This window comes from Pelodiscus sinensis, chromosome 11 (genome assembly GCF_049634645.1).
Source record: "Pelodiscus sinensis isolate JC-2024 chromosome 11, ASM4963464v1, whole genome shotgun sequence".
Taxonomy (NCBI): domain Eukaryota; kingdom Metazoa; phylum Chordata; order Testudines; family Trionychidae; genus Pelodiscus; species Pelodiscus sinensis.
The window spans coordinates 34,288,975-34,570,793 of record NC_134721.1 but is presented as its reverse complement, the minus strand read 5'-3'; the positions used below and the strand labels follow the sequence as shown (position 1 = coordinate 34,570,793).

Sequence of the window (281,819 nt, the reverse complement as noted above, 5' to 3'; positions counted from 1 at the left end):
CAATATCCTTCATATTTACCACATACCTCTGCCAAACCAGTGCATCTCAAGATGGTTCAACAGGTGCTGCTCTTCTAGTATGGGGATTTGTTCTTGCACTGCCCTCCACCTTGCACAGTCATCTATACCAGTGCAATTTATAGAGTGCATTTATACCAGCAGTGATATGGTCTCCCACAATATTCTTGCCAGAAAGTTAAGGAAGTATGGATTGGATAAATGGACTGTAAGGTGGACAGAAAGCTGGCTAAATTGTTGAGCCCAACAGGTATTGATCAATGGCTCAATGTCTGGTTGGCGGTCGGTTTCAAGTGGAGTGCCCCAGGGATCAGTTCTAGGGCTGATTTTGTTCAACATCTTTATTACACAACAATAGTCTGATAGCACTTTAAAGATTAACAAAACATGTAGATGGTATCATGAGCTTTCATGGGCACAGCCCACTTCTTAAGTACCCACGAAAGCTCATGACACCATCTACATGTTTTTTTAGTCTTTAAAGTGCTACCAGACTATTTGTTGTTTTTTGTTCATCCTGTACAGACTAATTTGGCTATCCCTCTGAAGATCTTTATTAATGACCTGGATGAGGGGATGGATTGTACCCTCAGCAAGTTTACGGATGACACTAAGCTAGGGGGAGAGGTAGATACGTTGGAGGGCAGGGATAGGGGTCCAGAGTGACCTAGACAAATTAGAAGATTGGGCCAAAAGATCTGATGAGGTTCAACAAGGACAAGTGCAGAGCCCTGCACTTGGGACAGAAAAATCCCAAGCGTTGTTACAGGTTGGGGTCCGACTGGCTAAGTAGCAGTTGAGCAGAAAAGGACCTGGGGATTACAGTGGATGAGAAGCTGGATATGAGTCAACAGTGTGCCCTTATAGCCAAGAAGGCTAATGGCATATTAGGGTGCATTAGGAGGAGAATTTTCAACAGCTCTAGAGAAGTTATTATTCCCCTTTATGCGGCACTGGTGAGGCCACATCTGGAGTATTGCATCCAGTTCTGGACCCCCACTACAGAAAGGATGTGGATGCACTGGAGAGGATCCAGCGGAGGGCAACCAAAATGATTAGGGGGCTGGAGCACATGAGCTATGAAAAGAGACTTAGGGATTTGGGTTTGTTTAGTCTGCAGAAGAGAAGAGTGAGGGGGGATTTGATAGCAGCCTTCAACTTCCTGAAGGGAGGTTCCAACGAGGATGGAGAGAGGCTGTTCTCAGTAGTGACAGATGGCAGAACAAGGATCAATGGTCTATAGTTACAGTGGGGGAGGTCTAGGTTGGATATTAGGAAAAACTATTTCACTAGGAGGGTATTGAAGTACTGGAATGGGTCAACTCGGGAGGTGGTGGAATCTCCATCCGTAGAGATTTGTAAGTCCCAGCTTGACAAAGCCCTGGCTGGGATGATTTAGTTGGGATTGGTCTAGCTTTGGGCAGGGGGGTGGACTAGATGACCTCCTGAGGTCTCTTCCAGGCCTAGGATTCTACGGTTCTATGAATCAAAGTGAGTGCAAAAGTGGATGTGTAAAATGCTGCTTTTCTAATTCAGTATCAAACTACATCCATTTTCCAGTGGTTCAAATGTCTAAGCAGTGCTGGGCACCTGTTCTCACTCAACTCTCCTCTCCTGACTCCCAAACTACTTGTCCTCCCTACAGCTGCCAGCCACCTTCATGTTCAGCCAAGGACCTGCCTGCCCCACCCACACCTGCTGCAGGGCTCAGGCCTCCATGGATGGTAGTGGGAAACCACCCACAGTCCAAGTCCCCGCCTCCCGACACACACACTACTACACCAGCAGGCCTGAGACAGGCCTGTGGCGGGTGGAGACCCTAGCTGGTGTGTGACAAATATCTTGGGGGGGGGGGCGAGATAATGGAGGAGAAAGATCCCTATGGCTGGGTATCCTCAGGGACAAGACTCTCAGCAGGGAATGGGATGCTGGGAAGGGGCTGGACAATCTCAGTTCCCACCCAGCGGAAGAACGTACCATTTCTCTGTCATGGAGCTGCTCTTGGATATCCTGCAGAATAGCCTCCTCGGTGTCCTCGTCCACCCACTTGTCCTGTTCCTGAAAGTCCCTGAGAGACTCTGTGCTGGGGAAGGAAGGAGACAGGATGACTCTAGCTGCCAGCAGGGTTAATGTCCCCACTTCCCACCTCAGGGACCCAGGGCAGATCGGGCCCCACGCTCCCGTTCTCAGAGATGCATCTCCAGCCCTCAACAACTTCAACGGCCCCTAGCAGAGAACCTCCCCCCTCCCGCCCCATCAGGGACTCCCTGGGAGATGCTGGCTTCCCCAGAGCAAAAGGAAGTGAAGTAGCAGCAGCTCCCACTACCCTCCCACCCCATCCCATTATTTCCACTGGCTGCAGGTCAGCTGTGTGATGACAGCAGGTGTCAGTGAGGTTCGCGAAGCTCTGGCCAAACACTGGGGCTGGGGACCCACCCCCCAGAACACTGGGAGGCCCCCGGGGCCCAGGTTGTTCACAGCCCTTTCCCCTCCCCTCTCCTCTCTCAACCCTACCCAGCTCCTCAACTGCAGTAAAGCAGCTGGAGGTACCAGCCTAGCTGCTGCCAGAGTCCCAGGCACTGCTGCTCTCCCAGGGGGAGCAGAACTAGCTGCTGGAGCTGGGACAGGGACCCTCCAGCTCCTGGGCCTGGGGAAGCCAGAAGGTCTTCAGGGACCATGCCTCCTGATGGAAATGGAGGCTGGGCTCTTGAGGCAGGTGTTTCCCTCTGCACAGGAGGCCCCAGAGGCATCCTGTCCAGTTCCCCTCTGGACCAGGTCCATCTGGGCCTGGTTGATGCCTCTCCCACCTCAGCACTTGTGCCGGGAATGGGCTTCCTTGGCCAGAAGTCTAGGCTTTTCCACCTCCTGGCCTGGCTGGGAGCTGCTTCCCCTCCCGTGGGGGTGGAGGAACCACACTCTGCTCCTGGGGAAGCTGGTGGCTGCTTCTCTCAGGCTCTGGGACCACATGTAGAGCCTTCCTCTCAAACACCTTCAGGAGCCTGCAGGCTCTGGGGTGGGAATGAGGGATTTGGGTGTGGGAAGGGGTGAGAGGAACAAGCTCTGGGAGGACATTTGGATGCAGGAGGAGGTGGAGAAGGGGATGCTGGCTCAGGGTGGGGGCTCCAGGCTGGGAAGTGTTGGGGTCAACGGGAGGGTTGGGGTGCTGAGCAAGCCACAGGTTTGTGGATGTGGGAGTGCAGGAGTTTGGGTTGGGGTGTGTGAGGGGCTCAGGGCAGGGAGGTTGGGAGTATGAAGGGCTCAGGAAACAGATTTGTGGCATGTGGATGGTGCAGGAGTGTTGTGGCAGAAGACTGTGGACGTGGGGGTGCAGGCATCTGGGGATGTGAGAGGCTCAGGACAGGGAGTTCCAGAGTATGATAGGCTCATATTTGAGGTCTGGGTGGACGTGCAGCATTATGATGAAGCGTCTAGATGGGGGCTTGGCCCCAATTGGGGGCTTGTTGGCCAGGCTTCATTTTTAAATAAAATATTACGTCAAACACAAAAGGTTTCAGCATTGTCTTTATTTATAAGAGGGGCAGGGAACCTGTTTTGAGTCAGAAGTCACTGACTCACAGAAAAGTCAGTCGGGGCCAAGCAAGAGAGATGCAAAAAAACAACCCCTCCAAAAAAAACCCAAGCCTCACTAATGTGGCCCCAACTTTGCTGGTGGAGGCAGGGGACAAGATGCTGGGGCAGGGTGCTGGTGGGTGCTGTGGCAGTGGATAGGGTTCTGGGGCAGCAGACAGGGTGCTGGAGCAGGGAACAGGATACTGTGGTGCTGGAGGGTGCTGGGGCAGGGTGCTGGTGTGGGCTGGGTACTCGTGGGGGAGTCTGGCCAGGGGGAGGGGACAGGGACAGCTTGGGCCAGTACCTGAGGATCCTGCAGCTGTGCACCAGGTATGGGTCTCAGGAAGCACATGTGCTGCTCTCCCCTCCTCAAACAGCCGGCACACTTCCTGAAACGCCAGGTCCTCATGTGTTGGTGACTTCCTTCCCCCTGCTGCTTCCCTGTGCAGGGGTGGGTGGAAGTAGGAGTCCCAGGACTGCGCCAGCTCCAACTTGTCAGGCAGCATGCACCCTGCAGCCGCCCGTTTCCTGAGCAGATGGAGCTAGTGTGCGGTCCTGGGACTCCTCCTCCTCTCCTGCCCTGCTCAAGAAGGCAGCAGGGGGAAGGAAGCCCCGGCGCACAAGGACCTGGTGTTTCAGGGAGAACACCAGCTGTTTGGGGGAGGGGAGAGCAGCTCATGCACTTACTGAACCCTGGACACAGCGCACAGTTGCAGGACTTCCCCCCCACACCTCACAGGAAGCCTGTGCTACCTCCATTGTTGCTGGAGGTAGCATCAGTTGGGCTTCTTCTTGGGGGTTAGGAGAAATGGGGGACCCCCAAACGCCTCACGATCAACTAGTTGAGCCCCCCCAATCGACCAGTCGATCACGATTGACGGGTTGGTGACCACTGACATAGGCCCTTGCATTTGGCTCTGTGCAAAGTTCTTTTTTTTAATGTTTTAAATCTGCCCTACTGTTATACAGGGGCTAAGCACAGAACAAACACATGCTTAGGAGACCACAGACTCTGAACAACATGAGAGTTAGGAGCTCACAAATGGAAGACAGACACAGAGTGTTGACAGGTGCTAGCTGGGTCTCAGGATCCCACCATGTAAAATGGGAATAATAAAGGAAAGCATTATCAGCTCTATTTGGTTACTGGAGAAACCGAGGCATGCAGAGACAGAGAGATTCCCTCATGGTGCAAAAGCCAGGAATAGGAAAGGGCAGGTCTGCTGCCCTGGTTCTCCTGGTCTCTCTGCTTTAACTTCACTTACAGCCTGAGCAGAGATTTTCTTCTCCAGAAGAGACTTTCTGTCGGCCAGCTGGCTCTAATCCATGTGGATGTCTGTCCAAGAGACATACTCTGCACAGTCCCATGTTCCAGGCTGGTTGAAGGAACCCCCCAGGGACATCCCAGGGCCTGCGCTATATGGCACTTCTGACTAGACCCTTTCTGACCGTAATTCTGTTCTGCAGCTAGGAAGAGAACTCAGGGCCTATTTTCCCTCAGTCACTGCCCCGGCAATCATTTCAATCCAGCCCAAAGGATTCCCCTTCCCTTGTATCTCCAGACCCTATCCCAGCAAACAGTCCATGCTCCCCAAGGGTTCCAGCTGCAGTTTGTCCTAGGGTCAGGGGCCATTCCAAGAACTGCAGCTCAACTAGCCATAGCCTAAGTTAGGCAGTTTCCCACAGGAAGGGAACAGGTGCAGGGACCAAGGAACAAGGGGCAGCATGTGACTAGGAATCAGGCCTGCTGTGAGGTCTCAGGACAACCTGTCCTCAGCCAGGAAAGAGACCTTCAGCAGCAGGCTGGGGTAGGGCAGGAAGTCTGTGAAAGCTCAGGGACCAGGCAGGAAGGGCCAGGACAAGCACACAGCACAAGGCCCAAGCAAAGAGAGGCAGGGCAGTTTTGCACATAGCAGCCTGTGGCACATCCATGCTGCCAGGGATGGGAGCTGTGTTCCTAGGCAGAGGCCAGGATCCAAAGCCCAGCAAGCAGAAAGAAAGGATTGACCTCGGAGGCTGTCCTCATGCTTTGCAACCCAGTCCAGCTCAGCAGCTCCAACTACCTGGGGGTATGTAGTTAATTCGAACTAAGCTAATTCGAACTAACGCGTCTAGAACTAAAAACTAGTTCGAATTAGCGTTTTGCTAATTCGAACTAGCATGTCCACATTAAGTGGACCCTGAACAGGGCTTAAGGATGGCCGGAAGCAGTGCTGGCAGGGCATCAGAGGAGGACTTAGAGCGTGAAGATGCTGTCTCAGGCTAGCCGAGGGCTGTGCTTAAAGGGTCCCGACCCCCACCCCGGACAGACAGTTCTCAGGGGTGCCCCGCTTGAAAACCAGTCCTGGCTTGGAGTGCCCGGAGTGCCCACATTGGGCACATCACACCACTCGGCCATCAGCCCGGCTGCACTTGCCGCAGGCTGCCATCTGGGGAGAGGGGGCAATTGGGGGGCTGCAGGAGAGCTTCCACCCCCAGAAGCCCACAGAGCCTGCCCAGTCCTCCCCATCGGGGGCTCGTGCCCCATTCCTCCCTCACCTCCTTCCACTTACCCTTCCCTAGCCCCTCTTCTTGATGTACAAAATAAAGGACAATTGTGTTCAAAAATGGAATCTGTCTTTATTGAACAAAACTGGGGGAGACTGGGAAAAGGAGGTGGGAGAGGGGAAGAGAGAGGCTGGGAGAGGGGAGGGCAACTAAAATGATCAGGGGTTGGGAACAGGTCTCATATGAAGAGAGGCTAAAGAGACTGGGACTTCTCAGCTTAGAAAAGAGGAGACGGAGGGGGGACAGGATAGAGGTCTCTAAAAGCAGGAGTTGGGTGGAGAGGGTGCATACAGAAAAGTTATTCATTAGTTCCCATAAAGAAGGACTAGAGGACACCAAAGGAAAGGAATGGGTAGCAGGCTTCAAATTAGTAACAGAAAGTTGTTCTTCACAAAGCAAAGAGTCAACCTGTGGAACTCCTTGCTGCAGGAGGCTGTGAAGGCTAGAACTAGAACAGAGCTCCCGGGAGCCACCAGCCTGGTCCCGGGAAGAGGGGGAGGGCTGGGGGGCATCGGGTGTCTGGCTCGATCCGTGCCAGGTGCAGGGTCTGCTGGCTGGGTGCTGGCAGGCTTGCACCTGGCACGGGCACTGTAGCCAGCCCGTGCCCCTTTAAGGGGTCCCGGGCCGGGAGGGGGGCATAGAGTTTCCCTGGTGTTGGCCAGATTGGCCACCAGGGAAACCTGGGAAGCCTTAGCCTCCCACTAGTTCGAATTAAGGGTCTATACAGCCCTTAATTCGAACTAGCTAGTTCGAACTAGGCTTAATCCTCGTAAAATGAGGTTTACCTAGTTCGAACTAAGCGCTCCGCTAGTTCGAATTAAATTCGAACTAGCGGAGCGCTAGTGTAGCGCCTATTAAAGTTAGTTCGAACTAACAGACGTTAGTTCGAACTAACTCTGTAGTGTAGACATACCCTAAGGGAGCAGGGAGAGAGGCCATCCTGCCTTGGAACAGAGGGGGAGGCTATTGATCTGCCTGCCCATGGTGAACATGGTGCAGAGCAGTGGTTGGGATGTACAATTGCAGCTCCAGACCCAAAGACAGCTTCCATTTGCTAGCAGAGGAGTGCGTGTGAAACCCTGCAGGGAGGAGGGTGAAACAGGCACTACCCTGGGCATGGACATTTGGCCAGAAGCCGGGGCTGGGCAAGAGGAGCAGGGTCTAGGGAAGCAAGAGCTGAGGAGCAAACACTGCATCAGTTTTTGTGGGCAAAGACCAAAGCTTTCATGGGCATCCAATGCATCTGAGAAAGTGGGTCTTTGCCCATGAAAACTGATACCCAAATAAATCTGTTAGTCTTTAAGGTGCCACAGGACTCCTCACTGAGTCACTTACTTGCTTTTGAAAATTGGATTCATAGGGTAAAGCTGATTGTTAGGCACTCAACGTTTGGGCTACAGAGAACAACCTGGCTCTGTGAGAGCTTAGACAAAATGAAAATCAAATGGGATTCCTTTCCGTCTGAATGACACAGAGTAAATGATCCTGCTCAGGAACAAGACCATGTCATGCCTATCTAGGACTGAAATGTATTGGATTTATTATTGGATTCAGATGAGGTACTGATGTTTGCCCATGGAGGTCAGTTCATGGTCTCTGTTAGACCAGCTGATCTCCCCAGGAGTTTGGGACAGTGTTCCCTGTAAGGTGAGTGCTTGGGCTGCTGCCCAGAAGAGATTCAAATGCTGCCCAGCCAATTATGTTCCTCTTCTTGATATGTTTTTAGCAGGTTTTATGTCCCTCTGTGGTCTCATATTTTAAATTTTTATATATATTTATATTGTGTTTAACATTTTTGTAAGCCGCCTTGAATATTTTAAATAGAGTGTCAGGGTAAAAATATTTAAAGAAATATAATTTAAATTAATTAGCAAAGCACCCACATCCAACAGCATGTGTTTCTATTGGTGGTGCATATCTGCACATGCCTTGGTGCACACAACAAAATGTATTCCACCTATGGATGGGAACAAATAGAGGGAACACTGATCATGGCCAATATAATCTGAATTTTAAGTGCTAAGTAAAACTGCATTGTAGATATGTGTAAAACTGGGCATCAGGTGTTTCTCTGCGAGTGTTAACCTGAATGGTGAGTGTATGTGTTAATCTGACTGGGTAGGTGTGTGTATTTATGACAGGAAGCCAGAAGGATGTGCTTTAAAATGAATGACAGGTAAGTATGTGTATGTATTAAAGTGAATGGTAGGTTTTTCTGTTAAACTACATGGCAGTTTGGGTTTTTTGACCAGCTGGCATTTGTGCATGTATTAGAGTACCATCTAGGTAGCTGTGCACGCCACGCGGGGAGTTTCTTTGTTGCTCACACAGCTAAATCTAATAATCTATGTAGTCACTACACTACTTTTGATGTATTGTGCTTCCTGAGCTCTGATGCGACTTTGAAAACCACTGAAAAAATAAACATTTGGGCGAAGGACGAGAGGTAGAAGCTGCTTTGTGATTTGCCACAGGCTAGGGTCACATGGTGAGTTGGAAATGTAACCTAGCAGCGCTGACTCTCAGTTGTGCTAAACTTGGGCTGCTTTTACCATGTCCTGACACACAAGCTCCCTATAAAAGTTATATTGACAGGTGACCCCTACATAAATACCCCTTCCGTCTTACTGGCAGGGGGCCTGAATAGCTCCCACACACCTCATCAGAACCTAGTGAAACCCAGGAGTTCCGGCTCCAGCTGTTCTAAGCCTGGGATGCGGGCAACTTGACTTGATAAACGTGCAGGTTCCTTATAGGCAATTATGTTTGCAAGCGACCCTATAATAAGCACATAATGAGAGTTATGGGCCTCAAATCGATCCCCCTGGAGCCCGGAGTCATGTGAACCGGAGCCGCCTTTCCGCACTGTTTGAACCTAAGGGAAGGGTGGGCGAGCTCCAGCCGCACGGGGTTATCGAGACTAATCCCTCCACCCCTGACGCCTGGCTCTTTGATTGATAGGTGCTTGCGAGAGGCCGGTCTACCCATCGCCGATTGGCTAGAAGCTGCCAGGGCTGAGCCTATAGAAGCCAACAGGGGGCAAAGAGGCGGGGTAAGTTCGGTACCACCCCTTCGCGATTGCTGCGCGCGTGCGCGCTGTTTGGTTGCTCTGCTCAGGTGAGGGCGGGGGATGTGGGGTGGCGGGGGAAAGGCGGGAAAATCAGTTAGTAGGGAGGGGCCACAACGGGAGGAGCAGCGTCTGCCGACCCTTCTTCCTCCCCACACTCGCCTCGTGGCCCCCTCTGGGTAATGGGAGGCGGGTAATCGCTATTAATCATCATTAAAGCTGCCATAAAATGGAGGTACCTTTGACTGGAAATGGGGATCCTGTTTTTCCCCCTCAAATAGTGCCTTGCATTTCCCAGGAGGATGAGTGAAGCACTGAGGTGTGTGGTCATCCCACGTGGTCAGAGTGTACTAATGGGGGGGGGGGCAGTAGTGACCCAGGAATGTCCTGCCTCCCACCCTTATGACCCTGCTGTAATGGGTGGGGTATAAATTGTGCCCTTGTGGTATCCTACTGCACGTGCTGAGGGGGTAACAATGTACCTGGGTGTGTGTTGGGGGGAGGAATTGGAAGTTTTCCCTACCTTGAGATGGAACTAATGTACCAAGATTCTGTTCCCAAATACTCTTCTTATAGCCCTCATGTAGGCTGAGGCGAAAGTGGGTCAAATTGGAGGGTGACATGTGGCTGGCTTAGTTTGTGCAAACTTTCTGCCTCCTTTTCTTATGAACTCTATAAAACTTGCCTGAAGTGCTGTCTTTTTGGTGACTTAATTTGCCCCCATTTAACATGGTGGCTTAGGCTCTCCAAAAGGGTCCCTGAGCCTAAATCTTTATTTGATGTGCGAAACCCAAAGCGGTTGGGTTTTATTTGACTTTAGCTCTTAAAAATAATACAGGAAGCGCGCCCCTCCCCCCTGATGTGGTCTCTGAGGTGAAAATCTTTCTTTTCTGATAACTCAGCCCATCAGATATTAATTCAATTGTCAGATATGTGGCCAAAATTTGGCATCTTGTTTCCATGCAAAGTCTAAAACTAACTTACGTCCCAGGAAGCCCAGTTGTTGGATCAAAACTGCCATTTGTCCTATGGTATTGGCCCTGATTCACTCCAAACTGGATATCCTGTTTGCTGCAACTGGTAATTGTAACCTACAGTCAGTAGTTTAACAAATGAAAATGGATCATTTTGCTTTGTCTGAGATATTGAAAAATTAAATGGGGTGAGGGGTTATGTCTAAAGTGATACTTAAAATGGCCTGGTAGGCTACGATTAGATAGCATGCCCATAAAACAGAGGTCTTCCATTTTGTTACTCCTCTGTAATGGTGTTGATTAGTGGTTAGAGCGGAGAACTAGGAATCTGAGTGTGAAAGTTCCATCCCTTGCTCTGAGACATGGAGACAAGTTGCTTCACATCTGTGCCCCAGTTTTTACTCAATGGTAAAATCTGGATAATGCATGTACTCAAAGGGCTACAGTATATGATAGCAACATGTACTATTGGATTGTTTTACAGTTGTGGGATCTGACTTTGTAGTAGAACTACTAAGTGATATCTTGCATGGAGACATTTTGGTCACTTAGAAATTATTTGGATTTTCAATTTGTATTTAGAGATTTGTATAATTGAGATTAAAAATGGATTGGACTATTAAACTGTTTTAGTAGTGTGTGCCCTGAAAGTGATTCTGGAACTTTAAAATCAAGTGTTGTTTTTAGGATTATTTTTACAGTAAAGTTTAGGAAAATGGTTTTTAGAGATGCAAAGTAAGGTGTTGATAGGTGAGGGGAAGAAAACTACCCAGTTTAGGAAAGGAAACATTTTTGAATGGGAATTCAATACATATGTATGAGGCAAATTGCTTGTCTTCTGTCCCATGCCCCCAAAGAGAGAGACAGAGAAATGATCCTTCTTAACACAGCATTGGGTATCTAGACTTGTGGTAATTCATTAATTAAAATTAATTCTTCAAGGCTACATCTACACTGCAGGCTTCTTGTGCAAGAACTGTTTTGCACAAGAGTTCTTGTGAAAAAGGTCTTGTGCAAGAATGCATCCACAGTGCCATGTGCTTTTGCACGAGCGTCCATGGCAGTGTGGACTCTCTTGCACAAGAAACCCCTGTTGCCCATCCACACTGCCTTCTTGCACAAGAGGGCTCACTCCTTGTGGGGAGAGGAATAACTCTTGCTCAAGAAGCCCTCTGTTCCGATTTCTTACTGTACATTTACTTGCCCAAGAACATGCGTGTAGTGTAGACGTGCCGCACGTTTTTGTGCAAGAACAGCCGTTCTTACGCAAGAAGCCTGCAGTGTAGACGCAGCCAAAGGGTATTACCTACAATATGTTGTCAGCAGCCAAGGAAGGTCTGTTCTTCAGAGAGATGATTAGTCTTGCTGTTTATTTTCTATATCTATAAATGTTTTCCATTGCCTCTTGTGAAGAGTGGACTTTGAGGTAAAAAAAATGCCTACTTAATTTTTTGGTGTGATTATATTAAAATATTTTGTCAAATGGATGGCCAAAAAATCCCTCAGGTTTATGTAGGTATAGGAACAAGTTGTTTAAAACCAAAATTTGAATCTTGTTTTCAGCTTCAATTTTATGTACTGCTGGGAAGACACCACTAAATTTAAGTTGCTCTTTTCTTGATTAAAAGACTCATTTTTGGGGAAGTGGGGATAAGAGGAAGGTGTTTAATTGTTTTCCTTGAAGTTGGGAGGGAAAGGTTGGAGAAACAAACTCCTCAAAGATGTGGAGGACTTCATAAATGTTTTCTGTTGGGGACCGAAAACAAGTGGAAATTAAACATGAGATGACTTGTGGTGCTGACCTTTCAGTTCCTATCCCAAAATGTAGTTTTGTTATGCTTAAAGGTGGGTATTCAAGCTAAAAGTATTCATAGGTAGACAGAAGTGTGGGACCAAAGGCAAGCACTTTAAAAGGAAACTGAAAACCCTATCTCCTTTGTGAACGTGTCTTTATTCTTCCTGTCTACAGGAATCCTGACACCTGTATCCTAATCACTTTCTGATCAGTGTATATTGAGTTAGAAAATGGTTTCGAAGTATTTTTTTTAAAGTTGGTGGGACCATAGTTTTGTAAATGGATGAGAAGAGGAGTTCAGATCTTAGTCTAAAATCTATATACGTGACCATATCTTTCATACACTTAATCCTCATCCACCCCCAAAACAAGTGAAAGAGTGCAGTGTGCAGGAATCTTTAAATGAGAATTCAGAGGTCTAAATGGGTATTTTGGAAGGCTTTAAGGCACTGGTGATTAATAGGCTTCTAGAATGACTAATGACAGTTCCATTTTAACTTCTCTGCTGACTTTATTTTTTTTAAATTGAACAGATAGCCATCTCACATGCTTAGTTGAATGGCTAAAGATCTTACTTTTAAAAAACACTGTTTAGATTTACCAGAGTATTGTAGGAGTAATTTAACATAAAACATAGTAACAGGAGCTTTAAAAAAGTCAAGCTTTTTATTTAGATTTATACCAGTTAGAGCCATATCTCATGGGTCAGAAATTTCACACTACAATAGTGTGGGCAAAGGCAAGGGTTCTGAATTAACAATCAGAATGCAAATTGATGCAGCCTTGTTGTTGGCTATATAATGAGCAGTAATTCCGAAGGCCACCAGAGGGACCATTATTTTCTTGGCTCGTCTTTATGTATCATTGTGGAGGGATTTTTCTCTCCAATTTTCTTACAACTTACTGTATCAAGATAAATGAATGTAAAGGGGGGAAAATTGACTCTTTTAAACTAAGGTCTCAATTTTTACACAATCCTAATGATTACGGATGTTTGAACTTCTAATACCTTAAAGGGATCTGATTTTTTTTCAGAGGTAGGTGTTCGTGCTTTCTAAAATTCAAGTCCCTTTAAGGTGTCTTGAGTACCCACAATCATTAAGATCTTGTGAAAACATAGGCCTTTGGGTTTTTTCAACCTGATTTGGACAGTGAAACAGAATTGGCCAGTTCTTAATGTGGCTTTTTTTCTAGCGCTGGTACATGAGACAGCTTGACAGTTGTGGAAACATAAGTTATTGCTGTATCTCTAGAACAGGTACAACATGGGCAAGCAGTCCCACTTTGCTCTAACTGGATGCTTTAAGCTTCCCTTTGTAGAAAAGAGACATTCAGTGTGTGGCAGGGTCAGTCTAGAATCTTTGAGTTACTAGAAAGGTGGCTATTGAATTTTATTGTGATGGGTCTAAGTCCAGTTATCTATTTCACAAAACCAATAATTATCCACCAAACAAGTCACCAAACAGCCATCAGGTGGTAACAGATTTTGATTGCTACTGTTCCAGGCTTGACTTGGAACTGATAACCTTTACAGAAAGAGCTTCCTATTGCATTACCAAGTCTGTTAATTGTACTTAATCCCTTTCTACTGTAGAAAAGCCCCTGAGCCTCCACTAATAGTAAAAAAAAAAAAATGAGGCATACTCAGAGTATTTCCCATGTCCCTCTTGTGGTCACCGCTGGGGTGAAGCCAGGGAACATGAGACCACATCATAACAGCACAAAGGGCATTGGAGCGCGTAGCAGGATGCGAATCCCTGAGAGAGAGCATTCCACAGCAGTGCTGAAAAGTATGCAGCGACCTCCATTCCATCTACATCAGGAAGAACAAGATGCCTTCTTCAACCTACTGGGTAGGAAACTAGAGCAATCATTCAAATTCTCCAGCATCTTGGGACACAGTTTAGACAAGACTGGTATACAGAACTGTATTGTCTGGGAATGGGCTCCCAATACTGGATAAGGCTACAGTAACCAACAGGCAATAAACACAAGTAAGAAATTGCAGGGAAGAGGTACCTGTCTGTACTAAGGATGTTAAAATGCAGTTAATTGGCTAGTTGATGGGATTTCCATTGACTAGTCAATAGGCACTTCCCCTGCTGGGGATCTTGTACACTTCAAAGGAGGAATGCAGAACTCCGTGTACAGCCCAGGGCCAGCAGGAAGTCCTGTTGACTTGGGGCTGTAGGCAGTGTGCCTGATTTGAAATGCACAAGAGTCCCCAGCAGGGGCACTTGTACATTTCAAAGCCATGGAGCCCGGGGTCAGTCAGGGACTCAGTCCCGTGCTGACCCCAGGCTCCATGCTACGCTGCATGTTCCAGGGAAGTGCTGCGGGGAGCCCAGTATCAGCTGGGGAGTCCTTAGGTGACCCTGGGCTCCACTGCCCCTTTGAAAGTTGCAGAGGCAGCAGTTTCCATAGATGAGCTGTGCAGCAGCTGCCCCTTTGCCACCTTGGGGTTTCAGTTTCAAAGGCTGTGAGGTGCTGCTACTTTGAAATACCCCTCTCCTCTCCCTTTTGCTGCCTCTTTTAGGGTATGTCTAACATAGCCATTATTTCAAATTGACTTTAATAGCATCTGTTCATGCAAACTGCTATTTCAAAATTAATTGGAAATAGTGGAGCGCTTAATTCAAATTTGGTAAACCTCATTCTACAAGGAGTAATGCCAAATTCGGAATAGCTATTTCTAATTAAGTGCTATGTAGACACTTAATTCGAAATAGGGGGCCTCCAGCCCTTCCCAGGGAGCCCTGGGGGCCACTCTCAGCACAACCAGGAAAACTTGCTGTCCTCTCCCCCAGCCCTGGAGCCATTAAAGAGGTAGACCCTGGTCACAGTGCCTGTGCCAGCTCCAAGCCTGCCAGCCCACAGCCAGCAGCGGCCAGCAGGGCCCCTGACCCAGTGGCTCCAAAACATGAGCCAGCAAGCCACTGGCAGCCCGCCCTCCACCAGCTCCCAGGAGCATAACGGGCTGGAGAAGGCGGGCGACTTCCTGGTCCAGGGTGGAGATCATGGACCTTATTCAGGTTTGGGGGGGATGCCCCCAACGTCCATGATCTCCGCACTAGATGGAGGAATGCAGCCGTCTATGGCAGGATAGCTGCCAGCCTGGCCACCAAAGGCCACATGCAAACCCAGGAGCAGATTTGCATGAAAATCGAATTGGTCTGGCGAGCCCCTGGGCCCTGAGCTTCCCCTTGCTTCCCCCTTCCAGCTCCCTCCTCCCAGGTTCCCCCTCCCTTCTCCCACCTCCTTTTTCCAGTCTCTCCAGAGGTTCATCCCTCTTCCCTCCCCCCCCCAGTTCAATAAACCCAGTTTCTATCTTTGAACATGTGTTTTTTGTTTGACATCAGGAAGGAGGGGCTGGGGGCGGGTAAGTGGAGGGACGTGAGAGGAATGGGGCACGAGCTCCCAGTGGGGAGGATCGGGTTGGCTCTGAGGGCTCCTCAGGGTGGATGCTCTCCCGCAAGGCCTCCTGGATCCTGACAGCCCCCTGATGGACATCCCCCCCCCCCCCCCCCGGATGATAGCCTGCAGCAAGTACAGCTCGGCTGAGGGCCAATGACCCCATGAGATGCACCGGCATGCCCAGGGGCAGCTCTGGCTCCATGTGGCCTAGTGCTATGGTGTCCCGAGTGCGGGCACTCCAAGGCAGGACTGCTTTGCTGTCCCTCATCAAGGTACACAAGCAAGTGGGGAACCCTGAGAATTGTCTGTCTGGGGCAGGGGTAGGGTCCCTTTAAGCACGAAGCTCAGTTAGTGTGTGGGGCTGCTGCCTGAGGCTAAGTCCTAACCTGATGCTCTGCCGGCACTGGTTCTGGCCAGCCTTAACTTCGGTTCAGGGTCCACTCAGTGTGAACACACTATTTTGAAATAGGTTTTGTGTATAGATGTGTTATTTTGAATTAGCTTAATTCGCAGGGCTCGCTGTCTGGCGATCTGCGCATGTGCAGATCGCCCAAACCTGGCTCTTCCAGGTTACGATCTACTCGTCATGAGCAAGTAGATTGTAGTATTAGTCAAGCCCTGTTAATTCGAATTAACTATTTCGAATTAATGCTGTAGTGTAGACATACCCTTATAGAGGCAGCAAGGGGGGAGGGGAATATCGATGAGTCAAAAGAATATCTGATAAGCATTTGCATCTTTAACATCCCTAGTCTGTACCAAGAGAAGATTTGTATCAAAGATTAATTTTAAATTATTTGGAGGATTCAAGTTGATTTTAGTGTGCAAGTTGATAACTGCTTGCAAAAGGGGAATGTTTGCTGTGTTTAGCATGCAGGATGGGGAATAAGGAAATAAGGGTTTCTGAAGGGTGGGGGAAAAAAATTTAATTCCCTGTAAGCGCTGGATGATTCCACTGTTGTAAAGTGCTCTGAGAACCTTGAACGAAGTGTCATACATTCAAATAATTTAAAATTCTGTTAGAAATAGAATAATTTGGAAATCCATACTCCAGTCTGGGAATGCTATAGTTGTGTAAGCTGCTATTTGAACAATATGAAACAACCAATGTAGCTTCCTTACTTTTTTCCCCTTAACCAGAGGATGACTTGGTACAAGAGTTCTTGTCTATGGACATATGCTACAAGATTTCAGATAAGGTATGGTTAACTTTCCTATAACAACATTTAAATAGCAATACCCAGTACTCTTTTATTACTCTAACTTTAACTCTTATGCAGTAACTCTGACTTATAAACCAAACTTTAGCACAAAGGCCAGGACCTTGTTTCCATTTAAGGCTGTTTTTTGCATACAGAACTCAAATGATGCCATTTTTCAGCTTTCCATAAATCCCCATCTAGACTGAGACAAAGCATGAGGCTTTAGTCCTTGGGAAAACTGTAGGGAGTGGTAATGAGCTTAGAACCAGTGCTTAATTTGTAAGAAAGAGGTGTCAGGGCTCAAGCAATGTTTTACATTTGTAACTGATGCAGCACATTCAGAAGTGCTGCGGTATAAACTGCCAAGCCACCCTCAAGGTGTTGGGTCTCAGCCCTGGAACAAATTAAGTACTGCTTAGAAAAGATCTTCAGTTTGACTGCTTATGTCAGTCACTCTGAAGGATCTTGGGATTCTATAGATGTTGCATTAAAATGAACTACAGTTTTAAGCTGTCATACTTTCTCATTCTACCCATTATGGTTGGGAGAAGTTCAATGTAAATGCCTGCAGAGCTAACTCTATCCACCTTCAAATCCCTCCTTAAAACTCTGTCATAAAGCTTGCCAAAATATACAAACAGTCACACACTGTTTATCATGCTGACCTTATACACCAGGCCTAGCATAATGGAGTCTTAGTCCCTGAATGGGGCTCCTAAGGGCTATGAGGATACAAATAGAGGTTCAACCTCTGTGGTCTGGACTTTGTCTGGCAACATCTGTGGTCCGGCATCCCCAAGGAGCACTGTGGAAGAGTGGGGGAGGAGCCAAGCTCAGCAACTCTTTCCTGACCTCCCAGAGCTGCTGGAGTGCCACAGCAGGGTCGCCCTTATGATTTATGGGGCCCCATGCAGTACTAGTAAGCTGATGGCATCTGAGGCTGGGGAGGGTGAATAATCTTCAGCACACTAAGGAAATATTTTTAAAACAAACTTTAAACCTAAGGTCCTGTAGACTAACACAATAAAATTCAGAAACTGTTTATACATGGGGTTTGTAAATGCCTGTTAAATGGCTTCATTATGACTTGAATGGCTTTTTCACAATATTCTGCTAATAAGTTTAGCAGGCTCACTTCCCTAGATCTTTTCCAGAGGAAGGGAAGCCATGGAACAGATTGATGGGTGGACATTAAGACCCAGTGATGCCCCCACATTTTCAAGGTGCCCTAGGCATCTGCATATGGGTAAGGATGACACTGTACCACAGATACTTAATTTGTGGTGCTCAAGCTCAGGGAGGAGTGAGAACTGGTGGGGGGAGGAGGGTGTTCTTGGGAAGAGCCAGGGTGGCTGTGGAGCCCTGGGGGCAGGAGCACAGCCCTGCAGCTGGTGGCAGAGATCAGGAGTGCAGCCCAGAGGCTGCAGGGCAGGTCATGCTTATGTCCCCCAGCTGCAGGACTCCACAGCTATTCTGCTTCATCCCTTGAGTGCCCCTGCACCACCCCTACACCCCTCCCCCCATTTCCCACTTGGTCAATGCCAGCCCTTCTGCTGTAGAGGAACTGGGTCTGATGTCCTCTGGGCCAGCAGATTCCTTTGTTCAGAGGAGCCAGCCAGTCAGTCCCCAGAGTGTGGGATCAGGGAGGTACATCCTGTAATTAGCAAGTCTCCACAAAACTGTGTTTGTTCTTCACTCTGCCCAACCCCTATGGTTCACTTTCTTTTGTTTTAAACTCTGTTCTGGATCAGAAGAAAAAAGTCTATTAAAGTTAATTCTTGTTTAGTATCTTCTAGCCATGACTCTGACTTACTTCAAACGTGCTGGCTTGCATATTAGTGAATACACACGGATGAACCTTTTCACTGCTCTGTAAGTACCTCATGGCTTTTAACCTTTTTTCAGTCTAAATATCCCACCATATAAAGAATTCATATTGCTCATAATGCGGAAGATCAGATGGGTTTACCTGGTCCATGCTATCAAATATTTTGGCAGGAACAATGGCTGTTAGGAATATAGTTCAACAGTATCTGAGTACACAATACTAACTGAGGTATCTGAAGTTATACACAGCTCAAACCTCCCTGCACCTATTTCAAAATATTCTCTATGCCATACTAATCATCCATGATTGTTCCCCAGTTGGGAGAAACACAATTTCATTGACTTTTTTTTTTTTTTTTTAAAGCTAGCCTAAGTAGACTTCAAAGCATTTCCCTCTAACACAGAGTGGACAACTTTTGCAACAGGGCCTTGCTTTTCTGTTCTGTTAATGGAGGAGCTGTAGGGTCTGAGGCAGAATTTGGATGCAGGAGGGAGCTCCTGGCAGGGGATTTGGGGATGGGAGGGAGTTTAGATCTAGAAGGGAATTCTGATCTGGGACAGGGAATTAGTGTGGAAGAGGGTGCTATGTATAGGTTCTTGCCCTGCTGGGAGGTGCTTATCATAGGTGGCTTCTGGCTGGCAGCAGTGGTACCATGTGCCAGCATGCCATGATATGCCCTATGTCACTCAAAACATCCCGCTGCTGGTAAATGTTTTCTGCGTGCATGTTGGTGGAGAGTGGCAGCAGGTCTCTCATACTTGCGGGCATGGGCAACATACTGTTCCTGCAGCTCCCATGGGCCAGCTTCTGGGAGCAGCGTAGTAGGGGCTGTGGCAAGCAGGCTGCCTACCTGAATGCTGTGCTGCAGGACTTTTAGCAGCCCTGAAGGCCATAGTGAGCCAAAGGGAAATGTTTGAGCTGGATTTGGCCCTTCCCTGTGCCTGATACTAGTATAAGATCTCAGTATTGGATAGAGGCTTATAGATATTTTAACCGTTTCAAGAGGCTAATGATGGTAAAACCAGAAATTGTGGGATTCTGAGTTTTAATTCCTTGGGCTGGATGCAAGGATCCCAAATTGTACTTGTGTCCTTCTTTCTGTGTGGATAAGTTGCATGTCATTCTGTTTGTACGATGCCTAGCACAATAGTGTCCAAGTCTCACATTCTCTCCCCATCCTCATCTTAACAATTACCATTTGAGAAGCCAGGGGTTGCAGAAATCTTTCACAGCTTGTGAATAAACTCCCTTCAATCCTTTGAGTACTAAGGTTTTTAGGTATGTCATCTGCAACTGAATGTACTACATAGACACTTGAGGCCCGATTCTTGCTCTAAAGCTGTTCTGGCAATGGACCCACTTGTAAGGATACTTTACACTATCAGAGTGGTATAGTTATGTTGGTGTCATGAGAGTATTCCTATTAAGGGTGCAAACAGCATCAATATAGTTCCAAACTAATCACATTCACTTGCACATTATACCTATCTAATAAAATATTGAAATAGAATCAATATCTGTCCTGTGTGAGAACTGGTTTAGATGCATAGAATACAAGTGCATGATGTTGTATAGGAAAGACCCACAATATATTGCCTGGACCTAAACACAATTGGCCTTACTTGCAAATGTGATTTCCAAAAGCCTCTTATGCTGTAACTCAGTATTGTTCGTTTTGTTTTGTTTTTTAACAACCAAACACCCCTTTTATACAATGTAATGTTGGAGTGTTAAGGTTTAACACTTGCTACTCTGAAACCTACTATAACAATTCCAGGCTGTACTATACAACTTCCTAAGTAGAGTACTTCTGAGCATTAACTGTTTTCAGTGGTCCTAGCCTGTTTTGCCCCATTTTCCTGATGCAGGTACTTGGCTAATGATATGGAAGAAGATGAAGAGGATTACAAGTATGAGATCTTTCCCTGGGCTCTTGGTGACAACTGGAGGCAGCTGTTCCCGCAGTTCTTGAAAATGAGGGATAGTTTCTGGGCTAAAATGAATTATCGAGCAGTGGTCAGCCGGCGTTGTTGTGATGAGGTTAGTCATGGCTGATATATTTTTGCATGCTTGTAATCATGGGACTATGGCTAACACGTTAATAGTCACTAGAATCAGTAGTCTATAGAAACCCAGTTCCTATTAAGGGCTAAGGCTGGAACTGACCAAGGGTGGGTAAGTGCCCCTGCTAGTGTGCCAGGAGGGTCAGGAATATTGTAGTGGGTTCACTTGTTTAGCTATTCCTCAGCAATTAAAGTCTCAGTCTCTAGAATTTTCAATACAGCACTCTTAGTACAATATCCATACTTAAGTTTACAGATTCTTGCATCACCATTGGCTAGGATTCCATTGAACAGTCACAGCCTTTACCCTCAATTAATGTTGTTGGGAAAGATTAATAAGCAGCTGCTATTCTAGCTTTAATTATGATCACAGCATTCTTAATTCAATAAATCTGATATGTTGGAGAATGTTCAGATGTTGTAGTTTTTACTGTCTTTGAAGCCGTATACCTGGGTGGCCAAACTTACTGACCCTCAGAGCCACATACAACAATTTTCAGAAAGTCAAGAGCCAGGGTGCTCCTGGTGGCTCAGGGTTTCAGCCTTGCTCCTGCTTGAAGCCTCAGGCCCCAGCAGATGCAGCTCACAGGGCTGAAGTTTCCAGCCCTACCTCCCTATCCCTCTATCCAGCTGCAAGGCAGAGCTCCTAAACTCTTTTCTTCTCCCTCCCCATATCTGCATCCTCCCACCCCTGCAGTCTGCTAGATGGAGTGGCAGGAGGTAACTGTACAATTGTTGCATGTGGTTCATGAGCCACAGTCTGGCAACCCCAGCTCTACACACTAGAAGGATGAAATCTGAGAATCATGCTTAATTTTATTTAATGAAATTTAAAACTAAGTGCATCCAGAAATTCAGTGGCAAGGAAAAAATATTGGCTTGTCTATACTCTTCTGGTCTAGATAATGTCAAAGGAACCATCCCATTGGGCTTGGTCACGTGAACGACTCCTTCATCACAGTGGAGCACTGAGGAGTTACCTGAAGAATGAAAAGGACTCATTTCCAAGAGGACCTGGTGTTACACCCCCAAGCTGCCCCCTGTGCACTTGTGAGCTGACCGAAGATGAAGCCAACCCAGAAAGTGCTCCAAGTGCTTGTACTTCAGATGGCGAACTATTACCATTCACTAACAAGTGGTCCCAGGACTTAATTATCTTCCCTCAGAAAATAATGCTGGATCCAGTGGCAACATATAGCCTGCAAAGTAAGTGGGGATAAAGTCTCTCTCTCCTTCTCCCCACCTCCAGCCCAACTCCTGCTCTGTGTTTTTTTGTTTTTTTTTACTTGAAAAAAATTAGGGATGTTAAATATTAGTTAATTGAATAGTTGAGTAACCTCATGAATTCTTATTGGTTACTCAAATATTCTATAGTCCCTGAGGGTGAGGCTGGCAGCCAGTGGGCTCTGCCCCACTTGTGAGGAGCCCCCTGCCACTCTGTGCTGCTGCCTCTATCAGAGGCAGCAGCAGGGGATGCCAGGTGGGAGCTGGTTAACAAGGAGAGCCAGTTTAAAAAACAGCTCCCCTTATGGGGTGGCAGGCAGTGATGGCCCATCAATACAGGCGAATTAGGTGGTTGCCTAGGGCATCAAGATAAACAGCTGTTGAGGGCTTTGGAGGCAGGGGTGCCGATAGCACACTGATTGTGCGTTTTGCCTAGGGCGCCAGTTGCCGGCAGCTCATCTAGGGCCACTCCTGGAGGCAGCTGCCCCTGCCCAAGGGGAGAGGGCCACAGTTCCTAGACCCAATGTGAGCTGGAACTGAGCTGGGCTGCCTGCCTGCCTGGCTCCTAATATGCTTTAAATGCAGAGCCACAGCAGAGATAGGTCCCAGACTTGGTGCAAGCCGGGACTGAGCCAAGCTGCTGGGCAACATCCTTAAAAGATGGAAGGGGGGAAATACATGCAGTCTATAGCATTAATTTGTAAGCTTTTGCTTATCAGTTAATTGGTTAAAGGACTACACTATTACATCGCTAGAAAGAATGCACATTCCTGGTTTAAAAAAATAGGGTTCTTGTGTGCCCAGTTTCCATATTCATAGCTAGTGGTGAGGAGAATGGATGGGAATCACTTGTTTAGTTACAGTACTTAACTTAACAAATCTCATGTTGAAGAATTAGTGCTTCCAGGCTATGTGTAATGGCTTCTTTCAGGAAACTGGAAGAAAGGGGTCAGTGTTATTTCTCAGACTTGCCTGCTATAGGAGCTCTTTAGAATCTAATCTTTTCAGGGCAACCTATACAGTATACATCTGAAAATCATAATTAGAAAACTAAGCATATGCTGCCTTGAATCAGTGTTGCATTTCTTAATGAAGAGGTGAAAGGTAGCTTTTTGGATAGCACTCCAGAAGCACTGACTCTGGGTACTCTTCTAGTAGTTGTGCTTCTAGAAGTCTGTTCTTGGTACTAAGATGGCTGGCTGCTGCTTTACTGGAATCTAAGAGCCAGTGTGGTCTACAACCAATTACTTAATGTTTAGTGGCTGTATAATCATGTGTACTTTTCCAGTAAGGTACCTAGGTACTTGACTTGCCAGTGGCCTTATGTTAAGCCTCTTTGATTTTTTTGGTTGCAGTCCTGCAGAATCCAGGTGTCACTGTAGAGCCTGATGGAACCATGGATTGGCGATCTGTGGGGTGACTCTGCTCTGATCAAGATGTTTCCTCCAAGAAACTGCAAGTGGCACTGAACTTGTTCTCATTCTGCTGTTCACAGAACTACTTTTCACCATGCACTTTATGGATATATTCTTGTTCTGAACAGGAAGACAGAGCAGTAATTTATTTAAAAAAAAAAAAACCTTGCTGATGCAGCTATTCAAATGTGCCTTATATAATATACAAATCCAATGTAATAGCTGGACAGGCTCTTAATAAAAATGTCCAGGAAAAAAGTTCAGCTTCTGTTCATAGAGAATCCTGGTGAATGTAACTATTATCAGGGTAACAAATCGTGTGTGTGTGTGTGTGTGTGTGTGTGTGTGTGTGTGTTTGGTGTGAGGGTTTTTTGTGAGCATAGCAGTGACCTATGGTGTCATGGTTGTACTTGTCTTAGAATGAACAAAGATGTGGAGGTGGTTATTCTTGGAGAGGTAAACTGGAGATTATACCTGGCTGGTACTATTTAAGCAGAGTGTCTGAATCTTTTGGTCTTGAAGCAAATGCACAATAGCAGCTGGCACCAAGAAGGCTTTATTGGAAAGATGGGGAGGGAAGAATGTAATCAACACTGGGACTTCTATTTTAAGAGCAGCTACTACTGGCTGCTAACACATGACAACACCCTTTTCTAGCCTAGAATAATTGCACAATGTTATGAGTACGTCACATTATTTTGATCTACTGGGGACTTCTATAAGGGTTAGCAGATACTCTTGTACCACTTCTGTCCAGTGCCATGGTGACTTCATTAAGCTAAATGCTCTCTGCCAGTGTTGATCTGGATCAGTATCTGATGCAAGTAAAATTATTCATGTGGAATCAAAGCTTGGTAGTTTCCTTAATTTGGCATCCCTCTCCTCAGCAGTCTACATGGATATGCAAAGGCAGAGAGATTCTATCTAGCAGAGCATCGTAGCCAGAGCTACCAGGCACTGCACTTTGTCAAGCTGTGGTGCCTGGCCTTCCTTATGGAAGTAGGCACAGTGTCTAGATAGGGCATGAAACTCCATCTTATATTTAATAGGAAAATGCAAATCTTAACCACTAAACAGCATGGCAGGAGTCTTGCCACTGTGTCCCTAAGGCTGTCTTTGACTTGTTATATGGGAGGAACATGTTCTTTCTCTCTACCTTAGTGATAGACATCTGAGAGTATGTCTACATATCAAGATAACAGCTATTTGTGAATAACACTCCATGGCTACCTCCAGACTGCATCCCTCTGCTGACAGAGGGATGTAGATTTGCACTTTCAAAGTGCCTAATGAGCCCAGGATTTAAATCTCCCAGGCTGCATTTGCCTACTCACATTTGGACACTGTGCCACTCTCCCTTTCAGAAGTGAAAGGAAAGTCTAGCCATGGCTCTGCCAACAGCAGGGAGCTTTTTCAGCAGATCCTGTACTCATTTGAGTACAGGATCTGCCAAAAAAGCTCCCCACTGTTGGCAGAGCCACAGATAGACTTTCAACAGTGGGGAGCTTTTTTGGCAGATCCTGTACTCAAATGAGTACAGGATCTGCTGAAAAAGCTCCCTGCTGTTGGCAGAGCCATGGCTAGACTTTACTTTCACTTCTGAAAGGGAGAGTGGCACAGTGTCCAAACGTGAGTAGGCAAATGCAGCCTGGGAGATTTAAATCCTGGGCTCATTAGGCACTTTGAAAGTGCAAATCTACATCCCTCTGTCAAAGGGGTGTAGTTTAGACATACCCCATCTGTATACCTCTGGAACAGGATTGTGAATTTAGGGAGATGACTGAATAGTGGCATGTGTAGAGAAGACCTACTAAAACTTCCTATAACAGCTCTTGAGGCTCTTGACACTCTCATATAACCCTTTCAGAAGTAAATTAGATGACATTACTGTAAGGTGAGTGCAAAACTTGTTTGAAAGGCCATAGTTGGAGAGTTACAGAAGGCTTGCTGTTAAATTGGGGAGGCAGATTCTAGTGAGACCTGACAGGAGATCAGTCCTGCATTCACAATGACTGGTATAAGGGAAGAAGAGTGCTTACAAAATCTGCAGATAACACAACTGAGATGGGTTGCAAGTAAGGATGTAACTTACTAGTTGATGGGCACTTCTGCATTCCTCATTTGAAACGTACAACTCTACATGTAGCCCAGGGCCAGTGGGAAGTCCAACTGACTCTGAGCTGCACGCAAGTATGCCAGCTTTGAAATGTACAAGAGTCCCCTCTTGAGCATTTCAAAGTGGAAGCACCTCATGGAGCCTGGGGTGACCCTGGGCTCCATGAGGGCACTTCTGCTTTGAAATGCCACATGGAGCCTGGGGTCAGCTGGAGATTCCCCAGCTGGTCCCAGGCTCCACATGGAATTTCCCTAGAACCTGGGATTAGCTAGGGACTCCCCAGCTGACCCCCAGGCTCCACACAAACACTGTGGTGGTAGTGTTTCAAAGCAGCACTGCACAGAACTGACCCCAGGCTCAGCCCTTCTGAAATTCTAAGGCAGCTTTTTAAAGGGGCAGTGCTGCACAGCTGAGCCCTGGATCAGCTGTGCGGTCCTGCTGCTTTGAAGTACCCCTTCTTCCCCCTCCCCCCCTGCTTTTGCTACCTCTAATAGAGGCAGCAAGGGCAGTGGGATATCGACTAGTCAACTCAACTAGCAAATAAGTATTTGCTTATGGGATACACTAGTCCTTAACATCCTTAGTTGCAAGCATTTTGGAGCACAAGATTAGAATTAAAGACAGAATGGGGTCTGAAGACAAGATTACACTTGTCTTTACTGACTTTAAAGTACTATACTTGGAAAGGAAAAAAATCAAATGTGCAACAAAATGGAAGCAGTAGCTAGGTGGCAGTACTACTGAAAAGGAGCTGGTGGTTCTAGTGAATCACTAACTCAAACAAGATGGTGCAGTTACAAAAATAATATATTCCCTGGGAGTGAAAAAAAAAAAAGTTAACAGGCAATCTCATATGCAAGACAGGAGATAACTAGCCCTCTGCTCAGTATTGGAGAACTGTGTCCAATTCTTGGTGCCATACTTTAGGAAACATGGACAAATGGGAGGGAGTCCAGAGGGGAGCAACAGAGTTTGCAAAACTGGAAGGAAAAAAAAGGCCATATTTCTTATTGAGAACTTCAGAGATGCTTGAGGCCATTATGAGGACTGTAATTATTCATGTCCACTGAAAATGGGACCAGTAGTGGGCTTTTAATCTCAAACAAATGCTTATGCTATGTCTACACTGCATTTTCACTAATAAAACTTGGGGTGGGGTGGGGTAGAGTTCTACCAAAGTGCAATGGCTTTATTTTCTCAGAAGGGGAGAGATAAAAAGTAGCTACACAGTGCATAGTGTAGACACAGAAAGGGTTTCCTATTGAGGAACCAAAGGCTACCTATAAGGGTACTTAAGGTCTTGAAGTGATGTCTGAGAGTGATACTGGAATTCCCATTATGGGTGAGTTTGTCCAACTTAAACTTAAAGACACCTTTCAGGGATGGCCTAGGTTTACTTCTTGCCTCAGAACAGGCGGTGGGATGTGAGGACCTTTTAAGGTCCTTTCCAGTCCAATGATTATCAAAGTATTCAAATCCTTGCATTAACACCCCCCCTCACACACACACACACACACACACACACACACACACACACACACACACAGGATTGTTTTTAGTCACACTAGGGCAGTGAATGCAGCAGTTTGAAGTGGGAGGGGGGAAAAAAAATCCCACCTCTTACTAATGGGGATGTGAACGGGTAACCGGTATCCAGTAAGCAGAGCAGTTAATAAGGTTATCTGAGAGAAGCCCATTGCAGGCACAGTGCTGTTCCAGTCTTGGGAAGGGCAGCCTGCTGCTGGTATCCCTGTCCAGGGTAGGGAGCAAGAGCAGACAGCGGCAGCCCTGCATAGCCTGGGTAATGACAGCCCCCATGGGGGGAGCATGGGCTGGAGCAGTCCTGTGCTTAATCAGTTAACTGGTTAAACAGGAGTTTTAACCAATTAACTGGGACTTTACGTCCCTCCTTACTATCCTGTACTGTTTTATGATTCACTAGTAACAGTTAGTTTGTACAATTCTCTTCCTTGAGGAAAGAGTCTTTGTTTTGACTAGACCATGCCCTACATGAAGAGAAGATAGAGCAAATATATAGTTCTATGAGGAATGTTTCCATGGGTGCTCTACCTTTAGGTGTGTCAGTGCCATTGCACCTCTGATTGGAGATTTGTGACAGCAGTGCACATGACCAGCCATGTGTGTGGAGTGCCAGCATATGTTCTGAAGAGGCTACTGCACATGTGCAGCCAGCAGCCTCCTCAGTTCCTTCCCAGCTGCTGCTGGCTTTGGTCATAGCTCAACAGTCACCCTTTACCTCATTGATGAGTTACATAATTACCCACTTTTTTAGATAGGTCTTACCTCAGAAATCCTTCCTATTCAATACTTGTTAAATTTTCTCTTACAATAGTTTAAGAACAAAACAAAAACCTCCTGTAGACAAGCTGTTGAGTGAATACACCAGTTCCATGAAAACTGCACTGCTGTCTAAGATGTGGGGAAAAAAGTGTATGGGGTGCAGGCTATCCATTTTAGTCTCAGCTGGACACAAACCATGCGTCTGCTGCTTTGGGGAATAGTACCCCACAAAGCACTGTACTCGTTGTCAGAAAGTGACAGCCTGCTCCAGAACAGCGAGAGAATTAAAACTAAAAATGCTCCAGCTAGAGAAAAAGGCTCGATTGGGTTCTGACCCTGAGCAATCTACTCCTCCCAGACAGAAATGACCTGGGACGGAGAGAGAGGCTCCCATCAGGTTGAACCTAAAGGATGGGGATAATAGTCACCTGAAGAAAGTTCTATTCTTCCTTGGGGATGGACTCTCCCCTGAGGAAGCACCCTCTCCAAAAAAATGCTTTACCCCCCCCACCCTCCAGCAGAAAAAGGTTGGACAAGCAGCCTACAAGTGGGGCTGGTAATGAGAGAAACTGTGACCCCAAGCATGCAGTAGGCGCCTCAGCTAAGGAACCGACCGGGACAAAGCCTCCTTATCGGCACCGGCTAAAACACCCTTGGCACCAGCTGCAGCTCTAAATAAACAGCACTTGCAAACATCACCGAGTGTGAGTGCTTTATCTGAGGTGGCAGCCGCAAAACACTTGGTGCTGACATTGCACACACACAGCAGCTGGTATTCCAACTAACACCGCTGAACACTCCATATGCCTCTCAGCCGCCTCTACTACTCCCTCCCTAGCTGATACCACACTTTACAACAGCAGCAGAGCTCTCTGTAAACTCCTCTATTTGGCACTGATGGGTGGTACTTCCTCATTCACTCCAGCCACTTCAGCTGCCCCACTGTTTAGTGATGACGAGGATGAGGTGTCGAATTGACCATACTTACCACAACACTTCTCCTTAAGCCTCAACAACAGATGCAAAAATGGCAGTCCCCACAGTAGTTTTATCACTTGTTCTGCCTAATTGGCCATACTAGGACCCATGGGCAGCTTATAGCCCACACCAGGGAAAACAGCCATCCCTAGCACCACGGTCCGACGCACCAAAGATGCAGTCTCTGGAACAGTACAGCATGGATGCAGAGGAGCAGGATGTGGATATTACGAGGACAAACCAATATCACACTCTCTCCCTCCCACACATTCTTCATCTCCTGACAATACGATCATGCCCCCATCCCCAACTACGGCAAATGATTTTAAATCATTCCAGGAATTTTCCAGGAGAATTGCAGACACCTTAGAGATTTTCCTGTCCGATATGCTGCAGACGCAACACAAGCAGGCAAACATTTTGCACACATTTCTCCATGCAAAATTGGCTATTCCCATGAATGAGAGATCATGGATCCCGCCAAGAATATCTGGCACACACCTGCTATAATCTAACCAACATCCAAACGAGCAAACAAAAAATGTCACCCCCAAAGGAGCAGAATTCCTGTTCTCTCACCTGACACCAAACTCTCTTGTAGTGGAAGCTATGAATCAAAAAAGGGAAGCCACAAATTACATGTACCATCCCCTACAACAGGGATTGAAGTGGGGATGCAGTGGGGGAAAAGGCATATTCATCAGCAAGCCTCCAGATTAGAACCATAGAACACTAGAACTGGAAGGGACCTCGAGAGGTCATCAGGTCCAGTCCCCTGCCCTCACGGCAGGACCCCATACCATCTAGACCATCCTTGATGTCTATTTAAACTTCTCTTAAATATCTCCAGAGATGGAGATTCCATAACCTCCCTAGGCAATTTATTTCAGTGTTTAGCCACCCTGAAAGTTAAGAAGTTTTTCCTAATGTCCAGCCTAAGCCTCCCTTGCTGCAGTTTAAGTCCATTGCTTCTTGTCCTATCCTCAGAGGTCAAGGAGAACAATTTTTCTTCCTCTTCTTTGTGACACCCTTTTAGATACCTGAAAACAGCTACCATGTCCCCCCTCAATCTTTCCAAACTAAACAAGCCCAATTCTTTATCTTCCTTCATAGGTCATTCTTGTTGCTCTTCTCTGGACCTTCTCCAGTTTCTCCACATCTTTCTTGAAATGTGGTACTCAGAACTAGAAACAATACTCTGAGGCCTGATCAGCAGAGAGTAGAGCATAAGAATGACTTAAGAACATAAGAACGGCCGTACTGGGTCAGACCAAAGGTTCATCTAGCCCAGTATCCTGTTTACCGACCGTGGCCAGCACCAGGTGCCCCAGAGAGGGTGGACCGAAGACAATGATCAAGCGATTTGTCTCCTGCCATCCCTCTCCAGCCTCTGACAAACAGAGGCCAAGGACACCATTTTATCCCCTGGCTAATAGCCTTTTATGGACCTAACCTCCATGAATTTATCCAGCTTCTCTTTAAACTCTATTATAGTCCTAGCCTTCACAGCCTCCTCTGGCAACGAGTTCCACAGGTTGACTACACGCTGTGTGAAGAAGAACTTTCTTTTATTCGTTTTAAACCTGCTACCCATCAATTTCATTTGGTGTCCTCTAGTTCTTCTATTATGGGAACTAATAAATAACTTTTCTTTATCAGCCCTCTCCACACCACTCATGATTTTATAGACCTCTATCATATCCCCCCTCAGTCTCCTCTTTTCTAAACTGAAAAGTCCCGGTCGCTTTAACCTCTCCTCATATGGGACCCGTTCCAAACCCCTAATCATTTTAGTTGCCCTTTTCTGAACCATTTCCAAGGCCAAAATATCTTTTTTTGAGGTGAGGAGACCACATCTGTACACAGTATTCAAGATGTGGGTGTACCATAGTTTTATACAGGGGCAGTAAGATATTCTGGGTCTTATTTTCTATCCCTTAATAATCCCTAGCATCCTATTTGCCTTTTTGACCGCTGCTGCACACTGTGTGAAAGTTTTCAGAGAACTGTCCACGATAACTCCAAGATCTCTTTCCTGATTTGTCGTAGCCAAATTAGCCCCCATCATACTGTACGTATAGTTGGGGTTATTTTTCCCGATGTGCATTACTTTACACTTATCCACATTAAATTTCATTTGCCATTTTGTTGCCCAAACACTCAGTTTGGTGAGATCTTCTTGGAGTCCCTCACAGTCTGCTTCTGTCTTGACTATCCTAAACAGTTTGGTATCATCTGCAAACTTTACTACCTCACTGCTTACCCCTTTCTCCAGATCATTTATGAATAAGTTGAAAAGGATTGGTCCCAGGACTGACCCTTGGGGGACACCACTAGTTACCCCTCTCCAATCTGAAAATTTACCATTTATTCCTACCCTTTGTTTCCTGTCTTTTAACCAGTTCTCAATCCAAGAAAGGACCTTCCCTCTTATCCCATGGCCATGTAATTTACACAAGAGCCTTTGGTGAGGGACCTTGTCAAGGCTTTCTGAAAATCCAAGTATCCAACTATATCTACAGGATCCCCCTTGTCCGCATGTTTGTTAACCCCTTCAAAGAACTCTTAACAGATTAGTAAGACAGGATTTCCCTTTACAGAAACCATGTTGACTTTTGTCCAACAAATTATGTTCTTCTACATGCTTCACAATTTTATTCTTTACTATTGTTTTGACTAATTTGCCCGGGACTTCTTGTGTCTTGCTCACAATACTCCTGTTAATGCATCCCAGAATCATGTTTGCTTTTTTTGCAACAGTGTCACACTGTTGACTCCTGTTTAGCTTGTGGTCCACTATGAGCCCTAGATCCCTTTCTGCAGTACTCCTTCCTAGACAGTCGCTTCCCATTCTGTATGTGTGAAATGGATTGTTCCTTCCTAAGTGGAGTACTTTGCATTTGTCCTTATTAAGCTTCATCCTATTTAGCTCAGACCATTGCTCTAGTTTGCCCAGATCATTTTGTATTATGACCCTATCCTCCAAAGCAGTTGCAACCCCTCCCAGCTTGGTGGTATCTGCAAACTTAATAAGCGTACTCTCTATGCTAATATCTAAATCAGTGATCTCCAACCTTTTTACACCCAAGATCACTTTTTAAGTCTCAGAACAGGCGAAGATCTACTGCCCCGCCCCTTCCTTGAAGCCCCGCCTACATTATATGAGGAAATCTAATGTAAATGTACTGCACAGGTACGCAGTTCAGAGAGGGCTCAAAAGCTACTCTTAGAGCCCCTGAGATCTACCAGTAGATCGCGATCTACTGGTTGGTGACCATGGATCTAAATAGTTGATGAAGATATGGAACAGAACCAGTCCCAAAACAGACCCCTGCGGAACCCAACTTGTCATGCCCTTCCAGCATGATTGTGAACCATTAATAACAACTCTCTGAGAATGGTTATCTAGCTGCTTATGTACTCACCTTATAGTAGCCCCATCTAAGTTGTATTTGCCTACTTTATTGATAAGAAGATCATGCGAGACCATATCAAATGCCTTACTAAAATCTAGGTATACCATGTCCACCACTTCTCCCTTAGCCACAAGACTCTTTATCCTATCAAAGAAAGCTATCAGATTGATTTGACATGATTTGTTCTTTACAAATCCATGCTATCTGTTACCTGTCACCCAATTATCTTCCAGGTATTTGCAGCTGAATTCCTTAATTACTTGCTCCATTATCTTTCCTGGCACAGAAGTTAAACTGATGGGGCTGTAGTTTCCTGGGTTGTTCTTATTTCCTTTTTTATAGATGGGCACTATATTTGACCTTTTCCAGTCTTCTGGAATCTCTCCCGTCTTCCATGACTTTTCAAAGATGATAGCTAAATGCTCAGATACTTCTTCCAGGTTGCTTATTTTCATATATCAATACACTCATCACACAGGAGATTTCTCCGTTTTACAATAAAGGACAGGCACTTCCAGTACAGAGTACTACCACTTGGACTCTTGACAGCCCCACAAGTATTTTCAAAGGTAGTAGTACTACGGGCAGTAGTAGCTGCATATCACAATATTTCCATACCTGGACGACTGTCTAGTAACGGGCCCTACACAATAGGCTGTCTCCGTGATCAGAACCCTCTTCGACACACTTGGGCTTCAGATAAACACACCAAAATGTACTTTGACCCTGACTCAAACCCTGGAATTTAGAGGGGTGCACTTAGATTGCACAAAGGCCAGAGCGTCTTTACCAAGCCAGAGATGGGCCACAATCAAGGACCTCATAGCAATAACACAGACCAGCCTGGTCAGAATGGCACCCCTATGCCTACAAACGCTGGGGCACATGGCCATGGCCACGTTTGCAATACCCCTTGCTCGCTTACATATGAGACTATTGCAGGCTTGGCTACACACAGCCTATCAGCCATGCATTCATCCTTTAAACAAACAACTTACTGTGCTGAACAAGATAAAATCCTCTCTCTCAGGGTGGACCCTACATGACAACATATACGTAGGCATCCCTTTCCAACACAACCCATCATAAGCAATAATCACGACAGATGCCTCACTGCTGGGTTGAAGGCACACCTGCACTATAGAGTGGTGCAGGGACAATGGACCCACGATGAGACCAGACAGCACATAAACTTGCCAGAGCTAAAGGCGGTAAGAAATGCATGCATATACTTTCTTTCCCTGATCCAGGACAGAACAGTTCAAATCCTCATGGACAACATCACCACAATGTATTACGTGAACAGGCAGGAAGGAGCACGCTCGCACCAACTCTGCCAAGAGGCTATCTATCTGTGGAAATGGTGTATCCCCCGGAACATACACCTGGTTGCAATTTACCTCTCAGGCAAGGACAACATACTAGCGAACAACCTAAGCAGACAATTTCCACAAAACTGTGAGTGGGAGATAAACCAATCAATGCTGACTCACCTCTTCAAGAAGTGGGGGTTCCCAACAGTGGACCTATTTGCTACACACAAAAATACTCGTTGCCCACAATACAATGTGTATCCTCATACAATGTGTATCCTGATACAATGGGTGATCCTCAAGATCGGACAGGGCCACGTTAATTCTAGTAGCACCCAACTGGGCCAGACAAACGTGGTAGCTATACCTCTTACAGATAAGCGACCAGCCACCACATTAATTCCCACCAGTCATAGCTCTAATCACACAGCAAAATGGCCAGATCTCCATCCTGCCATCCACAAGTTACATCTCCAGGTGTGGATGCTGGCTGGTTAAACACCATGGAAAAGACCTTCCCAGAATCAGTGCAGCTCATTCTCACAAATTCCAGAAGATCTACTATGAAAAAGACATATACTCAGAAATGGAAACAATTCATGGCCTGGTGCGCAACCCATACCTACGAACCCACCCACATAGGAGTATCACAGATTCTGTAATACCTATTAGACCTGTACAATGCAGGCCCTTTCCTGAGCTCCCTAAGGGCACATCTTGCCTCCATCTCCGCTCTCCATGCCCCCATAGAAGGACACTTGGTCTTTACGCATCCTTCTGTCAAGCGCTTTATACAGGGGCTACACAACATGTTTCTGCCACTCAAGGACCCAGTTCCAGCATGGGACCTGAACCTAATATTAAAAGTTTTCATGGGTACACCTTTCAAGCCTTTAGCCACATGCTCGTTACTACACCTATCCATGAAGGTGGCCTTCCCTGTAGCGATCACCTCTGTCAGACAAGTTGGAGAAATGGGAGCCCTAATGGAGGATGCCCCATACACAATATTTCATAAAGACAAGGTGATTCTGCGGACACATCCCAAATTCCGCCCGAAAGTACTTACCTCATTCTATTGTAATGAACCCTTATACTTCCCATCTTCTTCCTGAAGCCACATAAGGACAACAAGGAAGCGGTTCTCCATATTCTGGATGTCTGCAGGGCACTTGCCTACCTACAGCGAAAAAAACCCTTTTGCAAAACTCCACAATTGTTGGTTGAATTTACAGAGAGATCACAGGGATGGGCCATATCAAAACAAAGACTATCAAAATAGATATCCAGTTGCATACAATTAGCATATATCCTAGCACAGAGAGAACCCCCATCCACCGTATGGGCTCACTCTACAAGAGCCATGGCGGCTACAATGGCATTTCTAGGTGGGGTTCCCACAGAACCCATCTGCAGGGTTGCCACGTGGGCATCAATGCATACCTTCATGCAACACTCTGTCATCCAGACATTCGCAGATGCAGAAATGAGATTCGGACACACAATACTTTTGGTCACAGACTCTCACCTACTGAAATGCCCACCTCCTACTATGAAAACTGCTTCATAATCACCTAAAGGTGAAGCACCCACGGGGACACTCCAAGGAGGAGGAGGAGGGAAGGTTACTCACCTGGGCAGTAACTGGAATTCTTCGAGATGGTTGTCCCCATGGGTGCTCCATCACCCACCCTTCTCCCCTCTGCTTCAGACTTGAACACATACGGGTCAGAAAAGGAACTAAGGAGACAGCTGGCTGCGCATGTGCAGTAGCCTCTTCAGAATGCATGCCGGCACTTTGCGCGCACAATTGGCCTTGGGCACTGCTGTCATAAATCTCCGTTCAGAGGCACAGTGGTGCTGATGCTCTTAAAGGTGGAGCACCAATGGGGACAACCATCTCAAAGAACTCCAGTCACTGCACAGGTGAGTAACCTTCCCATCATTCTGTGCTTTTTGTATACCATTCTCTATAGCAGAGGTCGGCAGCCTTTTCAAACCAAAGAGCCAAACTACAATAAAATTCAGAACAAGTGATCAACAAAGAGCTGTATAAGAACACCCATTTGCATGACGGAAAATATACAACTTAATATTATTGATAACTGGTATAGTTAATCGCATACATGAAACAGTGTACTTACAGACTTCATTTAATGGGACTTCTGCTGCATCTTTTTGCACATCTCTTTGACGTTTACATCATAACTGGTCAAATCCATCTTCATGCATGCATTCAGGCTGTCTTCTGTCAATCTTACGGCAGGGTGATGTGGGGATGCAGGGTATGAGGGGCTCAGTGCACAGGGTTGGGGTGTGGGAGGGTGTAGGTAGGGAGGATAAGACAGTAGCTGGAGAGGGTCCTGCAGTGGCCTCATAAATAAAGCATTTAGCCTCCGGAGCCTGGGGTTGTGGGTTCAAGTTCTCCCACTCCTGCCTTTGGAGGAGCTGGGCAGCACCACCAGTTTGCCCTGTGCTGGGAATTGTGGCCAGGGTGGCCTGCCATGACTGTGTGCCAGAGCTGGAGGTAGGAGGGATGAGGCAGGGGCTGAAGGTAGGGAGATGGGATGGGTACTGCTGTGACCTAATGGATAAGGCATCAGCTTCTGGGATTGTGGGTTTGAGCCCTGCACTGGGAGCAGCTGGGTAGCTGCTACCAGCTTGCCCAGGGCTAGAGTTGGTATCAGGTAAAAGTAGGGACATGGGTCATCAGCTTCCTCAGAGCTGGGGCAGGTGGCTTGCTCTGGGGCTGTGTGCTCAGCCACCACGCAGCTCACACTGGCTGTGTGCAGGAGCAGGGTGGTGGTGCAGCCCCGGAGCAAGCTGCCCACCCTTGGGAGCAGCTGGAAACCATCACCAGCTTGCCCAGACATCAGACTGTGGAGCTGCTCTTATGTGTGACTCACAGATTTGCATTGCCCCTTTAAGTATGCTGAGCACATTCCCTCCAGCCCAAGCCGTGTCATGTCCCCCCTCTCTGTGGAGCCAGAGCACCCTAACATCAGCTCTTCTCTCCTCCACCTCCCCCACCTGCACAGCAAACAGGAATCTCCTCAGGGGCAGCTCCAAGGCAGAGGGCAAGAGAAGAAGTGCAGTAGGGAACGGGCAGCTGAATTGCTGGCACTTGATAGCCTCTCAGCCAAATCAGCCAGGATCACCTTGCCAAGGCTCCAGGATCTACCACTGGATCCCAAGCTAGTGGTTGGTGATCACTGTGCTATATGCTGCTTTTGAATTCTCAGTCAAGGATCAGCAGGAGCCTGTACTGTTCATGACGTAACCTGAAGCATTTGTAAGCACTGCTGTTTACACAAATAAAATACATGCATGGGGGACACTGCTTTTCTGTGATAAGTGAGGATCACTCTATGTTCAATACACTCTGTAAAACAGTCCAATAAGTCCTTTAATTAATGTAAACAAATTATGAATATGACAGTAACACCTATAGGTCCATATAGATCCAGGCCCTGCTGTGCAGTGTGTCACTTGCAAAAAAGTGAGACAGTCTGCCTCAGGGACTTTATACTGTAAATAAATAACGAATGAGAGGAGAAGGGACTTACCCAAGATCCCACAATGGAGCAGTAGCAGAGCTGGTAATAGACTTTAGATCTTCTGATTGCTTTATTCTTTAAACCGCCCATCCTTCCCTGTTCTTTCTGCACTATGCTTCAGTTTTCCCCGTTAATAGAATAGGAAGAAATGTAAAGCACCATGTTCTCTGGTAAAACACCAAAATACTGTTTCCCTAGAAATTTCTATGAAATTTATTTGGGGGGCTGTAACAGAGGCCACTGCTTGTCCCAAACTTCTTTCAGCATTGCTTTTAGCTGCTGTACCCCACCTAAGAGAGAGCTGCATTTCAGGAGTCTCTGAAAAAGCAATATGGTCTTTAAAGTCCTATCTGTGGATTCCTCTGGGATGGAAAACACTGAAAAACTGTCACACTTTTAATTCAGATACACACACTTGTCCACCTGTTTGGTATCTGCTGAACCTTAGAGAAGAAATATGAAGATACCTTTAATCTTTTTCAACTAGTTCAAGTTCCCCCTCCCCATGCCAAGAGGAGTGCATGGCAGCCTGTTTGGCAAGTGCTGTGCTGAGGGATGGGGAAAGAGAATTCCTGGTGATTAGGATCACGTAGGGTTCTTCTTAAATGTATACTTAAATGTATACCCCAAATTAAAAAACATAGCAAGAGATCTAAAAAAGAGTCACCGTGGCTTAACCACCATATAAAAGAAGCAGTGAAGGACAAAAAGGTATATTTTAAGAAGTGGAAGTCCAATCCTAGTGAGATAAATAGAAAGGAGCATAAACACTGTCAAATCAAGTGTAAAAATGTAATAAGAATAGCAAAAAAAGATTTTGAGGAACAGCTAGCCAAAAACTCACAAAGAAATAACAAAATGTTTTTAAGTACATTAGAAGCAGGAAGCCTGCTAAAAAACCTGTGGGTCCCCTAGATGATTGAGCTATAAAAGGAGCAATCAAGGACAATAAAGCCATTGCGGAGAAACTAAATGATTTCTTTGCTTCAGTCTTCACAGCTGAGGATGTTGGGGACATTCCCAAATCTGCACCGTCCCTTGTGGGTGATGAATCTGAAGAACTGTGCCAGATTGAAGTGTCATTAGAGGAGGTTTTGGAACAAATAGAAAAATTTAATGTTAATAAATCTCCGGGACCGGATGGCATTCATCCAAGGGTTCTAAAAGAACTCAAATGGGAAATTGCTGAGCTATTATCTGTGGTTTGTAACCTATCCTTTAAATCAGCTTCCGTACCTAATGACTGGAAGGTAGCCAACGTGACACCAATATTTAAAAAGGGCTCTAGAGGCGATCCTGGCAATTACAGACCGGTAAATCTAACTTCAGTACCGGGCAAATTAGTCAAAACAATAGAAAAGAATAAAATTGTGAAGCATGTAGAAGAACATAATTTGTTGGACAAAAGTCAATATGGTTTCTGTAAAGGGAAATCCTGTCTTACTAATCTATTAGAGTTCTTTGAAGGGGTTAACAAACATGCAGGCAAGGGGGATCCAGTAGATATAGTTTACTTGGATTTTCAGAAAGCCTTTGACAAGGTCCCTCACCAAAGGCTCTTGTGTAAATTACATGGCCATGGGATAAGAGGGAAGGTCCTTTCTTGGATTGAGAACTGGTTAAAAGACAGGAAACAAAGGGTAGGAATAAATGGTAAATTTTCAGATTGGAGAGGGGTAACTAGTGGTGTCCCCCAAGGGTCAGTCCTGGGACCAATCCTTTTCAACTTATTCATAAATGATCTGGAGAAAGGGGTAAGCAGTGAGGTAGTAAAGTTTGCAGATGATACCAAACTGTTTAGGATAGTCAAGACAGAAGCAGACTGTGAGGGACTCCAGGAAGATCTCACCAAACTGAGTGTTTGGGCAACAAAATGGCAAATGAAATTTAATGTGGATAAGTGTAAAGTAATGCACATCGGGGAAAATAACCCCAACTATACGTACAGTATGATGGGGGCTAATTTGGCTACGACAAATCAGGAAAGAGATCTTGGAGTTATCGTGGACAGTTCTCTGAAAACTTCCACACAGTGTGCAGCGGCGGTCAAAAAGGGAAATAGGATGCTAGGGATTATTAAGGAATAGAAAATAAGACCCAGAATATCTTACTGCCCCTGTATAAAACTATGGTACACCCACATCTTGAATACTGTGTACAGATGTGGTCTCCTCACCTCAAAAAAGACATTTTGGCCTTGGAAAGAGTTCAGAAAAGGGCAACTAAAATGATTAGGGGTTTGGAACGGGTCCCATATGAGGAGAGGTTAAAGCGACTGGGACTTTTCAGTTTAGAAAAGAGGAGACTGAGGGGGGGATATGATAGAGGTATATAAAATCATGAGTGGTGTGGAGAGGGCCGATAAAGAAAAGTTATTTATTAGTTCCCTAAATAGAAGAACTAGAGGACACCAAATGAAATTAATGGGTAGCAGGTTTAAAACTAATTAAAAAAAGTTCTTCTTCACACAGCGTGTAGTCAACCTGTGGAACTCCTTGCCAGAGGAGGCTGTGAAGGCTAGGACTATAATAGAATTTAAAGAGAAGCTAGATAATTTCATGGAGGTTAGATCCATAAAAGGCTATTAGCCAGGGGATAAAATGTTTGTCAGAGGCTGGAGAGGGATGGCAGGAGACAAATCGCTTGATCATTGTCTTCGGTCCACCCTCTCTGGGGCACCTGGTGCTGGCCACTGTCAGCAGACAGGATACTGGGCTAGATGGAGCTTAGGTCTGACCCAGTACGGCTGTTCTTATGTTCTTCTCCTGGTTGTCAGCAATGAGCAGAACTGACAGAGTCATGTGTATGTACTTGGGGCTGGACTCTGCATTAGGAGAGATGGAAAGAATTTGGGGGGGAGGAAAATTAAGAAATCACCCAATATCCTATGCATCTGGGGGAGCTGGGCAGGTTATTGCACAGATAATCCCAGCTGGCTTTTTTCTGCAACACTCTGCCAAAAACACAGAGAAAGGATAGAGGGGCAGGCTTGGGTGGATCGGGCTGTGGGACAGATTCTGGGGTATGTGGGCGGGGTGCAGGGATCAATGGTATCTGGGCACTCAGGTGTGGGTAGGACCTTAGACATGAATGTTACGTACCAGGATCCGAGATGGAAAGGGATTAAGCATTCTTGGGTATCTAGGAGCAAAGGTCTAAGAGAACTAGAAGCTCAATCGTGGGGTTTGAAAAGCAGCTCTGTGTCCATTTTCCTAGCCCTTACTCTGGTTCTCTGACGTAGGTTTGACAGCTACAGATTTATTCTTTATGAAAGCGGCCTTTGAAGGGCCGGTTCCGCCCCTCTGGTGGATATTACCAGTCCCTGGACTTTCCCGTCCTCCCGAGAGTGAGTTCTCACTGCAGCTGCAAGGAGTCTGTTGCAATGCGGAGAAGAAACTGCAGGGAGGAGAGGAGAGGTGAGGTGGGGAGTGTGACCGGAGCTGAGAGCGCATCAACTTCGGAGTTATAAACACAAGCTCTCATCGGCCCCCGCTAGCCCTCTACCGATGAAGCGACGCCTGCTAATCGCGCGGTGCTCCTGGGAGAGAGGATGGGGGGCAATGAAATCCTGGGCGCTGCCTGCGCCCCAATGAGTCTCCTTTCCTGTTCTCCTTCCTGCCCAGGCCCCAGTATCTCGCATTCGCAAGTAGCGGTCTGTGTGGGCGCCGGCAAGAAGGAGGAGTCTGCAAGGGAGGAGTCGCCGCGAAGAGGCAGGGGGTAAACTCATGATTTTCGATCTTCCTGGTTTGGAAGGATTCGCTCGGCTGGGTGTACACGGATCAGGACCTAGTCGGCGACTCCCGGGAGGTAGGTTGCTTTTCTTCAGATGCGCCTGCCACTAAAACGAGTTGCTTTCGAGGTGCGTACTGCCTGCTCTGAAGGGTTTTACAAACTGAATTGCGTTGGGGAGGAAGCTCCTTTCAGCTGCCAAATGTAGATAGTTTCAGTTCTGGCAAACACGCTCTCTTACACAACCCCTAGCCTGCTTTGCAGCTTTCCCAGCACTGGAGGGTTTACAGATCAGAATCTTTTGCTTTCATTTTCTCTCCATGGTAATATTTCCTTTTTTAAACTGCAAAAGCCCTAATTATTGATTTGTTTGCCGAAAACTTGGGCATGGTGCCAAGCTAGTGACCCTGCTCTTCACTGACAGTAAGCTTTTCCCTGGTCTGGGGAGAGAAGAGGTCTGAATTTTTGTTGGAAGTCTGAAGTTTCTCTGCCACTCTTTACCTTGCCTCTGCTTGTGGGAATGGTCTCAGAGGGGTAGCTGTGTTAGTCTGCAAAAAACAACCAGGAGTACTGTGGCACCTTAGAGACTAACAGATATATTAAGGCATAAGCTTCATGATGTTGGTTTTCCCCATGAAACATGATGCCCTAATAAATCTGTTAGTCTCTAAGAGTACTCTGCACACTTATTTTGAAATAAGCTAATCTGGAATAGTTATTCTGAAATAGTTTATTTCGAAATAGCACATTTACACTGCAGGGAAGCTTCAAAATTAGTCCAAGGCCGGCTTCCCTAATATAGATGCGCTATCTCAATTTAGAGCCCTAGGAGGCACTGGGGAGGAATAACTTATGGCCCTGGTGAAGGGCTATTTCAAAATAGCAGCAGTGGAGCATCTACAGATGCCTTAAATCGAAATAGCTGTTTTGGAATAGGCCCTATTCCTTGTAGAATGAGGTTTACAGATTTCTGAATAAACCGTCAGTTATTTCGAAATTATTTTGAAATAATGGAATGGCTGTGTAGACACTCACATTGTTATTTTGAAATAATGTTAGTTATCTTGAAATAAGGGTACAGTAGAGATGCACCCAAAAGTGCCACGGAACTCCTTGGTTTTTTGTGGGAGTGGGGTTTTCACTAGTCCCAATAGGTCTGCCCACCCTGGAAAATTTAAGAAAGAGATGAAAGGAAATTGGTAATTACATGGAGCTTTCTATTTAACACATTAATGCTGACCACACCTGTGTGAACTAGCTTCATCTATTTCCTTGCATGTAAAGTCAGACTAAGGAGGTAGAGAGAGGATAAGGTTTACATCCTCAAATATATTTTGGTGCTCAACTCCCACTGATTTGATTGAGACTCTGGGTGTAAGTGATTTGCCCAAGGTTAGTCGGAGACACTAACAGAGTCAGCAATGCAGTCTTGCCCACCCTGTCATCCCTATATCAGCTCCCTCTTTAGAGGCTGTCTCATTCATAGCTGATCCCAGTAGAGCACCATGGAACTTTCAACCACTTTGTCTGAGATGTCCTTAAATCCAGTCCCATCTATACATAATGGTAGCTGTGCAAGTATATGTTCCTTGAAGTAGGAGGTGCTTTGAGAATGTAGCCAGAGGGCTTGATGTTTGGCAGCAATGCTTGGAGGCTTCCTGGTTGACATAGTCAAATGAGCCTGAAGGAGTTGGGTGCTGAAATCAATGGGATTTGGGAACCTCATTCCCCTTGTCTCCTTTGAAAACCCCAGAATATGTTTTCATCTCTTCAACTGAAGACACTGTTTCTTCCAGCCTTCTAAGCCTTGTCTGTTCCAGATTTTGATGTCAGGTAAGAAATGTAGAAGGAAAGAATTGTTGAGCAGTGCTGTCATCTGGGCTGCATGGTGGGGAGACAGGCTTAGCTGATGGCACTGCATCCTTTTTTCAATCTGAATTGGAGAATTATGGAGAGCTCATAGCCAAACCCTCCAGCACTAGGGGAGGAGCAGGACTGAAGAGACCTTTGCCTTGTGGACACCTCTTTTATGGTGCTGATGTCCTCATTCAATCTCTGGTTATTCAGCTAGGGTACATTTAGACTACAGGCTTTAGTTGACAGAAGTTTTGTCGACAGATACTGTTGACAAAGCTTCTGTCAACAAAGAGCGTCTAGACTACATCCAGTTCTGTCGACAAAGCAAGCCACTTTGTCAACATGACAGTGTAAATGCAAAGGACAGTGCAGATGCAATAACGCCTTCTGTCGACAGAACTCTGTCGACAAAAGGTGTTATTCCTCATAGAATGAGGTTTACAGCCATCGACAAAACTGCTGAGTTCTGTCGACGTTATGTCGACAGAACTCAGTGGCAGTGTAGACACAGGTATAGTTTTGTCAACAAAAGTCCACTTGTAGTCTACCCCCCCCCCCCCCCCCCCCCCAGTGTACTATGCTATCAAGCAAAAAGTTTTATATTCCTCCCACCTGCGGATTTGTTTTGGGTCTGTTCCAAGTCTCTTCACAGTCGACTCACCAACCATTGTTACTAGTGTCTGGTTGGGAACTCCATCGTTTCTGTATTTGCTGTTGAACAGTTTAAGCTGCTCAAGGCCCAAATGTGAACCCCGCATTCTTCTCTATGTTGGCTTTTCTAATAAGCGATTAGCATGCCCATGAAAACAGCTGACATTTGAACACAACTGTATTAGAAAGGATCAAGACCCAAAGAGCTGGATCGTTTTTGCTCTAAAGAAGAAGGATGAGAGGACAGATTGTCTGCCTTATAATTAGGGAGTCAGGAGATCTGGGTTAAATTCCCAAATAAGCTATAGATTCCCAAATTATGACTATTTTTTCTTAACCTGTAAAATGGGGATAATGATCTTCTGTTTATCGGTTTTGCTTATTTAGATTGTAAATTCTCTTGGGCAAGAGCTACCTCTTGCTGTGTGTTGGGGCAGTACCTGTCCCATGGCCTCTGATCTTCATTAATGTTACAGTAGCAAAAATAATAAGTGTAGGACATAGCATATAAATTGTAAATGTCTCTAGGCTCTTGTGCCAGTTCCTTGGGAGGATCTGGAGTTGTTCTGCTCATTTGTTTGACCCAGCTGGAGCCGAACGGAGGGATTCAAAGTTCCTTTATTTAATAAAGTTTTCTTACACATGAGAACTGGGTTATTCAGTTGTTTAATCCTGGCACCTTCCCAGCTCTTGTGGCCTTCTGGCTCGGGTTGAAAATTCACCTTTTCAATACTAACTCCGAGGGCTAGAAAGTTACTACTTGTGCCCAAAAGGAAAGGAGTAATTTTGGGTGTGCCTAAATGAAATAAATGTGTGATGCTAAATGAGTAGTTGTGTCAATTAAAAAGATTTAATCTTACTGATAACTGGTTGATGTTAATATATAAAGCCTTTAATAACCTAGATCTAATTTATTTCTTTAGTGTGTACTTATTTAGATCCAATGTACATGAGTGTATGCCTCTTTGCACATGTCTCTCCAAAGCAATTGAGGACAAATGGGTTGTCCTGGCAGTTTGTGTGGTTCAGACACCTTATTTAGTGGTTTTCTTTGATTGTGTCGAAGGCTCCATGGATCATTTTGGCTTGTAATTTTGTATCATTGTTTCTTCTAGAAAAACTTATTTTTTCCTCTCAGACAGTTTTGTTGCCATGGCTGGTTTCTCTGGGTTGAGCTGAAGACTTTTTAATGAAGCAAAGGCCTTACAAGATCCCATGGCTGGAAGCTGAAGCTAGCTAAGTGTAATGTAAACAGGTTAATTAATGATTCTTACGATGTGATGGATTCTCCATCATGTAGAGTCCTTAAATCAAGTTTCGAAGTTCCGACAAGATATGCTGCAGTTCAGTACAAGGTTTTGGACTTGGTGTAGGAATGTCATGCAGGAGGTTTGACTAGATCAGGGATGGGGAACCTTTTTTTGTGTCAAGAAGCACTGATCTACAGAAAAATCAGTCAGGAGTCACACACAAGTGAAAAGCAACCCCCCCCCCCCAAAACAACAACAAAAAAACAAAAACACCTCACAGACCTGATCTGATCCTCAAGTGAGAAGGAGAAAAAAAAAACCTCTCAGATGTGGCCCCCAACTGAGAAGTAGGAAAAAAAGACTTGCCTCCCTCTCCTCAACCTCCAGCTCCACAGGGAGGTTGGAGGGAAAAGGAGGCACTGAGGCTCAGGGTTTACCCCCATGGCTAGATTAACTGTTCTTGGGGCTCAGGACTAATAGATTTTCTGGAGTCCTCCTAGGCTCTGGGGTGGAGCCAAAAATGTGTTTAGTGTACAGGAGGGGGCTGCCTGGGAACCAACATGGGGTAGGGGTTCAAGGTCTGTGTGTGAGGTAGCGTGCAGGAGCAAACTGGGGGTAAGGGGGTGGGGCCTGGATGGAAGGGAGAGTGCAGCACCGGTGTGGGGGTGCAGGATCTGGGTGGGGTACCAGTGCGGGCTCACACTATTGCGAGGTGGGAAGTCCCAAGTCTCACAGGCCAAATTAAAGGAGGCCTTGGGCTGGATCCAGACCCGCAGCCCGTAGTTTCCCCATTCCTGGACTAGAGGATCACAACAGTCCCTTCTGCCTTAATGTATATCAGTTTTTGTTCATCTATAGGCTCTTAGAGCATGAGATGAGTGCCTTATAAATTATTACATAAATGAGTGTTGCATGTTGTGTCTGAGATGTGTATTGGGGATGGGGAAGATGTATCACAAACACATCCTGAATCTAGAATGCTTGGTCACCTCTGGTTTTCTTGGTGTACAGTGGCACTTCCTGTTTTCTAACTGCCCTTCCTGATTTCTCTGCCTGCCTGTCTTCATTTAAATCACACAATATGAGCTGGAGTTTGAACTAAAAATCAGATTGTAACTGGGAGGGTTGCATTTTGGGGTTCACACAAGCCAGTAAGGGGTTTGGTCACAGTCTGCCTTATAACCCTGGCCACTCATGCACTCACATAATATTGGACAATCTATTCTAGTACTTTTAGGAATGGCATAAAGCAAAACAGGTGATCCTTCACCTGACAGGACAAGGAAAACCAGCACCTTGGACTCCATGGGGACTCTAGCAGACACTAAACTGTATAAGCTGGCAAAGAGACAGGGTTTGAGAGAATCCATCTTGACCAACGACTGTCTTCCTAGATAGTTTTGGTTCTTTAGTTGCATATTTTCACGTGTATTTGTAACCAGTTCTACTTTTATCACTAATCACTTGACATCAGTAATCCATGTTCTTTCGTTAATAAACATTGTAGTTTTCCCCATGGGTTCCCAAACTGGGGGGTGTGCCTTCTTGGGGGGGTGAAGAAATTCCACGGGAGGGCGCGAGACGACTTAGCCACACACACCCCTGTCAATCCCACCCCAAGTTTTGCTGCTATTTTTTGGGAGGGGGGGGCCTGAGGGTTCCTCAAAAATCAAAAGGGGGGCGTGATGCCAAAAAGTTTGGGAACCACTGTTCTAAATCATTAGTGCTTGGGAAGTTCAGTGAAGCGTGCACTTCTAGAAAGCTGGCAGATAGAAAAAGCTCTAATATCTGTATAAACAGCAGACCTAATACTTTTTCTGTGAGGGTCCTGTGTAAGGAACCGGTTGGAAAGGCACTAAGATCAGAGTGGGCAAAGCCAGGGTGAGGCTTGTGGGTTTCTCTCAGGATATAGAGCTGTGGACCAAAGCTGCATATGCACAACACATCCAGGGTGCCAAGACAAATGGTGACCTGATCCCCTACTGGCCCTGGAGGACCTCAAAATGTCACAGAGTGTTAAGAATAAATGAATTTCAGTGAGCAGGTCAAAAAAGGCAAATTAGGACAGCAGTGGCGGAGCCTGTATTGGTCGAAATGCCTGGACAGTGGCATAGGGAGGGGGAAATGCTAGTTATCCTCTCCTCCCCCACACTCAAAAGAACAAGACACAAGAGGCAACTCGAGCTAGTAGTGGCTAAGGCACTGACCTAGGAGCCAGGAGACCGGAGAACTATTTAACACATGTCCTCTAACTTTCTAACTAACCGAATTAGACTGTAAAAAGCAGGGAATGTCTCTTGCTATGTATTTATATGAAACCCTAGCCCAGTGAAGCCCTAGTCTTGGTTGGGGCATCGGGCACAATTGCAATAGAAATTCAACAAGAGAAAGCAACAATCAACTTCCATCATAAAATGAATATAAGCCAAACACTCTTTTTTTCTTCATATCAGCTGAATGTGAATGCTTTCCAAGGCACAGAGGGGACATCAGGGTTCTGATTTTTGGAGTCACTTACAATCAAATGTACTTTAGATTAAATCTCACCTGGGCCTGCAGAAGTTAGATGTCCATAAATAAGTTCTTTGCTGAACTGAGGACCATTGATTGGTTTCTCCCGATAAACACTTGCAAATTTTGATCCTTAGTAATGCTAAGTGCCTGGAGCCAATGTGTTTCTTCAACACACCCTTTGTAATGTGATACTTTATTTCAGAGAGCACAGATGTTCTTGTGGTGACTCATGAGTTATCCTACATCCTTCAGGCACAGACCTGTCCGAATGTTAATGCAAATACTTCAGGAGTAGATGGGGGAGGGGGAGGAGAAGGTAGTAAGAGTAATATAGATTCAATCTTATGGAGACAGGCTTGTGTGGAATCATTGGGATAAATTCCCACCACAGATGTAATAGATTCACGGGTTAACTGATTACTCAGTAAGCATTAGGCTTACCAGAATGCTCACTAAGTAACTGGTTAATGGTTGCGCTTAGGGTTGCCATGTGTCAGTATTCACCCGGACAGTCCCGTATTTTTGCCTCCTGTCTGGTAAAAAAAATTCAGAAAATACTAGACACCTAAGATATCTGGTGTTTTCTGATTTTTTTCCCCTGGCCAGGAGGCGAAAATGCCGGGCACCTGGCAACCCTACAAATACTCAGCGTCCGGCCTCTTCCCCCACCCCACCCCGTGCTCCCCCCATCATCTCCTGGCCCCCAATACTCCCTGACCCCAACCCCCATGTTTACTTGGTTCCGCACAAAATGGCTGCCAGCAAAAGACCAAGGGGAAGCAATAACTCCCCTGGGTCTTAGTGCTCAACCACTCCGCTGTTCCTATCCCTTCACTCCCTCTTAATGCTGTTTTAATTTTTTTTTAAATAAATCTTGGAGTCCTTTTTTTGTTTGTTTTTTGTTCAGCAACTTTGGTCTCCCCACCCCCCTTTTTTTTCTTCAACAGAAAATATTCCCGGTGTTTTTTGGGGGGTGGGTGGGCAGGGGAGGCGGGTCTTCGGTATTTTTGTTTCAAACTTAGTTGCACTGGATGGTAGGAACCCACCTGTATTGGTCAGGGTAGCAGGCAGGGTTACAATGGCCCCAGGCAGTGACGGGGTGGTGCCCCAGCCAAGCCTGCAGCGGTGGCCTCGGCTGTAGCTCAGACCCCAAATCATGGCTGTGCCCGCAGCCCTGGATCATGGGTGGGAGCAGGTGGGACCCAGCTCCCACTACATTGCAGTGGCCCTGGATCCCAACATAGGAGACCCTCCTCTCCTGTGGCTGCTGTGAGCCCCCAGCCAACCAATGGTTAAATTACGAAATTATATAATTTTAAATGTTTAACCAACTGTTTTGAACAATGTTTACATTCCTAATTCCTAGCTCTTTGGTTGTTTATTTGTATGATGGTAGCACCTTAGAGCCGCAGTCATGGATTAGGGCTCCATTGTGTGAGGTGCTGTGAAAACACAGAACAAAGAAATGGCCTCTGCCCCACGTGCTTGCACTCGAAAACTGTCTACATTGGCGCTTGGCAGTGCTGAAACTTTCTGTCTTAGGGGTGTGAAAAACACACACCCATGAGTGCAAGTTACAGCACTGTAAAGCACCAGTATGAACTAGGTTGGGAGCCATGCTCCCAGTACTGTTAGCTCCTCCCCTCGTGGACGTGGTTTATATAGAGTGTCAGGAGAGCCAGTGCTTTAAACTTTAAGTGTAGACAAAGTCTGAGATGCTGTCAATCAGCAGGACAGGCAGCAGTCACCGCATACCAGCTTTTTAATATTGTCAAATTACTTGACTTGTCTTGTGACCTTGGGCAAGACCCTTCCCCGCCTGTTTTCCCTGACAGACTTTGTTTTCTGTTTCAGCTGTAAAGTCTGCAGCAGGGTCAATCTTTTTTACTATGAATGTCTAACCCAGTAGGGCAGAGATGTCACTTGGAAGCTGTAGGTGCTACCATAACACACATAATGTGTAGTCAGAAAGGCCCCGCTTTGCTGCTGTTTAATTGCAGTAAGATGAATAGATTGGTTTTTAAAATGATTGACAGCAGTTGGGTCCCTAATGTGACTGTTATATCTTATGCTAAGGGAGAATGTTTGAACACTGTAACCAAATTAGTTTGGATCATGGCTCTGTTGAATGTGGCTTAGCTGTAGTGTGGTCAAGGCTTAAGAACGCAGAATGCAGTTACTACTTTCCTGGTGGTTCCTCAGTGCACAACATGACATCAAAACCAGAAGTGCTTGCAGAATGCTGCCTCCTTATTGTTCACATTGCAGGAGTACCTAAAGCACGGGTGGGCAATAACTTTTGGTGGGGGCCACTCCAAGATTTTGGAAAGTGGTCAAGAGCTGCATTTTTCTGTGGAGGCGGTGTGGGATCAGGATGGAGGTTGGGTGCAGAAGGGTGTACGGGGTAAGAGACTTGAGTGCAGGAGATGGTGTGAGGTCTGAGAGGGAGTTTAGGTGAAGGGAGGGGGTTGTGACCTGGGTCGGGGGTGTGTGTGCAAAGGGTTTGGTAGGTGACTTGGGTCAGGGAGTTGGAGTGCAGAAGGGATGGGGTGCCAGAGGCAGGCTTTGGCTGGGAGGCACCTAAGCATCTCCTGGCCAGCAGCCCTGCAGCTAACCTAAGGCAGGCTGGACTCCCTACCTGCTGCAGCCCCAGAGCATGGATAATTCACCTACTCCTACTACATGGCTCTCAACTCCAGGGGAGGAGGGAAAGAGTGGCTTGCGCTACCCCCATCTCCCCAGGCCATTCTTTCAACTCCTATTGGCTGATTTTTTCTGGCCAATAGGAGCTAAGATATTGGTTGGGCTCAGTTCCTGTTGGCCAGTTGTTTCCGACCAATAGGAACTGAAGATTGGGCTGAGGTTAGAGAGATCACCTGAAGCCTCCCCCTCCATTCAGAGTAGAGAGTCACAAGGAGCAGCCCTGCACTTAAAATGGTAGCTGCTGTGTGCTTGAGGGTCTCACGATCCAGTGGCTTGGCAAGAGATATCTTGCCCACCCCTGACCTAGGGACATCAAATAGTGTCAGGATCAAATTGAGCTGGGCTCTGCAAATACATATATTGAGAGACGAGTCTAAGCAGACAACAGATAGGATAAAGGAAGTAGTAATTCTCCACTAAAAATAGTCCCTAGTTTTGTCCATTGAGTTTGAGAAAAGTACTGATGCCTGTTTTGCCTTTGTCCACTAAATCAGGTTTGAAAACACCTGTCTCAGCAGATTAGTGCATACATGTTTTACCCCTTTGGAAAACACAGTCACCAGTGAAAGAGTTGAAAACACTGTTTAGGCCAAGTGCCTGGGTGTACAGAGGTTGACTCTTTTGCAATTTTGTAACATGGTTTAAAACTGGTAGCAAAGACCGGTCTGAAGACAAGTTGGGCCAGATTCTCAACTGCTGCTGTTTACTGTACTGTCATAACTCTGACTGACACCAGTTGATGATCTGCCTCACTGCATGACAGAAATATCAGCCTGGAAGTGCTGGGTTCTAGAGAGACCTACCGGAGTTCAGTTCCATGCTCTTAGTCTGAGCCCACCATGAGGTTGCCAACTGTGCGCTTGTGGTTTGTGTTTGTTCCCTCCTTTTTCCTTGAATCTTCTTGATTCACATTCTTTTCACAGTTAGTAAGCAGAAAAGGAGCTAATTGTGGGTGTGGGAATTGCTGTTTATTACCCAGTGTTCCGGGTGGCTTGCCAGTACTGCAGGTATGGTATATTTATCATGTAATTAATTCTGCAGTTGCAGGACTTGGTGATGTTGGGAAGCATGGCTGATTTTATCCCCTGGGGTTTTTTTCTTGCATGCTTAGTTCTATGAACAACTCGACTACACTAATTGGAATAATTCTATTGGTTGTAGGGATGGGTTATTCTGTATGTGAACAAATTCTGAAGTAACTGAAGAACGCTCAGCCACTCTAGAGTGCTAGATTCCTCTACTGTCTGTAAAGCTCTTCCTGGGGTAAATAAAACATTTCATCTGCTAGAACCTTTTTGTCTCTTTTTGGGAAACTTTGGACATGACACTGCATTTGTCACCATTCTGAAGTTAAAAATAGCAATAATCAATCAACTCATGAAATTCCAGTCAAGCTCCATTGTTTTCTATAATCCAGAGGTTGCTACCTCCTTTTACATTGTGTTCTAAATCCTGCTTGCCAGCTACTCAGTTGTTGGTTCTGTTCAGAACATTATGCCATAGTCTGGAGGTGCTCAAACTCCCACTGAAAGCCTCTACTCCCTTGGCCCCTTTAACTCCCCCACAGGTAAATCTGGCATTTTCAAAGGGATGCCACTAATTTAAAGATAAAACTTCTGGCTTGAGTCCATTGCCCCAATTCTGTGCCTTTGCTGAGGGGATACCAGAGCATCTGATCCAGCAGAACAGTGGTGGTGATAGGCTGGCTCAGTGGTATGATCAACACATCAGGTGACAGTCTCAAGGGGATCTCTGTGAGCCAATCTGTCACAATAGCATCAACGTCCCACAAGGTGTAGAATAGTGATAGAAATGTAGCTGTGTTAGTCTGGGGTAGCTGAAGCAAAATGCAGGACAATGTAGCACTTTAAAGACTAACAAACCATCTTGTTAGTCTTTAAAGTGCTACATTGTCCTGCATTTTGCCACAAGGTGTAGAGTGCCTGAAAGTAGCATGAAGGACACTGGGGTGCTTACCCACGTTGGAACGTAATTTTGCTAATTCAGCTTGATGCTGCATAAATAGACACAGGATGCTAGCACAAATGGCCATGTGTGAACAAGCTTTGCCTAAATAATTTTGTTAGGACATGTCTACACAATCACTTATGTTGGAAGATCTTTTGCTCAGGGATATGAAAACACACACCCTCCCCCAGCTACAGAGAGCCAGCACAGTGCTATGCCAGTGTGAAACACTGTCCGACTGATCATTGAGCTGATTTTATTATGTCAATGGGAGAGCTCCCTAGCGGCATTATACCAACAGCACAGCTGTATTGGTATAGCTGTGCTACCGTAAGCTTGTAAGTGTACATATGACCTTAGTGGCATTATGCCCACTGAACATTTACTGGTACAGATGGGCTAGCATAGACAATGCCTTACAGGTAGCGTAAGAGAATTGTATGTTTTAGGTGAATCCTTCATAGAGCAGGGGAAAGTAAAACACTTGTAAAGTTAAGTATTGTTGGAAGATATCTATTCAGCTGAGAGCAGGTCCATCTGGGAAGGTGAGTGTGACGGCAACCCCTAGGTGGAGCCTGAGACTGGGGGATGCTGTGCCCCCTTTAACTCTCCAGCTTGGACTGCCTCACAGTTTGTTGCTAGGGACAATCATCAGCAACCCCTTCAGGACCTGTTGTCACTCAGCACCATAGACACTCTAATGGATAGGAGGAGTGCTCATCAGCACCTTGTGTCTATGGGGTTAAGCTCAGGTACTTAGCAAAGGTGTTGGCCAGGGGGCCAGGAGAACCAATCGAGATAGAAGGTTGACATTTGAATTGGACATAGGTTCCCTGCCTGCTTTCTTTGTGTGGGAGAGAAACCAGAATTTTAGAGAGACAGAACGATTTAAACCCAGGCAGGAGTACCATGCTCCCCATGGAATTCAGGGCATGGGAGTGGACCGAACAAAGAGAAAATTAGAAATAATAGGGAAATGTGAATCCAGTCGAGTTCAGGGTAATGTTTCCTTATTTTGTGGTTTGGATTGAATTGCTCTGTGTGATTCTATGAATTCCCTCCCCCCTTTACCATCTAATCATTGTGCCAGAGTTTTTTCCCCGTTTTAATTTGTTTTCCTTAGTTGCTTTGTAACATCTAGCAACCAAGTATGCTTTATCAAGTTTGTCTTTTGTTTTGTAATAAAAATCACTTCTTTTAAGGTGATGATTTTGTCCTGGAAGATCTGTCTGTGTGCATCTGCACGCCTCTGAAGGAGGGGTCAGCTACCAGAGACTGCAGCTTGTTTTTCTCTTTTTTTCTTTTTTGCAAGCTCTTTTGTGGCAAAAGAGCTTGGGGTACCCCTGGGAGTGATTTCAAGTGTTCATCCCCAGTTTTAAGGATAAAACCACTTGATTATGGCAGCAAATCCCCAACAAAATCTGTGTATTGTGATTCTGTGGGGGAGTTTTTGATAACAAGTGTCTGTAGAGGCAAGGTTTTGAGCCCTTTACAGGTCCCCATCTTCTGCACTCTGAGTACCAGAGTGGGGAACAGCCCTGACAGGCACTGACTCCCTGGATGCTCTGGGACTGGAGTGCACACGGGAAAAAATTGACAAGTGCTGAGCACTCACCAGCAACCTCCCATCAGCTTCCAGCCTCTCCTGCCTACCAGTGGACCCTGCTGATCACTCCCTTCTCGCTATTTTGTGGTGTTTGGGATGCTGAGGGTAGAGTGAGGAATTGGCATGCTGGAGGGTGAGGGTCGAGCCTTGAGGGAAGCGGTGGAGTAGGAGTGGGGTCTGGGGCAGAACTGGGGATTGAGCATCCCTTGGTTCTTTTCGAAGTTGGTGCCTCTGCTCAGCACAACTGCAAGTGGAACCCTACATGAAGGTAGATTGCATGAATGCTCCCAGAGCTACTCACAAATCACACAGAGAAAGGCCCCAGCTGACTCTCCCCAGATCACTGCACTGTATCTCAGGAGTATACCGTCTTGCACTGCTCAGGACGAGCAATGCAAATGTATTAATTGGTTTTCAACTTCATCCCTGGAAAGTGGACATACGTTAGCCTTTGTAAAACCTGAGCTAATTACCAGACACGTCAGACAAACTCACAGGAAAAGATAAACAGAAAAACAAATGTATTGACTACAAAAGATAGATTTTATGTGACTGTAAATGATAGGCAAAAAGTCAGAGTTAGTGATCAAAATAAATACAATACAGTATAAGCACACAGTCTAAATTTTCAACTCCATTAGATTGGGCAACATCTAGATTAAGCAATTTTTAATAATTAAACATGGGCCAGCCTCCTGTGTTGGATTCTTCAGTCTTCTCTGTGTTCTTGTTGCTTGCAGTATGATTGTGGACAAGAAGAAGGCAAAGTATGACCTACTGTATTTGGTTTTATACCCTTAGTCCATGTGCTTGGAGAATACAAATCCAGGCACATTTGGGGGAGTTCCTGAGTCCCCAGACAAGATAGAGCAATTCCCTTCATGTGGCCTTATGCAAGTGAATCTTTGAATTGTAGCTCCCTTGATGGACAACAGATGCTGATGGTTGTTTTGATACTTGCCTGGGCATTTACTATTTTCTTTGCTGTTGTCTTTGGAGTGCTAATATCTGGGGGTATGTCTACACTACCACCCTAGTTCGAACTAGGGTGGTAATGTAGGCAACCGGAGTTGCAAATGATTTGAATTTCCTGGGCTTCATTTGCATAAAGCCGGGTGCCGCCATTTTTAAATGTCCGCTAGTGTGGACTCCATGCCGCGTGGCTACACGCGGCACAGACTAGGTAGTTCGGACTAGGCTTCCTATTCTGAACTACCGTTACTCCTGGTTCGAACTAGGGTGGTAGTGTAGACATACCCTGGCTGATTCCCCAATTTACAATATGTTTGAGTGATAACCATACAACATAAACTCATAACTTTATATGTACTAAAGATACAAATATTTAGTTAGAATAATGGGTTTCAGCAGTTCATAACCTTTCCTATGACACTTCACATGGTATGCTTTCTATGCAATATTACAATTGCATACAAATGAGGAATATAAGGGTTACAGGGCACTCCCCCAAAGTATAATATATCATGGGACTTAGTACAGCTATGAATGCTCAGCAGGGTACACACTAAGGATGTTAAATATCGGTTAATTGAATAGTTGAGTAACCTCATGAATTCTTATTGGTTAGTCGACTATTCTATAGTTCCTGGGGGCAGGGCTGGCAGCCAGTGTGCTCCAGCCTCACTCCCCAGAAGACCCCACTACTCTGCATTGCTGCCACCGTATCAGAGACAGCAGTGCGGGATGCCAGGTGGGAGCAGGTCCATGAGGGGAGCCAGTTAACTAGTCTCCTTGTGGACCAGCTGCCTGTTGCCCAGTGCTGCTGCCTCTGATAAAGAGGTGGTGGTGTGGGGTGGCAACAGCCCCTGTGTAGGGAGTGGTCTGAGCTCCTGGACCCGGCATGAGCCAGAACTGAGCCGGGCTGCCTGCCTGCCCAGCTCCTAATACACTTTAAATGCAGAGGTTCAGTGGGATAGGTCCCAGACCCATCACAAGCCCAGGACTGAACTGGGCTGCTGGCCAGCTTGCTAAAAAATTTACTGGCAAGTGTGGGGGTGGGATGCATGTAGTCCAGAGCATTAACCTATAAGCTTTTGCTTATCAGTTAATTGACTACACTTTTACATCCCTATTACATACTATGCTTTGCTATTAGGTTCCTTGGCTAAAGCTGAGTAAGGGTTGTGAGGTTCAGTTCTCCACTTCTGACATGGCTAGATGAGCGCTCTTGCAACAACACAGTTGTATCGGTACAGCTGTCCCACTGTAAACTTGTAACTTTACATATGGCCTTACTGTCACTATGCCCACTTAACATTTCCGGGTACAGATAGCTAGCATAGACAAGGCATTAGTGTTGTTATAAGTCATGTGAGAGAACTGTCTATTTTCTCTGTTTCAGTGGTGCTTCCCTAGTCCGGTAGTTGCCAAAGATGGCAGAAGAAATTATCACCCCAGTGTACTGCACAGGCGTCTCGGCTCAGGTCCAGAAGCAGAGAGCTAAGGATCTAGGTCTGGGAAAGCACGAGAATGCAGTGAAGTACTTGGGCCAGGACTTTGAGACGCTTCGGAATGCATGCTTACAGAGAGGCACCCTCTTCCAAGATGACACCTTCCCTCCTACAGCATCTTCCCTGGGCTTCAAAGAGTTGGGTCCAAACTCCTCTAAAACCTATGGAATCAAGTGGAAGAGACCCACGGTGAGGCAAGAATTAATTCCTTCTACGTACTATGAATAGGATGTATTATTTATTTGTTTGTGTCCTATGTAGAGAATCATTCCTGGATTTTTTTCTTTGAGGAACCAATGAAACAAAGAAAATTGGTTGGTTGGTTTGCCTTCCTAAATGTTGTCACAGAGGAATTTTCAAGCCCACATTGGCAGTGTTGTCCAGTGGTTAGAGCCAAAGGAATGGCAACTGCTCTGTTCCTGTTTCTGCCATTGATTTAGATCTTGCCTCCACTGGCAATCCACCCTGATTCCAGCGATAAATGAATGTAACTGTTTAATTAGAGCACAGAGTTTTCCACGTTGTGTCAGATCATTGCTACTAGCTTAGTAACCTGGTTCCTGCTGTTTCAAATCAGAATAATAACCATCTGTTTTGGCGTCCAGCTTCTTGCTGTACTGGATTGAACCATTCATAAGATAAGTCTGGAATCACACTCATAGCAATGGTCCATACCTGGTGCTTCAGAGGAATATGCTTAGTGAATGATACAGGTTTTACTTCTGCAAGCTTGTCTAATCATTATATCATCCAGCTCTCTTTAAAATAAACAGCCTATTGACATATTTATATGGCATTATTCCTGTAGTATCTAAGTGCATACAATGGTGAACTTCTCTGACCTCCAGCAATGGGATGTTCCACTGACTGTTTGCTTTGTGAAAAATGGTTTTCTTTGTATTCCTTTGACATGTGGTGCACCTGTTATTAAATTTGTGACACCCACTATGCTTGTATTATGAGACACAGCACAGAGGAGACACTTTTGTTGTTTGTACTACAGTAGTGTCCAGAGGCTCTGGTGGAGAATCAGGTACTGTACAACCATGCAACAAAAGGACTGTTCCAAAGGATTGACAAAAGTATTTGTATTGCTGTAGCACTGAAAGAGATCTAGTCATGGACCAAAGCAGGATCCCATGGTACTAGGGCCTGGACAAACACCCAACAGTAATTATCTTTGTCCTTCTTTCAAAAAATGTTGTCTCCAAGTAAGATGGTTAGAGTCTTTGGCTACTTACCATACCCACACTCCTAAATGTTCACTGGGCTGCCATTGTAAAAACGAAGCCATATACTTAAGGATAAACTAGTGTAGCCCAAAGGTGATGGCTTTGTCTAGCTGGATTGCATAGCATTTCAAGAACCAATATCTTTGTCACTGAAACCTTAAAAACCAACTATGTTTTGTTTCAGGAAATGTGTTCCAACCCGCAGTTCATTGTTGACGGAGCCACCCGCACAGACATCTGCCAGGGAGCCCTCGGTAGGGATGCTGCTGGGTTCCCTTTGGAGGGTCTCACTTATTGTTAGTGCTGTTGTTGAGAGACTGAGAAGGAGGGAATCTGGGGGCAGAAAATGGATTCTTGCTGCTGGAGGAAGATGGTTCCTAAGTGCTTGCTTGTTTATGCTTAGTGGTTGCATGTAAATGCTGGAACAGGTACATCTCTGAAGGACTCTTAAAACATAACTAGCATCTCTTGCTTCCTTCTCTCATACAGCCTTTAGAAATTGTATGATTTAATCTGTATGTCCATCTCTCCCATTCCCTCACAATTCCTACCTTCCCCAAATTCTGCATTTTGAGGAAGGACAGCCCTGGGGTTGGGGATTTAGCCTGCAAGTCGAGAGACCTGGCTTCAATTCCCAGTTCTACCATGAGCTTTCTATGTGACTGTAGCCCTATCACTTAGTTTCTGAGAGCCTCAGTTTTCACATACCCCAATCCTATGATGAGATCCTTCTGGGAAGACTCCTATATGACGCTCCTGATAACTTCACTGAGGCTCTCAGAAAGACCAGTCCATACGGAGCTCAGTGCAGGACCTGGGTCTTGGGTAAGGACTTGGGATATCAGTGCACAGAGGGGCTTGAATATTCCCTGATTTCCCCCAACCTTCTATTATAGGCTGCCGTGAGGCCTACTGTGTAAATCCCAGTAATTCCTAGCTTCCTTTGCAGCATATTCCTGCATCTGTTCACTGTTCCTAGCCATGCAAGGCTGCATGTGCCCAGTTCTTCTCTCAGTATAGCTCTGGTTTCTAGTGGGCTAATCCAAACCATCAGATCATCAGCTGTAACATTAAATAGTACAGTAGATTGCCGTTAATGTGACATACAGCATCCTTCTCCCTTCTGTGAAATACCACCATTCCTTAACACAGAAAAATGGAACCTTGTAGGGAGGAGAAGGGGAGGAGATAAGAAAGGAAACTGGTCTTTATTTGTCTTGGAGCTACATAGTGAAGAGTCACTGCCCCAGTTCTACTTCTACAAAGAAATTGGATCTATTTGGGACTGACACTGACTTCCCCTGGATAAAAGGTAGTTAGTGATATGGCCAAGGTAGATTGCTTTTCAAGTGGTTTTAAATCTTCTCTGCAATTCATCCAGCAAGAATGTGCCTGACTCAGTAACAATCTCTCTTGTTGCAAGTTATGGCTAGGCCACTGTTGGCACATAGCAGAGAATGGAAAAATGCCACAGAGATATGATTCCCCCAGTGAGGTTTTAAAATAGGCAGAAAGGAAAGACCAGCCCTGCTTTTTGCTGAGATAAAATGATGATATTCTGTGTCTGGTTTCCTTTACTTTAGCTTCTATTCAGTTATATATTTGGGTGCTGTGTGCATGTGCTCTCTCTTCTGTGTAATGTTCTAGAAATTCCCTGGCCTTGCATTACAAAAAATGGATTAAGGAGAATATTTCTGAGCTAGAGAAACCTAGGTCTGGAAATGTACAAATATATGCCATTATCTTTGGCTGGATTAGACTGACTAGTGCAAGTTGGAACCTGCATTTGGATTAATTTAAACCAGAGGGGATGGTACTCTGAAACAAATGGACTCATCTACACAGATAAGTAGTATTGTTAAAGCTGTACAACCCCCTCCACTTTCCCTTCTTCTCCAGCGTGGCAAGAGGTTGTACAACTTTATACAGCAACACTAGTATAAAGGGCTGCATCTAGACTGGCATGATTTTCCGCAAATGCTTTTAACGGAAAAGTTTTTCCATTATAAGCATTTGCAGAAAAGAGCATCCAGATTGGCACGGACGCTTTTGCGGAAAAGCATCCGTGCCAATCTAGACGCGATTTTGCGCAAGAAAGCCCCGATCGCCATTTTTGCCATTAGGGCTTTTTTGCGCGAAACAGTTTTTAGCTGTCTACATTGGCCCTCTTGCACAAATACATTTGCGCAAGAGGACTTTTTCCCAAACGGGAGCAGCATAGTATTTGCGCAAGAACACTGACAATCTTACATTAGATCGCCAGTGTTCTTGCGCAAATTCAAGCGGCCAGTGTAGACAGCTGGCAAATTTTTCCACAAAAGCACGTGCTTTTGCGGAAAAACTTGCCAGCCTAGATGCAGCCAAGGTGTTTAGATCAGTAGAGTTTATTCCTCTTCCATTCCTTAATAGTTATATCAATATAAGATACCTTTATGCCAGTATAATTGCATTCACATGAGGGGTAGAAATTGCTATAACAATCTGGTTTTATATATGGTACAAAAGCTGTATGTAGACCAAGAATGAAATTTTCAAAAGTGCCAAAAATCTTAGACCCTAAAAGCTCAAGTCTCAGTGTCAGTCAGTGGGATTTCGGGTTCTAAGTGCCTACATTTTATTTGAAGGTGAACTTAGATGCCTTTTGGAAATTTTATCCCGGGCTTTTTGGGTTATGGGTTACCCCTGTTGGCAGTAACCCCTCCTGTAGAGTCCAGTCCGTAGTCTCTTCAAATCACATTCACTGCATAACTGTATTTCTATTAAAGGCAAGATTAGGGCCATCAAAGCAGAGGATGGGAGGGTGGAGGAGTCATCTATATAATAATACTGAGCACTTGTATGGTGCCTTCCCTTTGAGGAACTCCGTGTGCTTTATAAGCAGCAGTGCTTAACTTTAGCTCTGAACTTTGGCCAAAAGAGGAGTCCTTTTAAGATTGACATGAAATGTTCTCGGTTTGGGCACAAATCTAGTTTACTAGAGCTCCCATCCCAGGAGAACACTGTACTCTTTCCAGGGATTGGATGCTGCCTCTGTGGTGTTCCCAGACCCATTAGTCACACTTTGTCAATATACAGTGCAAAGATGCAATCGGTTATACACACATAAGGCATGTTCCTCCCATGATGCATGTTTTTAATGGGAGGAGAGTCTGAATTTAGGAGTAACAGCAACTGCATTGGAGTGATGCAAACTTTGGAGTCATATCAAGTGGCTATTTAATACGCTGCAGTGAGCTGTATCAAGCAGTAAATTTGGCAGCAGTGTTTTTTCTAGCCTGGGATGAGTGCAGCCCTGGATGAGGGAAGCCCCCTAACAGCTGCAGTCCAGCTCCTCCCAGAGTCAGCACGGAGGCATGTTTCTCTGCTCTATTCCCCTCCCTACAGCAGATTGCCAGTTGGCCCAGGCATGGAGTCTAGTTCTGTGCAAATTCCACAAGACTTTAAATATACCGGGAACACATGGGAGGTGGGGGAAGGGGTGGAGAAGTGTGTGGGGAATTAAACAATGCAGCTCTGATGTCCACGGGCCTGGGGGGTTTATGTGTGGGAGGCGGGGGGGGGGGAAGGGGGAATGGCAGTAACCGCACCTGGCTTTTTGTCAGCTGTCACAGCTGTTTCTGAAAGTGAGTCCCAATACAGCATTACAGCATTCTTTGGACTTAAAAAGCCTCAAATGTTGTTCTTCCCATCTGCTGCTGGCCTTCATCCACCTACTCCTTTGCCATTGCACTGAAGCAGCCTTTAACTGTCCCTCTGAGATTGCTGCAGAAGCAGAGGAGGCAGCGAATGCTGGCCAGCAGAGGCCACTGAAAGAGTTCTGTAAGGGCTTGGCACACAAGGTGGGCAACCATACATCTGGCTCTGGTACTAAGTAGTCATCTGGTCCCTCTTAAAGACAAACAGCAAACCAGACATGAGAAACAAGTTAAATCTAAGTTGCTGTGGTGACCTTGCACTCATCAAACAGTGGGAACACAGGAATTTCCAGGCTGGATTAGACTAAGGGTCCACTTAGACCATTCTCTTTCAGCAGACAGAACCAGCTGCTTCAGACTAGCCTCAGAGGAAGGTACAAGAAATCCTATAGTGTTGGGAGAACCGGCCCCTCACAAACTGTTCAAGGTTGGCTGATGCCCTAATGTAGGAGGAGTGGTAATATCTTATCTTCATTTTTTTTAATTACTATTGTAAATTTAGAGAGCCACATTATCCATATAAATATCCAATCCTTTTTAAAATCCTACTAAGCTCTTGGCCTTTTGGGCAAAGAGTTCCACCTAGTAGCAGTATTGCACAGGGTGTTTTCGGGCACAGAAATAAGTTGCAAGTTCCCTTTAATACATATTTATTTATACGATGTGTGTACTCTTCCCAGGCTTCACTTTTCCTGGAACTGATAGGTTGGGGTCTTATTCTTGAGCGAAGGCAGTACTCTAATGGTTAGAGCAAGGCACAGTGAAATAGGACTTCTGGGTTCTGTTCTAGGCTTGGCTATTGATTTGCAACTCAACCCTGAGGCAGGTTGTTTCACTGCTTCATGACGCTGTTTTTCCACGAGGACTGACTGCACAGATGTACAGGGCTTCATTGATGTTTTCAAAATCTCTTTGAGATGAAAGGTGCTATGGATGAGCCAAGAGTCACTATTTTTATCTCGTTCCCTACAATCTCCTCTGCTGAGTGCAGTGGCCTGGAGTTCTGTAGCCTGCTAACGGTATTAGTCGTTTGATGCTTTGTCTTCCATAGCAAGTCTGGAATAAGTGTAACCAGTTGTAGTGGGTGAGCTTAAAGTAAAGCATACCCTGGCTGAGATCTTCACCCCCATTCTGGCCCCTTTGTGCTGGATAACAGGCCAGAGGAGGAACTCTGCGAGGCACAGCACAAGATTCACCCCCTAAAACTTATCTAAGTGAAAACAGTGTGCAAAGTGCACGGAGAACTGGATGAACTTGCCTCGGGACAGAAACCGATGAGGAACCTCAGTTCTCTGCTGATTAATAGTCACAGTGCAAATTCACTTTTTGTTTAAACCAAATGGCTCTCAGATTTTTGCTCCAGACTAAAGCCCAGAGTATCCCATTCATCATCAGCACTGGCATATTTTGGGTGCCACAAAAGTGAGAAAAGAAGAGCAAACCAACAGCAAAACATAGACGGATCAGCCTTGGAAAACAATGGTGAGGATGTGTGAGAACTTGCAGTAGGAGCCTGGGGTGTATGTCTGTGAGGAAGCTCCAGGGACTCGTGTGGGATTCTACAGCTCATTCTGGCTAGCTGCAAGAATTGGTGGCTGGTTTATACAAATATTTTTCTCCCCAGTAGATGCCTGAATTGCCAAATGGCTCCTATAACTTACAAGCCTGAAATCTTGCGCTCCATTATATTTGCCTCTTGGCATATTCTTATTGTTCTTTTAAGAATAAAATGTAGCTGCAGCATACCTTGCAGTTATTTGACCCAGTGCAGCTAGGCTCTGCTGAAGAAATGGTAGTTTTAGTTCCCATCCTTGGACTTAACATTGGACTTTCCTGACTAACTTTTCCTTCTGCCTTCCTTCAGGTGACTGCTGGCTGCTAGCTGCTATTGCTTCCCTCACCTTGAATGATACCATCCTCCATCGAGTGGTCCCTCATGGGCAGAGCTTCCAGAGTGGATATGCTGGCATCTTCCACTTCCAGGTGAGATGCTGGGATGTAAGAAAGTGTTACCTTAGCTGGTGTTGGTCCCTGCTGCTCCTTCAGTTTACCTTCTTCCTGAGTAAAACAGCCACAACTGGTGTTTTTAATTACTCTCCCCTTTTTAGGTTTGGTTTATTTAATACAAAATAACCATTTAAGACAAAGCTAGACTCTCCCAGCTGCCTTCTCTAAACTCAGCTCTTATGCTCACTCTTCCTGATCTCCCAGTTCCTCCTTAAGGGCTTTTCTCCTGTCCTTGGTTGCAGCTAGACTTTCCCCTCTAGCTGGTAGGGAGAGTTCCTTCCCTGTCCCCTCTGATCCCATATCCCCTGCAGGTTTCTCTCTTTCTGTCTTTATATCAGGGCCCCGATCTATCTCTAGGCTTACTCTGGGCTTCTCCAGAGAGGTGTCTCCCTCTTTGGTGAAGCAGCAAAGCCTCTTACAAGAAACCCCAACCCCTGAACTATCATTGTATGTTGTCTTGTCACCTGACCCAACCACTGGGCCAAACCCATCATAAACAAGGCAGATAGATCCCTCTGCACTTAGTTAAGGCCAACTTCTTTTAAAGCAGGGGTGGGGATGTGGCTCCCAGCTTGTCTGGATCCAGACCCTGAGGCTCAGGGCTCTCCACCCAGCATTGGGGAGCCCTTGCTAGTATTTCAGCCCCCCACTACCCCCCATGAGGCTGGAGCACACAAAATCTACTAGCCTGTTCCCCCCCCCCCCCCCCGCCGTACTGGTATGCTAGAGCAGTATTTCTCAATCTTTTTGTATAAAGTACCCCTTTAAAAAATTATAAGTACCTCCAGTACCTACAGTTTTCAGACACACACAGTTTTTTTTCTATCATTGCAACTCATTTGTTTAAACAACTTAATCATAGCCAGGCAGGCGATGAAATTTTTGGGTGTAAAAAGTACAAAAATAATAAAGCGCTGTAAAACTTAAAACAAAAATTCAGTTTTCTCCAAATTTCAGTTGTGTTGACGTACCCCCCAGACTTCTCTTGAGTTACCCCTAAGGGTACTCATACGACTGGTTGAGAAACACAGTGCTAGAGGAATGTGTGGAGTGTCTCTCTGCTTCTCAATTGGGGGCCACGTCAGTGAGATGGGTTTTTTTTATCTCAGCCCCTGACCGAAAAAAGGTGCCCCACCCCTGTTTTAAAGGTTCAGCCAATCCTGTAACACTTGACTGTTGGTATCTTTCAAGAAGAAATGCATGTCTTGAAACTGATAGGAAGCAAGAAAGTTTGTCACTAGGAAGCAAAGAGCTTAGAGCAACTTGAGTAGGGAACATTTTATTTGGACTAGCTGGGCTCATGGCTTAATCCCAACTGCTGCATGCACCCCCCCCCCCCCCCCGCTGCCTCTGTACCAAAGGCAGCAAAGTGGGGGGGAGATGAGAGCTGACGCCTGTGGGGTGCCAACTTTTAAGCCAGCTCCCTGTGTGTGCCAGCTTGTGGAGCTGCCTGCTTCCCTCCCTCCCCGGCTGCCTCCCACAGCTGATAGAAGCAGCAGCATGGGCGGACAGGGGGAAGCCAGTATTCACAGGCTCCTGCAGAGCCACCTGACCTTCTCTTGCTGCCTGCATGGGGGGCGGGGGGAGGAGTGGGGAGGCAAGAATTGGTGCTCACGGAGAGCCAGCTTAAAAGCCAGCTTTCCCCAAGCACCAGATCCCATGGAGCCTCCTGCCCCCACGCTGCTGCCTCTCAGAGAGAGGAAACACTGTGGAGGGGGGCAGGTGACAGATAGAACATGCAGGAAGCCGACTTTCCAGCCAGCTCCCCACAAGCACCAGCTCCCACCTGCCCCCCCTGCATGTAAATGTGTAACCACTAACAAATTCAGCAGTTACATATTTACAAAAATAAATGTTTGCTAATTAGGACTTTGTCTACACAGTTTTTGAACCACTTTTTTGGTATTCATTCGAAACTGATATAGCTAACACACAAAACCCCTGGCCTTAGCATGGTATAGTTATTCTTTCTCATGCATTAGATTGTTGGCTCTTCAAGAAGAGAAGAGCCTTTTTGCCTTTGTTCAGCACTGGGCATGGCTAAACAAATGACAATACCCATAGCTGTACCTTGCTGGTACCATGCCAGTGGCTGTTGTGACGATGATCCTAACAGTCACCTTTGTGCTGCAGTTCTGGATCTCCACCCTCCATCTTCAATGTTACTGCTAATGCCATTATTTATTTTTGCTTTACCTGTGCTGTCATTTATTTTGGGCATGGTGCTGTACGTGTGTATTTTTCAGGAAGAAAATTGCACTGATCTCTATCTAAACTAAGAAATATTTGTTTGGCTAGTAAACCAGTAGTTTTAATTACCATTGATCTATGCCCCTGGGGTAAAACCCAACGCCTAGTTGAATTTCACTGCAATGGCAGAGATGATTCATTATTCAGCATGGTTACGCCCATCTTCTGCAGGGAATGCCAGGCAGGGAAAGGAGAGAAGGCGTGGGGTTGAAGGAAAGCCTGATACTAGGGCAAGAGGATTGACAAATGATAAACTGTAAACAGTAGCTGCATTTAGGTTTGGTCCATGGAGGCTGAAGCACAGTCTGAACACAGGACCACAAGTGGCTATGGGAATCACTGAATAGGGCACTGGACTGTGACTTTGAGACTTGGATTCTGTTCTTGGCTCTGCCTCTGATCTGCCATGTGACCTTGGACACTTCCTTTGTGTCTTTGCCTCAGTACAACATCCAGCACAAGGAGTCCCTGATCTCAGGTGAAGCCAGTAGATGCTATTGTAATAATAAAGGACTGGGAGTCAGGAATGCCTGTTATCAGGGCTGGAATTAGCACCAATCTCAGGGTGAGATTTAAAGTGTTCAATCAATTAGTTGATCAAAAAGAAGATAAAGAGATGACTAACTTACTCACTGTGATCATCTTCATGGGGAAAATTACTGTGTACTAAAATCTAGCAGAGAAAGGCCAAACAAGAACCAATGTCTCCGTAGAAGAACAAGAAACTGACACCAGACCCAAGGGCAACAGGTGAGGAAGGACACAGAGAGGGCACCGACCATGTGACTGCCCCTTCTGGCGGAGGGTTGGAGCAATGCCCTCTTCGTCCCTGCTCTGCCTCTTCCAGCCCTCTTCCCCCCCATGTCTCCTCTCCCAGCAATGTGACCTGGGGGCCTAGTGGGAGGGGGGCTGGTGCTGGCAGCAGGGGTCAAGCCCCCTGCACTCACAGACAGGAGTGGGAGGAAGCAGAGCAATGCTTCCCCAGCTTCTGGCCGTGTGACTCCGCTTCTCGTAGGTGAGTGTAGGATGGGGGGGGGTTGTCCCATCCCTCCCCCCCCCCCAAGTGACGCAGCCAGTAGCCAGGGGAGCGGAGTTATGGTGCTCTGTGTCCCCCTGCTGCTGCTGCTGCTGCTGCCAGTGAGTGCAGGACGGGGAGTGACCCCTGTTGCCAGTACCAGGTCTCCCGACTAATCATCTGGCCACCTAGAGGCTCTGGTCTCTTGCCCCTCCTGCTCATGGTGTTTGGAAAGTCATGTGGCCCCTTGCCCTCCCCATCACCAGCGGCCAGACAATGACAGTTAGAAAGGCACGCATTTTTAACAGTGAGGATGATTAGCCATTGGAATGAGCTCTCCAGGGAAATGACGCATTCTCCATCTTTTGCTGACTTCAAATCAAGATGGGGATGCCTTTCTGGAAGAGATGCTTTAGTCAGACATAAGTCAGTGGGCTCAGTACAAAGGTCTAGGGGGAAATACCCTGACCTATATTGTATAGGAGGTCAGAGTAGATGATCTTATAGTCCTTTCTGGCCTTATAATCTATCAGTTTAAACTCCCTATTGTTTAATTAAGTAGTTATGTAAACACATTGCAGCAATAAAATGCTGGATGTGTTACTCTGATTCTTTATCATCTGACCAGGGTTCTTTATAAAAATTCCTCTATTTAATTTAGGTAGAAATTTGGTGTGACAATTCTGTGTTGTCTCCTTGGCAAATGTCAATTGTATCATGTCGTGACTGTTCTCTATTCTGTGGCATTTCTGCTTGAGAACTGGAATTTAAAATTTATAATAAATTATTTTAATATAAGCTTTACAGAATGGTTGATCTTTAATTGGAAGCTTAGCACCTTCTCTGCACCTTAGTGTTGAATGACTTCACTGGACTCTGTAATTTAAAATACCATGTCATACGTGCCTTAGAAATCCCAAAAATTGATGGACTAAATTCAGGACCATGATATTTCTGGGACGCTTGAATAAAATAAAAAGCATGGAATCTTGGTCTGTTGTCTTAACGCACGTCAGAGAAACTTCACATCCATGGATGCCTAGACTACTTGTCTACGTCTACATTGTGCTCTGTTGCTCAAGAACATATGCAAATGAGGCATGGCGATGAATATCGCTGTGCCTCATTTGCATACTTAATGAGCCACCATTTTTGTGCAAGAAGGAGCAGTCTACACTGTTCCTTCTTGTGCAAAAACCCCCTCTTGCGCAAGAGCCATTCTGCCTGAAAATAAGCAGCAAAGTAGACTGCTCAAAAGCCCCTTGTACAAAATTGATGGCTCATTAAGTATGCAAATGAGGCACAGCTATATTCATCATTGCGCTTCATTTGCATATGTTCTTGCGCAAGAGAGCACAATGTAGACGTAGCCCTACTGTTCTTACCTGCGGGGAATGAAGCCAGGCTGATTATAAAGAGCTTATGCTTGCTGTCCAGGCAGTCTTGAACTGAACTACAGGTACAGGCAGTCCCCGGGTTACGTACAAGATAGGGACTGTAGGTTTGTTCTTAAGTTGAATTTGTATGTAAGTCGGAACTGGTACATATTGTAGGGGAAACTCTAGCCAAACATTTCTCCAGAGCTCAGTTTTATTCTCCCACACCTCACTTCCCTCAGTCCTTTATTCTCAAGCTGAGGTATCTGCTGAGAAAAGCCGCTCCCCGTCTCCCTGGTCTGCTGGGGGGGGGGCGCTAGCTTCGCGTCTCCCTGGTCTGCTGGGGGTAAGCAGCTAGTGCGGGGTTGCCTCACCCTGTTTGTAAGTAGGGATCCGATGTAAGTCGGATCCATGTAACCCGGGGACTGCCTGTATCATGTTTTTCTCCTGACAGTTAAATTGATCTGGACATAGGCCAGTTTCTGTGGGCAGAGTTGCTGCAATGACTAAGCAGGATAGAAGCTCTGACAAATGAATTCTCATTGAAACAAATGAATTGCAAACTCAGTTTTTGACAGTTGAAACACTTGAAGGAAGTAGGTGCTTCTCACAAAGGGAGACCAGGAGTTCTGACGAGAGCAATGCTTCCTTGCAGAATATACATTCCCCATCCCACCCCCGAGTTCTTCCAATGCACCTCAATCCTGCTCTGCACCAGTTTGTTCTGTCCCAGGCAGCCAGCAGCTTTGCCTGTATCTGAAATGTATCTGCCTACCCTTGAAATGCCATTTCTGGCCCTCTTCTGAGCAAAGAGCAGGGTGTTTTCTCAGTTGGACAACATGTTGACTATGGGCTAAGTTAAAACCACCAAAGTCATTTAAAATTTCCCCAATCTTCCCTGTTGAAAGACTAGTGCATTAACACACATGGTCACCCTTTCCTTTCCCCTCACCCTAAGCCTATTCTGTATTAGCTCACAGCTAGGGTTGCCAGGTGTCCAGTTTTGAACCAGACAGTCCAGTATTTGGGCTTTCTGTTCGGGAAACAAATTGAGAAAATAGAAATGAGAAAATATTAATGTCCGGTATTTTCTAAATAAGATGCAATATAGATTGTGGTATAATGTCAAATGTGTCCGGTATTTTTGTTGAAGCCATCTGGCAACCCTACTCATAGCTACTGAACCTGGCTCTAGAGCAGGGGTGGGGAAGCTCAGACCTGGGGTCATCCCCAGTTCAATCACCGGTTGTTGGCCAAAACAAGATCTTCACAAAAGGACTGTGAGAGGAAGAATGGTTGGGTAGTAAGGACATTAACACAGGATCTGGGTTCAAGGACGTATTCTGCCACAGATTGTGTGTGGCCTTGGGCAAGCCACTTGCTTCTTTGTGCCTCCATTTTCTACTCATAAAATGGGTATAATAGTTCTTGCCTACCTCATGGGCTGAGTATAAATATAATGAGTGTGAGGTGTGCAGCTATTACAGGAACGTGCACCATCTAACCACCAAAAGAACTTTGGGCCTGACTTTCCATCTTGAACCCTACTTTAGTGCAGAATGAGACTAAATAAGTTGTAAAATGCTGCTCAGTAAGAATAGGAGTATTTGGCACAAGTGTTAGTGACTGCCCAGTGTGTGGATCTGATTCTCTACTGTTTAAAACTGTACCTTCCTTGTGCAATGTGACTGAACTACATTCTGCTCTGTTCCTATCACATGGCCAAATTGTAGCGGGGTGTCTACAGAGCCTTATTTCCCAGGCCCATGAGCTGTGTATTTAACACTTCATATTGCAGAGGGTGATGTTGCAGTGTATTGATTCAACCAGCACGTGGTGGCTGTGAGCAGATGTTGCACTCCATCAAATCAGATAATGAAAGATCTCATTAAAGTTTGCTTTGGTTCTAGCATGAACAAGTAGGATTTTTTTAAAGCATGTATATCAATTATTATTAAATCCCCCTATTCCATTAAGGTGCTGCATTCCCATTGGCTCTATATCTACACTGGGAAGGTTTGGCAACAAAAGTGCTGTTGACATGAAAAAGTGAAAACAGGTCAAACCAGTTTTTCTGCCCCCACTCCATTGTCCATATTTCATGGCCACATTGCTAGCACCCTGTCCACCGAGCAAAGCAATGTGGGTAAGCACCGTACAGTGTAGTGTTGTGGGAAGGCAGAGTGATCCCTGCCCTTCTTTTGGGATTCCCTTGTAGCTCTGCCAGCTCTTGGTCCTGAAGAATGTGGAAGCAGCACAGCAGTTTCTCCAGCCCTGCCGCCACAGCAGCAGTCTGCCTGCTGCTGTGCTCCTAGTGCAGGGCAGAACAGAAGCACTCCAATGATTTGTTCTTTGTTCCCCAAACAAAGCAGCTCTCTCAGCTGTCAGACACTTCCTGGAGCCGCCGCTGCTGCTGCTGCATGCCTCCTCTTGGCCAGCAGATCTCCCCCTCCCCCAGCCCATGTCCCATTCCCATCCAGCACTGGCTGTTTGCTGCAATTGCTAGTGAGTGCAGGCAGACGGTGGCCAGTTACTTGTCACTTCTACTGCTCACCCACCTGCCCTGCTGTGCCTGTTCACCCCTGCTGCTCCTCCATATCTCCCCCCTAGTGGGGCATATCTTGCTCTTGGCGCTATGCAGAGAACCAGGTCTTGGTCGGATCGTTCATCTCAATAACAGCCAGGCTGGCAGGCTCCTTCCTTTCCCCACTGCTTGGATGTGTCTAGACTGGTAAGATTTTGTGCAAAAGCAGGTGCTTTTGCGCAAAAACTTGCCAGCTGTCTACACTGGCTGCTTGAATTTGCACAAGAGCACTGACTTTGTAATGTACAAAATCAGTGCTTCTTGCGCAAATACTTTCCCGCTCCTGCTCAGGGATAAGCCCTCTTGCGCAAGAATACTTGCACAAGAGGGCCAGTGTAGACAGGCACCTTAATTTTTTGCGCAAGAAAGCCCGATGGCTAAAATGGCCATCGGAGCTTTCTTGTGCAAAAGTGCATCTAGATTGGCACGGATGCTTTTGCGCAAAAGCACTTTTTGTGCAAAAGCATCCTTGCCAATCTAGATGCTCTTTTGTGGAAATACTTTTAACGGAAAAGCTTTTCAGTTAAAAGTATTTCCGCAAAATCATGCCAGTCTAGATGTAGCCCCTCTGTCTGGGCTGGCACCCAAGGAAAGTTCAAGACCCTCTGCCTCTGGGTGCTTGCTGGGAGGAACCAAGCTCTGCATGTGCCAAAGCCAGGGCGGTCCTTAGGGAGTGTGGAGCCTGGGGCAAGACACCTGTATGCACCCACCTTAACATTATTAACACAGGTGAAATGTGGTTACAGTGAACTTCAAGGGCAGTTGCTGGCTGCAGGTTAAATACACACAGGGCTGTGTCTAGACTGGCCAGTTTTTCCGGAAAATCAGCCGCTTTTCTGGAAAAACTTGCCAGCTGTCTACACTGGCCACTTGAATTTCTGCAAAAGCACTGACCATCTCATGTAAGATTGTTAGAGTTCTTGCGGAAATACTATGCTGCTCCCGTTCGGACAAAAGTCCTTTTGCGCAAAACTTTTGCACAAAAGGGCCAGTGTAGACAGCTCAGATTTGTTTTCCTCAAAAAAGCCCCGATCGCAAAAATGGCGATCGGGGCTTTTTTTCGGAAAAGCGCGTCTAGATTGGCACGGACTCTTTTCCTCAAAAAGTGCTTTTGCGGAAAAGCGTCCGTGCCAATCTAGACGCTCTGTTCCGAAAATGCTTTTAACGGAAAACTTTTCCTTTAAAAGCATTTCCGGAAAATCATGCCAGTCTAGACGTAGCCACAGCTATATAAGTATAATGTTATGTGTAGCTCTTTTTATAATCATAAGGAAGTTCCTGTAATGAAAAACACCTCACTGATCACAATCAGTGTCACACCACTTACATTCTGAAACCCACCTTTCTGGACTTCCTTGCAGCAAACTCGGCTATCAGATCCTGGCAATCCAGGTCTGATGCTACTTCCTTCTCAATGGACAAAATGGCAAGTCCAGGCAGTCTCTCTTGAGACATAGTTGGCCTGAGGTAGTTAGTTTTTTATTTGGAAAAACTTCACTCTCTTGAAGCCACTGTGAATGGGATTGTCAGTAAAATCCTATATGCGATTGCTGTGTTTGGGAAGGCACCATCAAGTGATTTAAGAAACTGAAGGGCTTGAAGTACAGTTCTTGTTCCCTCGGGGATGAATTCTTGTAAAACCCCCAGCTATATTTTCTCCATTTGTTTCTGTGCCTGCTAGTGCTAGCCATTATATGCTAACTGGGGGTATGGGTGTATTAGGGTGGAGACCTGGGGTGCACTGGAGTTTGGAGGAGCAGCAAAGTGCAGGGGGTTGGGGGTGCAGTGGAAGAGCTGGGTGGGCTAGGTCTTTCTTACCTGAACCCCAAATCTTTCTCCCCTCTGCTACCACCCATTCCCACTTATCTCCTTCCCCACAATTCCCTCTCCCCTTGTCCTATTTGACTCTCCTTCTAATTTCTCCACTCCTCTGACTCCTGATATGTTTCCTGGGCTGGAACCAGTTTACATGCCTAATTCGCCCTCCCTCCAAGACAAACCACTTTCTCGTCAAAATCAAATCGCCACCACCCACGATTCACAAATTGTAGCACCCTACAGACATCTATTGCAAAAGTCCTTTTGTCTAATGGGGCTGTGATTGACTTATCCTAGTTATGATGATTGAAGGTGAGATGAGTTCACACCATTTTTCTCAATGAAGTCTGTCTGTGATTCACCCAGACATACTTCATCTCTCTCTCTGTTTAACAGAACAGAAGGAACAGGTTAGGGGAGCAGCCTGTAACTCAGGGGTCTGTTGATCCAAATTTAGGTCACTAATGCCTAGGAGGCAATTTTCCAACCAATCCAAGAAACCACTTAGATTTTAGAGCACTTGAAAAGGTTGAGTTTTAAAGGTCCTAAAATGGTGGGAATCAGTGGAAACTTTCTGCAGTTCTTCTGTAATTTACCAGCCGTGGTGAGTGGAGCACTAGGACCCTGCAGCAGCCAGCAGGCAATGCTGAACTGAGAATTACAGAGTAGGGGAAGGGGCTGCAGGCAAAAAAAAGAAATAAATGGAAGGGGGTCAGGACTAATCCCTGCTGCCAGCACTCACCCCTTCCTGCCTCCCCCCCACCCCCGTCACACGTGTAGACGTAGCCAGAGAGCGTGGGGCTGCTCTGTCCCCAAGGCACCTTCCTCTGCTGAGCCACCTCTCTAGCTCAGTTCTCTGAAGGCCCTGAAGTCAGGTTCTCTGGGCCCTGATACATCTTTAGGGCTTAACCCATTCCAGCCTGCACTGTAACCAAGGGACAGGAGGTGGCTGGGTTATATCAGTGGCAGGAGAGGCATGTCCATTCCAGGGGCACAGCCAGGCATGCAACGTGGAGAGCACTGGGTAGGGAGGGCTGGGTCAGTCAGTCAGTCACTCCTATGTGAGAGAGATATGGGAAGGTGTGTGAGTCACCTTTTCCGGTGTAACGCTTAAATATTGCATAGTCAAAGTCTTTTTATTTACCACCTTATCTTTCTTTTTAAGAGAGGCTCAGTCAACTTGATATTAATTGGAATGTTTGTACTGCATAGCTCTGAAGTGCAGGGCCTGCCAGTGCTAGCCATTGTATGCTAACATTGATTGCCATTGAACTACCTGAATGAGTAATTTTACCAGGTGTGTTCTATTCAGCATAATGAAGTATTGTCACCCTAGTATTGTCACACTATTTCTTCTTTGTGATCCAGCAAGAGCACCCAATTTAGGCTTCCACTTCCCTTGCTTTTGGCTCTCTTGAATGAAGATGCATCTTTCTCCCTTTTAACCAGGGTATCTCTGTGTGGCATAGTCCTTTGAACATCCTGGGATATCCCCAGCAAAAGACAGGCTGCCTAAGCAGGCTCTTTTTGTCTTCTGTTCAGAGATGGTTTACAGTGTGGTGACCACAGTCAGGCTACCACACAGCTCTTCCTAAGCAAGCATGTTAAATATTGTTCTTAAGTTAAAAGCAATTCAGAGAAAACATTAAAAAACAACAACAGCGGAATGTATATGCATGCTAATAAACTTACTAGAGATCATCCCAACTACTATGTGGGATCTGGCAGGAGTAGTCCTTCAGGCCCTGGCAGGCCTTCTGTGATTTCAAGTTTACCACATCCTTTGCTCTGAACAAGAACTCCCATGAGTAACAGACTCACTCATTTATCCAGTATGGGTATTTGACAAGACTAATTGGTAATCAGCCAAACAATGGGTCTCTGCTCAAAATGTAGCTTAAAAAAGGCAGATGGGTCATTTGCATTCCCTTCACCCCGAGTATTTACTAGGAAATCCCCCACTGCACACATATTGTCCCAAAAAGTCCTTTAAAGTTCCTAATATCTCCCAGAAATTGCATTAATCCTACTTTCTTCCTAAAGAAGTTATATGGAATTCCACCATAATACAGAAACGTTTGCAAAAGACACCAAAGGTATTAAAACTAAATTCCACAAAGTATTAAAAGGTTGTTAGAAAGGGTTCAGAAAAAAGCTACAAGACTGATTTGAGGTCTGGAAAACATGTCTTATCAGAGACCAAAGAAGCTAAAAATTCCTTGTTTGAGAGAGAGTTAAGGAGTGACTATATGATGGTCTGCATACAAGTATCTACATAGAAGAGATTTCTAATAGTAGATAGTTATTTAATCTAGCAGAAACAAGCATAATGAGATCCAATGTTTGGAATCTGATTCTACACCCAAATGGAGAAATGCCATAGAGTTGAGTGCAATGTCTTCTAAGCTCAGCTAATTAATGAAAATGTCATTTCTGGTTCACATTCACAGGGTTTTGGGGCAATAATTCATCAAGATACTTAAGAACATGGGTAACTTTAAGCATGTGAGTAATCCTGCTGGTATCAGGTAAATTAGGCATACTTAAAGTCAGGCACTTAACGAGAACGTACTTTACTGAACTGAGGCCTCAAACTATGCAACCTTTTTGCCCATTAACTATAAAGACTGAATGGAATCTTAATGCCCCATCACTTGGCTTTCAAAATTTCAGGAGTTTGATTACCACAGAGTTGTTTGGGCATCAGCAGTAACAAATAGCCTGGGCACATTGCCAGACCTCTGCAAAGAACATGACCTTCTCATTTTCACAACCTTTGCATCCTGCAGCTTCAGTGTGAGTAGCATGGGGCATGGCAAATTTGAGAATGCAGACTTTATTGCCAGTTGATTAGTGCCCATGCTTACATAGTGCTGTTATACAAATAATTCTTCTCTCAAAATGGGTTTGTCTACATCTGAGTTGAAACTGTGTTTGACATGATCTGCTAAACACATACTAAACAAACTAGCTCACCAAACTCTGCCCACACAGTTCTTTCCCTCTGGGAGATGAGACAGAGAATGTACAACATATAAAATTATGCACTTAATGCATTTTTGGATGGTGGTTGGAGAATATGGTGATGAGGGTGACCTTAGAACCTATAGCTATTTTCACAATCAGTTTGCATTTCTCTCTCTCTCTCTCTCTCTCTCTCTCTCTCTCCTGTGCAGATCTGGCAGTTTGGGGAGTGGGTGGATGTTGTAGTGGACGATCTTCTCCCGACGAAAGATGGCAAGCTGACCTTTGTACACTCAGCTGAAGGCAATGAGTTCTGGAGTGCTCTACTCGAGAAGGCTTATGCCAAGTAAGTGCCAGTGTCTGGGCTTGCTCCACTCTGCTTTGAAAATGGCAATGATATACTAAGCACTTGTCTGACGGATATCTGACTAATGTGGCCAAGAATATGTGTCTGCGATGGGAAAATGTTACTTGACTTCCTCCTTCTCACTCAGGGTGAATGGTTGCTATGAAGCTCTGTCTGGAGGAAGCACCTCTGAGGGCTTTGAAGACTTCACTGGAGGGGTCACTGAATGGTACGAGCTTCGGAAACCACCCAACGACCTTTACCAAATTATTTTGAAAGCTTTGGAGAGGGGATCTCTGCTTGGCTGCTCCATTGATGTGAGTCCTTGATTTGTAGAATATTCTAATTGGTGGTGTTGATGGGTGAGTGGATCTTGGACCATTTTAATAGGCTGAAGATTTGGGGCTGCTCATTCTCAAAACAAGGCAGTAGTTCAAGGATCCTTTGGCCACTGGGCAATTTGGGTTCCTTTGGCAACCGTGAAATGCGTGTACATGTGCATGCATGCACGCACACAAAAGCAAACTCCTTTTGTTGTCTGCTGGACTCTTCAACCGTCAGCTGAGACAGGCAAGCCACATTGCTTCTTGGTGCTTTTCTTCACTGCAGTGTTAGCTTGAGGTATAGCTCAATTTTTGCTCCAACCGGGTGCCAATCCACACAAGTCTTTACCTCAAGTTGAATGTGGTGCTTTAAGCTTGAGCTAATTTGCATATCAGGGTGCATAGGTTGAAGCTTGAGTGTTGCTGACACTAAGGCTATGTCTACACTTGGAACTGATTGCCAAAACTTTTGCCATTCAAGGGTTCTTAAACCTCCTTATTTTTCCCCCCAGGACAAAAATTTTGCTGCAGCAAGTGCAAGTGTGAATGCTGCTTTGTTGGCAGGAGCGCTCTCCCTCCCACAAAGTGAAAACCGCTTGTGGGGATTAGAAGTATTTTGTCTGCAAAAGTCTCAACAAACACTGTTCATACCCACTGACTTTTAGTGACAGGGCTGGGTTGACCCAACCTTGTTGCTAAAAGCTGCATAGTGTAAACATACCCTCAGGCTAGCAGTAGGGATGCAGCATCTTGAGTTTCAGTAGAACAGATGCCAATCTAGTATGGCTCTGTTGATCCAATCACTCTCCTTAGCTGAAGTGTCCTTGCTCTCACTCAGGCTAGGTTACTTGACTTGAGTGTACTCACCTGACCCAAGCTAACTGTTGCAGAGAACACCCACATAAACAGTTTGTTTAGCAGGTGTCAGTGTGCTAGAAAGTTGTTAAAAGCAAAATGCATTGAATAGATTATGCTGGGTGGGCTCAAACCACTAACCTTGTGGTTAACTGCTGAATGCAGTTGTGCCACAAAGATATCCGGAAAATAAACCATCAAAATCGCCTCGTGACCCCTTCCCCATGGTGGCTCTCAAGCCCAAATTCATTAAGAAAAATAGAGCTTTGTTCCAAAAAGTGTGTTACGCTTTAGCAACAAATGGAGCGCTCATTTTGGTTGTTGACTCATGCACATCTCCTACCAATATTTACAGTAAATCCCCAAGTCTGACATTCAAAGACACGTTTTTATAATAGCAATAAAACTTTCTTGTGTTCAATGATTCACTGGCCATCAGGAAGTTAAAATCACTTAATCTTTGGCTTTATATACTGCCGGCAGTGTGCACATACTTGCACTGCCATGCACTGCTCAGTCCATCTTATCTCTAGACTGAGATTTATCCATTGAAGGTGGGGACCCCTGCTCCCCACCTTGCTTTTTGGGAAATTGTTGCATTGGGTTTTGTTTGTTCTTTAGCTTGTGTGGCAAAGATGTCTAGAGCCCTGAGGAGGTGCTTTTACATTCTGCACCAATCCAAATAAATGTGTACAGCTTGAGTGCATACGTGCATTAGGAAATTACACTTAATCTAGATGTGCTTCAGAAAGTAACTACACTGCAATTCCCTCATCTTATTTACTGGAACTCACAAACATGTGCATCAGTCTCATGGTAGCCTGTCTACCAACTCCTCAGACAACAAGGGTCTCTTCTTCCTTAGCTCAGAGACTCTTACAAAATGCAGAGTTCGTAACCACTGGCTGCTAGTTTGTACCTCTCACTGGGCAGGGTTAGGGTTAGGGTTAGGGTTAGTGCATTGGTAGGAGTGCGCAAAGCTTCCTTCTGCCCTGTGAGCAGCACGCAGCGCTTTGAAGCGCCACGCGCTGCTCACAGGGCAAAAGGAGACTTCACGTGTTCCCCTGCCCCCAAGCCCTGATTGGCCTGGGGGCAGGAGGAGCGTGCGAAGTTTCCTCTGCCCTCCCCCCAACCCTACGAGGTGCACACGGCACTTCAAAGTGCTGTATGGTCACACAGGACGGGAGCAGGGCAAGGGAAGCTTTGCACAACTCCCCCAGCCAATCAGGACTTGGGGGCAGGGGAGCGCGTGATGTCTCCTCCCACCCTGCAAGCAGCGTGTGTCACTCTGAAGTGCCGTGTGCTCCTCACAGGGCGGGGGTAGGGTGGGAGGAGGCTTTGCATGCTCCCCCACCCCCAGGCCAATCAGGGTCTGGGGGCGGGGGAGTGTGTGAAGCCTCTTCCCTCCCTGCCAGGGGCATGGGTGCCTAGAGGGAAGAGGGGCCAAAGGGGCTTCCCCACCCGCTGATCAATCATGGTCTGGGGAATCCCAGAAGTATTCTGACCTCGCCCCTTCTGGATTAGGCTCCACCACTTCAAAAATTTTTGAAGTGGCTCCCAGCCAAAAATTATTGCTCACCCCTCATCTAAGGGCATGTCTTCACTACCTCCTGGATCCATGAGCAGTGATTGATCCAGTGAGAGTCAATTCATTGCGTCTAGTACAGATGCAATAAAGAACGCAAAGAGTAAGGGGAATCAATGGGAGAGTGTCAGCCATCGACTTACTGCAGTGAAGGCACCACGGAAAGTAGATCTAAGTACGTAGCTGAAGTTGCATAACTTAGACTTAGTCTACACCACTGCGAGCTAACAGAGCAGCTGAGACATGGTGGCTGACTCTGGGGAAAATCAGGAGAGAGAGGTTTCAGGATAGGAGTGCAGGCTAATGAGTGCTCTTAGTGCTGTGAGCCCCTGCTCTGCCCTCACTCCATCCCTTCCCCCAAGCTCCCACCTCTTTCTGCCACTGCTCTGCTCCCTTCCTGCCCTACTCCATCCCTGCTCTGCCCCCTCCCCTGAATGATGCTGGGAGATAGGAGAGTTGGGCAGTGGGACTGGGTCACTCACAGCCAGTGAGTGCAGGAATCCCCTGCTGCCAGCACCAGGCCCCTCGCTAATCCCTGTGAAGCACAGTGTCCCACAAAACATGGAACTCTGGGTGGTTGTTCTGAACCATCCTATGTACAGGATGGCTCTGGATGTAAGCAACACTGCATCAGCTTAACTACAATGATTTAAGTGCTACACCTCTCATAGATGGAGAGTTATTAAGTCCGTGTAGTGGGCAAGTTACATTGGTGGGAGCTAGGGATGTTAAATATCAGTTAATTGAAGAGTCGAGTAACCTCAAGAATTCTTATCAATTAGTCAACTATTCTATAGTCCCTGGGGGCGGGGCCAGCAGCCAGTATGCTCCAGCCTCATTCCTGAGGAGTCCCCTGTCACTCTGTGCTGCTGCCTCTGTATCAGAGGCAGCAGTACAGGGTGCCAGGCAGGAGCTGGTCCATGAGAGGAGCCAGTTTAAAAACCAGCTCCCCTAGAGGACTGGTTGCCTGTCACCCTGTGCTGCTCCCTCTGATGAAGAGGCAGCAGCCCCTGTCTAGGGTGGATCTGAGCTCTCAGACCCTGTGCAAGCCACAACTGAGCTGGGTTGCCTGTCCATTTGGCTCTTAATACACTTTAAATGCAGAGCCGCAGCAGGGATAGGTCCTGGACCCATTTCAAGCCAGGACTGAGCTGAATTGCTGACCAGCCTGCTAAAAAATGTACTGGAAAGTAGGTTGGAGAATACGCGAAGTCTATAGCATTAACCTATAAGATTTTGCTTATTGGTTTATCAACTACACTATTACATTCCTAGTGGGAGCTGCATTTTCATGTAGATGCTTGGAGTTAGGTCAATGGAACCTGCCTTATGTCAGTCTAACTCTGTGGTGTAAACCAGGGCTCAGATGGGTCTTATGTTTACAGTTGTTAATTGAAGGATGAGTTCACATCTGTCAGTCTTGGTTCCATAACAGTGCTTCACACAGCTCATAACACAATAAAGTTTCAAGAATACTTGCATTCATTGTAAAAGGCTTTATAAATGACTTAGCAAAGACTAGAGGAATATTTCTCAACCAGTAGGTCACTACTCCCAGGGATGTCACAAAAGGCAATCAAGGGGGATTTGTTCAGTGTTGAATATTTTATTACAATCTAAAGCAGAGAAAATCTTGCTTCCTCACTTTCTGCACTCTTAACCTTCAAGATCAGTTATTCTGTCAGCTTCCAAAAATACCCATGCCAACTATCCAAGCTCCTAACTTTTACAGTAAATGCGGTGTTTACAAAAAAATGTTAACTTTTAATAAAGGGTCGCCAACCTAAAAAAGTTGAAAACCACTGCACTAGAGCAACATGGAGAAAGCAAAACTGCACATCCAAAAACTCATGCTGCTACTAGGATACCACAGTGACGGTTGCAATGTAAAAACCTGGACAAAATAAAACAGCGGTATGCCGACTCATTTGTATATGCTCACCTGTGGTCTTCTCATGAACTGGATTTTACTCTGTGTGAAGATGCTAAGTTTGAGTTAAATTTCTTTTAGGGACAGAGGTGAAGCCTATGTTAACTTTAACATGTTTTCTTGTGTGCTTTTTAAATGCAGATTACCAGTGCTTTTGACATGGAGGCTGTAACATTTAAAAAGCTGGTGAAGGGTCACGCCTATTCGGTCACAGGAGCCAAACAGGTACACATTTCACCCTCTTGAAGAGTTTGAGGAGAGGGAACATTGTGCAATAGTTAGAACGGAGAATCGGGTCTCCTGGGTTTTATTCACAGCTCTGTTGCTGTGTGACCTTGCACACATCACTTTACCTGAGCTTGCCCATCTACATAGTAGGAATAATAGTCTTTCAGACACCCATGCCATGAGATTTAAATAACAAATGTTTGAGAATCTCAGATATAACGTAGTTTAAAAATAACAAATATTTTGTGTATTGCCTTCACGACTTGCAAGACCTTCAGAAAGAATCATATTGCAGTGTTTGTTCTGGGGTTATAGGGCTAGTATTAAATAGTAAGTCAAACAAAAGCAGAGTGGGTGCAGTGCATATTTCATTACCCACCCCATCCCAACTGAGTCTGCTGTTGCAGGGCTTTGTGGCGTAACCACCTAGCACATATCTTGTTGCAAGTTTGTGACTTTGCAGGAAATAAGTGGAGTTAATTTTTTTTCCACCTGATGTAACAGAGTGACCATCAATTATTGCTCAAATCCCATGAGACATGGCAGGATTGGCACAGTAACACTTTCTCCAGCTTTATTTTAGCCACCCATACCCTTTGCAGTAATTAAGTTTTAAGGGAATGTATCAGATTAAAAATAATAAATCTGCATTAAAAATCTTTTCCCTTGAACTAGCAGGTAATTTTTTAAAGATATCACTTTAAAGTCTCTGAATGATTTAGTATTTTGTATTTGAGCTTTAGAGATAAAGTAACATTTTTTTCTTTTTGTTTGTTTGTAATCTTGAGTAGAGACTTATGATAGATTTCATATATAATGTACAACTCACCTTCTATGTGTTACTTAATAAGAGTTTTGGATTACTAAAGTTGAAAGAGTTTTAAAATCCCATATATTACTTGATGCCTATATATGATCACCAGGACTGTGAAACTAGACTGGTCAATTTTAAAGCACAATGCTAACTGCTATGTTTGGCTTCTTAATATCTTCCAAGAAAAAAAAAATATATATATAAATAATATGTTGACCTATAAACTTTATAATAGGGATGTAAAAAAGCAGGTAATTGGATAACCATGTAACCGCTGAAAATCTTAGTGGTTACATATGCCCATAGCATGGGGTGGCAGCTGGCTTCCCAGGAGCTGGTGCGTGCCAGAAGCTAGCTTTTAAGCTGGTTCCCAGGTGTGCACTGGTGCCTGCTTGCTGCCCTGTTCCCAGCAGTGGAGCAGGAGCCTGTGTGTAACGGTGAACAGTAACCAAGAAGCCTAGGCTTACTGGTTAACCGTTTAAATCAGTGGTCCCCAACATGGTGCCTGCGGGCCATTTCTGTGCGCCCGCCAAGTGATCAGGGCTGGCCCAGCCCCTGGGTGCATCGGCGGCACCGGCTCCGGGCATGTGGTGGTTAGGAAGCCCCACCCCCGGGTGCATGGGGCGAGGGCTGTGCCAGCCCCGGGCTTGCAGGGTATGGGCAACGCCGACCTGGGCATGCGGCATAGGGGCGGTGCTGGCCCCGGGTGTGCAGCACATGGGCACAGGTGCCAGCTGTGGGCACGCAGCGCCTGGGCGGTGGCGGCCCCGCCCCTGGGCGCATGGGACATGGACTGTTCCGGCCCCGGGTGCGCGGCATATGGGCGGCCCCACCCCTGGGCATGCAGCACGGTTGTGGCGCCAGACCCGGGAGTGCGGTGCATGGATGGCGCCAGCTCCGAGAACGCAGTGTATGGGTGGCTCCGCCCCCCCAGGCGCATTTGTGGCCCCACCCCCAAGTGCACGGCATGTGTGTGGCCCGGCAGCCCCAAAAGTTTGGGGACTACTGGTTTAAATAGTTATATTTCTACATCCCTACTTTATAAAACTTCTTCAAAACAAAACCTATATTCTAGTCTGAAGATGCCTGAAAATGCCCCTTTAAAACACTGTCTGCAATCGAATCAAAACCTTACTAGCTAAAACTATATTTAAATATGACTATAATTAGTAACATGCTGATATCATTGTGGCTAGGGCCTTAGTTAATGGAGCACAGTGAAATGTATTCAACTAGTAATAGAGATGTAGCCGTGTTAGTCTGGTCTTGCTGTAACAAAAGACAGGACTGTGCAGCACTTTAAAGACTAACAAGATGGTTTATTAGGTGATGAGTTTTCGTGGGCCAGACCCACTTCCTCAGATCAAATTGTGGAAGAAAATTGGCATGACCATATATACCAAAAGGTGTATATGGTCATGCCAATTTTGATTGTTTCCCATTGATATATATGGTCATGCCAATTTTCTTCCACAATTTGATCTGAGGAAGTGGGTCTGGCCCACGAAAACTCATCACCTAATAAACCATCTTGTTAGTCTTTAAAGTGCTGCACAGTCCTGTCTTTTGTTTCATGTATTCACACTGTTCTTTGCCATAAGAAATAATTTTATCACTATCTGATTTATTTTTTCCTATAGCATTCCTTCCTATAGCATTCACCCCAATAGTATCCAGATTCTTCACAACAGTTTCTTCAAATGAAAAAGTTGATTTCAATAATCACAGTTTTTCTTCGTCATTGACCTCTCACATTAAAGCCTAGTTATGTTTTGCCCTTTCTATCATAGTCTTTTGCATGACAGCTCTGTGTACCTGGCTGTAAGGGTTAAACACCACAGGAAGCAAGTATTGTGGTATCTCTAACTGGACATCTGTGGTGATTTCAGATTAACTTCCGAGGACAGTCTGTTAATCTAATTCGAATGCGAAACCCATGGGGAGAGGTGGAATGGACTGGAAGCTGGAGTGATAAGTAAGGATCAACTTCTTTTATACTGATTCTCAAGATTTTAAGTGCTGAAATTTGGGGCGCTGCAGGTGCTGTTACAGACCCTGGTTTGAAGTAGTTTCTATTATATACAGGGTTTAAAGTTTGATTCATTGTCTCTCAGCACCCCCATTGTACAAATTATTCCGGCACCCCAGCTGAAGATTGGAGGGCAGGGGAAAAATAATCTATAAAATGTACCCTTGGTGAAAGATGTCATCTTGACTGACCTTTTACAGACTAGGTTAGGTGGCAAACAGGCTTCCCCCATGCCACCCTTGCTAGCATGTCTCCACTTTGACTTGAAGGATGATCTGAAGTTCAGCCCTTGTACACAACTGCAATTGGCAAAAAGGGGACCAAATAGTGCCAACTCGGATGATGATTAATGTTAAGTAGGTAACTGTCCACTAGGAACAGATGTATCAATTAACTTCATATAGACTGTCAGTGCTCAGATATCAAGATGATAAGGACCATGGATAAATGGCAAAGAATTGTCAGAAAGGAACTGCTTCAAGTCATTACCAATCTATATCAGAACTAGTGACCTAGAAGTAAAAGGCTTTATCTATTGTAATGTTCAGTCCCCAGCATGTTCATATCACACATAAATAAATAAAAATTCTAAGACAAATCATTCCACTGCTCCCACAATTCTCCACCTATGGAGTGTATGAGACACAGAATGAACCATGTGTGATCCATGTCATCACATTGCTTAATACACAACAGAAGGCCCTCAGGTATTATGGTGATGAGGATAGTATGTGAACCTATTACATATAGCACACAATAATATTAATGATCAGTGAGTTCTGAGTTTTCCAGTGACACATTACATGCCGCCCTTTGGGTAAATATCCTAACAGCAATATGCCACCTGGCATTGCATGCTCTGAGTGTCACACCTGTATAGAACCAAATTGGTTTGTGTGGATCCTACACCCAATTTATGGAACTGAAAATAAACTGCAGAGCAACAACACAGGTGCTGCTTGGAATTCAGACCACATGGTCTACAGCCAGCCATGATCATAGTTTTCTTACTAAGCAGTGTGAGATGATGGTGTTGCCTACAATGGGCCAAATTCAGCCCTATTGCAACTGACATAGCTCAAATGGGAAAGTGGAGTTGGCATCTCTTTCCTTCAGAATGTAACTTACGATGAGTTGTTCAAGCTTTATAACTCACTGCATGTTCGAACTGCTTCACTCCTGCAGCTCCTCTGAGTGGAACGTGGTGGATCCATCTGTGGGACAGCAGCTGAGGATTAAAATGGAAGATGGGGAATTCTGGTGAGTGGAAAATACAGTTTGCACTACGATAGAAATGTAGCCGTGTTAGTCTGGGGTAGTTGAAGCAAAATGCAGGACAATGTAGCACTTTAAAGACTAACAAGATGGTTTATTAGATGATGAGCTTTCGTGGGCCAGACCCACTTCCTCAGATCAAATATTATTTGATCTGAGGAAGTGGGTCTGGCCCACGAAAGCTCATCATCTAATAAACCATCTTGTTAGTCTTTAAAGTGCTACATTGTCCTGCATTTAGTTTGCACTACATCTCACTTTCTACTCCGTGAGACCAAGTTAAAAGGGGGTTTGAATACACACACATAAGCTGAAATGCCGGGTTTTTAAAATTTGTCTCTAGCATGGTTTTTTCACTGGTAAAAATACAACTTGAGGAAGCAAATGTTTGAACATATTTTTGCTAGATCTCAGTGCTGCTTGGAATCAGTTTTGTGCTTTTTGTGGGAGGGGCATGCAGCTGATCGTGAAGTCAGGGTATGTCTACACTACAGCACTAATTCGAACTAACTTAATTCGAATTAGTTAATTCGAACTAAGCTAATTCGAACTAGTGCATCTAGACCTAAAAACTAGTTCGAATTAGCATTTTGCTCATTCGAACTAGCATGTCCACATTGAGTGGACCCTGAACCGAGGTTAAGGCTGGCCGGAAGCAGTGCTGGCAGGGCATCAGATTAGGACTTAGAGTGTGGAGCTGCTGTCTTAGGCTAGCCGAGGGCTGTGCTTAAAGGGACCTGACCCCCACCCCGAACAGACAGTTCTCAGGGGTTCCCCGCTCGCTTGTCTAACTTGATGAGGGACAGCAAAGCAGTCCTGACTTGGAGTGCCCTGAATGCCCACACTTGGCACATCACAGCACTTGGCCATCAGCCTGGCTGCACTTGCCGCAGGCTGCCATCTGGGTGTGTGTGTCAATCAGGGGGCTGCAGGAGAGCTTCCACCCTGAGGAGCCACCCCAGTCCTCCCCATCAGGGGCTCGTACCCCGTTCCTCCTCACCTCCTTCCACTTACCCCTCCCTAGCCCCCCTTCCTGATGTACAAAATAAAGGACACGTGTGTTCAAAAATAGAAACTCTCTTTATTTAACAAAACTCAGGGTGGGGGGGGATTGGGAAAAGGAGGTGGGAGAGGGGAGGGCAATTAAAATGATCAGGGGTTTGGAACAGGTCCCATATGAAGAGAGGCTAAAGAGACTGGGACTTTTCAGCTTACAAAAGAGAAGACTGAGGGGGGATATGATAGAGGTCTATAAAAGCATGAGTGGTGTGGAGAGAGTGCATAAAGAAAAGTTCTTCATTAGTTCCCATAATAGAAGGACTAGAGGACACCAAATGAAATGAATGGGTAGCAGGCTTCAGACTAATAACAGAAAGTTCTTCTTCCCAAAGCAAATAGTCAACCTGTGGAACTCCTTGCTGCAGGAGGCTGTGAAGGCTAGAACTATAAAAGAGTTTAAAGAGAAGTTAGATAAATTCATGGAGGTTGGGTCCATGGAGTGCTATTAGCCAGGGGGTAGAAATAATGTCCCTGGTGTCTGTTTGTGGAAGGCTGGAGATGGATGGCACAAGACAAATGGCTTGGTCATTGTCTTCGGTCCATCCCCTCCAGGGTACCTAGTGTTGGCCGCTGTCGGCAGACAGGCTACTGGGCTAGATGGACCTTTGGTCTGACCCAGTACGGCCATTCTTATGTTCTAAGCTCAGGGCTCAGGGTTGGGGGTCTCACTGGACCACCCTGATTTTCATGCAAACCTGCTCCTGGGTGGCCAGGCTGGCAGCTATCCTGCCCTAGACGGCCACTTCCCTGTGCCTAGTGCGGACGTCATGGATGAGGTCCACGATCTCCGCACTAGACCATGCGGGCGCCGGCCTCTTGCGGCCCCGGGCAGGCTCCTGGGAGCCACCAGCCTGGTCCTGGGAAGAGGCGGAGGGCTGGGTGGCAGTGGGTGGTTGGCTCGTGCCGTGCCAGGTGCAGGGTCTGCTGGCTGGGTGCTGGCAAGCTTGCACCTGGCACAGGCACCGTAGCCAGACCGTGCCCTGTTAAGGGCTCTGGGGCCGGGAGAGGGGCAGAAGAGTTTCGCTGGTGGTGCCCAGAGTGGCCACCAGGGAAAGCTGGGGAGGGCTAGCCTCCCACTAGTTCGAATTAAGTGGCCACACAGCCCTTAATTCGAACTACTTAATTCAAACTAGGCGTTAGTCCTCGTAGAATGAGGTTTACCTAGTTTGAATTAAGCACTCCGCTAGTTCGAATTAAGTTCGAACTAGCGGTTTGTATGTGTAGCGCCTATTAAAGTTAATTTGAACTAATGTCTGTTAGTTCGAATTAACTTTGTAGTGTAGACATACCCTCAGTAACCTGGGAAAAACACCAAAACGGATTATTTTTTTCAGCTGTGTAAAAAAAAAAAAATTCCTACCCACAGGTTCCCCATTTCCTCCCCCTCTCACCCCAATAAATCCACTGTGAACTCAATGGGGAAGATCTTTAGCTGGCATAAATAAGGGACATTCAGCTGAAGATAATGAAATTAGACTGATATATACCATCTGAGGATCTGTCCCTTTAAATTGTTTTATAAATTTGTTTAGCTCTTATAAGGTACCGTATATACTCGAGTATAAGTCGACCCGAATATAAGCCGAGGCACCTAATTTTACCCCAAAAAACTGGGGGAAAGTATTGACTCGAGTATAAGCCTAGGGTAGGAAATGAGGCAGCTACTGGTAAATGTAAAAAATGAAGATAGATACCGGGTCTAGCCCCGGAAGTCGGGGCGAAAGCTGCTCCGGTGCCCCTGGTCTGCTGGAGACCGTCTCCAGCAGACCAGGGGCACCGGGCCGGTTCCCGTGCTTCTGAGGCTTTGCCAGAGCAAAGCCTCAGAGGCGCGGGACCCCCCGCTGCTGCCGCTTCAGTCTGGGTGCCTGTGGTCTGCTGGGGACGGTCCCCAGCAGACCACAGGCACCCAGATTGAAGCGGCAGCAGCGGCGGTTCCCCGCGCCTCTGAGGCTTTGCTCTGGCAAAGCCTCAGAAGCGTGGGAACCTGCCCGGTGCCCCTGGTCTGCTGGAGACGGTCTCCAGCATACCAGGGGCACCGGAGCAGCTTTCGCCCCGACTTCCGGGGCTAGACCCGGCTAGACCCGGCCAGCGGCAGAGACGCGCTGAGCCCGCCCGCCTCAGTTCTCGAGATGCTGACTCGAGTATAAGCCGAGGGGGGCATTTTTCAGCACAAAAACTGTGCTGAAAAACTCGGCTTATACTCGAGTATATACGGTATTATTATTTATTACTTGTATTCCCCTAAAGCCTATGAGTCCTACTCATGGACCAGGACTCCATTGTTCTAGGCACTGTACAAACAGAACAAAATTAGGGTCCCTGCCTGTGAGTGTTTACAATCTGAAGTATAGGGCAAGAGACAACAAATGGATATAACAGATTAAAATGGGGGAAGGGAGGCACAAGGAATCAGTGAGTAGTATTACTGGTTTCTCCAATCCTTATCAAAAGATTTTGAAAAGGCTTGGGCTCCTTTGCTGTGGGATTTTGAATAAGAAGTAAATAAAAAATATAAGATCTTGGATTTACTATAGGAATTATTACCATACAAGCAAGAGAATAAAAGGCATGAATTGGTGAAGGGTCAGAGTGGAACAGAAAGATCTCTGTTTTTTGTAAGGTTGTGGGAGACTTCGATCTACATGAAGCATGATCATCAAATGCCTTGTGGGTCTCTAAGATAGAGCTGATCAGGAATTTTTCAATGAAATGTTTGTTCATCAAAAAAAGTAGATTTGTTGAACCTGAAGCTGTTTGGAAACAGGGTAATTTATACACATTTCCTGACTCAAAACTTTTTCTTCGACATATTCTGAAATTGTAAAAAATGAAACATTTCAGCAGTTTAAAAAATCTAGTTTTCTGCTCTAAAATGATTGTATTTAGAAATATAAACCAATTAGAACTTTTAAAAAATCGAAATCAAAATGGTTTGGAGTTATCAAAATGAAACATTTTGATTGACCTGAGTTGATTTTTTTGTCTTTCTGTTTGTGAAAATATTATTGACTTTTGTTCTGTTTTGAGATGAAAAACATTTTGCACTCTCAAAAATGTACATGGAATAGGAAAACTGCCTCACATCCAGCTTGACTTGAGAGAGACTTTTGCAGTAGTTTCTCTGACACCTGTGTGAACTCATTGGATTTCTTTCTTCTTAGGATGTCCTTCCAAGACTTTTTGCGAGAGTTCTCACGGCTGGAGATCTGTAACCTTACCCCAGATACGCTGAAATCGCGCAAGCTCCGCAAGTGGAACACAACACTTTATGATGGCACCTGGAGAAGGGGGAGCACAGCTGGAGGCTGCAGGAATTATCCAGGTAAAGTATATATGGTCCAAGTGTTCACCTTAGTGTTAACCTGCCTAGAACACCTGATTTATCAAATTAGCCTGGTGCTGGCTGTTAAAACAGATTTACACAGAGACATATTAATTTCACTGCTGCTTTAAGAAATTTGCTTATTTTATTGGGAATACCCTCTGCAGAGACCCATGTAAATGAGGAAAGCTCACTTTTAGATGTATATTTGTTGAATTGCCACTTTTGTGATCCATTTAAACTATGAATGAGTGAACATTTTTATAATCATGAACACTGGTCCATCCATTTCTTCTGATTGTTTTGTACTGGGAGGGTCAGGTTTTCATGGCACTCGGGGACTAACAGATTCTGTGCCGGTGATAACACTGTATGACTGCAGCTTGTAAGCAGAGCGTCCCTTGGAAGCACAGTGATCAAAACATTGGCATTTTGCCTCTGTCATGTAGGCTTTTCTGTTCATATAGCAAGTGAAAATAAGTTTAATGGCTTCCACACATATTCAATCAAACCTCGGGTTCTCGTATTCTCTGCCTGCAAGATATATTCAAGCTAGCTTTATTCTAGCTAGCTTGAATACCAATGGTATTGAAGCTGTAGCATCCTGCAGTGTACAAACTCACCCAGAGTCCTGGGTTATTACTTGGTCAGTTAGACCATGCTACCATGGCTTTATCGCTGTCTTAGGTATGTCTACATGATCCACAATCACCCTTGTGACATGCCCTACTTCTTAAAACAACTGGGAATATGTAAGAATAGTGTGTTGTTTAGTCCATTCCTTTCTCTTTCTGCCCTTCAGCTACATTCTGGATAAACCCTCAGTTTAAAATTCGACTGGAAGAGGTGGATGATGATGATGAGGATGATAGCTACAGCAGAGAATCGGGCTGTAGCTTCGTCATGGCACTCATGCAGAAACACCGTCGCAGGGAAAGGCGATTTGGGAAGGACATGGAGACCATTGGCTTTGCAGTTTATGAGGTAACTATGAAGGCTCTGTAACAATTCATGCTCTGAGAGATCCCTAGTTTCTGGTCAGCACAACCTTGACTCTCTTCCTCCATAAGAACTGCCATACTGGGTCAGACCAATGGTCCACCTAGCCCAGTATCCTGTCTTCCAACAGAGGCCAATGCTAGGTTTCCCCAGAGGGAATGAACAGAACAGGTGATCATCAAGTGATCCATACCCTCTAACCCATTCCCAGTCTCTGACCAATAGAGGCTAGGGACACCATTCCTATCCATCCTGCCTAACAGCCATTGATGGACATATCCTCCATGAAAATGAAAATCTGAGAGTAAAGATTAATAGGCTCGATTGCTTATAATTAGCTTTCACGTGTTAGCTCATTGTTGAGCTGCCTGTGTACCTTGGATGAATTAACCTCAGTCACCCTAGCTTGTGGGGCAGCAAGGCTTCCTTATAGGAACAGCAAAAGGGGGTGTGAGCGAGGGCTTCCAGGGTGGGTTTCCCTGAACAACATGTGTACTTCATTGCAATGATACAAGAGAAGTAAGAGATGTGAAGGGAAACTCTTGCCTAAACTCTGATCCAAGCATAAATACTTGGAATGATAATTATAGAAATGCAGAAGATGACTGACCAAGTAAATAACTAAATCTAGATGTAAATATAGATGTTATCTTTTTTCCTGTTGGCTAACACAACATTAGTTTCATTGTAACTCACTGACTTCTAATTTGTATCTCTAAAGGTTCCTCGTGAGGTACGTATGGAAATTCTTTCATCAGATACCAACCATAGGTAATGCATATTTAAATCAATCCTTTTGGTAGGGATAACATTGCATGATGGTGCATAATGTAGCTTCAGTTTGGATCCAGAATCTTCTTAATTTAGAAATGATCAAGAGGGATCAAAGACTTTTATTTTGTATCCATCCCAGCAGGGGAGCCAACAGCCATGACGGACCCCTGGACAAGATGGAGGGGAGCCTGGCGACATGCTTTCAGAAGGGGCGGGAATGGGGATAGCAAATGTTCTACACCAGCCCCCCCACAACCCGCAGTGCCACCCAGAGCATGACACATCTCCCCACCCAGTGCAGCTCCAGGGCTCTGGGTGGTGTCTGGGAGCTTTGGGCCCTTTAGAATTGCCAGTCCCTGAGGCAATTGCCCTCTTTATTCCACCCATCAGTGGGCCTGCAACTCAGACAATCCGAGTTCTTTGATATTCTTTGATATTCATCCAGATCATGGTCTGAACAGCAGGTCATCTTTTATGGATTTTTTCATTCTTCTGTTGGCACACCATTAACAGGAAGTGATGTACTGGAATGACATTTTGTGGGGTGTATGTGTGCGTGTGAGTTTTCTGAGGTCCTATTTTTATTCTAAACCTCTATCTTAGGTACTTATATTGCCTCTATCACTGTAACATATAAGCACCTCAGAATCCCTAATCATAATACTGCTGTGAGGTAGGGAAATATCCCTGTTTTACAAGTGAGGACGATGGCACAGAGAATCTAAGGGACTTATCCAAGTTCTGCATAGGAAGTCTGACAGAGCAGTGACTTGAACCCAAGTTTCCTAGGTCCTCAGCTATTGCCTTGACCACAGACTCTTCTTTCTCTTTAATATCCTTCTTTAATGCCATCCTTTCTGCTTTGCTGGCTTGGACCATCCTATTGTTTTAAGAAGGATCAGCATAGTTCCTTTTAGAGCAGGGGTGGGCAAAAGGGCCTCCGCAGGCCAGATCCGGACCACTAAGAAAGTTGATCTGGCCTGTGGAGACCCTGCCGCTCACCCGCACCCAGGCCAATCAGGGCTTGGGGGCGGGGGAAGCACGTGAAATCTTCCGCCCTGCAAGGGGCTCAGCACTTAAAGGCACCCACCAGCTGCTGCTCAGCTAGCGGTTGACTCTAAGTACAGCACTCGCTTGCAGGATAGGGGCAGGGAGTGAGAGACTTCTCATGCTTCCCCTCCCCAGGCCCTGATTGATCTGGGGGCAACAGGGGGGAGCATGCAAAATCTCCTCCAATCACCAGGGGCTCAGGTATCTAGAGGGAACTGCCAGCTGTTCAGAACAGCTGGTGGTTCTCTCTGGGGGAGGCAAAGACTTTGCATGCTCACCCACCCCCAGACCAATGAGGGTCTGTGGGTGGGGAAGCATGGAAGTGTCCTGGGCCCGCCCCTTCCGCCTGAGGCTCCACCCCTTCTGAAGCGGCCCCCGGTCAAAATTATTGACCACTCTTGCTTTAGAGCCTAATAACACTGTGCTTAAATTAGTCAAAAGAATGTGATGCAGTTGCAGGCTGAGAATATGGGAACCTGATGTTGGATTCAATGTGTGGAAGCCATTAAATTGATTTTTGAGTTATTTGGGCAGAAAAGCTTAGGTGGCGCAGAGACAAAATGCTAGTGTTTTGATCACTGTGCTTCCAAAGGTCCCTCTGCCCTTTTCTAAGGATCTTCCTTCTTATCTTTTATTGTGTTGCAATTTAAACATTATATTGGGATGTTAGCAGCCTGTGTGGGGCAGGAGATTTACCAGCACATGGGGGTGACTATACATCTCTCTCTGGCAGTTTGTAGGTCAGTCTGCAGTTCACCTGAAACGAGATTTCTTCCTGGCCAATTCCTCACGAGCTCGCTCGGAGCAGTTCATAAACCTTCGTGAAGTCAGCACACGTTTCAAGTTGCCTCCAGGGGAGTATATTGTTGTGCCTTCCACCTTCGAACCTAACAAGGAAGGAGATTTTGTGCTCAGGGTCTTCTCAGAGAAAAAAGCTGGAACTGAGTAAGTCTCAAGGCTCATCTTTGATTATGACAGGTGTTTTGTGTGAACTGTCATAGCTGTTTTCCAGGCATTGGGTCCCAGAAGAGAGAGGGATGAATCTTAGCCAATACCACTACCAGCACACCCCCATAGTTGCTTTTTCTAATTGATGCTAGCCTACCAGGGCTTCCCAATAGACGAATATATAGGGAAACCTTTAATAACTAGCCAGTTAGCCTGTCATAAGACGGGATTTTCAGGTCTCTCCTCCACGTCTGTCTTCTCTCCTGAGCCTCCGATCTCTCGCTCCATCTCTCACTCCTCCTCCTTCTCCTCCTGCCTCCCCTCCCCCCCTCAGCTCTCCTCTGCCTCCTGCCTCTCCTTCTGTCTCTCTCTCTCTCTCTTTCTCTTCTCCCCCTCCCACCTCTCACTCTGTGTTTCTCTTCTCCTCCTCCCACTGCGTCTCTCTCTCTCTGTCTCCACTGTCCTCCGCCTCCTCTGTTCTCCTCTCTTTCTACTTCGCTTTCCTCCGTGTCCTCTGTGTCTGCTCCGCTTTCCTCCTTTTGAATCAGGCGCCCTTTCCTGATGTCAGAGATGCACATTCATCCAGGTCCCGCCCCGTGGCCATGCATGTCTCCACCCCGCCCCCTTTGCCTCCCGCCATGGTACTCGGCTGAATTCTGCGCCGCTCAGCCGGGCCGCCACGCAGGAGCAAGCAGCACAAGCAGCTGTTTGGGGTCCGCCCTCCCCATGCAGCATGGACCCGAAACAGCCACTTGCACCACTTGCTTCTGTGCAGCGGCCCGGCTGAGCGGCGCAGAAGTCAGCCGAGTGCCATGGTGGGAGGCAACAGCGCCACTCAGAGGGAACAGCCAGCGTTTCAGCGTTACAAAGTCACAGACATTGGGCTACTGTATATATGATATCAAAACCCTTTCACAGAGCTGCAGTTAGAACATGAGAATGGGATTTTGTTCATGTATCTTTAGTGTCCGGTTTTTGCAATCTGTGGGAACCTTTGTTACCGAGTGTCATATTTTTCTCTCTCTGGCTGACTATGAAGAAAGAATGTGACACAAACTTACCTATTTTAGATCAGCCAAGGCCTTTAGTCGGTGTGGCTGTGGAAAGCAATATGTAGGAGTTGTGACGGTTGGAAAAAGAGAGGGTTGATACAATGGATAGTATTTTGCCCTGCTATGCTAGAGAACTGCATTAGAACCTTTAATCTATTTCCCTGGGCCCATAAAGTTTAGGGGCTGCTAAATATTACTGACACATAGGTGCCGGCTTCTCTTGAGCCCAGAAACTTGTCTCCTTGAGAACTAATGTATACCATTTATGCATGCTCACACAATATTGTGACTACACACAGTACTCCCTCTCTTGCCACATTGGTTTTGCTATTTTGACTCCTTCATGGACATTTTGTCTGTGTTTTTGCAGGGAGATGGATGATCAGATCCAGGCTAATCTTCCAGATGAGGTAAGAACCCCTTATTCACTAACCTTTGCAAGAGCAATGACATTTTGAGGTTTAAGACCACTCAGAGTTCAAGCACAGTCACTTGGTTTCAATAAGTCAGTTACAATTGTAACTGTTTAACCACTGAAAATCTTAGTGGTTACAAGGATAAGCTTTATACTGCAGACCCCTCAGCAAAGCCACCCTGGGAGCAGTGCTGGCAGTGGCTGCTGGCTCTGCTCCTGTGGTGGAGGCTTCACTGCCACAGTGAAGTCACCTCTCTGTTGGCCCCACCCCGAGGGAGGTTTCACTGTTGGCTCTGAAGCCAGCTCCCTGCTTGTAGCCTGCAGCAGGCGGGGCTGGGCCTGGTCTGCTATAGATAGCGGTTGCTCCGGCCAGCTGGTCGGAGCAGCCCCTGTCTGGTGGACTCCACAGCCCTCTGCCAGGGCAGGCGGGGAGCAATTCACTGGAACCAGTAAGCATTAACCTGTTAACCTTTCACATCCCTACTTTACATACATTCTCTTCTGATATTTTTTTTAATTATTTTATCTTTCCATGGTAATAAACTGCTTGCCAATGCTTGCCCTTTCCAGTGGATTAGGCAGCTAGAACTTGATAGTTACTAAGTGTTGTTTCTTTGCATAAGAAGCCATCTCTTTCAATCCCATTTCTGCAACTATCTACTGTGGATTTAACCATGCAGTACAACTTTTGAGTCAATCTAGTTGTGTCATGTAACCAGAGGCCTGAACAACAGAAGAAGAGAGTTGAACAGATTTTTACTTATTGTAGTTCCCCATCTCTATGCTAGATGTCTCTGCTTTCTGGGGAAACTGGACTTGTGTAACAGTTATGATTCAGTGGTACTAAGGCATTGCTTGAATGACTTAAACCTAAGTCCCTCAGGAGCTAAATGCATTACAGTCGATCCCCGAGTTACGACCACCTCCGCTTATGACCATCTGCACTTACGACCAATGCGGTTGTAAATGCAGATCCGAGTTACAATGGCGATCCGGGCTTATGAACAGCACGGTCACCATGTAACTCTATGGGATCTGAGTTATGAACACTTCGAGTTGCGGACCAAATGTTGGTCCGAAACTTGTTTGTAACTCGGGGAGTGGCTGTATTTTCACTGCACAACCTCTCCCCAATTGGTTTAAGGAGTGAGAGGTTGAAAGTGGGATTCAAATACGACTCTACTGGTTGGCTATTCTTGCCATGATATCTTTATCACTTCTGTATTCTCTTGTCCAGATATAGGCTCCAAACAAATTTCCTGGGGTACATCTTTCATTGCTGCATGCCTTTCATGAGCTGTGTATTTTACCCTTCTGAGACGTAACCAGTGAAAATGTCGTTCTCTTTCCTCAGAAAGTGCTTTCTGAAAGTGAGATTGATGAAAGTTTCAAGCAAATGTTCAAGCAGCTTGCGGGAGCGGTAAGCATGCTGTTCTTCCTGAGTTACAATTAAGGGGCAAGTGTACCATAAACAAGCATCATCTCTATAGGTTATACAAGATAAAATGCTTTCTAGGTATTCAGCAAAATGAGCTGACTTGTATCCTCTTTTAGGTTTAGGACACTTGAAGTGTGAATCATTTAATTCTAATTCTTTTCTCCCCATACCATATCTTAGTCTAACCACTAGATTGATACTTTGTGCCACATGATATCAGAAAGTAAGTATGATTAGGCCTCAGGAGGTGAATGGATAACCTCCAAAGAAAATAAGATTCTGTGTGAAATGATGTTGGCTGTTTTTTTAGGTGGCACTTTAACCAATGCCTCATTACCAACCTAACACCTCCTTGTGGTAATAGAAGAGAGCACAGCAGGTGGAGGTTTTGCCTCCATAGTTTATGGTAATTAAAGTGGAGCATGAACTCCCCGTGCGATCCTGTAGTTAAGAGAGCATGTAGAGTCCTTGGATGTATAAGCGAGGTAATACAAAGTAGGGAAAGGTGGTGGTATTACCTCTGTGCATGGCATTAGTGAGATCACTCTGGTGTCCACATTTCAAAAAGGATATTGAACAATTTAAAAAAAGGTACAGAAAAGAGCTACAAGAATGATTAAAAGTCTGGAAAACATACCTTATGTCCGAGACTTAAGAAGCTCAGTCTATGTAGTTTACCAAAGGGAAGAATGAGAAGTGACTTTATCATGTTCTGCAAGTACATGTATGGGGAAGAGATTTATGAAAGTAGACAGCTCTTTAAATTAGCATAAAAGACACAATGAAATCTAGTGACTGGAAGCTGAAGGTTGACAAACTGGAAATAAGGGGGACATTTTTAATAATGAGGGTATGCCCATGAAAGCTCATGATACCATGTACATGTTTTGTTAGTCTTTTAGGTGCTGCTAGACTATTCGTTGTTTTTTAAGATTTTCTAGAATAATTTAGCAAGGGATGAGCTGGTTTCTTCACCACCTGAATGAAGTCTTCAATTCAAGACTGGGTTTGCTATAGTTCAAGTAGAAGTTATGGGTTTGATGCAGAAATTATTGGGTGGAATTCCCCATTTTGTGCTATCCAGGAAGTCAGATGTGGTCCCTCCTGGCCTTTAAATCTAACATCTCAAGCCATTAACTCCTCACAGAAAAACAGAAGGTTTGTCCCAAGTCATGTTAGCCAGATTCCAGTCTGAGTGATTATGCTCTTCCTCTAAAATTTCTCCTGAAGTTTCAGTAGGATTCACATCCTATCCTAAACTAATCTGTAGTGTTGCTGTGCACTGTTATTGCTGCCACAATTTATTGTGGCTGCATCTTAGCAATGCCTGGTCTATACAAAATTTGTACATCAATTTAAGTCCTTTGAAGTGAGAGACACTATAGCAATACAATATTATTTCTTTGCTTCTTCCAGGATATGGAAATCAGTGTGTCAGAACTGCAGACTATCCTCAACAAAATCATAAGTAAACGTAAGTAATGCGAAAACCAGCATTACATAACTCAACTGATTAGTGTCATAGTTGGAATCTGGGTATTTTGTAGTTAGTCTCTGTCATCTAGTGTACCATGTGGATCTTCTTCGAGTGATGTCCCTGTGGGTGCTCCATTGTTGGTATTGGGCTTGTCCTGCACTACAGATTGGAGATTTTTTTTAGCAGTGTCTTGTCAGGTGGCGCATGCGCGATAGTGGTGTGTGCCATTCATGCCTTTGGAGTTTGCGCATGCAGCCCGACTCCCTTCAATTCCTTCTTGACCGCCCTTGGTCGCAGCCAGAGCTCATTCTCTTTCCTCCTCTGCAGTCCTCTGTAGATAGGAATTCAATTGTAATTAGTTAAAACTGTTTAGTTTTTCATAATCTTATAGTTAGTATTAGTTTAAAAAAAAAGATGTTTTTGGTCTTCATAATTGTAAATAGTTAAGATGCGGCCTCTTAGGGGCAGCATGCTGCTAACCTTGAGGGCTGTGGCCCTCAGGCCTCTGCTTCAAAAAAAATATTAAAACGTATTACTAAATAAGAGAAATGGAATCTCCTTGCTGGTGTGCCATTCGTCAGGCACAACCCTCCAGCCACATTACCATAGATGCATTCCTCCTGGGATGGGCATCCCATTTCCAGCATCACTTCTCTCAAGGCAGATGGGCTGCCCATGAGTCCATGCTCCACATCAACCTCCTGGAGCTCTGAGCTGTGCACAATGCTTGCAAACACTTCCATCAATACATTCAAGATTCCACCGTGCACACCCTTACAGACAAAGTCATGACAATGTTTTACATCAATTGACAAGGAGGTGCACGTTCCTGCTCTCTCTGTGCGGAGACTGTACGCCTATGGAATTAGTATATCCAAAACAACATCCCCATCACTGCATCTTACCTACCTGGAGTCAAGAATGTTATTGCAGATACCCTCAGCCACGTTTGCAATAGAGCACGAGTGGGAAATCCATACCAGTGTTCTGCACGACATTTTCCACCAATGGGGTTGGGCACTGATAGACCTCTTTGTGACAGGCCACAATACCAAGTGCCCTCACTGTTGCTCTAGGGCGAGCATAGGACCCAGTTTGTTAGGAGACACTTTTCTCATACCATGGGATACTCACCTCCTCTACGCTTTTCCTCCTATCTCACTCATCCCCAAAGGCCTTCACAAGACAGAGTCGGACACTGCTCTAGTCATCCTCATAGCCCCTGCATGGGCCAAACAGATTTGGTTTCCCTATCTTTATCAGGTGTCTCTCTGACCTCCCCACCCACTTCCTACCCACCCAGGTCTCCTTTTACAGAACAGAGGAATCCTCCACCACCTGCAACCGCAGACATTGCATCTGACAGCGTGGCTACTCGCTGGTTCTCAGAGGCAGAGCAGAGGTGTTCACAACAGTAAGAAATGTAGACTCCACAGTAGACGTCAGTCCACTCGCAATACTTACCTCTAGAAGTGGAGACGATTTATGGCCTGGTGTGAAGGAAATGGCATCCAACCCTCATCTACGCTACTCCACATGATCTTTGACTACATTATGCCTCTGCAACAAGAAGGTCTATTACTTTAATCACTCGGGGTGCATCTCGCTTCCCTTGCAGCATTCGGCTCATCCTAGCTCAAAGAGATTCCTCAAAGGATTACATAAGCTTAATCCACCGTGTAGAACAATTCCTCTCTTGTGGGATTTGGAATTGGAACTCCATGCACTCTCCAGACCACTGTTCAAATCCATGGCCATGTGCTCGCTCTACCTACGTACACTAAAGACTGTGTTCCTAATGGTCATCATATCAGCGAGGCGAGTTAAGGTGGTTCTCGTCTTCCACCCTTCATTCCTGCCTAAAATTTGTTCTGATTTCCATATCAACGAGCCTGTCTTCCTTCCAACCTTCTACCCAAAGCCTCACACCTCTCGAGAAGAGGCTATCCTGCACACTCTAGATCAGTGGTCCCCAACCATTAGAGGTTGCCGGGCACCAGGGGGCGTGGCCGTTCACCCGCCAGGGGGCGGGGACACTTGCGCGCCTGGGGGCGGCCCCCCCCATAGCCATATGCCCGGGGGCGGGGCCCCCCCATAGCCACGCGCCCGGGGCCCCCCCATAGCCACGCACCCGGGGCCGGTGCCCCCTCCAAGCACTGCACGCCCAGGGCCGGCGCTCTCCCCCTGCCAAGCGCCACACGCCCAGCGCCGGCGCTCTCCCCGCCCAAGCGCCGCGCGCCCAGAGTGCGGGCAGCCAATCCGCGGCACTCCCGGGGCCGGCGCTTACCGTGTGCCATGTGCCCGGGGCCGGCACTGCACATGCGCCACGTGCCCGGGGCCAGGCCAGCCCCGAGTACTTGGCGAGCGCACACAAATGCCCCCGCAGGCGCCATGGCGCCTGCGGGCACCGTGTTGGGGACCACGGCTCTAGATATCCGAAGGGCATTATTCTATATAGACCGCACATGACCCTTCCGGAAATCACAGACCCTATTTGTTTCACTGGTGGAGTGTTCCAGGGGAATGCCACTCTTGTCGCAGCAGGTCTCAAAACTGGTGACAGCCTGTATCCTCCAATATTACTCCCTGCGAGACTCACCTTTTCCTGTGCCTCCTAAGGCGTACTCAACTTGTGCAGTGGCAACATCAACAGCATTCCTAAAAGGGGTTTCACTCACGGACATATGCTGTGCTGCTACGTGGTCCTCTAATTACACTTTCATGAAGCACTATGCAATCTCTACACAAGTGGACATGAATTCTGTGGTAGCCAACGCAGTCCTCTGCACGTACAACCTAGCCAAAGCCCACCTTCCATCTTTGGGATACTGCTAGGTAGTCACCAACAGTGGAGCACCGATAGGGACATCACTTGAAGAAGAAAGGGAAGTTATGCACCTCGTGCAGTAACGATGGTTCTTCGAGATGTGTTTCCCCGTGGGTACTCCACTACCCACCCTTCTCCCCTCTTCTTCAGCTCGACAACTCATATAAGAGAGCGTTCACAAAGAAACTGAGGCCGCGCACACAAACTCCATGGGTGGAAATAGCACATGCTGCTATCGCGCATGCGCAGCTCAACTAGACACTGCTAAAAAAATCTCTGATCTGTGAAGTGGGATGAGCCCAAAACCAATAGTAGAACACCCACAGGAACACACGTCTCAAAGAACTATCATTACTGTACAAGGTGAGTAACTTCCTTTTCTGTGCTTTGTTGAAGTAGTACGAGCAATCTGATTAACCCATACTGGTAGCTGTAGTTTGGGCACTGGGGCTCCTTTTTGGGTATCAGTGTTGTATCAATATATGGGACAGGATCAGTATATTCCTCTTTTCCCCCTGTTAGAAGCAATCTCATTATCTACTAGCAGAAGATGGAAATGAAAATAATTCTTGCCTCACTTCTGCATCAGGGTTGCACTCCTACAAGAAATCTAAACAACCCCCCAAGCCCTGAGGTGTTTGTAATGAAGGTGCTAGCTTTTCATACAATAGATTATAAACAATCCTGCTATGTGCCTCATCTTTGCCCCCTCTTTGTTTTAAATTCCAGATAAAGACCTCCGGACTAAAGGGTTTAGTACTGAGTCGTGCCGAAGTATGGTGAACCTCATGGATGTATCCTCCTTCTGCATCTTAGTTACATGCAAATGACTGCCTGGCCCTTTGGGTTGTGTCAGGCCTGTAAGATGTAAACTAGAAAGAAGAGATTTTTTTATTACATCATAATGACATATTATAGCTGCCAGGCTGCTAGTATTTAGGGGAGACTTTGGTTGGTTTCTTCTCAGGGGGTGATGGGAGAAGTTCCTCTTCAGAAAATACAACAGCTTGCAAACATTTCTCCTTAATTATTTTTCCTGAATAGAGGGATGGAAATGGGAAATTAGGACTGGTGGAATTCAACATCCTCTGGAACAAAATTAGGAATTACCTGGTAGGTGAAATTGCTATTGTTCCCCTGCTTCTTGCTTCCTTTAACTTATCCATATCAAAGACAGAGAATTTCGGATGTCTCCTGAAAATGCTCTGGCATCAGCCCTGATGATTTGGTACTTTCTTTATCCAGTCCGTGTTGTTTGTGTATGCAGCAATGTGGAATCTTTGCAGATTTTCAGTGGACTGTGTTACTCTTTTTAGCATACTGCATAAGATTGCTGACCCCACTTTAGGAGTGTCCAGCACCTTTACGTGTCCATTTTTGTCTTTTTGTTAAGGCTGTCTTTAGAAAGTTTGATTTAGACAAGTCTGGATGCATGAGTGCCTATGAAATGCGAATGGCACTGGAATCTGCAGGTGAGGTATCACCTTCTATGATGGAGTTAATTTATTGCCTCCCACTTAACTTGTCAGTTAATTCATAATCTTTCCCATCAGAAGTCAAACAAATATCACTTTCAGCCTTTATTCCAACTATGATGGAACCAAGGTTTATCCAGGTAATCTGTCTAGGCACTGTAGGAAAATGATCAAATGGTTCTATGTTAGGTTAAAATTCAGAGTAAGGCCAATGAAGAGAGCTGCAGTAAGATCCGTGCAACTTTTTTTTAGATGTAGCGGAAGTAGTACTATGGTCTGTGCAAGAAATGTGTGCCCTCTAGTGGTCGCATAGAAAACCTACGCCTACATAGTTGCTTGTTGCAACCCAAAATGACAAGATTTGATTGGTAGTAGCATCACATAAATAATCATACTGGGTCGGGTCAGTGGTCCATCTAATAGTCTCTCCTATTTCCAACAGTGCCCATATAAACTGCTTTGAAATCTTGTAGTTATGTAGTAACCTGCTCACAGAGAAAGTTTCTTCTTAATCCCTCTTGCCTAATGTTCTATAACATAAATATTTATATCGCCTCCCAAATTCTTGGGTTTTTAAATCCTTACCATAATCCAGGATATTGTGGTGATCCATATAAATGGCCAAACCTTTTTTGAATCATGCTAAATTCTTGGCTTAGATCTCTCTATACATACACAACTTTCCAAGACTTGTTTGCCTACTCCACTTAATACATGAGTGCCTGAAATGACCTGGTGTGTGTTTCAGCTTGCTTTTTAATACAGTAATGTGTGTCTTGATAGGCTTTAAACTGAACAAGAAACTGTATGAATTGATCATCACCCGTTATTCTGAGCCTGACTTGGCTGTTGACTTTGATAACTTTGTGTGCTGTTTAGTGCGACTTGAAACCATGTTCAGTGAGTACAAATTTCTGTGTGTATTTTGTGTTTCTGACTTGTTGTTTCTTACTATGTGGGTAAGAGTTTCTCACTGAGATGCTATACAGATATTTTTGTGCATAATCCAGCTGGAAATGAGGCGCTATTCTACTCATCCTTAAAATATTATCTTTATCTGTGCCAGCTCATAAAGTTTGGGTACTAATATTAATGGTACCCACATAACCCATTTGGTGCTGAATGTGAGTATTTTCTCAACTGTCAGGATATTGCATTGGCACTATTCAAACTTTTGACTGTGAGCCATTGGTTGATGTTACTACTTGTAGAATATTTAATAACTCACTAGCAATTCTAGGAGCTCATCAAAGATGGCAGATGGCAGATGGCAGAAGGCAGGGATCATATGCAGGACATAGAGTTCTTTGATTAAGAGATTGCTAGTTGAAGCATCTGTTAATAATTGTATTGTAAATACCAGCATCACAATTTATTTTTTATCCCCGTCTTTATTTACATTTGAAAGGGCTAGATTAGATTTGTTCTGTTGGTAGAAAGAATTGTACATGAGTTGTATTCAGTGGATTCTGATGCAAAGTTGGATGAAAAAGCAGCAAAGGGGAGGTAAACATTGTCCGGCAGGTTTTCTTGATGAAGTGATGCCTACTCTATTTGGAGAGAATTCAATGATATTCTACTGTCTATAAGAGGTCTGAGAATGCAATTTAAAAAATAATTACAAAACATTTTCCTTCTCCCTCCTTTTCCCATCACTATAGGATTTTTTCAAGCTATGGACACAGATAAAGATGGAATTATCACTTTCGATTTATTTAAGGTACATACATTTTTTCTTCACCTGGTTCATGTAGGTCTCTTACTTCTCATAGCTGGTCCTCTTGAGTAGACATTAATACCTCTCATATTGGTCTTGTGCCTTTCCTTACTCATTATTCTTTGAAGCTGTAAGAATAATAATTACGATTCACTTACACGTTCAGCTACAAAAGAGGTGGTGACCGTGTTCTCTCATATTTAGTGCCAGTGATGGAGAATCTGGATTTCTTGGTTCTGTCCCAACTATCCCACCAATTTTGGGCATATTAGTGTGCCTCTGTTTACCCATCTTTAGTAGTCATACTCGCTTCATACAGGTGTTATGAGGCTTTAAAGTCATTACTACTTACTACTACTATTACTACTACTAATCCTTGATGAGAGTGGATGTAGGTATGGAAAGAATTATAATTAACTAGCAGGTGAGGCCTGTCGTTGACCTGGCAAAGTAATTTTGTGTAGATCACACTTATAGGAGAATGCAAGAAATTAAATACATGTAATAGAATTTTTCTTAATGTGCTTGCAAAAGGGAAATAAAAGAACAGTTTTAAATTTGTAGGATTTCAACTTCAAACATTACTTATTTTATTGAATAATTACAATACATAATTAATTTGATTCAGAAACTTGTAAAGCTCCATTACTCTTTTCATAACTAATCTGAATTATTTTGCGATTTGTAACAGTAAAAATTTTCTTTGCACTAAAATGACAGTTGAATAGGTGACTTGATTTTAATTTTGTTAGGAAGTATTTTTTATGAACTCTAATCATAATAGTCATGACTTTTTTCCAATGGAAAAATAATAATTACCATATATACTAGAAAATAAGTCCATTCGTTTATAAGACAACTCCCCAAATTTTTAGAGAAAAAATGGTAAAAAGTCACTTACCCGTTTATAAGCTGACTCCAGAGTACAGACTTCTTGTTCTAGCTTGTCCGTGTCAGCACAGGCTGAGGGATGTGCAGGCTGCAGGCACGGAGCATCTCAGCTCCCATTGGCTGCTGTTTGCTGTCCCTCAGCCCCCACTGCTTCCCGCAGCTCCCATTGGCTAATGGGCCCCGGCCCACAGGTCTTCTACCTTAGCTGCATGTAGCTTGGCCATACAGTCTGCTCTGCCTCCCTGCCACTGCATTCCTAGTGGTGGCTGCAGACATGGAGCCTCCCATGACTGGGAACTGAGAGGCTGCGTGCTAGCAGCAAACATGTCCTTCAGTCCATATTGCTTCCCGTGGCGTGGGAAGAACCGCTTATAAGCCGACCCCCGCTTTTCACAGCGGGATTTTTTTCTAAAAAAAGTCAGCTTATGAATGAGTATATATGGTATTTAAACCTTTCAGCCAGCATAATCCAGTGTAAAAAGTAGTGCATTCGGCTAATTTAAGTAGCAGGATTGTTTATGCAAAATTTGGTATCTGTAGGTCACCCCGAAGTATGACTTTATTTTGCACAAAAAACCTCTTCAAAATATATAATAGATGATCAGAAAGTTTGTCTCAAACACAAATTTGCCCTCCAAATGTTCCCATAAACTATCTCATTTTTAATATCAACTTTTAGGTTTACCAAGTCTTTTTTATTTACTTTGTCCCAGCAGAGTAATGCTGTCAGCTAGAGATATCCTCATCTGGGGTCTGATCTAAAGACCATTTTAATAGGAGTCATTCCACTGCTTTCAATAGATTTTGGATCACACCCAGAGTTGAATATGAAAGTCTGAAAGGCATGGAGTGAGAAGAGGGCATAGACACATATTTTTATTGTGTTATGCTATACATGCTTTTGAGCTCTCCCTCCTTTATGGTGGAAAGATTCTTAGGGTGTATCTAGACTACACTAGACTTTTGAAAGAGGATATGCAAATTCCCCAGGAATTTGCATATCTTCTTTCGAGCTCACTTTCGAAAGCGGCACTTTCAAAAGTGAAAATAATTAAGATGCGGTTTTGTCAACGAACCCTCCCATTTGTCGACAAGCCGCCTAAACCTCATTTTTAAAGGAAAGGTGGCTTGTCGACAAATGGGAGGGTTCGCCGACAAAACCTCATCTTAATTACTTTCACTGTCGAAAGTGAGCTTGAAAGTCTAGTATAGTCTAGATCAGTGTTTCTTAAACTGTGCTCTGCGGCGCCCCAGGGCTCCACAAGACATCTCCAGGGGCTCCGTGAGGTTGACAAACTGGAAACATGGATAGGTACAACACATACAATCAGTGGACCGCTGGGGCTCAGCATAAATTTTTACGCATGTAGAGGACTCCGGAGCCCAAAAAATTTGAGAACTGCTGGTCTAGATATTCTCCTAATGTGGTAATGGTGTCAGGTGGAAATGGAGATGCTGATTCCTGGAGATCATACATTCTCTTTCTTTCTCCTCTGCAGTGGTTACAGCTAACTATGTTTGCTTGAAGAAGAAAAGGAGCAACTACCACACAGCCAGTCAGCTTTCTTCCCCATGTAATCTCAGCTGCAAGTGCCTTTGTGTTGGGTGGGGGGGGAGCTCTCCTCTTTGCTGCCTCTGCTCCTTGCCCCACCGCCTAAAGAAGCCTGCTTGGACAAAGGGACCCCAACCTTATGCATGGAGATACTCTTATCAGTTCCTACCCTCACACCTGGTTGCCTTGTCCTTGGAAGCCTTTCTGCATCTTCCCTACAGGAAGCTAAAACCACTGTGTTTTTATTTTTAGTGCAACATTTTAGTAAGAAACTGCAGGACACAGTGCCAAAGCCACACATGGGCCTTCTCATTCAATTATATGCTCATTTGTTTTTAATGGATAAGTATGTCTGATGATGCCATTGGGAGATGATAAAGTAGGATTGTAGAGCCCGCCATGGAAAATATCCTAAAAGAGCTTCTGACTTCCAACGGTCACATTTTCTAGCTGTTTCTCCTCACTTTGCTTGGTGGATTTGTTCTTGATTGCTTTGTTAGTCAAGATTCTAACTGAAGTGCTAAATATTAGTTTGCCAAGGCAACCTCTGCCCCTCCTCCCACTCCCTTCCTGCCCCTGTATTACTGGTCTTTGTTCTCCCTTCTCCTCCCTCACCTACCCCCAGAAATTCCATTTCACCCTCCGGCTTTTTGTCTTTAGATGTCCCAAGAGGACTAAAGCTGTGTTTGCAGTTCTCCTTCAGTGAGTCCTATTCCTTGCTGTCTTTACACCTGAGACTATACATGAGAGAAACACTGAGGCAAGGCCCAGGGAACTGACTTCATTCATGGTGCGCTGTGAAAAGCCTTCCTCCTTTAGATGGTTGACCTGAGATTTCTTGTGCCTCAAGACTGCAATAGCCAAACACTTTTCACCTATTTCACCTTTGCCTTCTGCTGCTCTTAGCCAAGCTTAAAGTGGCATGAAGACTCTCCAAAGCTTTCTCTAAGGTCAAACTGTTCTTGTCATTTACTATTTTTTATATTCCTGTATGTGATAAGGGGATTTTGAGGTGATTAGCATGCGTATTTAACATTGCCAGGAGTGTCAGTGTCAATATCAGGGATTACATTACACACACATATTGAGTAGTTTTATTTTGTATTGTAGAAACCGACTTTTAATGCCAAAAATAAATTTTAAAAGTGCTATTAAAACTAGGCTATTGTTTTGCATTGATTTATTCCTTTCTCTTCCTTTGAAACGTTTAACCATCCATTTTGTCATTTATTGCATGTACACAAAGCAAAACACAAACTCTATATCCAAGTTTCTCTGGCTCAGATTGGATTTAAATGCTTATGTGTTATGGTCCAAGTCAGCAATCAGTCTCCAAAGAGAAATACTAACTGGCACTTTGAATTGTGAAGTTTAAGGAGTAAAATATGCTGACTCTGAAATGCTGAATAATGTGTTGAATTAAAAAAAGGGAGAGAGGTGCCTACCTACCGCTCATGTTGAAAATATAATACTTTTAAAATAAATTCTAGAATTTGATTATACTTTTAGAAACCCAGGGGCAGATCATCATCAAGTGTAAATTGTTTATAGTACCACTGAGGTCATAAATTTGGAGCTATGACAATTATGACCCTATAACAACTAACATCAGATGCCTCAAACCTATTAATATTAACTTGGGAGGCCGAAAATAGGATACAGTTTGTTATCCGGCTCTCTGCTAACCAGAAAACCTTAACTAGTATTGCCAACAGCCATAACACCGCCACATCTTCAGGAGCGCACACTTGACTCCCACATGTTCTTCCAGCCGTTGCGAGGCTTCTGACAGCTGGCACTGCTTCCCCCTCAGCCTGCCTTGAGCTGCTAGATCTGCTGGTAGGAGGTAGGGGCATAGCAATAAGCTTTGTTATCCAGCACATTCAAATAACGGGCAACCCCCATTTCCCATGAGTGCTGGATAACAAAGCTTTCACTCTAATTTGGAACAAGTAGTTATGGCCTACAATAATTTTACCAGTAGGCATCATAAATCAATACATATTTGAAGGTTTAAGGGTCCTGAATATTTTAATCTGAAACTGTTAATTCAGTTTAAATAATTGTATTGTTTTATATGTTAGAAGCATAACTTTCCTTGGCATTTATTCGTAAAACAATCAATCATTCAGCTAACGTGGCTCTTTAGCTGCAAAATTGTATGCATGAGAGAGTGAGCGAATATTTGTGAAGTGTGCCAGGTATAAGAATGAAGCAAAATTATATTATACTCAGAGTATTGCCTGAGCAGATTTTAAGCTGATTAAGAGTATCAGAAGTCTCTACCGCTGGCTATTGGTGTATAAAGTGAGATGTCAATTATAACCTATGGCTCAGGAGCTGTAGGATTTCTGAAAATCCTGTGCATGGTGGAGGCACAATTCATTTTGATGTACTGGGAAAGGAGGTATTGGAGGTACAACATCTTAACAATTTCTAGTTTTGAAACAAAACTGAGGTCCAGCAGCCATGTTTCTGAAAGACGTCTGGGGCAAGCATGGGAGCCTGCCTGGAGCTCCTTGCTGCCACAGTGGGCTGGATCCAGTAGGTTGGCAGGCCGGATCTGGCCCATGGGCTGTATTTTGCCTAGGCCTGGTCTATTATATGCTGTAGGTGTTTCTGGTACAAAACTGAATTAGTTAGTGGCTATGACTGACATTAAATGTGCTGCCCAGATGGTCAATATATTTATGGTAGAATTAAATAAAGCAATAACGTCAGAATGGGTTACAATTATTTGCATCTTTGCTCATTTTATAAAATAAAGGCCACTAAACTAGATTTAATGTTTCTGAAATTAACTGGACATTTTGTAAAAGATTATTTGCATTTTCTGTGGAGAACCCCTTTGTACCAAATGCATTCTAGCAAAAAGCAGGTGCAATTCATGGCTTAAATAGAAATAGGACCTGCTCATACCCAGGCAGAATATGGGCCCAAGGAAAAATCTGGCCCCATTAAAATTAGTGACAAAGCACTCATAGATTTCAATGGAGCCAAGATTTCACACCAGTTATTTTGACAGGAGGGGTACAATAGAATGCTTAATTTCTCCATTACTTTTGCTTCCAATTTCTTAGACTGTCTCGATTAGCAACTTCATATCTATTTAAGGACTTCTCTACTATCATTCAGATGGTATAGTTTGGTGCAGTATTTTCTTAATATTTTTATATTCATTCCGAGAATCTCAGCATAGTTTATAAACAATAATGAATCTTTTTTGGGAAGTAGTACTTCCTCCATTTTCCATGAGAATAAACTCAATTGCAGAACAGTAAAATTGACTTGCCCGAGGTATCACTAACGAAGGTGGGAATAAAACCAGAAGTTCAGTGTGGCTTTCAAATCACTAGATCACACTTCCTCTGAATTCTTGTTATATGCTAAAAAAAACCCACTTCTTTGTAGTTATAGGTGCAAATGCTATGCAGAGATTATAAAAACATTATTCTAAACATCTATGTGAAATACTGATTTACACAATGACCAGCCCATCTGTTGGTTACATAACCTGCTTTTGTCCACTTAAAAGTACCTCTTGCTTGTTCTTACAGAAGATTTGCAGTTCTGATAAGTGGAGAGAGATATAAAATTTCCAAATAATTAGCTTGTATTGTGAGATGAATTACAGTGAAACTTTAGTTCTCAATGTATATTCTTAGATTGCTGTACCAAAATCCAGGGATTCAGAAGTATAATGAAAACAGCAGTATAAGATCTAAAGTAGGGCTATCAAGCGATTAAAAAAAATTAATCGTGATTAATCACAATTAAAAAAATTAATCTCAATTAATTGCACTGTCAAACAATAATAAGACTGCAGCTGACCTTGGACTCGGTGTTGCTCTGCCCTTTTGAAATGCTATCGCAGCGTTTCAAAGGGGCAGCGTGCCCGGGATCAGCTGTGGGGCGCTGCCCCTTTGAAATGCTGTCACGGAAGCACTGCGAGATCCCAGAATCATCTGGACTCCCCAGCTCATCCCGGGCTCCACATTGCGCTGCCCCTTTGAAATGCCAAAGTGGTGTTTCAAAGTGGCAGCACTGCACAGCTGATCCCAGGCTTTGCTCACACTGCCCCTTTGAAACGCAGAGGTGTTGTTTCAAAGGGGCAGTGCCATAAAGCTGATTCTGGGCTCTGCTCGCACTGCCCCTTTGAAACATAGGGTTGGTGTTTCAAAGGGCCAGTGCTGCACAGAGCCCAGGGTCAGCTGGGGACTCCAGCTGATCCCAGGCTGGTACTGCGGCTGCCCCTTTGAAATGCTCTGGGGGCAGCTCTGGAAGCTTTGCTCCTTCCCCTCCAGTTTTGAAACAGAAACAGGGCCCCTACATTGATCGCAGGTGTTAACGTGTGTTAACTGACAGCCCTAATCTAAAAAGAACCTTAAATGTGTTACCTAGATTTTTCTGTTCCATCACCCTTTCCAGAACAATTTGCTTTGGAAAAGCTATGGTAAAAAGATGGGTCTTATATTTCAGGCTGAAGATGGCAAGATTTGTAGTTATTCTTTTAGTCTCAGAGACTTCCACAGCTATGGGCTGGACCCAAGAATCTGCTGTTTCCAACTCCGTCTAATCTCACTCTTTAGTTATTTGTTTAATTATTCCTGTGGATCATAGCTACCCTGAGAGGACCAGACACATTACCTGAGACTGCAATGAAAATCAATCCCAAGACCTTAAACATAACCCAACATTGAATCAAAAATAATTAATGTAATTTAATGTAAAGAAAGCTTGTTCAATACTGAAATACAAGCCTGTCTGGTTGTAGTCCTAAGCTCCACTTACAGGGTATGTCTAGACTAGATGGCTCTGTCACTAGAGCCATGTAGTTTAGTTTACTAGACATACCCAAATGAAGCGGCAATTTAAATAATCGCCACTTAATTTAAATTAAAATGGCTGCCACACTGAGCCGATCAGCTGTTTGTCAGCTCAGTGCGCTAGTCTGCACGCTCCGCGGTCAACATGAAAGGCATTTGTCGATTACCCCGTTATACCTCATGGGATGAGGTTTACCGGGGCAGTCGACAAATGCCTTTTATGTCTTGATCCACAGCAAGACAGCTGCACTGTAAAATCCCTTGAGCCGCATTTAACAAAACTACTCCTATTAGAAGTTCATGAGATGCTACCACAATATATATAAATAAATAAATAGGTCTGTCAACTGATTAAAAAAAATCACAGTTAATTGTGCGATTAAAAAATTAATCATGATTAATAGCGTGATTAATTGCACTGTAAAACAGTAATAAGAATACTATATTTAAATAATTTTGGATGTTTTCTACATCTTCTAATATATTGATTTCAATTAACACAATACAAAGTGTATAGTGCTCACTTTATATTTATTTTATTACAAAACATTTACACTAAAAAAAACCCCTTCAGTTCACCTCACTGAAGTATTGTAGTGCAAATTCTATCACGAAAGCTGAACTTAAATTCTTCTATATAGTCAATATATTTGTGTCCTATTCAAAAGAGTCCTTTTTTAGCTCAGCCCCAGCTACTGGCGGCACAGGGCCAGAGAGGGTTAGACTCTGCCATGGGCAGTGCAGAGTTTGGGGGGGCTCAGCCCCCAACTGCAGGTGACACAGGACTCAGGGGTGGGGGTCAGCCTCCAAGCTCAGGAGAGGAGTCAGACCTGACCATGGGCAGTGCAGAGTTCTGGAGAGGGGACTCAGCCCCAGAATCAGATGTTCATGGAGGGTCAGTCCTAACCCCAGGATGGTTTGAGTGACCCCTGCCCGGGGGTGGCAGGGACAGCTTGGGCAAGCCCCAACCCAGGCTGTTTTATTTTAAAAAATATGGTCACTTGGAAGGGAAGAGGGACGGATGTCAGGGTCTTTTTTACTTCTTTTGTTTATTTCTCAGTTGGAGTTGGGACGTCTTCAGTTTTTTTCCTCCTTTCTGGCTGCTTGGTTTTTCCGTGTGCCTTCTGGTGGCAGTTTGCATTACTGCGCCTTACTAGAGACGTAATGGAGAGGTAGCCGTGTTAGTCTGATCTTGCTAAAACAAAAGGAAAAACTATGTAGCACTTTAAAGACTACCAAGATTGTTTAATTGGTGATGAGCTTTCGTGGTCCAGACCCACTTCCTCAGATCATATTCTGGAAGAGAATTGGCATGACTATACCAAAGGAATACAATGAAAAAAGTGAACACATTATTAAACTGACTAATCAGATTTAGTACAGAAGGTGGGGTGAGAGAGAGGGAGGAAATACCTATCTGTGAGTCAATGAATGACTAATTGGGTGAAAAGTGGGGAAGCTATCTTTGTAATGGGTAAGGTAATTAGCATATTTGTTAAGGTCCATTCGTAAAGAGTCAAATTTAAGCATGAATGAAAGTTCTGAAGTTTCTCACTGTAATCTGGTGTTAAAGTCTCTTTAAAGTAAGAACAAAAAACAGGACTATGTAGTACTTTAAAGACTAACAAGATGGTTTATTAGGTGATGAGCTTTCGTGGGCCAGACCCACTTCCTCAGATGTAAGTAAGATGCATGTAGTAAGGTCGTTAAGACTATGTCCAGGTAGATTGAAATGAAAACCAACTGGTTTTTCCTTGTGAAGATGTCTGATTTGTGGGCATTAATTCTTTGGCAAAGTGTCTGAGAAGTCTGTCCAATATACATAGCAGAAGGACACTGTTGGCACATGATGGCATAAATTATATTTCATCCAGAACTTTCATTCATGCTTAAATTTGACACTTTACAAATGGGCCTTAACAAAGATGCTAATTACCTTACCCATTACAAAGATAGTGGTAAGCGCCTCATGGCCAGAACCTGCACCTCATATCACTTCCTGCACCCCAACTCCCTGCCCCAGGTTAGAACCCCCTCCTACACCACTGCCCTCATTCTTCCAGCCCCCCACCACTCTACACCAGACTGGAGCTCTCTCCTGTATCCAAATTCCCTCCTAGATCTTGCACCACTTTCATTAATATAGTAGAAATGTGTGGCCTATGCCAGCTTACTAAAACTAATGGGCTGTGTCTAGACTGGCAAGTTTTTCTGCAAAAGCAGGTGCTTTTGTGGAAAAACTTGCCAGCTGTCTACACTGGCTGCTTGAATTTCTGCAAGAACACTGACTTCCTACTGTCTGAAATTAGTGCTTCTTGGGGAAATACTATGCTGCTCCCATTCGGGCAAAAGTCCTTTTGCGCAAAGCTTTTGTACAAAAGGGCCAGTGTAGACAGCTCAAATTTGTTTTGCGCAAAAAAGCCTTGATTGCGAAAATGGCGATCGGGGCTTTTTTGCAGAAAAGCGCATCTAGATTGGTATGGATGCTTTTCCGCCAAAAGTGCTTTTGCAGAAAAGCGCCCGTGTCAATCTAGACGCTCTTTCCCGCAAATGCTTTTAATGGAAAACTTTCCGTTAAAAGCATTTGTGGAAAACCATGCCAGTTTAGACGTGGCCATGGAGAGCTTCTCCTGCGAAAATTATTGCCTACCCCTCCTCTAAAAGGAAGGCCAGACATTGGTTGCTGAAGTGGCAGTTTTAAGATTTCTGAGCAAGGAAACTGCTAGCTCTTAGTTTATAGTGTGTTCAAGAAAACAACTTGCTGTATATTTTTTGTAAATATACAAGATTACAGTGTCCCTCCAACCCCACCCAGGACCCTCCCTCTGCCCTCAGCAGGGCTCGCTCTGGCACTACCACGGCTCCGCGCGAGCCCAGTGCTCTTACCTCCCCCTCCCCCTCCCCCTCCCCCTCCCCCGCCCCCGTCAGGAGGCTGACACCAAACCTTCCCACAAGCTGAAAAAGAAGGAACAGCCCCGCCTCCTCCTACTCCCATAGGCTGGTCGGATGTGTAGCCACGCCCCTCAACGATGGTTTCAGCCAGAATGGACGCGGCAGCTGAGCCGTGGCCACGCCTCCTTTTCCCTATTCGCTGCTCAGCGGCAGACAGCCACGCCCAGTCGGAATAGGACCCGCCCCTTCGGCTGCTAGCGGCCGTAAAGTAGTGAAGTGTCGCGAAGGTGGCGGGCTTTTCGCTTGCTCTGCCTCGGCAGCCGGCGGCGGAGGGAGGTGGCGGCCAATGGGGTCGGTCCGTGTCGAGGAGCTGCTGGAGGAGCTCAGGGTCTTCGGGGTGGGCTACGAAGAGGAGGAGGTGCCCGAAAAACGTGAGGGGGCCGGCACGTGCCAGGAGGGGTGGGGGCGAGAGCGGGGCCTGAGGGAGGACTGGGGACGGGGCGGGGTCTGGAGCCGGTCCCGGTGCGGCAGGGGCTGTGGGGAGCGGGGAGAGCAGCAGGGGGTGGGTCACGAGCTGTGGGGCGGCGGCAGGTGGGGCACATTGAAATCGTGGCCGGGACAGGATAGTGAAGAGCAGTTTTCTCTTTGCGCACCACTTCCTTCTGCCCGGAATGTCACTTGTTGCTCCAGTTCACCTCTCCAGCGTTGGGGGCACTAGTGTTTGGGGCTAGATGCTGTTTGTACCTCGCATCCCCCGCTGATAAAGTTGTGTTGCTCTGGCTCAGAGGCTGCGGGGGAGGGAGAAAACAAAATGCCCCTTTTGTGAGGTTTGAAAATAATGTGAAACAACTAGGATTTGACTCCCTAATCTATCCTTCGCAGTGCTAAACCGCTGTTGTGATGTTTGTCTGTTTAAACGAGCGTGGATAGCGGCGAATCTATCAGTTATTCAGCTCCATAAAATATCTTTCCTTTTGCAGTGGTTGAACTATGCACGACACACAGACTGGCACAGAGTGACTTGGCTAATGAGTTAGTTGCCTTCGCTACAACTAAAGAAGATGGGTCGCTTCTCACTGTAGAGTTCCTGAATGTCTTCGAACATGAAGTAAGGATGATATTTAGTAAAGAGCTAACAGAGGGTTGGAAGGAGGTGTAGTTGTTATGTATAAAAGGTCATCATTTTTAAGAACTTATTGCTAGCACATTGTAATTACCAAAGTGCAACACTCTGGTGTAGATGAGGCAAGGTGTACTTCATTATATTACCAGCAGGTCAACTTGAAACCTAGCTGGGCATTTAACCTATCCTGTGTCTGCAGGCATAGCTGAAGTACAACTTGCCTTGTATATGGTGCAGTTTTAGAAATTATTGGCTAAAAATGCTAAAAATATTATCATAATAAGACAAATTTACTGAGAATGAAACTAATTCAACAAACCCCTTGCAGTAAATATCAGAGTAATTGAGTACTGTGTTTTGGATTCTTGTTGCTCTGAAGCTCTTTTTTTTTTTTTTTTTTTTTTTTTTGTATTATAGCACAGATGGGGAACCTTTTTTTGGGCCCAGGGCCACTGACTCTCAGAAAAATCAGATGAGAGTTGGTGTGTCTGGGGGGGTGGGAGGGTTCAAGAGTGAGTTGGGGGTTTGTGGGTCTGGGAGGGTGGTAGGTTTCAGGAGCAAAGTGAGGGTATGGGGCTTAGGCAGGAGGCTGGATGCTTACCTGATGCAGCTTCCCAGGGACACACATGGCTCTGTGTCCCCTGCTGCTCCCAGGCACTGCTCCCTGCTGCTTCTATTGGCCATGATGGGTGGGGGAGAGGGGATGAACCTCCAGGCAGCACTTTGGTGTGCTGCCATTTCCCCAGCCCTAGGGAGGGGGAGTGGCAGCACATTGAGCTGCTTCCTCCACCCCCCAGGCAGAGCCCAGGGGTAGGATCCATCTCTGGTTTGTCTGCCTCCAGCCTGCAAGACTTGGATCTCCATCCTCATTCCCTTTTCAGGCCCCACTATCGCTCCAGCTGCCTCCCCCTAGCCTGCACCTCCAATGTCTGCCTCCTCCCCTGCTGGCACATTTTTTGGACACCTCCTCTTTATAGCCTACCCCAAAGACTTGAAATCTTCTAGCTGCTCCCTCGGGCTGTAGTACCACCTCGAGGTCCCAGATGAGAATTGTAGTCCTATTGTATTGTTGTGTGTATGTATGAAAGTCACTGCTCTGTAAAAGCAAACATCTAAACAGACAATAGCCAAGAAGTGGGCAAAAAGGAAAACTTAATATTTTTGAGATACTCCATTATTTTTAAAGTGGGATAGGAAACCGCTTCATAGCTTGATAATGGATCTTTGGATATTATATTGGTCCCTGCCTATGCTATATTTTTAGCAGACTATAGACACCCGAGCACACTTTAAAATCCCAAATTGAATTTGAAATTTAATTTTTTTTATTAAATTTTTCAACAGATTTTGAGGGCATGAGCACAAAGCTGGGAATTTCCATGTTCTACTTGTAACTTTGATGCTTTTTCTCTCTGTAACCTAGAGGGACATTTCATCTGTCCAGGCCTAAGTTTCTCCCTCTGTAAAATGGTGAGAATGATTAATAGTTAGGGTTGTATTAATTGGTTTACATCTATGAAGACTTTTAAAGAGGTGAAGTTCTATATAATTAGGTATTGTGTACAGCTTTAAGTAGTCATGGATTTTCATTCCTCAGGTACTCAACAAAAAAGTTAATAAGGTTAATCAAAAAAAGGATAATAGATACTCTGGAATCAAGAATATCAACACCATTCAGGAACTGTATCCTTCTCTGCTATTTGTTTAATGTCAGGATTTCTAACTGAAAGTAAGTCCTTTTTAGCTTTTTCTTGTTTCGGTCTGTACTTTGCTGTTGTACATCATAGCTTACAATTAATTAATAACATGTAAACTATTGCTCAAGAGAGGAATGATGATTCAATGGTAAAGGTGCTAACCTGGAACTCTGGAGACTGGTTACATTACCTGCTATGCTTCAGCTGTTCTTTGTTTCCTTAGGCAAGTCACTTAGGGCTCATCTAGACTACGTGGAAGATTCGAAAAAGGATATGCAAATTCAGTGGGAATTTGCATATCTTCCAATCTCACTTTTGAAAACGGAGCTTTATGCAGTTTTTCAAAGAAAAAGGAGGGGGGGAGGTCGCCAAAAAAACCACGTCTTGATTACTTTCACTTTCGAAAACTCCGCTTTTGAAAGTGAGATCGAAAGAAGGCACTTTGGCATAGTCTAGATGAGCCCTTAGTTTCACTGTGCCTTATTTCTCTATCAATAAATTGAGGAAAATAGCACTACCCTACCTCATGGGGGGTATGTCACATTAAAGATTGTGAGAGTCTGTTTAAATTGATAACTGATAAGCATGAACTTATCAGGTACCCAGACGGTTACAGGTGGCTCCCGCCAGCGGCTGCCCCACACTGCTGCCTCTGTACCAGAACGTGGGGCAGCAGCTGGCTCCCTGAGAGCAGGGTGGCAGGCAGGAACCCGTACACGTGGGAAGATGGCTTAAAAGCTGGCTTTTGGTATACGTACTGGCTCTGTATGTAACTGCTGAAGCTTTCAGTGGTTGAACAGTTAGCCAATTACATGTATTTTAATATCCCTAATGATGATGGGAACCATATAAGTACCTAAGACAGGTAGTCAAGTTTTTCTAGTAAGGGTTTTTTTAATATTAACGTTTTCCTGATGTTGTAGAATAAGTTGTTACTGGTCTTTGAAAAACTGACTCTTTAGCACTAATTATACTTGGCTCCTCTGTGCTTGATGCTGTACAAAACAGAAAAATACCCCAAAGAGCCTACAGTGTTAATTTCAGATAACATACATTATATAGGGACAAAAACTACATAGATAACATCAGTTGGAAGTCTTCTGTGGTTGTTATGGCAGAACTAGATTTTTGAGAAGGTGTCTCCATGCATAAAAGAAGGATTGGAGAAAGCTATTAACTTTGTTTGGAAAATGCATTCCTTTAGTGTAATGTTTCTTATCAATACCTTAAGTTGCTCTCAGAATTCCACACTTCTCAGCAACTTCAGGCACCCTAGGATAGTTCCTATTGGAATCAATCAAGACTGAATTTTTAGTGCTTAGCAAAAATCTAGCAACCTCAGTTTTAGAAGGTCAATGGCCCTCTAAAAATATTTTTATCTTTATAATGTCTTTGTTTTTAAGCACTTCAACTGATTTTTTTGGGACAGATTCTCCATTGCACTAGTATAAATTGGGGATGTCAACATGTAATGGACTACGTGATTAACCAATAAGCCTGGGTTTATTGGTTAATCCTAACGACTACACTTATTTCCCCCCCCCCCCCCCCCCCCCGCTGCCTCTGATATAGAAGCAGCAAAGGGGGGAGGCAGGAGCCGGTGCCTGTGTAGAGGTGGCTTTTAAGCTGGCTTCCCCTGAGCACTGGTTCCTGTGAAGGTGCCTTCCCTCTCCCTTTCTCACTATATCAGAGGCAGCAGTGTGGAGTGGCAGGGGGCTCCCTGGGAGTGGGGCTGGGAGCTCACTGGCTGACAGCCCCACCCCAGGGACTATCATATAATCGTGTAACTGCTAAACTTTTTCATGCTGTTACACGATTGTCTAACATCCCTAATGTAAATGGTTGCATGTGTGTTAGGGATGTTAAATAATGGTTAATTGAATAGTCGAGTAACCTCATGAATTGTTAACAGTTATTCCAGTGTTTCTCAACTTTTTTTTATAAAGTACTCCTTTAAAAAAAAACAAAAAACAAAAAAAAAAAGTACCCCCAGTACCTACAGTTTTCAGACCCACAACAATTTTTTTCTACTGTTGCAACACATTTGTTTAAACAACTTAATTGTAGCTGGGCGAGCAATGAAATTTTTGGGTGTAAGAAGTACAAAAATAATAAAGTGCTATAAAACTTAAAACAAAAAATCAGATTTCTCCACATTTCAGTTCTGTTGATCTACCCCCAGACTTCTCTTGCATACCCCTAAGGGTACTCGTATATTGGTTGAGAAACACAGGGTTATTCAACTATTCTATAGTCCCCTGGGGGTGGGGCAAGCAGCCAGTGCGCTCTGGCCCCTCTCCTGAGGAGCCCCCTGCCATTCCACGCTGCTGCCTTTTTATACAGTGAGGTGGGGAGAGGGAAGGCAGCTTCACAGGATCCAGTGCTCATGGGAAGCCAGCTTAAAAGCCATCTTCACACAGGCACCGGCTCCCTCCTCCCTCCCCCCCCCCCCCCACAGGGGCAGATGACCGTTTTGCGGGGCCCCGGGCAGCATAACTCCGCGGGGCCCCCCCTTTGCCACGGCGCACGCGCGGGTCTTTTTTAAGAGCGGGGCCCGGGGCAGTTGCCCCCGTTCACCCTGCCCTATATCCGCCCCTGCGTCTTACAGAGGCAGCAAAGAGGGGAGAAATGCATGTAGTTAAGATTAACCAATAAGCTCAGGCTTATTGGTTAATCGTGTAGTCCACTACACATTGACATCCCTAATTTACACTAGTGCAATGGAGAATCTGTCCTTGTGGACTGGCTTCCTGTTGCCCCATGAAGCTGCCTCTGATAGAGGTGGCAGTGCAGGATGGCAGCAGCTCCTGTCCGAGATGGTGCGGGGGAGAGCTGTGCTCCTGGTGTGAGCTGGGCTGCCTGTCCACCTGGCTCCTAATGCACTTTAAATGCAGAGCTGCACTGGGGCTTCCGGACCCGGTGCAAGACAGGACTGAGCTGGGCTGCTGGCCAGCCTCCTAAAAAATTTACTGGCAGGGGTGGGGGGAATTCATGTAGTTTATAGCATTAACTATAAGCTTTTGCTAATTGGTTACTTGACTATACTATTATATCCCTAATATGTGTAGGGCAAAAGTCTTCCAAGACAGAACTGTAGAGGTTTGCAAATGACTGAATAAGGTGCAGGGCAGCAAATGATCAAGCCCTATATTTCTGTAGACGCTCCTTTGTTCTCTTCCATGACTTGTGTGTGTTAGCATTGATGCAGATGAGGAAGAGGAGGATATCTTAGATGCCTACACAACACCGTCAAAAGTAAGTGTATATTGTTCTGTATGTTTCTGTTCAATAAAGAAGGCCACTGGTCTTCAGTCTTCTCTGAGATGTTAGCAGCTAGATGGAATTTTAAGGCGTTGGGGCATACATGAAAATGTTATTGTTTGTTCGCTATTTCATTTGTCTTAACAAACAAAGATTTATTCTCCTAGCTGATGTGAGCATAGTTTTCTTTCTTTGCATGTGTATTGTAGGGCTCTCAGAAACGGAACGTAACAACACCAGAGACTCCACGGTCTAAAAGGACTTTATCCACCCGTAGCCCCTACTTGCTTTTCTCTCCAAACAGTTTCTCACCAAGGTATGGTACTACTGGTTTCCCAAATGAGTTGGCATTACTAGCAGCTCCCTGAATCTTCTTCACATTAACATTGAGTGGGGTTTAAATTGTGATTTAACTTCTAGATTCAAAGTCTCAAGATATTTTAAACAAGAAAGTGAATTTCCTCTTGTATAAGCCAGGAAATACCCTTTAGGAGTTACCTCCATGTATGGCATCATTATTAGATCAGAGTATCTAGTTCTGTTGTCCACATTCACCCAAGATTTTGAAAAATTGGGAAGGGTTTAAAAAAAGCCACAATAATTATTTAAGATCTGAAAAGCATGCCTTACTGTAAGAAAATTTAATTTCAGTCTCTTTATTTTATCTAAGACTCATGGTTACATTCCTCAAGTATGTACACGGGGAAGAGATTTTTGTATAGCATGGCACTCTTTAATTTAGCAGGACAAGACATAAGGAAATTTCCTTGCTGAAAATGGAAGTTAAACAAATTCAGGCTAGAAAACAGTGGAAATTTTCATCAGTGAAGTTACGGTAATTAATTATTGTAACAATTTAGCTGTGGATGTGGTGGATTCTCCATCACTTGAAATCCTTAAATCCAAACTAGATATTTTTTCTAACAGGTGTGCTGTAGCTCGAGCATAATGTGTGGATCTGATCCAAAAATTATTGGATGAAGTTCTCTAGCTGCTGCTATACAGGAGGTCCTATAAGATGATAATGATGGTACCTTTGAGCATTTAAAATCCATGAATCTTTCCATCTCTTGCCTTCACAACCCTACTGATGGTGAACACAGATTTTTAGTAACTATGCAGTGACATTTAGAAGCTTCATCTGAGATTGGAACCCTGTTGTGATAGGCACTCTACAAATACAGTGAGAGAATCTCTGCCCCCAAAGAGCTAATTAGACATTACAGATGGAGGCTCAGAGAAATAGGAGCAAAGTCCTGTCCCTGCTCACAGAGTAGCTAATCTGATGATACTCGAGTTTTAACCTCCTAAGTCAAGGAGCAGATCTGTCTGTTTTAACCAGCTGCCACATTCTGCCGCAGAGGTGGCTGCATTTCCAAGGCAGAACTGGTCTCTAACAAATCCATGTTACAGAAGGCTTAGTCTAACTCGTACTGGATTTGCTGCTTTTAAGGTCCGCTGTAACATCGTTATTTTGCACCATTCCTTTTCTTCCCTCCATGCAGTGCTACTCCCTCCCAGAAGTATGGCTCTCGGAGCAACCGAGGTGAGGTGGTAACTTCGTTCGGCTCTGTGCAGGGCACCTCCTGGAGTGGAAAAGGAGGCCACAGATCAAGTGTGAAGCTTTTTGGTCCACCAGAACAGTTGCTCACCAAGAGTTACAAATTCATGTTCCAAAAGTTTCGTGACATCCGGGAAGGTAGCTTAAAAAAACTTTTTTTTTGTTTGTTTGTAAAACCTCTAATAACTCATGGTGTCTTATACTTTGGCTCTTAACATCTCTACTAACTAGGGAAGCCAAAAGCTTCTTCCCAATGAAAACTTTGTGTTCTGGTGAAGGTTGGGAAGGCTGCTGTGAGCCCATCCAGTCCCCTCCTGGCTACCTGTCAGTTTCTAATGCCAGTTAGAGGTCTGGGTCCTAATTTTCAAAGCAATTAATATAGCAACACCCGTCTGCCCCCACTACATCAAAGAGCAAATTTTGGTCTGCGAACCACTAGCAGCTGTTCTCCTCTGGGGCACAAAGCACAGGATGAAGGATCAGTAAGAGCTGGGGATAGTACATTTTTGGACCTGAAAGTCAGGTCAATAATTTAATGAGAGGTGAGCAGTTTGGGCTGCCCCTATAAATAGGAAAGCCCATACTGGTTCAGGCCAAAAAGAGCAGATATTGGACAATAGTGGGCAGTGCTAGATGCTTTTTATGGAAGCTGCAAGAAGCTTGAGGTGGCCAGTTTATGGAATAATCAGCCTAGAGGGGAAGAGTGGAAGTTGGCACAAGCTTTGAAGCAAGCTGGGTTATTTCCTTCACCCCTCCCCCAAACCCACTCTGCTTCAATCTTCTTTAATAGAACTGTGGATAATCTTACTGATATAAATGCTGAATCTTATTAAATTCTTGGTACTGTACCATCTTATAGCTGTACATTCCACTGCATTTTTATGTGTATGTTGGCAGCAAAGGAAGATTTTTTTTTTTTCCTTCTCAGTTTTAAATTGGCTTCCTTCCAATTTCATTGACTGCCCCGTTGCTTTTGTCTGTCATGAAAGAGGAGCACCCCCATGAACATTTTCTATATTGTTCAACATGTTCATATGGAATGATCCGGGTACTTCATACTATTCAAAGATAGTTACAGTAAGCAATGAAGTTTGCCTTTCCTGATCTCAGGAAGTAGCTCTCCATTCATATAGAGGTTACCTTGCTGCTTAGGCACAGTACTTTCTTCTGCTTAAGAGATGGTACCAGACATTGGTGATTGCTTGTGTATATGGTAATAGAGGCGTTAACAAAATTACACAAGACAGTAGAAGAAGGTCTGAGCCTGGGATGTGGGAGACTTGGTTCTGTTCCCTTCTCTGCCATGAACTTCTTGTGTGCTACTAGATAGGGGATGTGAAAGTGTAACTGTTTACACGGTTAACCGATGAGCCTGGGCACATTGGTTAACCTTCATGGTTACACGCACGCTCCTAGTGTGTGTGGGGAGCCAGCTTAAAAGCCAGGTCCCTGAGTGTACCAGCTTCCAGGGAGCCGCCGCTCCCCTAGTGTAACCCAGGGTGGCAAACCTGTGGCCCAGGGGTCAGATGTGGCCTCTGGCTTCCCTGGATCTGGCCCCTGAGACTCAGGGCTCCCCCCTCCAGCATTGGGGAGCCTGTGCTGGTGCTTTGGCCACCCTGCCATCTTGCTGTGGGGCTGGAACACGTAAAAACTAGTAGCCTTCTCCCTCTCTTCTCTCCCCCCCCCCCCCGCCCCCCCCCCCAATGTTCTGGTGTGCAAGGAGAATGAGGGGAGTGTCTTTCTCCTTTTTAGTCAGGGGCCATGTCAGTGAGGGTGGCTGCTGTTTTTGTTTTCTTTTTTGTTTTTGGCTTCTCACTGATTTTTTTTTTTTCCCTCTTTCTTCTTCTCTTCTCCCCACCCCCCCCCACCCCCCCCGGGTCTGCAGCCCCCGACCCAAAAAAAGTTCTCCACCTCAGATGTAACTGCTAAGAACTTCAGTGCTTACACAGTTGCTAAAACACAGTCTCACATACCTAAGATTAGGCAATTCATTTATTTTCTCTGTGCCTATGTTCCCCATCTATAAAATGGGGATAATAGCACTTCCCTAGCTTGCATGGGATAATGTGGGGATGATTATGTTAAAAATTTGTGAGGCATTTAGGTTCCCTAGTTGGGGAGCCAGGTAAATACATTGGATTCTGAATGAGAAACTCTGTTTCTCTGACTTCATGTTCTATTTCCTTATCTCTACAGAAATCTTAAATCTTCTTACTTTTTTTTAATAATGTTAGTGTTGTCCTGGAAGACAGAAGAACTTGGGGATGCACTAAAGAAATACTACAAGATTGAGGAGTTCACTTCTGTGTTAGTCCCTGCACAGGTAACCACTGCAGCTCAGGAGCTTTTTCATAAGTGTGTGTTTGCAAGTCTCTTCTGTTCTTATGTCTTTGTCACTCGATTGTACTTGCTGTGATTTTTTTTCCCCATTTTTAAATATTGCAGGATGTATAGAAGTTGCATCTTTGAGTCTCTTGGTCAATGTCATGTTGTATAATTACCCTCTGCTTCCTTATTCTCAAGGAAAAATTATCAGAGCAGAGGACTTGCCAGAGTACATGAGACCAGGGTCTGTGTAACCTGATATCCTCTCTCTGGGTATGTCTACACTTGCCCCCTAGTTTGAACTAGGGGGCAAGTGTAGACATACCCTCTGTCAGTGGCCAGTACCAGATGCTTCAGAGGAACGTATAAAAACCAACAAAGAGGACAATGATGGAATTCTCCTAGAAGGGGCCTTCCACGTGCCTATTGTTCAGTCACTGGAATATAGCTTTAGGCAGCAAGGCTTAAATTCCTTCTAAACTTCCTGTCTTATTAACAGTGGATGTTATCCATATAAATTAGGTGTAAGACTAGCCTTCATGCATAAGGAGAACCCACAGAGCCAGAAGACCATCTGGAGCATGTGATGAGGTGGGGAGCAGAATGGTAGACTTCCAGTGAGTCAGTCTAGAAGTGTTCCAGCTGAGAGGACAGATGGTCCAGTGTTAGGCACTGTCCTGGGACTTGGACACCTGAGTTCAATTCGTAGCTTGGCCAACAGACTCCCTGTGTGACTTGGAAAGTCACTTACTTACTCTTTGTGTGCTTTAATTCCTCATCTGTGCAAGGAATAATGATGCTTTCCTTACCACACCAGGATATAGTGAGGATAAAGACCTTAACTATTGTGAGCCTCTGAGATAACAGTACTAAGGTTCATGAAAGTGTGTGTACTTGAGATACAACTGTGACTGTGCACCAACTTGCTTGGTTTTGTTGCTTCCTCCTTAAGCCAAGTTGGCCCACAAAAATGGACCCAGTTTGCAAACAAATTGTTACCATAGTTTCAGCAATGAGTTGCGCATCTACAACTGATTAATCAAGAGAACTATATTTTTTCCTTTGAAGTCCATTGTTATGTTTTTTTTTTTTTTTTTTTTATTGCAGGTTGAAAATTGGGCCTGACAATTAGGTCTGAGTTCTCTTCCTGTTCAACTTAGTTTAAGGCAAAATCCATGCCCTGGAAATTTGTGGAACTTCAAAAACTGATGTCTTGCATGAGAGATAAATTGGAGTAAATAGGAACCCTTTGGCTAAGATCACACTGTGCTTTCTGTTCTGTAGGAGCCAGTCACTGTACTGGGACAGATTGGCTGTGACAGCAATGGAAAACTGAATGCCAAGTCAGTCATTCTAGAAGGGGATCGGGAACACTCCTCAGGAGGGCAAGTTCCTGTGGATTTATCAGAACTTAAAGAATACTCCCTCTTTCCGGGACAGGTGAGGTGTTGAATAGGATATATTTCTGGAGGCAGTAAGGACTAGAAAAATCTGTCCTTTACTTTGAGGTGCAGGAATTATGTAAGGTGGCTTTCAAAGTTTGAGACCTCGGTTCTAGCATGCTAGGCAAGGAGAGTTAGAATCATCAGAGGAGCCTAATGTGTTTCAGTGGAATCTAGGTAACTTTGAAAATCACTTTGTGTCTGACTCAGTTTATCCATCTGTAAAATCTATCTGCTTGCTTTGTTTTGTAAAGCACTTTGAGATATGGATATGAAAAATAACAACCAACGTCTTATTACTGCTTTGGAGATAGACAAAAAATAGATTACTTGCCCAAGATGACAGTTCCAAGTCCCTAGTCCAGCATTGTGTGTACCAGGCCACAAAGGTTTTCTTATAAGGTAATGTGACTCCGTTTCCCCACTGTAAAAATGGGGCTAATGATATTGACCTCTTTCATAAAGCGCTTTGGGAATCTACTGAAAACAATACAAAATAGCTAGATATTAGGAAAGAGCTAGACTGTCAATGAGTCCAAACAACCTGTCATTTTAGCATCATGAGTTTTTTTTTTTTTCCTATTAACTGGTTTCCAGGTTGTGATAATGGAGAGTATTAACAGTACAGGTGGAAAACTGGTTCCATCTAAGCTGTATGAGGTGAGTAACTCAAAGTGCACATTCTTTACTTTTCTTCTTGCATCTTTGGGCTGTCTGTAAACATCAGGAGCAGGATGAGAACTTTTCCAGAAACTAACTTATCTCTTCTTACAAGCATAGGCATAAATTCCATGGGTGTCCACGGGGGAGGGGGGGGGAATTGTTGGTGCTTAGCACCCACTGGTAGTCCCCTTGTCAGTGCCCTCCCCCACCCCCCATGCCTCTTGCTCATTGGTGGCCTAGCATCTATTACCCACCCTGATTAACTGTTGTGTGGCACGCAGGAGGTGCTGGGGGAAAAGAGGAGAAGGAGCGAGAGCTAGATTAGGGATATAATAGTGTAGTCTAAAAAGCTTATCGGTTAATGCTATAGACTACGTGCATCCCCCCCCAGTGAATTTTTTAGCAGGCTGGCCAACAGCCCGGCTCAGTCCTGACTCATGCTGGGTCCAAGAACTACCCCTGCTGCAACTCTGCATTTAAAGTGTATTAGGAGCCAGGCAGGCAGCCTGGCTCAATTTGGGTTCATGACCGGTCGGGAAGCTCAGCCCCTACCCCTAGATAGGCAGCTGGTTCGCAAGGGGAGTTGTCTTTTATTGAGATAGCAGCACAGGGTGGCTGGTTGGTCCCCGGGAGTGAGGCCGGAGAGTACTGGCTGCCAGTCCCACCCCGGGGACTATAGAATAGTCGAGTAACCGATAAGAATTCATGAGGTTAACTGATATTTAACATCCCTAGGCTGGGTGCACTTAGGGGAAGAAATGGAAAGGGGGAGGAAAGGCTGGAGTGTCCCCGCTCCCATCCCCCCGCACCCGAATACATTAGAAACTCAGCATAGATGCTTACAAGGGATTTTATAATTGAGTGTTCAAAATAATTTAATTGTGAAATAATTCTGATTAAATAACTCCCTCTTCTGGAAAAGGGTAACCCCTTATGTCTTCCCAAGTAACTCGTACTCCTACAGCTCGGGTCTGTCCACTGCATCTTTATTTTATGTCTTAGACACCTTGCAAAGACCTCTTAAGTATTTCTCACCTCGAGTATGTCTGAGGCTGTCCAAGTGCTTTTGGATGGCTGCTGCAGCGATGTCCGATAGATCAGTAATGAGTGAGGCTGACTTCTCCCCCAATTTCTTAATCTCACTAAGCTCCTGTGGGCAGTAGATTTATAGAGCTTAATGCACATCACGTGTAGTTGGAGTCACTTGTCCTTTGGTCTTATGCTTCATGGTACCACAGAGGCATGTGATAACCACCCAGGAATGTACTTGTCCCTATTAATTGATCAAATCAGACTTTCTCCTTACTCTTGCAGAGACTGTTTCAGTGCAGGGGTGGATTAAATGTCTTTCATGTGGAAGCTATGGACCAGAGCCTACTGTGACTTTATATTGGTGTTCCTGAGAGTAGAATTTGGCCATGTGCAATTATTCCCTTTGCTTGCATAATTTTTAAGTATCCTTTCTTTTCAGGGGGTGCCCCTTCCTTTCTACCAATCTACAGAGCAAGTTGAAGGTGAGTTCATTTTAAAGATTCTCCCCCTCCTGGTTAGAAAAGCAAGGCTAGCTTTTCATATTGATATTGTAGAGGATTAGACAAACACACATTCAATAGCACAAACTGCAGATAGTGCAGTTTCTCAGATCTGGTGCACATGTAACTGTTTTAAAGCATTATTCTGTACTCTTTACTGTGCATAGCTTGCAATTTTTTTTAATAGTTCCATTGGGAGACTGTTCCTGGATCCAAGCCCAGTGATCTATTGTTAAAGTAATCTCCTGTGTTTTGACTCTGCACTGAGAATGTAATGAAAAGCTGAACTAATTTCAGGGTCTGGTTTAAAGCTAAACAAAGGACTGTAGTTAGAATTTTTGAGAGGCCCAAATTTATATTTAATCCATTTTCCATCTGTTGGAAGATCAATCAGGGAGGGAACCAGATGGAAAGGGATCAGATCATCCCATGCTGAGAAGTCACTGTAGACCTCTCCAGTCTTTCTGTATCAGGCAGGCTCAACGTCCCTTGAATCACGCCCCAGTTTAATGCTGATGTGCATGGGGCGGGGCTGCATGCCCGGCTCCTACTACATTTAAACTGCAGAGCTGCATCAGGGGTAGCGCCTAGACATGGTGTGAGATGGGACAGAGTACCTCCCCTTCTCAACTTATTGTGTATCAATACAAATTGTATTGACTAAATGATTAGCCAATGACCTGCTTCTTGACATCCTTAGTGTGTATCCGAGCTTACATGTTGCATTATAGTGTCTGTCTTGACTTATGATGGATGCTTCAGTGTGCAACATCTGAGAGCAAGATCTTAGAGCAAACAGCACCAAGCGAAGGGAAATGAAAATCCCTCACTTGTATCTATGTTGGCAGGATAGAGGATGCCCTATGGGCAAAGGGGGAGCTTAGAAACTTGTGTTGAAATTGTTGCAATACATTTTAGATTTGGAGCAGCAGATGGTCTTGGTTGCTTGTGGGCCCTACACAACTTCTGACAGCATCACTTATGATCCTATGTTGGATCTGATTGATGTTATCAACAAAGACAAGCCAGACGTCTGTATCCTGGTAAGAGAAGATTCCTTCCTTTTCTTTTATTTTGGAGAAGAGCTGCATGTTTTTGGATGCGGATCATGCAATGAGTTCTGTACAGATGGACTCCTGGCCATTGTGGAGCCCACTGACTTCCATGGGATTCCATGCAGGGGCCTTCCCCCAGGGAGCTCCTGGCAGGACTAGCACTGCAGTCCCAACTAGGAGTCCCTTGAGAAACAACTTTTTCCCCAGAAATTATTCTGAAATGTCTTATGTTTATATAGGACCTGTTCTCCTCTACCTCAACTGTTACAAATAATAAAATATACTGAAAGATCAGAATGTAATTTACGACCAGATATGGTAGTGTATTACCATAGCACCTAGGAGCTCTGATCATGGAACAAGACCCCCAATTACTGTAGGTGCTGTAGTAACACAGAAGAAAAAGATGACGCTGCAATTAAGGTGCTTAAACTCCAAGGATATGTCTACGCAGCAGTGTTATTTCAAAATAACTAATGTTATTTTGTCTGCACAGCAAGCCATTATTTCAAAATCATGTTGATGGAGGATGACTTACTCCGACTCCTGTAACTCTCATTTTACAAGGAGTAAAAGAAGTCGAAGGAAAAGTGTTCTTCCTTTTACTTCCTAATGTGTAGACAGTGCTAAAAGTTGAATTAAGCTATTTGACTTCAGCTATGCAATTGACATAGCTGAAGTTGTGTTTAATTCAACTTTTGCCCTGCTGTGTAGACGTACCCTAAGACAAGAGAAAATGGATGGATACATACAGAGGAGTACGTGGAAACAATGAGATTGTACTAGCCAATATGCTAGGCTGTGGTCTCAGCACACCAGCTGCCAACTATTGTCACTTTTGTAGGCATCACAGGAGTATTGAGGAGGGTTTTAAAGGAGGATGATGTAGCTTTGTGGGTATCTTGGGGGAGGTTTTGTCAGTTTGAGGGGCAGAATGGGAGAAAGCACGAAGGTGCTTATTTCTAGATATGTGAGTAGTGCTATTGAAGTCAATGGGATTGGTCAGGTGCTTAAAGTTAAGCATGCGCATAATTTTTTTTGCAAGATTAGGGCTTTAGAAAGTCACTGCTCTATAGTGCTTACAATGTCTTTCTGTATATTTGTATAGTTCCTAGCACAGTGAGGTCTCAATTCAAATTGTGGCCATTGTCCATAATAGGATTTTAAAGCACACATTCTCTGAGAATCATTGCAGCTTTTTGCCAACTATAGCAACATAACATAACTGCTGAGGACTAGAAGAGAAGATTATTCCCATTTCTAACTAAAATTGCAGGTGGGGATTTGAAAGAGGCAGAATGGAATTACTCAAAGCTGGAGTTTAGCCAGGACACTGGGGTTAATGCTCTTATGAAAAGTGCTATCAGATATTTAATGAACATGCGCTTTCAGGACATTGGTATTATTTCTCTTCTTTATGCAGTGGCTTTTTAACTAAATGGTATAACATGTAGCTGAAAACTGTTTGCATTTAAAAAAAAAAAGGCTTAAAAAATGACATGAAAACTCAGCTGTGATCAATTAGGCTCCAATTCAAAAGCAATATGACCTTTCTTAGTCAAAGCTTATTTCTGCAAGTTCTCTTACAAGGCCCATAATATATGAATGCTTTTTTTTTTTATTGCCACGTGAAGTTTTGAATTCCCTGATGTAAATGCAAACCTTACTGTAATATGAACATCTTTTTGGTTGACAGGGAATACTCCCAGAGTTAGTACATGCCTTTCTCTGTCCCCAGTCCATAAAGGATGTGAACCTGTCTCTAGTTGTGCTGTAACATGCTCAAATTCTCTCTGGGTCAGGCTTGGAGGCAGAGACACTGATCAATGGATTACATATTTCCTTGAGACAGAAGTTCATTTCAAAGTGTTAAGGCCTACACTAGTTCATATTCTAGGACCTCTTATGCTGATCTATCCAAAGGATGTCTGACCTACTGTGAATTGGGTGCACAACAGGCAAGTAGATTGTATTAGGATTTTTAGTGACTTGAAGCAGGAGCTCTGTTTCTGCCACTCTTGGTTGCCTTGGAAAAGTCTGTGTCACAAGTGTCCCCATCTGAAATGTAAATTACTGAATTATTTCTAGGAGTGAGTGTAAGTACACAGTGGTATTCAGAAGTAGCTCTTGTATTCTGGTAGATCTCAGAGACCCAATTGAGGTTGGGGGTCTTGTAACAAATACTGCACTGCTACATAGTGAAACAGTCCCTGCCCTAAATAGGCAAGACAAAGTAAGGGAGGTGATTTGTCCACACTTGTACAGTAGCAGCTGGGAAAAAGAATGGGGGTTTTCTGACTTCTAGACTAGTACTTCATTCATTAGCCCATGTTGCCTCTAGCAGCGTTATAGCTGCAGTGTCTCAGATGGGATCTGGATAGATGTGAACTTGAGTAAAGCGTCTTGATGTGATCTTTGATTTTTTTTCTTTAAATTGAAATCTAAACAATAGTAGCTGTGAACCAAAGAGCTTTTTCAGATGATATGCCACACTAGGGATAAGGTTTATCAAAGAGCCCACTAGAGGGCCTAGCATGACTTCGAAACCAAACTGTCTCTTCCCAGAGATACTTGTTGGAGTAACACTGTTAGATAAATCTCATTTTATGTGTTTAAAAAATGCACGATGATCTTAAACCAGAAGAGAAGTCTAGTTTCTGTATGTAACTACATAAAGTTACCCACAGCCTCACAATCCCTGTGACTGTCCAACAAATACAACCAGTTATTAAATTCCCTTGGGAGTCAATGACTTGCCTTTATAGTCAGAAAAGGTGAAAGGCACCTTGAAACAAGGCAATCTGCAGCCTAAGCTGATTTGTTTGATCTGTACACTGTAGAATATTAGGATTCTGTGGAACTTTGTCTCAGTAGTGGGAAAATTCGTGCTCAGATTGACATGAGGGTTTTGGTCTTAGTTAGGATTATGAGATAATACCAATGGATTGGATTTGAATTTATTACAATGAAAAATACCTTCAGACAATTTATTAGATGGGGTCACTTTTTTTCAGAGATACAAATCCTCCTGCTTTCCATTAGAAGTCATCCACACCTAACTTTCCATAATTGTCCTCCCAGAGGGTATGTCTACACTGCATTCCTCTTTCGAGAGAGGAATGCAAATGCAGCTGAGCAAAATTGCAAATGAAGTGCAGATTTGAATTTCCCGCACTTCATTTGCATAATCACATCCGGCTGCTATTTTGAAATACCCTATCTCGAAATAGGGTATTTAGAAATAGCAGCCGGATGTGATTATGCAAATGAAGCATGGGAAATTCAAATCTGCGCTTCATTTGTAATTTCGCTCATGCATTCCTCTCTCCAAAAGAGGAATGCAGTGTAGACATACCCAAAGGCTCCTCAAAGGCACCTGATAATGGCTGATAGACTGAGTTAAATGGACCATTGGTATGGAGAAAAGTCTGAGGGAGCCCTGTTAGTCTCTTAAGGTGCAACAGAACTCCTCATTGTTTTTGTAGATACAGACTAACAGGTTTATTAGGGCATAAGCTTTTGCGGGTAACATATAAAGGTTATGCCCTAATAAATCTGTTGGTTTCTAAAGTACCACAGGGTTCATTTGTATGGAATGTTGCAAAACCTATGTTCATTCATTGCAAAACACTTTCCCAGTTTAAATCTCGTAGCTTCTCTTTATAGAGCTTTTTATCTGTAGCTTTCTTAGTGTGTTACAGAATAACACAATCCCCCTGTTGCAGATGGAAAACTGAGGCGAGGGGAAGAGGAAGTTATTTGCTTATATCACTCAGCAGGCCAGTAGTAGAACTGGGAATAGAATTGAGGTCCACAGAGTTCGAGCCCATAGCGAGTAGTGCAAATCCAAGTTGTTTACCTGAAATTGGGAGGGGGGGGGGGAACTGAGGCACGGGGAGTCAAAGTGACTTAGTTGTTCTAAGCATACTCATGCTCGGCATACCTGACTCCCAGTCCCCTGCTGTCATCCACTAAGACAAATTATGCTCTCTCCTTAACTAGATGATGAGCTTTCGTGGGCCAGACCCACTTCCTCAGATCAAAAAGTGCTACATTGTCCTGCATTTTGCTTCAGCTACCCCAGACTAACATGGCTACATTTCTATCACTATCCTTAACTAGAGCATCCTGACTCTCCTTCCTCTGAGTTGTCCATTTGACCATACATCTTTCCTGAGTTAACATCTAGAACCCAGGAGTCTTGGCTCCCAGTCTTTGGTCTAATCTCTAGAAAACTTTTTCTCCAGCTGCATCTTGTATGTTACCTATGTTTAATGCACCCTGGGTCGCAAGTCAGGGCTAGAGCACCAGTCAGTGAGCAGGCGGGATGTAAGGGATAGACTTTTCTCTCTTGAAATTCCTTTGTTGACTTCTTATTTTCTTGTTCCAGTTGGGTCCTTTTCTCGATGCTAAACATGAGCAAGTTGAGGTAAGTTTTCCCCCAAAGGGGTTGAGAATCCAGAACAGTTTCCTGTCTGCAATCTAGTAAATACCATGAACTAACATCTTGGGGCTGCTATGGCACAGGTCCTTGGAAAGCCCTTCTAACCCTGGCTGTGTGTCCCTCCAGAGCGATGGCACAACAAAGGCAATGCTAATGCAACTGTGATGGAGGGATAGTCCTTGACCTAAGACTTTGGATGAGTCTTGTCAGAATTATTTACTGCCCATTAGAATCCTTGAATTGCCAGGCAACTCAAACACACAAGACTTCTCTACTTGGATGCATCCCGGTCTCCCTTGGAGGCTCTTACCATGTTACTAAATGAAACCAGGATTTATTAACTTTATGGGCAGCCCTTTATAGGATGACCTTCAAATTTTGGTTGGCATAACCTCCTCCAACCATCTAAATAATCAGAGTTTTTCCCAGTCTGTTGGCTGAGCTGTGCTCTTGGCATGGTCTGTGTGACTTTCTTGAAAGAAACCAAGCACCCTTGCTGCAAGTCAAATTCTTCTTTCTTTGTCTGTAGAACTGTCAGCTCACTGGCTCGTTTGAGGATATCTTTAAACATTGTCTGAAGATGATAATTGAAGGGACAAGAAGGTATGTATTAACTAGTCTTTGTGCCCTTTTGTCAGCTTCCATCCAAGGATTTGAAAGCACTGGGAAATGTGACTTAGTTAAGATTTGCCATCCTTTGCATCTGTTGTATCTCAGAGAATTGTTGAGATGAGAAGTTACATTCACATTTGTAGAACGAGTTTGACAATACTAGGACTAGAACACAGCTTCCTGTTCCCAGTTCCTTCCTTAGGTTACTAGAAAATTATTTGTTTTCATAATACAGAGCCTAAACCAATCTGATTCTCTAGTCTACCTTTGAAAAGAAGGATGGCCTTGTAGTTAGGGCATTGGACTGGAATTGCGGAGATAAGGGCTTCAATTTTGTTCTCTGCAAGAGACTCGCTGTGTGATCTAATTGAGTGGTCCTGACTAAAAAGTCAGGACCACTCAATTACGTCACTTGAGGGAATTGATGAATGCACAGCCTTGAGCAGTCTAGTTAAGCCAACCTAACCTCTGGTGTTAACTGGGCTAAGTCAATGGAAAATTGTTCTGTCAATCTTGCTGCTGTATGTTGGGAAAGGTGGATTACCTACACTCACTGAAAAGTCCTGCCCATCAATGTATCTTGTGTCCGTGCTGCAGTGGTGCATCTATGCTGCTGTAAAGTTTAAAGTGTTGACAAGTCCTCAATCCCATGTGTGAAGTAAGTGTAATAATCCTTCCTTTTTCACGTTTATCATGTTGATGCAGATAAGTCCTGCTAGAATCAGCCAGCTCCTGCTCCATTGTACAAATGTGCACTACAATATTCAAAAGCTCCTAATGAGGGTACAGCATTGCGTAGCTCGAAATAAGCTATGCAATTCAAGCTATGCAAATTGCATAGCTTATTTCGAGGTGGTCTGTTTTGATATTTGGTGCTGTCTAAACAGTGCCAATTTTCAAAATAGACCACTATTCTGACACATCCCTTAATCCTTGTGGAGCGAGGTTTACCAGGATGTCAGAATAGCAAGCCTGTTGTTTTGAATATATTTTGGAATAATGGGCTTGTTGCTAAAATGCAGAAAATGCTGTTTCGGGATACGTATCCCGAAATAGCGCCGCTGTCTAGATGTACCCAGTGGGATGTAGACTTCTAAGTCAGTGCTTTTGAAAATTGTATTATTAGTTCAGGTCTTCAGGACAGGGACTTTCTCTTTGTGGGTATATCTTCAGTGTGGAATTAGCAGAGGCTTTTACTTGGGTGTTACCTTGATGTCCTCCCATCCACACATGCAAACTCCTCCCTTTGAGTGGTGCATTCAAGCCAGTCTAGTTGGCTTGCCTGGTGTGGTGTGAGTTAGAGCCCAAGTTCCACTCTGGACTAGTAACGCATCCACGTTCACTGATCGTCGTCTTCCAGTGCCTACCCACAACTCCCCAATGTGGCCTGAAGAACAGCATGTTCTCCCACAAGTCACTGGAATCCATAGTGCAAAAATACTCCCCCAGAAATGCAGTGAGCCACATGGGAGAATGCGACCCCAGCGAAAAGAAAGTAATACGGGTATGGCTTGCAGTGTAGCGGCTCAGTCCTGGACTAAACTAACCTGTGTGCTCGGACCTGGGTGCTAATCACCTGTGCAAATGCTGCTGTGAAGACCCAGCTTGTGCAACTTCCAACACAAGGGGAGGCTTCATCTTGGGGCCTCTAGTTTCTACTGTGATGCAAATAATGTGAATAGTCCCTTCATGGTAGTATATGACTATTCCCATCTGTTGTGTGTTTCTCTCTATCTCTGGTAAGTCCGAGTATCCTATCACTTGGGACACTTTAAAACTAGACTGTAAAACTGATAAATGGACAAACAATCATGCATTGCCAGGGAGAGGAACTAGATCTGTATTTCTTAATTGGTGGGTTGTGACTATTAGGGCAGAGTCATGAGGCACTGAAAATTTTACTACAATCTAAAGCCAATAGAAAAACCTTTTTTTTTTTTTTTTTTTTTTTTTTTTTTTTTCAAAATAATTTCAGGGCAGCCAAAACCTTCAAAGCCTGTGAGGTTAAATATAGTTACGGTGACCATATTTTCTGAACCCAAAATAGGGACATACCAGCCATGTCCCTGGCCTCCCTAGCCACACCCCTGATCCCTTAAGCCAAGCACACTTGACACGCAAAGCCCCACCCCTGGAGGTAGTACTTCCAGGGTTAAGATGAACATGTGACTGGAAGTAAAGGGTGTTGTGTGATCCCTCTAAGAACTCCTCCCACTGTCCTCTGCCAATAGGGATGGGTTTGGCCCCCAAAGGACCCTCCCATACAACTATATGGCAATTGCATCGATCCAACTCCAACTTGCATTGCATTAACTTGGGGAGAGGCCGGAAGTGCCTCTTTTTCAGTGGTTCTCAAACCTTTTGGCCCATGAGCCACCTGGCTCAATGTAAACCTTTCCGTGGACCACCAGTTGCTAACGGAAACTCACTGTTAATTACATAATGGCTTGAGCCATTTTGCTAGTGCTGCAGCTAGGGAGAATGGTTTAATTTAAATTAAACCAAACAGATTACGTTTTATCTTTCTTGTGTTAGTTTATCAAACTTCATTTTAAATAAAGTAAAATATTGATTTATGACCAAAACAAAAGGTTTCAATGTTTTCTTTATGGCAGTGGCGAGGAACACTTTTTGGGTTGGGGGGCCACTGACCCACAGAAAAATCTGCTGGGGACCACACAAATGAGAAGCAAAAACATTTCTCCAAAAACCACCAACCAATACTAATCTGGCCCCCAACTAAGATACCTTACTCCTCTGGCATCCCAGCTCCACAGAGCGAGGGGATGGGACAGAGAAATGAGGTTCAAGGTAAGGATGTTAAATTGTGGTTATCAGGCTAATCATGTAGCTGATACAATTTGTACCAACTACATGATTAATCGATAAGCACTGCTCTGCAGAGCTACAGTGGGTAGCTTCAGGAGCCTGCTCTAGCTGGGACTCAGCAGTCCTGGCTCGTGTCAACTCTGGGAGCCACCCATGCTGTGACTCTGCATTTGAAATGTAGTAAGAGTCCAGCGGCTCTTACTATATTTAAAATGCAGAGGCGCAGCAACCAGCATGAGCCAGGACTCTCTGCGGTGAACAGGCCTCAACCTGCTGCAGACAAAGGCTGCTTTGCAGCAGCCTCCTCTATTTCCCCACCCTTCCTCTTCCTCCACTGCTTCTGATAGAGAGAACGTCTCATTGTGGAGACGGTATGAAGGGGAACCAGCTTTTAAGTCGGCTTCCCCCAGCACCAGCTACAGTATTTCTCCCTGGAAGCCAAGTAGATGATACTCTGCTTGACTACCCGATAAGCAAAAGCTTATCGGGGAGTCAACTACTCTCGAACATCCTTAGTTCAGGGCTTCCCATATAGTAGCAGTTAGTTATAATTCTGTGAACTAGAGGAGGTTCAGCAGTACTGAGTAAAATGACAGTTTTGTTTGTGTTTACAATTAGTTTTCCCAAGAGGAGTGGAAGACTGTTCATAACTCTCCTGACATTGTACCTGACTTAAACTTTTTTTAAATCTTATTTTTTCCCCTACTCCAAACTATTCTCTCCTCTTCCTTAATTCTGCTAAACCTCAGATACCACAAACCATGAGAACAAAGGATTAAGACCCAAGACCAGTGCTGGTAGGAGTGTAATGTATGGGTAGAGTTCCCTGATTCTTACAAGCAGACAGGGTTGTGAACACAGCATGTCAGCAATGTGCCTAAAGGAAGGGCAGGTACCAATGAGAAAGGGGAGGTGTTTTTTTTTTTATTATTATTATTATTATTTCAGGAAAAGTGGAAAGCCAAAAAGAGATGGGTTCTGCATAGCCAGCAGCCAACGTCCTTGATTACTCAAAGCACAGAAGTTTAAATATGTGAATGGTGCTGGAGAGGAACTGTCTTAATTGACCTGCTTGCTCTTCTATATTTTGGGATGAACTGCTTGTGTTGGTTATAGCCATAGGTGGATAGTAGTATACAAATCCCTAACCTTTACAGAAGCAAACAGCTTGCCTACACTTATGGATCAGCAGCAACTGCACCACTGTAGATCTTAGTGAAGCTGATAACTATGGGACAGGAGAGCTGTACTCCACCTCTCTGAGAAGCGGTAATTATCTCAACAGGAGAAGCCCTTCCATCAACATTGCACTAATAGAACTACAATTTGCCATGCCCCGAGCAATGCAATTAGTCTTTAAGGTGCTACTAGACTATTGATTGTTTTTTTTAATATTTCCTGTTAGACTGACTCAGCTACCCCTCTGAATAATTTTGTAGTGTTGACCCAGGCAAAGCTGTGATTGATACAGATTGTGGTTCATAGCACAAACAGACTCCCAGTTGCATGTAGAAGCATACCCCCCCCCCCCCCTCCAACCCCATATAGACTATTGGGCCTAATTTGTTTTTGTCACAGTCTCAATAGTGGTAGCCTTATAAAGAATACATATACTGAAACTTTATATCAAAGTGCCCCCTCCCAGCCTATCTTGTAGATGGACTTTAAAGGGATTTGCCTTTCCTAAACAGTAGGGGAGAATTTGTCTCCTAGAACTTAATTTAATCCTAGTTAACCATCTAATAAATGCAAAAGGAGGCTGATTTCTCAGTGTGTCAGCATAGCAAGGGTCTCCCTTTGATCATGGCCTGAGAACAACCACTTCTTGCCATCAGCCTACCTACTGATCAATATTTGTATCTCATTGGTGCATCTACAGCAATGAGGTGCTAATCAGCTCATTAAGCAACCACTCCAAACTGACACTAGTAAATAGAGCCCTATGTGATTATAAAAATGTGGAGCTGCATCCAATCCACTGGAAACAATGTGCATCCAATCCTCAATCCGCTCCCTACTTTTTGTGTATCCTGACAGCAGCAAGCAGTTTCGCAGTGCCTCACTCTCAGGAGGTGTGTGCCTGCATGCTCGCCTCCTAGGAGTGCTTGTCCTACTCTGCAGGAGAGCTCCAATGCTGTTAATCTCTATTCAAGTTTGAATAGAAGAAAAGCAGGAAGGTTTGAGTAGAATGGGTATCAGGTAAATGGCCCTCTTGAATTCATGTCAGCATCTGATTATTTCAACACATGGGCTTGTGAGTGCTAACAGGGAGTTTAGAGAGGGAGTTCTCCAGGTAAAGGAGAAGCAGATACAGGACTCTTGAGGGAAGTGTTTTGTTGTTGGGGCTTTCTTGCTGTGTGGTGAGCTTGTGTTTGTGAGTGAGAGTTGGTGTGTTCTTTTTTTGTTTATTTATTTATTTTCCCCTGTTTGAGAGTGAGGCTTTTTTTCCCCACTTCTCCTTTGCCCTCCCCCTCCCCTTGATGGAGATTGTGCTGTGATTGGCTATGATTGGTGGGGCTGTGATTGGCAGGTGGAAACTGTTGGCTTCTAATTAAAGTTTGAATTCTAGAAGCCTCTGCTGATTGGCTGAGCCTTGGTAGGGGGAGGGGCTTTATAAGGCAGTGGGCAAGTGACCACGGAGCTTGCGAACAGGTGAGTGCTAACAGGGAGTTTAGAGAGGGAGTTTGGGAAGGGCGGGAGGTTCTCTTGCCTTTTTTTTAAATCCCTTCTCCAGGACGGCAGTGATGGATGGTGATGGGTCTGCTGCTGTTACCTGCACAGCATGTGCCATGTTTGTCTTCCTCCCGGAAGAAAGAACGGATTTCATCTGCACAAAGTGCAAGCTGGTCGACATTTTGGAAGAAAAAATTAGAGGACTGGAGGCCCAAGTGTCGACCCTGTGCTCGATCAGAGAGGGTGAAGACTTCCTCGATGGAAGGCAGCGTTTAATCCTTCAAGCATGGAAGGCAGAGGAACCAGAGAGGGCAGTACGTGACCAAGAAGAGAACTGGCAGCATGTAACTTCTAGAAGGGGAAAAAGGCCAGCATGTGAATCCCCCGATGCTATAGAGGTAAGTAATCGCTTTCAAGCTCTCTCCACAGGCTCTGCAGAGGTGAATTCTTTGGAAGGAACCTCACAAGGAAGAAACCAGAAGTGAACACCATCTACTGGAAGGCATGGGATGCGTAGTCCTAGGGATGGGGGTTCCACGGCCACCACCCCCAAAGAAAACGACGGGTGGTGGTGGTCGGGGACTCCCTCCTAAGAGGGACTGAACCATCCCTCTGCCGTCTGGACCTAGAATCTCGAGAGGTGTCTGCTTACCGGGAGCTCGCATTCAGGATGTGACTGAGAGGCTTACCAAGCTGATCAAACCTTCCGATCGCTACCCCTTCCTGCTTCTCCACGTAGGAACTAATGATACAGCCAAGAATGACCTTTAGCGGGTTACTGCGGATTATGTAGCGCTGGGAAGAAGGATCCAAGAATTCGGAGCGCAAGTGGTGTTCTCGTCCATCCTCCCTGTTGAAGGGAAAGCACTGGGCAGGGATCGTCGAATTAAGGACGTAAATGCGTGGTTGCGCAGGTGGTGTCGCAGAGAGGGCTTTGGTTTCTTCGACCATGGGACTCTGTTCCGGGCACAAGGATTGTTAGGAAGAGATGGGATCCACCTAACCAAGAGAGGAATGAGCATATTCGTGGGAAGGCTTGCAAACCTAGTGAGGAGGGCTTTAAACTAGGTTCATTGGGGGACGGTGACCAAAATCCTGAGGGGAGAGGGAGAGTCGGATACCGGGAAGAAATGCAGAGCGGAAGGAGCAAGAAAGGAGGAACCCTGCCTCGAATGGAGAAGATAGGGCAATCAACTGCTTACCTGAAGTGTTTGTACACTAATGCGAGAAGCCTGGGCAACAAACAGGAAGAACTGGAGGCCCTGGCCCAGTCCAAGAAATATGACTTAATTGGGATAACAGAGACTTGGTGGGATGACTCGCATGACTGGAGCGCTGTCATGGAAGGGTATAGACTGTTCAGGAAGAACAGGCAGGGGAGAAAAGGAGGAGGAGTTGTAGTGCTCTCTTACATACAGCGCGATTGCTCTGAACTCCAGTATAAAGAGGGAGAAAAACCTGTTGAGAGTCTATGGGTTAAGTTTTTAAAGGAGCAAACAGCAGTGATGTTGTGGTTGGTGTCTGCTATAGGCCACTGAATCAGGTGGATGAGGTAGATGAGGTTTTCTTTGGACAACTGAGCGAAGCTGCCAGATCGCAGGCCCTGGTTCTCGTGGGGGACTCTAATCACCCTGACATCTGTTGGGAAACCGATATGGCAGTACACAGGCAATCCAGGAAGTTTTTGGAGAATGTTGGGGATAACTTCTTGACACAAGTGCTGAAGGATCCGACCAGGGGCCGTGCGCAGCTTGACCTTCTGCTCACAAACAGGGAGGAACTAATAGGGGAAGTAGAGGTGGGTGACAACCTGGGAAGCAGTGATCGTGAGATGGTAGATTTCAGGATCCTGACCAAAGGAAGAAAAGAGAGTAGTAAAATACACACCTTGGACTTCAGAAAAGCAGATTTTGACTCCCTCAGAGATCTGATGGGCAGAATCCCAAGGGATGCTAACATGAAGGGGAAAGGAGTCCAAGACAGCAGGCAGTATTTTAAAGAAGCCTTATTAAAGGCACAGAGAAACCATCCCGACGTGTAGCAAGAGAGGCAAACATGGTAGGAGACCAGATTGGCTTACAGGAGAAACCCTTGGTGAACTTAAGCACAAAAAGGAAGCTTACAAAAAGTGGAAACTTGGACAAATGACCAGGGAAGAGTTTAATGGTATAGCTCGAGAATGCCAGGGGGTTATCAGGAAGGCGAAAGCGCAAATGGAATTGCAACTGGCTAAGGATATGAAGGATAACGAGAGGTTTCTACAGGTATGTTAACAAGAAGAAGGTGATCAGAGAGGGTGTGCAGCCCCTAATGGATGAAGGAGGTAACCTAGTGACAGATGATGTGGGGAAAGCTGAAGTACTCAATGCTTTCTTTGCCTCTGTATTCACGGACAAGGTCGGCTCCTGGACTTCTGCGCCAAGTGACGCAAGATGGGATGAAGATGGACAGCCCGTGGTGGGTAAAGAACAGGTTAGGAACTATTTAGAAAAGCTAAACGTACATAAATCCATGGGTCTGGACTTAGTGCACCCGAGGATACTGAGGGAGTTGGCAAATGTCATTGAGGAGCCTTTGGCTATTATCTTTGAAAAGTCGTGGAGATCGGGAGAAATCCCGGATGATTGGAAAAAGGCAAATGTAGTGCCCATCTTCAAAAAAGGGAAGAAGGATGATCCAGGGAACTATAGGCCAGTCAGTCTTACCTCGGTTCCTGGAAAAATCATGGAAGCGATCCTTAAGGAATCCATTTTAAGGCACTTGGATGAGAGGAAAGTGATTAGGAATAGTCAGCATGGATTCACAAAGGGAAAGTTTGCCTGACCAATCTGATTAGCTTCTATGATGAGGTAACTGGCTCGGTGGACATGGGGAAGTCAGTGGATGTTATATATCTTGACTTTAGCAAGGCTTTTGATACGGTCTCCCACAATATTCTTGCCAGCAAGTTAAGGGAATGTGGATTGGATAAATGGACAGTAAGATGGATAGAAAGATGGCTAGAAGGCCGGGCCCAGCGGGTAGTGATCAATGGCTCGATGTCAAGATGGTGGCTGGTTTCTAGTGGAGTGCCCCAAGGTTCAGTTCTAGGACTGGTTTTGTTCAGTATCTTTATTAATGATCTGGATGAGGGGATGGATTACACCCTCAGCAAGTTTGCAGATGACACTAAGCTGGGGGGAGAGGTAGATACGCTTAAGGGCAGAGATAGGGTCCAGAGTGACTTAGACAAATTGGAGGATTGAGCCACAAGAAATCTGAGGTTCAACAAGGACAAGTGTAGAGTTCTGCACTTGGGACGGAAGAATCCCAAGCATAGTTACAAGCTGGGGACCAACCAGCTAAGTAGTAGTTCTGCAGAAAAGGACCTGGGGGTTACAGTGGATGAGAAGCTGGATATGAGTCAACAGTGTGTCCTTGTAGCTAAGAAGGCTAATGGTATATTAGGTTGCATTAAGAGGAGCATTGCCAGCAGATCCAGAGATGTGATTATTCCCCTTTATTCGGCTCTGGTGAGGCCACATCTGGAGTATTGTGTCCAGTTCTGGGGCCCCCACTACAAAAAGGATGTGGACGCATTGGAGAGGGTCCAGCGGAGGGCAACCAAAATGATTAGGGGGCTGGAGCGCATGACTTATGAGGAGAGGCTGAGGGAGTTGGGTCTGTTTAGTCTTCAGAAGCAAAGAGTGAAGGGAGATTTGATAGCAGCCTTCAACTTCCTGAAGGGAGGTTCCAAAGAGAATGGAGAGAGGCTGTTCTCAGTAGTGACAGATGGCAGAACAAGGAGCAATGGTCTCAAGTTATGGTGGGAGAGGTCCAGGTTGGATATTAGGAAAAACTATTTCACTAGGAGGGTGGTGAAGCACTGGAATGGGTTACCTAGGGAAGTAGTGGAGTCTCCATCCCTAGAGGTGTTTAAGTCCCGGCTTGACAAAGCCCTGGCCGGGTTGATTTAGATGGGATTGGTCCTGCCTAGAGCTGGGGGCTGGACTTGATGACCTTCTGATGTCTCTTCCAGTTCTATGATAAGGGGTTGGTTTGAGAACATGATCTTGGTAACTAATTGACCATTCATTATCAGTGGGAAATAGGTCAATGGAGTTACTATAGAGAACTTTCTGGGTGTCTGGCTGGTGAGTCTTGCCCACATGCTCAGGGTTTAGCTGATTGCCATATTTGGGGTCGGGAAGGAATTTTCCTCCAGGGTAGATTAGTAGAGACCCTGGAGGTTTTTTGCCTTCCTCTGTAGCATGGGGCACAGATCACAGCTGGAGGATTCTCCGCATCTTGGGGCCTTCAAAGTATCTGAAGGCTTCAATATCTGAGACATAGGTGAGAGGATTATTCTAAGAGGGGTGGGTGAGATTCTGTGGCCTGCACTGTGCAGGGGGTCAGACTAGATGATCATAATGGTCCCTTCTGACCTTAAAGTCTATGAGTCTGAGTTCCCATCTTATTTGGAAACAGAACTGCTCTTAACATCAAACAAATTGAAGAACCAGCTACCTGGGAATCTAGTCCTCCAAGGGCCTTTGTACACAAGAGGGAATAGGGATGAGGCCATTCTGTCTTGATTCTAATACTGTCCCATTTCATAGTTTAAAAAGGCAGCCCATCCTGACTTTCAGAGTCAGTCTGTGTAACTTGATTCCCTGACTCAGTTGTGCTGGAGTTTGATCGGTAATTCCAGACTGTCTCCAGGAGAATGGGGAGGAAATCTGGGTCCTATTTCCAGCTCTGCCACTGACCTGCTATGTGACCATGGGCATGATACTTCACTTCTTTGCCTGTTTCCCTATTCACACTTTGGGCTTGTCTTAACACACATGTTGTACTCTTTTTTTTTTTTAACTGTATTGGGATAATTTAAATGTTACAGTCCCCCTAGTGTGGATGCAGTTACTCTGGTGTAAGTGTGCTTATTGAGTTCAAGCTTAACTCGTGTACAGGAAGAGGAATAAACTGACCCAGTATCTGGCACCTTTATGCCAGTATAGCTGTACCCACATTGTGAGGATTAGTATAATTTTTAATCACACCCCTAAATAAAACAAGTATAGTTGTATGAATTCCATGTATAGAAAAGGCCTCTGTCTAGTCCATTTAGAGCAGGGTGGGGGAGCCTTTTTTGGATCAGGGACCACTGACCTACAGAAAAATCAGTCGGGGGCTACACGGATGTAAGAAGTACAAAAAAAAAACCCCACCCCTTCCTGACCTGGCCCCCAGCTCAAAAGCAGGAAAAAGAAAAGACACTCCCCTCATTCCCTGAGCTCCAGCCCTATGTGGACAGTGGGGAGGGAAATGCTGAGGATCAGGGCTTACCTCCCAGGGCTGGATTAACTCTTCTGGGGGCCCAGGATTAGTGGATTTTTGGGAGCCTCCTCTGCTATGGGGTGGGGCCAAAAAAGAGAGGTTCAGTGTGTGGGAAGGGGCTGCCAGAAAGTGGGCTGCGGGGTCTTAGCATGGGAGGTGTAGGGTACACGAAGTTGGCTGGGGGTATAAATAGAATTTGGGTGGGAGGGTGCAAAAACAGGCTTGGGATGTGGGGTCTGGGTGAGGAGGGGGCATAGGCCAGGTGGGGGTATGGAAGGGGGCACAGGATGGGGGGCACCTGTCTGATGCAGTTCCTTGGGGGGAGGCACAGGTATCTAAGCTCGGCTTTGCATACTGAAGGGAAGCACAACTTGCAGGGAGTGTTTCCCTGCAGCATGCAGAGTCATAGAGCACCAGTGCCAACTTGCACCACTGTTTGGGGGTGGGGAGTCCATGGGCTGTAGGTTCCCCACCCGGACTTAGAATTTAGGTGCTTAGGGCAGGGATGATCTTGTGTATCTGCCTAATGCAGTGAGGCTTTTATAGTACAGGCCTGAAAATGCTGCTGTAATCAATGGTAGTGCTGCCTTCTATCTGACCACTTTTCCCAGCCCTACTTTCCAACCCAGAGACCTTCACAGAAGCAGAGTTGTATTGTAAGTGGGTGTGATCTTGAATTCTAAGGCCTGCTCATAACAAAAGTTTACTGGTAACTATATGCTAAACCGTGGTAGGGAAGACCAGGGATGGGCAAAATACGGCCCATAAGACAAATCTGGCCTGCCAGGCTGGACTGTCACCAGCTTGCAGCCTAGCAGGAACCTTGGGTAGACTTCCTGCTGGCTGGGCCCCCACACACCACTCAAAGCAGCTGGCTGCAGGGACTGTGTGTTCTGTGCGCCTCAGGGAGATGGGCCTTCATGCGCTGCCCCTGCCCCCCAGGGAGATGGGCCTTCATGCGCTGCCCCTGCCCCCAGGATAATCTCACAGCTCCCCCTACCTGGGCTGTGCTTGTGCAGGCAGCCTATAGAAGCCCCCCTCCTCCAAGAGAGCACATAGCCCCTGCAGCCAGCTGCCTTGAGCAGCGTGCAGAGGTGCAGCAGGCTGGGAGTCTGCCTGAGGGTCCTGCTGGCCAGGAGCTGCCTAAGGTAAGAGCCTTCCAGCTAGTGCCTGGACCTGGCACATAACCCCCTTCTGCATCCCAACACCCTGCCCCAGGTCACAATCCAAACTCTCTGCACCCCTCCTGCTCCATCTTTATTCTCTCCGGCACCCCAGTCCCCTGCCCAAGTCACAACCCCCTTTTTGCACTAGGTCACAGCCCAAACCCCTGCAGCCCTGTCCCAGCTCAGTCCCTTCAGACCCTGTACCCCTCCTACAGGTCAAAATACTCTCCTGTACATAGGTTTCTTCCCAGACTCTGGATGCAGGATCAGTGTTCCCTCTGAGATTTTCCAGCTATGAGCAGAGTGGGTTTTGGCTTGGATGTGTGCTACTATGGCATGTAATTTATTAACACATGCATTCCTGGCTGCTGGAGAAGAACACCTAAGTAGGGATGTAAAATCCTGTTTGGTTAGTTAACCAGTTAAACATTATGGCTGTGTCTAGACTAGCCAGTTTTTCCGGAAAATCAGCTGCTTTTCCGGAAAAACTTGCCAGCTGTCTACACTGGCCGCTTGAATTTCCGCAAAAGCACTGACTTTCTACTGCAAGAAATCAGTGCTTCTTGCGGAAATACTATGCTGCTCCCGTTCAGGCAAAAGTCCCTTTTTGCGCAAAGCTTTTGCGCAAAAGGGCCGCTGTAGACAGCTGAGATTTGTTTTCCGCAAAAAAGCCGCGATCGCGAAAATGGTGATCGGGGCTTTTTTGCAGAAAAGCATGTCTAGATTGGCACGGACGCTTTTCCACAAAAGTGCTTTTGCGGAAAAGCATCCGTGCCAAAAGCATTTTCGGAACAGAGCATCTAGATTAACGGAAAACTTTTCCGTTAAAAGCATTTCCGGAAAATCATGCCAATCTAGATACAGCCTATGTTTAACCAGTTAGCTGATTAAATCAGGGTGGGTGAGAGGGCCACTCCACCCTTATCTGCTGCAGCTAGGCTGATAACTAGTCACACCCTTATCCCTGCTTTTACTGGTATTGCTTATGCTAGTTCATTTTAAAAAAACCCTGTATTTTAAAAAATACACTTTTTTCTTCAGTGAGAAAAGTCATTGAAAAATTACACCCCTAACTGACATTATTGTAACTGCAAAAGTTTGTGTAGACTCACTCAAGGTTTTCTTTAGCACAGAGCTGGGGAACTTCAGGCCTGGGGGCCAGATGCAGCTGCTGGCTTGCCTGAATCTGGCCTCTAAGGCTCAGGACTCGCCGCCCCTGTACGGGGAGCTCACACTTGCACTAAAGCCCCATTGCTGTCTCCCTGAGGGGCAGGAGCACACAAAATCTACTAGCCAAGCCCACCCCAGGCTCTGGGATGAGGGGAATGTGTGGAGTGTCTTTTTCCTTTTCATTTGGAGTCTGGATTTTTTTTTCCCCCTCATTTGTCAGGGGGCCATGCACCCAACCCAAAAAAGGTTCCCCATCCCTGCTTTAGCAGAATAGCTGTATGATTAAAGATGACTTTTTGCTTGACCTGTCTACCTCTAGTATTGGTACTGCGTTCCCTGTTGTTTTCCGTACCGCAATCCCTCCATTAAACCCAAAGGACCTGGGGCAGGAGGCCTTAATATCTGCTGTTGGTTTTTGTCCCCTCACATTTCCCTCTCTTATGATTCTGGGGTGGGAGGGTGTGCGGCGAGAAGGAATGGAGAAAACAAAGAACAAACAAGACATTATTTCCTTGGGGTGAGCGCTATGCACTACCAGGTTCTTTCATCTGCTGCCAGAGTCTGTCATACGCTGGTATCGGGTCTGCAATGTCATACACTGGCCTTTAAAAGCACAATACAAATTGTATCCGAGGGTGGATTTTGAGAAAAGAATATTTAAGTAGCTACTGACCTGATTCTGTCTCAGCACTTGCTACCAAAGCTGCTTGGTATATTGGAGTTAGTTTTTAAAAAACTGCTCAGCTTGTTGCACCTGTGCATATTTTCCAATAAAGGGTAGAAATTGTCCTTCAAGAGCGTACCAGGGGCCAGTCTGGTCCACTGTCCTCGAATAGCAGCTGTTGCAGGTTGTTTTAGAGCACTGGTCACCAACAAGTAGATCTTGGAGCTTCTGACAGGTGATCTTGACTAGTTTGACCAAGAGGCTGTCAAGGGCCGTCACTTCAACTGCCCCTCCCCCCACTGCTGCGCAACTCCTCCTCTTTGCCTTGGCACTGCCCCTCCCAGTGGGGAGCCCCAAGCTTGCTGTGCAGGGCAGTGGAGGGGAGGGAGAGGAGGAGTGCTGATGTCAAGATACTCTCTCCCACTCTGTATCCTTTTTCCACAGAGCAGAGAGGGGGCACAACAGGACCTGGGCTAGAGCAAGTTTGCTTGCTGCTTTAAAATGTGGGCAAGGCCCAGGGCAGGGGTAAGCCTGCCTTAGCTCCTCTGCACCACCAACCAGGAGCCACCAGCAGTGCCCAGCTGGAGCCCACATCCTGAACTCCTACCCTAGTCATGAATTTCCTACTGCACCCCAAGCTCCTGCCCTAGCCCAGTGCACTCCTGCATCTAAATGCCGTCCAGAGCCTGCACCTAGAACCCCTTCCTGCATGCCAACTGCTCCCCCTGAGCAGCTCAGAGCTCCTCGCATTCTACATTCCTTAATCCAAGACCAGAGCCTACACCCCAGCCCTCTGTCCCAGCTTGATGAACGTGACTGAGGATGGGCAAGAGAGGGAGAATAGAATGAGCAGGGGCAGGGCCTTGGAGAAGGGGTGGGAAGGAGGTGGGGCAAGGGTATTTACATTTGAGGTAGATCTTGGATTGCACTTAAATTCAAAAAGTGATCTCACAATTAAAAAGGTTGGAGACCACTGTTCTAGAGGTAGGTGTAATTCCACTCCCAGAGTGCATCTATGTGCACTATGGGACACATGAAGATTTTTCATCAACTTCAGCTGGCAAGTGAAACATGGTGTTTGCTCGTCCTGAATGTGTGTTGAGATTAATGTGAAGTGCAGAATGTATATTGGGGAATTCTACAATAGCAGCAGATGGTTCAGGGCATGGGCCAACCTCTGAAATAGCTGGGCTCTATTAGAGACTGGATTCTATTCTGTGTAGGGTCTTATCTTACTTCCCGATCTCTCACAGGAGTATTATGCAGATAAATACATGCAAGATTGAAGTTTTGAGATCAATTAATAAAAAGTGCTAAATAAGAATTTGATTATCTTATTATCATTCTTCCCTCATTACCATAGTATCTGAATAAATGTGTTGCTGGCCTGAAGTGACATGGGTAAAAAACAAATATGATGTCATGATAGGGGTCTAGTACAGACAACCTAACCCAGAAGAAGAGGTGAATGAGGCTTTTTTGAACAACTAACAATCATCCAAAGCATAGGATTTGGTGGTGATGGGGACCTTCAACTATCCAGGCATCTGTTGAGAAAATAACACAGGAGGGCACAGATTATCCAGCAAGTTCTTGGGATTGTATTAGAGACATTTCTGTCGCTGAAAGTGGAGAAAGCTACTGTGAAGAGGCAGTTCTAGATTTGATTTTAATAAATAGGGAGGGACTGGTTGAGAATTTGAAAATGGAAGGCACCTTGGGTGAAAGTGATAATGAAATAATTCCTGATTCTAAGGCCACATCTGTACTTACCAGTGGATCTATGCTCTGGAGGTCAATCTTCTGGCATTCAATTTTAGTGGGTCTAGCAAAGACCCACTAAATCAAACGCTGAGTGAGCCCCCATTGGTGCCAGTACTAGTGCTCATAAGAAGTAAGGGAAGTCCTCTCCAGTTGCATATCTTAATTTGAACTCCCCTAGTGTAGACCTTGCCTAAAGAATGTTAGGAGGGAGAGAACAGCAAAATAAAGACAATGGATTTCAAAAAAGAAGACTTAAGGAAACTCCTGGAATTGGTAGGTAAGATCCCATGAGAAACAAATCTAAGAGGAAAAACAATTGGCATTTTTCAACTAAACATTATTAAGGGCATAACAGCAAACTAGTCAATTGCATAGGAAAGACAGGAAGTCTGATAAGAGACCACCCTGGCTTAACCAGATCTTGAGTGATTTAAAAATCAAAAAGGAGTCCTCAGAAAGTGGAAACTACGTCAAATTACAAAAAATGAATACAAACAAACACTACAAGTATGTAGGAGCAAAAATTAGAAAGGCTGAGGCACAAAACAAGCTTAAATTAGCTAGAGACTCAAAGAATAACAAAACATTCTATAAATATATTAGAAGCAAGAGGAAGACCAAGGACAGGATAGGTCTGTTACTCAGTGAAGAGGGAAAACAAGAACAGAAAATGTGGAAATGGCAGAGGTGCTTAATAACTTCTTTGTTTTGGGTTTCACCAAGAATGTTGTTGGTGATTGGATACCTAACATAGTAAATGCTGATGAAAATGAGGTAGGTTCAGAAGTTAAAATAGGAAAAGAACAAGTTAAAAAAAATTGACAAGTTAGATATCTTCAAGTCACCACGGACTGATGAAATGCATCCTAGGACACTCAAGGAGCTGATTGAGGAGATAGCCGAGCCATTTGCTATTATCTGTGAAAGGTCATGGAAGATGGAGATTCCAAAAGACTAGAAAAGGCAAATGTAGTGCCCATCTGTTAAAAGGGAATTAGAATAACCCAGGGAATTACAGACTAGAGATGTTAATGAGTAAGCAAATGCTTATTGGATAGTCAACAGGATAGTCGACTGGTCACTCCCCCATCTCCTTGCTGCCTCTATCTGATAGAGGCAGCAAGGGTAGGGGGAGACGGGGTACTTCAAAGCGGCAGTGCCACACGGAGCCTGGGATCAGCTGTTTGGCACTGCCGCTTTAAAATGCCGTGGAGGTGTTTAAAAGGCAGCGCCGCCCTATCGACTAATGGAATGGTCGATGCAAAAATGCATCTACTATTCAATTAGGCAGTGTTCCCCAACCTTTTGGGGCTGCCACATGCCTGGGGGCAGGGCTGCACGTGCGCTGTGCACTTGGGGCCCGGAGTGCAAGAATGGCTTGGGCCGGCCCTGATCACTCGGCGGGCGCACATAAAGGCGCCTGCAGGCACCGTGTTGGGAACCACTGGATTAGGGAATTACATACTACTTAACATCCTTATTACAGACCAGTCATCTTCACTTCTATGCCCAGAGATATAATGGAACAAATAATTAAGGAATCAGTTTGCGGATATCTAAAAGATAATAAGGTGATAAGTAATAGCATGGATTTGTCAAGAACAAATCATGTCAAACCAACCTGATTACTTTCTTTGATATGAAGATAAACCTTGTGGATAAAGGGGGGAAGGATAGATATGATATATCTAGACTTTAGTAAATAATTTGATACCGTCTCACATAACCCTCTCATTGATTAAACTAGGGAAATACAACCTGGGTGGGGCTACTATAAGGTGGGTGCATAACTGTTGGGTTCATAGAGTAATTATCAATGGCTCACAGTCCTGTTGGACTGTGGGATTAATTCTGGGTCTGGTTCTATTCAATATTTTCATCAATGATTTGGATAATGGCAGAAAGTACTTTTATAAAGCTTGTGGACGATACCAAGCTGGGAGGGGTTGCAAGTGCTTTGGAGAATAGGATTATAATTCAAAATGATCTAGACAAACTAGAGAAATGATCTGTGGTAAATATAATGACATTCAACAAGGAAAATGCAAAGTATTCCACTTAGAAAGGAGCAATATGTTTCATACATACCAAATGGGAAAAGATTGTCTAGGAAGGAATGCTACTGAAAGGGATCTAAGTGTCCTAGTGGACCACAAGCTAAATATGAATCAAAAGTGTGACACTGTTGCAAAAAAGCAAACCTCATTCTGGGATGTATTAATAGGAGTGTCATAATCAAGACATGAAAAATAATTCTGCTTTACTGCACAATGATTAGTTCTCAATCGGAATACAGGCAGTCCCCGGGTTACGTACAAGATAGGGACTGTAGGTTTGTTCTTAAGTTGAATTTGTATGTAAGTCGGAACTGGCGTCCAGATTCAGCTGCTGTTGAACTGACCAGCAGCGGCTGAATCGGACACGCCTGGGGCAGAGCAGCTGGGGTGCTGCTGGGTTGGTCCCGTAGTGCCGCTCCTCGGCGCCACTGGACCAACCAGGCAGCGCCCCAGGTGTTCCCAAGTCAGCCGCTGCTGAAACTGACCAGCGGCTGACTACAGGAAGCCCGAGGCAGAGTTGCTCGGAATCAGCTAGTGCGCCCTCCCCCCTCCCCAGCAGACCAGTGAGACGTGGGTGGCGGGACTGCCGAGATGCGCCGTGGTCCCGCCGCCCGCGTCCTCCGCGGCTTTGCTCCGCGTCTCCCTGGTCTGCTGGGGGGCCCCAACCAGCAGACCGGGGAGACGCGGAGCAGCTTTTCTCGCCGCGGAGGACGTGGGCGGCGGGACCGCGGCACGTCTGGGTGGTCCCACCGCCCGCGTCCTCCGCGACGAGAAAAGCCCCGTTCGTATGTAGGGATCCGACATAAGTCGGATCCACGTAACCCGGGGACTGCCTGTACGGTGTCCAGTTCCTGGGTACCACATTTCATGAAAGATATGGGAAAATTGGAAAAAAGAGGGGGGAAAAAACATTAACAGTCTAGAACAGTGGTGTGCAACCCGTGGGCTGTCTTCTGGGAGGGTCGCAGTGCTGTAATTCGGGCCGGACGGTATTTTCTTTTCCCGGCTCGCTGTCCAACATACACAGGGTGAGGGGAGCGGCAGGCGAGCAGAACGGCATTTAAAGGGGCTGCACTTTTTTTTCCTCAACCAAATTTTTCCTGGGGGTTGCGAGTGCAAAAAGGTTGTGCACCAGTGGTCTAGAAAACATGACCTATGAGGGAAGATTGAAAGAATTGGTTTGTTTAGACTGGAAAAAAAATACTGAGAGGGGACATAACAGTTTTCAAGTACCTAATAGGTTGTTACAAGGAGGTGAGAGAAAAATTATTCTCCTTAATCTCTGATTTGACAAGAAGCAATGGGCTTAAATTGAAGCATGTGTGGTTTAGGTTGGACATTGGGAAATACTTAACTGTCAGGGTGGCTGAGCACTGGAATAAATTGCATAGGGAGGTTGTGGAGTCTGTCGTTAGAGGTATTTAAAAGCAGGTTAGACAGACACCTGACAGGGATGATCTACACAGGGTGCTTAGTTCTGCTATGAGTGCAGGGTAGTGGACTTGGTGACCTCTTGATGTCCCTTCCAGCTCTATGATTTTGTGTCTTAAATCTATCATATGTGGTTTAGTCTCTCTTCCGTCCTTTCCCTGAGGGGATTATTGTGTGCAGGGCACTATTTTGTCTTGGTGAGGTCGGTTTCCATATTTGTATTTTGTTTTCTTTTTTTTTTTTAAATATATACTCTGGCCTGAGTATGTTAGGAAAGGCATCTCAGAGCAGCACACCTTGCAGTTGGTACGAGAGATGGAAGTTCTAAATCAGTGGTTCACAAACTTTTTGGCATCATGCCCCTTTCTTGATTTTTGAAAAAACCCTCACGCCCCTCCTGCCGAAAAAAAAAGGAACTGAGCGGGGCAGCAAAACTTGATGCGGAGGGGGAGGGGAGGAGGCTGGATCGCCTCGTGCCCCCCCTGGAATTTCTTCACACGCCCCCAGTTTGGGAACCCATGTTCTAAATGGACCTCAGTTACTGGGGTGAATCTTTTCAGTTTCAGACTGGTCTCTGAAGGTGCATCTACAAAGCACCCTAAAGTCAAAATAAGATACGCAATTTGTGCTATGCAGATTCAGTATCTTATTTCTATTGAATTTTGAAATAGGCTATTTCGAAATTTGGTGCATCTACACAGCGCCAAATTTTGAAATAATGTGCTATTTCCAGACATCCCTTAACCCTTGCGCAACGAGGGTTACCAGGATGCCGAAATAGCACGTCCATTATTTCGAAATAATGGGTGGCTTATTAAGAAGCGAGGTAGCTATTTCGGGATACCTCTGGTATCCCGAAATAGCTGTGCAGTTTAGACGTACCCTGAGAACTCTGTCTCCTGGAAGAGGAGTTCTACCCTAGAAGTAAAAGGTTCTGAATACTGGGCTGCCTGAATCACTGACACAAGCCAGTGTGACAATTCCTGTGATCCTGTGGTTAGGAAGGAAGAGTTGGGTAAATATCTGCTAGTGAGGCCCTGAAATCAAACAGGATTTTAAAACTAATCAATATCCTCCTAAGAATGTTGCATCTCACTTCAGAAACACAATAAAGAGATGATTTTTCTGCTGCTGTAGCAATGGCAATTAAAGCAGAGCCACGAGCATAATTGTATTTACCAGTGCAATGGCAAACCCAAACACCCTGAATTTTGAAGTTCAGACTTACAGCAGGCCCTGAGCTTTCTTATATCTATCACAGATCTCTCCCATGGCCTCATTACCAGGGCTTGACAAATAATACAATCTACTCACTCGTGGCGAGTAGATTGCAACCCGGAAGAGCCGGGTTCGGGCGATCTGCACATGCGCAGAACGATCTGCGCATGTGCAGATCGCCGGACAGCGTGGTTCGGCGAGCCCTGCTCATTACTACAGATGTATCATCTAACTACAGAGCTGGTTCCAAGGTCAGGTTTGTGGCCTCATAGAGGTTTCCAGGAATCATAAGACAATCTTAACTCTTCATTAGTGAACAGGAGTTTCCCCTTATTTTACAACAAGAAGTCCTGTGGCACCTTATAGACTAACAGAATTATTGGAGCATAAGCTTTTGTGGGCAAAGACCCTCTTTGCTCACTGAAGCTTATGCTCCAATAAATCTGTTAGTCTATAAGGTGCCACAGGACTTCTTGTTTACGCAGATTCAGACTAACTCGGCTACCCCTCTGATACTTGTCCCTTAGTTTACTATCTTACTTCCTGATGAGTGCACAGCAATCTCTTTGCTTGGTGTGATCAGAACTGCTGGGACTTGAAGGGCTCCCTTGTACCTCAGGCTGCAATTTCATCAAGGATAGAATATTTAAACTAGTGTGTTGATTGTTTGTATTATGGGCACTAGTGGAGACTGAGCCCCTACTGATGAGCTGTACTTAAACATAGGGTATGTTTACACTGCAAAAAATTGAGCTAATCCAGCTGGGCATTTGATTAGAACCCAGGTTCTAGTCTCATTTGAACTACTAACCTGCCCACTTGGCAGTGAGAATGCAAGCTAAATCACTTAAATGCTGGCTTTTCTCACGTATTGGCTCCTGTCTGCCCCTGCCCCCCTCCCCCAAGCTGCTGCCTCTGGAGCCAGTGCTTGTGGGGAGACTGCTTAAAAGCCAGCTCCCCATGAGCACAGGCTCATCAGTTAACCATTTAAATATATATATACTTAGCACATCCCTACTTCTTGTATTGAAGTCTTGGTTGTCATGTACTGGTTTCTTAGGTTCCCCGCCTCTCTTACAATGTTTCTCTTTTCTCTGCCAACAGTGCAGGTTCCCAGCTCGTGTTTGTACCGTCACTGAGAGATGTGCACCATGACTACATATATCCACAGCCGCCTTTCACCTGCTATGATCTGTCTAAAGATGACAAACAGGTAACTTCCTAGTAGTCGCTGACTACTTTCTTTGTTTACTTTTCCTTTGACTAGCTCATGAAAGAGAGAGAGAGAAAGTGACTGACAAGTAATTAGCTGGTTAGGCAGAGCAGAAATCTGAAAAAAAGTCTCATGTTTTAACCCAAACAGGATAGTGGTTAAGAGTAAAGTGGATTTGGTCAGTTGCTGCACAGCCTGTTTAAAGTTTAAAAGTCCTTTTGGTTCCTTGAAATACAATGCTTAGCACAGGCATAAGCCAAGATTTCCAAAGCGAGCCAATGTTTTTTGGGTCCCCAACCTGAAACATTTTCCCCAATTCTGACACATCATGTTTCAGCTGAGCAATAGTAGTTGTTGGAGAGGCAGTGGAAGTCTGTTTCCCACTGCAGGAGAAAGTGACTTTTAATCTAGGTATATTTATTTACACACATACACAGTCCTGACATGAGGTGGTCAGCTAGCATGCAGGGTAGTTCTTTCTTTCGGGAAACTTAGCCCAAAACCAATCCTGATTCTCAGGGAGCAAGCAAGTAGTTGACTCTAAGCAGAGTCCAAGGCAGAGAGCAAACTTTCTTGCAGCTCCCTCTCACTGAATGCTGATGTTCACCAAAAAAATATACAAACCAAATTAAAAAACCCCTTGCATAACCCAAAACCTAATGCTTTTGTAAGTGTCAAAGCTTGTTCAGACTCTAAAAACTTGGAAGACTATGCAACAGCACCACTGGAAGTACAGGGCTCTCACACTGTGAAAATCAGGTCCTTTAAAAGTATTGCTAAGGGAGCCCTAAATCTCACTAGTCACTTCCGGGGGGAAATCTGGCTCAGTTTTATTATTTCTCTTCTCTCAGTGCTCAGCCTTGGTGGGATTCTCACTTCTGCATGGATGCTAAAAGGCAGGTCCCTTACTCATTCTGTGGTCTGGTACAATCAGTGGGTAGCAAAAATGAAAGACTTCAGTCTGTTGGGGAAAGATGCACAGAACAATTGAAAGCATAGAACAAAAATGTATAGAAGCTAGAAATGGGAAAAGCTTCATCAGATTATCTGCCCTCTTGTAAATTCAGAGCTGAATCTTTAGTCGGAGACCAAATTGAAAGCAGAACGGGCTATGCTGCTTTTTACTCCTGTATCTAAGACCCTAGACCATGTGGCTTTTTAAAACACTCAAATATACCCCATGAGGAAATGAGTAGGAAATGAAATACAAGGTGACAAACTATCTCTGTGCTTGTTGCCAGGAAATCCACATCACTTAACTCTGCGTGACTAGGGAGGTGGGGAATTGTGAAATCAGGCATACAGCTGTGAAACTGCAATGAGCTGTATGTTAGTCATACTGCTTTACAGAGAAAGTTTCTGCTTAAGGCTTGTCTACGTGGGAAAAATATTAGAGTAAGAAAGGGTGTGAATTTAAACCACAATAGTTGTGCGGTATAATTCTTAGTCTGCAATGAGTGCCTTTCTCATTTTAGTGCATTTCACTTTTAAAATTGGATTAAGCTAAAATAGAAAAAGGCACTCATCTCGGAATAGGAATGCCCATACAGGGAATCTGATACAATAGCTATTCTGGTAATTTTTCCTCTGTAGACAAGACCGTAAAGAGGTAAGATTCTCAGTAGTGTATCGAGAGGCAAGGTTATTGCTTGATTAAGCCCCAAGACAATCACTAAAGATTTTTAAAAGTTTCCCAGTGGAAGAGGTTGTTGCTTTCATAAAATAAAACTACTATTCTTCCCCTCTGAATTCCCCACGCACCTCCATCTATTCAGCTAAATAGCATCTTCAGTAGTGCCTTTCATGACTGTTCCCCACTAAATTGCGTTTAACGTGGTCCTGCCTCGTGCGGTGTCAGACTGCCACACCTCAGTTTCCCTTCTTCCCCAGTCAACAAAACTGCCCCAACTGGAGCTTTTGAAGTACTCTTACCCTTCTGGGCTCTGGTTTATTAACATAAAATAACAGTTTGACTCTAAGCCAGGATCTCTGAGCCTTCTCTCGTTGGGCTCCAGAATGCCCTTCTCTGCTGCTATTCTCCTCTCGACATTTTTTTCCAGCCTGTCATGCAGGTAGCTTTAGCCAGGCCTTTCCTTCTAGCTGTTACAGAAAGCTGCTTCTTCAGTCCTTCCCAAGCCTAGCTGTCCTTTTGGAGCTGTTTACTCTTTAAGCAGAGTTCTGCCAGGTCTATTCCAGACTCTGGCAAGACCTCCCATAGTTCCCTAGCCCTTGATCTCCCTCTTTCTGATGGAATATCCCCCTCCCCAGCTACCATCCTGTGAGGCCTGGTCACCTACCTAACCGTGGGCCCAAATTCAAAATCATCACTTGGAACTGGAAGACAGGTGGGGCCCAACTCTCCTGAAAGGACCAGCTCATCCTGTTCATAAACCCATTTATTTAGCTTGCGGATGTTGATACAGTAACAGCTGAATCCAAAGTTCATTTTGGCCTTTCCTTTCTCATTTCAGCGAGTATACTTTGTGTCCGACCCCTGCACTCTGGCAATAAATGGAGTCATTTTTGGCCTGACTTCTACAGATCTGCTCTTCCATATGGGTGCTGAAGAGATTAGCAGGTATGTGAGTTTAGAACAAGCTGTGAAATGTTAGGGTAAATGGTTTCTTGGAAAGTCCTTCTTAGTTTTAAACAGAGACCAGCTGTGGGGTCGAATGCTCATATATTTTGATTGAAAATATTTGGTTACCTTTACCAGACCATAATACAGCAAAAGCTTGCAGAGAAAGTGAAGGACACTGGGTTAAATGGATATTGAGATGGGGAAAAATCATGGGACAGGTCAGCAGCTGGTGACAGTTGGTGTAGCCCTGTTGAAATGGTCTCAGGTATGTTAATTTACACTACCTGTGAGTCTGACCCTGTATCTGACGGATGTTGGTGGTTCACATTATGCTAAAAGTCTCTTAAAAACAACTAATTTATTAATATGTACCCATTTTGTTTAATCTCTAGCACCTTATTCAGCAGCCAATTAAAACAGCGCTGGATTTTATTGTGTTGTCTGTTACACTTCTGGGTTGTCCTGCCTTGTAATGCAATAATTGCATGCAAGGAAATCAAGACTTGAGTAATACTCATGAAAGTGCTAGTGATACTGAACAGCTGCTTTGCCTGTCTGTGAAACAAGCCTCTTTGCAAGGTGTTTCCTTAATTCTAATTTGCAAGGTCCTTTGATCTTCAAACCTAGAGCACAGACTGAATCAGCCACTAAAATGGTGGAGCTTCACCTGTGCTTAGAGCACTGGCACTTGGAAGAACGTGGGTGCTTCTGTTCATAGCTCTGCCCTGATCTGCTTTGTGACCTCAGGCAAGCCTCTTCCCCTTTCTGTGCTTCATCCACCCTTAGCTTTTAATTCTAAGCTCTTTGAGACCTAGACTGACTCTCTGTGGCTGTGCAGTGCCCAGTACGGGGGTGGGAAAACCAGCCCATCTGACCTTGCATTCCAGCCCTTGAGTTCCTGCTGGAGAATGGGGTTGGTGGCTTGCCCTATTCTGCACATGTTGTGGCTCTGTACAGCTCCTGGAATCAGGAATAGCCAGGGGACTTTGCACACTGCCCCCATCCCAAGCTCTGGTTCTGCAGCTCCCATTGCCTGGGAGCTGTGGGTGCAGTGCCTGCAGATAGGGGCAGCACGTAGAGCCATCTTGCCAGGCTGCTTCTGGGAACTGCTTGAGAGAAACTCTTCCTGGAGCCTGCACCCTGAGTCCTGATCCCCCTCCTGTCCTCTGAATCCCTTTATCCCAGCCCAGAGCACCACCTGCACCCCAAGCTGGAGCCTTCATCACATCCTGCACTCCAACGCCCGATTTTCATGAGCATTCATGACCTGACATACACTTTCTATGCAGAGATGTGTACCTCCAGCCAAAAAGTTTGCTCACTCCTGCCCCAGCACAGGAAGGCCCAGGCTTCTAGGCTGTACTGTACTACAGCAACTGTAAATACATCTGTGATTAAAATCCCAGGGTAAACAAAGCCTATACTGACTTGTGTCCTTTTTGTTCTGTCTGTGGTGTTGTGTTAACTCCCATCTGTGTAATCATGACTGACCAGACAGCAAGATTCCAGCCCTCTCATGGTATTTTGCTGCAATATAATTGTTCTGGGGGGAAATTGTTATTGACCATAGCTAGGCATTTTTGTCTAGCTTTGGTGGTTGAACTCCTGTCATACACGGTGGAGAGAAGGAACATTTGAAGGTATTCACATGTTAAGTTGGATGGGTGTATGCTTGTTGGCCAGAGCCATTCATGTGTTTGGGTCCTGGGAGTGAAATGCTTGATTTCCCAGTACTGTGGGGATTCCAGTTCTCTTGCACAAATTGGTGGGGGTTTTTCCTCCCATTAATGTCCCATAACATTGCTTATGGCTAGGGGGTGTAGAGAGACAACCTGGGGAGGAAGGAATGTGTGTATAGTGGCCACTGTTTACTTCCCCATGCAAGTACCATACATGGAGTGCCTTCTGGGACAGGGTGACCACATGCAGCTCTTCTCCCTCCCTCCCCTGACCCCAAAGTGCAGCTTGCAAAGCCACCCCTGAGCCTTCCCCAACGGCCCCTGGCTCCCCTGTGCTCACCGGCGCTGCCTCCTACCCCCAAGATGAACGCTGCGCTGATACTATCTCCAGGGACAACGGAGGTAGCACGGGCTTCCTGCAGGGTGGGAGGGAGTTCTGCAGCTGCGCACCAGGTCCCAGAAGTACGTGGGCTGCTCTCCTCCTCTTCCCTTTACCCCCTCCCCCCAACAGCCATCATTGTACCTAAAATGCTGGTCCGTTGTACACTGCGGACTTGGTTCCCCTGCTGCCTTCCTGCACGAGGGTGTGGGAGTCCAGGACTGCGCAGGCTCCGGCTGCTCCGGTGGTGCGCGCTGCCATTGGAAACTTCCCGAGCGTTTGGGGCTGGCGCGATCCAGGACTCCCCCTCTCCCCGCGCGGGAAGGCAGTGGGGGAATAAAGTCCCTAGAATGCCAGCTCCAGCTGCTTGGTTAGCGGAGGGGCAAGGCATGCGCTGCCCAAGCATTTGTTGCTGGCGCAGTCCAGGACCCTTCCTCCCCCCATGCAGGAATGCATCAGGCGCACGATGGACCAGCGTTTCAGGTACCGCACTGCTGTTTGGGAGACGGGGGAGCAGCCCATGCACTTCCTGGGCCTTGGTGTGCAGCTGCAAGATCCCCAGCTACCAGTCCCTGTCCCCTCCCCTCCACCCAGACCCCCACTAGTTCCCTGCCCCAGCAACCACTGGTATCCATTGGCACCCTGCCCCAGCACCCACTGGCATCCATTGGCACCGTGCCCCAGCACTCTGCCACATGCCCCAGCACCCTATCCCAGCACCCTGTCCCCACCAGCACAGTTGGGGCCACATTAGTGAGGCTTGGGGGATTTTGGAGGGGTTTTTTTTTTTTTTTTTTTTTGCATCTCACTTGTGTGGCCCCGATTGACTTTTCTTTGGGTCAGTGACCCCTGACTCAAAACAGGTTCCCTGCCCCTCTCATAAATAAAGACAAAACTAAAACATTTTGTGTTTGACATAATATTTTATTTAAAAATGAAGCCTGGCCAATTGGGGCCAAGTCCCCCTCTGGCTGCAGCATCATAACACTCCTGCAACCCCTTTCCCCCCCCCCCCCCCCCGACTCCAAACGTGAGCCTATTGTGCACTGGAACCCCCTGTCCTGAACCTCTCATATCCCCAAACTCCTGCACCCTCATATCCCCAGTCTTCTGCCACAACACTCCTGCACCATCCACTCCTGCACCATCCACATACTGCAAATCTGTGTCCTGAGCCTCCCAGCCTCCCTGCCCTGAGCCCCTCATTCACCCCAGCCCAAACTCCTGCACCCTCACAGCCACAAGCCTGTGGCTTTCTCAGCACCCCAACCTTCCTCCTAACCCCAACACTCTCCAGCCTGGAGCCCCCTCCCTGAGCCTGCATCCTCTTCTCTATTTCCTCCTGCACAAAAATTCCCTCCCAGACCTTGCACCTCTCACCCCTTCCCAGTGCTTTTTCTGTGATGGTATGCCCTGGGGTGGTGTACCGGCACCTATTTTCCCCCGGCGCATCTTTTTTTCCCTCAACAACTCCCCCCCACCCCAGTACGTGGCTCTTTGCACTCGGTCCACCACTATTTTGGCTCTTTGTCTCTAACGGGTTGGCTACCCCTGTTCTGGGAGGATGTTAGGCATTCCGTGCTGCTGCACTTTTAAGTAGGACACTGATTTGAGCAGCTGTAGGGTATGTCTACACTGCAGCTGGGACTCCCAGCCAGAGGTGATGGACGCATGGCACATGCACCCCCAATGCCGTGAGCAGAAGGGGCAAGAGGGCAGTGTTACTCCGGGGAGGGGTGGAACAACCACCATCCCTGCTCACTGGCAGGAAGTGGAGCAATTGCAGGTGGGGGAGCAGAGTGAGCTGGGACCATGTTGCTCTACCACTGCAGGGGGAGCAGATCCCAGTCCCACTAATCCCCAGCCTGTATTGGTCGGGGGGTGAAGAGGCAGGGCAAGAACGGAGCAAGTGTGGGGAGAGAGCAAGGCAGGCCTTGGGGCAAAGGGAGAATTGGGGGGGATCACATGGCCGATGAGCCCTGTGGGTCCCACTTCACGAGTCGCCCCTGCTCCCAGTCCAGGTAGAAAGACTCATGCTAATGCACTAAAAGTAGCAATGTGGGTGTCCTGACTGGCTCTCTAACCTTCCCAGCTCCCTGCAATCCACACTGAGCCAATATGTCCATATTGCTATTTTTAGTGCTCTGGCTTGAGCCCTGCTACCGGTAGCTTGAGCCTCACTAGCAAAAATCTGCCTACCCAGGGAGGCTCACTCCTAGTTGTAGTGGTCTTTTCTGTGATTGCCCTTGAATGAGTTGAGTTAAGCTAGTGTAAACTACTGGGTGGATACTTCTTTAAGTGCAGCTTATTTTGATCTAGTAATTCCTAGCTTTTTATGTGGCACTCAGCATTAGTGACCTCTTAGCATATTACAAACTATTATTATCCCCATTTCACAGATAGGAAAACTGAGGTACAGAGAGACGTAATTTATCCAAGGGCCATGAGCCTACTGGATGACAAGCTAGGGTTAGAACTGAGGTCTTCTAAGCTCCATTAGGTCCCAGTGCCTCCCTAAACTTAAGTGCTTTGTCTCTACTATGTTGTTACAACAAGACTGCTAACACATTATTTTTCCATTGATAAAAACAGACCTCTTTTTCTGAGTGAAGGCATAGCTAAAACCAAGTAAGTCTAGCTTAAATTTAAGAAAAGTGTGTCCATATAGTCCTTTATACCAGTATGACTAAATGGGTTTAAAATAATTCCTTAAGTTAAACTGGTATGAGCACACAGACAAGCTCTAAGGTACTGAATGTGCATGTATGCGCACATACATTCCTCACTGACCAGCTTAAACAACTCCACACACTCCTTGGTGTTTACAAATACTTGACAGCATTTATCATTATCTCCCCTACCCCCATAGCCGTCCTCTAGTCAAGACCTGCATATTTTCTTCATGTGAATCTTCCCTCATAAATTATTCCCTCTAGCCCTTTGGTTGCTTCTCTCTAAATTCCTGCTAGTTAACTGCTGTCTCTGAAACCCAACACGGAACTCTGGGTTTGTGTAGTATCCAATCCAAAAGGTGATGCCCCTGCAAATGCATCCCTAAACCATTCTGATCAAATCTAGCCTTGAATAGATTGCCCATCTCCATGGTCTTATCTCTCCTGGTTACAAAGCAGTTGAATAGCTTTGTTTTGGGGAAGGATTTTTGAAAAACTGTAGCAAGAGGACTTCTTGGAATAAAGACTTGGCTGGATCTAGTGTGGCTTAGGGGATAGGGCATTGGACAGAAGGAGGTCAAGAAAACCATGTTTTAATCATGGCTCTGCCAATGACCTTGAAATCCCTTCCCCACTCTGTGCGTCCATGTTCAACTCTCACTCTGTCTCGTTAGACTGTAAATTCTTTGGGGCAGAGCCTGAGGCTATCTTTTATGCTTACTGGGTACAATGCCTCGCATGCTGTAACTCCAAATTCAGTTGTGGCTTCTAGGGACTACCATAATACAAATCTTAGCAGAACTTTAGAAATGTGGAGCTAGAATAAGCTACTGAAACTCCTGCATTATCCTCAGTGTTCCTTTAATTAAGCATGCACTCTTTGTTTCCTTGCAGACTCTGTTTCATTGGCATCCAGCCTGCCAAATAAAACTTGGATGGCATTTATTCTCAAGGCGTTTTTCTCCTAGCTGCAGCATGTTACGATGTGTTCACAAGTCAAGTGTCTGTTTTAAATTAGAGAACTTTATTTTAATGAGAGTCTGAGGCTCTTAACAGAATGTAAAAACAAAGTCAAACTTGTTATGTTTAGCTGGTTTAACTGCTATTATTATTTTGTACTAGAGTAATGCCTACTGGCCTCAGCAAAGATCAGAGCCTTGGTTTTTTGTTCCTTGCACGAAATCTTACTATGTGGTCACTGGCCCTGAAGAATTTTACAGTCTAAGAAGACCAGATTGACAGAGTGAGAGAAAGGAAAATGTATTATCCCCATTTTAAAGATTTGGAATTGAGGTATAGGCTAGGTGACTTGCCCAAAGTAACACCATAAGTTTGTGGCTGAGCTGGGAACTGAATCCAGATATGTCCTACTCCAGTGCTTTAACCACAAGGCCATCTGCTCGATAGAAAGCAAATAAATTATCTTCTTAAGAAACATGACCCCCCCCCCTGTTTTTTGCAGCTAAATTTTGGATGTTTTTCTTAAACAGCTCTTCTGGTGTCTCAGACCGGTTCACTCGAATCCTTAAGCATGTCCTAACACAGAGAAGGTAAGAACAGTTTCTGGATTTAGAGTTAATCAAAAATCCTTGTCCAAGTGAAAGTGCCTGACATTGGGCATTCTACTCTGGTGCCAGCATTTTGTGTAATCATTTACATAAGTGGAGAGTGGTATAAAAGTACCACCATTGTGACTCAGTAGTGTTCTATACCTGCCCTGGGCTGGTGTAGATGAACGCATAAGATTCATAGGCATTAAGGCCAGAAGGGACCATGATGATAATCAAATCTGACCTCCTACTTAATACAGGCAGACTTTCCCAATAATTTCTGCATTGATCCTATAACTTTTGCGCTAGAGCATATCTTTTTAGAAAGACATCCAGTCTTGATTGAACGACTGTTCCAAGCGATGGAGAATGCGAAGTCCCTGGTTAAGTTATTTCAGGAGTTAATTTTATGTTACTGTTGCAAATGTGTACCACATCTGTAGTCTGAATTTGTCTAGCTTCAATTTCCAGCCACTGGATTTTGTTCTGCCTGAGGCATAGTTATGGAGCATTAGGCTTTCAGTTTCATTTTTGAACAACTTTCTGCTTCTGTAAACAGAGGCACTACTCATAGCGCAACTCACTAGCCTTAAGATCCTGGAGAAATGGGGCTGATGCTTGTTCACCTGGCTGACAGCAGGTGAGGAGGATGGGGCAAAAAGATGGCTGTATTTAATTGTAATCAATAATTGATCCATACAGTTATTACCCACTCTACCCTCCCTCGGAAGAGATGAACATTGATTATGAGAACTTCTATAATTATGTACCTTGGCCAGTCACCCCGGATATCCTCATTACTCCATCTGAGCTGAGATATTTTGTTAAGGTAAGCTGGGAGCATAAAAACATTTTGTCTGGGATTTTCAGTGAGGCCTAGGGAGTTATACACATATTTGTCGCTGGAATTCATTGGGAAGTGGCTGCCTTTGAGAATCCTAGCCTCCGTAAGGAACTTGACCTACGAGAAGACCAAGATGAGAGGTAGGAATGGGGCTCTGATCTGTTAATGCCATTTCTGTGCTCTCAATGCCAAACATTGGATAGAATTTTCAATAGTGCCTAAGATCCATTTTGTAGAAGTGACAAAGTTGCATTGGTTTTCAGAAGTGTCCAGGACACTGAAGGATCTAAGTCACTTGGGTAATGGGTCTTAATCTCCTACTCATGAAAGCAGGTTTGAAAATTTTACTCAACTAATCTGTAAGAGTGGACTTGATCATGTTCCAGATCAGAATAGGCCCAGCCTATCTTCCTCTTTCATTTGACAAGCTAGTTTTTTTTTTCTCATCCATAGATGAGAGAAAGTATTTATTACTGTAACTCCCTCTCTGATTGCAGAGAAGGGATTAGTTGTCACAGCAGTATCCCTAGCCTTCAGTGTACAGCCCTCTTCCGGCTTACGAACCGGTTACGGACCAAGCAATTGGTTGCAACTTGGTTTGTTCGTAAGTTGGACCCCATAGAATTACATGCGACTGCGCTGTTTGTAAGCGCGGATCACGTTCGTAACCTGGGGTCTGCCATTTACAACAGTTTTGCTTGTAACTGCAAACGGTCGTAAGTCAACCGTTCGCAACTCAGGGATGGGCTGTAAATGTTTTTGAGGTTGTGGAGTAACTTTTAAGGAGTTACAGTGGGAGCAATGAGAGCCTTGTTGCCTCCTTGCCTCTGAAATTAACCTCTAGACAGGTTAAAGAGCTTAGCAGGATTCCAAAAGGATTAGGGCATTTATGTGGATAGCAGGAATCCCTAGAGTTACAGAAGTAAGGATAAAAAAATAGCCAAACCTCCTGCAGCAGAACATAACCATCTCTAACTCCCCTTATGAGCAGATGATGCCATAATTACAGGGTTTCTTTCAGGTTTTTTTCTCTAAAGCTTTTGGTATTGGCAGTGTCAGATACTGTACTGGGTTAGAGGGATACACTGGTCTGATCCAGTCTGGCAGAGGAGCTGTTAAAAGCACAAAATCAGCCTTGTGGTTTGCAGCTGCTGTAGGGCTAAAATTGTTGAAATATTATTGGAATGCAGCAGCCCAACTGGAACTTGCTGTCTTGTGAGGCAGTATAGTTCAGTGGCTAGGGCTCTGAATCAGGAGTCCTAGGTCCTATTCCTGGCTCTACGACTGTCTTACTGACCCTGCTCAAGTCATTCTCCGTTCCCCTCCCCCCTTTTATTTAGATTGTTAGCTGTTTGGGCCAGTGAGAGACTGGGGGAGTGTCTAGACTACAGGGTTTTGTCGACAAAAGTGGCCTTTTGTCGACAAAACTATACCTGCGCCTACACTACCGCCGACTTCTGTTGACATAATGTCGACAGAACTTGGCAGTTTTGTTGATGGCGGTAAACCTCATTCTACGAGGAATAACGCCTTGTGTCGACAGAGTTCTGTCTACAGAAGGCTTTATTGCATCTACACTGTCCTTTGCGTCCACACTCTCATATCGACAAAGCAAAGCCTTTGTCAACAAAAGCCTGTAGTCTTGACGTACCCTGTTTCTCACTCCATTTCTCTGCAGCATTCAGTACTATGGGCCCTGCTCTCAGTGGAGGCACTTTGCTATTATAATTTAGTTTATATCACAGTAGCATCTGAAGAGGTGGAAATCACTTCAAATCAACCAATAGCTTTGAAATCTGAGGTGATTGCTTGTGACTGAATTCTTACCTGTTCTATGGCTACTTCATTATGTGCACTCTATCTCTCCACAGGATGTTTTAGGCTGTGTCTGTGTGAACCCAGGACGGCTCACCAAAGGCCAGGTGGGGGGGACCTACAGCCGCCTGTACATACAGAGGCATGATCCAGAGGAAGAACGAAAGAGTCCCTGCATTGCTGCCCAAGTTGTCAAAATCTAAAGAGACTCTCTGTACTCTGACCTTAAAGCAGAGTTGCTGACCTGGAGTTTGGTAGGGGTTCAACTCACCATGTTGGACTTCTGTTGGATTTGGTCAAAAGATGCCAGGGTGATCTGGTTAAGGTGCTCTGAGAGCAGTGAGATACCTTCCCTTTTCTCAGGACTGCTGCTTTTGAGAGTGCTGTGCATAGCAAATTAAACATTGTATTGAAGTTTTTTTATGAATCTTCAGCCTGTTGCAATCAAATACAAATCTTGTCAATGCAAGTTTATACCCAGAGCCCTGACTTGGATCAGCTTGTCTTCCATTGTAATTTGACAAGAAGAAAGTTGCCAGACCTTAAAAGTGAACTGCAATTAAAAAACACCTTGAGTTTTAAGAGTTCATGCTTACAGCTTTGTTTCTAAGCTGTCCCTTTAGTTTTGTCAGAATCAGCAGATGCTTCTGCTCAAGGTGAACCCGATGTTCTATTTTCAGATCCCACTGTAGTTGACACTGGATATTTGTGTCTGTTAGATAATATGGCCCTCAGCACCAGTGTACATCACAGCCATCTCCCTGTTTCACAGATAGGGAATTGAAATACAAGATAGATTGTGATTTGCCTCAGTTCACACAGCACGTAGCAGAGCCGGGAGGAGAAACCAGTTCTGAATCTCATTTTATTCCCTTATCCGTTATATCACTCTGCCTATCTTAGTTAATATCCAGACTTCCTGGACTAGGGATGTAAGTGACTAGTTGACCAACTGATAAGCTTATTTTTATCAGATAGTCAAGTAGTGACTCGACTAGTCTCTTCCCACCCTACCTTTGCTGCTTCTATCAGAGAGAGGCAACAAGGTGGCAGGGAGCAGGAGCCAGGGCTGGGAGAGTCATCTTAAAACCCCGTTCCCTCCCAGCACCGTTTCCATGGGGGGCAAAGGAGGCAGAGGCACAGCAGGGTAACAGTGCGAGCTGGGACTGACGCACTCCCCGCTTGCACCGGTTCCGACTGCTGTGCTTCTGCTTTTAAAATGTACAAGAGCAACACAGGGCTCCCCCTTATTGACTAATTGAGTAGTCAGTGGAAATTCCATCGACTATTCGATTAGCTGATTAATCAAAATGTAACATCCCTATCCTGGACCTCAGCCTGGAGCCAAATATCATGATACATTTCAATCTCTGGCATTATAAAATTACAGCAAATAAATTATTAAATTGGTCCCAATTCAACTGGAAAAAAAACTTATTTTTTCTACGTTGCACATAGACTGTCTCTCAGGTAGCCCTGTGGGGTCTGTCATACTTATGTAAAAGTATGAATTGCAGCAGCATTAGTAGGCCTGTCTGACTTGGAAAGGCAGATGTTACTTGTCCAAACCTGTGGACAATTGGCAGTTTAAAGCAAAGTGTGTGGCTGTGGGTAGGGAGGAGGTAACTTATCCAATTCTTCCACTCAGCTACCAGCTGGAGGAATTTAAACTCTGATCCTTGTACTGGTTAGTTCCAAAGTGCACTTGGATTGGACACTTCCTTTGGACTTGGATTGTTGTAAACTGGCTTGTCAATGGCTAAGTGCTATGTGATCTGCATTTCTATTGGACATTAATCAAAATACTGATATCCCATTAGACTGCAGCACTTGGATCTTCCCTAAAGCCTCTGAGCTGGTACTATATAATCTGCAGTATGTGAAACATTTCGATCCAACCTCCCATTTCTTTTTATTATTATGTTACAGAAGCAGCTAGAAGCCCTAGCCAAAATAGGAAGCTCGTTGTTATGTTTGGACCAATAGTGAGAGAATCCCTGCCCCAAAGAGCTTACCATCTAAATAGACAAGACAAACAAGGAAGGATCATTATTCTCAATGTATAAATGGAGAATCTGAGGCACAGATGTTACAAAGGAATTTTCTGGCAGAATGAGGACCCAGATTTTCCTGAATTCCAGCTGAAAGCTTTAACCACGTGCTATTCCTTTCTCTTTGATGAAGCTTTTTTCCTTGATGCCAAAGTACTAGCACAAATACACATGTAGCTCTTTGAGCTGCTTCTAAATCTCAGCCAGGAATCAAAATTAATTTGAGCCTCTTTTCATATGAAAAAACAGGACTGGACTAGTATTAGTGGGCCACACAGTCTATGTGTAACTTTAAAAAGTCTGTTTGTGTATGGGCATGGAGATCTCTCTCTAACACGCACAACAATCACCTATTTTACTACACTAACAGAGTGACTTATAGGCAATCTCTAATCTTTCCCAATTCTTAATTTATACAGAACCCATCTCACCATTCTTTCCTCTGCTTGCTCTAGAGTAGATTCCCCCCTCACGCACATGCATACAGACAAGTCCAACTCCCAAATGCACAGAGTAGACCGGTTCCCTCTCTAAGGCTGGTAATCTGCTTATCCATTCCACAGCCCTATTCTTTGTTTTGGTGGCACTGATGCTGGTGGCCAATGTTGAGCCAGCCAAATGCAGATGCTGCCAATTGGAAGTTATGTAAGTAAGGCCATTTGGGATGCTGTGAAGTGGGCAGGCAGAGTCAATGCATTAGAATGTCCCTAAGCTGCAGAAGAGCTCAGTGTAAGGGTACGTCTAGACTACAGGGTTTTGTCGACAGATTCTGTCAACAAAACTTCTGTCGACAAAGCGCATCTAGACTACATTCAGTTCTATCGACAAAGCAAGCTGCTTTGTCGACAAAACCCTGTAGTCTAGACATAACCCTACATGCAATAACACCTTCTGTTGACAGAACTCTGTCGACAGAAGGCATTATGCCTCGTAAAATGAGGTTTACCAGTGTCGACAAAACTGCTGAGTTCTGTCGACGTTATGTCGACAGAACTCAGCGGTAGTGTAGACGCAGGTATAGTTTTGTCAACAAAAGTCCACTTTTGTCGACAAAACTCTGTAGTCTAGACACACCCTTACTCACAAACTTGTGTCCACCAACCAAAGTTGGTCCATTAAAAAGTTACCTCACCGCTTTGGGTATGTCTACACTACCCCGCTAGTTCGAACTAGCGGGGTAATGTATGCATACCGAACTTGCTAATGAAGCCCGGGATTTGAATTTCCCGGGCTTCATTAGCATAAAGCCGGCGCCGCCATTTTTAAAAACCGGCTAGTGCGAACCCCATGCCGCGCGGCTACACGCGGCACGGGCTAGGTAGTTCAAACTACGTAGCCATTCCAAACTATCTGTACTCCTCGTGGAATGAGGAGTACAGATAGTTCGGAATGGCTACGTAGTTCGAACTATCTAGCCTGTGCCGCGTGTAGCCGCGCGGCATGGGGTTCGCACTAGCCGGCTTTTAAAAATGGTGGCGCCGGCTTTATGCTAATGAAGCCCGGGAAATTCAAATCCCGGGCTTCATTAGCAAGTTCGGTATGCATACATTACCCCGCTAGTTCGAACTAGCGGGGTAGTGTAGACATACCCTTTGTGTGTCTGACCTGAAATGATTAACTGCTTTTACCTAGAGTTGATTGGAGACCATGTCTGCAGGACTGCTGATTTCTAACTCTGTGAGCTGCAAGGCACAGGCGCCTGTTTTGGGAAGGCCCCTTTAAAACTTTTTATTATTGTTTGTATCCTAGTAGTACCTGCTCAGCTGAGGTCAGGGCACTGTAGTACCTCATGATGCAACACAGTGGGAGAGACTATCTCTGCCCTCAAGATATACATAGACAAAGAAGCAGGGTTATCCCTAATTTACAGATGGAGAACTGAGTTGCAATGAGATGAAGTTCCTGGCCCAAAGTCACACAGTGATGATAGCCGCTTCTAAGTCCCAATCTCATGCCTTGGTTTAATCTTAGTTCTTAACAAGGAGAAGGTTAAAGGATGTCTTGATTACAGGCTCTAAGTACAGACCAGGGGGAACAAATATTTAATAATGGATGCCTCAGTCTAGCAGTTAAAGATATAATCGAATCCAAGGGCTGAAAGCTGAAGCACAACATTCACACTGGAAATAATATGTAATTTTTTATCAGTGAGCGCAATTAAGTATAGCCCAAAGAGGTATTGTACTTGGCATGCACAGTAAAGCAATTTATTATCTGGATGTTTGCATGCCACTCATGATTAGAGCCCTGCGTGGATAAAAAATTTAATCCGCATCCATATTTGCAAAAATGAGCTGTGGATAACTGCATCCATATGCATGGATGTGAGTGTCTGTGGATATAAAGCAAATATCCACTGATTTTCAGGGCTCTACTCATGATGGGTGTTCATGATCCTACACAAGATGGGCTGCACTCTGTGACCATGTTAATTCTGCTATTCTAGGCTGTGTTTTCTCTCAAAGTACTCGGGATGGGTTGTTAGACTAGCAACAGTTGAGCTCTGTTGCCTGGAGACAGTTCAAAAGCAATTGGTGAAGGAACAAACAGGCACTTAAAGAAGATTTTTCAAATTCAAACTCTGCTTCAGGAACAAATACAGCCTATCACAGGAGCAGTGAGCAAACTGAGCCCACCCTGGGAACCTTCCACTCTCTCCTGCTTACCACTGGAACTAATGGATGGCAAATGCTCTGTCTTCAGTGTCTGCTTCACCTGCTTAATATTCTCGGTCTAGTTCCTTAGTGCTTTGTGCTGTCCCAGCAGCCTAGCTCTTTGGGGAGATGTTTCTGTCCCTCTGATGTTTCTGTCCTTCTGAGCTGAAATTCAGGAATAACAAAAATCTCAGGGCCAGATCCTCAGCTGATGTAACTAGTGCTCTTTGAATATAAACAGGCTCCCCTCGTTTACACCAGCTGAGTATCTGGTCTTCAGTTATAGTCTCCCCTCTCTTTTTGAAAGTCCATTGGATGTAGGAAAATCAGACTGTAAATTCCAGGACTCACAGAGCCTGATCTCAGCTCTACATCATGACCCTGAAGGCTGTATGGCTCTGTACCTCAATTTCCCATCTGTAAATGGGAAATAAGGATGCTTCCTTACAAAGAGATTGGAAGGAAGATGGAAAATTCCAAAATAGCTGAGTTATATGGGCCTGATCTATTCACAAGTATTCCTTTATAACTATAGTGGTGGTTGTTGGTATCACAGAGACATGGTGGGAAAATATAAAATTGGAATATTGGTATAAAGGGTATAGCTTGCTCAGGAAGGATAGGCAGGGGAAAAAAGGAGGCGGTGTTGCCTTGTATATTAAAAATGAATACACTTGGACTCGTGTGGATATGAACATAGGAGACAGACTTGTTAAGAGTTTCTGGGTTAGGTTAAAAGGGGTAAAAAACAAGGGTGATGTCATGGTGAGGGTCTACTACAGACAACCTACCCAGGCAGAAGAGGTGTCTGAGGTTTATTTTAAACAACTAACAAAATCATCCAAAGTGCAGGTGATGGGGGATTTCAACTACCCAGACATATGTTGGGAAACTAACACAAGGCACAGATTATCCAATAAATTTTTGGACTACATTGGAGACAATTTTTTATTTCTGAAGGTTGAGAAAAGCTACTGGGGGGAATCTGTTCTTGATTTGATTTTAACAAATAGGGAGGAACTGGTTGAGAATTTGGAAATGGAAGGCGGCTTGGGTGAAAGTGATCATGAAATCATAAGAGTTCATGATTCTAAAAAATGGCAGAAGGGAGAATAGAAAAATAGATAACAATGGATTTCAGGAAGGCAGATTTTAGTAAACTGAGAGAGCCGGTAGGTAAGGTCCCTTGGGAAGCAAGACTAAGAGGAAAAACAACTGAAGAGAGTTGGCAGTTTAAGGGACATTATTAAGGGCCCAAAAGCAAACTATTCCGCTGAATAGGAAAGATAGAAAGTATGGCAGCAGACCACCGTGGATCAACCAGGAGATCTTATATGATCTAAAAATTAAAAAGGCCTCGTATAAATAGTGGAAATTAGGTCAAATGGATGAATATTAGCAAACAACACAAGTATGCAGGGGCAAGATTAGAAAGGCAAAGGCACAAAATGAACTAAAATCTACCTAGAGACATAAAAGGTAACAAGAAGACATGCTACAAGTATATTAGAAGTAAAAGGAAGACCAAGGACAGGGTAGGCCCATTCCTCAGTGAAGAGGGAGAAACAATAACAGGAAACTTGGAAATGGCAGAGATGCTTAATGACTTCTTTGTTTTGCTTTTCATCAAGAAGATGGATGGTGACAGGATGCCTAACATAGTAAATGCTAGTGGAAATGGGATAGGTTTAGAAGTTAAAATAAAAAAAGAACAAGTTAAAAATTACTTAGAAAAGTTATATGTCTGCAAGTCACCAGGGACTGATGAAATGCATTTTAGGGTGCGTATACACAGCATCCTAAACTCAAATTAAGTTATACAATTTGCACTATTTTGTTTGTATTTCAAAATTTGGTGCTTCTGCACAGTGCCAAATTTTGAAATAACGCGCTATTCTGAGATATCCCTTAACCCTCGTGGAATATGGGTTACAGGGATACTGAAATAGCACACCTGTTGTTTTGAAAAATATTTCAAAATAACGGGCACGTTTAAAAGACCCACGGTAGCTATTTCGGGATCTCCCCAGGATCCTGAAATAGCCCCACTGTGTAGACGTGCCCCTAGAATACTCAAGAAGCTAATAGAGAAAGTATATGAGCTTTAGCTATCATATTTGAAAAATGCAAGTCGGGAGATATTCCAGAAGACTGGAAAGGGGCAAATATAGTGCCCATCTATAAAAAGAAAAATAAGAACCCAGGAAACTACAAACCAATCAGTTTAACTTCTGTGCTAGGAAAGATAATAGAGCAAGTAATTAAGGAATCCATCTGCAAACATCTGGAAAATAAGGTAATAGGTAACCAACATAGATTTGTAAAGAACAAATCATGTCAAACCACTCTGATATCTTTCTTTGCTAGGATATCAAGCCTTGTGGGGAGAAGAGGTGGACGTGGTATACCTAGGCTTTAGTAAGACATTTGACACCGTCTTGCATGATCTCCTTATCAATAAATGTTAATAGGGAAATACAACCTAGATGGGGCTACTATAAGGTGGGTCCATAACCGGATGGATAACCGTTCTCAGAGAGTAGTTGTTAGTAGTTCACAATCATGCTGGAAGGGTATAATAAGTGGGGTTCCACAAGGGTTTGTTTTGGGACTGGTTCTGTTCAGTAACTTCATCTATGATTTAGATGATGATATAGAGAGTACAATTATTAAGTTTGCAGGTGATACCAAGCTGGGAGGGGTTGCAAATGATTTGGAGGATTGGGTCAAATTTCAAAATGACCTGAACAAACTAGAGAAATGGTCTGAGGTAAACAGGATAAAGTTTAATAAGGACAAATGCAAAGTACTCTACTTAGGAAGAAACAATCAGTTTCACACATACAGAATGGGAAACGATTGTCTATGAAGGAGTACTGCTGAAAGGGATTTAGGGGTCATAGTGGACCACAAGATAAACATGAGTCAACGGTGTGACACTTGTGGAAAAAAGCAAACATGAATCTGGAATGCATTAATAGGAGTGTTGTGAGCAAGACATGAGAAGTCATTCTTCTGTTCTACTCTGCACTGATTAAGCCTCAATTGGAGTATTGCATCCCATTCTGGGCACCAAATTTCAAGGAAGATATGTAGAAACTGGAGAAGGTCCAGAGAAGAGCAACAAAAATGATTAAAGGTCTAGAAAACATGAGCTATGAGGGAAGATGGAAAGAACTGGGCGGCTATGTCTACACTGGCCCCTTTTCCGGAAGGGGCATGTAAATTTCAGCAGTCGTCGTAGGGAAATCCGCGGGGGATTTAAATATCCCCCGCGGCATTTAAATAAACATGGCCGCCGCTTTTTTCCGGCTTTTAAAAAAGCCGGAAAAGAGCGTCTAGACTGGCCCCGATCCTCCGGAAAAAGCGCCCTTTTCCGGAGGGTCTTATTCTTACTTTGAAGTAAGAATAAGAGCCTCCGGAAAAGGGCACTTTTTCCGGAGGATCGGGGCCAGTCTAGACGCTCTTTTCCGGCTTTTTTAAAAGCCGGAAAAAAGCGGCGGACATTTTTATTTAAATGCCGCGGGGGATATTTAAATCCCCCGCGGATTTCCCTACGACGACTCCTGAAATTTACATGCCCCTTCCGGAAAAGGGGCCAGTGTAGACGTAGCCGGCATGTTTAGTTTAGAAAAGAGAAGACAGAGGAGATACGTTAGCAGTTTTCAAGTATCTAAAAGGATGTTACAAGGCAGAGGGAGAAAAATTGTTTTCCTTGGCCTCTGATGATAGGGCAGGAAGCAATGGGCTTAAACTGCAGCAAGGGAGGTTTAGGTTGTACATTAGGAAAAACTTCCTAACTGTCAGGGTGGTTAAACACTGGACTAAATTGCCCAGGGAGGTTGCAGAATCTCCATCACTGGAGATATTTAAGAGCAGGTTGGATTAGACATCTATCAGGGAAGATCTGGACAATGCTTGATCTTGCCATAAGAGCAGGAGACTGGACTCAACCTCTCAAGGTCCCTTCCAGTTCTATGATTCTATGGTTGTGGGGGGTGGGTGTGATTTTTAGTGCAGTAGTGTGGATAATGATGTATTAGTATAAAAGTGCCTTGTGCTGGTATAGCTTATTCCCCTTTCTATATGGCTGTGTCTACACTGGCAAGTTATTCTGGAAAATCAGCCACTTTTCCGGAAAAACTTGCCAGTTGTCTACACTGGCTGCTTGAATTTCCGGAAAAGCACTGACGATCTAATGTAAAATCATCAGTGCTTTTCCGGAAAAACTATGCTGCTCCCATTCGGGCAAAAGTCTTTTTCCGGAAAACTGTGTAAACAGCACAGTAGTGTTTTCCGCAAGAAAGCCCCGATCGCGAAAATGAAGATCGGGGCTTTTTTGCAGAAAAACGTGTCTAGATTGGCCACGGACGCTTTTCTGGAAAAAGTGCTTTTCCGGAAAAGCGTCCTGCCAATCTAGACATGCTTTTCCAAAAATGCTTTTAATGGAAAACTGTTCCATTAAAAGCATTTCCGGAAAATCATGCCAGTGAAGACCTAGCCTATGGGAATAAGCTATACCATTTTAAGCATCACTATAGTGATACAACTGTCTCTACATTGGGGGCTGAAGGCGGTTCCATTTTAAATATAGATAACATGGTTCAACTTTTGGGAGTTCTTTGGGATTAAATTTATGAGCTTCAGTTCCCATCTGTAAAATAGGCGTAATAATCCTTTATTTAGATTGTCCCTGCACCAAAAATCCTACAATCTCTTATGACTATGTGCAGTGCCACACACAAATGGAAATAAAGTACAAGCAGTGAGGACAACTAACCATTGGGATAATCTACTGAGGGAAATATTGGATTCTCCAACCTTTGCCTCCAAACCAAGCCTTGGGCACCTTCCTGAAAGATTGGCTATATCCAGAGGTTTCCATACTGTAGCACAGGTGCTTGATGGTCCATCTCTTTACTTCATAACCAGTTTTTAAGAAGGTGATATGTGAATGAACAAAGTTTGGGAGCATGGCATAGCCAAACACAAGTTGTACTCAATGCAAGAAAAATGGGAATGACATTTGGCCTGTAATTACGCAGGAGATGAGACTAGTGGTCTCTTCTGGCCTCTGACCTCATTTAGGGCCTCTAAGTCCTAATGAAAAAAGAACAAGACATTTCTAAAGTGCTTTGAATCTCTCCAATTAAATATGTAAAATATAAATATGATTCTAATAATTACAACTGACTTTTGTTGTAGATTCAGCAATGGGTCAGTCAAGCCTAGTTTGCAGAGCTGAGAGTTGCTTAGTTATTTCAAGTTCCTAGAAGGAAGCAAACAAGAAGTTCCTATAAAACTGCCGTTCAGAATTTGTGAATGAGGGACCGCGATTAAAGATGAAGAATTGGCCACCCCCCTCCACCCTCTTGATCCTGCTCCCACCCTCTGGATCACTCTGTCATTCAAGCAGTGTTTAGATGTCACGCTCAGCAGCCAGTGCTGGTTCTCACACACTTTGAACTGAGTATTGCTTTTGTTCCCCGGGCGGTTAGCTGCTACTAGCTGCTACGTGCGGAGAATGCCAATAGCCCGAAATCCAATCAAGGGCTGGGGTTCCTATATGCTGGGATTTGAACAGCAAAGCTGGGAAAGAAGGCTGAGCTGAGGTGGCAGAAAGGAAATTATTTATGTATATTGTATTGGTCTGACTCTGGTCAAAACAAATGAGAATTTTGTCAAAAATTGTTTGTGTAGGGATTTGGTGACTTTGATTCTTCTGGATTGTTGGCATAGGAGTCGTAAATTAGATACCCTGCATAGACAGAAACCCTTAGCCTGTCATCCCAGCTTGTAACCTTTACTTAGCAAACCACCGAAAACTGAACATTGTCTGTCCCAAGTAACAAAGAAGGGCGATTCTGACTTGCAATTTGTTTGGAATGTCTGGCGGGTTGTTTACGAATGGGCAGTGGTAGGGAGGACTGTTGGCTTTCCTGGAGGAATGGTTTCAACTGTGCTTCTCCTTCCTGGGTTCAAGTTCCACTTACCTTGAGATGTGCTGTCACATGAGCAGGCTGCCTTCAGATAACTGGAGTGGGCGTTTTTAAGGGAGGAAATGGCTCTGCCAGGGCAGCTGTAATTTCTTGTCTGTGTTACTTTGCACGCCATTCAGTGATAGAGAGGATTGTAGCAGGAAGTTTGGATCGACACCCAATGCCATTGTGAATGTTATGAGCATAATATTGAGCTATTAATATACTATGCTTCTGTAGCACATTCCATCCCGGGATCTCAAAGCACTGCATGCTAGCAGGAGGCTGATCCTAGCATGGTTAAGAGACTGCCCTGGGATTCTGGAGATCTAATTCTGCCACAGACATCCTGTGTAACCTTAGGCAAGGCACTTGATCTCTATGGCTACTGCTGTACTGCACTCTAGCCTGTGCAAATGAAGCACAGATTAGCATATTGCTGCACTCATTTGCATAATTAATTAGGGGCCGTTTTGGCACAAGAGGTTTTTGTGCAAAAATGAGCTGTGTAGATGGCTCCTTTTTGCGCAAAACCTCCCACTTGCGCATGAGCCGTTCTTCCTGAAAAAAATGAGGAAGAATGGTTCTTGCACAAGAGGGGGGGTTTTGTGCAAAAAAAGGCAATCTATATAGCTCTTTTTGTGCAAAAGCCTCTTGTACAAAAATGGCCCCTAATTAATTATGCAAATGAGTACGGCAATATGCTAATCTGCACGTCATTTGCATAGGCTTTTGCGCAAAAGAGTGCAGTATAGACGTAGCCTATGTGCCTCAATTTCCTCATCTATGTGTATGGAGGACTGCCGCAGGAGGTGTTTGTGAGCATGACACCAAGTCAGTCTCCCCTGTCTCTAATTACTGCATTTTTACATCCAAAGCTAAGAATGGGACACTTTCAGCCCACTTAATTAGCTTCATTAGCACTGGCCCTATAATTGACAGGTACTTTTTTTTTTTCTTCCACCTCTATTATATATAACTTGGTTGCACTCCAACTCATCATCTGATGAAGTGGGTTTTACCCCTGAAAGCTCATGATACTATATATTTTTGTTAGGGTGCGTCTACACTGCATCACTATTCCGGAATAACGGCCATTATTCTGGAAAAACAATACTAGCATCCACACAGCAATTGTATTATTTTGAAAGAAAATTGAAATAACAGAGGGCTTTTTCCGATGTTGGTAACCCTCATTCCATGAGGAATAACGCCTCTTCCGAAAAAGCTCTTTCTGAAGAGGGTGTGTGTGTGGACGCTCCACTGCTGCTATGTCAAAATAGCTCCTCACCAGGGCCATTCTAAAGTTAAGGCTCTAAATTGAGAGAGCACGTCCACATTAGGGGAGCCTGCCTTGGACTAATTTTGAGGCTTCCCTGTAGTGTGGATGCTCTATTTTGAAATAAGCTATTCTGGAAGATCTCTTCCGGAATAGCTTTTTCTGAAGTAAGCTTGCAGTGTAGACGTACCCTTAGTTTCAGAGGTGCCACAGGACTACTTGTTTTTAAATGTACAGACTTACACAGCTACCTTTCTGAGACCACTTACGGTGTGGCTCTCAGCTACCATGATAGAGGGAGAACATGGATATGCAGGGGGGTAATTCAGGCATTTGCGAGTCAGACCCCACAAAATTATGAGACTGGCTTAAAACAATATTTTACTTTCTAAATAATTGTCTATTTTTATTTGAGCCATTAATGTGCTGTCAGGTCTCTTTTCCAAGCTTTTCTCCACAGCTGTGAAGGCAAGAAACATACTTTTTCTGTGAATGAAAGCTGAGATTCCCACGTAAGATTGCAACATTCTTTACAAAAGAGATCAGAATCCTCATTTCTATTTTTACGGAGGGGGAAATTGAGACTGGTGAAATAACTTGCTCACTGTCACCAGTTGGCTAATGGCAGGGCTTGGAATGGAAAACAAGTTTCCTGACTCAAAGTCTATTGCTTTCTCCACTAGGCCATACTGCCTCCTCCTTAAGTCAAGTATTATGAGGCGGAAGATAAAATCATGTGGGTTGTCAACACCTGAAATACCTAGTTAAACATGGGTGAAGGAAACCCTTCAGTGCCTTCTTGTGAGGTTAATATTAGAACAGACAGCTTTTACTGCTGAAGTGCCCTTTTAAATAAATAGTTCAACAATGCTGAAAACATCTCCAATAACTGGTGCCCTGCGCTACAATGCAGGCAAAGCAATAGGAAGCAGTGTGGCTAAGTGGTTAGGGCAATGATTTAGGTAGACCTGGGTTCTGTGACTGACTTTGCTCTGCAATTTTAGACAAGTTGCTTCTGTTTCCTCTCCCTCTCTTTTTGTCTTGTTTGTTTAGATGCTCTCTTGAGCCCTGTCTCATATGATAGGACCCTGAGCTCTGCTGGAGCAGATGAATCACAAAGCAGGATATGAGAGCGCTTTAAAAAGGATCCAGATTAGCACAACTTGCAGCTCATGGAAAGCAAGGGCAAAAAGCAAAAGCAAGGTCTGTTAGACTGTGAGCTTTTCCAGGCTGGAGTTGTCTACTGCAGTGCCTAGCACAATGGAGCCCCATTCTCAACCAGACCTTAGAGACTGCCATAATAAATGTAATGAATTGTAATAAGGGCACAGGGGAAGAGGACTGAAAATTATCAGTGGTGCTGCCAGCTTTGCTGTGGACATGTCCAATTAGTTTAATTAGTAAGCTTGGCTTTCTGAGAGCAGCCTCAGAGAGGATTCTAGAAGCTATTTGCTTCTGTGGTGGTTTGGGTCTGTGATTGCTGCCAGCAGTGATTAAAACTCATTCACCTTTGAAGTGGCCTGGGTATTCACAGAGCTTCTGTTAGTAGGACCAGGTTCGGGCTGGGAGGAAGCTGATACATGTAAAACTTGCTGGAAGCAGCTTCCCTTTTCTCATCATAGAGTCAGAACTCCTCTCTCAGGATACATAAGCTTTTCTGAGCTCACCTGTGTGCCACTACAGTCGTGGTTGGACAAGAACTGGAGGGAAGCACTTTGCTTCCATTTAACTTTAGGGAAGAAGTGGAAGGGGATTATTGTGGTCTAGGTACTTTTGATTGGACTGCAGGAGATCGGTGTTTATTTCCCACTCTGCCACAGCCTTGATGTTGACCTTAGTCAAGTCATTTAATTTGATAGGCTCTGGCTTAGCTCAAGACCTATTTTCCCCTCTGAGCCTTGCCTCCCCATCTGAAATGGGGATAATAAGTCTGCCTTGTCTATTCAGATTGTGAGCTCTTTGGCTCCAGGAGTGTGTCTCCTTCTGTTTCTGTACAGCCCCTTGCAGACCAGACTCCTAATCTCAATTGGGGCTTTTGTGCTTTCATAACACTACTTCTCCTACCACACCAAGCACTGCCAGTAATGCAGCAGCTTGTAAGGATCAAATCCTATCTGCAGCACACAACAAGCTATCCATTACTGAGCAAGTTGAGTCATATTTTTTCCCAAAACAGCCAAACGTTTAATTTCTCTCCCAGAAATGAGCCCACTGTTGCTTCCTCTTCTGCTGATTCTTCATCTTTCTGCATTTATAATGAGCCCAAGCGCTGTCCCAGAGTGGAAATCTGATTCCACTCCCTTATAGGGATTCCCCTTCTGTCCCCTCTGAGAAGGACGGCTCCAGATTCCTTTCCTCCCCAGTCATCCTTCCCTTTAAACTCACTCAGTGCCTGCATGGGATTGCTTCACGTCCCTAGCTCTCGGGATGGAACGTGAGGGTGCATGATCACTTTGACTGGGTCTGTCCCAGGAAATCTCCCCACAGCTGCAATTTGCAGATCACTAGTGTAGGCGAGGTGGTGGCATTTTAACCATGAGGCTTCACCCTGCTCAGAAGTAAGAGGGGCTAATCCAGCAGCATATCAGCAGGGAGGAATGATTGTCTTGTGGGTAAGGCACTGGAGTGGGACTCAAAGTCTCCAACCAAGATCAGGGCTCTTGTGGTCTAGGCCCTGTACACATAGGCTGTGTCTAGACTGGCAAGTTTTTCAGCAAAATCTTTTTCCACAAAATGCTTTTGTGGAAAAACTTGCCAGCTGTTTACACTGGCTGCTTGAATTTCCGCAAAGGCACTGACAATCTCATGTAAGATTGTCAGTGCTTTTGCGGAAATACTATGCTGCTCCTGTTCGGGCAAAAGTCTTTTTCCGAAAAACTTTTGCGCAAAAGGGCCAGTGTAGACATCAGAGATTTGTTTTCTGCAAAAAAACCCCAATCGCGAAAATGGCAATCAGGGCTTTTTTGCGGAAAAGCGTGTCTAGATTGGCCACGGACGCTTTTCTGCAAAAAGTGCTTTTGCTGAAAAGCGTCCTGTCAATCTAGACACGCTTTTCCGAAAATGCTTTTAACGGAAAACTTTTCCGTTAAAAGCATTTCCAGAAAATCATGCCAGTGTAGACGTAGTCACAGAGCGAGAGACAGTTGCTGACATACAGAGCTTGCAATCTGGCTCACCAAAGGAAGAATTGCTATCCCGTTTTTAGAGGGAACACTGAGGTTAAATTACTTAAAGCCACCTGAGATGTCTCAAGCAGGGCTGGGGATTGAGCCCATGTCTCCCAAGACCCACTTCAGGGCCATGCCCCCACCCATTTTCCTGTGTTTTGCGGTCTCCTACTCTGTACTGTACGTTCTATGGAACTGTGCCTTATGAATAATAATGAAGTGATGCCAAAAGCTGCTGGCCAGCTATGCGTATGGGAATCCGAGTTAGGAAACAAAACTGTAGGATTTTAGTATAAAGCATCCTGCTCCTTCCAGTGCTTGGTAATGTCACCTGGCCGGGCAGGAAACAGGTGAGGTGATCTCATAGGACTTCAAGCTGAACAAGGTGCCAATAGATTTTGCTGTTTAAAGTTTCCAGCACCAGTATTGGACTAAGCCGCTGTGGTGTCCTGAACATATCGCAGCATGTGGCCCCATGACTCTGCCCCTGGTGAGGAAAGAGCAGCAGTAGAAACTCTTAGGAGCAGCTGGACTCCCCCATACCCCAGTGAAAGAAAGGGGTTGCTCTGTGCCTTGATGTAGCCCAGCCTGAAGGTCAATTATGATTTAATGTTTCCCAGCTGGAGCCCAAAATAAAAACCTGCCCCACCCACTGTGGGTATAGGGTCAGAGGTCAGTGATGGGAGGGAGGAAATGTTTGAGGTTTCCTCAGCCAGAGGTTTATTTGATTGTCCCCCCCCCTCCTCCCCCCCAGCAATCTGGGGCAGCATGGTTTTTGTTATTTGTGTTTGTTTAGATTTCATCTGGAATGCATTTCAGAACTGAAAGAGTCAGACTTTGGCCCTTCTCCAGCTGGCAGTGCTGATAAACCAGATAGAAAAATGGACATGTTATGTAGGAGGGTGGAAGCAAACTGAGAGTGGGGTTTAATGGAGTTCAGGGTTCTGGATAGTGGGGCACAGGACTCCCAAGTTCCACTGATGCCTTTGGAAGAGGGTATATTTCTCCATGTTAGACAACGGGACTGTAGATCAAGGTTCCTGAGTTTCTCTTCCTCGCTTTAGAGGGGGCGATCTTTAGTGGTGGGGCAGGAGGTTAGGACTCCCGGTTTCTGTTCCTGGTCCCAAAAGAACATGTTGGGCTAGGGGTTAGAGTAAGAGGCTGGGACTCAGACTCCTGGGTTCTGCTTTTGGCCATGGGAGGGGAATATGGTCTAGATTAAGACAGAGCAGCAGGCTGGTAGTCAGCTCGCCTGGGTTCTGTATCCAGCTCTGCTGCTGTCTTTTATGTACTCTTAGGGACAAGCCATCTCCTTTCTTTGTGACTCAGTTTCCATTTTGTAACACGAGGATAAGAATACTTTGATCTATGTACGCTCCTATGCACCTATGACCAGAGCATCTGAGTGACGTTTGAGACCATCAGATGGAGACATGCTATCTCAGTGCCAAATATTAGGCACTGCCAAGCTGACCTGCTATTGATCCCTCTCCTTCCAGTGCTCATCTAGTCTGTGCAGGGTACTTAACATGGCACATTACCTTGCTGTGTGGGTTTACCTTGTCTGATTGAATAGCCATTCTCCAATCCCATGCTTTTTATAGGAGTCCATAAATCCTTGATTTGGATGATATTCTAAAAAAGAATCCAGTCCCCTTCTACTGTTTGGTACCTTTGAGCAGCGTCTTCCCTTCTGTTACTTTCCTCTGTTCAGCTACTCTTCTCCCTTGCTAGCCTGCTACAGCTTTATGTCTTTAGAACATCCTTGCTATAGCTTTGTGAATTATTCCTAGAGGGATTGTTCATGTTTTAGGGCAGGGACATGGGTCAAAATGGGTAGGTACAGCTCCTGGCAAGTGGAGTGCTGAGCTTTGACGGAAATGTTGTCATACAAATAAATAATTACAACAATTATGCTTTAAAAAAGCATTGCTGCACACTAGAGCCGTAGCATCCAACCAGTACTGCTATAGCAAACTAGCCACACTCAGCCAGCCAAATAGCCACATGTGGCTAGTGTGTTGGACACCTCGGCACTAGAGACTGAAGTGCTAGTTCTCCACAGCAGCTTCTGGTTTAACGTTTGGTGACCAAGCCCAGGTGCTGCAAGCAGTGACGAGAGTTACTACGTGGGCATGCTTTTCCCTCCATAGTGGTGGAGACCCCAAAGGCACAGTGCTGGCCTGGGGTTGATGTGTTTCCATGGGATGGGGTGGAGGATTCAGTTAGGGGTGCTCCCTGCACGTCTCAATCACTGCTAAACTCAGTGACCCGCCCTGCAGCGTGAGTGGCCCTGTGATCCGGGGAGCAGTGTGAGAGTGCTCTCCCTTTGCTCAGTACAGACTGGTGACTCAGTGAGTTGCTAGGGGTCTCTGTGCTGCAGGGAGCAGGCCGGATGACTCAGCAGGTCCCATTGGAGTCCATACTGGCCGCATACTTTAGCTGCTGGAGCTGCAGTAAAACATGCTCCTTGACCACCGGTGGCTATTAAAAAAACATGATACATGATAACTCAGGGGACCCATCCAAATTCTAACTCGGGTAATTACCACTCTCTAAAATTCCCCCAACAGCCGAAATCAGACACGGCATTCTCCTTCCTGTCCTAGCCTAAATTGTTGTGTGCTGTTGCTGTACCAAGTTCCTCCACAGAGGTGGCTGCATTTCCACAAGGGGCAAAGCAGTGTGTGTGCGTGTTCCACTCTGTGTGATCCTCCTCCCTGTGCTTGCATTCACTGTTTTTCTGCAGTCCTTGCTGATGTACACAGACAAGCGTTCTCTCCTCTGTCACAAACACTACCCTTACTAAAGAAAAGGGATTGTTTGCCTGTTGTTCCGTTCAACAGAGCTCAGCTTTCCAGTCTCTGAGCTGATACAGACACACCCAGCTGCACATCTGTGATAGATTATCCCTGACTTGTACTGAAGGAAGAATCTTCACCAAATGACTCAACTCCGAAACAATTTATTTTGCACTTACATTTGGTGCCGGGTTTAAGAGGCTAATTTTCTCCCAAGGCCAAGGAATTTCAAACAATCAGATTATTAAAAAAAAAAAAACGTTTTCAAAGCCAAGGCATTGGAGGGGATGAATGTATGGATTTGGTTTAGAGCAGTGGTACTCAACCCACATCCCAAGGGCAGCATGCCACCCAGTTAGCACACAGCTATGTGCTAAAGGCCACTGAGCCAGTGGGGAGAGGGATGCAGGCGAACCCACCACTTGGTATGGCAGAGTCCAGGGCCCTTGCTGCCCTGTCTGGCATGGTAGAGTCCAGAGTCAGGGATGCCAGGCTGCCCTGCCCAATGCAGCTGGGTCTGGGCTTGGGGCTGCCCTGCCTGCCATCTGGTGGAGTCCAGGGCTGGAGATGCCATGTGGCAGGATCAGGAGGGTAGGGGCTGCCCCCTGCCCTGTGCCTGGCATCTGCTCCTGGCCCCACTCTGTGGAGAAGTTGATAGGCAAGCCAGGGCATTGGGCATGGGGGTCTGGTGGGGCTGTTGGGCTGTTCACTGTGGTTCTCAATCTGTGGGCCAGGAACTACATTGTGAGTTGCAGAGTAGCCCACGATGCTAAATTGTTTGAGAACCACAAGTTAGACTATGTTGCTTTCACTTTCTGCCTCCAATTCCTCTGAAATCCATGTATTTGTTCTCAGAAATGATCACTGAGCTTAGGAAGTGCTGGCAAAATAAATAAGCTTCTTTAGCAATGTGGTCCATATAGCAAGCAAGGTATGTGACCAGGAGTGATTAGAATAGGGAGCTAGGAGCCAGGACACTCGAGTTCCATTCCCAACTCTACCACTTAGGACAGCCTTTCGAGGTTGTCGGGCGCCAGGGGGCGTGGCTGTTCGCCCGCCAGGGGGCAGGGACACTTGCGCCCTGGGGGCGGCCCCCCCCCATAGCTGCATGCCCGGGGCCGGCGCTCCCCCCCGCCAGCGCCGCGCGCCCGGGGCCGGCACTCCCTCCGCCATGCGCCCAGTGCCAGGCCAGCCCCGAGCACCTGGCGGGCGCATGGAAGTGCCCCCGCGGGCACCGTGTTGGGGACCACGGACTTGGGAGATGTCTACAGTGCAGTTAAACCCTCCCAGCTGGCCTATGTGAGCTAACTTGGGCTGTTAAATGCAGTGTGGACTTTTCGGGCTTGGGCGTAGCCTGGGCTTTGTGAAGTGGGAAAGTACCAGAGCCTGGGCTCTGCCCCAAACACCTCTCAAAGAAGTGGGTTGTGCCCACAAAAGCTCATGATACCATCTATAAAATGCTGCAGGACTATTCGTTGTTTTTAAGAGGGGTTTTTTTTCGGTTACAGACTAAAACGGCTACCCCTCTGAAACCATGACATTTCAACAGCCCCATAGCTTGTGTCAGCTGCCAGCTATGGTTGTCTAACTGCAGTGTAGACTTGGTGAGTAATGTCAAAGCACCATTTTCCCCCAATGGGAAATACTTTGAGATGCTTGCATGACAACACTCCAGGCAGACAAAGGATCATTATCGGTCACCATGTTCTGCCCTGGCAGACACTCTGGTCTGTGTCCCAGCAGCTATACTGAGCAGCATCTTTGCTGCAGCAGATGGCACCCGTATTTTGTAACAACACAAGCAATGGGATAGGTGCTCCTGCGACTTCCTTTGGCAGCCCTGTAAATTATTGGTTTGGATAGAGAGACAAATTCACAGCACAGATAATCTCGTTTACAGGCTTTTATTTTAAATTATCTGTCTGGCTGGATGGGCAGTGTGAGAAAACAATCAGCATTTGTAACAAATGTTTAATTGGACAGAGTGGCTGATATAAACCTCACAGGAACCTCCAAAGTGTTTTTTGCACTGTGTGAGTCTGCCAACATGTAGAAACCCAGCAAGACACAGTACCTTGGGACTGTGTGGAGTGTCTGTTTGCCAACTTTCTGATGCCTTTATCGCTTCAGAAAAGTGTCACGTTTGCCAGGAGTAAAACAAACAGCATCTTCTCCTTGGAGTGATTTGTGGCCCTGCATAAATAAATGTGGTTTGGGGCTTTTTAGAGGTAATGTTTTCAAGAATTGAACTAGGAGGGTTAGAAATGTCCTTTTAAAAAAATGAAATGTGAGAGTCTTGTGTAATCACATGACTAGAGAAATAGGCTTTAAGGAAAACATCCCATTTTTCAAGTTTTGCAATAAAATTATTAAGAGCTGGCAGCTCTCAGTGACCCTGATTCTAGTGTCCACATTTTAAAAAGGAAGTTGGAATATTGGAGAAGGTCCAGAAAAGAGGCGCACAACTGATTTGAGGGCTATAGACACTTCCTGCCAAGGAGAGACTGAAAGAACTCAATGCGTTTATCAAAAAGGTGGCTTGATTACAGTGTGACATAGGTAGGAAACATCAGAGTACCAAGTGGCTTCTTAGCCAAGCTGAAAAGGCAGAACAAGAACCAATGGCTGGAAGCTCAAGTCAAACAAACTCAAATTAGAAATTAGGCACAATTAACCACAAAAGGTGATTGGAACAAAGTCCAGGACCGGATTGAGCAGGGGGGCTAGCTGGGCAGCTGCCTGGGGTGCCAACCTTTGGGGGGCACCTGATTGAAGTGGTAAGGGGTGCGGTGCGCCCGGGGGTGTGGCCGCGCATGTGCCGCTCGCCTGGGAGCACGACGCCCCTTACCATGTCAATTAGGTGACTCGTGCCCGGGGGTAGGGCGCGCGTGTGCCGCGCACCTGCTGCCCGGGGCGCAAGTATGGCTCGGTCTGGCACTGACAAAGTCCCATGGGATGTGTCTGCAAATCCAGACTGGATGCCTTTCGAGAAGATGGCGTATAGCCTCTTAAATTATGCTTTAGTCAAAAACCAGATCCTGGGCTCACCGCAGGAGTAGGTGAGGGACATTGACTGGCCTGTGATGTACAGGAGGTCAGACTGAAACTCTATGAATTTATGAAAATTCCAGTGTAGATGTTTAGGGTCTCCAGGTGTCCGGTTTTAAACCGGACAGTCCAGTATTTGAGCTTTCTGTTTGGGAAACAAATTGAGAGAATATAAATGAGAAAATATAAATGTCCAGTATTTTCTAAATAAGATGTAATGTAGATTGTGATGTAATGTCAAGTGTGTCCGATATTTTTGTTGAAACCATCTGGCAACTCTGTAGATGTTACATTTTTCTTCTGTTCATCTTCTTCTAGTCCATCCATTTTGTACACCTCTGTTTTCCTCTAATAACCTAACGTGTTGCTAATGACAAAAAGTAAGAACATTCTTCTTAAAATCCTCAACTAAAGTAGATCAGACGCCATTGGCCTGAATTATAATTTACAGCAACTAAGGATCTGGTACAGAGTTTTAATCTCCCAGCCCTGGTCTACATTAGGGAGTTACTTAGAAATAACTCTTCTTATTTTGAAATAATAAGTGGAGCGTTCACGCTATTAAGTCCGTTATTTTGAAATAAGTCTGGTTATTTTGAAATACTAACTCCTGCTTTCCATGAGGATTGATGCTTATTTCAAAATAGATATTTCGAAATAGCAGTAGGGACGCTCCACTGTTGCTATTTTGAAATATCTACTTCCCAGTCATTCAAAGTAATTATTCCCCAGTGCTTCGTGGGCCTCTAAGTCAAGGTAGCACATCCACATTAACGGAGCCTGCCTCGGACTAATTTTGAGGCTTCCTCATAGCGTGGACATGCTATTTCGAAATTATTATTTTGGGAGTTTAATTTGAAATAACTTATTTTGAAATAATTTCCTATTGTAGACATGCCCCCAGAGCCTCTGTTAGGCCTACACAAGAAGAAATCTCATAGGGCTAGTTCAACGGTTTATCCAAATGGGTGCATCACCAAACCTTTATCAGTGCATCTTCTTTATGCAGATAAACTGTTTAATGCTGATGAAGATGGAGATACAATATGAGTTTTTAATGTAAATAAATACTCAGGCTATTTCCAGCTGGGGTTGGCAAAGGCTCAACTTAAATACAATCTTTCGAGCAGCTTGTCCAGTGAAAGTTGGCCGAGAAATTACAGAGATGTCAGGCATACTGATTTATACTTTTTATTTAGCTAGATGACTAATTTGCTTAGCTCTGTGCACTGGATCCCTAGAGAATCCATGCACTCTGGGTCTGATCCAAAGCCTCTTGAAGTCAATGGAAACACTCAGCAGGCATATTGGGTCAAGCACTTCATGCATAAACCATGCATTTTGTTCTTTGAGACTCAGCACTTTTTATGCTGTGGCAATCTGTGCATTTTGTTAACTGAGGGTGCATGCATTTTGCAGTGTTGAAAAACTCTTGTGATTTGTTCACGATTCTTGTGATTTTGGTGGTTTCCCTAAAGTCACATTGACTGGAATCAAGAGAATGCGTGAGAATCTCAGCTTCCATTAAGAAGAATAAAAGGTAAGTGTCTAACCCTAATGGCTGTAGAGAAGTTGGAAATGAGAGCATCTGAAATATTCAGAATGCAGAAGGTAAATTTTAAAAAAATTGCAATTAATTTTTAAAAGAATCTCATGATTTTCAAGACAGTCTCATAATTCTGACTCTCAAATTTCTGAACACCTAAGTGATTTAGGAGCAGAAGTGACATTGAATGGCAATGGGACTGTGTTCCTAAATTACTTAGGGACCTCTTAAAGTCCATCTCTTACCCACAAGCCATGCATTTCATACACAGGGACTCCATACTCTTGTACAGAGTTTAGGCACAGGGCCAATCTTTTCCCTTAATTCCCAGGGGATCTGCCTTTTATGTACAGAAATTGAAATTCTTTTGGGAAGAATTTTCAAAGGCATCTAAATCACTTAGCAGCAAAGTCCCATTGACGTTCAACAGGATGCATGCTCCTAAGTCACTTATGAGCTTTTGAAAATTGTATCTTTTATCTAGGCATCTTATTCACGCTCTCTCCACGCCTTTTTATCCAGAGACGATCTATGGATACTATGCACAGATAAACCATGCTCCTTAGATATACGGAAAACTAGCCTTCAATCCCAGGAGGAAGCTCCTACATTTCCTCTTGCATCTTGTGCACGATCCGTCCCCGTGGACGCCGGGGGCACTGGTCATTCTAGGCATGCAGCTGACGCCGCCCTCTGAGAATGCGGGAAAGAGGAGGGCAAGTTTCACCACTAAACAGTCCGCCCCCGTTTGCAGCCCTTTCTGGACGGGCAGCCCAAAGCCTGCCCTAGCGCGCTCCACGAATCAGTCTGCCCGCTCGCTGGGGCTGGCTCGTGCACTTGGCCCGGGGAGGAGTTTGCAGGCCGCTTCTCCGGCGGGCTGCAGTGCAGCTCTAGCATTGGCCCGCGCGGCAGCGCGGAGGAGGGGGGGCAGCCCTTGGTGCGCTGGCTCGAGGAGCAGGGTGGGGAAGGAAGAGCCCGGCTGCCGCTCACTCGGTCGCTGGCTGCAGCTCGGAGCAGGAGTCCCCCCGCCAGCGCCGCCGGGGCAGAGGGTGAGCCGGGAAGGGGGGGGGGGTAGGGAGTGGCTGCGCGGGGCGGTCGGTGCTTGGCGGTGCCGCCTAACCCACCGCAGCAGTTTCACTTGCCAAGGAGCTCGAAGCTGGCGGAGAGTCGGGACTCCTGGGTTCTGCTCCCGAGGCGCGAGTCGGGTCAGGACGCTTGGGCTCCGGTCTCTCTCGTGAGAGGGGAGTGGGGTCGAGCGGTTAGAGCAGAGTGGGGCTGGGAGGCAGGACTCCTGGGTTCCTTTCCCGTCTGTGGGAGGCAGGACAGGCACTGCAATGGCTCCCTGGGGTGGGGGCGGGGGTGTGGTAGTGGCATATTTTCCTTTGCCTCAGTTTCCCTGTTTGTCAGGGTGCGACCATGAGGCCCAGAATGTTTGAGCGTTGTTTTCAGTACCTAGAAAGCGTCAGAGTCTTAGCTCTGGGGGCCAGGAGGGCAGCCTTTTCCTGCTCTGCAGGCTGGTCGCTGCTACCACTTTTCTTCCTTGTTGAAGGCAGCGGGCTTGGCACTGAAATGGGATCCCCTCCTGTCTCATTCCAGCTGTTCACTGCCAGGGGATTTGATTCCAAGGGTGTGTGTGTGAAATCTGTAATCAGTAAAACTTGTGAAGTTGGCTCTTTGGGCTTGCAACAAGAGGGATGGGGGGAAATTAATGCTCTCACATTTTAAACCAAGCTGTGGGTGTCTGGAACTGCCTTTTACATTTGGAGCTGGACTTCAGGGTATCATTTACCCATCATCGTCTATATAAAGCTCTGCTGGTCCCCAGGAGGGTTTGTTTTACACCTATATTATATGTCTCCATCTAGCACTATCTACATCTGGCACCATCTACATCCAGCAACATGTCTTACATAATTTTAGAAACCAACTGTGAAGTTTATAATTAACTATCTTTAGAATATCTTTGGCAAACTGAGATGCTTGAATAGATGTCATGTTCCAGATGAGGGGATAAAGGGCTGATTCTTACATTAGACCTCTTGACACCAGCAGAGCAATAAGAGCCTTGGGGTAAATGAGAAGCAGGCAGGGTATGGCGATAGCTGGGTAACCACACAGATGTTCCACTTAGTTCTTTCTATGTAAATCTAGAGTAATTCCATGGGACCCCATTTACTCTTTTGTTCCTGAGAGCAGAATCTAGCCCAATGTAAGAATATTGAAATTACCATCAGGTCCAGGATCCTGCCTCTACATTGCCCAGTTCCTGCTGCTTCAGGGGAAGATGCAAGAAATTTGTAGAAGACAAATATGAGGTTACTTGGCCCAAAGGGAAACTTCCATCTCACCCCAAAAGGTAGGTCAAAGTACCTGGATCAACCCAGACAGCTGTTTTTGTCATCTGCTCTTAAAAATCTGCAGTGGTGGAGATTCCTTAGTTTCCCTGGGTCATTTATTCCAATGCTTAACTAATGTGACAGGAAGTTTTTCCTAATGTCCAATTTAAACCACTCTTGCTGCCATTTAAGCCCACTACCTCTTTTAAAGTATTTGTTACATTATTATTTATATTTCAGTAGCAACTTGAGACCCTAACAGAGAATGGGATCCTACTGTGCCTGGCACTGTACAGACAGATATTGACCCTGCTCCAAAAAGTATACCATGTAAACCCACAGAGCAGATAAAAGGTGTTAGTGGAAACAGTGAACTGGCAAAGGGAGGGGAAGAGCCTAGAACCCATTTTTTTCTGATGCTCAGCCACATCTTAGCCACTAACCTGCATTACTTTCTTCTTACAGGAGCTTCAGGGGGTAGCTGAGTTAGTTTGTTACAGAAGAAAACAACAAATGGTCTGGTAGCACTTTATAGACATGTTTTGTTAGTCTGTAAAATGCTACCAAACCATTTGTTGTTTTCTTCTTACAGTTAGACTCGTTTTATGGGTTCAGAAGTTTGGTCCTACCTTTACCTTCTTTAGTTTCCCCCGTGTTCTTGGATGATTCTCTCCTCTCCAACTGGCCAAGGCAAGGAGCAAGTTCAAATGCTGCACGGTGTCACTGGCGTTCTGTAACTTAGCCAGCAGCAGGTGCTTGCCATAGGAATACCTGCCACTAGCCTGACTTTGCACTGCCTGGCACCTAGATATCGCAGGTATGCTGGCACATTATTGGCTACTAACAAAGCTAATATCTTGGGCGTCCTGGAATAAAGAACTTCTTAAGGTTGGCCTTGCTCCCAAAGCCCATCTGCTTTGCTATGCCAATCCCTCCCCATCGCACTGTGCTGCTAGGCTAATATGGTCTCTCGTGGCATTTTTGTAACTGCAGGTTGAACCTCTCTAGTCCGGCACCTCTCTGTTCCGGCAGCATCCGTGATCTGGGATGATTTTAGTTAGCCCCGTGTTCACTTATCATGGGTGTGTGGCTAAGTTTCCCACGGTCCCATAAAGTTTGTTTACGGCCACCACAGTCCTGGCTTCCAGTGTTCTGTGCTGTTACTTAGCTCTAATTTACTCTTAAATGTCTTCTAGAGCCCAGTAAGCAGTGGAATTGTTGGTAATGCTGCTAGACAATATTGTCCTCTGATGATCAGGCAAATTCTCTGGTTTGGCACCAGTCAGATCGCAACGGTGCTGGACTAGAGAGGTTCAACCTGTAATGATCTGTCAGAGAAGGGTAGTTCTGAGTGCGTCACCCCTCTTGTGGGACTTGCACATACACTTTACTGCCTAGCTCCGTTGTGAGCTAGCTTAACTTGGAGTTAACTGCAGGGCAAGCCAGTGTAGGGAGGAGACAGAACAAGGGGAGGAGGGACTCCAGGGTGGAGAGTGCTAGAATGGGAAGTACCATGAGAGAAAGAATGTTCTTTTCAGACTGTTTTGCCACAGAGCTTTGTGTTCTGTTTTACAGGGTCAGGAAGAATAATTTTTGTTGGGGGGGGGGGGGACACAGGATTGGCTTTAGGCTTTTTTGGGGGATGGGTAATGTTATTGGATAAAACAGGGGATGGGGATGTAGGCTGTATTCACTCTACAGATAAATCTGTCTTGGGAATTTTTAAAACATTGCTCTTCAGGGCAAAAGTTTTCCCTGGAGCATTAAACAAATAGTTTTCAGTGGGTTGGGTGAGGGGAATGACCCTTCCCTGCCCTTGTAATGCAGAGACATATGTGGGGCTGGAAAGGTGAAACTTCTTTTAAGAAGATGATCCCTGACAGACACAGCCATCTAGTGGATGTATGGGAGAACCAGATGGATTCTCTGCTAAAGACTGTCCCTTAGCATGCTTCCAATCCAAACTCTCTGTGCTTATATTGTATTAGAAAACTAGCCAGCACGTGTCAGGGGGAAACAGGGGAATGTTTTAAGGTGCAGGTCAGTGGAGAATCTGGCCCTAGGAGTTGGAACTTCTGGCTAAGATCCCAGATCCTGATTTTGCTTATGCCAGTGTAAATCAGGAGCAGTTCCACTGAATTAATTGGTGTAACACTGGCTTTTCACCAGTGTATGTCAATAGACAAAGCTTTAGTCTCAAAAGCTAAAGATTGGGGGGGGGAGGAGGCTGATTCTCCCTTGTAAGCACATCATGGAGTCTTGATTTAACTCTTCTGCAGAGTGGGTGCAAAACTAGACTGCTAGGTGCCCCAGAATTCACCACTTTGTTAATCCTGTTCTATGTCTGTAATTTAACTGAAAATGGAGTCACATTGGCAAAAACCCAGGGTAATGCTGTGGCTAATCAGCCTGAGTGTGAATGAGTGGAAAGCTCTGATTTGGCTACTGGCTTACCTCCACTCTATACAGGTATCAATTACTATACAAACCACAGATGGGGTGGGGACTGGAAGTAAAACAGACTCAGGACAAGCACAGGACTGGGATTTAGGAGACCTGGGTGCTATTCCTGACTTTGCCCTGGCCTGCTCAGTGACTTTGAGGAAGTCCTTTTCCCCTCTGTGTGCCTTAGTTTCCCCTTCTGTCAGATAAGGATAATAATCCTGAGCTCTTTTGCAAAGTGCTCAGACCTACAGGTGACAAGAGCTATGGGTTATTATTAAAGATTCTGCAAATTAAGCTGTTCAATAACCCAAGAAATTTCTGTGATTTTTTTGTTTTGTTTTGTTTAATTCCTATGCTAATAAATAAGCATTTCCTCTCAGTGTTTACAATGCCAACACTGGAGCACATGCCAAGGAATCAATCTCTTGCTATTGGTCCAGTCCCCCTGCTGCTGAAGGCCCTCATCCTGCAGTGGGATGGGATGAAGAAAATTGGGACAGTGTTGTAAACTCTTGGGAGTGGGCCTGTCTCAGTCCTTGTTTGATCAGCACTTAGCACAGGCTACGTCTAGACTGCAGGATTTTTGCTCAAGAAGCTTTTGTCAGAAGAGATCTTCCGCAAAAACTTCTTGCACAAGAGCGTGTCCACACTGCAAAAGCGCATTAAAAAAGCGATGCGCTTTTGCAAAAGAGAGCATCCAGACTGCATGGATGCTTTCTCGAAAGTAAGCACTGATTGGTATGCACAGAATGGCCACCAGGGCACCTGTGCGTTTTCCTCTTTCCTCTTCCCCATCCACACACGCCTGTTTGCGAAAGAACTCTTTCACAAAAAGGCTTCTTCCTCATAGAAAGAGGAATACCAATCGTGCAAAAACTCCTCTGTTCTTTCGATTCACTGTCAATTTACTGTCAAAAGAACGCGCTTACAGTGTGGACGCTCTGCGAGTTTTTGCGGCAAAACAGCTGTTTTTGCTGCAAAAACTCTGTAGTGTTGACGTAGCCGCAATGGGGTCCTGTTCCAAGGGGCAGCTGAAATACAAGTAATCCCTCACTCAGGCATGATGCTTTTTACCAGTAGATTTCCAAGTGCTTTACAAATCAGTTTTGCCACTTTACAGATGGGGAAACTAAGGCACAGAGAGGGGAAGTAACTTGTTCAGTGTCATCCAGCAAAGCGGTTGCAGAAGCAAGCACTGAATTCAGGACTCCTGGGTCCCAGCCCACTGTTCTAGCCACTAGATCATATTGTCACTCCCTTACTAAATGCTATTGAATTTTAGCTTAGCAGAACTCTTAGGAGGTAGGTAAAGGAAGTGCCTCAGCCACGGACATCCTGCTGACTGGGTGGCAGAGCCCAGAGTAGAATGCAGCTGTTCTGACTCCCAGCTCACAGCAGTGTTACACATCGACTTCAGAGATGTTAAGTCCTGATTTATCCTGATGTGAGAGCACTACTGGGCCCTCAATGCCTTAGCTGCAAAAGCGTCCTTCCTACCTGGTTTGTCATAAAAGTCTTGTGTTAAGAATCCTGCCTTGCCTTTATTTCTATGTCCAGTAGAATTAAGTGTCTGAATAGCTGGAATTGGACTGGTCTGAACTTTTCTTTTTATGTTCCATCTTTCTCCTGACACATACACCAGAGTATCATTTCATAGGTTTGGGGTGGAAACTCCTGGAATGTGATCAAGAAGATCTGGGTTCTGTTCCTAGCTCTGCCCTTACTTGCTTTGACATGTTCCTCTTGGTTTTCCTCCCACCTTTCATATGTCTTGCCTGTTTAGATTGTAAACTCTTTGGAATAGGGATTGTCTCTTAGTATGGCCAGTTCCACACTGAAACTTTTGCCAGTACAGTAATGATGGTTAGGGGTGTGATTTCCCTCCCCCCCCAGCTTATTTTGTTCAAGGAATTGGTGTAAACTATACCAGCAAAAGCATGTTTGCCAGTTTAAGCTGCATCTGCACTAGGTATGTTTGCTGGAATAAATGTATTTGCATCGCTGTCCTGGCAAACCTTTCCAAGTGTAGACGAGGCCTTCCTATCTGCGCAGTGCCTAGCACAATTATTATTTATATTACCAGAGAGCCCAGGAATACCCGTCATGGATTAGGCCCCTATTGTGCTAGGTGCTGTACAGATGGGACAGAAGTTGGTCCCCGCGCCAGTGAGCTTAGCTCTAATACGAGAGACAACAGATGGATACAGGCAGATGGGGAGGGAAACAAGGACACAATGTTGGTAGGCATGATAGATAGGCAGAGATCGCAGCATAATAGCAGCCTGGGGTCAAGTTGTTTGTAGGCCTCCCAGCAGAGGAGGGATTTGAAGTTGGATGGTGAGGTGGCTTTGTGCATGTTCATAGGGAGCTCCTCCCAAATGGGAGAGGCTGCATGGGAGAGAGCACAAAGGACCATGTTTGAAAATGTAACAAGTGGGCAATGCAGGCTTGGCTTGCACCGTGGGCCAATCAGAGGTGACCATTGACAGCTCAACAGCAGAGGAGGCATGATAAACAGAGTGGGTGGGAGATTGATGGAGAAGTGCTGTGAAGGTGAACAGAAGCAGCTTATGCTTTATGCAGTGGGGGGATTCAAAGGGAGGGTTGAACTGGTTAAAGTGACAGGCTAGAAAAATTATTTTTGCAGCCACATCATTTCAAGCCAGGGGTCCCTAATTCCTTTTGGTTTCTTGGCAGTACAGTCATAAAAGCAGTTACCCATCATCTGTGATCTAGCCTGTGTTTGGTTTGTCCAGACTACGAGTCTCTGGTTCTTATTTACACTGCAGCCCCTTTACACCACTCTGCTAAAGTAAGGGCCCTAAAGTGGATGCAAAGGACCCTTTTACATGACCTGAGCCTTATTAGTGTAAATGAGAACTGGCTTGATCTGGCAGAGTTACATCATTGGGCGCTTTACCAATTATTTCAATGGACACAGCATCACAATACTAAGCACTGCCCCTTGAATAGCCAAAGTGCCATGTGCCTCAGCTCTCCCAGGGGAGGGCCTCTATCACAGGATGCCTTTGTTTTGGAGTCTGGGGGAGTGGTAGGCCATTGAATCCCTGATGGGAGGGGTTTCTATTAGCCTGTCAGAGCAGGTGCTGCAAGGAGCCGTTAAACTGAACCTCTAAGGCTTTGCCAAGAAGGAAGGACACAAAAGGGAAACTGTTCATCAGTAACAGGCACAAACAGGGCTAGGCTGCTATTTTTATAAAGAACAGGGCGTGGTGCACATTACAGAAAGGAATAGGCTGCCATTCACTGTGCAGGGCAGGAGGGGGTTACAGGGCTGCTCTGTTTTGTCACAATAGCCATTGAAATACAGAGTTCTAATCTGATCATGGTAAGATTCCCGGTGGAATCTTTAGAGGAGTTCCTTAGGCACCTTTAAAAATCCCATTCCATGACTGCCAAACATTTATATTTATCTCCTGGGTGCAAGCCATGTTGGGTGGCAGGTTTTCTTTCTGATATTATTATCCATAATAAAGCACTGCAGTTTTATACTCCCATTTCCCTGTCCGTAGTAAAACAGACTAGGATTGGTGACACTATGATAATAAATTAATACTTCTCTCTTAATCCATATGTCTCAGAGTGCATCGGTATCGTTCCAATTTTACAGGTAGGGAAACTGAGGCTCAGGGAGGGGCAGTCACTTGCCCAGGGTCACCCAGTAGGCCAGAGCCTGGAATTGAACTCAGGGTCCATCAGGCTCAGTCTTGCTGTAACGTCGTTGTACAGGCAGTCCCCGACTTACGTGGATCCGACTTATGTCGGATCCGCACTTACTAACGGGGCTTTTCTTGCCCCGGAACTCGCGGGCGGCGGGACCACCCAGACACGCAGTGGTCCCGCCACCGCGTCCTCTGGGGCGAGAAAAGCTGCTCCGGGTGTCCCTGGTCTGCTGGGGGGTCTCTGTGGCTTTGCTTGGGGTGTCCCTGGTCTGCTGGGAGGGGTCCCCAGCAGACCAGGGACACCTCGAGCAAAGCCACAGAGGCGGTGGGGTCCCGCGCCTCTGCGGCTTTGCTCCAGAGCAAAGCTTTGGAGGCGCGGGACCGCGCCGCATCTGCGGCTTTGCTCTGGGTGTCCCTGGTCTGCTGGGGTGGGGTGGGGAGGGCAGCTAGTGCGCCCCCCCAGCAGGCCAGGCTTTTGTTGTGGACGCCTGGGGTAGAGCAGCTGGGGTGCTGCCAGGTTGATCCTGAGGGGGACCTACCCGGCAGCGCCCCAGCTGTTCTGGCCCAGGCTCCAGATTCAGCCGCTGTTGAAATTGATCAGCGGCTGATTCCAGGAAGCTGGGGGAAGAGCAACTCTGCCTCGGGCTTCCTGTAGTCAGCCCCTGGTCAGTTTCAGCAGCAGTGGCTGAATCTGGAGCCAGTTCCGAGTTACGTACAAATTCAACTTAAGAACAAACCTATAGTCCCTATCTTGTACGTAACCCGGGGACTGCCTGTAATTGTACTGTGCTGCCAGTGGGAACCCAGAGTAGTAGCAGGAGGTGATTCGTTGTGTTGCATGTTCTAGTCCTTCTCCCCTTTCTATTGGGAGTCAGATCTCAGTGAGAAAAGCAACATTTTTGCTTAGCAAGTTGAGCGCCACAAAGCTTGTTTGTTACTGGGAGGAGGGGAGGTTTGGCACCACAGTGGCAGTCATGCTTCCGCGTTCCCAGTGGTGGCAGGAGCTGCGGGGGAAGCGGAGTGCACTGGGCAGGTGCATTCACTCCACTGTCCTCTGCTTCTAGGCTACTTCTACTCTACAGGCTTCTTGCACAAGAACTGTTTTGTGCAAGAGTTCTTGTGCAAAAGGTCTTCCACGAGCGTATCCACACTGCCATGTGCTTTTGCGCAGGAGTGTCCATGGCAGTGTGGACGCTCTCTTGTGCAAGAAAGCTCTGATGGCCATTTTAGCCATCGGGGTTTCTTGCGCAAGAAAATCATGTTGCCCATCCACACTGACTTCTTATGGAAGAACTCTTGCACAAGAGGGCTTATTCTTGGTGGGGAGAGGAATAACTCTTCCAGAAGAAGCCCTGTTTTCCGAAGCTGTACTGTAAATTTACTTGTGCAAGAACGCACGTGCAGTGTAGACACTCGGCAAGTTTTTGCGCAAGAACATTCTTGTGCAAAAAGCTTGCAGTGTAGACGTAGCCCTAGTGTATGTGGGAGTGAATGACTGCTCCTGCCGCATGGCGCCAGGACTCCCTCCCTGGGTGCTTTGGGACAGGGTGTCATGGGTGGGAGAGGGCAGAGTGATGGTGGGAAGAGGCAGAGCTTTGAGGGCTGGTAAAGGACAGGCTCCCCCAACCCTACCAGAAGTCTTGGGCTGGATTGTGCAATTGCTCCAGCTGGGATTGGCTTGCAGGTCAGGAGTTTGAGACCCCGGCTTAGAAAGACCTTTGCGTGTACACCTTTCCAGAGATCAGACTTATCCAGTATTAAAAATCAGCACTTATGAGGCCTGATGCTGATTTCACTTGTGGTGCTGCAAATCAGGAATAATAATAATAATAAAGTTGCTGGGGTGTAAAATTAGTGTGAGATCAGAATCAGGCACAGTATGTAACTCCATTGACTTCAAAATGGTCAAAATCAGGACTATCATGGGTTTTATTTTAAGGGGAAACTAAGGCCCACAAATGATTGGCTCCGCAGAAGGAAGTGTTCTCACAGCATCAGGCTGTCAGGGCTGTGCTTGGTCAGTGCCTCTACCACTAACTAGTTCAAGGAAAAGAGCTATCACTATACCTGGTGCCTGTGTCTACATTGGCACCCCTTTCCAGAAAAGGGATGCTAATGAGACATATCCCACGCGGCATTTGCATTTACATGGTTGCCGCTTTTTTCCGGCTCGGGGTTATGCCGGAGAAAAGTGCCAGTCTAGACGTGATTTTCCGGAAAATAAACCCTTTTCCGGAAGATCCCTTATTCCTACTTGAAAATAGGAATAAAGGATCTTCCAGAAAAGGGTTTATTTTCCGGAAAATCGCGTCTAAACTGGCGCTTTTCTCCAGCATAACCCCGAGCCGGAAAAAAGTGGCAGACATGTAAATGCAAATGCCGCGGGGGATATTTAAATCCCCCGCAGAATTTGCAATTGCGATGTGTCTCATTAGCATCCCTTTTCTGGAAAGGGGTGCCAATGTAGACACAGCCAATGTGTGGACAAGAGCTGCAGCTGCTATAAATTGACATAGCTCCATTAAAGTTAATGCAGCTGTACTAACAGGATCTGTCCCAATACTTTTAAGGTATGAAAGTGAGGTTTTGGGGCAAACCTCTATTTTCAAAGAACTAGGGGTGGTGCTTCCTGCTCACTATGCTCACCAACCTCCCTGTCTTTGGGGGTAAGCATGCCTGGCTCTCCTCCCTGGCTACTCCCCCGCCCCCAGCCGCAGCTCTGGCCTCTCAGCCCTACTCTGTGGCCTCTACCTGGGCTCTTGCTCCCCCCTCACCCTCCCTCCAGCCACAGCCAGCCTTGGCCCCCTTGCCTCCCCCTCCCCAGCCACTCGCCCTCCCCCCTCCATCTGCAGCCAGCCCCGGCCTCCTCCCTGCCCTCCTCCCTTCCCCTGGTGTCACTTAAGAGCCCATCCCAAACAAAAAGAAAAAAATTTAAAAGCATACAAGTTAACACAAATATAGTATCTTCTGTTGAGATGGTTTCCCATCACCAGCCCAAAGCAATTTTATTCCTACCCTAATCCCTTTGAGGCTTTTTTTCCCATTGTTGTGGTTGTTTCTGTGGAATTTGATGGCTGAGATAGAGCCTGACCATTTTGTTCTAACGAGGAATTCACCTCTAACAACTTTTCCCATCTCAGTTTCCACCACTACGTTCTCAGATTCAGGGGATAGCCAAGCTGAAATTCTGTCCCCGATATCCATCAGGGCCATCTGAGAAGATAACTTCTGGGCTTACTCCTGGGATCCAACCGTGTTGTGACATCACTTCATTTATTTGGGTCAGTACTATGTATGGTCCCTCACAAAATGTATCCAGTGTAGGGCTTTTGTCCACCTTCCTTCAAGGATTGTGGAACCAGACTCATCTCCTCTTTTAAAAGTTTCTGTAAGTGCCTTTCTATCATAGAGCCTTTTCATTCTGTCAAATGCTAGCTTCAGACTTTCCCTAGCAAAGGTTTGAACCTTTGCAGGTTTGGGTTGTAGGGTTTCTGCCGAGTCCAGATAGTTCAAATCCCTTTGTTCATGGGCATCCGGGTGGCTTAGGCAAGGGAAAGCTCTGCCTTCCCAAACCACCAGCCACCCACACTCTGCTCCCAGAGAGCCTATTGTAGGCATTTTTGGGGCGGAGTGTTGCTGTCCCCAGAGCCTGGCCTCCTCATGCTTCTGGCTGGTAGGGTTACCAGCTAGCTTCAGAAAAATACCGGACACTCTTGATGTGGTGGGGGAAGGGACCAGCTGGGAGGGGAATGGAGCTGACCGGGGGGGGGGCGGGAAGCAGAGCTGGGGGGGTGTCAGGGGCAGTGGGGCTGGCCGGGGACATTGGAGGGGCAGCCAGTGGGAAGCTGGGCTGGTAGGGAGGGGTTGGGGGGAGCAGGGTTGACCCGGGAGGAGAGCGGGGGGGGGGGATAGAATCGGCCGGCAGGGAGTGGGACTGACCTGGGCACATGCAGATCCCAGGGCGCTGCCTGTCCCGTGTATGGTCCTGGTGATTCACAAGCGAGTCTGGATACGGCTCCACAATGCTCTTGAACAGCGCTCAGGAGCACAGACAGGGCTTCTCCTCCTCCCCAAAGCATTACTCCTACGTCAGACGCAACAGAGGCTCCCAGCGCCGATCGCGTCCCGCCTCCCAGCCACTCCCCCCGTCCCTGCCAGGCTTCTGTTGGGCGCCCAGCTGGAAAACCAGAAAATACTGGAAATTGCACGTCTGGTATTTTCTGAATTTTTTTACCGGACAGAGGGCGCAAAAACTGGTTGAATACCGGACACCTACAACCCTATTGGCTGGGGAGGCTGGAACCACCTCCTCCCATAGTGCTCTAGAAGCTGCGTTGCATGCATGCTCCTCTGCCCTCTCTTTCCTCTCTCTGGTGTTCCAGGGAGGCTGGGGAGCGCTCAGCAGAGTGGGTGGGGCTGTAGATGAGGCTGGCGGCCTGCCTTTGCTCACCCCAACTGTACCAACCATCCATGCCTTTGTTCCACTTCAAAAGCTCCATACAAGAGAGTGCTTTAGCATCTGCCAAAACATGAGGAGTGCTGGGGTACACATTGATGGCTGTTCTAAGGCCTTGTCGACTCTTGGATTGCCATCGTGGCTCAGCAGCAGCAGGTGGCAATATGAGTGTAGACACCACTAATGCTGATGGGAGAGTTTCTCCTGTTTGGTGTAGCTGGGGGTTGGGTTACTTAACTGCTCAGGGTATGCGTGGATTTTTCAAACCCTTAAGCGATACAGCTGGTTCAACCTGACTTTTCAGTGTAGACCAGGATTCAGTTATCAAAAGGAATGGAATATGCTGGTTCTAGTCCCTTTGATACTATTTTTTAAAGTTTGCCAGCTGACCTGTCCCTCAGACCTGCACAAAAAAACAAAAAAAACCCCCACTGTTGAAGCACTTTGGATTCAAAGTTTCTCCCTTGCTCTATGTGTAACTCACCCAAGCTTGCAGATCTGGAGAAGAAGTCATTCATTTGGACCCCTGCTATGGTCACTGTTACTTGATTTTTAATTGGGTAAGCCTTAGACCATTTGTGAAGTAGTCCATTAGCTAATAGCTACCAGGTATTGCTTGTCAGCCTCTGTCTCAGACAAAGTTTCCAAGAACAGCAGTGGCAATATACTCTGTTGGCATCCCCTCATGATACACTACAAAGGGGTTCTCCCTGTTTTAGGGGGGCCTTCTTCGCAACGCAAATGGCACATTTCTTGCACCAACTGTCTATATTTTGGCTGCTTTTAACCAACAGAACTTGTCCCTAGTTTGTCTAAGGTTTTTGCAACCCCAAAATTTCCTACAGTGGTAAGATCATGAGATAACCTTAGGACATTTTTTTTTCAAAGTATTGAGTTACCACGGGGTCTCCACTGCGGGCGGGGATGACGGACGGACGGACAACACACACAGGAGAAACTCTCCCATCACCTCCCCTTATGTTCCAGAGTACCTGAGTCGATGAGCGAGTGATCAGTGATCAATTTAGTGAGACTTTACTAGACCCTCTAAATCAACCTGTGAGGGATCAATTGCTGCAGTGTTGATCCTGTAAGTATAGATCTGCCTGAGACTAGAGAAAGGGAGGTCTTCCCGTTCCCTTGAGCAGCTAATTCCTTTCTTTTCTTTTTGGAGCAATTAGCTGTGCAAGAGGCCTGTCTGGACAAGGCTTCAGCATTACCATACTTATGGCCAGGCCTCTGAATGATTGCGAAATTGTAGCATTGTAATTTCTCCAACCTCCTGGAAAGCTGTCCTTCAAAGATTCCTGAATCTAAAGAGCCCTTACAGGGAAACATGACATAATCTTCCTTCCACACAAATAGTAATGAACACATTTTATAGATGTAACCACTGCTAAGAGCTCCTTTTGTGTGGTGCAATAATTTCTCTCAGGAGAACTTGGACTTTTTACTAGATTAAACTACCACCCTTTCAAGTGTTTGTATTCTTGTATCAGAACTGCCCCCCAATCTGTAAGCACTACTGTTTGTTTCCAGAATGAAAGGGGTGTGAATCATGTCTGGGGCAAGAGTCTTAATCAACTCTGAAAATGCTACATCATACTCTGCTGACTAGTGAAGTGTTTTCCCTTTCTCACCCAAACTGTGCAGTGGTTTTGCAATAGTGGCAAACCCACAAATAACCCTGAGTAACAGGAGTAGAGCCCTGAGAAACCCAGAACATCTGAGAGCATCTTGGGAGCTAGCCAGCTCTATTCAGCTTGCGTTTTCTTTTTCCCAGGGGAAATTCCCTCCTTTCCCCCCTGCTAATTGTGTGCCTACTACAGATCACCACTTTTTGGAACAACTCACGCTACTTTGGGCTCAGTTTCAAATCGGCCTCCTTCAGCATATCACAGACTATGTGTAAATGTTTTAGTTCCTGATCAAATGTTTAAGCATTCACCAGAATATCATCTCAGTATAACAAGACAGGCTGAGAGGGCATCCATATGATGCATTCTCCATTAGCCACTCACTGCACAAACCGAAACCCACCACTTTCAATTGTTACAAGCCTTGTCCTGCTTTGAAAGCTACTTTCCCCTTCTCTTTTGGATCCACTGCCATGTGCCAATACTAGGTCCATCCCTAGGCAAGTGCAAGGTCTGAGACATACACACCCTCCATCCTCAGTCCAGCCTGCTTCTTCCCGCCCCCTTTTCCAAAGCCCCCTCCCTGGAGTGATGCAGCCCAGGGGACAAGCAGGGGGCCTGGCACCAGCAGCAGGGGTCAAGCCCACCCTGAGGCTCACTGCAGCAGCAGGAAAAGGAGCAACCCAGCCCCACTCTGCTCTGCTCCCCTGGCTTCCAGCTGCATCACTCCACTTCCTGCCATCAGTGAGTTCAGGGGGCGATCCCGCCCCTTCTTGCAAGCCTGTCAGTGAGGAGCAGAACAGAACCATGGGGTGACCTGGGATCTCAGTGGCTTCCTCTGAGGGGCCGGTGTATAAATTCTCAGGTCTTGAGGGTTGCCGTTGAGCCCTTCATGGTATGCAGCCTTGAGTCTGTCTGCAGGCCAGGGCAGGGATTGTATTTTGGACTTCATGCAGGAGCCCAGAAATCTGAACCCAAGAGCTGCACCTCATGGTTATGGCCATAGCTATATACACCACCATGAAGATGCCATCCCAGGAGTCTCCATAGCTGACCTGATGGGTTCCACTAGCTGACCTTCCAACATTCATACATGTGGCATGCACACCCCTAGTTTGGAACTAAAAGTAAGCACTTGAAGAAGAAGAAGAAGAAAAAGCCCGTGTGCCATATGAGGAGAGATTAATAAAACTGGGACTTTTCACCTTAGAAAAAAGGAGATTAAGGGGAGGATATGATAGAGGTCTATAAAATCATGACTGGTGTGGAGAAAGTAAATAAGGAAAAGTTATTTACTTGCTCCATAACATAAGAACATGGGGTCACCAAATGAAATTAATAGGTAGCAGGTTTAAAATAAACAAAAAGAAGTATTTTTTCACATAACACACAGTCAACCTGTGGAACTGCTTGCCAGAGGATACTGTGAAGACCAGGTCTTTAATAAGATTAAAAAAACCAACTAGATACATTAATGGAGAATATTGGCTATTGGCCTCGATGGGCAGGAATCGTGCCCCTGCCTGTTTGTCAGAAGCTGGGAATGGGGGACGGGAGGGATTACTTGATGCTTACCTGTTCTGTTCATTCCCTCTGGGGCACCTGGCAATGGCCATTGTCAGAAGACAGGACACTGGGCTAGATGAACCTTTGATCTGACCCAGTATGGCCGTTCTTATGTTATTTAATTTTCTGCAGTCCATACAGAATCTGGTGCTGCCATCTTTTCTTAATGAGAACTGTGGGTAAGCCCCATGACTGGTTGAAGGCTTGATATGCCTCCCATTCCTGATACATTTCTGTGATGGCCTGTAGTGCCTCTTCCCATTTAGCTACTGGTAACCGGTGCGGCTGTTTTCATGGGTTGGTTTTTCCCGGTATCATGGGCAAACCCTCAGCCCCGCCTCTTCCTCTCAAGACCTGCCTCTGCCACCCATGGCCCCCGTGGGAGCCAACCCCCATTGTAGAGGCAACTCCCCAAGCATGGGTGGCCTGAACCCTCCCCCCCACAATCAGAGAATCAGGAGGGCAGGCAGGAGGTCCAGCTCCAGCATTCCTGGCTTCAGAGCATGGGGATGGCTGGCAGAGCTGAATGGGCGGGGGGGCAATCTAGTAGTTTGGGAAGGCATTGGGAAGACATACTAACGTGACGGGAGAGTGCTCTCCTCCACGTCTACCTTCGTCAGAGAGAGAAACTATGTTGACGACAGAGCATCTCCCATTGACCTACTGCAGTGTGGACACCGCTGTAAGCCAATCTAAGTTATATCAACTTCAGTCACGTAACTTATGTAACTGAACTGGTGTAACTTAGATCGACTTCAATGTTCGTGTAGACCAGCCCTTAGGTTGTTCTGCTGTTCCTGGTGCGAGTGTACAGCATGGTGCTGGAACGTGTCCAGCTCTGGGAGCTCACATTAGCCCTTGTTGTTTTCCTTTCTAACATTATTTACCAGATACCCAGCTCACATTTTGCAGCTGCAGTGCTTTTTCTCACTATTTGCTGTTTGCCAGAGACCTTAAGCAAAGGAAATGGGGTCAGTTCTTGTTTCAGATTTACAAGAACTATAGGAGCTAAGATTCCCTTGAAAATACACATCATGGATCACATGCCCACTCAATAGCCAAACTCCTGTTGTTATTGTTTAGCTGCCCAGATCTAAACAAAAACTAGGGCTGATCTTTGTACCCCCAGCTTTTCCCCTTCAGCTTAGTGCACCACCATTTCTCAAATTTAGGAGAAGGTCTTTCACTGCACTTGTGACATTCTGTTTTGGCCTTCCTTACATTGATAACATTCCTTTTTTGTGGCCGGTTTTGTTACAGTACCAGAACTTAACAAATTGTTTTCCTTTAACCTTTTAAATTCTTGCCAGTTTCCCATGTACACATTAGATTTATTATTTATCTAATAATTTAATAAGGTCATGATCCAGGTGAGAATCCCCTTTTCCATCATATATATTACATACAGAATTGTGTATACAGGGCTCAAGATCACCAGCTTCCATCTTCCTCACTAATAGCTGCTTCATCTTCAAAATTCAAGTTCTGTAGCAAATTCCAAAGCCTGTCAGAATGTCTTTGACCTTTTGCCGATATTGATCAGCATCTCAGGATCCAGCTGAGTATCTGCACATTGATCCATTGCCCATCTGTACTAGAAGGCCTTTGTGGTATCTGGATATGCCAGGACCATACGTTTTTTAGCTACTCTGCTAGATCAAGTGGGGAGTCTCCCCCCCCTCCTTTTTTAAAAAGATCTTAGCTGTGCCCTGGCTTGCTCAGATTGACAACTGACTCCAAACTGCATGTCAAGGGCCTGTACCATGTCTGCATTAAGGATGTTAAAAAGCAGTTAATTAGGTAACCATGTAACCATTAAAAAAATGGAGTGGTTATATGCTGCGGGCTCTGGAGTATAAAGCTTGTACTGCAGAGCCTGCAGTGCAGCCAGCTCCCTGGGAAGCCCACAGCACAGGATGGCAGCTGGCTCCCTGGCAGCTGGTGTGCGCCAGAAGCCAGCTTTTAAGACAGCTCCTGGCATGCACCAGCTCCTGCCTGCTCCCAGCGAGCTGGCTGCTGCTACCTCTGTATCAGAGGCAGCAGTGTGGGGCAGCAACTGACTCTGGCCTGCTGCCCCACTCTGGGTGAAGCCTGCCTCCTGGTGAGCCGGGTGCCGCTCCATGCACAACAGCATGGATTGGCAGCTGGCTGTCTGAGAGCTGGTGCATGCCTGGAGCCAGCGTTTAATCTGGTTCCTTTTAATCTGTACTGGCTCCCAGGGAGTTGGCTGCTGCCACACACTGTGGACTCTTGATAGAGAACCAGGAGCACAGAGTGGCAGCTGGCTCCCCTGGAGGGGGGCCGGGAACTTAGGTATAACCATGATGGTAACTGATACACTCATGCGTCTCAGTTAACTAACTGCTTGAACGGTTACACTATTACATCTCTAGTCTGGATAACTCCAGCTCTTTTCTGGGAGTAAGTTCTACAGCACGATCAGAGCTGGCCCACTCCACTTAGATGTGAATAACTCTCCTTTCTGTCCATCTCACAGCACGGGTTTGAGGTAAAATGTTAGAATGAGACCCAGGAGTTTTTTCCTAAAAGATGTCAGACTTTTGCATCACTGGAGCTGGTCCCTCTGGGGCTTTGTGGTATACAAACAGGGTTAGCCGCACACACTTTCAGTTGCTCCTGTAGGCTCTCTGACTTCTTCATTTTTTCTGTTTTGCCTTCCTCCCACCCATGCCCAAAGAATCAGCCAAAAGCCATGGGATGGATCTATATACTTTTTGTCTTTAAATGGAGGTTTTAATTCAATCTATAACAAAGTTCCACCCAGCTCATAACAGAGCTAATACTTGAAATGGTACCGCAAGAAGAGCTGCCCTCAAGAGAATCCTGCTTAATTAATTTAGCAGTCTGACATTTAAACCCATTCTGACTTGAGTTTTTAACAAAATTGATATGCTTTGGCGACTCCCCCTCTCATTACTACACATCACATGGCTTCCCACTCTACCTTTGGCACAAAGGTTTTTTTAAAAAAGTGGTTTTGTGGAGACAGTTTTTGGGGCTTTAAAGTCGAACGTAAAACAAACTCCTGGAGTCCAAACAGAGCTTTCTGCTGATTGCCTTGCATTTGTTTTTAAGTGGCTGGGAATGGAACACTGCAAATGTGGTTCACTTTGGAATGTTAAATGACTCGCTTGCAAAATTCATCATGGCTTGGGATTGTCTGGAGGAGGAAGAACTGGCCTATAGTGTCAGTACAGCTTGGCAGACGCTCTTTTTTTCTTCCCAGAAGTGCTGAGTCTACTGAGCATTGCAAAGAGGTCTGCTTGCTCTGAATAATTGTGTGTTTGACTGGAGTGTAAATAGGCCTGTGGTCAATAGTATTTTATGTTTCCTCAGTTGTTTTCATTATGGTAGTGCTGAGAGGCCTCAGCTAAAAGAGCAGAGGCTTATTGTGCAATGCGCTGTTGTAGGCTTGCAGCAATAGGTGGTCCCTTCCTTAAAGAGCTCATAATTTGTTCTCAAAGAGCTTTACATACATGAGCTATTTAACCTGCCCAGCCCTCCTCTGACTTAGGGCAGTGTTGTCATTTCTATTTTATCGTTCAGGGAGGCTAACACACGGAGAGGTGAAGAGACTTGTCCAGCGTCATGTAGGAAATCAGTAGTGGAGCCAAGAATCCAGGAATTCTTGTAGTGGTATTGAAAGAAAGGCATAAGTGGGACCAGTAATTGGTTAGTTGTCACTCATCCATCCCAACGATGGATGAGGAGTCGGGAAGCTTTTTGAAATACAGGAACATAAAATTGTTTATATTGGGTCAGTCCAATTAATCCATCCAACTCAATATTCCCCCATTTCATTCTGTATCAGACCAATGGGCCTACATAGTCCAGTATCCTCAACTCCTCCCATTAGATTAATAATCCATCTAGCATGGTACTTCCACCACTTTGCTATGTCAGCTCAGACCAATGACCAAATAGTATCCAGTACCAGTCCAGATGCATCAGAGAAAGTTGTAAATTCTACCTGATGGGCAATTCTGCAGAAGCATACTTATGGGAGAAGGGTGAGATTTTCAAAAGCATTAATGTGGAAGTTCCGAAAACACTTAGGCACGTTGGAAAATTTCACTTGATGTTTCTTCCTAACCCCAGGCACTTAGTGATTGTTTAAGACATGAAGTTTGGTCTGATTTACAATTATTAATCTTCTCAACATAACTATGGATTATATTCTTTGTTCACGTGTCTCTCGTTCACTCGCTTTTTTTTTTTTTTTTTTTTGGTGTCCTCCTGATCTCTGTGACTCATTCGTACACATTGGCTTGTGGAACTCGGTGCCAATCATGGAAAAGCAGAATTAATTTCAAAAGCAATGATCATTTTAAAGGTTACTACCAGGTGAACCTTTCTTGTCTGGGACTCTCTGGTGGGGCAACATTCATGGTCCAGCAGAACCATGGAAGTTGCTGGGCCAAAGAGCCTCTGGACCAGAAAGCCCTAGGAGCCCAGAAGCCTGGGCAGCCCCTGGGGGCAGCAGAGTCCCACTGCCCCAGCAGTCCCAGGACTGCGAGGGAGCAGCAGTGCCCCAGTGACCCCAGCAGCCCTGGGGTGAGGCTGAGGCAGCTCTCCAGGCCCAGGGGCAGCAGAACCCCAATGGCCCCAGCAGTTGTGTGGCTGGGGGTAGGGGATTCCTCTGCTGATGGACCCAGGGGGAGCCTGGAATTGACCTCCATTGGTCAGGTCCCTAGGGTGCCAGACCAGGGAGGTCCAACCTGGAAATAGTTACTGAACTTCTCCAGTGTAATTAAAATGACTGATCTTGACTAAGATTAAAAACCAATTGCTAACTTTTTTATCAATCTGTTTCATACAGTGTTTGACTGGAAGTGTAGAACCTGGCTTACGAAGGGTGGAGACAGGGAATGATCATACTCGGCTGCTGAGCTGACAGTTTTCATCTTCAAGAAAAGCTAGATCAGAACAAATTGACTGAGTGAAGATGTGTGTTCCTAATCTTCGCCTCCATTGGGAACATGTCACTTGTCCAACTTTTTAATGCCTCTCCATTCATTCTGATCAAAGATAAATCTTCTTGGATGTAATACATTTTGTTGATTCCAACTTTCCTGAAAAGTTATGGATGATCTGTGGATTTGTGGATAATCTCCCAGGAGACATCACACGTGCCTGGAATGAATGACCTGGGTCATTCTGTTACCTGTGACATCTCCAACAAATTTTAGAAAGAGAAATTATGAGTGGCTGGAATTAATTTCCTGAAGCATTTTGACAGTGAGAACTTTTCTCTTACATGTTACTGCTCAATTTCCAAACATCTTTTTATAAAAAATGGCAGAAAACATTTAGATTATTTTTAAGACTGTTTTTTAGGATCCAAAACGATACCCTCACCTGAGGGTTTATTTTAATTGCCAAGATGTCCACTAAGGTCCCGATCTACTTGAAGAGAGGCAGTCGGAAGGGCAAGAAGGAAAAGCTCCGAGACATCCTTTCTTCTGATATGATCAGCCCCCCCTTGGGTGACTTCAGACACACTATTCACATAGGGAGTGGTGGAGAGAATGATATGTTTGGGGATATTTCTTTCTTGCAAGGGAAGTTCCACCTTCTACCGAGGACTGAAGGTAGCCTAGATTCTGACAGGGGTAGCCACTGTGCAGTGCCATTTGAGTTCTCAAGAACTGCTACGATCTCTGGTCATGAGCAACCACTGTCTGAAACGCCCTCTCCCCTTCTAAAGAATGCCATCTCGCTGCCTGTCATTGGTGGTCCACAGGCTCTGATGCTACCCTCTACCCAGGCTCCACCAAAGCCTCCAAGGCTACACCTTGATGACAAATTTCAACCAGCGCTGCAAGGCAAGGAAGCTATGGCAGAACTGACTTCATCCAAGGACAACAGGACTTCTGAGCCTGCCCCTCATCGCTGCAGCCCCAATGAGCTGCTTGCTCAGAATGGGTTTGCTGAAGAAAAAAATAAAGATGAGCCCTTTATGTCCCATGCTGGTTCCCTGCTCTCCCTCCATGTGGATCTGGGGCCTTCTATCTTGGAGGATGTGCTTCAGGTCATGGATAAACACCAAGCTGGAAAAGCGATACAAGATTCTGGAAGGCAAGAAATCCTGACATGAAAATTAAAGGGACTTCGATGGGAGAAGGACTTTAAAATGTAGAGGTTTTGTAGATAAGATTTTTCCCCAAGGGGAATATGGTTAACTGGGCCAGCTTGAATTTAGTGAAATTTATCCTGTGTGGAATCCCAATTGTGGATCTAAGGTATTAAGCTTTTAGGAGTGTGTTGCTTACTTTCCCCAATGCCCATCATGCCAACATTTTTAATGTTGCTTCTTGCAGGCCTTTGAATGCTGCTCAGTACTGAAAAATGTATGAAGCCAAGATAAGTTCAGCAGCAGCAATAAATTGTGGCGTAGCAATAAGAACTTTTAACTTTACTGATATGAGTAAATTGTAAGGGATATTACTTTTTTAAAAAAAGCACTGTCATTTTAAACTATTTGTACTTGGTGTGATGTGAATGATATGGGGGAATATCAAGATATTAATTCAAAAGGATCCTGATTCTGACTGTACGAGAGACTATTTTACATAGAACTTTGTCAAAGTAGATCCTGTGAGAGATGCCATATTGCTGAGGTCCTTATTTAAAGGGAAAAAAAGCAGATTGGAATATAACCACATATACTTTGGGAATTTCTCATTAGCACTGTAATCAAGAATCACAGTTCACATTAGTCATGTAACTCGCTCACTGATGTAGTACAACTCAATCAAGTTGACCCATGCTATTCTAAATCAAATTGTCTTCCTATTTGTATTTACTGTTTTAAAACTTGATCACTTGCTGTTTGCCAGATAACCTGAATTTTCAAATGGATTGTAAGCAACTTTTATAACCTCTAAATTGGATTTTTTTTTAAATCTGCCATCTTATTAGTAAAGTAACTAGGAAAAAATCCATTGGGCTTTTACGATGATCCTTCTTTATAAAAAAGTTAGAGAACAGATTAGAAGATTGTAAATTTTAGCAGACATAAGCATAACTAGATTCAATGGTTGAAAGTTGAAGTCATCACACTCCAAGCTGGAAATAAGATGAAACTTTTCTACAGCAAGGATAATTAACCACTGGAACAAATTACCAAGGGATGTGGTGAATTCTCCATCACTTGGAGTCTTTAAACTGAGACACTCTAATTCAACCACAAATTTTTAAGCTTGATGCAGGAATTTGTGGGGATGTGTTTTGGCTTGTATTATGCAAGATAATGGTCCCTTCTGGCCTTTAAAATTGATGGTAATCTAAATTATACTGGCATTAGAACTGCAAAAATAATCAAGACAACAGATGATTCCATTTGCTCAAGTGGGTCTTATTTTCAAAGTTGCCTAAAAGATTTGGACTTCTAATTCCTATTAAAATTTCTTAGGTGGTTTTAAAATGTCAGCTCTTCTCTTATAGTGTGTGTTTGTTTGTTTGTTTATAATATTTTAGGTAGGAACTACAGTCTCAGTACTTCTGTATCTCTCATCACTAACTAGTGGACTTTATCCTAGTAGCATCCCTGTGATGTAGGGAAGTATTGTCCTCATTTTATACCTGGAGGAACTGAGGCAAAGGATAGATCAATGAGCAGATTTTTAAAGGCATTTAGGCTCGTTGGGCATGATCACACAGGTAATCCAGGGCTAAACCAGGAATTGAACCTAACTCTCTAGAGTTCCAGTTTTATAATCATTCTTTCACTCAATCAAATATCAAGGCCCTATGGTACTAGGCACTGAACAGATATTTTAATACAGAAGACCACTTCTGCCTCCACCATTTTACAATGTAAATACTGGATAGGACTGAGTGGGTAGAAACAATGAGTGAATAATAAAAGAAACAGCATGTAGCAAAGAAATAGTAGCCTCCAATTGTCTCTGTCGCAACCAGTATCAGACAAGAATGATTTGTAGGTGTCATGGCAGAGATAGGCTATAAAGGAGGGACTTAATAGACTGCTCAGCTGACTCTATGGAATAATTGAACTAACAATATGGGATAATTCAGACTTGCGTAGTTTTTTGGTTTAGGATTTTAAAAAGAGCCTACTGGAGTTAGAAACCCAGATCCCTCTGAAATTAAATAGGAATTGGGTGCCTGACTCCCTTAAAATCCTTTCAAATGTCCAGATTTGGGGTATGAGGCTATGAGCGAGGACATATTATAAGCACCTATTAGACCCCTTAGGCTCCAAGGTTCTATTCCCATCTCTGAGAGGTCAATGTAGTTTAATGCTTAGGAAAAGGAAACTGGGAGTCAGGACTCTTGAGTTTTCCTCCTAGCTCTGAGAGGGAGGGGGGATGTTGTCGTGTGCTTAGAACAGCAGTGAGGACCAGAACTCAGAGCTGTTCCTAGCTCTACCACTGATTTACTATGTGATCTTGAGCAAATCACAGCTCTCACTTCCCCGGTTTCTCTATCTATAAAATACTGTATGGATAAATATACCTTCCCTGCATCACACAAATATCAAGGAAGTGGGTCTGGCCCACGAAAGCTCATCATCTAATAAACCATCTTGTTAGTCTTTAAAGTGCTCCATTGTCCTGCATTTTGCTTCAACTACCCCAGACTAACACGGCTACATTTCTATCACAAATATCAAGGTTTGATATATGTAAAAAATATAAGACCCTGCTGACTTAAAGGCAGTAATTAAGTTCAAAGCAGCATCATTCACAGACATTTCTGGCAGCTTCAGTTCACAGTTAAGTTGTGCCCAGACTTAAGCAATTAATGCACTGACCTTCTGTTCCTCCCCACCCATCGGAATATGTTTTTCCGACAACATCTCATCGTCACTGATTTGCTGTTTTGTACAGTGTATCGTTTTGTTTAATCTTTTCTAGGGGGGAATAAATAATGACTCATTAAAAATAACAAGCTCTCATCTTGTCACTGCACAACTGTCTCAGCTCTTGTTTATGCTGCCCATCTGTTTCTGTTGGGAGGCTTTATAAAGGAGACAAATGTGTATGTGACTAAGGTGCCTTATAAGGCAAAGCTGCCTGAGAGAGGCAGCAACTTTGGTTTAAATAAGTGTTTTGCCAAATTTTCTAGCCCTCAGGCTGCAAAGCAGATAAATTGGACCAAATTCACCCTGGAGTATGTGGGAACACTCCCATGGCAGTCTCTGGGTTTCATTCTGGTCTGACTTTACACCAGTTTTAACTTTAAGGGGCCAGATTCTGAGCTGGTAAAGTCAACAGAGCTCCACTGATTTACCAGAGGAAAAGCTAGCCTTCTGTCTGCAGCGTAGTTACTCCTGATATACAGTGGTGTAATATAGACCAGAAATAGGTCCTCTGACTAAATGAGGATAAAAGCTGTCTTTTTTTTTCTAGCAGTGCTTCAGGATCACCAAAAGATCTGGGTCCCAAGGTGCTGTACAACCACATAACAAAAATACTGCCCCTTCTCCAAAGAGCTTGCCATTTCAGTGGGTTAAATAACTACACAAAGTGTAGGGCAATGGATAAATCTAGCTACTGGGGTGTAAATCTGTCAGAATTCATAAGAGTTGGAATGGATGGAAAATGAGAGTGACTTACATATCCTGGGGTCAGAAAGGGATATAACTGCATTGCTGTTTTCAGGACAGCTTATATGCCATGTCAAATCCACAGCTAGTATAAAGTGGTGTGAATCCATTAAAGACAATGGAACTATGCTGCCTTACACCTATTAGGGACTTGGCCTTATGTGTGAGTTATATCACTCCTGAATTTGGCTGTCTGTGCACCATGCAGCATACTATTCATGCTATCCTGTATTGGTACGTCCATGGCCCACATAGCCAGGGTATCTGAACACTTCACAATCATCAGTGAATATTTGTCCTCATCTCCCGTGAGATAGAGGGAGCCCCACTTTATAGTGGGGAAACTGCAAAACAGTACAGTAAGGGTACGTCTACACTACACGCTTATTTTGATATAAGCTATTTTGGAATAACTCCAAATAGCACGTCCACACTGCAAATGCCCATCGAAATAGCGTTGAGCTATTTTGAAATAGCGCGCCCACACTGATTGGAGGCTGAATCGCATTTAAAGCCCCTTGGAAGCACTTCGGGCAGGGCATCAGGACAGCAGTCACTTCCTGAAGCTGCTGCCTGAGGCTACCAGTCTCATGCTTAAAGGGACCCCCTGTGCGCCGTGTCTCAGGCTCTTCTCTTTTGCCTACCTGCTTGAGGGACAGCAAACTTTCCCCACTGTATGCTCTGGTTGCCCTTGTGGATGCCACAGCACTCCAGCCATGGAGCCAGACCTGCTGGAAAGCAGTCGCCTGCTCTTAGACCTCCTGTCGCACCCCTTGGTGCAGTTACTGCAGGCTACCCTTGTGGCACTGCAGGAACAGGACTCATTGCTCTCTGCGGGGCGCTTCCTCATTTCTCTGCACAGCCCCTCCCCCTCTCCCCTGTACACCGTGCACTGCCACTTCAGGCGCTGGGACACCAGTTCCGACTGGTGGGACTGGCTTGTTATGGAGCAGTGGGACGATCAGCAGTGGCTCCAGAACTTCCACACGTGGAAGGCCACCTTTCTGGAGCTGTGCGAGTGGCTTGCCCCTGCCTCCTTGCGACCCCCCCATCCTCCTCCAGAAGTGGGCTGCCATTGCACAGAGAAAGCTCGCCACGCCGGACAGCTACCACTCCATCGGGAACCAGTTTGGTCTGGGGAGATTGACCACTGGGGCTGTGCTCATGCAGGTATGACTCTCTTACGATTGTCCTAGGAGGGTGGTGAAACACTGTAATGGCGCTCCCTAGGAAAGGGGGGGGTTGTGGAAGCTCCCTCCCTGGAAGGTTTGTCAGTCCCGCCTTCATAAAGCCCTGCAGGGGGACGGGCTCAGTTGAGACTGGGCCCGGTGTGGGAGAAGGGAGGTTGGGCTTGGGGACCTCCCGAGGGCTCTGGCAACCCTGTGATTCTGTTTGTCTCCTTCTCCAGGTGGTGAGGGCCATCAACACCATCCTGCTGTGCAGGGTCATTATCCTGGGCAACGTGGAGCCCATCATCACTGGCTTTGTTGCCATGGGCTTCCCCACTTGGGGGGTGGGGAAGAAGGAGCATTGGGGGCACCCACATCCTCATCCAGGCTCCCAACCACCAGGCCTCTGACTATATCAATAGGAAGGGGTACTTTTCAATGATGCTTCAGGCCCTTGTGGACCACTAGGGCTGATTCACCGACACTGTCAGGTGGTCTGGGAAGGCACACGATGCCCACATCTTCTGTAACAGCAGCCTGTTCCAGAAGATGCACGTCAGCACTTTTTTTCCCCGACTGCACCATCAGGGTTGGGGACATAAACATGCCTATGGTCCCTTCCAGTCCTGGTATTCTATGTGCATTGTAGGGGATGCAGCCTACCGCTTGCTTTCCTGGCTAATGAAGCCCTACATGGGACATCTGGACCCCATGAAGGAATGTTTCAACAGCAGGCTGAGCAGGGCCTGCACTGCGATGGAGGGTATCTGCCAGCATTTGAAAGGGAGGTTCTGTTGTCTCCTCACCAGCCTGCACCTTGGCAAACGGAATGCCCCCCACCTGGTGGCAGTCTGCAGCATCCTGCACAACCTGTGTGAGAACAAGGGGCAAGATGTTCCTGCCAGGGTGGGGTGCAGAGGCCACGCAGCTCGCAAGGGCCTTCAGCAGCCACAGACTACTGTCATCTGGCAGGCCCATCAGGGGCCTATACGCATCTGGGAGGCCCTGAGGGAGAGTTTGACAAGGACACCTCTGACACATTCCCTCAAGCCTCCCCACGAGGGAACTCTACAGTGCCCCAGTCTGCCTTTCCTCTTCCACCCTTTCCCACCCCTACCCCTCCTTCAGACACAATAAACCACACTTTTTTGTTTTGAACCAATAAACTGTTTATTTAATTTGGGATAAATGTAACTGGGGAGGGACTGGGGCAGTGGTCCCCAACGCGGTACCCGTGGGTGCCATGGCGCCCGCCGGGGCATTTATGTGCATCTGCCTATTGACCAGGGCTGCCCTGAGCCATTCTTGTGCCCTGGGTGCCCAGCGCATGCGCGGCCCTTGCTCTGAGCCCCCAGCAACCCCAGAAGGTTGGGAACCACTGGTCACTGGGGAAAGAAACTGGGAAGGGGAAAGAGGGGGGTGGAAGGGTGAGAAGGGGGGAGGAGAGGCTCAGAGTTGGGGCTGGGACTAATGCCTGCCTTGGGTAATCACCCTGCTTCATGTGCGGGACTCTTGGCACCCACAGGGTGGGATGCTGGGGGGAAGCCAGAGGGATGAGGGCAGAAGTGGCAGCAGGAGCGGGATGGTGGTGGTCAACAGCAGCAGTGTAAGCCGTGCATGTGCTCCGGGTCTGATGTAACAGCTCCTGCCAGGTGGTGCAGCGCAGCTCCAGGCTGGCATCCAATCTGTGGTCCTGCCACTCGAGAGACTGCTGCAGGGTACATAGGCAGGCAACGTGTTCACACTGCAGGTCTTCCTGAGGTTGCCAGTGCCTGCAGGTCTCACGGGGTTCAGAGGCTGGCACGGGAGGTGATGGACATGCTCCACTTGCAGCTGGTCCAGCTGTGAAGAAAAGTGACAAGGGCAGTCATCCCAGGAGACAGGATGCATGAAGCCTAGCTCTAATATGTGAGCCAACACTAAGAGGTCTCCACCCAGACGAAGGCAAAGTGCCTCGAGCAAGGCCATCTGTGACCTAGACAGTGGGCACTTTCCTGCAGGGGCACAGACATCTCAGGGGAGCCTCGCTACCCCCACGTCCAAGGGACAAGTAGGCATGGGAAGGTGCCAGCCAGGCTGGGAGACTGCATGAGGGGGCAACAGGGCAGCTTCCTCCATGCCACGCACATTCTGGGTCTGGCAGTGATGGTGTCCTGTGAGCAGGAGGGCGAGGTTCTTGTGTGGCAGCCTCATTGTTGCTGTGCCTGACACTGCATGTGCACCCACGTGCACAGGCTGCTGAGCAATCCCCAGGCTGAGTGAGAAGCACACAGCCCTTCACCGCCCGCCAGCCCCCCCCCCCGTGTGTGTCTAGGGAAAGTAATGGAACGCACCTGATGGGCCTTCCCAGGCCTTGTCTGACTCCTGGGTACCATCCTGGGAGGCGGATATTGGCTCCAGAGACAAGCTGACCTCCTAGTTGGTGGGCATGGTGTCACTGCTGGTCTCCTCATCCTTGTTGTCCTCCTCCACACCCCACCTTCCTGGAGGCTGACAATGGGTGTGTCCAGGCTGGAGTCGATGATGATGGTGGGAGGGAAGGCGACCTGCCTCCCTCCCAGGATGCCATCCAGCTGGGCATAGAAGCGGCAGGTCTGGCTTGCCACTCCCGATCAGGAACTTCTTTACCTGGCCTCGGTGTAGGCCTGATGGAGCTCCTTGATCTTCATTCTCACGTGGTACAGAGTGCGGCTGTGCCCCCTGTGGACCAGCTTGTCGGTAGACGTTAGCATTTTGCCACTTGGTGTGGAGATCCTGGAGGTTGGACTGATCTCCTTCCCTACCCCCCCTCAGATCTCGATCAGGTCCAGAATCTCTGCATCAGTCCATGAGGTTTCCAAGGTGTCTGCTGGCTCCCTTGCAGATGTGGGGGGGCTCAGTGGGAGCACAAGACTCTGCCATAGCAGCTGGAAAAGCAGTGATGGCTGCCGCTGTATGGCACAAGGCTGGTAGACCCTGCGTTGTGCCACAAGCCCTTTCCCCTGTGGCTGCAGCTTTAAGGGCTGCAGGAGAAGGGGAACTATAGCGTTCTGATAAATGTGGACAGAGTGGCCACCAGAGCACCTGTGGGAAGCCCTGGCGGCCACTTACTTTGAAATAAGCACAGCTGCACTGTCGACACACACTCTACTTCAAAATAGGCATTATTCCTTCTGAAATGAGGGTTACAGATTTTGGAATAAGATGGCTGTTGTTTTGAAAGTATTTCAAAATAACGGGCTTGCTGTGTACATGCTCACATTATTTCAAAATAACACTGCTGTGTAAATGTTCTCTAAGGGTATGTCTAACACAACAGCACTATTTCGCAATAGCTTATTTTGAAATAACGCATCTACACACAAAATGCATTTCGAAATAGCATTTGGCTATTTCAAAATAGCGTGTCCACACTGATAGGATGCTAAATCGCATTTCAGGCCAGCCAGCACCAGGTCCGGCAGGGCATCAGGTCAGGAGTTACTTTGTGTGGCTGCTGCCTGAGTCTACCTGAGGCCTGTGCTTAAAGGGACAGCCCCTGGACAGCCGGTTCTCAGGTTTCCCTGCTTGCTTGCCTGTCTCAATGAGGGACAGCAAAGCATTTTGTGTCTGTGTGCTCTGGTTGCTCTCACTCGGGACACCACAGCACTCTGCAACATGGAGCCAGAGCTGCCTCTGGGCACTCTGGTGCTTCTCATGGATGTGTTGCTGTGCGCCTGGCTGTACTTTCTGCAGGCTGCCATCCGGGAGGTCCATCGGGGGGCTGTCAGTACCCAGGAGGCCCTGCAGGAGAGCTTCTACCCTGAGGAGCACTAAGAGCCTCCCTGGTGTGCCCCACTGGGGGCTTGTGCCTCATTCCTCCCTCGCATCCTTCCACTTACCCCTCCCTAACCCCCCCCCTTCCTGATGTCAAATAAAATACATGTATTTTCATGAACCCAAACTCTCTTTATTTAACAAAACTGTGGGGGACGGGGAAATTAAACTCTAGTGAGACTGGGGAAAGGAAAAAAGAGGATGGGAGAGGGGAGGAGAAAACCTGGGAGGAGGGAGCTAGACGGGGGAAGCAATGGGAAGAAGGGGGAGGGGAAGGTCAGGTCTCAGGATGGGGGTCTCGCCGGACCAACTTTATTTTCATGCAAACCTGCTCCTGGGTTCGCATGTGGCCTTTGGTGGCGAGGCTGGCAGCTATTCTGCCATAGATGGCCATGTTCCTCCATCTAGTGCAGCGATCATGGACATTGACGGCATCCCCCCAAACCTGAATAAAGTCCATGATCTCCACCCTGGACCAGGAAAGTGCCTGCCTTCTCTGGGCCCTGGCAGGCTCCTGGGAGCTGGCAGACTGCTCCTGGGGAGCTGTGGAGGGCTGGCTGCCAGTGGCTTGCTGGCTCATGTTTTGGGGCCACTGGGTCAGGGGCAGTGACTGCTGGCTCTGAGCTGGCAGGCTTGGATCTGGCACAGGCACTGTGACCAGAGTCAAACCCTTTAAGGGCTCCAGGGAAGGGGGAGGGAGAGGAGTGTTCTTCATTGAGGCTAGAGTGGCCACCAGGCCATCCTGGGAAGGCTGGAGGCCCCCTATTTCGATATAAGTGTCTACACAGCACTTGTTTCAAAATAGCTATTTCAAATTTGGCTTTATTCCTCATGGAATGAGGTTTACCAAATTCGAAATAAGCGCTCCGCTATTCGAATTAATTTCAAAATAGCGGTTCGTCTGTGTAGATGTTAGTAAAGTTATTTCGAAATAACTTTGCTGTGTAAACATACCCTAAGTGACTTCACTGACTTGGCCAAGGTCATGTTTATGGCTAAGCCAAGAATCAAAGCGAGATCTCCATCCCAGTCTATGACCCTGTCCAAGTGATTAGGCCATTCTTCCCCTATAGCCTTACTTCAGTTCATTTTCAGATGGCAAAATGTCTCAGCTAGCTGTCTTCCACAGTCTTACCTCTTTTGGCTGCCACCAATTTCCAGGATCACATTGGAGCTTTAGGGTAGGCACTCACTAAAAATGCTGCAGCCAGAAGAAACACAGGTCCACTGCCACACTTCATCCTTCACATGTTAACCCCCACTTTGGTGCTGGTCTGTCTGGCTCAATATGGGGTGACCTCAATTTATCTGACAGTGTCCTACATAAAAGTAAATACAATTTGTTGTGTTGTGGAGTAGGATTGTATGCCTGTTTTGCATTGGTACAAATGACTACACAAGTTGGAGGCAATGTAGAATCCTCTTTGGTATGCCTAATGTGGCTATCACCATAGTATCTGGACTCCATCTCTTCTGTTTAGATTATCCTTCTTATATACAATACTCAATCAGGCATCACTGCAAGAATTTCCAGGGACTAGACTGGGGTGGGCAAAAGGGCCTCTGTGGGCTGGATCTGGCCCACCAAGCAGATGGATCCGTCCCGCGGAGGCCCTGCCACTCCCCTACCCCTAGGCCAATGGGGGTCAGAGAGCGGGGGAGTGCGCGAGACTTCCTGCCACGCTGCGAGGAGCATGCTGCACTTCAAAATGCTACATGCTCCTCGCAGGGCGGGAGGAGGCTTAGAACGCTCCCATGCCCCCAAGTCCTGATTGACCTGGGGGCAGAAGGAGCACTTGAAGTTTCCTCTGCCCTCCCCCCCGCCCCAAGAGAAGCACGTAGCACTTTGAAGTGCCATGTGCTTGTCGCAGGGTAGGGGTAGGGTGGCAAGAGGCTACGGGCGCTCCCCCCACCCCCAGGCCAATCAGGGCCAGGGGCACAGGAGCTGTGCGAAGCTTCCCTTGCCCTGCCCTGGCCCTGCGAGGAGCACATGGCACTTCAAAGTGCCACGTGCTCCTTGCAGGACGGAAGGAGCACCTGAACCCTCCTCCCGCCCTACCTCCACCCTTTGAGGAGCATGCGCAAGGAACTGGCATGGGTGCCTAGTGGGAAAGAGGGGGGGCAAAGGGGCTCCCCCACCCCCAGACCAATCAGGTCTGTGGGTGGGGTAGCCCAGAAGCATTCTGGCCCTGCCCCTTCCAGTTTAGCCCACCCCCCTTCTGGGCAGCCTGGGGCAGTTAAAAATGTTTTGAAATGACCCCTGGCCAAAAATTATTGCCCATCCCTGGACTAGACTGTATGAATGTTGAGATTTTGAAGCAGGGAGGGTGGGGAGAAGAGGGGGTGTGAATTCAAATTTAGAAAGCATGCCTCTACAATTTTATATTTGCAGCAATTTGCTTTATCCACAATCAATCTCTGTTAGTCTCTCTCATAAGGTTAACTTTATTTTCTAACATACTAAAGCTGCTGTTCAGCCAAACAATTCCAAGAAAAATTCTGGAACAGACCATGTTTTTGAGTGGAAAGCAGATCTGCTAATGGGCAGCTCTGCTTTTCTATTGCTGCCAATAATCCTCATGGGGGCTTTGTGTCCATGGTGACAGCACAGTGGCATTTGTTTCCATGGATTTCACCTTAGCTGGCACATCAGAGTGAATGCACAAATAAACAGCCTGAAACTAAAGTGTTTGGAATCCACCTCCCTCACCACAATCATCCTTGAAAGCATCAGAAATTTGCACTGACTGGTACAAAATCACCCTTACCAAGAAAAACATACTAGCACACAGGATCAGCCTCTAGGCATCAGTCTTCCTAGCTGTCAGATTTGTATGTCCTGTGTTAAAACTTCTTGAACAGATAATATTGAAAATTCCAAATAGCATATGACTTTCTGCAATCAGTCCAAAAAGTTGCTTCTATTAAAATTCCTTCCTTCCACTGTTAGTGATGTGTTAGAAATATAGGATTCATAGCATTAATATATGAAGTCTGGTATCCAACTTCCATGATCCATCTAGCTTAATAGCCTCATCACATCCTGCTGCATTAGATCAGAACAATGGGGCCAAATTATCCCGATATCCCCATCTCAGCTCAGACCAAGGGTCCATCTAGTCTGGTCTTCTTGCCTCATTGTTACCCTGTACCATGCCATTGATGCATCTAGTTCAGGCATGTCCAAAGTCCGGCCCGCGGGCCAATTGCGGCCCGTGTTCCGGTTTAATACGGCCCCCCAGGTAATTTGGCAATATCTATCTTTTATGGCCCCCAACGAAGCCATATGTATTGAGATGAATACATTGTAAAATCTCAGTTAATGTCAGTTGGTCTAAATCAGTTATAAATATATTTGGACACAACATGTATACTTGGTGTTATGTTCCTGTTCATATTTTTTGAACTTAAAAGTTGACAGACAACCTTTATTACCAATAATATGTAATGTACTTTACAATGTTCCTGACATATATTTCAGCTTCCTGGATTTTTTTTTCATCTGGCCTTCAGATATGAAAGGCAGAGTGATTTAACACCTGTTTAGATTTGTCATCCATGTGACGAAATGAAAAGTATGCCGTTTGCAATAAACTTTGCATAAAAGTTAATTTGCATTTAATTTTAATGGTTCAAAGAATGTCAGGCAAAATGGTCGGCCCTCACGCATGTTCACTTCATCAAATCTGGCCCTCTTTGAAAAAAGTTTGGACACCCCTGATCTAGTTTCATAGCCTGCTGCCAAAAGAGCCTATTAGCTTGTGAAAAAGAGAAATCTAGCCTGCACCTTGTGTAATGTTTTACTAAGTGTAGACAGGAAGGCATGGAATCCCTTCTGCCCCTTACTGTGATTATTTCATAAGAAACTTACATTTTCAGAGATTTCTGTTTCGGCTATAGAAAAAATGTTTAACAATTTTAAGGTTATCAATCTGTAAAAATAATGCCAGGCTTAAAGGGATCCTGCCAATAATTGAGATAAAAAACTTGGCTCATTATAAACAGGCATAATTGGCACTCTGACCTGTAAATATTAATTTTTGTTAACCAAACAGCCTCACTTTGATACCAATTAAAAACACGAAATGTCAGCCACAATTTGTATAAGGCTTACATTAAAGCAACAAGACAAACTCACTCCTGAGGTAAATCAAATGAAGTCAAGTCCTGTGGTTAAAAGGCTGGCCTGAGATTATTTAATCTAATCTTGATTCCTGGCCCTGGCACAGACTTCCTGTGACTTTGGACAAGTCACATAAGATAAAATTTTCAAAAGCACCTATATGGTTAGATTCCATTTTAATGATTGTCTTATAGTTAAAAGACTCACTCGGTGGCCACCATTAACCTTTGCAGCATATTATATGGAAAATTAGACTGCTCTCTCTTTCTCTGATTGTTTGTAAAATCCTCTTCCTATCAAGCTGACAATGTCATCTTAGTTAAACACTGATTAAACACTGGAATAAGTTGCCTAGGCAAGTTGTGGAATCTCCATCTCTGGAGATAGTTAAGAGCAGATTAGATAGATATCTACCAGGGATGGTCTAGATGATACTGGGTCCTGCCGTGAGGGCAGGGGACTGGACTCGATGACCGCTCGAGGTCCTTTCCAGTTCTAGTGTTCTACAAAGCTGTATTCAGAGTAAACTTAGTCCAAGCTTTCTTCTTAAGTGCTCAAACTCATCTTGATTTTTCTCCCTGGCTTCCTGCCCATTTAAAATGTTGCAATTAATATTGCCTTATTCCTCTCTTACAAAGCCAGTAAAAACCACTGAATAAATCAGGCCCACTTCAGAGATGTCCCACAATGCTGGTGACAACTTCCTTTTATTCACTGACCCTGACATTTTTAACTTGTTTTGTTCTGTCTTAATTTTTAACTAGCTTTTCTTGATTGTTCACTTTTCAAATAAGATACTAACCTAAATTATTATTCCAAAACTACACACAGTAGGGATGTTAAAATGCATGTAATCATGTAACCACGTAACTGCTGATATTTTAAGCGGTCACATGGTTACACACAGAGTGGCAGTCAGCTTTTAAGCCAGCTCTCCATGTATACCAACTCATACCTGCTGTTCCATGCTGCTACCTCTGTTTCAGAGGTAGCAGTGCAGGGCAGCAGGTTGCTCCCCAGGAGCGGGTGCGCTCCAGGAGCAGGCCCTTTTAAGCCGGCTCCCTGCTCGTACCAGGAGCCTGTGTGTAACCGTGAATGTTAACTGATGAGCCCAGGCTCATTAGTTAACCATGTACATAGTTACACTTCCATAGCCCTACCACACGTGTGAGTTTTACCTTAGTTTTAAAAAGTTTTCTGCCAGAAAAGTTATTAATTCCAACATATTCAATATTGTGTCTTAGTCCATGATCACAGAATGAAATCAAGTCCCATTTGGTTTTCTATCTTTCTGGGATGGAGACTTTTCTATTTTTCTGGGAGGGAGAGTAATCTGGAGGTTTGAGAGAAGGGAACTGAGTGAAGATTCCTGGGTTCTATTTCCTGCTCTAGGAGTGAGGGGTATGGTATAGGTAACAGCAAGAAATTGAATTGAGATTCCTCATTTCCATTCCTAGATCTAGAATGGAGGTGAACTAATGGTTATAGAAGTGGGACTAGGATCTATTCCAGCTTTAGAATTGTCTCTTAAAGGTTAGAGCAGGCAACATAATTGAGACTCCTGAATTCTGTTCCTAGATTAAATATAAAGTGTGGTCTAATGGAGGGATCTCCTGCATTTTAATCCTTGCTGTGCTTCTGATTCTCTGTATGATCTTGAAAGCAGGATTCCAGCTACTTGTAAGACAAATTACAAGCAATGAGAAGTGAAAGAGCTGGGAAGAGGCCTAGAGGGAGAGGCAAAAAAAGAATGTAGGAATCATGCATCTGGAGGAAGAAAGAAAATTGGGGAATGCACTTTGTTAGTTGGGCATCCAAGGTTGCCTAGATTTGATACAAAAACTGTATCTTGTTCTCTTTACTTTGTCCCAACAGAAAACATCATCCGACTCAGGTTGAACAGTGGGGAGATCTGATATCAGTACACATATTCCTGCAATGTTGATTTCCTTACAGATACACTGAGAATTACAAAATAGGATCTTGTCCTGAATGGATATTTCCCTGGGTTACCAGTGCAAAATGCTAGTGTTGACAGGCAAAGCTGCTATTTGCATCATTTGTAAATGAGCTAAACTGCATTGTTGCACATTATGCTAAGAGTGGTTTGGGCTGAGATTTGCATAGGTAAAGCCAGCGCAGATATGAAATTGGTATCCATATCTGAATGTGGATACTCACGGGTATGAAGTGGATATCCGCAATTTTGCAGGGTTCTAGATACAAAATTTGTATTTGCATCTGCATTCACAAAAATGAGCTGCAGATATCTGTATCCATATCCATGGATGCAAATACCAGCAGCTTTAAAGTGGATATCTGTGGATTTGCAGGGCTCAGCCACATGGCACATAAGCACAGCTACATCCATCATTTTCCACCAATGACAACAGAGGGAATTTCAACAAACTGTTTTTGTATCACTTGGAAGTCTTCTGAGCATGGACTAAAACACCCTAAGATGTAGGAAATACTTGTAGGGTATTTATATCTACTTGTAGAAAAGGAATTAGACAACTTATTTTAAAGGGTCAAAAGACTTAGACAACTTCTTAATAAGACTTTGGTGCTTTCAGATCCCTGGTTAACCCTACTGTGCAAAAATAATGAGCAGTCAATGTATTTCAGGGAAACAAAGAGTTCAATGGAAACATTTTACCTCTCCTGGATAGCACTGATAAAGCTGAGAAACTCTACCTAGTCAAACTGGCAATACAGGAAGAATTCTTGTGGGGTTGGTAAGGGCACCTCCTTCTGAATAAAAGCTGAAATGTCTGTCATACAGATCGTTCTGTTAGACTCCGACTGCAAAACTTATTACTGGGGAGCTGGGAAGGGAAGCTTTGAACAAAGAGCTAATTTGTGTCTTGAAAAATCTGCAGGGGGGAAGGAACCTGCCATTTGTAATGGAAGGGGAAAAAAGCATAGCAAAAATTTTGCTTGCTCTCAACTTTCCTAGAGAATAAGCCAAGAAAGTGTCAGGAAGATGCTGGGTGTGGCTGAGCAGGAAAAAACAAACAAAACAAACAAACAAACACTATGGAAGAATAGTGATAGAAATGTAGCCGTGTTAGTCTGGGGTAGCTGAAGCAAAATGCAGGACAATGTAGCACTTTAAAGACTAACAAGATGGTTTATTAGATGATGAGCTTTCGTAACAGACTCAAAGTAATACATTCACTCACTCACACACACAAGCACAAGCACAGTCTGTCTTCTTGTTACCAATAGTTGCTCCCCCTCACTGCACTGGCCAGGTGAATTAGATTGGGGAGGAGCAGATCTGGATCAATGCTCCAATGTTGACAAAACCTTTGCAAGGTGCCTCAGATTTATCCCTCTCATGCAGCCAGTTAGTCATCACATATATATGCAGTGAGATATCTGTGGCACCTTTTTTTAATGCTGCTTCAAAGAGGGTCCTTCCAAGAGCAAGCATTTGCCTGCTTGACTCCCAAGGCTTTATGTCCAATCTTCTTTCAATGAGCTCACTTAACAGGTTTTATTGTCCTTGGATTTGGCTCCCAGCTCCTCTCCAACCCTTGCATCTGCCTCTGGAGGTGCTCACCTTTCACACCTTCTCCATTCACAACTCATTCATTTCAACAGGGCAATCAAAGAAAGGGGAGAGAGCTATTCTATTTCCAGAAAAACAAAATTTTTTCTTTACCTTAACTATTCCTAACATAAAGGGCTTGATACAAAGTTTCTATAGAAATGACTGGAGACAAGGTTTCTCTTAATACAAGGTTTTCTGTAAGAAGACTTAACACAAAGATATATGTACAAGGACTCACAAAGTCTATCTTAATACAAAGTTATATGAGAATGATACAAGATTATATGGAAATGTTAGAGATTGATCTGCAAGAATTTGGATCCATGTAGGTACATATTCTGTTCCCAAAGTTTTTGAGCAATTCACAGATTTTATTTTCAGAACACCTCTGTGAAATAGGAAAGCATTACCCCCATTTTTTAAAATATGGCATATTAAGTTACTTACCCAGGAAATCTGTTGCTGAGGTAGGCGCTAAACCTATGTTTATTGAATCATAGTCCAATGCCCTATCACCTGGATGATTTGCCTTACCCTAAAATATACACATTTGAGTACTCTCTTCCATTTCCCCCACTTCCATTGGTGTTCCCCATTGTGTTGAAGTGCTTGTCTTTCAAACACAGGCAACAAGTTTTATTATCTTGAAATCTGAGGTTGTAAGGCTCTCCAAATGCAGGCAAACTAGCAAACAAAATGTTCTGTTTCAGTGCACCCCAACGAGCAGCAGTCCTACTCCAGCACACTGGGGGCAAGTGGAGGCATGGTAGTGCCCAGCAGACTGTGTTGGGGAGAACAAGAGTCTTGTCTATTGTGGGCACAATCTGTCTCTTTTGTTTGACAGTGATTCCTCATAATGTCTCTTCTTGCTCTGAAGCTGAACTTGCTGGTTCCCATCAGGCGAATTTTGTACAGATGCAGTTAGCATTGATAGTGCCCAATCTCATGGGACTGTGGTTTACATTAGGGAATTAGAGTGTTGATTTTTACAAGGCAAAATCAAACAACCTATGACAATATCCCCCCTTCATGTTTACACAAAGTACCTGGGGGACACACATCAGCATGCTCCACCGATCAGAATAAAGATCAGCTTCTTTGGCTACTCTGGTGAGGCATGCAAGCCCAACAATGGCACCAGTCAGTGCCATGCTGCTGCACAACATCAGCTGGAGCCTGGCCTCTCCGGTAGATCCCTGCAAATCCGTGGATATCCGCCTTATATCTACAGGCATCCATCTGTGGAGGTGGATATCTGCAGCTCATTTATGCGGATGCGGATACAAGTTTTATATCAACATAGGGCTTTACTCTTGGGGCCTGCAGAGCAACACCTCCATCTCCTCTCCTTCCTCATACCTCCCTCCCCCATCTCTCCTCACACCTCCCTCCCCCCCTCCTCTCTCTTCCCCTCCCCCATCTCTCCTCACACCTCCCTCCCCCCTCCTCTCTCTTCCCCTCCCCCATCTCTCCTCACACCTCCCTCCCCCCTCCCCCATCTCTCCTCACACCTCCCTCCCCCTCCTCTCTCTTCCCCTCCCCATCTCTCCTCACACCTCCCTCTCCCCTCCCCCATCTCTCCTCACACCTCCCTCCCCCTCCTCTCTCTTCCCCTCCCCCATCTCTCCTCACACCTCCCTCCCCCCTCCCCCATCTCTCCTCACACCTCCCTCCCCCTCCTCTCTCTTCCCCTCCCCATCTCTCCTCACACCTCCCTCTCCCCTCCCCCATCTCTCCTCACACCTCCCTCCCCCCTCCTCTCTCTTCCCCTCCCCCATCTCTCCTCACACCTCCCTCTCTCTAGGAATATAAACAGGTAACCAGTATCCCCCTTACCAGTAACCGCTTAACAGGGCCCAGCCTGACTGGAGTAGCCCCCGCAGCATGGTGCGGTGGTTAACGGCTAAAGATTGTTTAACAGTTAACATTTAAAATGAGATTTTAGATCCCCCTCCCCCTCCAGCCTTTCCTTACACAGCTCCCTCCACACCCCCTCATCTTTCCCGCTAGTTTCTGCTACGGCGCATGCGCCCCAACCCTGCTCTCCTAGGCGCCTGCGCCAGCCGTGCCTCAGGGAAGGAGCGAACTCGCGGGAGCGTCATGTTGCGCATGCGACAAGGTCAGGCGTTTTCTCTCTCTTTGCCGTACCGGTACTGCGGTGTGTAAGCCTCTGCGGTAGCGCATGCGCCTTGATGTCGAAGCGCCGGGGAAAGCGCATAGGGTTTTTTCTCCGGCGCATGCGCAATTGATGTCAGGCAGCGGAGGGAAGGAGTGGGATGGGCAAGCGGTTCTGGACGCTTGCGCAACATAGGGTAGGCGGGGTGAGCCTGTCACAGCAGTTCTGCGCCCGGCGCGTGCGCACTGGCTGGCCACGGGCTTAGGCGGCGGAGGGAAGATGGCGGCGGTGGTACAGAATGTGGTGAAGCTGTGAGTGGTTGCCCCTCTTTCCCCCCATTTTCCTGCCCCGCCCCCCGAGCGATCAGCGAAGCCGCCCGGCTGGGCCCCGACCGCCCGGGAGAAACTGGGTGGCGCGGAGCAGGGGCGGCGCGGGGGCTCCTGCTCTGGGGCTTTCATTGTTAGGCGCAAAGTTTCCCAGCCCGGCTGCGCAGGCGGAGTGGGGAGCCCGGCGCACGGGGCGCCCAGGAGCGGGGAGCAGCAGAGCCCTCGCGGGGCATGGGTGAGGAGACCGCTCTCGCAGGGCCCCCCCAGGGTCCGTGGGGCGGGAAGGGGGGAGCAGGGACTGCGCCTGCTTAGCATCAGGGAGGGAGGTTGGATTATCACCCTCAGGACATCACCGAGAGCAGCAAGTTGACGTCCGCTCTTCCCCTCCCCCTTCCAAGTCCCACTGGGGGATGGGGAAGACGATAGCTCCATTTATAGAGCTGGGGTGGGGAACAGGCTAGGATAGGGGCTGCAGCTTTTCTTTCCACGGGAGCCATGTGAGAGCCCAGGCTACTGCTTCTTGCCCAGGTGCTGAGAGGGGGAAAGGCTACAGGCCATTTGACCTTCTAAAGTAGCTTTTTCCACACTTTTCTTAGATGCTAGTAATGAGATAAAGTAGGAATGGGGTGGCCGCAAGACTACCCTAAGGTTGGGGACTACAGCTGCCTACCCTCACCAGGGTGGGAAAAGAGACAGCTCCCCTCATGTTCTTGGTCCACATGGTGTGAAGGAGCAAAAGTGCTATTTTAAAACTTGGACTTGAAAAATCATGGTGATTCAGCCAGACAGAATACTGTGTTTGCATTGAAAATGGGCTGGATTGAGATGGAACCAGGGTTTAAAGTGAGAAGGGTTTTGAGGTAGGTTGAATATGGATGGTAGACCTTAAAGGAGGGAGTGGTTGTTTATAACTGTGATGACATTGTTTATTGCCTCTTGAGGCTATCAGCTTACACTCTGCTTTCATTCTCCATTTTGTCCTCATAATGGCTGTCATATGGCATACTGAAGTCCGGAAAAAGTATTTGACCTAACGGGGGTTAAATCCAGGTATATGATTTCCATGCTTCTGTTTCAGTTCCGTTTAGTTTCTCTTCTTGATGTTGTCATACCTTTGCTGTATCTAAAGATACTTGAGAAGAGCAAAAGATTTTCTCTGGAATGCACAACACTGCAGATATTCTTAAAAATTCCTTGAGGAAAGGACAGTCTTAGCACTAAGAACATCACTTTCTCTTTCTCAAATAGCATGATTTGAAGCTTTGTGCAGAGGGAGGGGAGGGTCTTCTTTGGGATAAAGGCACTGCAGAGGACCTTGGGTAATTTAGGGTGGAATCCTGGCTCAGCCATTTGTTTCCCACCTGTCCCTGGGTATGTTACTTAATCCCCAGGCATGTCTCCCCAAGTGTGGATGGGGGAGGGAGGTGCCTCCTGCCTCAGCCAGCATGACTGCTTGAGCTCTGGTAGCCTTTGTGGACCAGCACCAGTCCATGGTAGGGTAGCAACTAGTCAACTACCTCATAAGCATATGCTAATTGGGTAGTTGAGTAGTGACTTGACTAGTTGCCCTTCTTCCCTGCTGCCTCTATTAGAGAGAGGCAGCAAGGGTGGGAGGAGCAGGAGCTGGAAAGCCTGTTCCCCCCCAGCAATGTCTGAGGGAGCAGGGGAGGCAGAGTCATAGCTGGGACTGGGCGTGAGCATACTGTGCCTCTGCTTTTTAAACGTAGTAAGAGCCTGGTAGCTCTTAATATATTTAAAAAGCAGAGCCGCAGTGGCCCTGGGAGTTAACCCCACTGGGGCTCTGCAGTTTCCCCTCTTATCCACTAATTGAGTAGTCAGTGGAAATTCTATTGACTGCTGATTACATGCAATTTAAATCCCTAGTCCACAGACTGACAGTTGGGAACCACTGACTTAATCTAGCTACTCTGTGCTTCAGTTCCCCATCTGTGGAAAGTGGATAGCCCTTCCCTTTTTCTTAATGGACATGGTGAGGAAAAATCCTTTAATGATTGAGATGTATAGACATATAGTAAGTAGGGGCCGTATAGGTACCTAGATCTCTATAAAGCTACACTATCAGAAGTACAGGTATTGTAGAGTAGAAATATAGAATATCTCTTATATAATGTCTTTCACCACTAGATCTCAAAGCAATTTACATAGTATTGTTATCCCCAGCACCAAATGCTACATTACAATAATAATCCACGTACTTTGCACCAAAATGTTAGGACAGTGTATTATAATAACATGCTTTTAAATAAGGGATGACTGAGCCAAACCTCCTCTTAATTCTCCCCATTCTTCTGCTCTGAGAGTGACTTTTTGCACATAATTTGGTCTTAATTCAGTCAAAAAACAAGCAAAATGTAATTATCAAGTTATCCACTTGTCCTATGTCCATGGAATTTATTTTTAATGAAGAGGGCACTTGTTGAATTTTTTTATTTTTCGAACATAATATGTAAATGAATAGCTGTTTTTAAAAACTAATGGTAGATGTTTAATTATCATTGTGTGTTTAGCTAAAGCTGTTTTAAACATTTTTTTTTAAATCATTGTTGGTACAGAGTAGGTAAAATCTGAGTGTGTGGACCCAGTGTGCAAGGCAGTGTATATAGTCTGTGCCCTGACCTCTTTATGACCCAAACAGATGAGACAAAGGATGGGACAAGAGACAAAAGATGGGACTAGGTTGCTCAAGGTCATGGAGCTAGGAACAGATCTAGGTCTCCTGTATCCCAGTCCAATACCTTAACCATTGGACCATACTGCTTCTCCAGTAGCATTTTAATACCATTTTAGAAAGCAGGGTTATAGACTTGAGGTCGGATCCTCTTGTCAGTCATGTCAGAGGTAATCTCAAGTAACTGTCAAATTTTTAGTGTTGTATTTACTTGTAGAATTGAAAGCAGAGTAGGTTCCTATGTCCTTTAGAAAAATGGTTTTTCTCAGTAATTCCTGGAGGCTGGAACAGATTTTTCAGTCCTGACCCCTCTTCTCACTTCCAGCCCTGTTCCACCCCCAAGTCCTTGGGAGCTGCCATTACTGCCCAGAGTGCATTGACTGGGAACACCTGCCCCAGCAGAGGTGGCAGCTCAGGCTCCTCACTGAATCTGTTCTTTTTTCCCTCCTTGGATCAAGATATTTTTGTATCTGCAGAACTTACCTGGAAATGTTGGATTTTTAAAAATATTGTGCTTTATTTGTTAAGTCTGCTTGGGCTGTATCTGAATGCACAGCAATGGTGTGTCTGTACAATCAGCTTGTGCATTAAGTTGAGATGTAGTTTTTAATTGCATCTTATAAATGTGCATTAGTAGACTGAACTGTATAAGATAAGACTTCAATAAAAAAAATTAGGTTATGGATTTTTAAGAGAGTATCCAGTCATATCCATGGAAGCTTTCACTCTTCCATTAAGATGTCTCTTTCCTGTTTTTTTCCACCCTGCTTTTAGTTCCTTTCCTGATCTTTGATCCATGCTAGAAGTCCAAACCATATTACGCTGCTAAGGGGAATCCTATTCTGTTTCTGAATACTTCAGGAAAATTTTCCATCCTGAAAATTGTTAAAATAGTTAATGCTTATGTAGTGCCTTTAACTCAAGAGACTAAAATTGTTTTATAAGGGAGGGTAGTTGGAATTACCCATTTCAAGCATGGAGGAAATGAGCAGAACTGGGAACTATTAAGATTACTCTGAATGAGTAGCAGAACTGGGACTAGAGTTTAGGTCTCTTAAATCGGTCCAAGGCTCTCTCCAGTGCATTATTTCTAAGACTGCAGTGGGGAAGAGACTTGTTTTGTCAATAACATAATTTACTGATCAGTTATCAGGGCAAAAGACTGCTACATACACTGATTGGAGGATTGTTTTGCAAGCAATAGAGCAGGGCTACTCAACATGCGGCCCACAGCCCATTTGTTTGTGGCCTGCAGTGCAGTTTGGGTTTATGCGGGGCTCAACATATGGTCTGCAGGTGGGAGCCAAAACCAAAAAGTGGTCAATATAATGGTCTTCTGTTGATATGCATTTTAGTAGTTAAATTCCTGGACTGTCATTGCTCATTAAGAGTGCTGTTATATGGGTGGAAATCGGATAAATATTGCATTTTATTAATATCAGCAGAACTGACTTAAATGGGGACTACATGTTGTGTAGTCTTGCCTTAATCTTTGTATTCATGCTTGTCAGTGTGAAATAAGCTATTTGCGTATATAAGCAACCACACTTAAGTTGCCGCATGTGCTGTGAGTATCATTGTGGCCCCTGGGGCTTGCAAAGTTGAGTAGCCCTGCAATAGAGGGTTTCATCTGTAGAATGGCTATAGCTTCAACTCCTTTCTACACTACAAATCTAGCTGTAGAGGGGGAGAGGATAGTTGGGAATGTGGCTAAACCATAATGAAATTTCATCTACTACTGCACAGTACTATAACCAGGACTTCCCCGGTCCACTTAGTTTCTAACACACATATGACTTGTACCACATATTACTTTATGGCACTGATTTTTGCTAAGATTAGTGTAATCTTACATTTGGAAACCCATAAGGACAGTGACTCTCATAGTTAGTTCTGTGGACCATTTTATCTCTTGTGATCTTGTTTGGTTGTCAAATCTTTCTGTGCTATGAATAAGCAGAAAGCACATTGGATGAACCAGAATATTTGTTGGGCAGCTGTGGAGCCAAGGAGGTTTCATGTGCATGTGAAGTGTATATTAATATCTTATTTTTTGAAAGTTTTTATTCTCCAGTTAAAGGGGCTGGTTTCCCTTTAATTTACATCAGTTTTCCTCTGTCTAACTCCACTGACTTCGATTGTTAATCCTGATCTTTATTGGTGTTGGATCAGAAATGGCATTGAGATGTTTATTATCCAGCTGTCTCATCCCCAGTTGTTCTGCGTTATGTCCAGCAAGTTACTTTGCATGCAATGTTATGTGCAAAATCTCACGTGTTGCCTGAAAGACAAATGCTCCCTTGTGTCATGTCTTGTTCATCCCATTAACTAGCAGCTTCCTTGCCGTGTGTGATTACTGAGTTGTGCTATGGAGCCAGCCTGAGTGACTTTCCCCTCTGACTCATGTTCTCTAGTTTGATGCAGTCATTTCAGACCATATTGAAGTGTCAGGATCTATATATGTGTGTGTATGTAAACCAAGGGGTGTTGTGCTTATGTATTTCTCCAGTTTCTTTCCTTTCCTCTCCTGGCATCAGAGATATAAAATTCTCTCTTCTTTAGCAAGCTGAATCCAGCAAATTCCCTGCTTTCCCCTCTCCCTGCTACGTTGTGGCAAGATTTTAACATTGAAATCACTGTAATTATGGCTCATTCGATTAAGTGAGTCTTTGGTTCTGCTGTAGCAAAAAAACAAAACAAAAAACCTTTAAGGTGGGGGTGGGGGGAATCAGAGTTAATCCAAGTCTTGTATTCTTTTGTTGGTTCCTGAATTTCCCTGATGTTTTTGCTAACCAGATTACCAAAACGGATTCAATTTTTTTCTCTCTCTAGCATCTATGTATTGTAACTGAGCTTCAGTATAGCATAATGATATAAAAAGACTAAGTAGAGGGACTGTCAGATAAATGCTTTTCTTAGAGGGTAAGGACATGAGCATGGAATGTAGGTACGTCACCTGAATTTTCAGTATGTTGCTGGAAATTCAGCTCTTGGCATCACTTCAAAATGCTACTCCATATTTTTGTGACACATCTGTGCTCGTCATTAGGGCCCCATCTCTGTCATGGAAGAGGTCAAAGTTTCAGTGACTTCCTGTGACCTCTATAACTTCTGCAGCAGCCAGTGTGTCAGACCCCAGAGCCCTGGGGACAGTTACACCAGCTGCTGCTGAAGCATCTTTGGAGCCAGCAATTCAGGGGGCCTTGCTTCCATCCATACTGGCAGGTGCTCTGGCAGCCCTGGCCAGCTGGCCACAGGATTGCCTGAGCATTGGCTGATGGGCTGATGTTGCTGGCTGTGGGGACTGCCTGAGCAGTTGTGCAGAGTGGTGGGAGCAGCTGGCCCCCTGGGACTCCCGCCCCCTCCTCCTGTGATAGCTGGAGCAGCAGCAGACTCCCACTGGGGCTTCCTTCTTCAGAAGCCAGTGCTGTGGACCCCTTGGTTTCAAGATTTAATCAGGGGTATTTATACGAGTCATGTTCATAGATGTGATTTTTTTTTTCTTGCCTGTGACCTATCCATGACTTTTATTAAAAATACTCATTATTAAACATGATTAAATCATAGCCTTACACACCCATGATATTTCCATTGTTGTATGTGGTAAATTTGAGATAATTCTGTCTTCATTATAGTAGGAGGAGTAGAACTCAAAGCCTCCTTTCAAGATACATGCCTACAACACTTGTTCTAAATGAGCATCTTAGCACTTAGTATGTGACATACTTAAGTACTTCTGAATTTGTTCAGTGGTTCACATACATTACGCATTTCTTTCTTTGAAAGGCACTGCATAAAGGAGTATCTCAAAAATGCAAGTGTCACTCCACTCAGTTAAAATCCAGCTATTTCTTGGTTGGATCACGGCAGCTGCACTGCACAACAACTTCAAGCAGCTAGTGAAAAGACTAATTTAGACTGCACTGTGTGCCCGAGTTAGAATTTGCTTAACATCCTGGGGCATGAAAAGGACCCTGGGTTCTTTAAATTTCAGATGACTTGCATTTTACCTGTTAATGGAAGACAAGAGTTTAATACCCTATTGATATTTCCAGAGAGTGGAAATTGTTTGGAGAACTGGAGAGATGTGAGAATGTTTTGAGGATAATGCCCCCCAAGAAATGCATACTCTATTTGTGTTGTATAGGATGTGTGAAGCAAGAATGTGTGTCATTTTGCACATGCTGGATAAAATCTTCCGTGTTCTACTGTGCAACTGTGAACATGTGCTCTTTACTCAAGTATTTGTGTAAATAGTATTACTGTTAGCACGTGATAGCACCCTTCAGTAACAAGCAGTGTTGCTTGGTTTTTTGCTGGCTACAACGACATGTTTAAATGTGGGAGTATATCCACTGAGGTGAAAGAGACAAGACGAACAAACAAATCATAGAAGACAGAGCTAGATAAGAATTAAGGGCTGACTGGTCCTGTTACTCAGTTCCAGTTAGGTAATCTACCTATTTAACTCTGAGAAACGAGTAATTTGGAACTAAATGTAATAAAAAACCCAAATATAAATCAAGGTAATGATCTCATATGAAATAGATTTACTTATGGATAATTGTGTTAAAACAGATGGATTCCACGTTTCACCTATACATAGTGCATCTTTTGTGACATTTCATGAAATGGTATTTAGGGTGAAAGATTATTACCCACTTGCCTGAGTAACCAGAGCCTTTCAGCTCTGCCATTTGACTCCAGCGTGGCTTACCAATGCCTTTAAAAATCTCATATGATGAGTGTATGATAGATCCCCTATCCAGTTCTCAGTAGGACAGGTATGTTATTTATTGGCTCCCTTGCTAGTACTCATGGCAGAAATGCCAAGTATTGAAAAAGCCAGGGAGACTTACTTTTCTCCCAGAGTTGAGCAGCGGTGATGGGCTCTGAGCAGCTTCTGTTAGATTCAAGGAATGTCAACTTGGTCTCATATTCTCTGCACTGTCTCCATACAAGTCCGCTCATTATGTACCTTTGACCTTTATCTCCATTCCTGTTTTTTCACTTGTCCCATGTATTCAGTCAATTTCTAGTTCCTTTGGATTCAGTCAATTTCTAGTTCCCATGGTGCTTCCCTCGTCTATGGCATGGGTCTTGATAGGGCACTGCCTGCCCTTCCTGAGGATTCAAGTAGGCTGGTCTGTGGTTCTCTGCTCAGCATCACCTTCTAGATCCCTCACTGTGAGCCTGTGATCTGCCTTTCATTCTTTGTACTCTATGATCAAGTAAGTGCTGGGTTCTGCAGCATGTCCCTCATCTGAATGGGTCCACCTTTTAATTAAACATGTTTTTTATAGTAGTACCTAAGGACCAACCGAGAATGGAGTTCTGTTGTGCTAGGCTGAGCTGAGCAGTCTGCGGTCTGAATCTGGCCCCCAGCTTACTTTGATCTGGCCTGTGGCGAGGCCTGGGGCTTTCCCCTGTCAGTGCTCCCTGTGGCAAGTCTCCGAGCCTTGGTTCCCCCTCCCCGCTGTGTCTTTTTTTTTTATTTGCTTCTCACTCGTGTGGTATTGGACTGATTTTTTTTTTTTTGAGTCAGTACCCCCACTTCTCCCCCACCCCAAAGATTCCCCATCCCTGTGCTAGTCACTGCACAAACACACAGTACTCTTTGTGGGTACTGGGACAAGTGGATCTAGACCTGCCCAAAGTTAAAAGCCTGAGTGGGGCCAGGATGCTTTGCTTCCTACTGCTGTGGTGAAGCAGAGCACAGAGGGCTGGGAGAGGGCAAGTGGAGCAGGTTGCCAGGTCGCTTCCCACGGTGAGTGCAGGAGTGGGGCCTACCCCTTCTGCCAGGCTCCCCCATAATTTTCTGGGCCACTCTGGGACCCATCCATAGGATGGTTGAGGTGGCTGCTGTGGGGCCCCCCAAAGCATAGTCTGGGATGACTGCCCTGAATCATCTTATGAATGGGATGGCTCTGGATGTGAGCAAACATGTTCCACAATTTGATTGGGGTGGCGAATCATCTAAATGAAAAATGAGGGGAATAGGGCAGGTGTGAAGTGAAGCTGAGACATAGGCTAAGTCTGCACTTAAAACCTAAGTGCCATGGTATCCCTTTAAAGGGAATGTATGGCCACAGCACCAGCCCTGGGAGAGAGCTGTCCCAGCGCTCTGTGGAAACCACCTAAAAGAAGGGAGTAGCTAACAGTGCTGGGAACCCATTTACACTGGTGCTTTACAGCACTGTAACTTTCTGTGCTATTGGGGGTGTTTTTTCACAACCCTGAACAGGAAAGTTGCAATGAAATGAAGTGACAGTGTAGACATGGCCAGAGAGAGTAGGCAGAGAAGGAGAGGGTTGGAGCCAACTGTTAATTCTGCCCACCATCCTAGGATTTAAATAGGCTAGTAACTTTCACCAGCATTAAATCTGCACTAGAGAGATTTAGAATGCTATGCACCTTGACACTTAGTAGTAATAAATAAAAATGATTAAAATTAAATTGCTTTGTGATACAAAATAATGGGAAGCCTCTTTGGTTTCTGCAGAACATTATTCAGTGTAAGCAGCTTTGAGAAAAATACCAAAAGCTGTAGGGGAAGTGTTGGCAGTCCTTACTTCGGAGGGAGTGGTATGTACCTCTAAGCATTTGTACGCCCTCTCACTGCCCATCTCTTTGCTGCTAAGGATGTTAAGAGGTGGGTAATTGGCTAATCATCTAGTCGATAGAATTTGTATAGACTACAGATTAGTTAAGGCAGAGTGCTCAGTCCCAGCCCATGTCGGCTCCAGGAGCTACCCCTTCTGCAGATCTGCAGTTTAAATGTAGTAGGATCTGGATGTGCAGAGGCTGGGACCCCCCCTGTGGACAGGGGTTGTTGCTGGAGCAGCTGCTACCTGCATCTAGCTTGGACCCACTGCAGGCAGAGGCTGCTTCATGACAGCTTCCCATGCCCCCCTCCTGCTGCCGCCTCTGATAGAGGCATCATCGGAGGAGGCAGGTGGCACCACGGAGACAGTGCTGGGAGGAACCAGCTTTTAAGCCAACTCCCCCCCAGCACTGGCTCTTGCTTCCCCCACTTGCTGACTCTGATATAGAGAGGGGAGGGCGGGGGTGTGTGTGAGTGTGTGAGTGTGTGAGTGTGAGTGTGTGAGTGAGATTGATTGATTGATTTGCATGCGACTGGTCAACTACTCACAACCCTCTTTGATACATATGCCCCTGGAGTCAGTCTATCAGAAAGGGAAAATTGGCTGTTTCATGGCTTCACCTCAGGTGAGGGAGAGCTGTGAATGATTCTGGGGACCCAACCCATGGGTGGGTGAAGTCCCCAAATGGTTCAGAGTTCCAACCCCATGCAGTGTAACATAATTAGGGATGCAGCAATGGCACCTTAGTCTAGTGCTCCAGACTAATGCTTACCAGATAAAACAGGTTAAACTTCTACATCCCTATCTTATTTCCTGTTCCTGTCATGTTTTTCTTATTTGATCTAGTGGGCATGGACTTCATGGTTCTGCCCACCAGAGGGGGTCTGGCCCTCCTCACTGTCCCCGACCGAGGCCACACCTCTTTGCTACAACCACACTTGAAGTAATTCCAAGAATAAGGGCTGTTGTATGCTCTGATCTCTATGGGTTATTGGTCCTTTTAAAATGCTAATTATAACTAGAAGTCTTGGCATGTCCACATGATGGTGATAGATTGTCAGAGGGTACAAGTCCTGAGGCAGGTGTTTTTAAATAGTTTCCTGGGAAGTCCTGTATTAGGGATATAAATCCCCAAGAAATAAACCAATGTGATAGTTCTTGTTACATCCCTAGAGCTTGGCTCCAGCTATTTTGTTGTCTTCAGAGTTGGCTGTAGATCTTTACAAAGATCTAGCTCCAATATTTATATTGGGATCTTCAATCTTGCCACAGGGTCAGGAGGATGTTATAAACCGGTGTGCAGAAAGTGCCAGAAGAGGCATGCAGCTCATCAGGGAATCCTAACAACTAATGCATGGTGTCTGTTTTCTCTACCCATAGCCTTGGAGAGCAATACTACAAAGATGCAATGGAGCAGTGCCACAACTACAACGCCAGGCTATGTGCTGAGAGGAGTGTCCGTCTGCCTTTCCTAGATTCACAGACCGGAGTGGCACAGAGCAACTGCTACATATGGATGGAAAAGCGTCACAGAGGACCAGGTGGGGCCTTTTCTGTTATGATATGTATCCCCAAACTCAGCACTAGGCTTCCGCTCTGCCTCAGCTTACCCACACTTGTATAAACTAGCAGGCCAGCTCACTAGCCAGTGTGTCAGTCAAGCTCCCCCCAGTGTCTTAGTATTTAATTTCCTTTTCCTAGGGATGTATTAATTTTTCACACACTTCAACATCAGTTAAGGCATGCCTGGCCCCCTCCTCAGGCACCTGCTACCAACTGCTGTGCAGTTATCTCTAGCCAAGTCTTTGTCTAATTTGTGTGGCAAACATGCCTTCCGGGTCCTTCCATGGTCTCCTTCAGCTCTCTCCATTAAGAGACCTGCTTGTTTCTTGTCTTTTTATCTCACCTGCTGGGAGGCATCTGACATGTCACAGGTGGGGGCTAAGCCAAATCTCTTTAAGGGCCAATTCATTCTGTGGTACATGGGCATAACTCTTGCGGCCCTTTATAGGTGTTTAGGTGAGCGGGGTGGCTCTTTGGTTTTGATTAATGCAACAGGCGTGCATTCTTTTTACAGTTCGCTTATCTCCTGTCTTCTAACGTACAGTTTATTGTCTTGCATATTCAATGTAGTGTAGCGGATAGAGCAAAAAAGCTAGTAGTCAGGACTTCTGAATTCTAGTCACAGCTCTGGAAGGCCATTGGGTCTAGTTGTTATAGCAAGGTGAGTATGAATTAAGATCTCTGGGTTTCTCTTCTGGCTCTGAGTAGAGAATATGACTTAATATATCAAAGCATAACTACACACAGTGTGGGAAAGATGCACTCCTGAATGAAAGGGCTGAAGGGAAGCGTCTACCAACAGCTACATGTTTGCAAATCAATTTCTGTTTCTCAAAGCCATGAACAGGGGATCCTTCAAAACAACTGAAAATTGGGGCTCCTTGATTTTTGTGTCTGATTCTGCTACCAACCTGCAATGAACTTGAGGAAATATGCAAGTCCTCTGTATCTGGGATCAGAACTGGTACTAATAATCTCATCAATGCGTGTGGGATCAGTGTGGCCTACTGGCTAGAATACTGAATTGGAACTCAGGATATCTGGGTTCTGTTCCTGGATCGGTGTTTTGTTGGGTTATCTTGGGTGAGTCACATCCCTTCTGTGTCCATCTGTAAAATGGGAATAGTGATACCGACCTCCTTTGGAAAGTCTGTGCTGCTATTTTGTATAGCTCTTTGACAATTCAAATGTTGTTTAAGTCATGAGGAATATTATGTTGTGACATTTTGTCTTAAAACCTAACTGTATTAGGAAATGCAGAGAGAGCCCTGACATCCCCTACCCCACAAAAGGAAATGTGCATGATGGTGTTTATGATGATACATGTGGCTCAGTCAAGAATTAATCACTGTCCTGTTCCTCGCGTGGACAAGCTGCAAAGATAGTGCCCTCTCCAGAAGGTGTATAATCTGCGTATTACAGGACAGAATAGATAAAATGGGATGAAGAGTGATTGGAAGGACAGAGTGAAAAATGATACTTCTCTTGGAAGCTTTTTGGGAAAGGAATTTTTTTTTGTTCTGCGTCTGCATGGGGTCTAGGTCCATGAACAACGCCCTTAGATGCCCTTGCAATTCCAATGCTAATGTGAACAAAGATAGCAGAAACCTTAGCTGGCCTAAGCAATGCTAGACTGCATTGTTTTGTAGGCATCTCACAGCCTTTTTCAGTGTGTGTAGGAGGAATTTGTGGGATTGAAGCTTTGAAGGTTCCCCTGACGATGGCTTTGAGAAACAGGAACGGGGCTGCAAACGTGCAGCTTTTGGTAAAAACTTCCCTTTGGCACTTTCATTCACGAGTGCATCTTACCACACTCTGTGTGTTGTGCTTTCCTTATATTAGACTGAGCTTCTCATACAATGGGGAATGGAAGACTGACCCTTGGCAGCTAACTTTTCTTCCTAACACTTATCCCATTTTACAGAGAGGCTGTGGGAGCCAGAGGATAGGGCACTAGACTGGGAGTCAGAAGACCTGGGATCTATTCCTGGTTTTGCCAGTAACCTTCTGGATGGCCATGAGCAAGTCACTTTGCCTTTCTGTGCTTCAGTTTTCCCCTTTCACCGTGTATCTGTTTAGATTTTAAACTCTGTGGTCATAGGGACTTTCCCTTGCTGTTTGATGGTGTCAAAAGGTGGGGCCTTGATCTTAGTGTGGGCCTTTTGGTGCTACTGTAATAATTAAAATAACATGGGGTCTTATCTCTAAAGGCACTGGGGTTACCCATCATCCCCATTGCTTTCTGAAGACAGTGCTTATATTCATTGCTTTGTGGCATCAATTTGTCAGAATATCGGGTTTCAGGCTTTCTCTTGTATTTTTTAAAGGTTTAGCTTCTGGCCAGCTCTACTCCTACCCAGCTCGTCGCTGGAGGAAAAAGCGCCGTGCTCACCCTCCTGAGGACCCAAGGCTTTCCTTCCCCTCCATCAAACCAGGTGACACTTTCCCTCCGTCTGATCTCTGCTTGCAATGCATTTATTAGGCTCCTCTCCTGAGACAAGTGCCTGCGATATTAGGGTAGTGGTCTCTGACCCAGACAGTCCCTTCCAGTTCATATGTTCCTCTCTTGGATTGAGGATGCAGCCTCAACTATGTCATAATCATAGTTTGTATAGAACATGGATGGAAATAACCTCTTGGTACTACTGTGTCTATGGCTACATTGCAGGTTTTTTTCGGAAGAACATATGCAAATTGTGCTCACATGTGCATATCTTCCGATTCTTTTTCGGAAGAGGTTTTTCCAATATTTGGCCCTTTGTGGATGGGGCCAAAAGTTGGGAAAAAAACCCTCTTTTTGCAAGACCCTATAAACCTTGATTTACGAGGAATAAGAAGTCTTGTGAAGGTTTTTTCACGACATTTTGCCCCGTCTACACAGGGCCAGGGCTAGGGCCAAATATTGGAAAAACCTCTTCCGCAAAAAGAATTGGAAGAATATATGCAAATGAGAGCATGATTTGCAGATCTTCTTCTGAAAAAAACTCGACAACGTAACCTCAGTGCCACAGTTCTACCACCTGATGTAGAAATCATTGTTGGCATGGTATGAGTTGTGACTGAGCTCTGTATAATAAGAACTTGAGCTTGTTATACAGAGCTCAGCTCACTGGCATCCCGAGCTACTCCTGTGGGCAGCTGATTTGAGACTATTGCAGGAACAGGGAGGGGATGCATGTTTGAAGCAGTTGCCTTTTGCTTTCTCCCACATGAACACATTTTCAGTGTGGAATTGGAGTAAATCAGTGGTTCTCATGTGGTCTGTGACCATCTTTCAGGTGGGCTGTGTGCTCGAGGCTCCCCCATGCCTCCCAATGGGGAGTCTGTGCAGGCACTCCAACACCTCCCCCTGCGAGGTTTGAGCACTGGCTTCCTGCTGCAAGTGGGGAGAGGGCTGAGCCTCACAGGCTGGATCTGGGGCAAGCAAGCAGCTGTGCGTGCTGCTGCTCTCACCTCAACTGGAGGAACAGCAGCACAGAAAACCACTCACCTGGAAGCTTTTGCCATTGCTCCTGTTAGCTGGAATCACAGCCAATGGGAGCAGTGAGGGGCGGGTCCTGGGAGTGGTGGGAGGCACAAAGCCCGGTAAGCCCCCTCCATCCACTTCATGCCTGGAACCGGCAGTCCCCCCATCATACTTACACACTCCTTTTGTTGAGACCCCGCTCACCCATCCCATTCCTGCACCCTCCCTCCTACCCAGACCCTGCACCTCCACCCCCTTCTGCACCCATTTTGTCATTATGGGTGGAGTAAATCAGTGTTCTGCTGCTTTCCCCAGGTTTTCATCCTGTGGCTCTCTAGACCAGTATGGTGTACATCACATTTGGGAAGTACCAAGTAGGGTAAACATGGGAGAGAGCCGCTGCTCTTTGGAGTTTAAGCTAACTGCAGGTCTGGGTCTGGGACTCTCTGATCTGGCAACAAATGTTGCCAAACCAGAGAGCCCTGGGGCAGCGAGGCTGGTAGCTAGAAGCAGTGCCAGGGTTGGTGGTTGGGAGGCTAGTGCCCCCCCCCCCCCCCCCCCCCCCCCCGGGAGAACCAGAGGCCAGCAGCAGGGGGCCAGAATTGACCTCCCCAGGTCTAGCAAACTCCCTCGTTTGGGACTGGTCAGGTCCCGAGGGTGCTGAACCAGGGAAGTCAGCTTGTACTAAGCATCTAGTCTATGGGGAAAATGTCCTTTCCCATTAAATATTGTTGCAGAATTTTGTATTTTGGAGGGTGTATACCTCCCTGGGGACCACCTGTTGATGGTCAGTATTGGAGAGATACTAGCTTAGATGGGCTCATTGGTCTGATCTAGCATTTTTGTGATACCAGGTTACATGGGTCCATTGGTTTGTTTCAGCGTTACAGGGAGTGGCAGGGTAGCAGCCTAGACTGATCCATTGTTCTGATCCAGTGCAGTTGGATGGTGGAGATACCAGGGTTCTGGGCATGGCAAGAAGATTGATACTGAACTAGAGGGACTGTAATGATACTTTCAGAGGGCCAGTGCAGTTCCAGTCCCATTTCTGCTATAGAATCAGTTGCATTGCAGGACCTATTTGTAATATTTTTGTTACATGGTAACTGTCCCCCACAGTGTAGACTGGTCCTATTTACATCTCCAAATTGTGCTAATGTCTTGACTGCGTCTTCTCCTTTGCACACAATTAATTAATTTGATGGTGTAGTGGTGACTTTGGGTATGGTTTTCTTTCCCCTCTACAGATACTGATCAGACCTTAAAAAAAGAGGGGCTGATCTCCCAAGATGGTAGCAGCCTGGAGGCCCTCTTGAGGACTGACCCCCTGGAGAAACGCAGCCTGCCAGACCTGCGCAATGATGAAGACAGCCTGAGCGAGTTCCCTGTCACCAACAGCCGTGCACGGAAGGTACGGCAGAGAGAGAGCGTTCTCCCCTATGTTGCAAGGGGGAGCTTCATGGTCTTGCTGCCAAAGCAAACAAAGCATGCTTCTTTTTTTCCTCTTCTTCGGTCTCTCTCTGGCTGCTGCTTTTATGGTTAGGATGAGGGTGGGAGGGTGGGTGTCTTTTGATGAAGTCTGGCATGACAAAGGGAGCAACTGAACACTCAGAATTTTGAACTTCTTGTGAGAATCTGCCATTGGGTGTAGGGAGCAGGAGGTAGTAGTGGCAGATCAGGAATCCAGGAGTGCAGTGAACTATTGGATTTGCTTTCTGGTGGTAGAAAAAGGAAACTTTCATTTTTTCCAGGCCACATTTTGGTGTTAGGATACATGGGTAGCTCACTGAATGGGGACTCGGGAGACTGGGGTTCTGTTCTTGGCTCTGTCACTGATTGTGCTATATTAGAGCTAACAACCATTACTATGAATTTGTTGCTGCTGTTGCCCTGACTATGATGGGGGCTATTATAAGAGCAATGTAGACTATTGGGGAGAGCACTGGGACTTGGGAGGACTGGGTTCTGTTCCTGACTCTACTGGCCTGCTGGGCAACCTCGGGCAAGTCACTTCTAGGCTCTGTGCCTCGGTTTCCCCATCCATAAAATGGGGATAGTGATATCAACCTCTCTTGTAAAGTTCTTGGATCTGCTGATGAAAGCGCTATAGATGAACAGGGTCATATTAATAATAATCCAGTTGTTGTTTTGTATTGGCCTAAAGTTTTAGCTTTCATGTTCAACCCCTAGCAGTTTAAAAGAAAAGTGGGATAAGGAAGGAGCTGACATCAGTTAAAACATGCTGTCATGATTAATATCATGGAACATACTATAATCTGACTTAACCCCTGGCCCCACTGCCTTTTGCTTCCTAAACAACGATGATTCAACACAGGAAGCCCTGCAGTGATTTTTACTATGCTTTGGGATGTCTGCAGAGAAATAAGTGTTCTCAGAAAATTGGAACAAACACGGAAGTTACAAGGCACTCTCTAAAAAGTATCTATTTCAAAAATTTCCATGGACACCAATCTGGGAATTTGTGTAATCTGCAGCAAGAGTAGAGATGTAATTTAAAAGGATCTGTGAAAGTAGAATAAGAACTATGCTCATATGGCTTTGGGTTTTTTGGCTGTATTATGATGGAAAAAGCCCTGAAAGGGTGGTGGTTTTTTACATTACAAATTGAGGTGCAGTGTATATTAGGAATATAATAGTTGATTAACTGATAAGCACAAGCATTTGCACTTATTTTTCCCCTCCTCCCCTTACCAGTACATTTTTTAGCAGGCTGGCCAGCAGCCTGGCTCACCCTGGGTCTGGGACCTACCCCTGCTGTGGCTCTGCATCTAAAGTGTATTAGGAGCTAGGTGGGCAAGCAGCCTGGCTCAGTTCTGGTTTGTGCTGGGTCTGGGAGCTAAACTGCCCTTTCTTCCCCACTGAAAGGGGCTGATGCTACCCTACACGGCTTCTGATACAGAGGTAGCAGTGTGAAAGTGGCAGGGGGCTCCTCAGGAATGGGTCTGGAGGCGCATAGCTGCTGGCCCATCCTTGGGACTGTTAAGTAACCAATAAGGATTCATGAAGTTAATTGACTATTCAATTAACTCAGGGTTCTCAAACTTTGTGATACTGTGACCCTCCCCTCAAGTTGCTCGTGAGCCCCCTCAAGTTGCTCGTGACCTCCCGGGAGGTTGGGACCCATAGTTTGAGAAATGTGGAATTAGCCTATATTTAACATCCATAGTGTATATACTTACAGAGCCCTCATCATAGTATTGGTTTGCCCCAGAGAGCTTATTACTTACATAAACAGCAGTTCTGCTCTTCCTTATTGGTTGCAAATAATACAGCTGATGGTATGACTGCTGCCTGCTTCATTATGTTACCATGCTTTATAGCCAGTAAAGGGCATGCTAAAAAGTAATTAGGGCTTTTAGTCATGAGTTGCCCAGGATGAAATAATTGGAAAGCACTTTCCATTCCACTCCTTTCTCCCTTTGATTCCTTGTGTTTTTACTTTATTTCTCACCTCTGGGCACAAGTTCAGTCTGCGACGGATTGACACAGTCCTGAGTAACATGGCTGTGCTGAACAGCAGTTAATCCTACCTTTGTGGTTGTATGAGGATGATCACTTGGTGGTTACGTTGTTTTATCCTAGGAGCCTTATTTTATGGGGAGCCACGTGTACTCAGTTTTGTATTTGTAGATTGGGGTGAGGAACCTAAGACCCGGGGACTGGATGCGGCCCCTGGGTTGCCTGGATCTGGACTCCGAGGCTAGGGTCTTGTGCAGTGTTAGAGAGTCCATGCTGGCACTCCAGCCCCCCACTGCCTCCTTGCAGCCCTTGGCCCCCAACTGATTTTTCTGTGGGTCAGCAGCCCCTGACCCAAAAAAGGTTCCCCACATCTGTTGTAGATACTTGTGTAGTCAGTCTTGTTCATTTCTTTTGAAGTGAGTTGGCTTGTAGCTGATGCATTTTATGTGAATTCTTCAGTGAATAATATTTGCCATGATTGAAGTTTATGGAAGCCCTTAACAAGTACAAACCCTGACTATATCCATGTAAGGTAGATAGTAATAATAATATCTACCTCTTGCATAGCACTGGGTTCACAACAACTCACTGCTGCATTCTTAGGTGCACGAGACAAAAGGATTTTATTTGACAGTCACCCCCTTTCAGGTGGGGCATTATTTGCATTAGTCTTACTCTGTATCTATAGGCAAGACACAGGTAGCAAGTCAGAACTCTAGTCCTGTGTCAAGCCTACCTTTCTTCAGGAGGCTCTGGCAGGCAGCTATATCTTGTCAGTTCTTGGTCCCAGCCAGACTTCTCTTACAGAGTGAGATCTCTCCTTCCCCTCCAACTCCCAAGAGAGGTGGGCTTTTCAATTCTAACCCTCTCTTTGAGCCTGATACCTATTGTGGATATAACAGAGGGGTTTGACTGTGCCTACAGCAGCTCATTAACCTTTTCCTGGCAATATGGGGTTTGTATGCCCCATTGCAAGCACTTGTCATCTGTAGATCAGAAAATGGGGTACACTCATCCTGCCTCACATGCAGCCATCTCTTCTGTGGAATGCAGGAGCTATTTAGCAGCTGTACAGAAGTTTAGGGCAGGAGCAAAGAACACGATATCCACATGAAATTGCAAGGAAATTGAGACACAGAATGGAATTACCCAAGTTGGGATTTAGGCAGGATATCACTCTTATTGGTACACAAAGTTCCATGGGAGCTGTAATATGCCATAAACAATGGGAATTTTATTATCCTTGTCATCTGAAAGATGTGCCTCCTTAGAGTGTTCTGGGATGTGTGGGGCCAGTTGCACTGACATGGAAGAATGCCCTCTGTTCAGTTGCTCACACCATTCCTTGCACATGACACTGCCTGATATCTTAGTGAGGCACTGGGGTCAGCACTGGCTTGGAGGAGGACCCTCTACTGAACTGTGGTTACTACTCACTGTAGCTCTTTGTTATCTATACATCTGAGGTGTCCCTCGCTGTTGTAGCAGATATGGTGCATCTGTGTGCTGGATCTTTACTATTTCAAGTATTATGCTTGCGGATGTGATCTGATCTGTGCATTCGTTCACCATGCAAGATGGCCAGCCTACAAGAACTTTGGGGTCGGTCCTTCTGTTTGCTTCTGCAAAAAAGAGGTATTGGGTTCAAACTTTCCATCGTAGCCTGGATTGATTGGTTGCTGTGGTGTGTGTGTGCTGGTGCCATGCTTTGAATTGTATTACACCAAAGTTCCTCTTTGTATCATCCCTCACTTCTTGAAGAGATGAGGGTATTAATCCCTGTGTCCTAACCCATGTTACCAATCACTATCTAACATATTAATAATGACAAAAATAATACCTAGCTCTTGTATAGGATGTTTTGTCAGTAGCGTTTTAGAGTACCATTATTCCCATTTTACACATAGGGAAACTGAGGCACAGAGTTGATGGTACCTGACTAAAATCACCCAGTAGGTTAGGGCCAGAGCTGAGAATAGAACCCAAGTCTCCTGAGTCCTAGTCCAGTGCTCTATCCACTAAGTAGCTCTGACAGGAGTCCAGGGCTGCTTGTGAGCTGCAGCAGCATGTGTAAGACTTCTCTGTTTAGCTTGTGCAGTTAGTACAACGCCATGTTTAATCCTTCTGTTGTATGGGGATGCTAGAGTCCCCTCTGTAAAATATTAAATATTATTTTCTTTGTTAAAGATTTCTCTGCTCTCCCCATACCAATTGCAAATTAACTTTGGCTTCTAGGAACTTTCTTCCCCACAAGGAGAGTGGAATTTGCTGTGAAATGTAAACTAGGCCCTCAAAGTCACAGGGGGCTCTGCTCTTCGTCATTTTCTGTTGAATTGCTGAATGTATATTAAATGCATTGGCTGACTTCCAGGAACGCCTCACATGCCACAGCTCTACAAGCCTAGTAAGGATTGGCGCTGATTGGAGAAAATTTCTTCAGCATGAATTTTGTTCTAATCCTTTACCCCATTGTCAAACTATTTTTGTGGAAGGAGGATTGGGGTGGGAATTTTCTAGTTGAAAGTTTTTCAGATTTACATGTGTAAAACTGTTCCCGCCTCTGCCTGGGTATTTTCTTTTGCATAATTGTCTTGGGCTTTGTGATCCAGAGGGAGGGGATGGTTTAGTAGATTGAATATCAGATTGGCAATAACTGCCTTTATTTAGTACCCAATGCATTGCTGTAAATGTTCCAGTTTCATGGGTCTCAGTTACCACCGAAAATTATATTTATTCTTCGAGTGCTTGCTCATGTCCATTCCATTTAGGTGTGTGTGTGCTGCATGCACAGATTGGAGCGTTGTCCCTTAGCAGTACCCATCGGGCCAGCAGGGAAGCCCCCTGGAGTGGCACCACTATAGCAGCGCATATATACCCCTGCTGGCCTTCCACCCCCCCAGTCCCTAAGTCTTGCGTGGACTGTGCTAAACCTATGCTCTGTGGTGATCTGCACAATTTGTGCTTAAAGTGCTTGGGTAAGGCCCATGTCCCAGCCAACTGCAAGATCTGTTGCAGTTTTAAGCCCCAGACTCAGCGTGAGAAAGATTTGCGCTTAAAAATACTCCTAAAGGAGTCAGCGCTTCGCCCGGCTGCGGACGTGGCTCTGGAGTCCCACAGTGCACTGCCCTCGGGGCAGGAGGCTTCCAGGATCCTCAGGGGCCTTGGCGTCATCAAGGTGCCGTTTGGCCCTGTACCGCTCACAATCACTGGTGCTGCGTAAGAAGCAGCAAGCGGAGAGGGGCAGATCACTGCCCTGACACGTGCCCATGGTACACCCCCAGTCTGGACACCCTGATGTACCTGCACCGGCCTCAAGGTCTGCCTCTCCTGGGCCCAAGCATGGCTGGTTGAGCGCGACTAGGGGATGTGGTGCAGAAGATGACACCTTGGTAGGTTTCAAGAGGAGTCGGTCCTTGTCGATAGGCCCTCTACATAGGACACTGGAGGCAGCACGAGAGCTAATAGAGTTGACCACGAGCTCGTCCTCACTGCCGCTAGGGCAACGAGATCATCCCTGAGCCTGTACCGCGTCGATGGCACTAAAAGCTTTGCCTCACTGTGCTTGGCACTGAACAAACTTACAGAAAAAAGAGAGCTCCTGCGCTGAAAAGTTTAAACAGAGGCCTCCAGACAGGATGAGGCTTGGTCTAGTGACGTAGTAGACCAGTGGAATAAGACCTCAGGTCTCCTAATTTCCATGTTTTGTCTGCTAGACTGCACTGCTGAGCAACTGTGTTCAACAGCCTTAGAGGAAGACTTGCTGGAAGCACATACTACAATCCCAAGAGGATTGTGTCTCTCCTTTATCCTTCTCTGGCAAATAAATTGAACCATATACAATTGATGGTTTGTAGGCCCTTAAATTCCAAAATATTTTCTGGTCACAAAATATCCCCAGGCTCTTTCTGTAAGAGTTGAGGTTTGCCCCACTGTCAGTGACCAAATTCCAGATCTGCCTTCTGGATTCTCAAAACACTTTCAGGCAGATGCATTCTTCCTCTTGTCCTAAACTGTTGGGGTTAATTAGTGTAAATCCGTGTCCGTGGTCACCAACCCATCGATTGCAATCGACTGGTCAATCGCGAGGCCTCGACCTGTCGATTGCGAGGCGTTCGGGCACTCCCACCCCCGAGAAGCCCCACTACCTACCTCTAGTGTAGTGCCGGCTTCCTGCGGGGTGGACGGAAGTCCTGTCTGAAACCTGCGTCACTTCCGGGGGTTCCGGAACTGCGCGGGCTGCTCCCCTCCCACAGCTCTGTTGCGTGCTGGGGGAGGGGGCATCGGCCCTGGAGGAGGAGTGCGGTGGCTTCCCTGCGCCGCCAGCTCTGGAGGGGTGAGTCAAGCACGGGTTTCTCTGTGCTGCGGGAGCGGGAGTCAGCCCCGGGGTTTGGCCGCGCTGCGGGAGGGGAGGGGCTTGGCTGGGCTGGGCCGCATTGCGGAAGGGGGTTTTGGCCCCGGGGCAGGTGCTTGCAGGGGTTGGCTGGGCTGCAGAAGGAGAGGAGAGGGTCAGGTCAGGCTGTGCCGTGCCGTGCCATGGGAGGGGGGGGTTTGACCTCGGGGAAGGCGCCCACGGGGCTTGGCCATGCTGCAGGAGGGGGTTTGGCCCTGCCGCGGGAGCGGGGGTTGGCCCTGGTGCAGGCACACGTAGGATTTCCCTGCGCTGTGGGGGGGGGGGGGGGGGGGGGAGATTCGGGCCCGGAGGAGGCATGTGCTGGCTTCCCTTTCTTGCGGGGGGGGGGGGGGGGGAATCCTGGGAGGAGGCAGATTCAGGGGACTCTCTGCTGCCACTGGCATCCCACCTGTTCCCAGCTACAGAACTCTGTCCCCATTCCCCTTACTCTGTCCTCACTCCCCTGTCCCCAGCTGCAGAACTCTGTCCCCATTCCTGTCCCCACTTCCCGAACTCTGTCCCCACTCCCCTGTCCCCAGCTACAGAGCTCTGTCCCCACTCCTTGAACTCTGTCCCCACTGGCACCCTGTCCCCTGCTGCAGAACCCTGTCCTCTGCCCTCCTAGCACCCTGTTCCCTCTCCCCTGCCCCCAGAACTCTCTCCCCAAATGTATAATTATAAATGCTTCATTTTAGATTTAAATAGTATGAATAAAAAATAGACCATTTATTTCATAACTGTAAACACATGATTTTAATTTTATATATTGCATAATTTAAAAATAAACTGTTTATCAGAGTGTGTAAGTAAGGACTGGGGATAGCAAGTGATGGACAGGAGGAGAATAGAGAAAGCGGGGCTTCCAGGAAGGGGCAGGACAGTAGATCTTTGCCTGTTCTGAGATTTAAAAATTGTAAATTAAGTTGGAGACCACTGGTGTAAATTAATAACTCTAGATGAAATTGGTGGACTGTTGTGAAACAGGCCTCTGTGTTCTTTGAGGCCTGGCCTATGGTATCTCCACTCAGGTCTTGATCTGTTAGCTTTCTTGTGGTGGGAACCTGCATTCCTCTCCCTTCTTTCTGGAGATTCTGGCCACAATTTCCTCTTGAAGCTCATTGTGATCACTGTAGCAAGTTGGAACTTAGTTCAGCTTAGTCCTGCTCTTTCCTGTGTACAGTGAGAGATTTTATCGGTGAACAGCCATCTTCCATAAAGGGAGGTATTTATTCAGGACACAGAACTCTACAGAGAAAACATATCTTGAAAACCATAAATACCTATGCTGTTTTACCACGTTACCCATCTTCCACATGGAGATCTTGGTAGATTTCAAGGTCTTCCAAACCTTTCATCATCAGAGTTTGTTCCTCTTGGATCCAAGAACTGATGTGAAACTATAACCAGTGAGAGTCCCACTCCCTTCTCACCTTGGCTAGCTGTCCATTTTGTACATATTTCCAATTTTTTTTGTCTGCTGGTTCTCAGGAACCTGTCAAAACAATTCTCTGCAGTTTCCCCCATGCTATGGAGAGCTTTACAGATGATGTTGGTTTCTGATAGTTTGTTCATGCTTAGTGACTTTCTCTCAGACACTGTATTGCTTGGCTTGTTTCAAGAGAGAAGTTTAACCCCTTCAAGCCCTGTAGATGATTAAATAAAATGAGAGATGAAATTGAGTGATGCATTCTTTGATAAGAATAAATCAGAAGTTTCCCAATTCTCTACAATCAGAATCTGTGTTCCATTGCACAAACAACTGCAATTTAGTGCTGTGTGAACCAGTCATCTTCCGTGTACCATATAGGGATGAAAGATGCTAGAGAAATATATTATCCTGGGAACTTCAGTGTAAACAATGTTTTTCTTTCTAAGCTTTTATACAGCGCTCTTTACTATGGTGTCTGTTATATATCCTTTCTATGAGACTGATTTTTTTTTTCTTGTATCACTGCAGCATCCGGAGGCCTCATCAGGGCCCCATTCTCCAGGTGTTGTGCACATATTGTGTTAGGTAATGGGACTGTCTCTACCTGAAAAGTTCTATATAGACAAGACAGGCAAAGGGTTGGGATGGAAGTGAGAAAGTATTAGGCGCATTATATTGGTAGGTAACTGAGTCACCAGGAAATTAATGAACACCCCAATTTAACAAATGCCTAAATTTAGGTCTGTGAGTAGTCTTATTTAATTTGTCATGTAAATAGTGCATATGAGGCCATTGTGTTGGGCACTGTGGAAATACAGAACAAAGAAATGTCTCCTGCTCCAAATAACTTAACTAAGACCAAACACAATAGGTGGACATTGCAAACAGACAAGGGGAGCGCAAGCAAACAGTAAGACTTGATAGGCGGTGGTCACAGCAATCCATAATTAGCTACCATTACTTACATTCGGTTTGTTAGCATTAAGCACTTTGTGCATAGCAAAATCCGCTACACATTGTATCGTTCCTATTTCCTCCACCTAAGCATTTGTTAAAGTAGAAGGCATCACTTCTTTGTCCAGTGTTCCCTGCGCGCTTGGGCGGCTGCTCAGGAGAAATTCAGATGCTTCACAGGTGATTAACAAAGTGCCCGCAGCTAGGTTTTTTTGTTTCTACTGGTGGTGCAATTCACGCATACCTTGGTGCACATACAAATTTATTCTGTACATGGATAGAAGGTATTAAAGGGAGCATTATCTGTCTCTCTTCCTCTCCTGGTGAGAATGGAGAATCTGCTCCATGGTAATTATTTTTTTCTTTGCGCCTCTCCTAGCAGGGTCTTTTGTAGGACCTTTCCCAGCTGCTCCCAGTTTGGGGTGAGCAGTGTTCCCTGGCACTGCATTTCTCTCATCCCTATGTCTGTTCTGAAATAAGCTCCTTAGCTATGACATTTCATATTCCCCTGGAGTAAATTCTTGAACCTTTTTAAAAATGGTTGAACCTCTCTAAATCAAGACTCTGGTCCAGCAACATCTGTAATCGGGCAGGATGTTGCTGTACCAGATAGTCCCGGTGCAGGACTGGAGGCAGGAGCCCTGTGGGAGCCGAGCTGGGCTGGCTGCAGAGGGGCTGGTGGCTGGAAGCCCTGCCCTGGGAATCTGGCTGGGCCAGTGGGCCAGGAGTGGAGTTGGGCTGGAGGGCTAGAAATGACCTGCCCTGGTCCAAGAGAATCCCTCATTTGGGACTGGTCAGGCCCAACTTGTAACTACTCAGTATTAATGTTAGCCATATATTAAAGTTTCATGCTGTATCAGGTACTAAGGATATGTCTACACTATGCAGCTTTTAGCACCACGACTGTCGACACAGCTCTGTCACTAAAGTTAGAGCCTGTAAACACTGTTGGCACTTTTTGTCAACCAAATAATTCCACCCCAATGAGGGGATTTTGCTTTGCTGGCTGCAGAGTGATCCTGCTGAGAAAACAGCATTTACACTTTCACTCATGGCAAAACTTTATCGTTCGTGGGAGGTGTGTGCGTTTAAGCAACTGTGAATGACAAAAGTTTTGTCAATCAACTGCAAGTGTAGGCATAACCTGAATGACTCACCCAAGATCTGTAGAGGAGCCTAGAGCTGAGGGCCAGTTCTCCTGAATACAGCCTGATTCCATAACCACAAGACCAGTCTTTTCTTTAGTGTGATTGGGAGTAAAATGTACCTGAAAATTCCTCCCCGCTCCCCACTCCTGCTCTGAAAGCCACTTCTTTTTCTGAGCGTGTATGTAGCTTTGAGTAGACATTCCCCAGCCAAGTTCTGACATCACTGTCTATTTTCCATTTCTTTTTTTCCCCAAACCATGCGAAGATTTTTTCCCCCCCTACAATAAACATTTTCATCTCTGTAGCGGATCCTTGAACCTGATGATTTCCTGGATGATCTGGATGATGAAGACTATGAAGAGGATACACCAAAGCGACGAGGCAAAGGAAAAGCCAAGGTAATGCCAGTGAGAGGAATTAGGGTGCTGTGGGTTTTCTTGGTTCTGTCTCACTGGGCCTCGCCAAGTAATTCCACTGAGTCTGCCCTATGTATTTTTCCTGAAGACTGAGACCACTACTCATTGTAAAGGTCTGTCACCATTAATGCTTGGGACCATGTGGTAAACACTATTCAGTACCACATTATATCCATATCCAGCATGATTACAGAACATGTTGCCGCCATGGTAAGAACTAGAGCTGGGATTTCCGAAGAAGCCCATGGGAACTCCACTGACAACCCCCTCCCTCGCACTGTCACACTACCACTGGGGCTGGACTGTGTATGGCATTGGTGAGATCAATATTGAAATACTAGAACTGGACAGTGTCTGAATGTCAAAAAGAATGTTGAAAAATCATAAAGGGTATAGAACAGACACACACAAATTACTTAAGAGCTGGAGAAAATGCATGGAGAGATTTAGGGTGTATCTATGTTGCAGTCAAACACCTGTGGGTGGTTCATGTCAGCTGATTCAGACTTGTGGGATTATAAAATTGCGGTGTAGCTATTTAGATTTGGTCTGAAGCCTTGGCTCTGGGATGTACTCTAAAGCAACGGTTCCCAACCACCAGTCTGCAGACTGCTAGCTGCTGATGGCAGTCAAGCTGGCTGTTCATGGGAGTTCAGCTCAGGCAGCCATGGTGGCTGAGGTGCGACAAGAGGAGGTGGAGCAGAATATTCCTCCCTCCCTCTTTCCCTCTCCCCCTCCACGCTTGGGGAAAAACGGGGTGCGAAGGAGGAGGGAATGTGCACGTCACCAACAGCTGATCCCACTGCCCGCATGGCTGCTTTTGCCACCTGGAGCGGTGTCAGGAGGAGGTGGTGCAGGAGACGCCTCTCTCCTTCCCGCCGCTTCGGTAATGGCAGCCCAGACAGGGCTCCATGCTTCCCTCCTATGGGGATGCAACATGCACTTTGGGAGGGAGCGGGAGCAAAGGAGGGAGCATGCGCCGCCAATGCTCCCTAGGGGAGCCGCCTTGCTCTGGGGATTGTGGGGGTGGGGTGGAGGCTAAGGGTGTTGGGTGAGGGCTGGTGGGGTCATGGGGCAAAAGGGTGTTGGCATGGCCTGTAGAGGTCAGAGGTCAAAGGGCATGGGGCATAGGAATGGGGGTCAAAGAGTGTTAGGCACTGGGGAACAAGGGGCTGGATTGGGGATAGGCGGTCAGGTAACATTTTATTTGCATATTCATTGTTTGCCAAAAACGTTGTGAATGGGTTTGCTGGTCCTCAGCATAAAAAAGGTTGGGAGCCACTGCTCTAAAGAGGTACGCACATGCAGTGTAGATGTACCTTGAAAGGTCTGTGAAGCTTATAAAAAAAAATTAAGAAGTGAATTGATTAAGGTGCATGAGCCCTCTAAAAGGAGAAATCCTAGCTTACTAAAGGGATCTTTTAACATACTGGAGAAAGGCAAAACAAGAATCAATGGCAGAAATTAAAACCAGACAAATTCACATTAGAAATAAGGCACCCATTTTTCAAAGTGAAAGGATTTAGCCATTGAACAATCTCTCTCAGAAGTGGGGGATACTTGGGGTCTGCAAATTCAGACTGGATGCCTTTCTGGAAGATGCTTTAGTCAAACCGCTGTTGAGCCCAATGGCTTGCGTAATTGACCAGATTTCTCCAGCCTCTGTTAGACAGGTCAGACTAGATCAGAGGTTGGCAACCTATGGCATAAGTGGCACGTGAGCTGTTTGAGTGGCATGTGCATGATTTGAGGCGGGAGTTCACCCCCCATCTTTCCTCCCACGCAGCAGGGAGTCTGAGCCACCACTGGAGTCTCTCAGTTGGTGCGAGGATGCAGCACCAGCTCTAGGGGCCAGGAGAGGAGGCTGCAGATTTAGGGTTGTGAGGGCGGTGGGCTGGAGGAGGTGGGGATGGGACTCCCAGGCGAAGGTGGCAGAGGGGCTGGAAAGCAGCACCACCTCTGCCCTCTGAAGCAGGAAAACAGCACTTGAAAGCAAGCCCTCCTTTTCCCCGTGGCTGCTACCGCACCCCCGCCCGGCTCCAGCCTGCTCCTGGCTCAGGGGTACCTCTGAGCATTCAGCTTCTGTGCATGGAGCCTAACCTGCTTGGGAGTCTCTGATCTTCCCTAGCTGCTGAGATTGGGTCCTCAACCCAGGTTGCCCAGGTGCACTGAATCACCTCAGCCCCTAGCCCAAGAGACAGTGGGGTGTGGGGGACAACAAGTGAGGAATACCTACAACACACGAACCCTGCTTAGTGGTTTGCAGTTCAGCTTTGATGGTCTCCCCTCTCCCCCTCCTCCCCAGCCAATCTGGCAGACCTTTCTGGCTTCCAAAGTTTCCTTGAGCCTGTGCTGGCTGGTGGCTGGGATGGGGTGGCTGCTGGACCACAGAGTGAAATCCAACCCTCATAAGTAGTCATGTAAATTTGGTGGCTTGTGTGTCTCAGACACAACTTGACTCATTTCACTTAAGAGTCCATATCACAGAGAATATACAACACAGCCACTTTTTTGACAGTCTCAGGAGAGAGAACAAAAATTAAATGTCCATAAAGACTGAAGTAATGTAAGATCTGCATCTTAATGCATTTTATTAATGAAGCTGCTAAAATGTAAGTAGGACTATTGTTGAGTTTAAAAAGTATCAGTGTCACGCAGATCCATAAATAGAAGTGAATAAATTAAATCTTAGCACACCACTTCTGAAAGGTTTGCCGACCCCTGGACTAGAGGATCTAATGGTCCATTCTGGCCTTAAAATCTATGAATTATTTCAGGCAAAGGCCACTAAGGGGCACTATTTGATTGACTATACTCAAGCAGGTTGGTTAATTTGTTAGTTTAGCTACACAGAGGCAGGAGCCTCTCTGACTAATACCTTACAAACTCAGCTAATTTGGTGGCATAAAAATTAGCAAATTTCAGAAGCAAATGTGTTGGCTACAGCACTTCACTGATGTGATGTTTTTTGGTTCCCAGGGTAAAGGTGTAAGTGGTGCTCGGAAGAAGCTGGATGCAGCCATATTAGAAGATAGAGATAAACCTTATGCCTGTGACAGTGAGTATGAAGGGCGTTTGTCTCCCTGTAGTCTGCACTCTGGAACAAAGCTGTCTTAAATGTATTTGCTTGTGAAGTGAGGGATGAAGGGAGTAATGTTCTGCAATCCATTGGGTGGCAGGATGGGATTTTTGCAGGGTGTAATAGTGTTCAAAATGGAGGTGCATCTGAGAATATTCAGAGGACTTGTAAGCTTCCCCCATTGTTTGTTTTTCTTGGGAGCTGTGGCCCTAATCCAGAGATGTAGTTTCTGCTGGGTGTGGAGAGTCCAATTTGTTTTTCTTGAAAGGATACCTGTGATATGTGGCATTGCAGGCAGGTTCTCCCACTCTAGCAGAATCTTCACTAAGCAAGAAGGCCATTGCAGATGCTTGGACGGCTTGACACAGCCAGTCACTCTGCTTGCGTTCTTGCAACACTTCAGCCTGCACCACAGGTGTGAATGGCATTTCTGGCTGCAGTGCCAACATAATACTTTTCTGTTTGGCTGCAAGGAGCTGTCAGAGCTCCATATTAATATCCAGCCACGGTCTCTGAATCTGATTGAAAATTGTTTCTTGAGATATGGGTGTGGGTAGTGGGGAGAATGAACACTGAGATCTCATTCCCACTAACCCAGGGTTCCTGTCTTTGATTTCTAGGTTGTCTGTTTTATGGGCCTGGAATAGCCCAACCCACCCTTCCCTATGCTATTCAATACATGACTCAACTATCTGTTTGCTGCAGGGTTTGTGGAATCCAATTACTTTGTCCTCTCCCTCTTCTCAGACCTCATAGTGCAGCTGGAGGGCAGGGTTCAGTTCTGTCCTACTGGAGATATAGTTGCTGCTTTGCTGATTGTTGTCCTAAAGACCCTTTGGTCCATGCTGTGGCCACAAAACGTGGGTTTCATTCCACACTTGTGGTGTGGGAGAGCTAATTTAGCTCTCATGGGATTAAATTTCAGTAATTTTATTGGCAACAGAAAGACATTCTGGCCCTGCTGGGAATGAATACGTCAAGCGCGTGTCTAGGGCAAGCAAATGGGATTTCTATGACATCCTGTTGTGCGTTACTGTCTGTTTCTGATTTGGTAGCAGCCACTACGTCCCTCAAGACTTTGTCCCATGCTGCCCCTTGCAGAATTCTGTGCTGTTGTTTCTTTCCCTGCTGTCAGTGGGAATCCCACTGGAAAAACTCAAGTAGTGCAATGGAGCAGCTATTCCTATGGTTCTGAACTTTAAATTGGCAAAAGAATGTACAAAAGCCTGACTTTTTACGGTTACTTTTCTCTCTCCTTCCTACTGTCCTGGTAGAATTGCTACTAGTTTTTTTTAAAAAAACGAAGCAATATTTTTTCTATTTTCTCCTTTTAAAATCACTCTGCTCTCTGTTGCTTGCCATGTGTGTGACCTATGGTGTGTTCACCTTTTTCTCATTATTCTCTTTCTGTATTTCAGATAGTTACAAACAAAAGCATACCTTGAAACCTCCCGACCGAGGTAGTCCATTCTCTCTGTCTGCTTTTTTTATTTCCTCCTGACTTTGTTCTCCTGGAATGTTAGTTTTAAAAATTCTTTGGAGTGGGGTCTCAATCCAGAGCATTAGGAAAAATCAGAGCAAAACCACCAGTTTGCAGTGGTTGGCTCTCCTACTGCATGAGAGGCCAGGGAGACTGAGTTTTAACTTTCCCATTGGCCATGGTTTTCAAATGTGACTGGTAATCTTGGGTAACCCAACCCTAGAGCCTTTATTACAGAGACCTAATTTGCAGAACATGACACTAAGGAGGACCTCTCCTGGTTCATTGAGTCCTTACTATTTCATGTCATGTCAGCATGATCATAAACTTATTAATCTCCCTCATCATACTGTTTTTCAGAGGGCGAGCCCATGCGCTTGCTGAAAATCAGGCCCCGCGGAGATGTCTCAAACAGGGCACCCAAAATTGCTAATTGCTTCTGAAAATCTTACCTCTTGCCCACAGTGCAGGGAGAAGTGCCCTGACTGGTGCTGTGGATACAGAGGCCTCACTGTCTTGGGATGTCAATCTGTCCGTTTTTGCCAACACTAAATTCATGTGATGAATTCAAACCCACTCTGGAATGGCTGAGGCCTCCTCTGAAGCATAACTGACTTTATTCTCGGGGTTTTGGTTACCATGGGAGATGTCTTTTTGGAAATAGAGATGTTGGGTCCATTAAAACTGCAAGATGCTTGAATGAATGATAGACATCATGGGGAGTGGGTGTTGTCGACCATTGTCCTCAGAATTCTGAAGCGGTGCGGTATGGCTTAAACCCATTCCTTGTTGGCTGCTGTAGCATTAGCTCCTGGCTTGGCAAGGACACCAGTGACATTCTAGGTGGTAAATGATGGTGTAATAAGAGTCAAATTTGTTTTTCCTTATGCTGTTCTTCTGTTTCTTGGCTCAGACTTGTGATGGCTTTTTTGACTCACTGGGCTCCTATGCCTCCTAGTTAATCTGCTACTCCATCTCGCTTCAGCTGCACCTGCACGACTCTAACTGCTTCCCTTTTCTTCCACAGCTGGGATTAGATATTAATGCAACAGCAGGTTCAAAAGGCTGCTGGGCAAGCCAGTGCATTGGCTAGGTCTCTGGAATTTGCAGGCTCTGTTAAATATTTGATTGGCAAAGTTATGTATCTGCAGTTTTCTGCAACAACGCATACTTCTGTGGCCTCATTAAACTCCTCACATGGGGCCTGATCATCCATCATTTGTTACATGGCATCTGTAGTAAAGAGAAATCCAGCATGTTGGCTTTTCTCCCCTTCCCCAGCCACCTCATCGCTAGTCCTCTGCTGCCTCTGTTCTCTATAGTGCAACATAGTGGTCTTATTACAGCTAGGGCCTGAGAGTCAGGGTTCTAGTCTGACCTGCAGGAGGGGTGAGTGGTGGTCTAGTGGGTTGGAATTGGGGGAGGGCAGGTTGGGCTTCTTAGCTCCAGGAGAGGAGTGGGGTATAGTGGTTAAAATAAGAGGGTGGGTGGAAGTAAGGACTCCTGAGTTTTGCTTTGGGCTCTACCTTGGAGACGCTGTATGATCTTGGCTTTTCTATAAAGTGGTGGATGTCCAGTGCATTGGGGTCTTTGGATGAAATATGCTGCATAAGAACAAACATTTTTATTTCTCATTAAAATTACCATTATTTAATACCTATAATATATCACCTGGATTAGAGAGAAGCCATCGTTATCCCAATGACTGCTCAGAGTCCAACTCCATTCCATCCAAGCCAGTACATACAAGATCTCTGCTGCAGCAAAAGTATCCAGAGAACAGTGCTGCTGGAGGAGCTAGCCAGGCCTGGCTTGTACTACGTTTACACGGCACTAAGGATGTGTCTAGACTACATGGCTCTGTCGATGGAGCCATGTAAACTAGTTTACCCAACATAATCAATGAAGCGGGGATTTAAATAATCCCTGCTCCATTAAAATAAAAATGGCCACCGCGCTGTGCCGACAATCAGCTGACCTGGCACAGCGTGGCAGTCTAGACGCGGATCGGTCAATAAGGGAAGCTTTTGTCGATCGCTCCTGTAAACCTCGTTTCATGAGGCATACAGGAGCGATCGACAAAAGCTTCCCTTGTCGACCCATCCGTGTCTAGACTGCCACGCTGTGTCAGGTCAGCTGATTGTCGGCACAGCGCGGTGGCCATTTTTATTTTAATGAAGCGGGGATTATTTAAATCCCCGCTTCATTGCCTATGTCCAGTAAACTAGTTTACATGGCTCTGTCGACAGAGCCATATAGTCTAGACATACCCTAAGAGAACAGTAATTCCCTTTGCCAAATAGGCTTTCCAATTGCTATATAAATTGACTGACTTAATGGTTTTAGATTTTTTTCGTCTTTCCCCTTTTTTTGCTAGATCTGAGTCTTTGGTTAAATGACTAACAGGCTTGGGATTTCTCTTGTCCCCATCTTTGCTTTATTGAAAATCTTGGCAAGCCCAAATTAATCTGTCCCTCTCTGAGACTCAGTTTAAGCTTCATCACTTTCCCTCTGTTCTCCCTGCCTCTCTCCTCCTTGTTATCCAGCCGTGACTCTATTCCCACTCACTAGCAATCTTGGGTAATAAGGATTTTGAGTAAAGTTATCAAACCACCTAAATGATTTAGGAGCCTAAACCAACAAGCTGTGCTAATAAAATCCTTAGTGTAAATGCATTATACCAGCAAAAAACAAAAACAAAAAACCAAAACAAAAAAAGCCCACCACCCTAGCTTATTTCATGACTCTGTGCTGGGGATGTGGATGAGTAGCGTAGGCTTATTAGTTAATTTTCTCAGCTGCTTGCATTTCTCCCCTCCCTGTTGCTTTTGTATCAGAGACAGCGCAGGGGGGAGGGGCAGGGGAGTCTGCCACAAAACGTCCCCTGTCCGTGGGGGTTCCAAGCTCCCTGTGGATGGGGGCTGCTGCTGTAGCTTGATGTAATGCACCCCAGCTGGCTCCGATTAGGGGTAGTATACCGAACCCCTTACCACCCGTTCGAATCCAGTCAGGGTCATTGTAACCAAAAACAGTCCTCCTCCGACTGTGGTTTGGAGGCCAGCATCTGAAATTAATTGGGTGGGTTTTCAGTCCACATGCCACACTGACAAATCACTCCGTGTGTGGACCGCACGATGCCAGCACAGTAAAACCAACATGCACATGCAGACTCCCCCTGAAGAAAGCAAGCTGTGTTGGAAAAATCGATTACAGTAGGGACTTCTGGCAGCACAACTCTGTCAATGTTCACTCCTCTTTGTATTGTTGACTGACACAGCTATTGTGAAGGTCCAAGTCCCTAGTGTAGATATGGTCTAGGGTGGGTTCGCTGGTATAGCTTTATTAGAGCTGCTCTGACAAAGCCTTTATATTGGGGACAGTGCCTAAGTCAGTGGTCTCCAACCTTTTTAACCACAAGATCACTTTTTCAATTAAAGTGCAATGTAAGATCTACCTCAAACCCAAATACCCTTGCCCAGCTTCCTTCCCCCGCTTCTCTGCGGCTCCACCCCTGCTCCACCCCTTCTCCGAGGCATCACCCTGCTCACTCCATCCCCTTTCCTCCCCAAACCTCATTCACTTTCACCAGGCTGGGGTAGGGAGTTGGGGTGCAGGCTCTGGTTTTGGCCCTGAAAGCAGGGAGGTGAGGTGGATTCTGGAGTGCTCTAAGAGATAGGGCATTTGCCTGGGGAGCGCAGGGTTGGGAGCTCGAGTCCCCCCTCCCGCCCACCGTGGGAGAGGCTGGACAGCCAACACAGGCTGCCCCAGGTATGGAGCTGGCTCCCGCGTTAGGAAAACAGGATAAGGGACCTGCCGAAGGTAGGAAGTGGTGTGGGTTCTGGAGTGGCCTAGGGGATATGGCATCAATGTCTGGAGCACTTGAGTGGACTCGAGTCTCCCCTCCCATCTCCTCTTCCCCCTCCCCGATCCCCACTCAGGCAGCAGCCTTGCAACCAACACTAGTTGTCCCAGGGGATGGTGCTGACTTCCTGCCTTCCTAATTTGGATAAGGGATGCCCTGAAGGCAGGGAGGTCAGGTGGGTTCTGGAGTGGCTTAGGAGATAAGGCATTGGCTTGGGGAGCACAGGGTGGTGGGTTCGAGTCTTGCCTCCCCTCCACATGACCAGACAGCCAACAAAGAATAAGGGGAGCTGGACTTGCCCAGGGGATACAGCATTCACCTGGGGAGTACAGGGGGTTGGGCTTGATCCCATCCCTCCTGGGACCAGCTGGACAGCTGCCCCAGGGATGGAGCAATGGAGCCAAAGGCAGGCTTACTCCTGCTCTGGCCCTGCACCACTCCTGAAAGCAGCTGGCATGTACAGCAGTGGATCCATGTGCTGCCCCTTATCTACAGGCACTGACCCCACTGCCTCCGCTGGCCATGGTTTTCCATTATTGATCAATGGGAGCTGCAGGAGTTGTGTCCACAGGCAAGAACAGTATGCGGAGACCCCCTGATTTGACTTTCTCAGGGCCTGCAGGGACATGCCAGCCACTTCCAGGAGCACAGTTACCACAGAGTTAATCACTCCAGCCATGCCAGGTTAGGCATTTTAGAACTCGCTACTCAAAGAATTAAATTTAAGCATAAGAAAGATATGAAAATGATGAAATGCACAGACCAGTCAAAAACTAAAAATAACCCACTTTGCAAGTAGTAACGGCCCCCCCATGTACGTGTTGGTTCAGGAGATGAGGGAAGGTCAGTGTGTTTGTGAGAATGACAGACACACGCAGTGTGTGAGTGATAGATTTGCATTGCTAAGCTCCTTTCCTTCCCCTTCTCTCTCTGGAGACAGGGTACAGGAGTAGGGGGGAGGAGGGACACCTCCTTCCCACACCCTGCACAGCAAGCAGGATGTTCCCAAAAGGCAGCTCCAAGGCAGAGGGCAGGAGCAGCATGACAGTGGCTGAAGTGCCAGCACTTGATAGCTTCCTGGCCAAACCTGTCAGAGGCTCCAAGATCTACTGGTAGATCCCAGTTTTCTGATTGGTGACCACTGGCCTAAGTCCTGATTCAAAAGTGTCTTAGTTTCCTAGTGCAGAAATGGCCTGTTTCAAAATGACTAAATTTCACTTAACTCCCGATTTAACAAATTTGAACTAGCTTGCCCTTGCTACAGGGAAGCCTTGAAATTATTCCAAGGCAGGCTCCATTATTGTGGACATGCTACCTTGGATGTAGAGCCCCAGGTAGCACTCTAGGGAGGTGTGGGAGCTCTGCTGAAGGCCAGTAAGTTCAAATTAGCGGCACAAGAGCATCCACACTATCTTTATTTTGAAATTACTAGTTTGGAATTAGCATTGCTCCTCATGAAAAGCAGGAGTACAGAATTTGAACTCTGTGGCCCATTATTTCGAAATAATGGACTTGGTAGTGTGGATGCACTGCTTATAAATTCAGCCTCCGGGCGCTTATTTCGAAATAAGCTCCTAGTGTAGACCAGGGCATAGGGAAGTAAGTCTCACTGAAGCTCATTAGGATTTAAGCTCTTCTGAAAATTTCACTTACTGCCCTTCTACCTCAGCTGCTTGGTTGCGTTGATAAGTGGGAATTGGGTGTTTTGTCTCATTGAGTGGAGTAGGATAAAGCAAGCAGGCAAAGTCAGGGATCGTTGCATGCAAGAGTAGATCTTCCGCTGTGGCCCATCTTCAAAGCAAATGAAAGCAGGCTATGGGGAATGCTTTGCTTTGCACAAGCTTGGCATGATCCTGGAAAAACCACGTACCAGCTGCTGATGGCTGGAGTGTGATGTGCTCCTTATGCATGTGCATCCTCTCTTCCCTTCCAGTGCTTGGAACTGCATAGAGGGAAGCATAAGAGCTATTTTGGCTGCTCTGGGTTTCCCTAGCTCTGGGCTTGCAGCAGGTTCTCACTCTAATGGCACAAAGGGAATAGATTGCAACAGAGAACCTGTCGTCTGTCCTTGTCCCCACTCCCCAGCTGTATTTTAAGCAGGATGTAATTGCTGTCATGGACACCAGAATGGGGGGCAGAATATGAACATCTCACTGCCGGCTCACCAGTGCGATTATAGCCTAGGTCATTGGTGACCAAAAGCAGCTGCCATCTGACTGCTCAGTGATTGCGAGTGCATGAAATGAGTCAGGTTGTTCTCAGAGCAGTTCCCAGTGGTGCCCGTCTCTCAGAAGCCTTCATTAACATTGAGAGGCCAGTAGATGTGCCCTGAAGACTGAAGTGTCAATCTGCTATCCCACAGTCATGGGGAAGTCCCTCCACAGTAGGACTTGTCCTGTCCGTCTTGTGGCCAGAGAGTGTGGGAGAAACTTGGGTGGCTGATGCCTGTGTTGTGCCTGTTCTGTGAGCTTTGGTCTTTGAGGCTGCTATTCTGGCACCAGACAACATCAGGGATAAATGTAAGAAAGGAACACAGACCAGGGAGGTGGCTCCTGAGTCCAGGGGCCTTGTGCTCTCTACTTCAAATCCTGCAAGGGAAGTTTGTTTATTGCATGGAGAACAGGCTTTTTCTCTGGTTCCAGTGGCTGTAAAGCAGCTGCCTTCTAGGGATAGCAAAGCAGGCAGAAGCAACAGAAGTGTGTACGGGAGTTTGGGGAGAGTGTGGTGTTTGTTTTCCAGGGGTTTGTGTAAGGTTCTTTCAGCGTGGTTTCAGTGTCTCTTGATCTTAGAGAGCATGTGTTCCAGGAGATACCACCCATGGGGGTGTGGGGAGTGCCTCAGGCCTGAATTTCAGGGTTTAAACCCAAGAGAAGATGGGAATTTCCTTTTATGATTCATGGCTTGGATTGTTCTGGGCAAAGCTTTCCCATTCCCTTGGAAGATCTGCTAAGCACGCAGGAGATGGGTGGGGAGAGGAGTGGAAGGATTTATGGCTTAAAGTCTACAAGGGGAGAAATGTCTGGGCTTCTCAGGATCTGGCCAAGCCATGAGCTTGCTGGCTCATGAGGCACCTTCCTGAAGCCATGTTGACCGATATACACTGTTAATAGCTGTGTCTGCGGGAGGAGGGTGGTTTGGGAAGGGCTGTTTCAGGGAGCGGGGGATTTGCAGGTAAGCAGTGATGTGTTACTTGCGTGCCTGCCAGAAGCTCAGACCCATCCCCTTTTTCTTTTGCAGTCTGTGGAAAGCGTTACAAGAACCGCCCTGGTCTTAGTTACCACTACGCTCACTCCCATCTGGCTGAGGAGGAGGGGGAGGATAAGGAAGATTCACAGCCCCCAACGCCTGTCTCTCAGAGATCCGAGGAGCAGAAGTGTAAGACCTTTTGCCTACTGTCCTGACCCCGTGCCCTGCGTGTCCTGGCTCTTCTGTAGTCTTAGATATGTAGATGTAGGGCCAGAGAGGAATGGTGTAGGAACCAAGACAATGAAGGGGACGCTTGGGGCCAATCCCCACTTCTAGGAGGAAGATGGGAGGTCTAGAGGCCTAGAACAAGAAGGGCTCAATCAGGATTCTTGGCTCTAGGGTCATAGTAGGTTAGAGAAGGGAGCTGAGACACCTGGGATCAATGTAGATAGGGGGAATTAGCATAGTGGTTAGATTAGCCAGACCACAACTCTGGGATTCTTTTTCCATCACTGCCGCAGCCAGATGTGTTAGAAGAATCCCTTCCCCACTCTGTCTGTTTACCTTCGTGTAAGGCAGGTGAAAGAACAGTTACCTTCCTCACATGCACAATTGTGAAGCTTTGTGTTTCTCAAGTACTTTGAGAGTCTCAAATAAAAGGTTCTGCAGAAGTGAGTATAGTCCTGTGTGGATACAAAATGTATGTCCACTAGTATAGAGCAGATAGCCACGGAGTTGCGGGGCTCCAGCAACAATGAACAAGACCTGTGGCAAAAGCTAGTGTGTGCAAGTGGCTTGCATGCACATGGACAGGTTATGTACCCTACTCTTCTTCCAGGAGTGCAGGAGCCACTTTTTCACACCATCAGGAACAGCTGTTGATGAACCTGGTCACATCCGAGGGAGCAGGGCTGGGGGCAATGCAGACACTGCGAGGCTGGACACTGGCTCCTGTGAGTGGCAGCCCAACATGCTGTTGTTTTTGCCACTGCCATTTCTGGCCTGGTTGCTGGCTGTGGCCCTGCTGGTCTTGCTCATTGTTGCTAGAGTCCCTCAACTTTGCAGGTATCCACTTTATATTTGCAGCAGTCCACATCCGTGGAGATAAATTTTGTATCCATGCGACTCTAGAAGTCGGTACCTCTGCTACAGCCTGAACTTCTCTGCTGCATCTGTAAGCTTACATGGGCCAAAATCCTTGTGGGAATCTCATTGTATGTTCTCCAGGGGGCTATTGCTCACTCTAAATAACTTTTTGTCTGTTTGGTGGGTTGGTCTCTTTTCTAAACAGCCAAGAAAGGTCCTGATGGCTTGGCTTTGCCCAACAATTACTGTGACTTCTGTTTGGGAGACTCAAAAATCAATAAGAAGACCGGACACCCAGAGGAGCTGGTGTCCTGTTCAGACTGCGGCCGATCAGGTACTTGGATTTTGCAATACCTGCATTCAAGAGGTTGGATGCACATGCTCCAGCATGAGCTGTTGCTACTACTGCTTCACTTCACTGAGTTGGGGTGGTTCTTTATGCTGGGTGCTCCCTTAGTTGTCCCAAGTGGTGGCTGCAGTCATCCATGACGAGAAGTTGATGTCTCTTGCCAAGAGCAAGGAACATTTCTGCAGTTCAGTCTCTTTTTTTGTCCCACCTAAGTTAAGTGAAGGAAGAACCTGGGGACTGCTGAGTCAATGCTCCTAGGTTATGTTCCCGACTCGGGAGGGAATAAGGGGTCTAATGGGTTAGAGCAGGAGAAGGCATGGGATTCAAGGCCTCTAGGTTTTATATCCAGTTGTACATAAGAATGGCCATACTGGGTCAGACCAAAGGTCCATCCAGCCCACTACCCTGTCTGCCATCAGTGGCCAATGCCATGCGCTCCAGAGGGAGTGAATCAAACAGGTAATGATCAAGAGATCTCTCTCCTGCCATCCATCTCCACCCTCTGACAAACAGAGGCTAGGGACACCATTCCTTACCCATACTGGCTAATAGACATTTATGGACTTAACTTCCATGAATTTATCTTTTAAACCCTGTTATAGTCCTAGCCTTCACAGCCTCCTCAGGCAAGGAGTTCCACAGATTGACTATGCGCTGTATGAAGAAGAACTTCTTTTTACTTGTTTTAAACCTGCTGCCCATTAGTTTCATTTGGTGGCCCCTAGTTCTTATATTATGGGAACAAGTAAATAACTTTTCCTTGTTCACTTTCTCCACACCACTCATGATGTTATAGACCTCTATCATATCCCCCCTTAGTCTCCTCTTTTCCAAGCTGAAAAGTACCAGTCTCTTTAATCTCTCCTCATATGGGGCCCGTTCCAAACCCCTAATCATTTTAGTTGCCCTTCTCTGAACCTTTTCTAATGCCAGTGTATCTTTTTTTGATATAGATGTAGAATGAGAATTGTCTTTAGTGATTAGAGCAGTGGGAGACTGGAAGACAGGACTCCTGGCTTCAGCTCTTGGCTCTGCTGCTGATGTGACCATGAGCATGTCACTTTCCCTCTGTGCTTCAGCATCCCCATTTGTCTGCTTCTTTGTCCTGCTCTCCTGTTAGCTGGAGAGCCATCTCCTTTGCTGCTGTCTGGAGCAGCCTCTCTGTATATTTCTTCTTCCTTCCTTGTCTAGCACTGCTCCCTCTTTGTTTCCCTTTCTCTGGGGGCAAGAGCCATCACCACTGCTGTTGCTGCTATCTGGAAACAGCCTCTGTATCTTCCTGCCTTCCTATGTTTGGTCTTCATTTCCATTTCTCCTCTCTGAGCTCTTGCCTCTTGTCCAGGCCAGATGTGCCCAATATCCATGTGTGGCTTTGTTTCATCCCTCTTGGCAGGGCATCCTTCGTGCCTCCAGTTCACCCCGGTTATGATGGCAGCAGTGAAGACATACCGTTGGCAGTGCATCGAATGTAAGTGCTGCAACATCTGTGGCACTTCAGAGAATGATGTGAGTATCCTTCAGTGCTGCGGGGGATCAACCAAGGCAGAGCAGGCTTGATGCTTTGGGCATCCACAGCTGCAAACAGGGACTTAGAGGGGAACAGCAAGCTGCACAAGGGGTGCATGGCATCTGTGTCCCAAACATTATCCGCCTACATTTCGCCATGCTACATAGTGAGAGCAGCAGCTTGCATGGTTTTGGCAGAGAGATGAGAATAATCTTTGGAATGGAAATTAACTGTGGGAGTTTAAATTCAGAATGGCGACTAGCTGAAAGGTGGGATTTATGGATAATGTCCAAGGTAGGCTCTCAGGGAGGGTGAACTCTGCGCTGGAGCCCTTGAGACCGTAGGCCAGGGTCTGGATGTGGTCCCTGGATCTGGCCCCCTGAGGCTCAGGGCCAGTGTTCCCTCTAAGCTGCCGGGCAGCACAGCTTCACAGGCCGTTCATCAGCCCTGCCCGGTCAGAGGCTCAGGACTGGCTGACTGGGTGGGGTTAATTAATCACCTGTGAAGCTGTGCTGCCCCACAGTTTAGAGGGAACACTGCTTAGGGCCTCCCGCCCCCCCCATCACTGGGGAGCATGCTCTGGTGCTCCAGCCCCACCACTGTTGGGCTGGCGCATACAAAATCTACTGGGCTGGGCCCCCCTAGGCTTTGGTATGCAAGGAGAATGTGGGGAGTGACTTTCTCCCTCTCAGTTGGGGCCCACATGAGTGAGAATTGGCGGGGTGGGGAGGGGGATGGTTTCTCATTTGTGTGCAGCCCCTGACTGATTTTCTGTTGGTCAGTGGCTCCCTACCCAAAAGAGATTCCCCACCCCTGCTCTAGGCATACCATCTCATTGCTCTCTCCCCCAAGCTGGGGTGGGGAGTGGGGATCCATTTGGGTTGTGGGGCTTCCTCATTGGTTCTGGTGGATGCTTCTCTCATTACCCAAGGATTTTTACTGATGAAGACAGGCTGTGTTTGGTTAAATGTGTGGCACCTCTACTCTGAGTAATTAATCTGCTCTCTGTAGACTCAGGCGGAGGTCACAACATTAGTCACCAGTGAAATGCTCCATCCTTTCAGAGCTAATGTCTTAGGCTCTGAGGACTCAGGGCAATGTCTCTGCATCAGTTACATTCAGGCCACACTGTCAGAATTTGTTTCCTTGTTCCAAAGGGTAGAAAATTGAAAACGGAAATCCTGACCTTTTAACATGCTTCTAAGACTCTAGGCATGGGAGTGTGTCTTGATTCAGCCCTGCAAGTACTACATGGGCATCTTCAGTGGCAATAGGGATGTAATATCCCCGTTAATTGGTTAACTGGTTAAACATTGTGTTTATTCTGTTAACTGATTAAAGGGCTGGTGGGTGGGGAGGCCTCTCCAGCCTGGCTGGGTCCTCCTGCCCATCATGGCTGGGCTGGAGAGGTTCTTCCACTGCAGGCAGGGGCTGCTACAGCCCAACTGGAGTGTCCCTGTCCGTGGCAGGCCCCATGGGTTACTCCTGTGGTTTAAATGTGTCAAAACATGGTAGGTCCAGTCCTTGGTGAAGACCCTGAGGGGTTGTTCAGACTTGCATTTTATTAAAGCACTCTCTGTTGTTGTTTGGGGTGGCAGAATCATGCAGTGACTTGTAAATAGAGCCCCTTTGTGGAGCTTTGTTGAATCATCCAAATTTTTCTTTATTTTCCTCCCCCTTCTGCTTAGGACCAGCTGCTCTTTTGTGACGATTGTGATCGTGGGTATCACATGTACTGTCTAACTCCACCGATGTCAGAACCACCTGAAGGTAATTGTAGTCCTCCTTGGCCCACTTTTCATCTGTATGTCTGTCTCTGTAGAACTCTGATAGCTTTGTATAGTTTTGGTTCTAAGCACTAGTGAGTTGTAGCATTAGGTTGCAGCATGCCATGGCATGAGCAGGAAATGCGCAACTTTCTCCCACGCAGCTCTGAATCCCTTATAACACCTCTATGATTCTGGGCCTGGCTTCCCGCTCCATCCAGCGCTCTGCCAGTGTTTCTCAAACTTGGCGCATAGCATCCCTTGCTATTCTGGCTCTGAATTCCTCGACACATGTAGCTCTGCTGTTCCGCTATGACCTGAACCCACAGATCCTTCTGCTGGGAGTTCTCCCCCCCTCCACCCAATGAGCCACAGTCCTAACTTGCACCAGCAGCCCTGGGTGCCTCTTAAAACTGATAAATGTGCCAAGTGGTGTGCAGTAGGATCTTGTGATGAAGGAAACACTGTGCCATGTGTAGGGTTAGGATGCAACTTTATTTATTCATATAGTTGGTAGCCCCTTGGTGGCCCAGTCCTGGGACAGAACCCCATTATGGCAGGTGCTATACAAATACTCTGCTTCTCCATAACTTGCCTTGTGTTTTTGTCAGATTCTAATACCAGAAGGAACCACTATGATCAGTTCGTCTGATCTTGTGTATATTAAAGACCATAGCACTATCCTGAATTAGTTGATGTTTTAGTTGGAGCATATCTGATTTAAAAATCCATTATTGATTTTTTTAAAAAGAGGCTATGGATACAAGGGCCAATAATACATTCAGCCTCGGAGGAAGCAGGTGCAGCTCTGGTTGAAATTGATCAGAAAAGTTTCTGTTTACAGCAGAACCCATGAAATTCTTCAGCATGTGTCATACAGGGGTTCAGATGAGATGAGGCTTGTGGCTCTCCCTGCTGTCAAAGTAGTCAGATATATCTTTTCCGGGCAGTGCCCTTGCAAGTAGATCTTCCTAATACTAAATCATAACTGTCTCTATGCCACCTGGGATGTGGTGGGAATGTCACTAGGCATCCTGAGGAAGGAAGCCTAGGAATAGCATCCTGCCAAACATGGAAATGTTTCTGCATTGGTAGCAAACCCAAGAGAAAAGTGGCAGAGTCCATATTTTCCAGCAGCCCCACCTTTCCTCACATAATGTGCTGATTCATGGTTTCAAAGCACACTTGTAACTTTTGAGCAGGCAGAAGCAATCTCTGACCTAGATTTACTCGTGTTAATTTTAAATAATCTTTTACGTCTTTCACTTAATATTATCTAGATGGAGGGCTAGCTGAAGATTGGAAGGGGTTTTGTTTTCTAGCATACTGATAGCACATAGTTCTGGATTAACAACTGCTGGGCTATGTTCCAGGAGCAAGGGCATGAATCTTGTGGACATGTGGGGGAATTGGGCAAGGATTGTAAGAGGAAAGCAGTACTGTCTAGTAACCTGCACAAACCTCATCCACTTTTGCATCTAAAGGGCCCACTAGGGAGTGGGAGGGCTTAAAGGGCTAATGCCTCCTTCATATTTACTGCTAGTTGGAAAGGGACCAAATTTCTGATCTCTCTGTTTCCAGCTCACTCGCTTCCAAGTCATTTATTTGTATGACAGTAGTTCCTAGGATGCCCCAGCAGAGTTTTGGGCTCTGTTACAGCATGTGCACTATTGGTAGTATTATGGTAATGCCTTGCAAACTCAGCCAATAATATGGTGGTAATGGTTGAGGGCTCCAGTGCGATTGAGGCCTGTTATTGCATGTGCATTGTTAGTAGTAGTATGTTAACATTAGGAATGTCAAATCCTGATTAATCAATTAACAGGTTAAATGTTAGGTTAACCTAACATTCAACCAGTTAACCAACAAAGCAGGATCCTGCCCCAGGGTTGGGGCTGCTGCCGTTTCTGGCGGCAGGATGCTCCCAGTCCTGGGGCGCCAAGGACACTGCATGGACAAACCCATAGTGAGGCAGTTCCTGACTCAAAGCACTTGCTATTCTAAATAAACAAAGGCTGGGAGGTGAATTAGTGGTACAAAGAGGGGAAGTAACTTGCCCAAGATCACACAGTAGTCCAGTGGCAGAGCCAGAAATAAACCCCAGTTTGGCACCTAAATAGCCACCAGCTTGCTTGTTAATCTGTTCTAACATTCCTCTGTTGTCCTGTTAAACAGCTACTGTGTTCCACCCTAGAGCTGGCCACAACATTTCAGCAGCAGGCAAATCGCCCCCTCACACGTGCAGTTCACGACGCATTCTGGGAAAGCCTAGTTACTGAGTCTTCATCTCTTCTTGCAGGGAGCTGGAGCTGTCACTTGTGTCTGGATTTGCTGAAGGAGAAAGCCTCGATCTACCAGAACCAGAACTCCTCTTGATCCAGTTTTAGATTGGAGGGCAAAGCGTGGCTCAACAGAGTAACCTCCAGTCATTCATTACATACAGGGCTCTGTTACTTTCTCTCTCTCTCTTTTTATGGTTTAACTTTTCCTGTGTTTCTTTGAGTTCCTTTTTGTTCAATTTCTCTCCTTTACAAAGCAGATTGGATTCTGCCTGTTACCAGAAGATCCGTCCTGGCCTGGGGTTAGAAGTGGATCTGCTTCCCCTGCTATCCTAGATGAAGTCTTGTACGCAAGGCTCTCCTTTGGTTGTTGCTGCATTTCTGCCTCTGTCTAGACGCTGCTCCAAACATATATAGCATGAACCAATGCTTGACCCTCACTGAAGGCAAAACCGGTCCCAACATGCAAATGACATGCAACAAACAGGATTCTCTTCTCTATGTAGGAGAGAGAATTGCCTTATTCATGCTGGCGAAGGTGTCTCTTGGACTCTGCAGTGCAGAAAGAAACCCCATAGAAGAAAAGGGGTCTTACATCCTTGCTTAAATGGCTCCTATCCCTGAGTCTGTTTTGCCATTCAGTGTTACCAAGTTAGCAGCCACCTCCAGAGCTCCTGTCATCCACGCTCTTATAATACAAGTTTGTCTGAGAAAAATCAACTCGTCAGGTAAAGGGAAGTGGCTCCAGACATTCTTCGTATCCCAAATCCTCCTTCTCTGCTTTCCCTAATTACTGGGTTTAAGTGAACACATTTTTCCTAGTGTAGACAGGAAGCATATCCCTGGTTAATAGGAGGGCATTGATCACTGATTTCCTCCTCCTCCTTCCACAAGTTGAAAGCAGTTCAACTGGTATAGGTCACAAGACCACAGAGCTTTCAACACCACCTGCTAGAGAATAGATTCCAGCACCGATTGGAAGGGATTCAGTGTGTGGATGAGGGTATGGTATCGTCTGGATCAATATCCCAGTGTAGCAAAGGCCTTTGATTTCCACCTGAGTCACACCAGTTTAAATGTGAAGTGACTGGTCTGACTGAGATCAGTCAAACCCATAGACCCTGCAGTGTCTGAGCTTGATGGTGTGTTTACACCTGCCCTGTAAAACTACACTCACAGTTTCAGGTTCTAATGGTCACACAGGGTTTAAAATGTCACCCTAGGTTATTTTGGAAAAGGTCTGCCCCTGCCTCCTTTTCAGACTTCCTTCTAGAGAGGAGAAAGGGGTGGTCCTTAAGATTCTTCACTGCTGCCTTAACATAGTTCAGATGTGTAAGTTGCCCCTTCCCATGTACATCCCCTGCACTCAAGCATCTTAATGGTGTGTTGCCTATTTTTTTTAACCTACAAAGCCTATGGTCCCAGCTTTTGGAGATGTTGTAGATTTTCATATCGTTATGAAACTACAGTTGGGGCTTTCATTGTGGACTCTTACAGTCTCATACAGTAGCTAGTTGATTGCCACCCCTGCAAGTGGCTTAAATCCTCCCATGCTGTAGCAATGACAGCACCATGCCCCTGATAGGAGGGTGACGGTTTGGGACTAAGGTTATCAAGCAGAGGCCACTGTGTTTCCAGGAACAAGGTGTGGATGGACTAGTCTTTTGATTTGCAGATTCCTTTGCCACTCCAGTTAATGTGCCTATGCAAGGGAGCTGCATGCCCAAGACATGGGAGTGCCTGTTCCAGCCAATGGGTATGAATGCATGCCAGCAGGGACCCATCTCCCCCTGCTGTGGTGTGTTCCTAAAGGTTAAGCTGGCTTGTTTCAGGACCTTGCTCCGCTCGCCGATGGAGGAAGAGAAGCCAGTTAAACCAATTGTTTTCTCCTCCCAGCTCGCTCCCTTGGAAAATAAGGATCCCCCTCCTCGCAATTTTTGTTTCTGCTCTGCAGGAATCTCATCTAATCATGTGACTCGGAACCCGCTGGTGACCTTTTAAAGCTCTCCTTGCATCGCTGTTTTCAGTAGCGGGGTCAAGGTGCATGGGACGTTTTTTGTTGTACAGCTCTAGTATAGGATGAAGCATCTTCGGAAAGGTGACACACAAGGGTTCTGTTAAATAATGTGCCTGTTTTTTCTAACTCGACTTCAAACCTACCTCCAAAATCCCTTTTTACGTTCTTCCTCACTCACTAGAAACGCATTTAAAAAAGAAAAAAAAAACACACTTCGCCTGTACAAAAGGGGCTGGATGGCTCGGGTTGGTGAAGGGGGACATTCTCGTTCACTGCTAGGTCACTGGTTCAAATCCAGCCCATGCTGGTAGCAATCAGAAGCCATTACCAGCCAGTGGTGATTTGGTGGCCCATATTAAATGAGTGTGGTGGGTCTCAATCCAGTAAAATACAAAAACGCCAGGTTCAGGGACATGGTGGCACAATGAGGATGCTTGCCATGATGTCTCATGTGGCTAAAAGTAGACTGTCAGTCCAGACCAATTCTGAGCACTAACTTCAGATGGAAATCATTAAATAAAAGACCGAACTTCCTCCGCACTTGCACAACAGTGACCTGTCTGCATTTGTTTGGAATCCTGTATCCCACTCAGCTGTGGTTGGAAGCCACCTGGAAAGGGAAGCATAGCTTTGCCCATTTCATTATCTTATCCACTCTTAAGAATGACTGTCCAAGCTGAAATGGGTGGGGATTCAATGCAGGGAGAGGCAGAAGACTGCTTTGCCTCTGATTTCATCCGGAGCCTTCTAATGAATGGGGCTCGGTCACTAAGCAAATCTTCCTTGCTTGTTTAACTGGGGAGCTGTTGCCCTAACTGAAACTGGCTGTTCCCCAGTAGCTCTTGCCTGCACTGTAGGGCCCTGAGTGTCTTGTCTTGGACGGACCATAATCCCCTGCAAAGTATCACATGTGTGTCTTATCCCACCTACCCCCAAAATCACCAAAATGGCTTGTTAAACCTCTCTATATTGTCACTTTGGGGTCAGTTATTTTACTTACATTTGTATGTAGCTCTCCTTGCAACAGGAATTCAACGCTCAGGTCAGATGTGTCCCCAGTTACATTGATTTCCCATAAGGAAGCACGTTAGGGTTGGAATGGAGAGTATTAGATAGCTAGTTTCTGTGCTTTCACCTTGTAATGTTTTTCAGGGGATGGAGTGGGGGAGCAGCTTGATTTCCTCTACTCTTTATAATGCTGCTTCACCCCCCCCTTGGAGGAGAAATGTCAAATAGTTCTGAGCAGGGAAAGCCGCCTGCTGCTTAGTTAGTTTTTGTCTTTGACTGACTTTCACAGCTTTTTGCTCTGACTTAGCAAGCTGCCTCCCCCACTCCCACACACACGCACACACGCAAACGCATTAATAGCTGATTGTGTTGAGAATAGTGGACTTGTGTTTTTCCATTTCAATAACCTAGTTAAATCACAAAGTTTCAGAAGTATATTTTGGGTTTGGTTTTTTAATTTACAGAGTAAAAAACAAGTGGGAATATTTTGCTGCTGTTAAGATTCCTTTATTCCCCTTTCCTCCTCACTTTAAGTGGAGCCAAGGTGTGTAATTTTTTAAGGTACTGTATTAAAAAAACCATTAGTAAATAAACATTTTTACACAGCTTTCTCATTTTAAGCTGTTTTATTTGTTACTGATACAGATGCCATGAGATTAGATGCTGGGTGTGCTTCTGATTTACTATTCAGTTCTCCAGGAAAAACTGTTAAGGTAATGGTGTTTATTTCATTGTTCTGTTTTTCCCATTTGTTGTTAGGCTCTAGTTCAGCAAGGTTCTTAAGCTTGTGTCTTAAATTTCTAAACAGGAGAGTGGGCAAAGGATATCACTGCCATGGATTCATAGATTTTTTTTTTTTAAGGCCAGAATATTCTGTGACATCACCTATTCTGACCTGCATAACAGAAGCCAGAACTTCATTCACCCAGTTCAGCAGCGTGGAGGAGTGTCTTAGGGGAATCCATGGACTGGCTTTGAAAACTGGTTGGGCCTCGCCCTACAATCTCATGCAACTGCTGATAGAAGTGGCATATTTGTGGCACTGACCCAGACCGTCCGTTTGCCTCCTTTCTCTTCTGCCTGCTTGAGCCCTTTATTTTCACATGGCACTGCTGGGCATTCCTTGTATATTCTTTCTCTACTGTGCCCTGTGTGATCTTGGCAGAGATATCTGCATTTCTTTTGCTGCTTCATTGTTGTGCCTGAACAGATTCCTCTCCCCACATAGCAATGAGGTCCAGGATCTCCTGCATGCTCCATGCTGGTCCTCATTTGTGATCCTAGGCATTCATAGTCAGGTGTGCTGCTGAGGTGGCCTGACAACTCTGAGGTCTGCTCACCATACTGGTCACACAGGAAATTCAAATTTTCCCAGGGCTTTCCCTGTGCACCTGGAGAGCAGCAGAGTTGAAAGTCCTGGCCACAGTGGTCACTTGGGGAATTGTGGGACGACACATAGAGGCCAAGAATGTTGCCTTTCACAGTGCTGCATCTGTACAACCCTAAATCTGACCATGCAAGGTTGAATTTATCGTTACTTCTCTTGAAAAGCAGGAGAAAAACTGCCTTTAACTTCCCTTGACGTTCAACAGAACAGGTTTGGTGGTGAGGGCTCACTGTTTAGAATGTTGACCTAACATGACTAAGTTCAACCTAAACTCTTAGGCTATGTCTACATTACGAGTTTTCTCGGCAAAAAAATGCTAATGAGGGACTCATTTGCATGAGTTGCTTTCTCATTTGCATGTTTTCTGCCGATCCGTTTTTGCACAAAAACAAGCAGTGGATGTTTTCTTTTTGTGCAAAAACCTGGTTTTTCACAAGATCGGTATACTTCCTTTTTGGGGGCATAAGGATCTTTCGGAAAAAGGGTTTTTGCACAAAAAGAAAATGTCCACACTGCTTGTTTTTGCGCAAAAACAGATAGGTAGAACATAAGCAAATGAGATCGCAACTCATGCAAATGAGTCCCTCATTAGCATATTTTTTGCAGAGAAAACTTGTAGTGTAGACGTAGCCTTAGTGTAGTCCAGACCTAAGGGCCAGTAAAAGGCCTTACTGGCAGCTCCCAAGTGCTGGGTATACTTGTGCGCCTCATGCCCAGGACATTGTTACCAGGGAGAGACGTTTTTATCACGGGTGCTTATGCAAGATGCTTAGTCAGCCTGGTTGATGGAAGCCCCCTGGGTGTCTATCAAAGAGATAGCCCATGTGCCCCCCATATTCCATGCCTAGCCACCAGCCCACACTCTCCCAGAGGTAAGCATAGAACCCCAGGGCTATGTCTACACTGCAGGCTTCTTGTGCAGGAAGCTTTTTGCGGAAGAGAGCTGCAAAAACTTGTGCAAGAGCGTGTCCACACTACAAAAGTGCATTGCAAAAGCAATGCGCTTTTGTGCAAGAGAGCATCCAGACTGCATGGACACTCTTGAAAGATAGCTCTGATTGCTATTCACAGAATAGCCACCGGAGTACCTGTGCTTTTTTCGGTTGGCTCTTTGTCCACAAAAACCCCCTGTTGCCTGTCCACACACAAGAACTCTTGCGCAGAAAGGAGTTATTTCTCATAGAAAGAGGACTACCTACACTGCAAAAACCCCTCTGTTCTTTTGATTTACTGTAAATTTACTTGTGCAGAAATGCACTTGAGGTGTGGATGCTCTGTGGGTTTTTACTCGAAAATCCTGTAGCGTAGACATAGCCCCAGAGTCCTTGCCCCCAGCCATCCTGCTCTAACAACTAAATCCCATTCCCAGAACCAGGAATAGAATCCAGGTGTCCTGCATTACCAAGTGTGTCTTACAGCTCTTAGAATATTGAGCTTCCTAGCACTGCCAACTCTGTCTTGCTCTCATTGCTAGATGTTCTGCTTCCTAGTAGTTAGAGGACATTTGATTATAAACCTTTTTTCTAATTGTTAAAATTAAGATCATGTCACTCTTAGAAGAGAGAGAGTGTTTGTGTGTGTGTGAATATACAGGCAGTCCCCGACTTACGCGGATCCGATTTATGTTGGATTCGCACTTACAAACGGGGGTTCTCGCCCCGGAGCTCGCAGGCAGTGGTCCCACCACCTTGACCTCCGGGGCAAGAAAAGCTGCTCCCGGTGCCCCTGGTCGGCTGGGGACCGTCTCCAGCAGACCAGGGGCACCGGGAGCAAAGCCGCAGCCGCGGCGGCTACCCGTGCTTCTGAGGCTTTCCTCTGGCAAAGCCTCAGAGGTGCGGGACCCCGCCGTGACTGCGGCTTTGCTCCCCGTGTCCCTGGTCTGCTGGGGGGGGGGGGGGGGGGCGCAGCTAGTGTGCCTCCCCCCCCCAGCAGACCAGGCTTTTGTTGTGGACCCTGAGGCAGAGCCGCTGGGGCGCTGCCGGTTGGTCCCGCAGCGCTGCTCTGGGCACTACTGGACCAACCCGGCAGCACCCCAGCTGCTCTGCCCCAGGTGTCCCCAAGTCAGCCGCTGCTGAAACTGACCAGCAGCAGCTGAATCAGGACGCCTGGGGCAGAGCAGCTGGGGTGCTGCCGGGTTGGTCCAGTAGTGCCCAGAGTGGCGCTGCGGGACCAACCGGCAGCGCCCCAGCGGCTCTGCCTCAGAGTCCACAACAAAAGCCTGGTCTGCTGGGGGGGGGGATGGGCACACTAGCTGACCAGCGCTGACTACAGGAAGCCCGAGGCAGAGTTGCTCTGCCCCAGGCTTCCTGGAATCAGCCACTGATCAGTTTCAGCAGCAGCTGACTTGGGGACGCTTGGGGTTCTTAAGTTGAATCTATGTAAGTCAGAACTGGCGGTCAGTTTCAGCAGCGGCTGAATCTGGCCGCCAGTTCCGACTTACATACAGATTCAACTGAAGAACAAACCTACAGTCCCTATCTTGTACGTAACCCAGGGACTGCCTGTAATGTGACCTTTGCTTGCAATGCTGTTTCCAGAGATTTGCATCCTTGTATCTTAACGGGGAAAATCAGTAGCTATAGGTAAGACAGGGTCAGGTGTTATGTCTAACAGACTGAAGAAGCTATGACTTCAGTGTGACTCAGTTCCGTGTGGGGGGAAGTGGATTTTATTAACTTATTCTTAGAGCCTTGCGCAGATGCAAAATTGGTATCCATAGTTGCACAAATGATTTGCAGATATCCACATCTGTGGATGTAGATACCTGCGGATATCCGCAGATTTGCAGGATTATAGATAAAAAATTTGTATTGACATAAATGAGCTTGAGCTATACCCACAGCAACAAATGGATATCTGCAGATTTACAGGGCTCTGTTTATTCTCTTCCTCTCCACCTTACCTTCCCCCCCACATTCTTGTCCTCTAAATTTTTTTTTTAGTGCTAGGCTTAATTCAAAATAAATCGTTCATTGCAGCACTTCATAGACCCAACACCTCCCACTAAAATGTTCTCTGATTATGGTCTGGATGGCAGCATGGCCTAGTGGTGCGGTACTGGGACTCGGCATAAATAGCATGGAAATGTGAGACAGAGCTCAGAATAATCAATAGCCCTGCCTGAGGCAGAGTAGGGACTGAATCTGGGTCCCCTCTCCCATCTCCACTAATCACTGGGCTATTAATTGTCTCTGGGACTACTTTTTAAAAAAATAAAAATGCCATGGTTTTGGGAAATATTATTTAAATGTTCAATGAAACAGTTCATGGAAAAGTTTCCTTCTCCACCTTGCTTCAGACCTAATGTAGTGACACACAGCCCATTCTTTCCCCACAGAGAAACATCCTGCCTCTTTTTTTAATGTGGTTTCTCTGTAATAATGGTGTACATAACTGGCTGGTGTCAGATGGTCACAATCTTATCCTACGAATGCTGGTGTAAATCTGAAGTGAAGTTCCATTTAACGCATGGGAGTTAGCCTGCTTTTACCCAGCTCCCAGGAAGATCACAATACAGCCTTCATGTTTTTAAATGACCATTCGCTACTTTAAATTAGGGCTCAAATGAAATGATGGCAGCATGCTGTAATGGGATGAATTCTAGTCCTCTACCAGAACAGTGGAACTATGTTACAGGGGATTCAGAGAAAAGCAACAACATAAAATTAAAGAACTGAAGATTTTTCTTAGTGCCTAAATTGTGTAGAACAGGGGATGGTTGGGAGAGAAGATTCCTTGCTGAAAATTGCATGAAATGCTTTCTAAGGGGCTTATGGGATTTTTATGGTCCTTAGTGCAAATATTACATTATAGAGATTGATAAACTTCTTTGCCAAAGTTTCTTTCTGACATGCGATAATGCCTGGGACTGGAATCAGTCGATTTAGGTTCGGTTCCCAAATCTACCACAAACTTGAACTGGTGGGCTCATGTAGACTACGCTAGAGTGTTGAAAGAGGATATGCAAATTCTGCTGGGATTTGCATATCTTCTGATCTCACTTTCAAAAGTGAGATCGGA

General features: G+C 45.7%; 5 protein-coding genes and 1 long non-coding RNA gene across 19 annotated transcripts; 5 read left to right on the top strand and 1 right to left on the bottom strand.

Annotated features, from left to right (window-relative positions):
• Positions 1-8,998: 8,998 nt before the first annotated feature.
• Positions 8,999-23,949, top strand: SPDYC (speedy/RINGO cell cycle regulator family member C). Of its 6 annotated transcripts, none has more exons than XM_075939139.1 (7): positions 8,999-9,187; positions 13,566-13,824; positions 16,526-16,584; positions 18,374-18,459; positions 20,284-20,455; positions 21,381-21,684; positions 23,058-23,948. In XM_075939139.1, exons 2-7 carry the CDS (start codon positions 13,605-13,607, stop codon positions 23,120-23,122), a joined length of 906 nt encoding a protein of 301 aa, XP_075795254.1. In that variant the 5' UTR covers positions 8,999-9,187; positions 13,566-13,604; the 3' UTR covers positions 23,123-23,948. The 6 variants fall into 6 exon arrangements, with proteins under 6 accessions (XP_075795254.1, XP_006136644.1, XP_075795255.1 ...); XM_006136582.4 differs by having other exon boundaries at positions 9,181-9,252; XM_075939140.1 differs by lacking the exon at positions 8,999-9,187 and adding an exon at positions 9,198-9,252 and having other exon boundaries at positions 13,662-13,824.
• Positions 23,950-40,078: 16,129 nt separating this feature from the next.
• CAPN1 (calpain 1) lies at positions 40,079-106,030 on the top strand. Of its 4 annotated transcripts, XM_006136584.4 has the most exons (24): positions 40,079-40,214; positions 40,422-40,605; positions 50,664-50,765; positions 55,439-55,736; positions 56,964-57,033; positions 62,339-62,457; positions 74,701-74,834; positions 74,983-75,151; positions 79,669-79,752; positions 82,459-82,544; positions 83,784-83,858; positions 88,094-88,254; positions 89,057-89,238; positions 89,975-89,986; positions 91,811-92,022; positions 93,448-93,487; positions 94,847-94,912; positions 96,347-96,404; positions 99,964-100,028; positions 100,279-100,347; positions 100,628-100,706; positions 101,493-101,609; positions 102,371-102,429; positions 104,817-106,030. In XM_006136584.4, the coding sequence occupies exons 4-24, from the start codon at positions 55,470-55,472 to the stop codon at positions 104,841-104,843; spliced, it is 2,151 nt and encodes a 716-aa protein (XP_006136646.2). In that variant the 5' UTR covers positions 40,079-40,214; positions 40,422-40,605; positions 50,664-50,765; positions 55,439-55,469; the 3' UTR covers positions 104,844-106,030. The 4 variants fall into 4 exon arrangements, with proteins under 4 accessions (XP_006136646.2, XP_025033959.2, XP_006136645.2 ...); XM_025178174.2 differs by lacking the exon at positions 50,664-50,765 and having other exon boundaries at positions 40,422-40,657; XM_006136583.4 differs by lacking the exon at positions 50,664-50,765 and having other exon boundaries at positions 40,080-40,214.
• On the bottom strand, positions 96,602-103,388 carry LOC142830947 (uncharacterized). The gene is made up of 3 exons (XR_012906507.1): positions 103,328-103,388; positions 102,438-102,554; positions 96,602-96,738 (listed from the first exon to the last, which is right to left on the bottom strand). It is a non-coding gene; the product is annotated as an uncharacterized LOC142830947 (long non-coding RNA).
• A 6,815-nt stretch (positions 106,031-112,845) lies between the features above and the next one.
• Positions 112,846-165,907, top strand: POLA2 (DNA polymerase alpha 2, accessory subunit). Its single transcript, XM_075939137.1, has 18 exons — positions 112,846-113,018; positions 113,568-113,695; positions 115,308-115,393; positions 118,605-118,662; positions 118,878-118,984; positions 120,174-120,367; positions 122,464-122,552; positions 123,839-123,994; positions 124,594-124,656; positions 126,131-126,173; positions 127,110-127,234; positions 131,637-131,675; positions 132,220-132,293; positions 153,695-153,803; positions 156,275-156,381; positions 162,605-162,664; positions 163,367-163,493; positions 165,380-165,907. The coding sequence occupies exons 1-18, from the start codon at positions 112,934-112,936 to the stop codon at positions 165,524-165,526; spliced, it is 1,797 nt and encodes a 598-aa protein (XP_075795252.1). The 5' UTR covers positions 112,846-112,933; the 3' UTR covers positions 165,527-165,907.
• A 22,599-nt stretch (positions 165,908-188,506) lies between these two features.
• DPF2 (double PHD fingers 2) lies at positions 188,507-277,018 on the top strand. 5 transcript variants are annotated; one of them, XM_075939132.1, is made up of 14 exons: positions 188,507-188,896; positions 190,082-190,203; positions 239,328-239,488; positions 241,838-241,945; positions 244,224-244,387; positions 254,683-254,775; positions 257,773-257,851; positions 259,291-259,332; positions 266,452-266,589; positions 267,692-267,820; positions 269,229-269,341; positions 271,031-271,112; positions 273,408-273,523; positions 273,648-277,018. In XM_075939132.1, exons 1-13 carry the CDS (start codon positions 188,522-188,524, stop codon positions 273,482-273,484), a joined length of 1,683 nt encoding a protein of 560 aa, XP_075795247.1. In that variant the 5' UTR covers positions 188,507-188,521; the 3' UTR covers positions 273,485-273,523; positions 273,648-277,018. The 5 variants fall into 5 exon arrangements, with proteins under 5 accessions (XP_075795247.1, XP_075795246.1, XP_075795248.1 ...); XM_075939131.1 differs by having other exon boundaries at positions 273,408-277,018; XM_075939134.1 differs by lacking the exons at positions 188,507-188,896; positions 190,082-190,203 and adding exons at positions 228,592-228,638; positions 229,665-229,703 and having other exon boundaries at positions 273,408-277,018.
• Positions 188,757-212,560, top strand: CDC42EP2 (CDC42 effector protein 2). Of its 2 annotated transcripts, none has more exons than XM_006136587.4 (2): positions 188,757-188,896; positions 208,811-212,560. In XM_006136587.4, the coding sequence occupies exon 2, from the start codon at positions 209,375-209,377 to the stop codon at positions 210,086-210,088; it is 714 nt and encodes a 237-aa protein (XP_006136649.2). In that variant the 5' UTR covers positions 188,757-188,896; positions 208,811-209,374; the 3' UTR covers positions 210,089-212,560. The 2 variants fall into 2 exon arrangements, with proteins under 2 accessions (XP_006136649.2, XP_075795250.1); XM_075939135.1 differs by lacking the exon at positions 188,757-188,896 and adding an exon at positions 190,082-190,203.
• Positions 277,019-281,819: the final 4,801 nt, after the last annotated feature.

What these genes read in the sequence shown, in the direction of transcription:
- DPF2 (XM_075939132.1), top strand. Translation starts at nt 188,522, where the DNA reads ATGCAGCTGACGCCGCCCTCTGAGAATGCGGGAAAGAGGAGGGCAAGT. An exon ending in TAAACCTTATGCCTGTGACA is followed by an intron (nt 257,852 to 259,290) that starts GTGAGTATGAAG and finishes TCTGTATTTCAG; the next exon opens with ATAGTTACAAACAAAAGCAT. An exon ending in GAGATCCGAGGAGCAGAAGT is followed by an intron (nt 266,590 to 267,691) that starts GTAAGACCTTTT and finishes TTTTCTAAACAG; the next exon opens with CCAAGAAAGGTCCTGATGGC.
- SPDYC (XM_075939139.1), top strand. Translation starts at nt 13,605, where the DNA reads ATGAGGCATACTCAGAGTATTTCCCATGTCCCTCTTGTGGTCACCGCT. An exon ending in TGCCTTCTTCAACCTACTGG is followed by an intron (nt 13,825 to 16,525) that starts GTAGGAAACTAG and finishes CCCCTTAACCAG; the next exon opens with AGGATGACTTGGTACAAGAG. An exon ending in GCTACAAGATTTCAGATAAG is followed by an intron (nt 16,585 to 18,373) that starts GTATGGTTAACT and finishes ATTCTTGTTTAG; the next exon opens with TATCTTCTAGCCATGACTCT.
- CDC42EP2 (XM_006136587.4), top strand. Translation starts at nt 209,375, where the DNA reads ATGTCCACTAAGGTCCCGATCTACTTGAAGAGAGGCAGTCGGAAGGGC.
- CAPN1 (XM_006136584.4), top strand. Translation starts at nt 55,470, where the DNA reads ATGGCAGAAGAAATTATCACCCCAGTGTACTGCACAGGCGTCTCGGCT. An exon ending in CTCGAGAAGGCTTATGCCAA is followed by an intron (nt 74,835 to 74,982) that starts GTAAGTGCCAGT and finishes CTTCTCACTCAG; the next exon opens with GGTGAATGGTTGCTATGAAG. An exon ending in AGGCTAATCTTCCAGATGAG is followed by an intron (nt 93,488 to 94,846) that starts GTAAGAACCCCT and finishes CTCTTTCCTCAG; the next exon opens with AAAGTGCTTTCTGAAAGTGA.
- POLA2 (XM_075939137.1), top strand. Translation starts at nt 112,934, where the DNA reads ATGGGGTCGGTCCGTGTCGAGGAGCTGCTGGAGGAGCTCAGGGTCTTC. An exon ending in CCTACACAACACCGTCAAAA is followed by an intron (nt 118,663 to 118,877) that starts GTAAGTGTATAT and finishes TGTGTATTGTAG; the next exon opens with GGCTCTCAGAAACGGAACGT. An exon ending in ATAATTGAAGGGACAAGAAG is followed by an intron (nt 132,294 to 153,694) that starts GTATGTATTAAC and finishes CTCTGCCAACAG; the next exon opens with TGCAGGTTCCCAGCTCGTGT.